The sequence below is a fragment of the Neovison vison genome, chromosome 11, assembly GCF_020171115.1.
Source record: "Neovison vison isolate M4711 chromosome 11, ASM_NN_V1, whole genome shotgun sequence".
Classification (NCBI taxonomy): Eukaryota; Metazoa; Chordata; class Mammalia; order Carnivora; family Mustelidae; genus Neogale; species Neogale vison.
Window position 1 is genome coordinate 63,608,966 of NC_058101.1, and position 233,017 is coordinate 63,841,982.

The window sequence follows — 233,017 nt, forward strand, 5'->3', positions numbered from 1 at the left end:
GCCAAACTATGGAAAGAACCAAGATGCCCTTCAACGGATGAATGGATAAGGAAGATGTGGTCCATATACACTATGGAGTATGCCTCCATCAGAAAGGACAAATACCCAACTTTGTAGCAACATGGACGGGACTGGAAGAGATTATGCCGAGTGAAATAAGTCAAGCAGAGAGAGTCAATTATCATATGGTTTCACTTATTTGTGGAGCATAACAAATATCATGGAGGACAAGGGGCGTTAGAGAGGAGAAGGGAGTTGGGGTAAATTGGAAGGGGAGGTGAATCATGAGAGACTATGGACTCTGAAAAACAATCTGAGGGGTTTGAAGTGGCAGGGGTTGGGAGGTTGGGGTACCAGGTAGTGGGTATTATAGAGGGCACGAATTGCATGGAGCACTGGGTGTGGTGAAAAAATAATGAATACTGTTTTTCTGAAAATAAATAAATTAATTTAAAAAGAAAATAAGTTCCTGGTCCGCATTGAGTCTGTATTATCAACAGGGAAGTCAGTCAAGGGAAAAGTATGTAAGAAATAAAAATAATTCAAGTTGAGTTGAGGGTAATCAATTCAGTTGACAAGGTGGCACATGGATAGGGTTACTTACCATGGTGTACTTAATCAAAGCATCCCATGTCAGGGCTTACAACTTAAAAAAGAGTCAGCTGTGCAAAGAGATGATGGACGATGATGTCTTCCAGGCACAGAGAACCAGCTGGGCAAAGGCCCTAAGTTAATAATTACCTAGATTATTGCAAGAAAAGTAGGTATTCCAGGGAGGCTGGAGCTTGGTCAGTGGAGTACAAAGTGGTAGAAGATGAGGGTACAGGACCGGGCAGGACCAAATCATGAAAGTGCTGGAGAACGACAGGGAGGAGTTTGGATTTGCACAATGAGATGTCCTGGAACTGTTTGAGAAAGGAGGATGACCACTGTGCAAACATGAGACCATGAGATGTGGGAATGAGGGTGACAGCTAATGGGACACCATCCAGATGGATGAGTAGCAGTCCAGAAGAGACACAGGAGGCTGGATCAGGGTAGTCCTGGTGATGGGGGGGGAGGGATGGATTCAGGACATTTCTGGGGGGCTTAAAGGAATGGGGCAGGACTTTTGTGTCAGTTTCAAGACATTTGAAATCTCTGAGTCCCAGTCCTAATACCTCAAGGAACCATCATGGTAATTAGACAAAAATCACGTGTTCATTGCTCCTGTTGCCTGGTGTACAAAGCACACTAAGTGAATATTATCCTATCCTCTCCTTCCCCCCTCTTGTGAGATCAATGAGAACTCTGCATCCTTTGGGTTGAGGTCTTTCCCATCTGCTTCTCTTCATGGTGAGCTTCCCACCACTCTATAACCTGCCTGCAAACACACACTCACACACACACACATGCATATACTCACACACAGACATGCACTCTCTCTTAGATACAGACATCAGCTGTGTTTAAAGGACATCTCTGTAAAAGTCTCTGGAGAGGTTTTGGTGGTTTTTTTTTTTTAAGATTTATTTATTGATCGATTTTTAAATATTTTATTTTATTTTAAAATATTATTTATTTTATTTTATTTATTTATTCATGAAAGAGGGAGATACACACAGGGAGAGAGAGAGACAAAGGGAGAAGCAGTCTCCTGCTGAGCAGGGATCCTGATGTGGGACTCGATCCCAGGACCCTGGAATCACCACCTGAGCCAAAGGCAGATGCTTAACTGACCAAGCCACCCAGGCACCCTGGAGAGGTATTTTTTAAAGGCTTCTTGTTTGCAGGATTCTTCTAAAAGTGTATCATTTTGCTTTCTTCTGTAAGCAAGAGGAATCCAATTTTAACTGCCTGACACACAAAAAGTAGTATACCACTTAACAATGGGTCCAGCGGAGGGAAAGTTGATGGCACAGAATCAGTCTACAGATCAATAACACCATCAAGGGTCCAGATTCTATCCATCCTTCTACACCAATATCCCTGAAGTGCTGGCATCATCTTCAGTCTGGTGGCCCCATGGTTGTGCACATCATATCCAGACACAAGAGCATTAAGGGAGGTAAGAGGGACTCTATGTTTCTGCAGCTTTCTCTCAAAGATGGGAAGTCTTTGTCAGAATCCCCCAAACTTTCCCTCATGACTCTGGTCAAAATTGGGTCTCATGCCCTTCCTAAACCAAGCACTGGTATGGATGATAGAAGTGGTTTAGGCTTCAATAAGCAGCAGATGGGGTCATTTTCCTCTGTATAATGGAGTGGGTGTTACAAATGACCAAAAGGAAAAGGTGCATTATGAAAGAGGGAGGAAAATGGATTTTGGCTATGCACATGGCTCTTAACAAAGGGAAACCCAAATTTCACTGAATTTGAGAGAAAATATTACAGTTTTATTAGCTATGCCCCCTCCCATAGAACTTTTTGGCTCTAATTTACCAAAGACAGACAAAAGGTAGCAGAACTAGTGATTTCATATTTTATTTTTCCATCTTAAAATTCTGTCCTATGAAGAGAAGTAGCTCCCAGTCATCTGTGCTTTATGGTGACTGTAATTGCAGGACTTTAAAATGCTAGAGGTGGCAGACAGTCCTGACAGCTCGGGCAATGGGGAATTGGCATCTGCTGAGACTCTACCACCTGCCAGAATCCAGCGCAGCCATTCCACCCAGATGATTCCATTGGAAGGCCAATGGAATTGCAAGGCCAAAACCATTAACCCCTTTCCAAAAGGAGAAAACTGACCTGGAGAAGTCCTAGTTTATGACATTTCCCAAACCACAGAGTAGCTTTCCACACATGATATATTGAAAAAAGGGTCCTTATACATCTCCAGTACTAAAAATGAATTGGAGAGAGGGCTTGCCCTGAAGTTCTGCATCTCCCAAGGCCAAAGTCCTGTAGAATGCACCAAACTTAGCTGAGTTCCTGATTCACCCACCAATGAAGAATGGTGGGAGCCACTCCAAACACCTCAGATTGTTCGGGGAGGTGGGAGGTTGGGGTACCAGGTAGTGGGTATTATAGAGGGCAAAGATTGCATAGAGCACTGGGTGTGGTGCAAAAATAATGAATACTGTTATGCTGAAAATAAATAAATAAATAATGAGGGGATTAAAAAAAGAGAGAGAGTGAGTGGTGGGAGGATAGGTCATGGGAAAGCATGGAAAAGCATACCTTGGAGCCTGGTGCACTGGACCTAGAGACTCACTTCTAACTGAGAGAGCATGGAGACAGAAAGGCGATGACATAGTAGGGATGACTGACAGATGCGAACTAAATCAGGCAATCAAAGAGCAACACCCACATTAAGTCATGTGACAAGAAGGATGCTTCATCCTTGTGCTGTACTTCTCCCAAATCCATACCCCCAGTCTAGCCATAAAAAAATCCCACCAGACAAACCACAACTGAGGAGCATTCTATAAAATGTGTGACCATCACTCACCAAAGTATCACGACCATGAAAAATAAGGAAGGTAGGGAAACGTCACAGATCACCAGAGACAAAGGAGGTATGACAACTACATGAAATGCAGTGACCTCAAATGGCTCACAGAACAGAAAAAGGATATTAGTGGAAAAACTGGTGAAATTAAAAACAAAAGAAAGCCTGGCAAATGCAGCTTGCACATATAAAACACAGACATCAAAAGGAGTGAATCAAGGGTTACAAAGGAGCCCTTCTATGTTATCACTGAATCTCTTCTATAAACCTAAAATCACTATTTAAAAATAATGTTTAAATATATATGTGAAAGAGCTGGGTATCAGCACCCTCAGCATTGTTACCTCCACTCCACCCCACTAGTTGCTGCATTTTCCTGAAATTGGAGTTCCACTTTCTATAGAAACAGAAAAGCCTGAGGAGGGCAAACCTCCTAACTGCAGATATTGGTGCTTAGGGTAGAGTTTACATTTTGGAGGTGGGGTGCTCTGTCTGTCTGTACCAGTGCATACAGACTGACATCAAGCCAGTGGCTGACAGACCTCACTCACAGGTGAAAGCCCACGTCAACCTGCCCTCCATGGAGGCAGCCAAAATATCAAACACAGTCACACACATCCAGCAGAAACCCTTGGCACCACCTCTGTTCATCAGCTTGGTCCTTTATTGATAAACCAGAAGGACAGGTGGGGATAAACAGACCTTAGGGGGAAATATCACTATGAGAGAGAAGGATCAGTATAAATACAGAACTCTTCCCAAAGGAAATAGCTCACTCAGAGAAGAGACCCTTGAAAGGGTCAAAGAGATTTGGGACCGTACCGTCAAAGAGATTTGGGACAGTCTAACAGCTATAAAACACAAGAATGAGCTATTCTGAAAAAAGGGGAAGAATATGAGAATTCCTGGAAATGAGAAATCATTGCTAAAATAATGAATTCAGAAAATGGCTGGAGGAATAAGTAGAGGAAACTTCCCAGAACTGAGGGTACAGAGAATATGAGCAAAATCACAGGATCTGCCATTGTAATGACAGTGAGGTGTGCGGGGCAATTCCTGAATGCTGAGCAGCCCACCAGCACCACACACACACATAATTTTTACAAGCCAGTGAGGTGGATGCTGTCAGGACCCTCATTCTGCAGATGGGTAGACTGAGGCACGGGGTGAGGAGGGACAGGTGGAAGACATGCAGCCAGTGAAGGAAAGAACAAGACCTCAAACCAAGGTAACAACCTCTTCCCCTTTAGCTGCTTTCACAGCTGGTGCTTCTCCTTGAGTCTCACCAACCTGCTTGGCCTCAGAGAACATTATATTCGTATAAATGTAATCAACAGAATTTTGTTGGTTTAAAGATTTAAACCAATGGGGAGACTCCACAACATGGTAATCAATTCATTTCTATAATCTGTAAGTGGATTATATAAATTTAAACTTCTTTCTATACAATATATTGTAGAGCTGTGTCTATAAGCACAACTGAAAATTGATAAAATAAAAAAAAATAGAGCTTATTACTATCCTCACTACAGTATGGGGATCATGTCTCATTAGTATAGTTTACACTCTACATATCCATTACACATTTGACATTATAAAGTTAACAGGGAAGATCCAGATTCTGGATCTTGGGCACCATCTTTAACAAAATAAGTGTAATATCGCAAATTCAAAATTAGGCTCAGGGCTTTTAAAGGAGCCTGAGAAATTAAAGAACCTAAAACTCAAATTGCTTTATATTTACAGTCAGTCTACTCCTAACTACTCCTAACAATCCATAGATGACACCAAAACATCGAGAAAACTAAGAAAAGGAGGAGAGAAAAGGAATTTGATAATAGAGCAAACAGACTAGATCCCTTCTTTTTCATTATAAAGAATAACTCAAATACAGTCTCAAAAAATATAACCTGAAAAAATTGTACATATATATAATTATAGGAACACATGCATCTATACATATTACATTGGGTGATAAACAATCAGATAAAACAAAAACAGAATGGTGTAACATGTCTGGGCTCTCTACTCTGTTCCACTGGTCTATGTGTCTGTTTTTATGCCAGTACCATGCTGTCTTGGTGATCACAGCTTTGTAGTAAAGCTTGAAATCAGGTAACGTGATGCCCCCAGTTTTAGTTTTGTTTTTCAACATTTCCGTAGCGATTCGGGGTCTCTTCTGATTCCATATAAATTTCTGGATTATTTGCTTGAGCTCTTTGAAAAATACCAGTGGAATTTTGATCGGAATGGCATTAAAAGTATAGATTAAAAGTATAGATTGCTCTAGGCAGTAGAGACATTTTAACAATGTTTATTCTTCCAATCCAAGAGCATGGAATAGTCTTCCATCTTTTTGTGTCTTCTTCAATTTCTTTCATGAGTGTTTTGTAGTTCCTTGAGTACAGGTCCTTTACCTCCTTAGTTAGGTTTATTCCCAGGTATCTTATGGATCTTGGTGCTATAGTAAATGGAATCGATTCTCTAATTTCCCTTTCTGTATTTTCATTGTTAGTGTATAAGAAAGCCACTGATTTCTGAACATTGACTTTGTATCCTGCCACGTTGTTGAATTGCTGTATGAGTTGTAGTAGTTTGGGGGTGGAGTCTTTTGGGTTTTCCATATAAAGAATCATGCCATCTGCAAAGAGAGAGAGTTTGACTTCTTCATTGTCAATTTGGATACCTTTTATTTCTCTTTGTTTTCTGATTGCTGTTGCTAGGACTTCTAATACTATGTTGAACAAGAGTGTTGAGAGTGGGCATCCTTGTCGTGTTCCTGATGTCAATGGGAAGGCTGCAAGTTTTTTCCCATTGAGGATGATATTTGCTGTGGGTCTTTCATAGATAGATTTTATGAAGTTCAGGAATGTTCCCTCTATCCCTATACTTTGAAGTGTTTTAATCAAAAATGGGTGCTGGATTTTGTCAAGTACTTTTTCTGCATCAATTGAGAGGACCATGTGGTTCTTCTCTCTTCTCTTATTGATTTGTTCTATCACATTGATTGATTTGTGAATGTTGAACCATCCTTGTGGTCCAGGGATGAATCCCACCTGATCATGGTGGATAATCTTTTTAATGTGCTGTTGGATCCTGTTGGCTAGGATCTTGTTGAGAATCTTAGCATCCATATTCATCAGTGATATTGGTCTGAAATTCTCCTTTTTGGTAGGGTCTTTGCCTGGTTTGGGGATCAGGGTAATGCTGGCTTCATAGAAAGAGTCTGGAAGTTTTCCTTCTGCTTCAATTTTTTAAAATAGCTTCAGGAGAATAGGTGTTATTTCTTCTTTGGAAGTTTGGTAGAATTCCCCAGGGAATCCATCAGGTCCTGGGCTCTTGTTGGACCCTCAACTCTGGGCAAATAATCTTCGACAAAACAGGAAAAAATATACAGTGGAAAAAAGACAGACTCTTCAATAAATGGTGCTGGGAAAACTGGGCAGCTATATGTAGAAGGATGAAACTCGACCATTCACTTACACTGTACACAAAGATAAATTCAAAATGGATAAAAGACCTCAACGTGAGATAGGAATCCATCAGAATCCTAGAGGAGAACATAGGCAGTAACCTCTTCGATAACAGCCACAGCAACTTCTTTCAAGATATGTCTCCAAAAGCAAAGGAAACAAAAGCAAAAATAAACTTTTGAGATTTCATCAAAATCAAAAGCTTCTGCACAGCAAAGGAAACAGTCAAAAAAACAAAGAGGCAACCCACGGAATGGGAGAAGATATTTGCAAATGACAGTACAGACAAGAGGTTGATATCCAGGATCTATAATGAACTCCCCAAACTCAACACACACGAAACAGGCAAACATATCAAAAAATGGGAAGAAGATATGAACAGACACTTCTCCAATCAAGACATACAAATGGCTATCAGACACATGAAAAAATGTTCATCATCATTAGCCCTCAGGGAGATTTAAATTAAAACCACATTGAGATATCACCTTATACCAGTTAGAATGGCCAAGATTAACAAAACAGGAAACAACATGTGTTGGAGAGGCTGTGGAGAAAGGGGAACCCTCTTACACTGTTGGTGGGAATGCAAGTTGGTGCAGCCTCTTTGGAGAACAGTGTGGAGATTCCTCAAGAAATTAAAAATAGAACGTCCCTATGACCCTGCAATTGCACTCCTGGGTATTTACCCCAAAGATACAGATGTAGTGAAAAGAAGGGCCATCCGTACCCCAATGTTTATAGCAGCAATGGCCACGGTTGCCAAACTATGGAAAGAACCAAGATGTCCTTCAACGGACGAATGGATAAGAAAGATGTGGTCCATATATACTATGGAGTATTATGCCTCCATCAGAAAGGATGAATACCCAACTTTTGTAGCAACATGGGCGGGACTGAAAGAGATTATGCTGAGTGAAATAAGTCAAGCAGAGAGAGTCAATTATCATGTGGTTTCACTTACTTGTGGAGCATAACAAATAGTATGGAGGACAAAGGGAGATGGAGAGGAGAAGGGAGTTGGGGGAAATTGGAAGGGGAGGTGAACCATGAGAGACTATGGACTCTGAAAAACAATATGAGGGTTTTGAAGGGGCGGGGGGGGTGGGAGGTTGGGGGAACCAGGTGGTGGGTATTATAGAGGGCACGGATTGCATGGAGCCCTGGGTGTGGTGCAAAAACAATGAATACTGTTATGTTGAAAATAAATTTAAAAATTTTTAAAAACACAAAAAATGTTAAAAAATAAACAGGACACACTGACTTCTAACTGCAGCACAGGGGAATAGAGCATAAGGAATAACACAGAGGACACTGGGATTTGGAGAGGAGAAGTGAGTTTGGGGAAATCGGAGTGGGAGTGGAAACATGAGAGACTGTGGACTCAGAAACAAACTGAGGGTTTTGGAGGGGAGGGGAATGGGAGAATGAGTGAGCCTGGTGGTGGGTATTAAGGAGGGCATGTATTGCTTGGAGCACTGGGTGTGGTGCATAAACAATGAATCTTGGAACACTGAAAAAAATAAAATAAAGTTTAAATTTAAAAAAAAGAATGGTGGAACATGATTCCTTTTTTGTTTTTGTTTTTTGGGGTTTGTTTGGGGGGTTATTATTGTTTATTTTTATTTCTTCAATGTTCCAGAACTCATTGTTTATGCACCACACCCAGTGCTCCATGCAATACATGCCCTCCATTATACCCACCACCAGGCTCACCCAACCTACCACCACCCTCCCCTCCAAAACCATCAGCTTGTTTCTCAGAGTCCACAGTCTCCCCTCCAATTTCCCCCAACTCACTCTCCTCCCTTCTCCCAATGTCCTCCATGTTATTCCTTATGCTCCACAAATAAGTGAAACCATATGATAATTGATTCTCTACTTGACTTATTTCACTCAGCATAATCTCCTCCAGTCTAGTCCATGTTGATACAAAAGTTCGGTATTCATCCTTTCTGATGGAGGCATAATACTCCATAGTATATATGGACCATATCTTTTTCACCCATTCGTCCATTGAAAGGCATCTTGGCTCTATCCACAGTTTGGTGACTGTGGCCATTACTGCTATGAACATTGGGGTACAGGTGGCCCTTCTTTTCACTACATCTGTATCTTGGGGTAAATACCCAGTGGTGCAATGGCAGGGTCATAGGGAAGCTCTATTTTTAATTTCTTAAGGAATATCCACACTATCTGCCACAGTGGCTGTACCAACTTGCATTCCCACCAACAGTGTAAGAGGGTTCCCCTTTCTCCACATCCTCTCCAACACTTGTTGCTTACTGTCTTGTTAATTTTGGCCATTCTAACTGGTGTAAGGTGGTACCTCAATGTGGTTTTGATTTTACTCTCCCTGATGGCTAATGATGATGAACACTTTTTCATGTGTCTGTTAACCATTTGTATGTCTTATTTGGAGATGTGGCTGTTCATATCTTCTGCCCATTTTTTGACGTGATTATCTGTTTTGTGTGTGTTGATGCCGGAGGTGCGTGCCTCATATGGAGGAGGCATGGCATTAATAGGGACACTTATTTTTCATTTTTCATTTCATCTCATTCAGAAGTGTTGAATTTTTTTCTTTTTTTAAAGATTTATTTATTTATTTATTTATTTGAGAGAGAGAGAGAGCACGCACAAGAGGGGGCAGGGTAGAGGGAGAGGGAGAAAGAATCTCAAGCAGACTCCCAGCTGTTTGTGGAGCCCTGTGCATGGCTCGATCTCATGACCCTGAGATCATGACCTGAGCCAAAATCAAGAGTTGGATGCTTAACCAACTGAGCCAACCAGGTACCTTGGATTTTCTTTTTTTTCTTTTCATGTATTGTTTTTACAACTATAAAAAGACATTGTATCAGAGACCCAGGAACACCAGCCTCCTCCTACCCTCCAGAGGGTGCCTCCACACATGGGAATCCTACAGGCTTCAGGTAAGGCCAGGCCAGGAACACTTTACTGATAGCTGGGCAACAGCCCCCAATCCCAGGGGGACTGTCCTCAATGCTCACCCACCCAGACCATGGCAGTGAAAGACTCTTTCTGTCCAGATGAGGGAACTCCATAAGAGAATCAATGCAGGCTTACTCTTGTCATAATCCCTCATTCATTCCTGGGATGTAGGGAAAACATAGCATGTACTATGGGTGCCCAGTCCAGAGCTTCTCACCACCGTCTTACTAGCCCTGAGTGTCTTCCTTAGGCTGTGGATGCTTTGTTGCTAGGGGTTGCCCCTGCGACTTCAAAGTCTTGTCCCTGAGCACTAAACCTTCCTTGTTGGCATGAGTTTATGGAAGAATCTGGGCCCACCCCTCTGCCCCATAGCCAATGACTGGCCAGTGAAGGAATTAAAAAGCCCATCACTTTGCTGTGAGCAGGAGAAAGTCCGAGATATAATATCTGCTTCAACATACCACTCAAGATCAGACAGGCAGGGGCTTTACCCAGATCACAACACCAGGTCTCTCCCTCTCCTGCCCCTTCCATGCCCCCTAACTGGGGCTTTCTAGGGGAACTTTCTTAATAAATCACTTGTGCCTGAATTCTTGACTCAGGCTCTGCTTTCAGGAGAACCTAACAGTGCAACCCCTAACTTGAAGAAGCTAATGGAGAACAAGGACTTCCTTGACTGGTGTCTAGCCTACGCCAGAACAAAGGAGGAGAGGGACTATGTTCATGGGTGAATTCTGTCAGGCAGTTGAAGGTCAGGGATTGCTTCAGCCATCCTCCATACATGTGCGTTCCCTAGGGACCACTCCCATCTCTGCTTCTCACAGGCACTGTGCTACCTTCAGACATGGAGCCCAAACACCAAACAGTGGTGTTTAAGGGCAAGCCACTAGCCAAACACAGGCCACCCCCCCCACCCACCAAGCATCCTTACCTTGGTCCCAGTTCTCTTGGGCACAAACACAGGGAAACTCACACACAAATAAGGCTGTCAGTTGGACTGAAGTCCAATTTCCTCATCTTCTGGAACTCTGTCTTGAAGAAGACAAGGGTTTCAGGAGGGTTATTTGTGATGTTTTTGTTTGTGAAGGTTTTTTATTTTTTAATCTTTCCCGAGAAAACAGAACTGAGCATCAGCAAAAGCTGAAGATGACAAGTTTTGGGGATGAAAGCTGCCTTTCCAACCCTTCTTCACTTTTCTGACAGTTCCCAGCTGGGATAAACCAAAATGGTGAATGACAGAGAACACCAGAGAAGAGAGGGGTGGGCAGAATGGTGACCTCATCTCCCTCAGAAGTTTCTCTTAGAGTCTGATTTGACAAGATGCCTCCCCACCCGGGTATCCCACTGAGAGTGTGCCTCATACCTCATGCATGACCTCACGTAGTCCTCACAAAAAATTAGGATTCCTATTATTTTTTTCCCATCTAGAGATTAAAAGTTGAAATTCAGGGAGGTTACAGAATTTGCTTGATGTTCACTTTAATTGAAGAACCTGGATTAGAATCCAGACCCATCTACCCCCAAAACAATCCTATTTTGCTGGATGACAAAAATCTCAGGGATATAATTTAATCCATGTTCTCTCCTCTTTCTTCCAGTTCAGACAAATCCCATGAGGGTTAAATGGGATGATGCATGTGAAGTAAACATGATGTAGCTCTCTGGGAGTGTTGGTCATGGTGCCATTGCTATTGCTGAGAAGGTGCTCTTGCTGCTACTGTCCTTGTTGTTGACACTTATGATGCTGGTGGCGTTGATACACCCTATTCCCCTCACTGCTTCTGCCACAGACTTCCAAACCAACTTACTCTTCAGCCAGTTACAATTTACCAGCTTTGTGAAGAGAAGTGTGTTCCCTGCTCCTGGCATTTCCACAGAGGCAAGAGAATTTCTATCCCACTTCCCATGAGGTAAAGTTATGAGAGCAGAGCCCAGCTTCTCTCTGCCTCATTCCTGAACAGGCCATGGTTCTCAGGGACCTGTGCACACTCAGACAGCACCATTGACTTGGGTTAAATACGTATTCATCTCATATGTGTGAATTGCTGTGACTTGCTCTGCCAGCAGAGCAGGGGATAAGATAGGAGAAAATCCATGGAGGACCCAGCACAAGTACATGGACCAATGCAGCTTTTAAAGATATAATCTCATTGTCATCAGTCACACTTCACTGGCTTAATTCATTCAAAATTGGGTGTTAATTTTGTCTGCAAGACACCTCTAAATTCATCATGATACAATTCAATTTAATTTTAACCTCCCCTAAGAGGGTCTTCCCTTATTTCTTTTTTTTAATTTAAATTCAATTAGCTAATATATAGTACATCATTAGTTTCAGTTGTAGAGTTCAGTAATTCATGCTGCGTGTAACACCCAGTGCTCATTCCATCATGTGCCCTCCTTAATGCCCAACCCCCAATTACCCCATCCCCTCACCTACCTCCCCTCCATCAACCCTCAGTTTGTTTTCCAGAGTTGAGTCTCTCATGGTTTGTCTCCCTCTCTGATTTCTTCCCATTTGGTTTTCCCTCCCTTCTCCCATGATCCTCTGCAAAGTTTCTTATATTTCACATATGAGTGAAATCATACAATAATTGTATTTCTCTGATTGATTTATTTCACTCAGCATAATACGCTCTAGTTCCATCCATGTCAATGTAAATGGTAAGATTTCATCCTTTCTCATAGTTGAGTAATATCCCACTCTGTGTGTGTGTGTGTGTGTGTGTGTGTGTGTGTTTGTGTGTCTCACGTCTTCTTTATCCATTCCTCTGTTGATGGACATCTGGGCTCCTTCCATAGTTTGGCTTTTATGGACATTGCTACTATAAACATTGGGATGCAAATGTCCCTCTGGAAACAATTGTTGTCAAGGACGTGGAGAAAGGGGAACCCTCCTACACTGTTGGTGGGAAAGCAAGCTGGTGCAGCAACTCTGGAAAACAGTATGGAGGTTCTTCAAGACACTAAAAATAGAGCTACCCTACAACCCAGCAATTGCACTACTATGTATTTACCCCAAAGATACAAATGTAGTCTTCCCTTATTTCTATTGCCCACACCGATCTCACCCACCTGTAAATCTTGGTAGCAGTTAACTATTGATTCATATACCAATATATACTGTGAGATATGTGAACTCAGCTAGACAGGGGAGCTCCTTTAGGCTGAAAGCATACTTTAAATGTCATCTGCACTTCATCTGCCATGAGAAGTAGTAGGTACTCAATAAATGCTTAATAGGGAACAAACTGGGTGCTTCATACTTCGAGATATTCTCACATGCTGAGTTTGTATATCACCCTGCCTCATGGAATAAAAACATTAACTGAGATATGCATTCCAGAACTTACATATGTTGCGTGGATGCCCTGATAGCTATAGAAACAGGGAAAACTGATTAATCCTCCATGAAGATGGCCCTAGGCCATTCTATTTAAAATTCTTTAGTTTTCCAGATCCATCAAGTTCCCTGCCTTTGATCTTAGCTTCTTAATGTTATGAGCAATTCAATAGAAGTGCACGTCCTTCCAGGTATAGAAGGCACCAGGCTGGATGTTGAACAAGATAAAAGGCCAAGGGTTGGAAAGTCAATTATTTCTCTGTTGCTTCGTTTTAGAGATGACACTGATCCAGCAGCCTGGGGGCCCAGGGACTTGAGTACCTTCCCTGACTCTTTGCACAGAATCATTTGTGTGGCTTTGGATGGTATGGACCCCATATGTCTCAAGGATATCCCAATTCCTGGATTTGCCAACAGATTCCACATGACTGAGATTACCAGACATCTGACCATCTCAAAAAGTAAATTAGGTTTGCTATGCTTATGGATATTGTTGTCAATTCTTTGTAAACTGTCCTACAGACTCAATAAAGTTCCAATCCAAATTTAAAAGAAAAAGGTATTTCCAACTTCTTATGGCCTGGATTGAATTTGTACTCATTTTGTGAATAAGATTTCACTAATTTACAAACAAAGATTAACAATGCCATCTAAGGGGCACCTGGGTGGTTCAGTGGGTTAAGCCCCTGCCTTCGGCTCAGGTCATGATCTCAGGGTCCTGGGATCAAGCCGCACATTGGGCTCTCAGCTGAGCAGGGAGCCTGCTTCTCCCTCTCTCTCTCTCTGCCTGCCTCTCTGCCTACTTGTGATCTCTCATTCTCTCTGTCAAATTAATTAATTAATTAATTGATTAAAAAACAACAACAACAATGCCATCTAACAGGTACTAAGAATTGGCAGTGAGCCTGCTGACCTAGTGTGCTCACTGCTATGTTCTGTGGTTTCATACATTTTCTCAGTCTTCACACACTCTGAGGTGGTGCTTCTCCTGGTAGTGTCCAGTGCAGCTAAAGCTGGTCAGCATGCATGGAAACTAGCTCATTTAATTCTCACACTAACCCCACAAGAAAGTTAGCATGATTACCTCCCTTGTTTTTGAGCTTGAGGCACAAGGTGGTTCAGTAATTTGCTCAAGGTCACAGGCCAATGAAAGGAGTGGAGAGCCATGTCAACCGACACTAGGATTCATGCTTTTACCCACTGACCATACTACCTCACTACTGACAAGTGAACTGAGTGTCAGTTTCATCAAGAAATAAACTTGCCCAAGGTGTTAGTCGGGATTATCCAAAGAAACAGAGCATGTAGGTAGAGATTTACTTTAAGGAGACTGGCAAATCCAGAATCTGTGCAGCAGGTGAGCATGCTAGAGACCCAGGTAAGAAGTACTGTTTCAGTTCAAGTTCAGAGTCTATCTGGGGCATAACTTCTTCTTCTTTTTTTTTTTTCCTTCAAAGATTTTTTTTTAATTTATTTATTTTCAGAAAAACAGTATTCATTATTTTTTCACCACACCCAGTGCTCCATGCAATCCATGCCCTCTACAATACCCACCACCCGGTACCCCAACCTCCCACCCCCACGCCACTTCAAACCCCTCAGATTGTTTTTCAGAGTCCATAGCCTCTCGTGGTTCACCTCCCCTTCCAATTTACCCCAACTCCCTTCTCCTCTCTAACACCCCTTGTCCTCCATGCTATCTGTTATGCTCCACAAATAAGTGAAACCATATGATAATTGACTCTCTCTCCTTGACTTATTTCACTCAGCATAATCTCTTCCAGTCCCATGCCAATGGGCCTCAAAAGAAGGCTGGGGTAGCGATTCTCATATCAGATAAATTAGACTTCAAACTAAAGACTGTACTCAGAGATACAGAAGGACACTACATAATCCTTAAAGGGACTATCCACCAAGATGATCTAACAATTGTAAATATCTATGCTCCCAATATGGGAGCAGCCAATTACTTAAGAAAACTGTTAATCAAGATAAAGAGTCATATTGATATGAATACACTAATCGTAGGAGATCTTAACACGCCTCTTTCAGAATTAGATCATCAAAGCAGAAAATCAATAAAGAAACAAGACATTGAATGACACATTGGACCAGATGGACCTCATAGATATATACAGAACATTCCACCCTAAAACAACAGAATACTCATTCTTCTCAAGTGCACACGGAACCTTCTCCAGAATAGACCACATACTGGGTCACAAGTCAGGACTCAACCGATACCAAAAGACTGAGATTATTCCCTGCATATTCTCAGATCACAATGCTTTGAAACTGGAGCTCAATCATAAGGAAAAGTTCAGAAGGAACTCAAACACCTGGAAGCTAAAGACCACCTTGCTTAAGAATGCTTGGATCAACCAGGAGATCAAAGAAGAACTGAAACAATTCATGGAAACCAATGAGAATGAAGACACTTCGGTCCAAAACCTATGGGATATGGCAAAGGCGGTCCTAAGGGGAAAATACATAGCCATCCAAGCCTCCCTCAAAAAAATTGAAAAATCTAGAACACACCAGCTGTCTCTACACCTTAAAGAACTGGAGAATCAACAACAAATCAAACCAACTCCACACATAAGAAGGGAAATCATCAAGATTAGAGCTGAGATCAATGAGGTAGAAACCAGAGATACAGTAGAACGTATCAATGAAACTAGAAGCTGGTTTTTTGAAAGAATCAATAAGATTGATAAACCATTGGCCACACTAATCCAAAAGAAAAGAGAGAAAGCCCAAATTCATAAAATTATGAATGAAAAGGGAGAGATCACAACTAACACCAAGGAAGTAGAAACAATCATCAGAAGTTATTATCAACAGTTATATGCCAATAAGCTTAGCAACCTAGATGAAATGGATGCATTCCTGGAAAAATATAAACTATCAACATTGAACCAGGAAGAAATCGACAACCTGAATAGACCGATATCTAATAACGAGATTGAAGCATAACTCCTTCTTGCTCAGGAGAGGTTGTCTTTTGTTCCACTCAACCTTCAACTGATTAGATGAAGCCCACCCACATTGTGGAGGGCAATCTGTTTTACTCAAAGTCCACTGAACTTAAGTGGCAATCTCATCCAAAAATCACCTTCACAGAAACATCCAACAAAAAGTTCAACCAAATATCTGAATCCGTGGCCCAGGCAAGTTGACAAATAAAAGGAGCAATCACACCCAACGTCACACAGTAAGATCTAGGACTCAGGCTCCTAAAGTACAACTGAGCCCACAGTTGTGTTCTTAAAAGCTGAACTGGAGAGCCTCTGTATTCATTGATTCTCTGCACACTCCATCTTTAGGTGAGCAGTGATTGATTATGTCCTGCTTTCTTCTAAAGTAAAGTGTCTTTATCCTCTCTCCTCAGGGACACCTGAGTGTGACTGTTGCTGCCTCTGGACTAACCTTTTAGTGGACAGACTTTAGCATTTGATATTTACTGGGTTTTAAGACTTCTTCAAACACAGCCCTCAGGATGCTCAAGATGAAAACTGTTAATCTGTTTCCTGGGCTGCTTGCCTTGGGTGGGTAGTTGAGCTGACAAACTGAGTGGGGAGAGCCTGGAGACTACCAGCACCAGTAGGCAGCATGACAGACCCTCTAATGCCTTAATCCTATTCACCTTCACAGTCCTAACTTCAGGATGGAGCTCTAATCACCCATCACACAGAAGAGGGGAAAGGAAGGGAGCCTTGTTCACGGATCTGTGTGTGCCTGTATTCTATGTGGTAGAACACATTGGTGATGAAGCATGCTTTCTCACAGAGCAGTCACTGGAGTCAGGGAAGACTGACAATAAACAAGTAAGTAAGTAAGTAAGTAAGTGACACAGTATGTTTCATGCTGATGAGTTCTATGGAGAAAAATAAAGCAGGGATAGGTATAGAAGAGGTTGGGATGAAGCTGCAATTTTCAACCAAGGAAGGTTTCACTGAGATGGTAAGATTTTTTTTTTTTTAGTTTGATCATTTCTTTTTTTTTTTCAATTTATTTATATTCAGAAAAACATTATTCATTATTTTTTCACCACACCTGGTGCTCCATGCTGAGATGGTAAGATTTTATCTAAGTCTTAAAGGAAGTGAAGGAGCAAGTTGGGTTGATATTCAGAGAAGAGACGGCAGAGAAAGCAATCAGTAAGTGCAAAGGCCCTGAGACAGCATCAAGTCTGGCTGTTCAAGGGCCAAAGTGACTGGAGCAGAGTGAGAGGGAAGCCATGGAAGAAGAGGTTAGGCAAGGAATGATCAAGTTGGCATGGCTTTCCAGGACAGAGAAAGGAGCCTGACTTTTCTCTGCCTCAGATAGGAAGCTTCTATAAGGCTTTGAGCTGGGAAAACACATGACCTGACTTACATGTTAATAAGATCACAGAGATTAAGGAACTTGTCTCAGGCCATGCAGCTGGTAAGGGACAGAAGAATGAGCCAGTATATCTAACTAGAAGTCTGTTTTTTCTCCTCCCCAAAACATCAGCCAGAGTCTGTTTCCATTGCTTGTGACTAAGAAAACTGATAGTGCTATATGAAAAATAAAAACAAATGTTGCAAGAAAGGGATGCATATGGGCTAATTTAAGGTAATATAGACAAGTCTGAGAAGGCCTCTCCAAGGAGGTAGGATTTGAGCTGAAACCTGAACAGTGAGAAGGATGTATACAGAGTAAGGTGTTCTGGAATAGATGGTGCAAAGGTCCTGAGGCAGGACCCAACCTGGAATACTGGAAGGATAGAGAGAAAACAAATGTGGATTATGATGAGTCAGTTGGGGAGAGGTGCAAGATGAGGTCAAAGAGAAGGCATATCCTTCAAGGCTTTACAGGCCATGATGAGAGATTCGAATTTTACTCTTAAGAGTGCTCCCAGATATCCATCAACAGACAAACAACAAAGATGTTATGTGTGTAAATATATATTTATATGATGGAATATTACTCAGCCCTCAAAACCATTTGCAATGATGTGGATGGAGCGAGAGGGTATTATGCTAAGCTAAGAAAGTCAGTCAGAAAAAGACTCAAACCATATGATCTCACTCATGCATGGAATTTAAGGAAAAAACAGAGGGTCATAGAGGAAGGGATAGAAAATAAAAGATGAAATCTGAGGGGAAGACAAATCATAATAGACTCTTACCTCTAGGGAACAAACTGGGGATTGCTGGAGGAGGGTGGGTGGGGGATGGGCATTAGGAGGGCATGTGATGTAATGAGCACTGGGTGTTATAGGCAACTGATGAATCACTAAATTCTACCCCTGAAACTAATAATACACTGCATGTTAACTAACTTGAATTTAAAAAAAGAGTGATGAGAAACCCCTGGTGGGTTTTAAACAAAAGTGACCTGCAGTTTGTTTTTTTTTTTTAAATCAGAGTCCTTGGAGTGCCTGAGTGGCTCAGTTGTTGGTCTTGCTCTTGGTTTCAGCTCAGGTCATGAGCTCATGGGTTGTGGGATCAAGTACTGCACATCAGACTCCGAACTCAGCAGGGAGTCACTTGATCATTCTCGCCCTCTACCCTTAACCCCACTCTCTCTTTCTCAAATAAATATTTAAAAATAAATAAATAAAAGACCAGTCTTGTTGCCCTGTAGAGAAAAATTTGGGGAAGGGCTTATAGGTTATATGACCTGAGCCCCAATTTTCCATATGGAAAATGGTACTTATTTAAGAGAGCTCTTTGTCCATGCTGTGAGAGAACGATATGAGAGTGTTACCTCCACAGAGCGAGGAATTTGTAAGTAGTATTGACTACTGCTCACTGATTCTAGAACAGTGCCTGGCATACAGCTCCATTAACTACTGGTTGAAGGATTGGATGAATGGATGTGCTTTAAAAGTTGTGAGATGCCATATAAAAATGAGAGGCTGAGGGTTTGCATTGACTGTTCAACCTTAAAGTCTTTCCCAAGAGAACCTAACTCATAGTAACGGAGCTGAAGCCTCTGGGGATAGCAATTCCAAGGACTTTTCTTCTGTAAAAGATTGCCATTAGGTGCCAACAAATTTCCTGTAATCTTGTTGGAGGTTGGAGGGAATAACTTCCTGCTAATTTTTTTAAATTAACATGTCTAGGCTTTATTTCAAATATCTCACTCTGTGCAGACCGCACACAATTATCTTCCAGACCAGACCACACTGAGTGAAGGAGACTTGCTGTTTTGATATCCTCTCTGGTCACAGAGTTTTGATAACTTGGTTTTCCTCCTGCATAATGATTGGTGGCCTAGCACATCTTTTGACGATAGAAAATGCTAGATCCCTATTCCAATGAACAAAGGAAATGGTTGGTGTTGGAGCACAACGGTTGTTAATTTCCACTGTCCCTACTCTCTAAGGAAAATTTCTCTCTCTCTCTCTCTCTCTCTCCCTTGGGCGTGTGTGTGTGTGTGTGTGTGTGTGTGTGTGTGTGAGCTGTGAAGAAGCTACAAGTTTCAAATGTGTCTCTTCTTACTGACAATCCTGAAATACTAGGCAATAGCCAGAGGTTCACCAGCACCAATTCACAGGTATAAGAGACCTCCTAGACGACTCCCCCCACAAAAGGCCTGAGGACCAGGGTTGGTGGCTAAATGTCCCAGTGTCCCTGCTGCCACTTCCACTGAACCCAGACATCTTGTCTCATAGGACAGTCTGTGAGGCTGGAGCCCCGAAATCCAGAGCCCCTCCCGGAGAGCAGCCTCTGCTGTAATTCTCGTGCACAAGTGGATTTCCCTACGTGCGTGCCTCATCCAGTCATATTTTCCAAATCAGAGATTTGCCTCCCTGCATCTGACTGGCGAAGCTGGAGTCACACACCTGTCCTGGATTGCAGGGGAAGCTGGGAAAGTGAGTTATTGAGCTCTACTTCAGGGTTGCACATCCAACGAGGAGGGAGAGTTTCCAAATTTAGGAAGGGTATTCCAAAGACAAGGCGCAACAAACAGGACGACAGCCGCTGCAGCTCCTCTCTTCTACAGCTGCCGTCTACAGGGGCTGCCACACAGCAGGTGCTCAGATGGTGGCAGCTCTTTCCGGTCCAGCTTCCCTGTTCCCACTCATTGCCCATTTCCGAACGGGAGTTTTTCTGCTTGGATTCCTGCCCTTGGGGTTTCTTCGCCGAAGCTATTTCTCTATAAACAGAGCTTTGAGAGGAAGAACAGCTGAACTCAACATGCAGAGCTTCAGCTTATGCAACGTTAGCAACTGATTCCAAACATAGATACATGTAGATATTGAATTCAATCCATTTCAAAGATACTAATCTCTTAAAAAACAAATCTGGGTACTGAGAGTCTAGCTATTCTGTCAGAACCTTTGTGTGCCTCACTCAATGGATGCTTAAGTTTATCTGTATTGCTTGATTTCCACCTAGTGTACTTATTTATGCTGTTTGTTTTTTAGTATAGGTGCTGCCGAAGCGAGCACAATGCTGTTTGTTTTTTAAAGAAATACATTTAATAATTTAAAAGCAATAAGGGAAGATATTTTTACATGAAAATCATTTTTTAAAGAAATACAGTTAATAATTTAGAAGCAGTAAGGGAAATATTTTTACATAAAAATCAAAAATATTTGCATGATAAAAACCACAAAAATTAAAGTGACAAATGTTATGCTTGGAAAATATTTAGAATTTAAATTCATAATAATAACAGGAGTTATTATCCTTAATATATAAATCTCTATTGAGTTTACCAAAATCATAGGAGGAAGAAAAACCCTAGAGAAAAGTGAGCCAAGAAATGAATAAATAGTTTACAGAAAAGGAGAAAGAATCATAATTGTATTATTCTAAAGTGTAACCTTACTGATATGAGAAAGGTAAATTAAAACTACTTTAGTGCAAAGCTTAAAACCAAAATATAATAATAAAGATCAGATTAAGCCTTCCACTGGAAAAACAATTTTAATAAACAAGGTACAAACAATAGTTTTCAAGTCAGTAGACATCAGACAATGAAGGACAAAGACCATGACAGATGGGAGATAAATGATGTAAGCCCACAACTGCCCTCACTTTTTGCCTTGAAAGACAATTTAGGCACTACTTCAGAGAAGGGAACCCAGGTGGGGTCCAGGGGCTTCCCAAATTAAGGAGAGAGAGCTCAGTGTCCAGACAGTTCAAGGTGTCCAAGGATTCTGGTAGGAATACAGGAGAGGAGAATTCCAGAGACCTGCAAAAGGGTCACACTCAGATACTCAGTACAGTGCTGTTAACAGGTGTGAGAAAGCTACTTGAAGCCAGGGAAAGAACCACCCAAAGAGATTGGAGGGATTAACATTCAGTGCTCATAGGGGGCTGGAAATAGTGCTGTTTCCGGCCAGCCAGACTTGAAAACCTTGTAATTCAGGGATCAGCCTGTAGAGTACTTAGAGCATATCTCAATAGTGGGAAATATGGACTCTGAAAAACAATCTGAGGGGTTTGAAGTGGTGGGGGGGTGGGAGGTTGGGGTACCAGGTGGTGGGTATTGTAGAGGGCACGGCTTGCATGGAGCACTGGGTGTGGTGAAAAAATAATGAATACTGTTTTTCTGAAAATAAATAAATAAATAATAATTTAAAAAAAAATAGTGGGAAATAATTTGCTGTAAACTAAACACTGTTCTGGTCCCATCTAATAGATCTTAAAAATAGATTCAAAAAGATTAAAATATTTCCAAAGTGCTTAACTGCATCTTAGAAAAGGCTTAAGGATTATCTATTTATAGGAATACAAAATATCTAGCACCCAACAAGCTAAAATGATTGTGATTCAATCAGTAATACCAGGAACATAAAGAAACAGAAAATGTGATGTAAAATGAGGATAAGAAATCAACTGGACTCCACCCAGAACTGACATTCTCAAACTTTGTTGGCTATGATTAACACATTTATTAGGGGGGAATTCATAGCACTGGCTTCTTGTGTCAGAAAAGAGAAAAGATCTCCACTTTAAATTTCCCTTAAGAAAATGGGGGGGGGGAGAGCGAATTAAATCTGAAAGAGGCCAAATAAAGGGGGAAAAAAGGAGAAAGACAAACCAAGAAACAGATGCTTAACTACAGAGAACAAGCTGATGGTTATGGAGGGGAGGGAAGTGGGGGGATGAGGGAAACACGTGATGGGTTTTAAGGAGTATACTTGTTAGTGATGAGCACTGGATGTTGTAGATAAGTGTTGAATCACTATATTGGACAACTGAAACTAATATCACACTGTATGTTAACCAACTAGAATTTAAACAAAAACTTTAGAATTTTTTTAAAATAAAGGAAATTACGAAAACAAGATCAGGGATAAATAAAACAAGAAAGAGTAGTGAAAATCAGTAAATAAAAGCTGTTTCTTTGAAAGTACGATTAAAATTGACCAGCTGATAGCCAGGCTTCTTTTATTTTTAGGAAAAAAATAAAAGCAGAGTTAGGAAAACCAAACTCTCAGACTTGTATTTTCTAAGGTCATATTGTTTTTGGTTTGGTGACTAAAGAGCCTGATTCTGTAGTAATCCTAGGTTGTGTCTCTATCCTGTCATAATTTGCCATTTGTTCAAGTATAATATTTTCTAAAATAATTTCATTTGCAAAATATATATCATCCAAATTCAATATCCCCCCAGAAGAATTCATTTAAACCACTCTGCTTATCAATAAATAATAGTTTGAAAATGTGTTGAAACAATGGCTTACACAATGTTCTCCCTCTCTTTTTGCTCATTGAGATATTCCAGTAAAACCTGTGTTTCATAAATAAATAAATAAATAAATAAACAAACATATAAAATAAAAGAAGGGAAGGCAGATTTACTAGACCAGGAATAGAACAGTGACAACATTACAGAATCTACATGAAATAAAAAGAAAATAAGGAAATATTAGGAACAGCTCTATGAGCTGAGGTGACCTGTAAAGATCCCTTAGAAGACACAAACCACAAAAGATTATTCCCAAACCCCTAGGTAACCTGATATGTTCTATATATTTAAAGAAATGGAATTTTTAGTTAAAAACATTCTAATAATAAAAACCCCAGACACCAAAATTCACTGATGAAGTCTAGCAAATATTTATGGAAGAAATAAATACAACTCTCCCCAGACTTTTCCATGAAATAAAGTGAGAATAGATTTTCCAACTAGTTTTATGAGGTCAGCAATACCTTGATTCCAAAGCCAGAAAGGCATTACAAAAAAAAGTACAAACCAATATTCATTATGAGCTTAGATACAAGTTATCAGCAAAATTTTTACAAATAGAAACCAATAATATATTTTAAAAGAATGGCATATCTTGACCAAGTTAGGTTTAGACTAACAATTCAAAGTTGATTTAATACTTAAAAATAATCAATGTGTGGGGCACCTGGGGTGGCTCAGTGGGTTAAAGCCTCTGCCTTCGGCTCAGGTCATGATCCAGTGTCCTGGGATCAAGCACCGCATAGGGCTGTCTGCTCAGCAGGGATCCTGCTTTCCCCCCTTCTCCTCTCTCTGCATGCCTCTCTGCCTACCTGTTATCACTGTCTGTCAAATAAATAAATAAAATCTTTAAAAAAAATAATCAATGTGATTCATCCTATAACAGGATGAAAAAGAAAAACCATATAATCATCTCGATAGATGAAAATAAACCATCTGACAAAATCCAACATCCATTTCTGATTGAAACTATTAGCAAAGTAGGAATTGAAAGGAAATTCTTCCACATGGTCAAGAACATCCATGAAAAACTTACAGCTAACATCATACTTCACGACAAAAGACTGAATCAGGAAAAAATCACTCGTATCTGCTCTAACCGCTTCTAATAAACATTGTCCTGGGGACTCTAGCCAGTGCAATAAGGCCAAGAAAAAAATGAAATGTATCCTGGTTGGAAAAGAGGTAAAACTATCTTCACTCAAGGACTCCATGATTACCTGAATAGAGCTGATGGAATTTCCAGAGAAGCCACTAAAACTAATGAGTGAGTTTAGCAAACTTGCAAGATACAAGTAAACAAACAAAAAATAATTGAATTTCTATATGCTTTCAGGAAAAAGAAAAGAAATTGAAATTTTAAAGAGCAATAAGATTTACAATAGTATTACAAATATTTAATACCTATAGGTAAACCTGACAAAAATATACCTAAAACTATAAATCACTACTGAAAGACATTTCAGAAGCCTGCAGGAAGTGGAGAGCTACACTGCATCCATGGGTCAGGAGACTCAGGCTTGTTAACATGTAAATTCTCCCTATACTGATCTATGGACTCAACACAATCTGAACCAAAATTACAGCAGGATTGTGAGTGGAAATTGACAAGTAATTCTGAAATTTGCATGGAAATGCGAAGAGCCCCTTCTAGCCAAAGCAACCCTGTAAAAGAACAACAAATTTACATATCAACACTGCCTCATCTAAGGCAATAAAACCACAGCAATTAAGAAACTGCTATTGGTATCAAAATAAACAAATGGATCGATGCAACAGAATAGAGATGACAGAAATAGACTGACTCGTATGTGCACAACTGATTTCTGACAACGATGCAAAACCAGTTTAGTGGAGGAAGAACAGCCTTTTCAAAAGATAAGGCTGTAACAATTGACCACACACATGTAAAAAAAGAGAGAGAGAGTGAGAACTATGATTCATAGCTTGCACCATATAACAAAACCCCCCACTCAAAATGGATCAGAGATGTAAATGCAAAGCTAAAAACTACACACACACACACACACACACACACACACAATTGTAGAAGGAAACACAGGGAAAACCCTTTGTGATTTTGAGTTAAGCAAAAATTTCATAGTTATCTATGAAAGGTATCTATCTATGAAACAGAAGGTTGACAAATTTGACATCATCAATATTAACAACTCTGCTCTTCAAAAAGCCACTGTTAAAAGAATGAAAAGACAAGGTGCTTGGGTGGCTCAATCAGTCAAGCACCTGACTCTTGATTTTGGCTCAGGTTACAATCTCAAGGTAATGTGTGTGATGGAGCCCCGAGTCAGGTTCCACACTCAGCAGGGAGTCTGCTTGAGAGTCCCTCTCTCCCTCTGCTCCCCGCAACTCTCTCTCTCAAAATAATAAAACAAATAAATCTTTAAAAAATAATGAAAAGACAGGCTGCAGAATAAGAAAATAAATTGCAAACCACATATTTGATTAAAGATTTGTATCCAGAATATATAGCAAACTCTCAAAACCCAAAACTCATAAAACAAACCATTAGAAAAGTGGGTGAAATATTTTACAGATGCTTCACCAGAGAAGACATATGGTTGGCAACAGATATATGAAATATATGAAATCCTAACTAAAACCAGAAAAGGAAATCACCACTCACATGTTAGAATGACTCCAGCTAAAGGTTCACCACAAACATCTAGGTGAGGTTGTGGAGGAGCTGGAATTTCACACGGTACTAATCGGAGTACAAAATGGCCTGGGGATAAAAATACATTATATGCTTATTAAAAAATTAAAGAAACAAACAAACAAAATTTAAATAAACTAACTAAATAAAAAAAAAATGGCGCAGCCACTTTGGAAAACAGTTTGATATATTCTTATAAAGTGTAACATACACTTATAATAAGATCTAGCCATCCACCCATAGTTCTATGTCCAAGAGAGGTAAAAGCATATGTCCATGCAAGGACTTATACATAACCATGAACAGAAGCTTTATTTTGCAATAGCACAAACCTGAAACAGCTCATATGTCCATCAGCAGAGTGATAACCAAGCCAACTGGGGTATGTCTATGCACTTGAACACTACTCTGCAACAGAAAGAATGAACTGCTGATCTGTGCAACAACACGGACGAGATTTCAAATAACTATGCAGAGTGAAAGGAGTCAAACAAAACAGTATGTGTTGCTCGGCTCCATTTACATAAAATGCTTTAAAATGCAAACTAAGGTAGGGGCACCTGGGTGGCTCAGGTTAAACTCAGTTGGTTAAACTCTGCCTTTGACTCAGGTCATGGTCTCAGGATCCTGGGATTGATCCCTGCAATGGGCTCCTTGCTCAGCAGACAGCCTGCTTCCCCCTCTCCCTCTGCCTGCCTCTCTTCCTACTTGTAATTTCTGTCTTTCAAATAAATAAATAAAATCTATAAATTGCAAACAAATCTTTTTTTTTAAAAGATTTTATTTATTTATTTGACAGAGAGAGATCACAAGCAGGCAGAGAGGCAGGCAGAGAGAGAGAGAGGAGGAAGCAGGCTCCCCGCCGAGCAGAGAGCCCGACGCGGGACTCGATCCCAGGATCCTGAGATCATGACCCGAGCCGAAGGCAGCGGCCTAACCCACTGAGCCACCCAGGCGCCCCGCAAACAAATCTATAGTAACAGGACGGGTCAGTGGTTGCCCAGAAGAGGGGTGGGGTGCCTCTAGAGGGAGGGTTGCAGAGGGATACAGGGAAACTTTTCTGGGGGATGGATATGTCCATTATCTTGATTTTGATAATGGTATAACAATATCCATAAGTCAAAATGCATTGTACAGTCTAAGTATGTGAAATTTATCATATGCCAGTTATATCTCAGTGCAGCTTTTTAATTACCTTCATATGCAATTTTTCACCTATTAGATTCACAAAATTCTAAATGTCGGACAACACATACTCTTGACAAGGTTGTGAGGAGTTAGGATTTTCAGAGATCTTTCAATGTACACCCCGCCCTCAGTGTCTGACTTCCCCCCTCACTGCACCCTCCTCCATGCTAATGAAGTTTAAAATTTTAATTTTAGCTGTTCCAGCTGACTGTGACCTTTCCAGAGAGTGGAGCTCCAGTCTAACGGCTGTAATAAGATTGCTCAGCGAGAATAGATTTTTACGACAGGAAGCAGCATATGAGGACAATGCAGGTTTTTTTCATTTATGTGTTTTGTTCACTTTGCATTAACTCTACAATTTTTTACTGAGTGCCTTCTAGGTGTCAGGCACCATTGTGGTCACTGGGGATAGATGTGGCTGTGAAGAAACCTGCCAGAGTCTCCATCGCCCAGCATGACACCGCAGCTCCGTGGCATAGCCACAAATGGCCCATCAGGTACACAGGGAATGTGTCAGACGGTAGTGAGCATAGGGAGAAAAACAAGCAGGCATGGGGAAGGGAGAAGCTCAGGGTGAGTTGTTTCAAAGTAAGGGCTCAGGCAGGTCTCTGGAAGGTGACAGTTGAGCAGACACCTGAAGTGAGCGAGTGTGGAAATAAGATGATCTGGAAGGGTTGAAAACAAGCTCCTGTTCAAGCATGCATTTTCTTTTCCCTTGATATGTGTCTGGAATGCAGGAATGATTTCCACGTCCTCTCTTCCCAGTCTCTCCCAACAGCGCTCTGAAGCAAGCCTTTTTAGCACCTGTTGGTGTCATGGGGATGATAAACTTAGAGCCATGGGCCAGTCAATGCCTCTTGCCAGGTGGGTGACCCTGAGTGGGTCACTGGGAGTTTCTGAACTTCGTTCCCCTCCAGTGTGCAATTGGAGATGCTAAAAATTCACTGACTCACATGGTTTCACTTACTTGTGGAGCATAAGGAATAACACGGAGGACATTAGGAGAAGGAAAGGAAAAGTGAATTGAGGTAAATCAGAGGGGGAGACAACACATGAGAGACTGTGGACTCTGAGAAACAAACTGAGGGTTTTGGAAGGGAGGGGTTTGGGGAATGGGTGAGCCTGGTGGTGGGTATTAAGGAGGACACGTATTGAGTGGAGCACTGGGTGTGGCACATAAACAATGAATCTTGCAACACTGAAAAGAGGTAAAACTAAATAAAGTTAAATTAGTATGTTAAAAAAATTAAAATAAAAATAAATAATCTTTAAAAAATTCACTGACTCATCTATGAAGCGTGAACTGAGCAGTTATCCTGTATTTGGCTGTGTGTGCAGTTATTATGCATAAAACAAACAACCAGCACCTGGTTGTGCACAGGTGCTGGGGACATGGCGATGGATAAGACAAAGGCGGAGCCTTCCCTGAGTCTGTCCAGCCAGGCATGCTGGCTTGTACAAACCACCAGAATGATGAATATTTAAAACAACACATGAAGGACCATGGGAGCATAAAAAGGGAACCAGGCTAGGTGGACATCAGACAGTGCTTCTCAGAAGGGACATTTAAATGGGATCTAAGGAAGTTAGCCAACAAAAGACCAAGGACAGAATGTATGTGTATGTCCTACAGAGAAGGGAAATGTCCCAGGGAGCAGGAACCATCAGGTAAAGACGATGAAGCAGAATCAACACTGCTTCGTTTCAATGAATTAAGAAAGGCTAGGACCAGCTTTGGTGGATTCAGATGTTCATCTCACAAAGTCATGAGTCTCAAATATGATCACCTGAAAGAACATCATTCCCTCCATGGCATGCTTCATACATGTGACTCCTTTTCTTTCCTTCCTGGAGCTCTGAGCCACCACCAATGTTCAAGACACTGTCACAGCACCTATCACCCATCTAGCAAACTTCCATTCCATTGTTGCAAGTAATCTATATGCACAGGCTTGACAGTAGAGATTCCTGTGTTCATTTTGTAGATGAGGATGGAAATTTTGGAAGAAGTGATATTGACAGCAGCTTGGGTCAAGCCAGTCCACTTAAGGCTGACCGATTCCCATGACATAATCAGCCTCTGAGTGAATCCAACCTGGACTTGCAATGAGAAAGTGCCCAGGAAGTCCTCAGCACTTATAACCGAAAAGGGCATCTCTGCTTCCTATAAGGAGACCTCTCTTTCCAGTGCACACAGCTTTTATGGAGATCTCCTAAAAGAGCCAACACACATATCCCTCTGGAGCAACCACTCATCTTTGCAACCTGCTAAGGATGCAAGATCAGAGAGTAAACTGCCTGGGTGCTAATCCTGACTCCATCATCTTCTTTACCCATTCATGAGTTGATGATCCCTTGGCTGCTTCCATTTCTTGCCCATTGTAAATGGTGCTGCTATAAACAACAAGGTGCATGTCTCCCTTTGAATTAGTGTTTCTGTATTCTTTGGGTAAACACCCAGCAGTATGATTCCTGGGGCATAGTATAGTTCTATTTTTCTCTTTTTGAGGAGCCCCCATGCTGTTTTCCACGGTGCTGCACCACTTTGCATTCCTACCAATAGGGCACGAGGTTTCCTTTTTCTCCATAGCCTCACCAACACTTGTTTCTTGTGTTTTAGATTTTAACGATTCTGCAGGTGCAAGGTGATATATTTTTGTAGTTTTGATTTGCATTTCCCTGCTGCTGAATGATATCAAGCATCTTTTCCTGCGTCTGTTGGCCATTTGGCTATCTTTCTTGGAGAAATGTCTGTCCGTGCATAGACCCACTATAGAAGGAATATAGCTTTCACAGACCTGTCTTTGGGAAACAAAACAAAACAAAACAAAAAAAAACTCCATTCTCTATGGCCACTCCCTCTACACATACACCTCTGACCTTGGATTCCAGAGGTGTGGCTCTAAGGAAGACATGGCCCATGATGTTAAGCTTCAGGGCACACACAGCTAAGGCATCACAGGAGCTGGGAACCCGGGTGAGTCCATGGACCATCAAGTCCTACAGTTCACCAGCAGGGATAAGTAAATTCACACGCCTTAAAAAATTAAGGAACCACAGTGCAAACCACCATTGTTTCCCACACATCCCATTAGGTGTTCCCTGTGTAAACTCCAGAAACAGAATGTGTGAGAACACAGCAGAGCAGATGTGTGCAAGAGGCTGTAAACACACACTGGAAGCAGACTGGGCACTGGCAGATATTCAAGACCCAGCTCTGCTGGTCGGTCATTCCCTCAACATGCTCTCCTCACAGGACACAGAGTCTCTGGAGCATCCAGACCAGTCCTGCTACCTTGGGTCCTTCTGCTGGGGAAGTCCTCCCCCTGTCTTCCCATCTGCAATGAAACCTTTTCATGCCTGGGCTGCACCCTTCCTTCTGCTTGCATTGCCCTCCCTTTCCCAGCATTCCTGGCTCAGGTGCACTCTCTATTCTTGATGACATTTCCCTGGTGGCCTCCAGAAAGAGGGGGCCCTTCATAACGCCTTGGGGATGGCCCTGTATGGCCCTGGTCAATGTCTGCTCTCCACTAGAGTAAGCGTCCCTTGTTCACTCATCCATTGGACCCACACTAAATATCTCTATGTGCCAGAACACAAGAGCACATGTCAGTAGTTGAAAGAATAAATGAACAATAATGCCAACTGCAGACCAGTGAAGTCAGGAGAGTGCAGTGGGAAGAAGTCAGACAGAAGTTAGAGACCTGGCTCTCACCTAGCTAAGCTGGGTGACCCTGCGGGAACTATTTGATTTATGTGAACCCCAGTTTCTTCAAAGGTAGGTGGGAATAGTAATATCCACCTCTGAGTCTCAAGATTTCTGCAGGGCAAATGAGAATCTGTGTGGAAGGAATGTACACAGAAGGCCCTGGCTTTCTCTTCCTGCGAGATAAAAGGCTGGACCTTTTTTTGTCTCCCACTGGCACATGAGAATTTGGCAAGAGATTTTTGAGTGGCCCACCCAAACCTTTTCTCCCCTTCTATTTTACTACAAAATCTCAATTTGGAGGATGCCTATTAAAAGTGACATTTCCCATCATCCCTTGAAGCTGTGGTGGTCATGTGACTTGGTTATAGTCAATGATATGTAAGCAGACATCACTACGTGGGACTTCTGCAAAGTTCCTCACTCTGGTATATTTTGCTCTTCTACTTTCTCTTTCTCTCAGTCAGGAATGATGTGAAGCTTTGAGTTGTGGTAGCCACCTGGGGACCATGAGATAAACTCGGGGGTTGAAGCCATGTACCCAGCATGGCTGAGGAGAAAAGTGGCATTAGAGATGTGGAGTTCCTGTCCCAGCCTGGACTGCCCACTTCAGGTTGCATGTCACATGGAAGAAAATTAAACTCCCATTTTATTTTAATCACTAATATCTGGGTTTTTCTGTTATAAATCTGACACTATGATTGTCTACAGATCCCTTAAATCTCCTTATTCAGTTCACAGTGCAAGAACTGATAAGAAGAGTTAGTTTTATGATTTATGATTGTTATGTGAAGTGGGTCTTAGATACTCCCAAACCAGGATGATTAGAAGGCAAATTATGGGAACTATTTTCTTTATCCCAACTCTCTGATTTTAGATACCGTTTTTGTACTCTTTCTGATTACAGGAGCAATAGAGATTCATTTTAACAAATTTGGAAGCTACCAAAAAGCACAAAGGAAAGAAAAGAAAAGAAAAGAAAAGAAAAGAAAATCATCTGTAATAAATTCTCCAGGGGCAAGTAATTTTTCATACCAATAAAAGGAACAAGGGTTCCTTAGAGAAATGGCTAATTCTAAGACTGGGCCAAGCAGTTCATAAGACAAGCCAGGAGAATTTTGTAGTGCAGAAAAGGATGCATTTGCTCTATAACAAACAAGCAAACAAACAAACAAACCCACAGTGATGAGGGTATGTCAAAGGGACCCAAAGACCACTGAAATAGTTTCCAGTGGCCAAAGCTGGGACAATTTGAGCAACAAAATAAAGTAGCAATGGACTAAGCCTGAAGTATAAAATAAGTATCATGAGTACATATTTATATTAATACATATACAAAGAAACAAATAAATAGGAGAGAAAAGACAAATCTCCCATATACAAGTCTTCCAAATAATTTATATTAACACCTCATCTTCTAAGAGTGCAACTGTCCACCCCTTAAGTGTGGTCTGTGCATAGTGACTTTCTTCCCAAGGGTACAGTTTGGAAAGGGTAGAACAGTAACTCTTCAGTAGAGAATTCTAATAAACACTACCTCATTCAAGTGGTCAAGGGCAACAGGAGCAGTGTTAATTCAAGTTGATGGTATTTCCCCTTGATATGATGTGATGAAATGGTACTTTCCCTCTGTAGTCTTCCTCTCAAAAACCCATAACCCCAGTAAAATCATGAGAAGAACAGCAGCAAAATTCCAACAGAGAAAAATTCTACAAACAAAATATCAGACCAATGTTCCTCAAAATTGTCAAGGTCAACAAAAACAAGGAAAATCTGAGAAACTGTCACATCCAAGGGGAGTTTAGAGAGACATGATAACTGAAAATAATGTTGGTGTTCTTGAGTGAAAAAAATGACAGAGCCTTGGTGACCACTGGGTCAACATCAGGCAGATTATTACAAGTGTCTTTGGAATTGCCAAAGAGGAGAAGGAGCTGCAACAAAACAACAAGAAAATATTTGAAGATTCAAAGACTAAAACTTTTCTAATATTTGATGAAAACTATACCAATCCTCCCAAATCCAGCAAACCCCAAGCAGAAAACCACAAAGGGGCAACCATAGTGGAATTGCAGCGAAATTTTGAGTTAAAAAAAAAATTGCATGAAGCACTGGGTGTGGTGAAAAAATAATGAATACTGTTTTTCTGAAAATAAATAAATCAATTTACTAAAAAAATAAATAAAAATAAAACCAAAAAATTAAAAAAAATAAAAAAGAGGCTGCTCTTACTATAAGAAATTTTCAAATAGGTTGAGGAAAAAAATACTGTTATATGGAGAGGAACATTTAACCAATACAGCACACATTCCGTCAGAAACAAAGCAAGCCAGAAGACAGAGTGCCATCTATTTTATTTTACTTTTTCAGTGTTCCAAGATTCATTGTTTCTGCACCACACCCAGTGCTCCATGCAATACATGCCCTCCGTAATACCCACCACCAGGCTAGCTTAACCTCCCACCCGTCTCCCCTCCAAAACTCTCAGTTTGTTTCTCAAAGTCCACAGTCTCTCACATCTCTCCCTCTGATTTCCCCCAATTCACTTTTTCTTTCCTTCTCCTAATGTCCTCCATGTTATTCCTTATGTTCCATGAGTTAGTGAAACTATATGATAATTGACTCTCTCTATTTGACTTATTTCCCTCAGTATAATCTCCTCCAGTCCCATTCATGTTGATGTAAAAGTTGGGCATTCATCCTTTCTGATGGCTGAGTAATATTCCATTGTATATATGGACCATATCTTCCTTATCCATTCGTCTGTTGAAGGGCATCTCGGCTCTTTCCACAGCTTTAAAGTAGTGAGCACGAAAATGTAAAATGCTGCAAACCTAGAATTCTATACTCAGTAAAATAGCTTTCAAAAATGAAGGCAATAAAGAGACTTCTGACATAAAGGATGAGAAAATTCATCACCAGCAAACTTGCACTAGAAGAAATTCTACAGACATTATATAGAGGAAAATGAGATAAGATGGAAATATGGATCTACATTTTTTAAAAAGCACCAGAAGTTGTAAATATTTACATGAACATAAAATACAGTTTTCTCATTTTAAATCTCTTTAAATGATAACTGCTTCTAAAAAGCAAAGTAATATCAGTGTATGTAGGAGTTTAACACAAATAGAAGCAAAACATGGCAAATGACAGCAGAAAGGATGAAAAAGGGAATTGGAAGTATCCCGTGTAAGATTCTTACACTCTATGTGAAGGCGCATGGTTCTATTTGAAGGTGGAAAATGATTAGTAAAAGATGTATATTGTAAACCCTGGGGCAACCTCTAAAAGGAGAGGTATGGTAATTCAATAGAAAAAATAAAATTGAATCATAAAACAGACTCAGTGCAAAAGAAGGCAGAAATGGAGGGAAAAGACAGTAAGTAACAGATCAAAGAATAGAAAGCACAATAGCAACTTGGTAGATTGAAACTCAATCACAATTGTATCAACAAATGCATTAAATATAATGGTCCAAACATCCCAATGAAAATTCAGAGATGGCTGAATTCACAGTCTGTGGGGAGACAGTGATGGTTCATTTCCTGGGGCTGGGGGAGGACACCCCTTCCCCTGAGCACACTACTCAAATGAAGGCAAACCCAACAATTATTGTTATGGTTACTGTTGTGGTTGTTGGTGATGTGGTGGTTGCCATTGTTTTCAGTGTTGGCGAATGAAGGCCAGAGAAGCCAGGGTACACATAAAGCAGTAACAGGATTGGCTCTCCTCACTCCCTGCCTTAGCTGCAGGTTGGAGAATGGGTCAATAAGAAGCCTAAGTAGTTGATTTACCTCTGGTCCATCCTCCACAAGGCCATTAACCTCTCCAAAACAAACCAGATTAGAGAGGCAAATCCAAATCTACTTTATCTTTGGTGTCTTATTGTCATTCAATGGATCCTTGGAAAGCAGGGGCTTCCTCTATAGACCAGTTAGGAAGGTAATCAGAGGACAATGCATGGAGGTCTTGGAAGAAATGGAGTCTTTGAAGGTCTTTCAGTAAGGGAATGACTTAGCTATAGCTACCATGGGCAAACAGGCAGGCACCAGTCTGGAGGAAAGGAGACTGTTGGCACCAACCAGGAGAGAGGTGGTGATACCCTGGCCTGGGCAGGAGTGAAGAGGTGAAGCCAGGCATAGGTGTCAAGGCTCATGCAATGATATGATCAGCAAGATTTGGTCATCATATTTGGGGGCTGAGAAACAGGAAGATGTCTAGGATGACTTTTAAATTTCTGGCTTGGCACTATCCACTCAAAAGAGGAGACATCCACGGTGGAATTGGTTTTCTAGGAAGCTGATGAGTTCAGGGATGGACATGCTGAGGTTGAGGCATCTGTGAATATGGATCTACATTTTTTTAAAAAAGCACCAGAAGTTGTAAATATTTATATGAACATAAAATACAGTTTTCTCATTTTAAATCTCTTTAAATGATAACTGTTTCAAAGAAGCCAAGTAGGATCAGTGTATGTAAAAGTGAGGTGTGGGGTATCCAGGAGATGTCCAGCAAGCTGCAGACATAGTGCCTGGAGTCCAAGAAGAAGTCTAATCTGGAAATAAATATTTGGAGTCATAAACATAAAGCTGTTCCCAAATCTCCCCAGTTAGGTTGGCTCTCAATCCCAAATCCCACAGCATGATTTTCATATATCTATTTTATCCCTTGCATTTGACAATGATGTATTTCATGTCAGTCAACTCAATTAAACTGAACTCATCATTGAAGACAGAATTGACAAGAAGCTGAGCTTCAGAGAAGTTTAGCTATCTCCTCAATTTCATGCAGCTTGTAAGTAATGGAACCCAAACTTGAATTGAAGTCCTTTTAATTCAAGTTCCCTGGAGCATCTCTCTTATGAATAGGCTTCCATGTATTGTGGTAGGAACAGTCCCTTCTGAAAGGGCCTCTGTGTTCATCTAGCACGTCAATGGAAATAAAATGAGCCACCAAGCTCAATGTTGTGAATGTGTAAAAATGTAATAAAAAACACATAAGCTACATTTATTGTATGCCAAAATTTTATCAGACACTATGGACAAAAGAGCCAATATCTCCATTCTTTATGACACCTTTACACTAAGGTAGGGTAGTAGGATCCCTGCTTTATAGATGAGGAGGCTCAGGTTCAGAGTGGTACAGTGACTTGCTCCAAAGTTGTCCAGCCAGGATTCAGATCTGATCTATCTGACTGCAGAAGCACAGGCTTCCCCCAGCCTTCATGTTTGTCATGTAGTAGAGAAAGTAAATCCACAGTTAGTCTTTCTCTGTTAACATTGGGAGTTATTATTAGGTTGAAATGCTGTATTTTAAACAGCTTGGGTACCTCCTGTTGTTGCTAATAGCCTCTTCAATCAGTATCCAGCCCATAATTTTGAGCTATTTTTTGAGATCCTTATGTGCAATCTACTTTCAACCATGCATGATTCTAGCAGAGCCCTGTAGAAATTATTAGAAAGGCAGATGGTTTACCTTCAAGAGGTAGAGAAGAACACAGACATGGCAGGCCCACACGACCATCAAGCACTTTACTGATCCAGTTCCTCTAATCCTCACAAGGGATTTTCATCACCATTTTGTTGGTGATGAGCATGAGGCTCAGAAAAGTCAGGTGACTTGCCCAGGGACACACAGCTCACAAGTGGTGTTGCAGGATCAACTCAAGTCATCTTACACTGAACCATGCATTTTCCACTTCACTACCCTATGTGTAAAAATCACTGTTCTTTGTCCTTTCTCTGCTCACTAGATCTTCTGATGGGAAGATCAACTCTTCTCTCTTACACTTGAACTGCTCACTCATGCATATCTATTAAGGTCATGACATGGCCACGTGGCAGCTCATTATGGAAGAAGTAAGACCCCCAGCAAAGGTTCCTGTTCACCACGCTGCGTGCATGCTGGTGGGAAAATACAAAGAAGACTTGGCCTTCTGGTCGTCAACAAACAAAATGTCTCATGGCTGATAAAGGTTTGGAAGTTGGAAGATCCCTAGCAGGTGGTATAATCGGAGGCAAGTTACTTACACTCTCTGAGTCTCAGCTGCCTTGGCTGCAAAATGGCAGTAGTGATGCTCACCTTGCTGGGGTATTAGTGAGCACTGGAAGTGGGTTAAGGTAGTTGGAAGGGTCCAGGAGTGACTCTCTTGCAGAAGATGCTTCGTCAGGATCCCTTGTATTCTTGCTGGTGCCAGAATTTCCTTCTCAATCCTTTCCTACCCTCAGGAAATGTGTACTACAATTGTATGCTTTACCTGGCTCTTAGAAAAGCTCATGCAATGACCCAGTCCAGCCCCAAGACATCATTGGCTCAGCCATTGCTATGAAAGTAGAAAGGGTCTTTCTACATGAAACACAAGAATCTATGTGCGGTTTTTTGGCAAACGTGACCACTGATTGAGTCCAGGAGAAAGGGCAAGGGTTTGGGGCCATAAAGAGTATGAACCCTAGGGGCACTTGGGTGGTTCAGTCAGTAACTGACCAACGGACCCTCCTGTCTTTGGCTTAGGTCATGATCCCAGGACCTTGGGATTGAGCCCCTTGTCAGGCTCCCTGCTCAGTGGGGAGTCTGCTTCTCCCTCTCTTTCTGCCGCTCCCCCTGCTCGTGCTCTCAGTCTCTTTTTCAAATAAATCAATAAATATTTTTAAAAAGAGCATGAACCTGGATTCTTCTACTTACTGGCTTTGTTATCTTACACATATCACCTCATCTTCTTAAGCCTTTGGATTTCCTCATTTATGAAAGGGGGAAATAACTCTAACTTGAGCTGGAGAGCCTATGCCTCCGTGGCTGGCCCATTTCCTGGAATGATAGAGGGCAAGTCTCTGTTGAACACAACAATGTGGAGCCAAAGCACAGAAGCAATTAAAAATAAATGGTTACTACATAAAGGAAAACCAAGTGCCACTGAGAAGAGCTTTTTATAAAATGCATTTATTTTCAAAAGTTCCCTTGATAAAAATAGAATATGTAGCAAACATAAAATGCAGGAACAAAGAGCCTCACTTGGACACACAACCCATATGCTGCCAGACATTGTAGAGTGTGAACTGGGGGCCAGAGTCTCCCCCAGACCCTCAGAGAGGTGAGTCTGAAGGCAACAAGGGTTCGAGGTTGCTCCTGAGTCTCAGCATGTCCTTCATGATGCTGAGGAGAGCAGACCCTCTGGAAATTCATGAGACTAGATGAAAGTGAATCCTTGAATGTCGTGGGTGTTGGGGGTGTCTGCGTCTTCTGCATGTGTAACTTATATCCATGAGTTGTACACTACACACACACACACACACACACACACACACCCCACAAAGAAAACTGTCTTTCTGTCTTCAGATTCCCTGGAGCTTTCCTTGGGACTAGTCCATGCCTAAGGCCCAGGTGGCCTTTTTGGCATTCAGAAAGTTCTTCTTCCTTCTCTTGGGAGGGACATGCAATGAGATCTCTGGCTCCTTTGGATTTCTGAATATAAAGAGCTTCTCGCCTGTGCTTAATAAATCAATGGTCTCTGCTCCTATAATGGGGATAGCAGCCAGTTCTCCAATGGACTCCAGGGACAGGTGTGGCCAGCTTCCTTTTCCAGGGAATACGACCCTCTCTCTGAGGGGGGGGCATGTCTTCTTTAATATACTAAAGAAAGAACAGAAGACCAGATGTGACATATTTGGCAACTTACCCTCCTGAGTGTGCTGATGGAGTTCTCCAGGAGAACCCACTTTGGGTCCTTAGGTCCTCAACCAGGTGTCATTTTAATGAAAGACACTGTGGTCATCAGATCACCCCTGAATGAGCCATGCCTATGGCAGGTGGCATATATAGACAACTCTTACTGACTCATGACTGTTAACTTTGCAGAAGTTTTGTAAGCCTCTTGTCATCCTGTGGTTAGCTTGAAATCAGCTCTGGTTGCAACAGGTACACCACGAACACTGGGAAATACTACAGATCAGAGCATTTGTCTGTTTCCCTTCCCACCAGCCAATGGTTCAACGTTTCCTAGGACATGATTGCCTGGGAGTCTCATATCAAAGCAGGCTGATGAGACCTGATTCCAAAGCAAGAGTTAGAAGTCAGGCCAACTGCATTTGAAACAGAAGATTGACACTCTGGGGATGTCCCATAAAAGGATTGCTGGAGTCCTGTCCATGAATGGCCCAGCCCCTAAATCCATGGTTGCTCTTGGTAATGACCAGGACTACTTCTAAGAGGCCTACACCAGCTAAAAGCTATGGTTCTCTCAGTGCCCAAGCAGTACATGATGAGGCCTTGTCACTGGGGGTCACCTGCTGGATGTCATTGACAGGCTCACAGGCCCTTCCAGGGCAGATGTGGACCATGAGGCTCCAAGGCCTCTTACCCTTGCAGCTGGGATGAATGTGAGCAAAGAATCGACCCAGTTCAGTGTGACTCAGTGTCTGTCTTCCTGCCATAGCTCCATGTGCCTCCCGGTGGGGCAAAGGCCTGTGGAGGGTGCCAGTGGGGTGGGACCTGTACTCCTCCTGTTCTGTACCCACTCACCTCCCAGGCCTACAGCCAGGGAGTGCCTTCACTTCCCCATCCCAATCTGGAGGAGCTAACTTCTGCTCCTTCCTGGAGGACCTCACATTTATACAGCTTGAATTTAATTGCCTTGATTTGGGCTCCAAATCCTGATTTAATCTCTTTGGGACTAATGTCTGACATCCAGACGATTATGCCTCTAGGACTGTTAATATGGACCATTCGTTGAAGCTTGGTTTCAGTTCCTTTCCTGCAGCTTAGAAATGGTAGAAGGGGCAGGACTCAGGATACACGCTCTGCTTGGACATTGAGGATTTCCAGAGCACTCGCTGGGTATGACCACTTTCTACCCTGTTATGAGCCAACCTGACGTCACTTTTCTAGGGGGAAACACTGGAAAAAACTTGGTCAACTGTAGCAATCAAACACCACCCCGCCCCCAACCTCCCTCTGACCTCCAGGTGTGCAGAAACCACAGCTAAAAGAGAAAAGTGCTCGACAGAGTGGAAAGATCACTGGCCTGCAAGTCTAGGGCAAGAAAGGGGTTAGTTCGATGGTCCCAAACCGCATGGCTGCCGGCTTCCGAGCTGCAGGCTTGGTGCCTCATCATCTGACCTCCCTGAGCTCCAGGGTTACTATCCCTACTTTCTGGATGTCTGTGAGGCTCAGTGTCGTAGGAGGCAAAGGGCTTTGTAAACTATAAACTCCAAACAGCAATGAGGATTTACTCTCCCTCTAACAACAACCCATTTGAAAACAGCCACTGTTGTAAAGTGGTAACAAATGATAAAAGGACATTCTCCCGCTGACAGCAAGAGGCTTATGTTCAACTCCTAAACTCACTGTGAGCAAAGATGGTGATCTTTGGGGAAGGAATGTGGGTATGGCTGCAGTCACCCTCTCCCAGGTTCCTAGAATGGCCCTTCATCTCCCGTCCTGCTCACTGGCAGCAGGGCTGACCTCCTGCCTGGCCCACCCGAGCAGGTGCCCAATGTTACCTCTCCTTCCTCTCTCGGGCCCAGAGCATCTTCTCCAGTCCTCTGCTTATCAGTTCTCCTCGCAGTCGGCTTTCCAGGTTTTGCCACCACCCCTGGTGCTTCCTGGAGGCAAGAAGGAAGGGTCTTAATATTTCCTAGAATAGACTTTTCCTGAAAAGCATGATGGTACTCCATCCCTCAACATGACCTTGGACTGATAGGAAGAACTCGTTTTCATGGTCTGTCTCTCCCTCCAGGCACACTGATCGAGCACCTTCTTTGGTCAAGATAAAATCTCTGCCCCCAAGGGATTCCCAGTCAGTCTGACATCAGTCAGATAGCAGAAGGCTGCGTAGATGTGGGGACACTTGAGGTGAGCCCTGCATCCCCACAGAGGGAGGACGTGTGGAGGAACGTTATCTATGTGTTAAATGACAGAGGGTCCACTACGCCCCTTACTCTCCTGCGCACACTAGTGCCTACTGTGCCTAACAGTGGGCACAGGAGGAGTTCAGAAGTATTTCATGAATATATTAAGAAAGTTGAAATAGCACAGCAGAAGATTGGAAGGTAGGCTGGCCTAGGAACCCTAAGGCTATTCGGGAAGGACTGCGACTTTCACCATAGGGGAATGGACACTGCAGTGTCATGTAGGGAGCAAGAGGAAGTAGTTGTTCATGGGCCTTGGGCTCAGGTCCATTCAGTAAAGGACAGTGTGGAACCCAGAGTCCTGTCTGTCCTGCTCTACTCTGGCCAAGCTGGTTCACACTGTCTGGCCGGTGGTAGAGACAGACCTCCTACGCTGAGTCAAGCTTTCTCTCCCAGGAGCTGAACTCTTGGGCACAGAAGATGGTCCTCTGAGGGCAGCACCCCAGAGAGCATGTCTTTTGTACTCTCCTGGTCCTGCCCGTCCCAGGACCTGGGCATCCAGCTCTCCCTGAGTTCTGACAGTTCCCTCACACACTCTTTTGTGCTGAGATTAGTCAGGCAGATTTTATTGCTTGAAACCCTAGACCCCGAACTTGTGGCCAAACACGAGGTGTTTGGGACAGAGGAGTAGTGATTGCCTTGCCCTCAGAGATGGTGGCAAGTGGCCGAGGCGCTCCAGAATTGATCCAGTCCAGTTGGCCATGAAGCGGGGCAAAGGAATGGCATGCACGTGCTCCGTACTCGTGGTGACAGCCACCCTGATTCTCTTGCCTTGTCCATTAGAGATCTTTGCTCACCAGCCTCCCAAACACTACTGGATGAAGGCACAGCCCAGTAAACAAGGTCCTCATGGGTGGCCACATTCCTGCTTCAGGGTCACCCCCAATATCTGCGTGTCCCTACCTGCCTGTGCACCAAGAGAAACCAGTGGCATGAAGCTCTCTAACCCTGCCCACACCCTGCCCCCTAACGACCCCCAAAACCAGCCCTGACCATGTCCACACCCAGCCCCCGATACCTGCCATCTCTGACCACACCCATGCCTAGCCTTCTGACCACGCCCACACCCAGCCCTCTGATACCTGCCCAGCCCTGACCACACCCACGCCAAGCCCTCTGACCACACCCACACCCAGTCCTGACCACGCCCACACGCGCCCAGCCCTCCAATAGCACGAACCCAGTCCTCATCATGTTTATACTCCTCCCCTGACCACACTCACCCAAACCTGCCCACACCCATGCTTAGCCCTCTGACCACACCCTGTGGACCCACAGCCGTTGTTCCCACAGTCCCACCCTGCTTCACACGCAACCCTACTCTTCCCCCCTTAGCAGTGCTTCTTACCTTTTTGAGTCAGGGACCCTTTATGACCCTGATAAAAAGACACGGCCCCCTTTCTCAGGAAAATCATGTACATCCACACCTGTGAGTACAGTTGTGACACTTCGGCGGACTCATGGGCCCTGGGGGAGGAGGCCGGCTTCACCACCGGGTGTTCAGCACTCTTTTCAGGTGTAGCCGTGGCTTTTCTTGCTACCTCGTCCCCCACAGACTCTACTCTTAAGTGGCCCTCTTGCGGCTCCCACACCCCCTCACTCCAAACTCGGCTTCCTGCCTTTCCTTATTAAGAGACTTTGATGACCAAATTCATGCCTGGAATCGGCTCTTAAAGCAAATTTTCGAGGCAGCCTTATCCATGATTAAGGAAAAAAATGAATCCAAACTAAACATCCAGTCAGAGGATAACTTTTGCATTCACTATGCTACACACCTCCGTGAAATATTACACAGCTGTTAACAAGAGGACTAGGAAGAGGTTTCCATAACTGTGAAAAGTATGAATTTTAAATGAATGAGATTACAGCAGAGAATACAGTCTAAATGGTGTGATAATTATTGCATAGAATGACGTCTGCACATGGACAAGAATCAGAAGGAAAAAAGGAACTCCCTGTGCTGTAAGGTTCTGTGGAGCAGGGTATATGCTGGGATTACTATGCACAAAGAGACACAGACACACCCCAAACGCATTGATAAAGCCCAGCAAGGAAACACATTCTGGACAAAGAACTGTAAGAAAATGCTCTCAGCCATTTTCTCCAGGTAGTGGAACCAGGACATTTCTTTTTCTTCTTTTTCCTTGTATGTATTTTTTACACTTCCTTTAACGTGTGTATGGCATTTACGGCAGGGGAAACGTTTCTTTCTTTCTTTTTATTTTTAAGGTAGTCAAAGGTTTTTATTTTGATTTCTCTTTCTTCACACAGCCAAACCTTCTTTCTTTTTTTTCAATTAATTTATTTTTCATCATTATGTTCAGTTAGCCAGCATCTAGTATGTCAAAAGATTTTCTGAAGATTCCACTTGAAAAATAAATCGGTGATGAAGATAAAAATCAGGACAAAATAATCAGGCCTCCCATGATTTATCAAGGGTTCCTGGCCCCTGGTCTGGCTGTCCTTTGCTCCCGGAGCAATGAAGTGCTGACTGGGAAGGTGCGTGTGCCCAGGGCTGCAGGGGTCCCACTTCCTCCCTCCACAAATTCCCTTCCTGGAATCACACTCAACTGGTTTCCAAGAGTAGCCAGGATGGCACACTTACCTCCTTCTGCCCAGGTCAGCAGGCTCCCCACCACCATTGTTCTCTACCATGTGGTCTGGATGCTTCTGGCTGCCCGGATCCAGCGCGGCCAGGAGCTCGGACTGTGAGGCCGTGGGCAGAGCCACGCTCAGGAGACGGCGCAGCGTGCCCCCGGGCACCATGGCCAGCCTGGACAGGTACGATGCCAGTCTCAGCTCCTAGAGGAGTTAATGGGAAGCTCATGAGCTCACTGCTCTGACCTTGATGAACACCATGCTTTAACGGACGACAGTCTTAGGATGTTTTGACCCACGGAAGTAAATATTTTAGCAGCTCGGTCTGGAAAAAATGTCCCCCAGTACACAGAGCTGTCAAGTAAAACCTATGTGGTCAGCAACCCTGGCTCACTGCGATGCATCCAGAAACTTCATCTGTGCTCCCGACTGCTCTCAACTCATACACCAGGGCTGCACTTCGGGGCCAGCAGCAGGGACAGTGGGTGAGGCTTGTCCTCTCCTGCCCTGTGCACCATGAGGCAATACGACTCAGATCGAACAGTGTAGCTCAGCAAACATCTGGAATGTCCCCCAGGCCAGCAGATGGTTGAGGACACTAGGCTACAGGGCACACCTGGATGGATGCCGCGTGGAAAGAGCCTGTCCCCCCAGATCACATCCTATCAGAGTTCACATGTTCTTCTTTCCTGAACTGGCGAGATGCAGACCCGAAGAGTGTCGCGGTTGCCAGGGGTCAGGGATGGGAGAGGAGTGGGTACGCCTGCAAAGGGGTGGCCCAAGACAGGTCTTTGTGCAAATGGAACAGTCTGTATCTTGCCGTGGTGCCTGAAGATTCCAACACGTGAATCCATACGTGAAATGGACACAGAACCATGCACATGTTTTGTAACCAGTGTCATATATATAGTCATATATATAGCATGTAGTGCTAGCCCTTTGTAAGAGACACCATTGGGGGAAACTGAGTGAAACACGGGGTGCCAGAATTCTCTATGCTAGCTTTGTAACTTACTGGGAGTCTAAAAGTGTTTCAAAATAAGAGGTTAAAAGAGAGAATAGGTTCTTCCATCTGAGGAGTCTGGGTTGGCCTCCAGCCCCACTGCACTGAAAGGACACTGTGTGTCCTGGGGCAACGCCTTTCTTTCTCTCTGTGCTCAGCTTCCTTATTTGTAAAGTGGGGTACCTATACCACCTACAGCAGAGGCTTCCATGAGAACAGAATGAGCTGCCACGTGTGGAATGGTCCCACACTGGTGAGACATAGCTGGTCAGAATATACTTTCTTCTCTCGCAGTCTGGGGGACAAAAGTCTGAAGTCACGTCCACTGGGCTAAAGTCAGGGTGATCAAGGCTAGTTCCCACTCAGGCTCTGGGGAATATGTCTTCCTGCCTCTTCCAGCTTCTAGCAGCCATCTGCCTGCCTGGGCTCATGACCTTTCCTGCATCTTCAAAGTGCGTCCCTCCAGCCTCTGCCTCCATCACAGTCACATGGCCCTGCCTTCTTCCTGTGCCTGCTCCTGCCTCCCTCCATACAAGGACCCTTTTCCTCCTTCCTGCGTGGATTTCTGTTGTTTGTGTGTTCTCGGCATGTTTCATCCTCAGCTTTGTTTTTAAGAAATGTGGTTTATTTTAAGGAATTTAAGCGATGCAGAAAAACACAAAGATGAATGTTAAAATAATTATTCCAAATGCCTTTATCCAGAAGTGATTATCAGTAATATTAGGCAAGCATTATTCCAACCATCTTTCTAGACATATATGTGGATGGATGGATGGATGGATGGATGATGGATGGACAGGTGGATGGGTGGATGGGGAATAGATGGATGGATGGCTAGATGGACGGACAGGTAGGTGGATGGATGGACAGACGGACATAACTATAAAAATGAGATTGTAATGCACATCAAATACTATTCAGGTTATATATTTATTTTGCTGATTGCCTGCTCTCCCCACTAGACTATCAGCTCCTGAGGGCACGGGCTTTATCTCATATTTACTGCTGAAATCCCAGTGCCCAAGACAGTCCTTGCTGCTTACTAGAAGCACAGTGAATATTTATTCATGAACAAAACCTCTTCAGAGGATGTCAGGGTCTTTGAAGTCAAGGGCACTCCATCTTATCTACAAACGGTCGGTCATTCTGGAGTCTGAAGGGGGGTAACGGAGGAGTTCAGTGAGGAATGGGGATGGGGTCCCAGCCTCTCCCACAGCACAGGGAAACTCCCTGACTCGCTGGGCTAGTGCTGTTCATTTCTCAAGGGGCACCCCCTTCCCATTTTATTCGTGCAGCGATGAGGAAGTATCTTGCTTTAAAGGGAGGGAGCAGGAGCCTGAAACGGAATGGCTAGAACATCTAAGAGAGTGAGACCTGGTTTCAGTGGCCAGCTTTGCTCTCGGTGGAGCCTCCCCTGTGCGTGTTAAACTCGTGTCCAACAGAGAAGAGGAAGCATGTCTGGGTGCCGGGCGAGTCTCAGAAAAGAGGCTGACCAGGGCAGTCACGATTACTGTAGCTGCTGCTGCTGCTGAGCCTGATGGGAATGTCCTCTGCCTCCCGGCCTGGTGCTGCACACTTGTCCGCAATCCGCCCAGCAGCTCCCTGGGTCCCACTGTCATTATGCCCGCGCTGCAGGGGAGGACATGGCCCATGGCATGGCGAATGGGTCCTCACCTGGCTGTACAGGGTCGCAAAGGTGTCGAACTCCACATTCTCCAGCAAATCCTCAAGCACAACGCTGTGGTCTCGCTCCTCCCTCCAACTGGGGTGCACACAAAATCTATGTGAGTCCACTTCGGTTGTCACGTGATCCAGGAGAAGACCAACGAGTTATTTACATAACACAAATCTCACCTACATTATTATTATTTTTTAAACCTATTGAAAGAGATGCCCAGTAGAGGCATATCTCGTCTTGCTCTAGAACAGTTTGCAAATATCGTATTACGGGGGCCTGCCAGGACAGAGGGTTCCTTGAAGGGAGAAGTTTTGTGGGAGCTGTGGGGAGCATTTCTGTGGCTTGGCTGGGTCATCTGGGGTCCTACTTGGAAAACTCTTCAATATTTGTCATCATGCTCAAGAAGAACCAGATCTGGGGTCCTCGCCCACCATGTGCCCCCTGTGGAAGCAGACCCAGAACCATGAACCCAGCCTGGTTATGGCTCTGGCCACACAGGTTGGTGGCACCTCTCCACGGAGCGGCAGGGGGGGGGTGAGTCCCCCCAGACCTTCTGACTTCCACGTGACAGGGTCTGCCTACCCCGTCCCTCAGGTGAGAGATGTGGTGAAATGATAGGCCCACCCCATGTTCTTGTTGGCTGACACAACTTCAAACTCCTGTCAAAAGCTCTCCTCATGAGCAATTTCCTCCATGAGGCAGGAGGCATGTGAGGGCGTCATATGCCCGAAAATCCTGGTGTAATTAAACCAGGTCTGCATCTCCAGGCCCTGTGCCCTCCGATCACACACATTCAACCTCTCATACCATTAGTTCATTCTGATGTTGTGTTTCCAAGAAAGCATCATCAAATGCATTAAAAATAACCCATAAACTCACCACCCACAAGTCACACCCATTACAACTGGGTCTCTCTGCTGCTAATTAGTTTGTGCACGTGTGTTTTCAAAAACAGAATCACACGGCGTCTCTCATTTGCACCCTGTCCTTTCCATGTCAACGTTCTATTGACAATGGAAAATCAGGAAGCTGTAAAAAGTACGTTTTCCAAGAGTGCTTAAAGCCGTGGTCAAAGGCTGACTACCTGTCAATTAGGAAGAATGCAAAGAACAGCCTTAACAAAAGACAGGGGCTCAATCTGCTTCATAATTTTACAAAAGCAGGGTCTGAACTATTCTGGTCACGGTGAGATCTGAGTTCAAGTCTGTATTCACTGCCCGCACGGGTGTTTGCATAAAGGGCCAGGATTCCATATGATGTCACCATAGGGACAGTAGGATGAAGGGCACAGGGACCTTCCCTGAACTATCTTTGTCCCTTCTTGGGAGTCTACAACTATTTAAAAATTAAAAGCTTAAAAAATGTGCTCAGTGAAAACCTCAATCATCTCACAAAGAAAATAAACCAAAGTATAGTCAGAAGCCAGGGAAGAAGTGCACGCCTAAGACAGTGGCGGGGGTCTGAGCGCTGGGAGATGCCTTGGACAGGGGCATGGCAGCCAGGGGTGCATCCAGCTGAGCGGAGAAGTCAGGGAACCCCAGGCCTGCAGGGCCCACCACTGGGCACTGGGCTCACCTCTGTTGCTGGCGCTCCAGTAACTTCCGGGCCTGGCTCAGGGCCTGCTGCAGGACAGCAGAGACCTGCCTTCCAGAATCCGTGTCTTCAGGCATGCCCAGAAGCCCAGGCCCGTCCCCAGCCCACTGCTGTCGACTTGCCAGGGCCCGCTGGAGCTGGGCCGCCTCCTGCTGTGCCAGCTTGTCTTCCAGCTTCCTCTCCAGCTCCTGGAGCTCCTGCGCACAGAGGGGCAAGGGGTCCTCAGATTAAACCACACCTCTTGGGCCTGGCACGATCTGCTCTTGCCTGCCTCCCTCATCTAGCTGTGCCCAGTAGCGTAAGGAGGTCATGCCGTGACCTCTCATGCCTCCCTGCCTTCGCGCATACAGCTCCCACCACCTGCAGGGCCCTCCTCTGGTTGTCTGGCCACTCCAGAGTCTCCTTCTGAACCCCAACTCATGAATTTCCTCAAGGAAGGGCTCCTCAAGTCCTGCGATGGGGCAGAACCCATCTCCAAAGGTGCCCACTTGCCCTCCCCTGTATGTGCCCATCACAGACTGAATGTCTGCAGCCCCTCCCAATTCCTATGTTGAGGCCATCACCCCGGGATGGGATTTGGGAGTGGGGCTTTGAGTGAGGCAATTGAGTTTAGATCATGGTCATAAAGGTGGGGCCCCATGATGGGGTTAGCGTCCTTTATAAAACGTGGAAGAGAGAGACCTGGGCCCCCACTCTCTGCCAGGTTAGGACTCAACAAGAAAGTGGCCATCTGCAAGCCAGGAAGAAAGCTCTCAGCAGCAGCTGACTCCTGATGCCTTGATCTTGGACTTCCAGAACAGGGAGAGACCCATTGTTGCTTCAGCTCCCAGGCTACGGTGTTTTGTTCCAGAAGCCCGAGCATACTGAGACACTAACCCATCTTCGTAGCTGCCTGATGCCCCGTACCTTTCTACTTGAGTGTGAGCTCCAGGGAGCAGGGCTGCCTCCCCAGCCCACTGTCTGCAGCGCTCAGCACCATGCCCGGCAACTGGCGCACTTCGCTGATCTATGTAAGGCACCAGCACACATTCATCCATCTCGGGGGGAAGCCTGTGCTAGGGCACAACCAGCATGATTGACACTGATGGGACCCCACAGCACGCTGGGCACTGTTCTAAATGCTCACATATATCAATCTCATTGAGTCCTTTTAACAACCCCAAGGAATACACAGTCTGTTTTCCCCATTACAGAGGAGGAGATTAAGGCAAAAGCTGTCTTATGCAGGTTTTAGGGGGCAAAGCCAGAATCTGAGGCCAGGCCAGTTCACGCCAGGGTCTGTGTCCTTAACTATCATACTGTTCTGCCTCTCATTGGCCGAGCAGAAGAAATCTGCCTTCTTGGGCCACCAGAATCTGATAATATGGCTACAAGAGGCTGTCCACAATCTGCTTGGGTAGATAAGGGGAAGGGGAGGTTGGAAGGTCCTGAGCCTCATAAAATGCAGACACATTGGACCTGTTAGTCACCAGATAGTCCAGGGCTTTAAGTGGGGTCAGGGATAGAGCTGGGGTTTACCTCTAAGGGGCTTCGGATGGGCTCCAGAGCAGATGGTGGTCCATCGTCTTCCTAAATAACTGCAGAAAAATCTGCCTTTCTGCCGAGGAGCCAAAGCTTACATCAAACTGTCAAAGTCCTTAAGTCCTCAAGTCCCCAAAGTCCTCAAAGCCCCCCCACAGCTCAGAAACACTGCTCAAGAACCAAGCGTGAAGAAAAGGGGGCCAGAGAGGGAAATTGGGGCCATTGTGTGCTGAGCATTTGGGTTTTGCCCACAGGGCCATGGAAGCCTTTGAACGCTTCTGAGCAGGGCCTCTAACATGCTGACGTTTCTAATTATGGCCATCTGTCTCGTGGCAGCATCCCACATGCAAATATGACCAAACACAGAACTTCCAACAGCGCTAATGAGTTTCTGACAGTTGTTCTGCCAGCATGCCCAGAGCCCAGTGTGGACCCGACTCATTGAAGTCACAATTTTGCTGGCCAGCCCTGGCCACTGCGCAAAGAAGGCAGACTTGAACCCACAGTGTCTCTAAAGCATGAGTAGAGCACAGAGACATCACACGTGTTTTCCAAGACCCTGGCTGGGAACAGAAAATGAGGCAGGAATGTGTCCCGCAGGTTGTGGCTGCTGATGGCATGTTCTCCCAGAGGCCAGCCTCTCTCCAAACTCCTTCTGCACCCTGGGCATCCACCTGCTGCTTTGCACAAGTGGAATCCAAGACCTGATTCTGGGACTCTTCTCACTGGAGTTTTACCGTTGAGGGCAGGGAGCCCAGGACCACAGCTAGCCTGTCCACCCCTCTCCCCAGCAGGGAGCCCAGGGCCTGACTCGCACAAGGAAGAACAGTCCTGATCAGCATCATCATCTTGATTATTTATAATAATAATGTCGGCTAGCAGGTACTACTAGACTCAATCCAGCACAAGGCAGAAATGTTTGATTATCGCATTCTATAGGTACGGTGGCTGAGGCACAGACAGTATTGGTCAAATTTGTGAAGCCCCAGAGCTGCACGAGAGCCTCATTAAGGACTGATTTCAGTTTCTCTGGATCCTGGCCCCATCCCTCAGCTCTGCTGTCGCTGGTAAGCACTCTGAAGGTATCAGCTGAATGAATGGTTAGAAAGATAGATGATAAGGTGATAGACAGACTGACAGAGTTCCAGAACTTTTATTGGGCACAAGCGATCGTGGTGAATGAAACACAGCCCCTGGACTCTGGAACTTACAGCCTAGTGTGGACGACAGCCTCACAGTTATAGTGACAGTAATAGCTATCACCTGCTATCGCAGAGATTCGGGAGGGAGGGTGTGTGAGCACAAAGCTGAAAGAGACCACCTCTGCCTGAGGGAATCATAAGTGGCTTCATGGAAGAGGCCACATTTGGCTTGTCTTAGATTATGGATATGAGCTTGCAAAGGGGTGAAGCAGAAGTGAGGCAGGTAATTCAGAGGAATGGAGGCCTGAACATCACACAGGGGCTCAGGAGCAGCGAGAAGGTCTGGGGGTTGAAATGCGGGGTGCCTCCAAGAGTAGTGAAGGACAGGGTTTTAAATCCAGAGCTGGGGGTGGGGCTGCCAGTGATCGTTTCAGTTTATCAGAGAGACTCCTTGGGCTGCAGTGTAGAGAGAGGGAGGCAGAAACTGATGTGAGGACAGGAGCCGTGCTTTGTAGGAGAAGGTGCCAGCTCTGCTTTCCAGGGACAGGAGCTTGGTGCAATGCTGTAACCTTCCTGAGCCGCCCTCCATCATCTGTAGAATGGGTATCGAAGTATCATGGGCTTGACAGAAGGTTCAAACACTTCCCATGACGCTTTGGAATTAATGAGAGTTAGATCAATGGGAGCAACTTACTACTAGTGTTATTTTTTCTTTTTCACATCTAGATTTGTCCCAGCAGCAGAATCCACAGACTAGGTGACAAGCAGCAAGTGGGCAATAAGCCAGAGGAAGAACAGAAAAAGACACTAGGTTCAGGCATGGAATGGGGTGAGGGGCGGGCCAGGACAACTGAAGCTGTAGGACAGATGCAGTGGGTAAGGTCGGTCTGGGGTCCCCTTATCTCCTAGGAGGAAGTGTGTCCTCTGCAGATTTGCCCATCATGCTGCTTGGTCCTGTGATTTAGGTAGGTCTTGCCCATGTTCCCATTTCACAAGAGGAATCTAACTCTTTCATCCAAGGAGAAGTGCTCGGTACGGTTCTTTTACCAGTCATTTCTTCCAAAGCATTTCATTTCATGTTTTTTTAATTCCCCTGAATGTTTGACTTAAAACACCATTCACAGTGGGAAAGCTGCTTTCGCAGAATGATCAAACTGTGGAATGAAAGTCTAGTATCTGGAGCAAAACAACAGGCTGGTCTTCCCTCCGAATGCAAACCAAGGAAACGCTGGCTGGCTTTCCACCAACTCGATACTACATCACGTGACCTATGAGCAGTCACTTCCAGTTCAGGGCACATAACTCTTCCAAACCCAGTCGAGAATAAGGAAGCTTTGATGTTACTCCAAAAGCCGGTGAGATAAAACTCCAAATGTAAGCATCGTACCGTCCGGTGATGACAGAAATCAGGGGGGGTCTTAAGAAAAAAGAGCCAGGAGGTGTCTCAGGGCTGAGCTGAGGGGTTGCCCAGGGCCCTTGAGGGGTAGCACATGAACTATGACCTGGATGTCACCAGCTCTGCCCCTCATTGATAGATGACCTTGACCTGTTCCTCAAGTCCTTCACTTGTAATTCAGGGCTGGCCCACCCCCGTGCCCACCACCTCTCACTCACACTTGCTATAGACTTCGGGTTTCCTCCTGTCATTAATTTGCTGAGAAGTTTTCATCTTGCGTGGGTGTAGAATTCGATAACATACTTGATCAGTTTATACAGAAATGATTATATGAGTTTTTTTTTCTTTTCTTCTTTAATCTATTAGCCTGGCAAACTTTGCAAATGGATATTTTGAAGTAAACCAACCTTACATTCCTGGGAAGACCTCATCCTGGCCGTGCTGTACTAATTATTTTATGGATGGCTGGATTATATTAGTAATATTTTGTTTACGAATTCGACATCTATGCTCACAAGTACAGGTGAACTGTAATTGTTCTTTCTCATGACTCACATCTGGTTTTGGTCACAGTGATGTTTTTCTAACATCAGGAATAATGTGTAAATGAGGTTGCAAAAGTCTGTTAGAATTCACCTATAAAACTATCAGGGTACATGCTTTTTTGTGTGTGTCAGAAGATTTCTTGACTACTGAATCAGTTTCTCTCATGGTAATAAGACTATACACAGACTCTTTTTCTACTTGAGACATTTTTGACAAATTTTCCAGAAATTTTTCCATTTCCTTTCAGTTTTCAAATTCATCCACATGAAATTGTTCCTTGTTTTATTTTCCAAAACTCTAGTGCATGTATAGTTACATTGCTTTTTATTATTTACCGGTCTCTTATCTCTTTTTCATATGGTCACTCGTGTCAGAACTTTGTGTATTTTACTGGACTTTTTTTCAGCAAATTCAACTTTTCACTTTACTGATCCTTTCTATCATGGTTTTGTTTGGTTGGTATCTGGTAGTCTTTTTCTTATTTTATTTATGTCATCTTCCATCCTTCTTTCTTCAGATTCATTTGTCATTGTTCCCCTCTAGATTTTTATATGATCTTAATCATAGGCCTTTCTTCTTTAATATAAGTTTAGGGCATAAATTTCCCTTAGGGCTAAAAAACTGCTTTAGCCAAATCCCACACATTTTAATATGTTGTATTTACATTATTTTTCTATTCTACATTTAAGCAAATTTCCATTATCATTTCTTAGACTAACAAATTATTCAGGAGTAAGTTTTAAAACTTTCGAAGTATGGACTTTGAGAAACAATCTTTTCTTAAATGGATTCAAGGTTAATCTTTTTCAAAAAGATGGTCAAGTAATACTGTATACCTTAACCTTAACCTTAACTCAAAAAGAACATGTATTTGTTAACTGTTGTCTGTAATATTCTGTGGGTAGACAGTAAATACAGGTTGATTAATGGGTTAATCAGTTCATCAGTATCTTTAAATATGTCTCATCTGATCAACCACAGGAAGAGGGGTGTGCTGAAATCCCCTACTACTGTGACAGATTTATCATCTCCCTGCTGTTCTGTCAAGTTTTCTTTCACTATTTTGGATATTTTATTACATACATGCAAATTTAGAATCGCTCTGCTCTCCGCATGAATGAAAATTTTAAAGTCATATTGGTATTACTTTTAATTTTAAAAATAATTTCATAAATCATTATTCTATAGTCTATTCTGATGATCTGAACTTCTAACATCTTTAGGGACTTTACTCTGTTGGGTTTTTTCGTTTGTTTCTCCTATATATTCAACAGCTTGTTTCGCTCATGTGTTTGGGGACTTCTGATTTTAATTGAGACTTCCTATTTCACTGAAGGTCATCTGTGAAAATCCTGGGTTGCCCAGATTGAGACTGTTTTTCTCTGGGAGAATCTGCTTTTGCTTTGGTCGTGCACTGCAGTAGTCAGCCATCCTAGAACCATTTTAATTTGATTCATCGCCTTGGGAGATTTCCTGACTGGAGAGCTAAAGTACTTTGGGATTCCTTCCTCACACCAGCAGAAGCCTTTGACTACAAATTCACGGGGAAGGGATGCCTGGGTGGCTGAGTTGGTTAAGCGTCTGCTTTCAGCTCAGGTCATGATCCAGGGTCCTGGGATCGAGTCCCGCATCAGGCTCCCTGCTCAGTGGAGAGCTTGCTTCTCCCTTTCCCTCTGCCTGCTGCTCTCCCTGCCTGTGCTCTCTCTCTTTCTGCCAAATAAATTAGTAAAATCTTAAAAAAGAAAAAATTCACAGAGGAGACTCCCCTCTCCACTCCCCCCAGCCCTCTGGAGCAGGGCCGGAAAAGAACAGATTTCCCTATCCAAGGTGACTCCTTTGACAGCAGGTGGCTTTCTCCTCTCATCCCCTCACTGGTTGTTCTACTTCCTCAGGACACCCTAAACCATATCTCCTTTTCCCCCAAATGAACCCCAAATCCCTGGGTTGCAGATTTCAGTCTTTGCCCCAAGATCTGAGTCTTTGGATTTGCTTTCCCTGGGATATCCTTGGCTTTTGGGAATTTTCCACATTCTCTTGTGAACTCACAAAACATTAAGATGTAGGTTTATTGTTATTTTTCCAGCATCTGAATGTTTTGAGCGGGAATGCCAACATTTCCACTTCTTTCTTTCCTTAAGGAACATCTGACCTAATGCGGGGTGCATAATGTTTATGGAAAAAACAATTCAGGACTCTTCATGACTTTCAAAAAGGTAAGACAGGAACCCCCACTGGCAAGATCAATGGCAAGAGGCCATGAGCGTGACCTTGTAGGCTGAAGTCAGAAGCAGACTACATTCTGCCCCTGGCATTTATCAGCCTCGTGGACGTCACAAAGAACCTGACGGGTCACCTGCATGGATCTCAATTTCTCTCCCCGAGAACTGAACATCCAACCAGTACCCACATCACAACCCAGCTCTATAATTAAGTACTATAATGAGTGACAGAGAGCATAAAAGTAGAGCAGCATAAGATCGCCACTTACAATCAGTCGTGCTTAAAGGGTCATTTTGAGACGTGATTAATGGCTATCAGACACGTGAAAAAATGTTCATCATCACTAGCCATCAGAGAGATTCAAATTAAAACTACATTGTGATATCACCTTACACAAGTTAGAATGGCCAAAATTAGCAAGACAGGAAACAACATGTGTTGGAGAGGATGTGGAGAAAGGGGAACCTTCTTACACTGTTGGTGGGAATGCAAGTTGGTGCAGCCTCTTTGGAGAACAGTGTGGAGATTCCTCAAGAAATTAAAAATAGAGCTTCCCTATGACCCTGCAATTGCACTACTGGGTATTTACCCCTAAGATACAGATGTAGTGAAAAGAAGGGCCATCTGTACCCCAATGTTTATAGCAGCAATGGCCACAGTCGCCAAACTGTGAAAGATGCCCTTCAACGGATGAATGGATAAGGAAGATGTGGTCCATATACACTATGGAGTATTATGCCTCCATCAGAAAGGATGAATGCCCAACTTTTGTAGCAACATGGACGGGACTGGAAGAGATTATGCTGAGTGAAATAAGTCAAGCAGAGAGAGTCAATTTTCATATGGTTTCACTTATTTGTGGAGCGTAACAAATAGCATGGAGGACATGGGGAGTTAGGAGAAGGGAGTTGGGGGAAATTGGAAGGGGAGATGAATCATGAGAGACTATGGACTCTAAAAAACAATCTGAGGGGTTTGAAGTGGTGGGGGGGTGGGAGGTTGGGGGAACCAGGTGGTGGGTATTATAGAGGGCACGGATTGCATGGAGCCCTGGGTGTGGTGCAAAAACAATGAATACTGTTATGCTGAAAATAAATAAAAAATAATTTTTTTAAAAAAAGAATAATAATAATAAAAAAGAATGATTAATGCTGGAGTGCCTGGGTGGCTCAGCGGGTTAAGCCTCTGCCTTCGGCTCGGGTCATGATCCCAGGGTGCTGGGATTGAGCCCTGCATCAGGCTTTCTGCTCAGCAGGGATCCTGCTTCCTCCTCTCTCTCTGCCTGCCTCTCTACTTGTGATCTCTCTGTCCAGTAAATAAATAAAATCTTTAAAAAAAAAAAAAGAATGATTAATGCTTACACGAGAGCGTGTCCGATCACAGCCTGTTCGTGCTTGCCTGTATGCACTTGGCACCAGTAAGCGAGGGTTCCTTTCTTCTCTAGAGGAATTATAATAACATACGAAGTTCTACAATCAACTCATCGAGGACCTAAGATTAGTCCTCAAAGAGTTGAAACCATCGCTTTTGTTTTAGGACTAGAGCTCTCATACCTTGACAAAAAAAATGCAGTGTGTAGGAAGAGTGGTAATAAAGGTAATTATAAAGATAAACAGCAATTCAGTATTTCACCATATCTAAGGCACCACTAACAGAAAGCCATGCTGTTTTTACAGCTCTAAGAAGGACTGTCCTGGGGTTGTTGATTTAAGATGTGCTCCTGTCTCGGCTATGTTCAAAATGTTAAAATTCAAAAGATTTCCTTCTTGGGGGCAATGAAATCCAGCAGGCTTGAGCTGGAAGTCACCTCATTCAGTCCTCCCTGTGACCCTGCACTTTAGACGGAGCAGGACAGGTCCCACCTGACACTGGAGAGTGTACCAGGATAAACCCAGGAACCCGGAGATGCGGTGCAGGCTCCATTCCTCTTCCTTCCCCAGCCCCAAGCCCCGCACTCACCGGGCTGTGGGACCCCAGGATCTGCTCACAGGCCAACTTCGTCAGGGTCTCCGACTCGCTCAGCTCCTCCAGGAGCAGGTCCTGGATGCTCAGGAGGGCGGTGTACGCCCACAGGGTGGTGGCCATCCTGGCCGCCTTCTGGAACTGCAGGGAGACAAGGGACTCGGCAAAGCGGGCCTCCTGGGCCTCCAGTTGCTGCACACGCTCCCGGAGCAGTTCTCCACGGACCTGGGGAGGGCAAGCCAGAAGCCAGGCAAGTAAGTGGGGGGCGGGCTGCAGGGAGAGGTCTCGAGGCAACGGCCTCCTGCTAGGCTGTGATCCGGTAGTCATTCACTCAGGACTTGGGAAGGCCTCCACTACTCACAGCCCTAGGAACGGCAGGGTGTCAGTTAGGACCACAGGACTTCTCTGCTTACAAACCCTCTCTGGGGCTTCTGGAGTCTGGCATTCATGCCACCTTTCTCACTCTGGAAGGTACAGGGAACTGTGTGGCTGGCTACCCAGTGGGAAATCCTTCAAGGTTCCCCACCCAGATGATGAAAGTTCAACCTTTCTAACACGGACTCCCAAACCAGCTGAAGCGTGCCTTGAAAGTCTGGTCTGTTCCTCTGTCACCCCCATGTGTGCCCCTGGGAGTCCGCCCTTCCAGGCCATTCTGGGCCGGCCAACTCACCATGCTTGTGGGCCTACTGACAGGGCTCCCCACTGTGGTTGAAATGCCATGCATCCCTGTCTTCCTGAGGATCTCCTATCTGTCCTTCGGGTCCCTGGTTCCAGCCACTCTCTTTGAAGCGTCCTGACTGGGCATGTGTTTGTCACTCACTTCTCCAACTTCCCTTCCTTCCGGGCTCTTCTCCTGGGCCAGCCTTCACCACACTGTTGACACCGCCAGGCCATGAGCCTCTCTGGGCAAGGGCCCTTCACTCAAGGGGCTCCATGAATTCCAGAGGAGGGAATCCTTCCAATCCTCTTGGTCACACAACCAAGCCCCTCATTCTGTCATCTGTGTGCTTGCTCTGTGATCACCACCTCTCATACTTTCTCCAGAAAACTTGCCACGTGAACAATAGGGTCTAATCCTTCTCAAATGCCACTGCCTGAGCCCCTAAAGGCAGGTCCCTATAGCTGTGCACCCCCTCCCCCTACAGGGAACTCAATAAACCACCAGCCAAAGAGCAGCTTGCTCAAGCACATATCTTGGGGAAGCCTTTCACTTAATCTTTGGACTCATGTGGAACTTCAATCACAAAACCAAAGGTAAAAGCAACCCAAGTGTCCATTGACAGGAATGAACACAGTGTGGTCTCTCTGGACAATGGAATATTACATAGCCTTCAACAGGGAAGGTTCTGACATGGGCTACCACACAGACGGACCTTGAGGACACAATGCTCTCTGTGAAAGAAGCCGATCACAGAAGGACAGACATTGCAGGATTCCCCTTATGTGAGGTACCTAGTGTGGTCAGATGCCCACAAACTAGACGGTGGGTTGGGGGAGAGGGTCAGGGGACACAGACATGGGGAGTGAGTGTTTCATGAAGATAAAGCTTCGGTTTGGGAAGATGAAAGTTTTGGAGATGGGGTGGGAGTGGCTGCCCCACAGCATGAATGTGCTTCATGCCACCATACCGTATGGGCAAAAGCAGTGAAGACGGTCAACGTCACATATATATATATTACCCCCATAAAAAATATTGAAAAAGTCTGTGGAATTTTGCTTTCTGCCATGTAACCTATTTTTATTTATTTTTAAGATTTTATTTATTTATTTGAGACAGAGAGAGAGGGTGCATGAGGAAGGGGAGAGGGAGAAGCAGACTCCCAGCTGATTGGGGAGCCCGATGTGGGACTTGATCCTGGAACACTGAGATTAAGACCTGAGCCCAAAGCAGACGTTGAACCAACTGAGCCATCCAGGCGTCCCATGTGGCCTGTTTTTAATCCTCTGTTGATCGTCAGAGGTTCGGAAGTGGCTGACATACAGAAGAATATTTACAGGAAGTTGAGGCTGCAGAGGACGAAGACCTTGTGTGTCCCGAAGGGGCACAGCCTTCCTCTGTCCATCTGTTGTGACCCTCAGAGGAATGCAAATCCCAGTTTGAAAAGCTCAGATTTCATCTCTACAGCCTGACCTTCAGGAAAAACTCTAATGGGGAGAAGAGGGAAGAAGGGCTCCAAAGAAACACACAGATGGCTTGTTGGCTGGTGGTGGGGAGGGGGACCTACAAGCACTTTCTGGAGAGACAGTGCCTTCAACAAGCTTCAGGGAACACAGAAGAGATCCATATGGCATGTAGGGTCTGCAAAGACACAAGGCAGGGGCACCTGCGTATTTGGTTCACGGAAAAAACCACAAAGAGCAGGGACCAGCGGCAGCAACGCCGAGAGCTTTGGCAGAAGAGCCCAGTTGTTCTGGGAGACGGAGGCTCCTTTCCCTGCTTGAACGGGAACAAGAAGCCTTATTCTTGAAAGGATGCTATTAGACCTCAGTCTTTCCCTAGCTTGGAGAACCAGGTGACAGCACCCTGCCCACCGATGGGTTTCCATAGTAACTGTGGATCACACCTGAGTCTCCCAGGGCCGGCCTTGCAGAAGGGCATTCACACCCCTCCAGTGGTGGCCCCATGTCCTTCCAAGACTGGGCGAAGCCTTGTGACAGTGGGACCCCAAGAGCGTGTCTGATGGCTCCCTCATGGGGACATGGGGACATAAGCCTCTAAAGGGCTTCCTGGATCTTAGCAGTCTTTCTGAAAACACCCTTTGCCCACAGCTGCTTTCTCACCCCGAGGTTACAAAAAGAGTATATTTACGCTTCATTCATCAGTCCAAGAAATAATTCATGAGCACCATATATGTATAATTTATAGGAAGATATGATGCACCGAGGGGATGGGGTGGGGGTAGAGAAGAGGCGAAGATGCATGAGACACGGATCTGACCCTGAAGGAGCTCATCACTGAGGACGGAAGCGGGCTCTAACTCTGTCACATGCTAGCTCGTGACCTTGGGCAATTTCACTGAGCTGCCTATATTTTCTCATCTCTAAAATGGGAATAATAATACCTCCTAACACACAGGATTTTACAAAAAGCTTTTTTGTCATACAAAACCTGCACATATTTGAAGGCTATTGTCTGGTAAGTTGTGACATCTTTGTAGACCCTAAGGCAACAGGAAAGGTGATGGCAAACCCAGGGGAAGTCCTTCAAGAAGAAAAACACAAATGACAGGCAGGTGGCCAAGAAAGGGATGAACGGTCCTCTTATCACGCCATGAGCTCAGATTTCCAAGTCACCTTCATGGGGTCTCCATCCTCCCCACCGCTGGGTGGGTGGTGGCCCAGATATTCTGTAAAGTGAGTCCCCTGCAGGGGTGCGGGACAGAGCAAGGTGGCCACGAGAGGATCTCGAGATTCATTTCCACAAGTTCATACCAGAAACATGGGGACAAGCGCAAAGCCTTTCCTATATATTGTAAGAATCATGTGGACAGTAAAATTACGATAATAAAGTTCTCCAAAATCCTTTCTTCCTCTTCTTTGGAAAGTTTAATTTTTTTAATTCCGGCACAGTAAGAACATGCCTCTAGCGAGGGCTTCCATCCTTGTCTAAAAAGAGCCCTGGGAAGGGGTACAGATTTGCATTTCTGTGACAGACTTCGTTAAATATTCAAGCTATCTACAGTAATAAAAATTCATTTTCAAAATAATATGCTGCTAAATACTCTTTTTCTTTTTAAATGGGAAGTTCCAACCACTGCCTTACTCCTCTCTCTGACTCACCTCCCGGTGCATTTCAAAAGAGTAGTTTCTTCTAGGTTTCGTGATGTGTTTTGAATGCAAATTAAAATCAACCCCTGTCAGCCAGCAGAAAATTACTGGCACTGAAGGAGTTCAGGACACCACAGCCTCCCTGCCCAGGTTTGGGAACAAACAGAAGCACGGGTGAGCCAGGCAGAGGCCAAATGTCAGCTTTAACAGTGATGAGATCTACACTAGAGAATGCGGCCCCCGCGGGGTTGAGCATGTCCAGAGGAACACACACACACCCCACTCCCTGCCACTGAGCGCGGCCCAAGATGGACAGAGAATGGGGGCCCCCTGCAGGCTCCCTGACTTTGGAGGAGAGCTGAGGGAGCACACTGAACACGCCCAGTGACCTCTTTAATCCCAACAGTCAGATAACGCCCACCTTGGAGAAAAGGGAGCAAAACATGGAGTGCAGCCAGGAGGTCGCTAGCCAAGTCGCACGTGGAGAGCAAGTGCATACATCAAAAAGGTAAATTAGAAGGGGAGGCGAACCATGAGAGACTATGGACTCTGAAAAACAATCTGAGGGGTTTGAAGTGGCGGGGGGGATGGGAGGTTGGGGTACCAGGTGGTGGGTATTATAGAGGGCACGGCTCGCATGGAGCACTGGGTGTGGTGAAAAAATAATGAATACTGTTTTTCTGAAAATAAATAAATTGAAAAAAAAAAGTTAAAAAAAAAAAAAAAGAATCTCAAGATCAAAGGCTGAAGGGGTGGGCTGATGAAATGCTCTTTATCTAGGAGCGTGCCTGTTTATCCTAATGGCTGGTCCTGGGACACCCAGATCAGTTTCATCCATGTTTTGCAGGATGTGTTCAAAATTGAAGATTCTCTCCTCCATCTCGCATCAGGAAGGGAGTAGACTCAGTAAAGGGGTGTTAATACTTACTAAATAAAATGCCACACTGCTAAATAAACATTAGTACTGCTTACATTTAGAGAAGGAAAATTGATTTCTAAGATGGGAAAGACACTACCACCCACCCCATCAGCTAGATAATCACAGTGCCAAAATCTCAAACAAATCAAGAGTATCTGAGGGGTTTGAAGTGGCGGGGGGGGTGGGTGGGAGGTTGGGGTACCAGGTGGTGGGTACTATAGAGGGCACGGATTGCATGGAGCACTGGGTATGGTGAAAAAATAATGAATACTGTTTTTCTGAAAATAAACAAATTTAAAAAAAGAGTACTGCCTTAAACTTGTCAGTATAGTTTTGTTTGGTTGGTTTATGGCTGATCTGCTATCTCTTACTTATAAACTTACCATTTAACTAGCTATGTGACCTCAACAGGTTGCTTAACCTCTCTGAGTCTCAATTTTGTCTGTGAAAAAGAGATAATAAAAGAACAGGGGATAATGCCCATTATATGTTCTGATACCTAATGAGCCCCTAATAAATGGTAACTGCCATATTATGCCATTAATATTATTTTTATTATCATTATTGTAATTAGTTAAATTGAGTCCCTTGGGATGCAGGGGATTTTCTTTCCCCCTTTAAAGAAGTTTCTCCACTTTCAATTATAAAAACAGATGCACGGGATGCCTGGGTGTCTCAGTAGGGTTAAGAGTCCGACTCTTGATTACAGCCCAGGTCATGATCTCAGAGTCCTGGGATGGAGACCCGAGGAGTCTTCTTCTCCCTCTGCATCCCCCCACCCCAGCTCTCACACTCTCTCTCTGAAAAGAAATACATGCACAATGTAGAAAAATATTAACAACAGAGCTTCCTGGCAGAAGATGGTAGATTTGTACCATGCATCTACTGTTTTCTTCAAGGTAGAATGGAAAGGTGGGAAAAAAAATGAGAGAAGAGACAGTAGCCACAAAATTTTAAAAGCAGGAAAGGGGATGATTGAGTAGCGAAGGACTCAATTGATCCCCCAAAACTGAATTCTAAGCCAGAAATGAGGTTGGCAAAGAAGTAAAATAATTTGTACTGTAGGATCCTGCTAAGTATCACAGAACTCAGGCACCATTGGAAGTTGGGGGTAAAAGCTGAAGCTAAACAAGAGGAGAGGTGGAGCCTCCAGAACTCTCGTCCCCCAAACTCTACCCTGTGACAACTGAAGATTTAATCTTCAGAAGAGTCTCTGAACTTGGAGAAACCAGGCTCCATATAGAAAGCAGAGGACTCAATTGAAACTTCACATCCAGACTACTAAAATCTCAGTTATCTTCCTCTGTTTGGTTCTTCAAATGTGGGCAGCAAGGCCTTTACTGTGTAAGTAGGAGAATGGTCCTCTCTGGAGACTCTGACCAGCCTTAGAGAAAGATCCTAACACTGGGGTTCCCCCAAGTAAATGGTCTAGTCCAGTCACACCAGGGTGAAGGTCACAGTCCACAGGCCCTGCTTATAGGATCAGAGCTTCCAAGGAGCTTTTGAGTACTTTACTCTTAAATATGAGCAGACCAAGGATGATCACACCTGGGGAAAGCCTCTAATGGATACAGAGGTAACAGTAAATATGCAGAAGTTAAGATTTTCTTCAAAAAACAATGTTCTCAGGATACAAAAAATTGTAGTAGCCTTAAAAATTAAAAGAATATCATTTCCTTAAGAAGAGAGCTTTCAGAGAGGAAAAGAAGCTCTTCTTAAATTAGTAAATAAAATATAAATGAAAAATTCAATTAAAGGTTTGTAAGGTAAAACTTAGGATATTCCCCAGAAAGTAAAACGAAACAAAAAACAGAAGGAAAATAATGAGAAAAAAAGAAGAAAAAATAAAAACTAGCAGATAAGAGGTCCAATATCTCATTAATTTTGATCTAGAAACAGAGATTAGAGAAAAGAAGAGGAGTTCATAATCAATGTAACTCAAGAAAATTTTCCAAAATTCCAAAATTGATAAAACTACCTATCACCAATAGGAGCAGAATGAAAACATTTTCAGTCTTACAAAATTTCAAAATATTAAATCTCCAACATGCCCTTTCTTAAGGAAATAACATAAAATGTGTTTCATTAAAACAAGGAACAAATCAAGAAAGAGAAGGATGAAGGGATTTCATAGCATAACCCCAAGATGGCAGCTGCATATAAAGTATAAAGTACAATGTCCCAATTGGGGCACAGCAGATGTACAGAGAGCGACATCCTAAAGATGATGAAATTAATAGAAGGTATGACTTATGTGGTGGTCCTGAGAGGATATTTGGTCAACTCTCAAAACATGTATTGAATTAATGATAAGTACATAGAAAAGTGACCAAAAAAGGAACCAAAAAGACAGCATTAACTCCAGGAAAAACGATAAGTTATACAGAAAAGAAAAATAAATCTCAGTTTTATATGGCTTATATGTAAATAACATCTAAATAGAAATCTCAGATATACATTTTATATACTGAGGAAAACAGAAAAGGCTCAAGTGTGTTGCAGATTGAAAGAAGAAAGACAGCTGAATCTTATTTCCATAAAGTAACATGACTAGATAATACCCAAAGTAAAGACATTAAGAAATAGCAAGACAAGCATGTTATTTGGAAATATGGAGGTAAGTGCCAAAAGATCTAGCTAAAAAATTAGAAATCATTACCTCTGAGGATTTGAAAATGTATATATACATATATACATATACATATATACATATACATATATATATATATATATGTATATGTATATATGTATATATACATTTTCAAATCCTCATTACCTCTGAGGAGGTATATATATGTATATATATATACATATATATGTATATGTGTATATATACATTTTCAAATCCTCAGAGGTAATGATTTCTAAGTATATATCATTTCCTTAAGAAGAGAGCTTTCAGAGAGGAAAAGAAGCTCTTCTTAAATTAGTAAATAAAACATAAATGAAAAATTCAATTAAAGGTTTGTAAGGTAAAACTTAGGATATTCCCCAGAAAGTAAAACAAAACAAAACAAAACAAAAAACGGAAGGAAATATATATGTATATATACATTTATATGTGTATATAAATGTATATATATATATATATACGTATATATATACATACATATATATATGTAGTTTTTTATAGGAAGTTGCTCTTTTTTTTAGCACAAACCTTGTAGAATTATTTGACTCTAAAAGAACGCATGCCCAAGTTTTATAAAAATTAAGAGTAAACTTTTAAAAACTTTTAAAAAAGAAGTTACTACATTCAAACCATTAAATTAAAAGAAAACTGTGGTAACCTTTTGGTGTATGAAAGGTAGAAGCAGGACAGATTAGAAAGCTAAGATGAAGATTAATAGTGAGACCCTGAATGCCACACTCAGGAACCTGGATTCTGTCTGGGAATGGTGGGAAACTATGAAACTTCCCTTAAAACAATGCTTCAGAGGGCACCTGGGTGGCTCAGTGGGTTAAGCCGCTGCCTTCGGCTCAGGTCATGATCCCAGGCTCCTGGAATCGGGCCCCACATCGGGCTCTCTGCTCAGCAGGGAGCCTGCTTCCTCCTCTCTCTCTGCCTCTCTGCCTACTTGTGATCTCTGTCTGTCAGATAAATAAAAAAACAAAACAAAACAAAACAAAAAACCCACAATGCTTCAGGAGATGACTTTGACAGACACTGGCTAAAACAGAGGCAAAAGCAGACATAAAGGGAACCATCTGGAGGCTTTCCCAGCCTTTGTATATGGAGAGATTTTTCTCTCCGCTTCCTAAAATGCCTTCCCTGTCAATGCACTTTCTCTTCTAATCTTTAGAAGAACCTGTGCCATCAGTATTCTCTCCTGTCAGGTCATCAGAAAATGAGCACATTATTCTCATGCTTAAACTCTAGTCACTTCTGAAATTTGGAGAGCTGTTCCTGACAGAAGTGCCAGCCACCTTTGCATAATTGCTACGGCAGCTGCAGGAACACAATAGCATGCACGGTCGATTGCAGTGCGGGAGTTCCACTCCTGAATGAAGGGAACGCTAATGAATTGTGTACGCATGGTGTGTCATGAAACCTGGAATTAGTGAATAAATAATGAATGGGTGAAGGGGTATAGTGGCAGACATGCCACCTGGACAGAGGACAACATCATTAAAATAACACCAGAAATGACCAGTCAGTTGGTAATACAATCATGTCATTTTCACATTCATATTTAAATGTTCCTAAAGAATATTTATGAGAAATTTATATACGCTGTGTGCAAAAACAGCAGCAGAGCAAATCAAAGAATTAGTTGAAGCATTCCCTTCATTTCTGGATCCATCAACTCAGATCTGCTAATGTGACACAGGGTTGGGCTTCAAGAGGCTCCACTCTCCCACCTGCCAGCAATGTGACCTTGGACAAGTCTCTCCACCTTTCTGAGTCTCAATATTCTCATCTGTGAAATAGAAGTAGTTGCTACTGCACCACCTGTCTCACTACAGAGTGAAGTAGGATCTATGAAGAGGATCCAAGTTTGGTGTGAGATATTGAGGGATTGAAAAGAACCTAAATGTCTATTAGATGAGGGCTGGCTACATCATTTAAGGGTCACACATGTTATGAGATGTCATGCTGCTATAAAAAGCCACCAGGAAACTCTTAAATACTGATATGGAAGGTCTTCAAGTTTTAATACTAGGTAAAAAGCAGAGACAGGTGAGAGAGAGAGAGAGGGAGAGAGAGAGAGAGAGAGATAGCACATGTAGACAGATAGACAGATAGAACTATTTCTACCAGTTGAAAAATAAAAAAATTAGCCCCATAATATGTACCATGGATTTACTCTGCTTTGTGGATTGGCCTAGGCATTGGAGCAGGAGGAAGAGGTGCATTCCCAGCCCTGGTCAAGGCATCGTCCTTGGCCAGGCACCATTTTGAGCGGCAGCCCTCCAGTCCTAGAAATCTGATCAAGCCTCCCAAGCTGGTGAGAGTCACCTGGAGGTCAGGGAAGAAGCCAGAATGTCCCTTCATCAATCAGGTACCTGCTTCTGAGAAGCCCTCCTTGGGTGCCCTCCAGGAGAGGGTAGTGGGATTGACATGACTGACCCTCGCAGGTTGACTTTGGCCACCAAGCCTGCATTGGATGCTTTGTCTTGTTGAGGTGTCTGGCCCCAGGGCCCTTCAGTTCATAGAAATCAAGCCATTTCTTAGTGGAGAGTGGGGTCTGCAACCTTAGCTTCTATCTCAGCAGACTAAGACAAGACCCACATCCCCTACAGCCAAAGAGAGCAGAGGTCAGGAAAAGAAGACTGGCCAATATAGACCTCCTTGCAGAACTAAAAATGAATATATTGCCCCAAAAATTCTCTGAAAAGTGTCTAAATCTTACCAATTTTGCCTCAAAGGCTGAGCTCCTTTGTCTACCTCCAAGTCTCCCATGCTCTAGCTCCTACCTGCCTCTGAGGCCTCTCTTCTCCACACCTAACAGAAAACAAACTTTCTGAGGACAAATCAAATATCTTTCAAAACAGAACTGGTATAAAACCACAGGTAAGCCACAATAAATTCCCAAACATCATTATCACATATATATAATTTATTCTCTAAAACAAAGCAAAATTAGAAAGGAGTAACTGAAATTTTTTCTTCTTTTTTTCAAGATTTTATTTATTCATTTGACAGAGAGAGATCACAAGTAGGCAGAGAGGCAGGCAGAGAGAGAGAGAGAGAGAGGAGGAAACAGGCTCCCTGCTGAGCAGAGAGCCCGATGCGGGACCCGATCCCAGGACCCTGAGATCATGACCTGAGCCGAAGGCAGCGGCCTAACCCACTGAGCCACCCAGGCGCCCAACTGAAAAATTTTTTTAAAAGGACAGGTTAAACTTCAAAATCAATGTCAAAGGGATAGGTCAAAAATTTCTACTTCTGGCCATGATGGAAGAACTGGGAGCAGATTTACTCTCCCACCACCAAAACCCAGGTACAGTGGTACCTGGTGCAAAAGTTTCCAGATACTGGACAAGAGGCAGCACAGGAATGGGTGACCCAAGAAGGAAATAGACAAGGTGACCCTATAGCCACCCCAGCTTGCTGCTTGGATGTGGACCCATGGGAAGCCTAGAAAGTGCACCAGGTTAAGGGGAAAAAAAAAATAGAGTTAGGGAGGCCACTATGTCTAGAATTTGTGGAGCACAGTCCCAAAGAGGAAATTGCTGCAGAGAGAGAGAAAGAGAAAGAGAGAGAGAACTCCAAAGACCTATAGGGGTGTCCTCAAGTCTTTGGCTAAGTGCTGCACATGCTTGAATAAGAAAAAAAAAAAAAAAACACAACTACACCAGACCAGGAAACGAAACACCAAAAATCATAGGCAGAGAGAATACCAGAGTTCACACAGAACTGGAAAGAGCTAGTGTTCCCATGAGCCAGAGTGAAAAAAGCACACAAGCACACAGTCCTCAGAATAGGGATACATTAGCCCTCAATTAAAGGTAGCTCTTGATCTCACCTAACAAAATTTAAAAGCAAAAAACAAAACAAAACAAAACCTTAAAAGCATGTCTTGAAAGGGTAAAACTAATCCCAAACATCTTAACTACATGTCAAAACTTCAATACGATTAAAGAAAACACAATAAAGGGGGAGGAGTCAAGATGGCGGAGAAGTAGCAGGCTGAGACTACCTCAGCTAGCAGGAGATCAGCTAGAGAGCTTATCTAAAGATTGCAAACACCTGCAAATCCATCGGCAGATCGAGGAGAAGAAGAACAGCAATTCTAGAAACAGAAAAACAACCACTTTCTGAAAGGTAGGACTGGCGGAGAAGTGAATCCAAAGCGACGGGAAGATAGACCCCGGGGGGAGGGGCCGGCTCCCGGCAAGCGGTGGAGCAATGGAGCACAGAATCAGGACTTTTAAAAGTCTGTTCCGCTGAGGGACATCGCTCCGGAGGCTAAACCGGGGCGAAGCCCACACAGGGTCGGCGTGACCTCAGGTCCTGCGGGGTCACAGAAGGATCGGGAGTGTCGCAGATCTTGCGGATATTGGAACGGGAAAGCCGGCTGCAGAGACAGAGCCGACAGTAAGCTCGCAGCTTGGAGTTGCCTTGAACCGGTCGCAAGCTCGGTGAGCTCGGAGCGCGGCCGGAGGTTGGGCAGACGCGAGTTACTGGGAGCTGTTGGCTGAGGGCGCACAGGGGAGCGGGGCCCCGGGCTCTCGGCTCCTCCGGGCCGGAGACCAGGAGGCCGCCATTTGTATTCCCGTCCTCCGGAACTCTACGGAAAGCGCTCAGGGAACAAAAGCTCCTGAAAGCAAAGCCGAGCAGATCACTCAGCCCGGCCCCTGGTAAGGGCGGTGTAATTCCGCCTGGGGCAAAGACACTTGAGAATCGCTACACCAGGCCCCTCCCCCAGAAGATCAACAAGAAATCCAGGCAAGACCAAGTTCACCTACCAAGGAGTGCAGTTTCAATACCAAGGAGAGAGCAGCAGAATTCCAGAGGAGGAGAAAACAAACCACGGAACTCATGGCTTTCTGCCTGTGATTTTTCAGTCTTGCAGTTAATTTAATTTTTTTTCTTTTTCATTTTTTTTCTCTTCTTCTGCTAAAATTTTTTATAACTTTTACCCTTTTCTCTTTTAACGTTTTTTAACTAGATTATCTAATATATATATATATTTTTCTTTTTTATACTTTTGTTTATTCATTTTCTTTTTTTTTAATTCTTTTTTTTCTTTCTTTCTTTTTGAACCTTTTTTTATCCCCAAATCAGAAGAGATCCTAATCTCTTCAATCTTTTTTTTCTTAATTCTTTTTTAAATTCTTGATTGAATTTTTAATTCAATCTCTTTTTTTTAATTCTTTTTTTCTTTTTTTTCTTTCTTTCTTTTTGAACCTCTTTTTATCCCCAAATCAGAAGAGATCCCAATCAGAAGAGATTGGGAGATCCCAATCAGAAGAGATTGGGAGATCCCAATCAAAGGAGATCCCAATCAGAGGAGATCCCTCACCCAATCGTAAGGGGGGAGAAATCCCCCCTCACGATTTGGGATCTCTTCTGATTTGATTAAAGCATATTTTCCTGGGATTGTTGCCACCCTTTTAGTATTTTACTTGCTCCTTCATATACTCTTAGCTGGACAAAATGACAAGGCGGAAAAATTCACAACAAAAAAAAGAACAAGAGGCAGTACCGAAGGCTAGGGACCTAATCAATACAGACATTGGTAATATATCAGATCTAGAGTTCAAAATGACAATTCTCAAGGTTATAGCCGGGCTTGAAAAAGGCATGGAAGATATTAGAGAAACCCTCTCCAGAGATATAAAAGCCCTTTCTGGAGAAATAAAAGAACTAAAATCTAACCAAGTTGAAATCAAAAAAGCTATTAATGAAGTTGAATCAAAAATGGAGGCTCTCACTGCTAGGATAAATGAGGCAGAAGAAAGAATTAGCGATATAGAAGACCAAATGACAGAGAATAAAGAAGCTGAGCAAAAGAGGGACAAACAGCTACTGGACCATGAGGGGAGAATTCGAGAGATAAGTGACACCATAAGACGAAACAACATTAGAATAATTGGGATTCCAGAAGAAGAAGAAAGAAAGAGGGGAGCAGAAGGTATACTGGAGAGAATTATTGGGGAGAATTTCCCCAATATGTTAAAGGGAACGAGTATCAAAATTCAGGAGGTTCAGAGAACGCCCCTCAAAATCAATAAGAATAGGCCCACACCCCGTCACCTAATAGTAAAATTTACAAGCCTTAGTGACAAAGAGAAAATCCTGAAAGCAGCCCGGGAAAAGAAGTCTGTAACATACAATGGTAAAAGTATTAGATTGGCAGCTGACTTATCCACAGAGACCTGGCAGGCCAGAAAGAGCTAGCATGACATTTTCAGAGCACTAAACGAGAAAAACATGCAGCCAAGAATACTATATCCAGCTAGGCTATCATTGAAAATAGAAGGAGAGATTAAAAGCTTCCAGGACAAACAAAAACTGAAAGAATTTGCAAACACCAAACCAGCTCTACAGGAAATACTGAAAGCGGTCCTCTAAGCAAAGAGAGAGCCTACAAGTGGTAGATCAGAAAGGAACAGAGACAATATACAGTAACAGTCACCTTACAGGCAATACAATGGCACTAAAATCATATCTCTCAATAGTTACCCTGAATGTTAATGGGCTAAATGCCCCAATCAAAAGACACAGGGTATCAGAATGGATAAAAAAACAAAACCCATCTATATGTTGCCTCCAAGAAACTCATTTTAAACCCGAAGACACCTCCAGACTTAAAGTGAGGGGGTGGAAAAGAATTTACCATGCTAATGGACATCAGAAAAAAGCAGGAGTGGCAATCCTTATATCAGATCAATTAGATTTTAAGCCAAAGACTATAATAAGAGATGAGGAAGGACACTATATCATACTCAAAGGGTCTGTCCAACAAGAAGATCTAACAATTTTAAATATCTATGCCCCCAACGTGGGTGCAGCCAACTATATAAACCAATTAATAACAAAATCAAAGAAACACATCAACAATAATACAATAATAGTAGGGGACATTAACACTCCCCTCACTGAAATGGACAGATCATCCAAGCAAAAGATCAACAGGGAAATAAAGGCCTTAAATGATACACTGGATGAGATGGACATCACAGATATATTCAGAACATTTCATCCCAAAGCAACAGAATACACATTCTTCTCTAGTGCACATGGAACATTCTCCAGAATAGATCACATCCTCGGTCCTAAATCAGGACTCAACCGGTATCAAAAGATTGGGATCATTCCCTGCATATTTTCAGACCACAATGCTCTGAAGCTAGAACTCAACCACCAGAGGAAGTTTGGAAAGAACACAAATACATGGAGACTAAACAGCATCCTTCTAAAGAATGAATGGGTCAACCGGGAAATTAAAGAAGAATTGAAAAAAATCATGGAAACAAATGATAATGAAAATACAACGGTTCAAAATCTGTGGGACACAACAAAGGCAGTCCTGAGAGGAAAATATATAGCGGTACAAGCTTTTCTCAAGAAACAAGAAAGGTCTCAGGTACACAACCTAACCCTACACCTAAAGGAGCTGGAGAAAGAACAAGAAAGAAACCCTAAGCCCAGCAGGAGAAGAGAAATCATAAAGATCAGAGCATAAATCAATGAAATAGAAACCAAAAAAACAATAGAACAAATCAACCAAACTAGGAGCTGGTTCTTTGAAAGAATTAATAAAATTGATAAACCCTTGGCCAGACTTATCAAAAAGAAAAGAGAAAGGACCCAAATAAATAAAATCATGAATGAAAGAGGAGAGATCACAACTAACATCAAAGAAATACAAACTATTATAAGAACATACTATGAGCAACTCTACGCCAACAAATTTGACAATCTGGAAGAAATGGATGCATTCCTAGAAACATATAAACTACCAAAATTGAACCAGGAAGAAATAGAAAGCCTGAACAAACCCATAACCAGTAAGGAGATTGAAACAGTCATTAAAAATCTCCAAACAAACAAAAGCCCAGGGCCAGATGGCTTCCCGGGGGAATTCTACCAAACATTTAAAGAGGAACTAATTCCTATTCTCCTGAAACTGTTCCAAAAAATAGAAATGGAAGGAAAACTCCCAAACTCATTTTATGAGGCCAGCATCACCTTGATCCCAAAACCAGACAAGGATCCCATCAAAAAAGAGAGCTATAGACCAATATCCTTGATGAACACAGATGCAAAAATTCTCACCAAAATACTAGCCAATAGGATTCAACAGTACATTAAAAGGATTATTCACCACGACCAAGTGGGATTTATTCCAGGGCTGCAAGGTTGGTTCAACATCCGCAAATCAGTCAATGTGATACAACACATCAATAAAAGAAAGAACAAGAACCATATGATACTCTCAATAGATGCTGAAAAAGCATTTGACAAAGTACAGCATCCCTTCCTGATCAAAACCCTTCAAAGTGTAGGGATAGAGGGCACATACCTCAATATCATTAAAGCCATCTATGAAAAACCCACTGCAAATATTCTCAATGGAGAAAAACTGAAAGCTTTTCCACTAAGGTCAGGAACACGGCAGGGATGTCCATTATCACCACTGCTATTCAACATAGTACTAGAAGTCCTAGCCTCAGCAATCAGACAACAAAAGGAAATTAAAGGCATCCAAATCGGCAAAGAAGAAGTCAAATTATCACTCTTCGCAGATGATATGATACTCTATGTGGAAAACCCAAAAGACTCCACTCCAAAACTGCTAGAACTTATACAGGAATTCAGTAAAGTGTCAGGATATAAGATCAATGCACAGAAATCAGTTGCACTTCTCTACACCAACAACAAGACAGAAGAAAGAGAAATTAAGGAGTCAATCCCATTTACAATTGCACCCCAAACCATAAGATACCTAGGAATAAACCTAACCAAAGAGGCTAAGAATCTATACTCAGAAAACTATAAAGTACTCATGAAAGAAATTGAGGAAGACACAAAGAAATGGAAAAATGTTCCATGCTCCTGGATTGGAAGAATAAATATTGTGAAAATGTCTATGCTACCTAAAGCAATCTACACATTTAATGCAATTCCTATCAAAGTACCATCCATCTTTTTCAAAGAAATGGAACAAATAATTTTAAAATTTATATGGAACCAGAAAAGACCTCGAATAGCCAAAGGGATATTGAAAAACAAAGCCAAAGTTGGTGGCATCACAATTCCGGACTTCAAGCTTTATTACAAAGCTGTCATCATCAAGACAGCATGGTACTGGCACAAAAACAGACACATAGACCAATGGAACAGAATAGAGAGCCCAGAAATAGACCCTCAACTCTATGGTCAACTAATCTTCGACAAAGCAGGAAAGAATGTCCAATGGAAAAAAGACAGCCTCTTCAATAAATGGTGTTGGGAAAATTGGACAGCCACATGCAGAAAAATGAAATTGGACCATTTCCTTACACCACACACAAAAATAGATTCAAAATGGATTAAGGACCTCAATGTGAGAAAGGAATCCATCAAAATCCTTGAGGAGAACACAGGCAGCAACCTCTTCGACCTCAGCCGCAGCAACATCTTCCTAGGAACATCGCCAAAGGCAAGGGAAGCAAGGGCAAAAATGAACTTTTGGGATTTCATCAAAATCAAAAGCTTTTGCACAGCAAAGGAAACAGTTAACAAAACCAAAAGACAACTGACAGAATGGGAGAAGATATTTGCAAACGATATATCAGATAAAGGACTAGTGTCCAAAATCTATAAAGAACTTAACAAACTCAACACCCAAAGAACAAATAATCCAATCAAGAAATGGGCAGAGGACATGAACAGACGTTTCTGCCAAGAAGACATCCAGATGGCCAACAGACACATGAAAAAGTGCTCCATATCACTCGGCATCAGGGAAATACAAATCAAAACCACAATGAGATATCATCTCACACCAGTCAGAATGGCTAAAATCAACAAGTCAGTAAATGACAGATGCTGGCGAGGATGCGGAGAAAGGGGAACCCTCCTACACTCTTGGTGGGAATGCAAGCTGGTGCAACCACTCTGGAAAACAGCATGGAGATTCCTCAAAATGTTGAAAATAGAACTGCCCTATGACCCAGCAATTGCACTACTGGGAATTTACCCTAAAGATACAAACGTAGTGATCCAAAGGGGCACGTGCACCCAAATGTTTATAGCAGCAATGTCCACAATAGCCAAACTATGGAAAGAACCTAGATGTCCGTCAACAGATGAATGGATCAAGAAGATGTGGTATATATACACAATGGAATACTATGCAGCCATCAAAAGAAACGAAATCTTGCCATTTGCGACAACATGGATGGAACTAGAGCGTATCATGCTTAGCGAAATAAGTCAAGCGGAGAAAGACAACTATCATATGATCTCCCTGATATGAGGGAGTGGTGATGCAACATGGGGGCTTAAGTGGGTAGGAGAAGAATCCATGAAACAAGATGGGATAGGGAGGGAGACAAACCATAAGTGACTCTTAATCTCACGAAACAAACTGTGGGTTGCTGGGGGGAGGGGGGTTGGGAGAAGGGGGGAAGGTTATGGACATTGGGGAGGGTATGTGCTTTTGGGTAAATTGGAAGGGGAGATGAACCATGAGAGACTATGGACTCTGAAAAACAGTCTGAGGGGTTTGAAGTGGCAGGGGGTGGGAGGTTGGGGTACCAGGTGGTGGGTATTATAGAGGGCACAGCTTGCATGGAGCACTGGGTGTGGTGAAAAAATAATGAATACTGTTTTTCTGAAAATAAATAAATTGGAAAAAAAAAAGTAAAAAACCAAAAAAAAAAAAAAAAGTAGATGGCAAGAATAAATAAAGAAATTAAGAAAAGAACCCAGCCAAAATGAACCCCAAATACAAGATTTATATACTACCAGGACAAAAACAAATACACAGAAACCCTGACAGAAGAAAAATATGGGAAGGTGGTTATAAATTCTCAGTGTGGGCGAGGAAGGTTATTTTGATTCTTCCTGGATGTATCTTGATATCTTTGTTAAAGGACTCAACTTTCCTAAGATAAAGGGGTATTAAAAGTGGTTTACATAAAGGGGTAGCATTGATTGAGGAAAAGGGATTATCTGGAAGCTTATCTCTATATGAATATTAAAATAAAATAAAAAATAGAAAAGCAAAAGAAAAACACAGGTATATGTATCAAAAAGTTCAGGTTAAAAGGTTATTATGGAATTTGAAGTACTGAACATCTCATTGTGATGGTAAATAGGTTAAAAATTTATATTAAAAAAAATGAAGAGAACCAGAATAGTGGGAACAAATTAAAAATAAAAGTTGTATCTATGAAGTAAAAAAAAAAAAAAAAGAAAACACAATAAAACCTGGGACCCAGCATGTAAAACCTACAATGCCTAGCATCCGATCAACAATTACCATGCACACAAAGAAGCTGCAAAATAGGATCCACAATCCACAGGACAATCCATCAGCAGAAATGAGAGAGATGATGGAACCAGCAGATAAGGACATGGAAGCAGTGATAAGAAAAAGAAATGAGGTAGTGGCTAGGAATAGAGGGGACAAAATTGCAATTATTTGTGGACAGGATGACTGACCATGCAGAAAATCAGCAGAACCAGCAGAAGAATCCTCACAACACTAAAAGGCAGGCCCTCACTTGAAGAATGAGGACACCAGGGCACAGAACAGTTAAGAAGTTCAAGGTCACACAGTTGGCAAGAGGCATAGCTAGGACTTGGACCCAGATGTCTGGCTCCAGACACAGAATAAAGCAGTCTGGAAAGACATAAATAAAAGTTGGTAACACTTCTTTATACCACGATTGAGTAACTCAAGAATATAATTGAAAATAGGTTACCATTCACAACTGCATGCAAACCTATAATATATCTAGGAATCATCACAAAGAAACACCTTATGTATAAGGGGACCATATGGTTTATCATCAAGTTGAGAGGCAAAAGGAGGAAATGTTGTTGGAACCATCCCAAACAAACTGAGATCTATGGTCACCCTACTTATGGAAATAATTGTTCCAAATAAAAGAGAAACATTCCACCTTTTGGAGGATGGGATGACAATTGTCAAATTAACCTGTAAATTTCATGCAATCACAACAGAAATTTAATTATGAACTTGATTAACTTATTCTAAAACATATAAACTTATTCTAAAACATATAAGGCCTCCAGACTCTTGTAGGTTTAAAATGATGCATCTGTGAGCTTACAGTGAGCCCATCAGACAGCCGGGCTGTCCCTGACTGAGTGTCCCAGGCACACCCCAACCCCTCAGGCAGCTGCCAGGGACCAGAGCAAACTCCTCACTCCATTAGCCTCTCAGCTATTTGGAAAAAGAAGTCAGGGAGGAAGCCTGCCCTTGTCTTTCTGTGCCCTTATCTTTCTGTCTCCCTGAATCAGTCACACGACGCTTTGTCAATCAGTCACACAGCCACTCATGCAACGTGGAGCTCAAATCAGCCAAGTGGATTTTCTATCTGAAAGCAGGAGGCAAACCTCCAAGTGGCTGATGCTCAAGGTGGTCACCCATCTGAAGCTGTGAACATCTCAACAGCAGACACCGAGACCAGGGGCTGGCCCAGAGAAGGCTATCCAAGAAACCTTCCCTAAAGGACAAAGTAGAAGGAGACCCAAGGATAGGAGCAGGACAAAAAGGGCAAGGGAAGAAGCCAAAGAAAGGCGAAGGGATATGGGAAAGGCACAGGAGAGCCACCTTGGGAGGCTGAGCCTTTCCTTTTTCACAGAAGGGCATAGTCGATGGAGGCAGATGTGCCCCCTTCCATCCCTGGCTCTAGTGAATACTGATGGTATGACCTTGGGCAATTCTCCCAACCTCTTCAGATGACAGAGTCCAGAAAAGGCACAGATCAACCAGGGTGGAGGGTTCCAGGGATCACGGATGCAGATTCTCGTAAGGAAAGGAGGTGCCTCCAGCATGCTTGGCAGCCCCAGTAGTGAAGCCAGCGTCCCTTCGGGGAACCGCACGGCCAGCCACACTGAGGCTGTGCAGCGGCTCTCTGACCCGGTCCCTGTCTCCAGCTACACGAGCCCCGAGGAACTTCCCCATCCTGGAACACGATCACACCACTCTCAGCTGCTGGCATGCAAACCCAGGGCTGTCATTTCCTTCTACAATTACCCTGCAAATGAAAAATCTGAACGATTGTGGCTCAAATGCTAAGACTACGCAATCGATCAATTTTGGGAGGAGCGTCAAAGCCGTTGAGCTGAGAGTACGTATTCTATTGGCACTTGCCACAGTGAGACAGCCGACTGTGAGGATGGCCTGTCATTAAATTGTTACAGCTGGCAAATGCCGCTTGTCTGCCTTTCTCTGGGTTCTGGCGCAAACCCACCGAGCTGCTCCATCATTGAGCAAAACGAGCACTGTAGCCACTGAAAGCTAAAAAGCGCCTTCCTGTCTGGTCATCACAAAACCCCTGTCACTAGTGGGCTATCACTGTCACAACCCTCACTGATGTGGGAGCCAACGCGTGTTTGTCCCACAATGCACGGCTACGGGAGACGACCACACGCTGTGAGAATATTCCCCGGCAATCCCGACCAGGGCATTCGACGCAGAGGCAGCCTGCCGGCAGGGAGCACACAAAAAGCTTTCAGTTCAGGCCCTGGAGCCACCGCTGCCTGGTGTACCTCTTACACATAAGTTAATACAGATGTGGATAGGAAGTACTGAGCAAAGCACCTGCAATCACAGGCACTCGAAAGCCAACAAAGTAACTGAGCACTATTTTCCATAAAGCGCTGTTACACCTTAGGAGAGGAGTCGAATTCTTAAATCAGTGCACAGGACAATGACATGTACATGGCCCTGTCGATGCCAGTGTGTCCTCCAGAGCCAGCCTCCTGTCCACAGGAGGGGTCCAGCTTGTGCCTGGGACAAATGCACACCTCCCAGGGGAACAGCAAAGGTGAGGTCAGGGCAAAGCAGGCTGCTGAGTCTGGCTCAGCGAACTGCCGGGACAGGATGTCACCTGTCACCATTCACAGTCCCATGGTCATTCATCGAGGAGAGGGCTCCTCGGTGGATGGGCCCAGTAGGATTCAGCTAGCCTTCTCTTCTGGCATGAGAGATCCTTCTATCATGGTCTGCTGTTCCTCCCTCGGGAAGCCCTGCACTCCAGCAAAGCAGCCTTTTCATGGGGCTGCTGATTCTCTGGGCTCCCCCTGAGCCTACACTGTGTCCCTGGCCGTGGCTCAGGCCACCCTTTCTCTCCACCAACCCAAATCCCAACCTTTTCTTCTCCAGCAATATCCACCTAGAGTCGAGAGGTTTGGCTTACAGACCAGCAGGTGTGGGAGGAAATACCCCACCCAACTCCCAGAGGGCTATTTCCTCTGCAGCTAGGGTCCCCTCTCTCCTCTGCTGCCTCTTGGTGAACCTGGACCACAACACCCGGAGCCAACCAGGCCCATTTCTGCTTAGAGATGTGCTTCCGCTTCTCTCCTCCAGGGAGGCCACCCCCAGGAGCCCCAGGGAAGGCTGTGATCAGGTGGTTGAGTGTTTCATCCTGGGGCTGCTCAGTGAGCCCATCTGGCTCTCACACTACTTTCTATGTTCGGTGGTAGTCTTGAGAAAAAGGATGTGTTCACCTTTACCTGCCCTGTCCCCATCTTCCTTCTCAGTTTTACATAGAACACAGATGGGAGGGGGCGCTACTTGTATTCAGAGACATTGTGGCCTGGACCTTGCCCTGCACAGGCTCTAGGGCTCCTGGCCACCTGATGCTTTTGTGTTCTGAGAAATACACCTGCGTTAAATGGACACAACACTAGGGCGAGAACAGGGACAGGAGGTAGAAACAAGATGGCAGCTCTGAAAGATGGCTTGATACGTCTGTGCAGGGAGCACATTCCTCTGGGGAACCACCCCTCTGCTGAGCGCTGGGGGACACAGCAGGCACTCAGACAGTGGTTACACGGGGTCACCCCTTCAGAAAGACCTGACCTGACCCTGCAGCCTACAATCTGTGTTCCTCATCTCAACCCCGTCCCGTGACTGTCACATCATCTCATTCATTTCCCAAAGGCACTGAACACTGTTGAGGAGTGCTTTCTGTCCATCTCCCCTAGCCAGAATGCGCACCCCATGAGAGCGGGGCCAGGCCTGTCTGTCACCGCTCTCACCCAGAGTTGCTCCACACAGTGCCTGAGACACTGCTGCCTGCTCAAAATCCCAGTGTGGTGAATGCATGGTGTGGGGCGTGTTAGGATAAGGAAGGACAACGTAGCAGAGGAACGAGCAGAAAGAACTGGGTGGTCCAGGTGGGCTTCTTGGGAGAGGGGACACTTGAGGACCTCCAGACTGCCAAGGACAAGGTTCATTTATCCAGGTAAGGGAAGGTAGCAAGGGCCATCCAAGGAGAAGGAAGAACGCGGCCGGCACTTCAGGCTCGTGTGCTGTGCATGCGGGAACGTCAAGTACAGCACGTGTGCACGCCTCAGCGCAGGGCCAGGCACGGAGGTGGGGACCCCACGTCTGCGGAGGCAGCAGCACTTTGGAGCCTGCAGGACAATCCAGACAGCGAGTGGGGAAGTGCAGCAGGAGGATGCAGACAGGACTCCGAGAGGCCTGAGGGGCAGGGGGTGAGGGGTCCCAGCTGCAGGAGACGTTGAACAACATGGTGCTGACAGAGATGCGCGCACACCCCTCTCCCACAGGGGGACTCTGTGCGCCCTGGGACTGGGGTGACATCAGCCCTGTGTGGGCAATGAGAACAGATAAAGTGGAAGGACTGACCTTTTCAGCCAGGTCTTCAGGGGCCTGTTCCTCGAAGAGCTGAATTTTGTCTTCAATGCACTTCCTCAAAAGGTCTATCTTGCTTCTGCTTTTGGAGCGCGGCTTTCTCCCCTTGGACTGCTGCTGGAGGGGGTGAGAGAGAGCACGGACGGGAAAGTGAGCCCCGGCAGGTCTGTGCAGCCCCATGTCTCCCAGAGCTGGGAGGGGCTCCCGTGGCCCCCAGGGCTGCCCAGTTGTCTTTGGGTGGACAGAGGGGGAAAGATGGACACTTGCCTGAGCAAGCTCAGCTCATAGGCCTTCAGGCCGCAAAGGGAGCAGAAGGACGGCCACTGGCAGTGCCACAGCTTTGCCGTCAGACAGCACAGCCACCGCGGTGCCTCTTTTTCCCAGCCGTGGGGCCTCCACCTGTCAGCCTCTCTGAGCAGGGGACGCGACCCAAGAGGTCCCTGGTGAAGGAGCGGCTCTCCTGGCTGGCACCAGCGGACTCCACCAATCACAGACACCAGCCCCTGCCAGCACATCAGTGCATTTCTCCTGCAGGGTGGGGTTTTTTGTTTGTTTGTTTTTAATGTGAGAGAAAGTGTGTGCACACGTGCAGGCATGAGCAGGGGCGGGGCAGAGGGAGAGGGAGAAGCAGGCTCCCCACTGAGCGGGGAGACCAATGCCGAACTCGCTCCCAGAACCCTGGGATAATGACCTGAGCCAAAGGCAGACGTTTAACTGACTGAGCCACCCAGGTGCCCCTCTTCTGCAGGGTATTAGGCAAGCATAGCTCACACTCGCGGCAGGCTAACTCTATTTCCAAATCGAGCACCTAAAAAACTTCAGAATCAGGAAATTAATCGCTGCCAGGATTGGCCATCTGATCCAGTCAGCTCCAAAGCAGGGGAAGCACACCTTGCTTCACTTCTAAGGAAATATGTTTATTCATTGTTCCGAAACTTAAAAAACAAAACAAAAACAACAAACAAAAAAAACCTTTGCTACTTTGTCCCTTACTCTCTAATTACCATCGTCTTATAAATCCTGCACTCTTCTCGGAACAGAAATAGAAAAAACCTTTTTTTTTTTTAACATGAAAGAACATAAAAGCTTCTAAGTTGTTTTTGCATTGTGCTGTTCTTTATTCAATAAGGATATGTCTAAATTTTTTTCTTCCCCCAAAGGCTAAGCAGTGGGTTTCAAGTCAGAAAATACCAGCCTTGAGCCCAGTTCCGCCACACCCCGTCTGCCTCCATCAGTTCATTTTTCCTGGGCTGGTGGGTTTCTCTTCCAGGAAATGAACACAGAAACCCAGCTCCTGGCCCTGCCGTGAACGTGTATGAGCTCACCGAAACTGAAGGGCTCTGAGTCCCAACATAATACCCCTCCGGGGAAGCCCGACATCTCTCATATATTGGCCGGCTCAGGCCCGTGCACTGCACACCTACTGTGTGCCCGGTACTTTCCAGGTACTGTGGACGGAGCGGCAAACGGGTCAGGGGGCTTGTCTGCAGTGGGGACACAGACAGTGAGCAGGCTGAGAAACCAGGACATTTCAGTGATCGACTACATGAAGACATGGACCACGTGATGAAAGCCTGGGGACGGGGGGTCTTCTGGATGGGTGCTCAGAGTGGACCTCTGCAGGGTTAAGTGGAACGGAGACGAGGACAGACCACAAAGCTGGTCCCTGATGTTCTGGGGGAAGCGTGTTCCCATCAGAAGAAAAGCCTCATCTTAGGTCGTGTTCCCCAGAGGCAGAGCCAGAGATGAGGTTGGGGTGTACAGGGTTTCCTGAGAGAGTAGCTCAGAGCTGCCGGTGGGGAGCTCGGGAACCAGGTCAGGAAGGGGAAAGGGCCACACAGGGTGGGGTTCTCAGTTAAGTCCAGCCTTGGCTGCTTCATGGGGGGCCTCAGGAGCAAACATGGCACAAGACTGGTCTGCCTTTGAGGCACATAATAGGTGATCAAAAAAGGCAGCTGTCCATCACGATGATACAAGACCCGGTGTGAGAGGCTCCCTTTTCCTGACCCCCCTGAGTTGAGGCGAGCATCCTTCTTGTGCCACTTACAGAAGGGGCCAGGAGTCAGTCATTGGGCATGGCTGAGGGAGCAGGAGAGAAAGAAACCTCTCAGCCCAGGGGCACCCATCTGCCCAGGCCCAGAAGAGGAGCAGCTGAGGGCCCAGGCAGGGGGTCTGCGATGGGCACCTAAAGGTTAGGACAAGCTTGGCAGTTCCAGGAGTAGCTGGATGCTGATACACAGCAGAGGAGAAGGGATCCCAGGGTGGGCGGCGGCGGGGCCCAGGCCCCCTGCATCAGGGGCAGGGAGATGCCCATGTCTACAGCCAAAGAGCAGCTGGGGCTTGCCTCCTACCTGCAGCTCAGGGGCAGCCAGGGCCTGGTCCAGCCTCCGGAACTCTGCTTCTCGCCAGACAGTCTGGAACTGCTGCAGCAGGGCACGGGCCCGGATCTTGGGCAGAGCCAAGCTCCTGTCCATCTGAGCAAAGCAGCCGTGAACTTCCTGCCTCAGCCTGAGCAGCTCGTCTTCAGACAGGGAGAAGGCTGAGGAGCAGAGCTTCCTGGAAAAGCAAGACAGAGAGGGAGGCAAACCATAAGAGACCCTTAGCTCTGGGGGTTGCTGGGGGGCGGGCCGCTGGGGTAACTGGGGGATGACCATTAAGGGGGCATGTGATGCAATGAGCACTGGGTGTTGTAGGCAACTGATGAATCATTAAATTCTACCCCTGAAACTGATAATACACTGTAATACACTGTGTTAAGTAAACTGAATTTAAATTAAAACATTTTTAAAATAGATAAAAAAAAAAAAGGGGAGCCTAGGTTGCTCAGTCAGTTCAGTGTCTGCCTTTAGTCCAGGTCATAATCTTGGGGTCCTGGGATTGAGCCCCACATCAGGCTCCCTGCTCAGTGGGGAGCCTGCCTCTCACTCTCCTTCTGCCTTTCCCAGTGCTTGTGCTCTCTCACACTCTCAAAGAAATAAAATATTTTATAAATAGATAGATAGATAGATAGATAGATAGATAATGGAAATGGGCGAGGGGGTAGTGCTAGGGAAGGAGAAGCTAGAAATTCAAAGAGCGAACTCTACTCATTAAATCCATGACTGGAGAACCTATCATGTCTTTATTTTTTTAATTAATTTTAATTTTAATTTTTTAAATTTAATTTTATTTTTCCAGTGTTCCGAGATTCATTGTTTATGCACCACACCCAGTGCTCCAAGCAATATGTTGGAGAGGATGTGGAGAAAGGGGGACTCTCTTACACTGTTGGTGGGAATGCAAGTTGGTGCAGCCACTTTGGAAAACAGTGTGGAGATTCCTCAAAAAATTAAAAATAGAGCTTCCCTATGACCCTGCAATTGCACTACTGGGTATTTACCCCCAAAGATACAGATGTAGTGAAAAGAAGGGCCACCTGTACCCCAATGTTCATAGCAGCAATGGCCACATGCCCTTTGAGAGATGAATGGATAAAGATGTGGTTCATATATATGATGGAATATTACTCAGCCATCAGAAAGGATGAATACCCAACTTTTGTCTCAACATGGATGGGACTGGAGAAGATTTTGCTGAGTGAAACACTTCATGTCTTTAATCGTGCATTTCTTTCATAGGAGTCTCTTGAGCCCCTAAGATATGCTGTGGAGGACACACCCCCATGCCTGAGTGAAGTTATAGCCAGATGAGGCAGGGCTGTGAGGGTGCCCACAGTCAGGCAACAGACCTCCCAGCTTTCCTGATCTGGGACAGAGCCTTTCGCTTAAAAAAAAAATCTTAAGGAAACAGACATGAAAACAAAGCGTCATTTGCTGAGCCCGGTGACCATCACACTACATGACCTAGAGGAGAGATGCCCAGCTCAGTTCAGGAAGACAAGGGGCAAGGGGGGCCTTGTCCTGGGTGTTCAAGGATCATGGCCAACAGCCATCACCCAGAGGAAACCCATTCTGCACTGGGAATACACTGAGTGATTTATCGCTAAAGGCTGACCTGTGTCCCCGCAAAAGATGTCAAATCCTAACCCCCAGTACCTGGGATTGTGATCTTATTTGGAAACAGAGTCTTTGCTAATGCAAAAGTAAGATGAGGTCATAATGGAAGGGAATGGGGCACTCACCCAACATGACTGGTGTCCTTGTAAGCAGAAAGACCTGGGCCCAGGGGAAGGGCTCAGGACCACAGAGGCACGGACTGGAGTGAGGAAGCAAACCAAAAGATGCCAAGGACTATGGCAGCCCCAGAAACTAACAGAGGGGCAAGGAACAGAGTCTGTCCTTGGAGGGAGCCTGGTGACACCCTGCTGACCCCTTGATTTTAGACTTCAGGCCTATAAAGCAGCAAGAGAATACTCTCCTGTCCTTTGAAGCCTCCCAGCGTGGGGTACTTTGCAGCCCCAGGAGACAATATATTTACCTACACCACTGCTAATCCTTCCAGGAGCTAGGTCCTCCGTTTACAGATAAGGAGACTGAAGAATGCTCCCAGTCTTCCTTTCCGGCAAGGCCCACACCTCTCCTTCTTGCTTTGGGCAATGCGCTGTCTGTTAACTCCTTCGCCGGACAGCTATCCTCTGTAGAAAAACCCAGATTTGTTTGGTATTTTGGCAATGTCCAGACAATAGTCGCTGGGTCAAATGTGCCCTGTGGATGTACCCGCAGGACTGTGGGAGGCCACAGCCAGCCCTGCCATGCCCGGATCGCAAGGAAGGAGAGCTGGACTGTAGTTCAGCTAGAATATCCTTCCTGGAAACAGAATAGAACCTTCCAGCTGACATGGGTGCTCAGCTTGACACAGTCTGAAGGCCTAAGCCCATGACTCAACACCCCATCTTGGTTTTCTCACCAAGAGAGGGTGCACCAACTTTTTTTTTTTTAAGATTTTATTTATTTATTTGACAGACATAGATAGATCACAAGTAGGCAGAGAGAGGAAGGGAAGCAGGATCCCTGCTGAGCAGAGACCCTGATGCAGGGCTCAATCCCAGGACCCTGGGCGGAAGGCAGAGGCTTTAACCCACTGAGCCACCCCGGCGCCCCAAGGGTGCACCAACTTTTTATTTTTTTTTTTTTATTTTTTTATTTTTCCAATTTATTTATTTTCAGAAAAACAGTATTCATTATTTTTTCACCACACCCAGTGCTCCATGCAAGCTGTGCCCTCTATAATACCCACCACCTGGTACCCCAACCTCCCACCACCCCCCGCCACTTCAAACGCCTCAGATTGTTTTTCAGAGTCCATAGTCTCTCATGTTTCACCTCCCCTTCCAATTTACCCAAAAGCACATACCCTCCCCAATGTCCATAACCCTACCCCCTTCTCCCAACCCCCCTCCCCCCAGCAACCCACAGTTTGTTTCGTGAGATTAAGAGTCACTTATGGTTTGTCTCCTTCCCTATGCCATCTTGTTTCATGGGTGCACCAACTTTTTAAAAAGAGCCCCAAGCAACGGCAGCTGCTCCTTTGTCCTTGACCTTTGCAAGAAACTTTGCCCTGCGTGTTTGCAGGTATGTGGACTCCAAAGTGAAAGCAGCTCTGAAAGAGGCGAGTCATTCATTATTCCAGCCCATCCTCAAGCCAATCGGTCCTGCATGGTCTGGTCTTAATCCTCTGTTCTGTCGGCACCCAGGTAAGCCTTTTAGAAACACAGGAGCCAGGCAGGGTCTTGGCCCTGGTGGAGTTTAAGATCCAGGCAGGAGGTCAGGAAAGACATCTCAAAGACACATTTTTCCTGACAAAAAACATGCGTCCTTATTGATTCCTACCTAACTCAACCAGGTTTAGAGCAACTCCAACCTGCCTGAAATCGCAAAGCTTCTAAAAATGTGTTTCAAAACAATTGTGCGAAACGATTCCTCAGAAATAAAGGCTGCAACCTTTTGGAATCTTAAACAAGAAAGGAGACGAGTAGACGCTCATGGCGGGCATTGTTCCTTGACCCTCTTTAACCCCGAGAAAAATCATAAACACTTTTCTGATAGAAAAGTGAGAATTCTCTTTTCCCGGGAAATGACTAAATCAGCGGCAGCTCGGGTAATACTCTCCGCAAAATGGATCCAAATGAAGTGGCCGAAAACGACCATCCGGCAATGGGAATGTCGAGTCTAATGCAGGCTCTTTGAAGAGTCCGAAGCTGACTGGAGCGCGTAAAGAGATGTGGGTGGGATGGGGGTTGAGCTGAATCATTACTGTGGAGAATGACTCACAGGAATAAGAAGACGTGTTTAAGGATCTGATTTTTATGGGCTTGGAGAGAAGACAGCGTCTTGTGCGCCCAAGAAAACCAACATTAACAAAGCCTGGGAAGTAAACAGGGATAGAACCCAAAGACGGAGAAGAGGAGGAGGCCGAGGATGGCACTCTGTCTCTGCAAATACCCAGGGACCCGTTTTCCCTGGTGGCCAGATCAGTGCCAGAGAAGAGGACTCTGTAGGAGAAGAGAAGAAATGGTCGGAGCCAGGCAGATCCTGTCCCCCCAGGGGCTACTGCCAAGGAAGGATGGGCATGGCGGGAAGATGCTCTTGTTCTCGTGGCCATCCAAGGGGCAGGTGGGAGGGACCACCGAAGCCCAGCATACTGCACGCTGGCCCGGCAGAGAGGGGAGACAGACCTGCTGAGCAGATATGCAGGAAAGGACTCATTCTGCTCCTCCCGCCCCCATCCCCGCCCCTGCCCCACAACATCCCCTGCACGCTCCTGTCCCTGCAACCAGGTCCAACAAGCAGGGCTCTGGATTCAGAATTACCTTGTGCCAAAGGTTCAGCTAAAGTTGTGAAATACCTATACCCAAGAACAGATACTAAATGGGCTCGGGCTTTATTTGCTTCTTTGCTTGAACAGGTTGTTTGGGTTTGTCTGTTGGCTTAAAATGCTGGGTTGGCTGGTTGGTTTGTTGAAAGGAAAAGCAACTTTCAAGAATGTTGATTGGGAGGTCTGTAGGGAAAGGGAGAAGCCGCTCTCTGTCATTGCCAAATGGGTAGAACCACATCTTTGCAAGGAAACAGTGACTTAGTTGCTCTAAAGAAACAAGCTGAGAAGAGAGCGGTTATGGGTTATGTCCCCTGCACTGCTGGTGATGGCTTTTAACTTTGTTCCTTCACAGCAGTCACACTGGTCTCCCCACTTCACACCCAGATATGTACCAGGACCTCCTATCAAGCTGCTCCCCCCTGGGTTGTGCCCCACCCTCAGCAGAGCACTGGTGGCCCGTGGCCACTCATCTCTGGCTCCCAGTGCCAGGTCAGTCCTCCCGCGAAGACTGGCAGAGACCTGGACCCTTCAGTGTGCCCAGAACCCTCACCTGCCTATGCTTGCTTGTCCTGATCTACCTCTTTAGGTATCTTCTCTCCTGATCATCAGGGTCCTCCCAGCACAGGAATGATGGTGACAAGGGTAGCAGCTGCTACTTACTAACCACCAAATGCAGATCATGGGTCATGTTAAAAGATGTAAACATATGAACTCAGGCACTTCCTCCTTGATGCCATGAAGGTGGCATCTTGTTAGACATGGCTGATGACCTAACCCAGGGCCACTTCCTCGCACCTTGCCAGCTCAGTGTTTGTTTAGAGGGGCTGCTCTCTAACGACGTTGGGGGCGGGAACACCCCTCACAGCCCTAGGGAGGAAGCCACAACTGGTCTAAGGCAGGACCTGAAAAATGTTGGCCTGGTGGACCAAGTCCAGCTCCCCTGGTCAGTTTTTGTTCATAAAGTTTTATTAGCATGCAGTCAAGTTCATTAGTTCATAGACTATCTGTGGCTGCTTTCTTGCTACCATGGCAAGATGGGTAGTTGCAACAGAAATCATGTAGCCCTCAGTGACTACACTTATCTGCTCTTCATTTAAAAAGTTGACAGCCTTCTGGTCTCCGACAGTCACGGTCACTGCATTCTCCTTCCTGTTGAATGGTTTCAGCATGGGCCTATGCCCTGGGCAGTCCTGATCAGTGGTATCAAAAGGAGTGATTGCTCAGATGTTAAAAAGAGATGATGAGTGTGACACCTGGAGCCACAGCAGCCATCCTGAAGCCATGAAGGGATGATCCCAAAGACCAGAGGGGCACACTGAGGATAGTGGAGCAGAAAAACCAAAAGAACTCGGTCCTTGATGGAATCATTGAGCCATTGAATCAAGATGGGAAGAATTTACCACTTGATTCCTCCTTATAAAATAATTTCTTCATCTTTTACCAACCGGATAATATTATGCACTGCTGGAAGCACCCTAAATGATGTAGTATTATTGTTTAAGGCAAGACAGATGAGGCAAAGGAGGTTAAGTAACTCTCCTACACTTAGACAGCAGGTGGTGGTGCTGGGATTTAAATGTAGGTTTTCTGGTCGACGCTGGCCACATCTCACTCAGACTGACAGCTCCATACTAGCCTTGTTGGAACTCCTTCAGTTTCCAATCTGATAGGCCAGCTTCAACCAACTGCCAAAAGCTTCGTGGGTCCCTGCTACACCAGGAAATGTGTCCCATTTGGGCCACGCGGATCTCAGTCTGCATGGAGAGCTGGTAACTACTGGCAGGAAGGGAAGGGCCGTGGGGCTCTGGCCCCTCCGACATGTGACTTCAGCTGGTACCCATGGCTCTCATGGTGACCCCGTGTCTTTAAAAACAGTAGCTGTGCCATATATTCAACATTTCCTAGTATCACCTGGAGAGTTGGCCAGCTGCAGCCTCACCTCCTACTCCTACTCCTACTCAGAAGTGATGTCATTACTGGGTTCTCCAGTTAAGAATGAAGCAAATAGCCCAAGCACCGAATCGGTGAAGGAAGGAAGGGGCCAGTGCAGAAATGGTGAGGGTAAGGCCTCAAACGAGGGTCCAGTATCACACCTCGTTGACATCTGGTGAAACCGAGGGGGCTCGGAATGCCCCCCGCCCCCGCTAGTTCTTTTCTCCAGTCCGCTCCCTGGGATAAGGCCCCTCTATCAAATGAGCTTCTGAGCAAGGGGGACCCACTGCAGTTCCTGCTTATGCAGGAGTGGTAGGTTCCAGCTGTCCCCCGCCCTCGCTCCCGTCACCACCTCCCATGGGAACCCGAGGCACCTCACCCACTTCTTGCTACACAGCCTGCCTCCCACTAGCCTTGGCTGCTCACACTGCGCGCCAGGGTGGCCCTCTCCCCGGCGCTGTGAGTTCAGGTGAGCAAGGACCTGCAGTGAGCCTCCTGAGGGCAGGGCCGGCCATCCCCACAACCCCCGCAGGCCCCGCCTTCCCTGGAGGCGGAGCAAGGAGTGGAGGAACTCACATGAAGATCAGGTGCTCCCAGCCTCTCAGCTCTGCCTGCTCCTCGGTTGACGCCTCCAGTGCATCGTCCTTCAGTCTCTGCCTTACGCTCTGGACGCCCTCCTGGTCCCTGTCCCTCTCTTCACCCTCGAGCTGCTGGGCCCGGGAGGCCAGCTCCCGGCTGTGTTCCTCCAGGATCTGCTGCAGGAAGAGCCAGGGCACGCCACGTTTGAGCAGCTCCTGGGTCATTCCAGAGGTCTGCAGGCGCCGCAGCTCCTCGGTGGCCTTCTCGGACAGCGATAGCGTCAGGGCCCTGAGCTCCTCCAGGGCGGCCTGGTCCAGGCGCTCCTGCAGCGTCTCCAGCGCCGTGCCCTGCTCCGCCAGCAGGCTCCCCCACCGGCCCAGGTACTGGCCGGCGTCCTCTGCAGCTCGCAGGGCCTCCCCAAGCGACAGCTGCTCCTTCCGCTGCTCCTTGTGCTGCAGGGGTTTCAAGGAGGAAAACTAAGCGGGGACAGGCTGGGCGTGCACAGCCCTCTGGGAAACGCGTGGAGACCCGCATGGGAGGCATGGGATGGAGACAGCCTTCTCCCAGCCATCACACACTCAGAAAGCTGTCCTTAAGAAAGGAACCTGAAATAGGGGCGCCTGGGTGGCTTAGTAAGTTCAGCGTCGGACTCCTGGTTTCAGCTCATGATCTCGGGGTCATGAGATCAAGCCCCACATGGGGCTCTGCACTCTGTCCTGGGTTGGGAGGACATGGGATGGTCCAGGTGGCCAAACATGGTCAGCTCTGACAGTCAGAGAAATGTGGCCTTGGGCCCCACAGATGTCACTGCTCACATACCTTTTGGAGCATCTCTCGTCTTCTCTTCAGGATCAGTTTTTGGTGCAGCTTCTTTTTCTCCTGCTTTAAGTCATTGTCCAGCTTCTGTCTGATGGAAAAGACTTCGGTCTGAGCGCGCCCCAGCAGCGCCTCCGTCTGCTCTTCATCCAGGTACCCCGCTCTAGGAGAGACGCAGGAGGATGACAGCCAGCCTTGGCCTGACTGCTGCGGTGGCTGCATGTTCCTCTCCGTCTTCGTTTGGGCTGATCAGGGAAAGTTTTTACCCAGAAGAAGGAGGAGCAGAACGGGCAGCTGAGACAGTCCCAGATTACAGGAAGGGCAAGGCTGGCATCCCTAGAGACTTGCCCAGAAAGCTTGACGTCAGAAATCACCTATTCGGGCAGAAACTGGGCAAGAGCTCTGGGAGAAAGTGGCACCCTGAGAACCATGGCGCTCTAGGTACAGTTTTCCAAGAGGAGGCAGTGGGTTTGGAATTGGGGGTGATGGGACTGTTGCCAGCAAAGTCCAAGAGGTAAATGTTGGGAATATCCTGTAGGGTTAATTCTTCACACTAACCTGGCTAGCCACAGGGCACCCACATTATACACTGAGCACAGAGGCATCTGGGAGGGCGACTCCAGGAGAGATTAGCACTCAAATTGTGGGACCGCCTTCCCCAATGTTGGGGGGGCACCAGCGAATCCAGTAAAGGACTGAATAGAACAAAAGGTGGAGGAAGGAGGAAACTGCCCCCTTCTCCTGCTTCAGGGCTTCTGGCTGGACACCTCCTCTCACTTTCTCCTGTCCTCGGACTGGGATACCCTGGTTCTCAGGCCTCTGGACTCAGACTGAACTACACCACTGGCTTTCCAGAGCATTCCAGAGTCTCCAGCTGGCACAGGGCAGGTGGTAGAGGTCCTCAGTCTCTGTAGTTATGTGCACCAATCCCTCATATCTATCTCATTGGTTGTTTTTCTGGAGAAGCCTGAGTGACACAGTCTGTTACTATCACTATTACCAAGACTATTCCCGGTCTATCTGCTTCACTGGGCTGGGTCTCCTGCTTGGCATAGGGTAGATATCTATGGAAGCTTCTTGAAGGAATGAATAGATAACTGAATGAATGATGGATACATACTTAAGAAATGTAAGTCTGGGGGCACCTGGGTGGTTCAGTGGGTTGAGCCTCTGCCTTCAGCTCAGGTCATGATCTCAGGGTCCTGGGATCGAGCCCCACATAGGGCTCTCTGCTTAGCAGGGAGTCTGCTTCCCCCTCTCTCTCTGCCTGCCTCTCTGCCTACTTATGATCACTCTCTCTCTCTGTCAAATAAATAAAATCTTTAAAAAAAAAAAAGAAAGAAAAAGAAATGTAAGTCTGTGCCAACTTTAAACTTTTTTATATTTTAAAATATTTTATTTATTTGAGAGAGAAGAGACAGACAGAGACAGCACATGAGTGGGTAGAGGAGCAGAGAGAAAGGGAGAGGCAAAGTGTGAGAATCTTAAGCAGACAGGGCAGAGTGCAGAGCCTGGCATGCGGCTTGATCTCATGACCCTGAGATCATGATCCCAGCAGAAACCAAGAGTGGGATGCTTAGCCGACTGAGCCACACAGCCCCCCAGGTGTCCCTGTGCCAAATTTTTAAAATAGAACTTAAAAATCAGAGGTAAAATACACCTCCCTGCCAACTGTTCCCAACGGTACAACCAGCTGTCAGGTGCTTTGGTTCAAGGCCAGGAACTGTTTCTTTCACTTGAGTGAAAATTAATCACGAGTGTCAAGGCAACGGCAGTGACAAATTCATTAGCATCTTCAGGTAGCGAGCGTTCAAGTACACTGCACCTTACAGAATCCTCATTAAACTGAGCGAGAGAGCCACAGAGTCCTAATAAAATCACCAAGGTGACAGAACCAATTCCTAAAACCACAGAGTGGCCTGGGTAAGCTGACTTCATAGGCATGCCTCTATTTATTTTAGAGCTTCCCATAACCAAAGAGAATAAAAGTCATCGTTTGCAAGTAAGCATCCCAAAGGCCAGTTGGGAGCAAAGGTCAGAGAGGGGCTGAGGCTGCCTTGCTCTGAGCCTGCACGACCACTGACTGCATGGTTCCCCGGGGCCTGCAGAGAAAAATCGGGAACAACGTACAACAAGCATCTGTGCATTTGGACGTCACTGCCAAGGTGAATACAAGAGCTGGCAGAGTGTGTGTGCTCAAGGGGACGCGGGCCCTCCCACCACGGAGCAGACATAAACCTCCTCCACCAATTTCTTTCTTTAGGGAAATGTAGGGGATTTCCTTTAAAATGACTCCAGGTGGTGGGGGGGCATGTGGGTGGCTCAGTTGGTGCCTTGAGCTCAGGTCACGATCTCAGGGTCTTGGGATCGAGCCCTGCTCAGTAGGGAGCCCGCATCTCCCTCTCTCTCTGCTGCTCCCCCTGCTTGTGCTCTCTTGCTCTCTTTGTCAAATAAATAAATAAAATACTTAAAAAAAAAGATGACTCTGGGTAGAGCTATAGAGTGACATCAGGGTTGGCCACTGAGGCTGAATGAAGGGCACAAGGAAGGTTCACTGCATGGCTGTCCCAGTTAACATAAAGGTCTTGGAAATTCTACTGCGCAAAAGATTCTTACGCCTAGAGAATTCTCAAGGAGTAAATTAGGAGCCGTCAGTGCATTCGCTGACCGAGAGGCATGGAGGGGTCTCTAATGAGGACAGCAGGGCAAGGCGTTTCCTGTGCATCCTCTGGGATGGCTTTTGAGTCTTACCGCTCATGTTTCTGGATGAACAGGTTGAGCTGAGCATCAGCAGCACTCAGAAGGCCCTGTACACGGGTCTCTGACGACTGCATGTTCTGAACCAAGTACTCCCTGTGGCCAAATCTCTTACTTAGATGGTATCTCTTACTGGCCTGGAGAAAATCCATCAGCTCTTCTAATTTCTCCTGTTTAAAAAAAAAAAAAATCAAGAAAATATGCCTGATTAAAATTTAGAGACTGTTCTTTCTAGACCCATCAAGTATTACCTTTCCTTCCCGAAGAAAACACACAGGCATAGAAGCATGGGGATTAACACCTTAAAATGCCCCGTTCTTAACAAAGGCTTAGAAGAAAATGACCTATTAATAAGGAATGAGAGCTTGGAAAAGTGCTTTCTAGACCCAGAGTTAGGACTTGTCAAAATAATGTTACTGCCCTAGGAAAGGGGATGCAAAGCTCACCCAGTCACTGAGCCTTCGCCCACGGGGCTCTCAAAACCCAGCACCGACACAGGCGCTATGTTCTGGGATAAATCAGCCATCAGCCCTGACCCCCAGAACTTCCACACTCGTGGAGGAGATGGAAATCAAGATAATGAGCCCCAAACACAAGACAGAGATAATCTACACTGGGGAGTCTTCTCTGGGCCCTGCACTGGGCTCAGAGCGTTTCATGCCTTATTTAACTTAATGTAGAGAGAGAGAGAGTACGATTATCCCCATTTCACAGATGAGGAAACTGAGTCTGCATCGTACTCCTGGTGGGTGGTGAAGCAGGGATTTGAACTCAGCAATCTAATTCCAGCACCTGTGCTCTAACATCATAGTAGGCTGCTCCAAAATGCAGCTATGATCAGTGGCGTGGCAATCAGACCAGCAGTAATTAAAACATTAGTCCAAGTGGAATATCATCGCCCTGATTGGCTCTCCTGTCTTTTCCCATCTGTGGAAATGGCCTCCCTACAGTGGGCCACCAAAAAGATCAATGCTCTGTTCAGCAAGATACGTATGATGCCACGGACAGTCTCCTCTCTAATCAAAGATGTGGGCTCTCCAGTTCTGGGAACGTGCACTGCCCAGACAGTGAAAAGCAGAATGGCCGGTCAGATGTGGCTGAATACTGGTATCTCCCTGACTCGCTGGCAGCAGAATCCATATAACGGGAATACGGAGGCAATATTCCTATTCTCCACAAAACCAGATCCGTGGGAACCGCTGGCTTATGCTCATAAGGAGACGCAGAGCTGCCGTCTTCCAATACCCCAGCAGCTGGGGTCAAAGACGCTTGTGTCCTGCTACCATTATCACCCGTGGGTGTCTTCTTCTTGACTCCGTTATGACTGACAATCACACATTCAAGCTCGAATGTCCCGGGGTTGATAATCAACCACTGGCCATCACGAGGAGAAAATTGACGGCAAAATCCATCAAGACCCACATGATGCCTTGCGGTCTGGATGCCCACCTGGGAATAGAATTCTTGCTCTAGTTACTCTCACTGAGGTTGGAGCAGGAAAAACCTAGAGCAAAATGGAGAGGCTGGCTCGTTCTCTCCATGCTCCGTGCCTCCCAAGAGTGGCTCCCTCATCCCGCAAGACTCACTTTCGGGAGACTTTTGGGGATGGTCACTTATCTCCTCTGGCACAGCCCTGCTCCTCACCACCCTCACCCCAGGGGGACGCGAGATCTGCTACTGGACCGCACACCAGTGATTTCACACTGGAGGTGTACATGTGTGTGTAAAATACTCCACGCGGGCCTGAGAAATCCCCAACAATGATGATGGCCTTGAATCAACTATTTTTGCTACCGTTTAGTAATTAATTCCATTTGGATTAATAATATTCACACTCAGACTGACACGGAAGAACACAAACAGAGGCCCCCAGGCATCTGCAGACATGGACTGCAAGGCCCAGGTCTACACCAACACACACACACACACACACACACACACACACGCAGAGGCATGTGTATATTTATGTGTTTTCTAACATATGGATTCAATGTATATCGTGCCAAGCGCAGGCTTTCCGAGAATTAGCTCTATTATTCCATTTTACATGTGATGAACCTGGGGCTCAGGAAAGTCGGGCCATTTGCCTAAAGTCACAGAGCTGATGGCCGGTGGAACTGGAAATCAAATCCAAGTCAGCCTGAGTCCCAGGCCTGGGCTTCAAGTTATTAATGCCCCCGTTTATTGGAAACTCATCTGCATGTCCAGAGGCAGAAGGAAAAGGTGGTGGTGCGTTCATGCTCCACAACCAAGAGAAGAGACAGGACAGAGTCCGGGAGAGCAGAAATCACCGGCATGATTATGGGAAGTCACACTCCCATCGCCACGAGCCTGACCTGATGCCTTACCTGTATGTTGGCATAATCCTGCAGGAGCATTCTAGCTGCCTCTGGCTTTAGTTCCCCTTGGAAAATAGCACTTTTTATCTGGGTAAAGAAGATATTGTGCAGTTCATTCCTCTGGAAAATGGCCAGCTGCCGGTGAGCCTTGGCAAAGTCCTCCTCCTGCTGCAGAGCCAGCGATCTCCTCAGGTGCACCTGTTCCAGGCCGTGAAGGGTCCTCAGGAGGCTGCTACACTCCACAGCAGACTGCGGGCAGAGGGGGCAGCAGGTGAGAGACGACACACCCACAGGCACGCACAAGCACACCCAGGCAATATGCAAGCACACTCATGCACACAGGCACACACCATGCATATATATAGATGCATGCGCATACATGTGCCCCTATGCACATATGCAAGTGCAAAGGCATGCACGTGCATGAACACACACATGCATGAACCCACACACACATAGCAACACAGTGTGCACACACATGCACATGTGTATGGGCACATGCATGCATACATGAGCACATAGCAAATATGCATGTACATGGGAATACTGTGCACTTCCACAGCACCACAGTGCATACACACATGCAAATGTATATACGCACATGCATGCATACATGTGTGCACACAGCACTGCTGTGTATATGTGCTGTGTGTGCCTGCACATGCACACACAGATGCACATGCTTACATGTACAAACAACACAGCGCATGCACACACATGCATGAACATAGTGCATACCCATATGGCAAATACACACGTGCACAACAGTGCATACAAATATGCACATGCATACAGGCACACACATGCATACATGCACACAGCAAATACACATGCACACAACACAGTACATAAACATCATGCACACATGCACAGAGCAGTGCATAGTGCATACACACGTGTATACATGCACAGCACATATATACACTCAGCAGCACACAATGCATACACACATAAGCACATGCGCACACATGCATGAACATAGTGCACATGCACATGGAAAATATACATGTACACAGCAACACACAAGTACATACACACATGAACATGTATATAGGTACACACATGCATACACATACGAGCACACAATATACATGCACATAGCAACACAGTGTGCACAGGTGCATACATGCATACACACATCAATGTATAGTGCACACACAGCACATATACACACACAGCAGCACACAGTGCATACACATATGCACAACAACACACAGGAAACATACTCATGTGGAACACACACATGTCCCACACTGGCAATGATAAAGCCGCTAAGCTCTGGGAAATACTGCAGCACCCTGTCCTTCCCTGCTATCCTATTGTTTTTCAGAGCAGTCTCAAAGCAGAAAACTCACAGGGATAGAAATTTGCAAATCAAAACTGCCTGAAAATAGTCTGCAAAATGGAAACATTAACAGATCATGCTGTTAGACTTTCCCACTTATTTCCGTCATCTTTTGCACTTGACTTAGTTGAAGAGAAAAATACCTGAAATCAAGCCGAAGTTGAGATGATTTCGGTAAGAAAGGAGGCAGAGTCATTACGAAATGGCTCCTGGATGCCTGTAATGTGCTCAGGATGAAGCACTGGGTTCCTGGTACCTTCTCACTCCGGCTAGTGCAAAAGACTCATGCCCCAGGAGGGGAGTACAGTTAATTCCTCCTGAGAAGGAAGAATTCTAAGACAGCCCCCTGATACCTGGCCTGTGCTGTCCATATTGTATAAATCCTCCCTCATTGAGTGTGGACATAAACTCTGAATGGGACCGGACCATCAGCCCATGATCTGGTTATTACACGGTAAAAGTGAAGAGATCTTGATGATGTAATTGAGGTCCCTAATCAGTAGACTCTGAGCTAGCCAGAGGAGAAATGATCCTAGGTCTGACTTAAGGAGGAACTGGGCCTTCCTGAACTGAGAGACATTCTCCTGCTGGCCTTGAAGAATTGAGAACAGCCTATGGAGAAGGGAAGCCTGCAGGAGCTGAGGGCGTCGGTCCACATTGCAAGGTGAGTTCCGTGCATAAATGAATGAGCTGGGATCAGGGCACTGAGCACCAGACAGCTCAAATGAAGCCCAGATTTCAGGCCTCTGAGACCATGCAGATAACCCAGCTAAGCTGTGTCCAGACTGCTGGCCAAAGAAAGAGATGGTAAGTGGGTGTTATTTTTAAGTTGCTGAATGTGTGGTGATTTGGGACGCAGCCACAGTCCACGTCAGGTGAAGAAATACACTGTCCAAGGAGCTATGGGTTCTTCCCCAGCTCTCAGCAGTGCCAGGAGAGGAGAGGAGATGAAACCAAATCTTCAGGCTCCTCATTCTAGAGTCCCACAGATGATGGACATGTTGGTGGAGCAAAGTCAGAGGAAGGTGTTTGTGTCCCTGAGGAGAAGGGCACAGCAATTTGAGGGGTCAAGGTCAAGAGACTATGGTCTCAGTGGCTGTGCAGGCTAAGTGGGAACCCAGGAAAGTCAGAGGGTGGTGAGGACAGAGGGAAAGGGCTATACTTCCTCCAGCTAATCAAGGACCAGAGCACCATATGCCCACTGACACTCAGGGTTGTTGGGGACCCACACCGCTAAGCACCCAGACTTACCTTCTCCACTTCCGATCACTCACAGAAGCCTTATAAAGGTGATTTCTAACTTCCCAGCTCCTTTGCCTTACCTTTCAATTTATTCAGAATCTGGCCCACGAAGAAGAGTGCTACTTTGAGAGGGCCCCCCAAAAGGCTGGCAGCCAACAGATGACAATCCCTGCCCTCAGGGTACAGCGCAGCCTCAGCCCCCAAGCTCCAGAACTGCCTCCTGCCCACAGCTCCGGGGGGGCCTCCCTGGTATTCATGGTTTGCCTCGGTCACCAGGAAACAACATGGCCTTTTTGCAAAGCTGATTTTATAAGCGGGGTTGGATCAGACTTCTGTGAGTCACTCTTCTGGACAGAGTGGTTGTTCACAGCTTTTATCTGCAGTACAGAATGGGGTTCCCCCACAGCCAGGAGGGGGCCAGGCCCCTGACTCTGGGAGCGCAGGGACATTCTGCTGCTCAGGGAGGGGTTGGAACCCAGTGAGGCTGATTCATTCATCAATGTGACCTTCTCTCCTGGCAGTATGAAATTCGACAAGCCGCAAACCTCAATTTACTTTAATTAACAGGAATGAAAGATGGGATGAGATCCATATAGCTTTTCACAGCCAGGACAGAAAGTGCATGTGCACACACGGAAATCCCAAGATAAAGTTATTTGTCCTTGTTTAGATTTATATTTCTGAAGAATAAGGCATGAGGCAACGATATGCTTGTGTCATGGTTAAATACTCCCTAACACGAATTTATGATGGGAGCCCCCCTCAATTCCTCTACACTGGCCTCCTGAGGGGTCCAGAGACCTACAGAAATGTGTTCACCCCCTGACCTATTTCAGTCCCCTGGGGGCACAGATGAGAAGGCTATGCCATAAAGCAGGGGGACATCCACACCTTGCCACAAAGGGCCTGCAGGAGCAAGGCAACTTGTGGATGGAAGTAAGAGACTGGTCCTGGTATGAGATCCATTAGAGAGTGGTGGAGAGTGGGGCAAAGTGGAGAACAAGGCCTGCCTATAGGGCCAGTCACGTCTCAGCCCACCAAAGAGGGCTCTGCAGGAATTTGGACACAGTGCAGTACATCTCCCATTTCATGAGAAGCTGGAAGCCTGCATTTTTACATGAAGTCTTATATTGTAAATATTGGCAACAAATATGCATTTTTAAAGACATACTGAAGTCATGGTCACAGACTCCAACTCCCCATTGAACTTTCGACTACAATGGACTTCACAGGGAAATGAGGCATGTTTATCCCCTGGTTTTCAGCGCTCCCTAAAAAGTAACTTACCCTGTGGAGAGAATAGGGGGGAACATAGAATCAGAGGTCTGGGCCAGGTTGTTCAAGAGCAACTTGCCATTGTTGACTCTACACCATCAAAAATGTGAGACTGCAACAGAAAATTGTGTCTGTACTAAATTATACTCCCTGTACTCAGTTTAGCAAGATGCCCAATTGTAAAAATTGTATCTCCAACTGCAGGATGGGGAAACTGAGACCCAGGAGGACCGAGCCAATGCACCTTCTGCAAGAAGAAAGTGAGGATCTGAACCCAAGCTGTCTCTGCGCGTCCAGGGTCACCACCACTCTCCCCAAGGCCTCTCAACAGAGACATACTTTGAAAACCCTATGAGCTGACACAGGCATTTAAATGTGAACAGATTTCCTCTCTAATTAATAGAATTCCTACCCTCTAATCAAAAAACCTGATTCTGCTCAGTTTTCTTAAAAAATAAAAAATGAATGCTTGTTGGAGTAATATGTCCAAAATATTTCCTTATCTTTTATTTAAAGTTGACTATGATAAATATACAGATAAGTTACAAGGTCATTGGCAGTTCTGTAAGATGGAGTGGCTTGCAAGGGCTGGAAGAGAAATACCTCTATTGACGTTGCCATTCAGATGCTACTTTTGGCAGCACATTGACTCAGATAAGGCGACTGGTCTGAACGGGGTGACCCATGGGACCCAGAGTGATGGCGGCCTCCTGCTGCAAGCCAGCAGACTGGGGAGTGGGGGCAGGTGCACAGGGAAGCAGGAGCACCCTGTCCCGCCATCCCTCCTCGTGGCCCTAAGACCTGTGCCAGGATTCGGGAAACACTTAAAACTACATTGTTCCAGGGAGCCTTTAGTTTGCTAAGGGCAGAAGCCCAGCAGGATGCATTACCCAGGCCCACAGCAGTGAGGGCGTATGACACGCCATTGCACCACGCGGGTGGGCAGGTGCAGGGTGGGTGCATGCTCCCTGGGTCCTCGTCTTGGCCCCAGCCATGTGTCCACAGGTAGGGGACCCTCTCTGAATCTGTTTCTTAAGCTGGAAAAGTGGGATCCGATCAATTCCCACCTCACCGAGGTGATGTGAAGATCTGATGAGAAGGCCTGTGTAATGTGCTTAGAACAATGGCCGAAACTTACATGTGAGACCACTTACTACAATCACAAAATGCTTATACCATGATATTAAGTGAAAACACACAATTCTATAAACTGCATGCACCTGATTTTGTTTTTAAAAAAAGGTACGCAAAAGGTCAAAATATATGCTGAAATCGGACGATAGGAGTGGGGGCTGCCTTACTATCCTTCTATCTCCATGGTCAGGTGCATAGCAGGAACTCAAAACCCAGACCAAAGGAACGTCTGTCTGCCTTGGATGGTGATGTGGGTTCTACATATTTCTCTTCCCAAGGTTTTTCTTTTTATGTTTTGGAACTGGAGTTGACAAGCTTTTCTCTAAAGGGCCGGATAAATATTTTAAGGCATGCCGGCCCCCTAGGGTTTGCTGTCACATATTCCTCTGCTTGTTTTGTTTTGTTTTGATTTTTTACAATCCTTTAAAAACATAAAAACCATTCTCCACCCACAGGTCAGCCAGGCTCATGGGTCTAGTTGCTGACTCCTGTTTTCTAACACTTTCCAAGCAGGCACTGTGTCCACGGGAACAAAAGATATAACAAATTGGAGAAAAGAGAGTGAGAGACCAAGAGATGGTTTAGGGGCTGTCACGGCACTGTGAGCTCCGCACGGTTTCTGAAGTGCCAGGCTCAGGGAGACTACGCATGGACCAATATAGTCATGGAGGGAAGTGGGGGGAGGGGGTCAGCTGGCAGAACTCGGGTTGGTGGAAAGAGTGTTCCCCACCCCCACTCCCCACCATGACACACAACCACATCCTAACCCAGAACCTGCGACTGAGGCTGTTGTGGAATGAGGATCTTTGCAGATGTAATTAAGATAAGGCACTTAGGAGATCACCATGGATTATTTGGGTGGGACCTAACTCCAAAGACAAGCAACCTTATAAGAGAAGAGATAGACGGTCCCAAGATGGAAGATGGCCATGCAAGGACAAGAAGTCAAGACAGGAGTGAGGCAGCCACCAGCCAAGGAACGCCTGGATCCACCAGAAGCTGAGAGAGACAAGAAAGGATGCGCCCCTAGAGACTTCAGAGGGGGCGTGCCGGCGGACACCTGCATTTCGTTCTTCCCGCCCCCAGAAATGTGAAAGAATCGAAATCTGTTTTTTTGAGCCTTGAAATCTGTGGTCATTTGTTAAGAGCAACCACAGAGGGGTGCCTGTGTGGCTCAGTGGGTTAGAGCCTCTGCCTTCGGCTCAGGTCATGATCTCAGGGTCCTGGATCAAGCCCTGAGTTGGGCTCTCTGCTCAGTGGGGAGCCTGCTTCCTCCTCTCTCTGCCTGCCTCTCTGCCTACTTGTGACTTGTCTCTCTCTCTCTGTCAAATAAATAAATAAAATCTTAAAAAAAAAAAAAAAGAGTAACCACAGAAACTCATATGGGAGCCAAGCAGAAAACAAGCCTCACCCTCAAACGGGATCCATGTTAAGGTAAGGGGAACTGAATGCAAGGGATAAGGCAGGGCTAAGACAGTATGAATCTTGCCTCTTTTGGTCTCTGCCCAGTGTGTCTGCGTGAGGGCTGACAGCAGATGACCCGCTGAGAGCCATGAGTTGTCAGCCCTGTCTGTCCACCAGCAGGGGATCTCTGTGCCAGCCAGCAGTCTGGGGAGCAGAAGTTAGCAGTTCAGAAGCGTATTCCCAAGCAGGTGTTAGACCTCCCCAAGATGGCAGGTTTCCAGACCTGGAAATGCGGGCTCAAGCCACAGGGGCTGCACAAGCCCGCTCTTTCATAGAAGAAGACAGAAATCAGGCTCGATTTGACACACTCAGGAAAAAACTCCGGCACGATTCCCTCAAGACAGAAACAGACGCATTTCTTAGAAAAATGAGACTTCATCTCTGATCAACAGAGGTCAGCCCTGAGAAACCTAAGGGGTCAGAACTCTCAGATCTAAGCACTGTGCACTGAGCCTAGAGCAGGCCACGCCCCGGCGAGCTTTTCCTTCCTCTCCCAGCCAGCCGAGAGGGGGCGCCCTCAGCCTTGTAATTAGTCGTGCTAATTACACCCTTTAGGAGCAGAACTGGAATATACTGGAATGGGAGTCCAGGTTTGTCTGACGGTGGAGCTGGTGCTGGAGGGCTCCAAGACCTAGTATAGTGCAGCCCAGATGGACACACACACACACACACACACACACACTCTGACATCACAGCCTCCCTGAACCATGCTTTCTGTGGATGCACTCTTCCATGAACGAAGCCTTTTTACTCTCCCCAGGATGTCCCATGAACCTGTGAACATATGTCTATTCTAGTATAGCTGAATGAGGTCATGTCTTCTACACGTGAAAATGCTTCATTAAACTATGAACTTCATGAACCCAAGAACCATGTCTCATTTCCTCAGTACTTCACTGCCTAGTCCAGTGATCGAGAGGCAGACAGTGGTCAATAAAGTCTTTCTAAATAAGTTTGGGATGGTTGGATGGACAAGTAGAAGAAAGGGTGGTGGGTATGTAGATGGACAGGTGGACGCACAGGTGAACAAAAGGAATGCAGGTTAAGGGAATGGATGGCTAGATGTAGAGATGGACAGGCCGAGGGAAGGGTGGTTGAGAGGGTGGTTGGATGGATGGACTATAGATGGACAAGTACATTGAAGAGTGGTAGGTGGATGAATGGATGGATGGATAGATGGATGGGTAGATGGGTGGAAGGAAGGGTAGTAGGTAAGATGAATGGGAAGATGTATAGACGGACAGGCGGATGGAAGAGTGGTGGGTAGGCAAATGGATAGATGAGTAAGTGAACTGATGGGTGACTGGACAAGTGGATGGATAGAAGGATGGGTAAATGGACAGGTGAACAGAAGGATGATAGGTAGAAGGATGGATGGATAGATGGATAGATGGACAGGTGGATGGAAGGGTGGTGGGTGGGTAGATGGATGGATGGACTGTAAATGGACAAGTACATGGAAAGGTGGTAGGTGGTTGGATGAATGGGTGGATGTTTGGATGGAAGGGTGGTAGGTAAATAGATGAATGGATGTATATAGGTGGACAGGTGGATGGAAGAGTGGTGGGTGGGTGAATGGACATGTATATGGAAGGGTAGTGAGTGGGTGGATGGAGGGATGGGTGGATGGATGAGTGGATGGTTAGGTGAATGGGTGGATGGAAGAGTGGTAGGTGGATGAATGGATGGAAGTATGGATGGAAGCATAGTAGGTGAGTGAATGGCTAGATGGATGGGTGAATAGACAGGTGGATGGACAGATGGATGGGTGGATGAGAGGGTGAAAGAATGATAGGTAGATGGATGGATGAACTGCAGATGGACAAGTAGATGGAAGGGTGATAGGTGGATGGATAGATGGATGGGTGAATGGAAAGGTGGGATAGGTAGATGGATGGAAGAGTGTAGGTAGATGGGTGGATGGACAGATAGATGGTTGGATGGGTGGGTAGGAGAGTGGTAGGTGGATGGATAGATGGGAGGGTGGATGGACAGGTGAACAGAAGCATGTGGAGGTAGAGGGATAGATGTATAGATGTATAGATGGACAGGTTGGTCAAAGGGTGGTGGTTGGGAGGATGGAGAGAAGAACTGTAGATGGACAAGTGGATGGAAGGGTGGTAGGTGGAGGGGTGAACAGATGGATGGATGGACACGTGGATGCAAGAGTGGTGGGTGGGTGAATGGACAGATGAATGGCTGGATGACAGGTGGATGGAAGGGCAGAAAGTGGGGGATGAAGAGATGGGTGATGAGGATGGCTGGGTGGGTGAATGGGTGGAACGATGAGCAGATGTATGAGAGAAAGCAGAGAGGTGAGTGAAGCCCTCCTTTCGAAGCTGCCTTACCCTCTCACTGACTCGTTTCAGCAACTCCTCTGCCTCTTCCATCGCTGCCATCTCCCTCTGGTACTGGCTTTCTGTCTTCTTTCTCATTTCCAGGTCACATTCAGCAGTCAAGGCCACCATCTTCCGATCATACTCCTCTTGAATTTCTTTCTCTAGCAACAGAAACTGCTTTTTGAAAACAGCACTCATCCTCCTCTCTACTTGGGGGGAGAGGTGGCCAGAGCTGGTCAGGTTCTTCAGCAAAAGGGCAATGATGTCTCTGCTGATTTGGGTTCGACAAGCCTCCAGGTCTGAGTCTGCCCGGTTCAGGGTTGCAATCTCCAGCCTGGGAGACACAAAAGTCAAGAGGACATGACTTATGAAGCCACAGCAGAAACCGAAGGTCCCTCAGAGCTCTGAGGTTTTTATTTCTTGTAGGTAAGGGTTTTCTTTTTCCCTTTTCCCTCCTCCTCTTCCTCCCTCCCTCCTGCTCCATTTAGGGAATCTGCAGGGTGCCCCACTGGAAACTGCCAGGAATAGAACTAATACAAGGCCTGGTCCTTGTCAACAAGTGAAAATAACAACAAGAAGGCTGAGGAGAAAATGGATAGTTAATATATTTGGAGGATTGTAAACTGAAATTAATTTTTCTTTTTTCCGATTAAAAATTAACTTACGGGTATAACAACTAAATGTAATACAGTACCCTGGATGGGATCCTGGAACAGGAAAATGACATAAGATCAACTATGGAAATCTGAATGAGGGTTGGGCTTCGATTAATCCTGGTGTATCACATTGGCTCACTGATTGTAGTAAGTGGCCTATCGTCATATAACATGTGAACAACAGGCAAATCTGAGTACAGGGTTTGTGGGAACTTTCCACACTAGCTTCCCAGTGATTCTGTAAATCTGGAAGTGCTCTGAAAATAAAGTGTACTCAAGAACTATCAATGGGATGTTTCACAGGGCCCAGGTTCTAGAACTTGGTTGTAGCGGTGGTTGTACGACCATGTGTTTTATAGTCACAGATCAGACTATACCCTTAAGATGGGTGAATTTTACAGTATGCTAATACCTTTATAATTATATTATAATTATATCTCTCTATGTATAATAATTATATATCTATACAGACATAAAATGATGCACAGAAAAAATTCATTTATATTCATGATTAAAAATACCTGGCAAATAAAGACAAAGATCTCACTCACTGTAAGGCTAACATTTCAACAGAACCAGTGAACGCATTTGGTTGTATTTGCTTCCAATTTTTTTTTTCTGTGCCTATGTTTTTCCATGGATGCATAGCCTTTACACAAAGGCAAGGACAATTCTGTCCATTTCTTTTCAATCAGCATTATAACAGGTATCTCCTGGGGGTGTTTAAAAACTGTAAACGTTGGGTGCCTGGGTGGCTCAGTTGGCTAAGGGTTTGCCTTCGGCTTGGGTCATGATCCCAGGGTCCTACGGCTGAGTCCCCACGTCCCTGCTCAGCAGGAAGTCTGCTTCTCCCTCTCCCTGTCCCCCTCCTCCTGATCCTGTTCTGTCCATCTCTCATGCGTACTCTCCCTCTCAAATAAATAAAAAATCTAAAAAAAAACAAATCTGCAAAGTTCTCCTTTACAATGGTTGCAAAATAATGGTTGCAAAATGGTTCACCTTGTGATGTACCATGATTCATTTAAACTATTTTTCTAGTGTCACATATTTGGGTTACTTGAGAAACTCAAAACCTAAAATAATCCGGCAGTAACTATCTTCATAAAGAGCTTTTGCTATTCACAGTGATAATCTGCACGAGATCCACAAATGAAATCACTGGATCAAATGTGAGCAACATTTCAAAGCCTTCTAGAATGTTCTGCCAAACCGCTTTCCAGAAAACTCCCCGAGCAAAGCAGTAGGATCTTTATTTCACCACTCCCTCTACAGTGCTTAAAAATCTTTGATAATTAGGTATGCCTGAGTGGCTCAGTTGGTTAAGCATCTGCCTTCGGCTCGGGTCATGATCCCAGGGTCCCTGCTCAGCAGGGAGCCTGTGCTCCCCCTGCTTGTGCTCTCTCGCTCCATCTCTCTGACAAATAAATAAATAAAATCTTTTAAAAAAAATCTTTGAGGGGCGCCTGGGTGGCTCAGTGGGTTAAAACCTCTGCCTTCCGCTCAGGTGATGATCTCAGGGTCCTGGGATCAAGTCCCACATTGGGCTCTCTGCTCAACAGCGAGCCTGCTTCCACCTCTCTCTCTATCTGCCTGCCTCTCTGCCTACTTGTGATCTCTGCCGTCAAATAAATAAATAAAATCTTAAAAAAGAAATCTTTTGAAAATTTGATGGGAGAAAGTGGCATCTTATTGTAAAAAGGTAAGTGTCTTAAGAAAACATTATTACAGAGACTGTCAACCATTTAAAACTAGAGACAAGTACAAAAGTAGTGACTCCCAATGCACTCATTACCCAACCTCAAAAACTGTCACAAGTTACCAAACTCATTTTTGTTACTCTCTTAATGTTGGAGCATTTTTTTTAAAGATGCTTTTTGCATCTTTTAAAAAAAAAAACATTTTATTTATTTATTTGAGAGAGAGACAGTGAGAGAGAGCATGAGTGAGGAGAAGGTCAGAGGGAGAAGCAGACTCCCCATGGAGCTGGGAGCCTGATGCGGGACTCGATCCCGGGACTCCAGGATCATGACCTGAGCTGGAGGCAGTTGCTTAACCAACTGAGCCACCCAGGCACCCCAATGTTGAAGCATTTTTAAAAAGATTTTATTTATTTGACAAAGAGAGAGCACAAGCAGTGAGAATGGCAGGCAGAGGGAGAGGGAGAAGCAGGCTCGGTGCTGAGCAGGGAGCTTGATACGGGGTTGGATCCCAGGACTCCAGGGTTTGAGCTTTTTAAAGCAAATCCCATGTCTTCCATCTTACTTGTAAATTCCTCAAGGTGCACCTTTAGGCATCAAGGATATAAGTCTATATAAGCATGTGTATATGTATATCAACGTGTATGTACATATTTTGCCTAAACTTGATATCATGATCATACCATATATATTATCAGTCATATTTAAAATATTAACAGTAACTCCAATAATAAATATCAGTCATTAGTCAAATGATTTCAAATGTGTCAAAATGATTTTTACAGTTGGAAATTTCATTCAAGAACCAAACAAGATCCCCCAGTGTCAGTTAAGTCCACTTTATTCTGGCCTCCCCAACCCCGTTTCTCTTTTATGCCACAGATCTGCTGGGGAGGCTGGGCTATTTATCCTGCAGAATGCCCCCCCATTCTGGGTTTGGTGGATTCATTTCACGGGTGTCAATGTTCCTCTAGCCTCTGTATATCCTGTAAAGTCTTAGCTGGATCTTAGGTCTTGATTAGAATCAGACTTAATCTGCTGTCCAAAATACTCCATAAGTGGTACCGTGTGCTTCCTATCTGGTCAGAGGGTGGGTCACTACTAAGATCAGTAGGTTCAAGGCGGGTCAACATGATCTGTTGAAATCTACCCACTTTCACCTAATGGCGTTAGCATCCACGTGTAGCTGTCACTTAAATCCACGATTTCATTAAGGGTTGAAAAATGCACACTTTCTAATTCTATCCCTACCACATTCTTAAAGCTGAGATTCTTCCATAATCCAGTTACTCTGACATAAAGTATACAGACAGAAGGAATGTTTGAGCCTTTGCTAATGATGGTTGGTTGTCATAGCAACTTCCAATGGTGACGAATGAGTGTGGGCCTATTATTTTGTTGTTGTTTTGGTTTGGTTTGGTTTGGTTTGCTATGAGAGGAAAAGGTTGGTAAACTTTGGCCAAGTCCCTAAGAGAGTCTGAGCTCCGGATCACCTTTAGCTGGAAAACTCATAAGGGGAAGAACATCAAATATGTTACAGGCAGCATGGCTTAGGGGGGACATGACACCTGATTGGTAGATCACTTTGGGATGGGAGGACTTGAAAGCAAAGCAAAGATGTCCATGGACATCTAACAGGGAAGAGTGAGGTGACACTGGGATCTGGGTGTGTCCCTTGTGGGGACCCTGTAAGTTGTTACAGCAGATTCGGGCACCCCAGGGGGATGAAGCTTTTAAGACAGGAAAGCTCCCACACCCGCCTGAGATGGATTACATCTCCTTACAGCTGAGCTGTGTCACGTGGGGAAAAACCATGCACGGTGTGACCTGGGGCAAGGGCACCCATGGAAGGACGCCTGGCGTCCTCACAGCAAGCCATGTTCCTACCCTCCAGCCATGTGCATACAGGGGGTGAAGGCGGGGCTTATGGGAGTCTTCCGAGTCCAAGGGTTTATTCAGCTGGAACATTCCATGCCTCTGCACAGTATTGCTATGAAATTATAGATTTTTATAGATTTAGTGGGTTTCAATCAAATGCAGGTATTATTCTTTTCAATGCTCAGATTTTTCCATCTTAGGTCAGACCAGCTCCTGTGTCCTTTGGACACAACCCAATTAGTCTAGTTTTAAACAACAGCTCATGCACCTCATCTTTCATTTTCTCCACAAGTGCTTACTGAACATCACACGTGCAGAGTGTCCCAGGTCACAAAGCAAGAGGAAAGCACAAGAGATGCTCTGGGCACAGCACGCATGGTTAAATGTTCAATGAACCAATGTTCCAAAGGCTCAGGAAAAAAAAAAAAAAAGACTTCTCTACTGAGACAGACACAGTAGATCTACATCTTTAAGGATGCTTCTCATGGCAGGCAAAATAATGGTCCCCCGAAGATGTCCACATCCTAATCCTCAGAATCTCCGACTAGCACCAGGTTACAGGGCGAAGAAGAAACAATGTTGCTTGTCAGCTGACCTTGACCACAGAAATAGGACTAACACAGAACTAACACAGGACTAACACAGAAATAGGTCTCTAGCAGGGAGGGGAGGGAGCAGAAGACAAGTGGGATCAGAAGGAGAAGGGAGGGAGAAGGCAGGGGTGGGCGGAATCATCATCAGCTTCAAAGAGGAAGGAGTGGCTTGTGCCAGCGAGAGGGTCGGTCTCAAGGAGCTGGAAAAGACAAGGAAATGGAGTGTTCCCTAGAGCTGACATCCTGATTTTTCTTGGTGAGGCCTGTTGGGACTATCACCTCCAGAACCATAAGACAAGGCCCTTGTGTTGTTGTAAGCCACCAAGTTTGTGGGCGTTTGTGACTGCTGAATATACAACTCATACACCTTGCCCAAGCCCTCCCCCCCTCATTCATGCATTGATTCATTGATTAACTTGCACAAGAAAATCTTGGGGCTGCATGTTGGGTAAACCTAAGTGCTTTACCGGGAGTACGGGGGCTGGGATGAACAGATGGACATCTCTGTAGGTTTTTGCTGTCAAACCACCTCCTAGCTAAGGGACCTGGGAACTAAGGACTTAGTTCCCCTGCAACATAAAGGGGCCCACCCTCACAGGGTAGTGCTCCTGGTTACAAGAGTAAGAAATATAAAAGGCACAGTGTAGGGGTGCCTGGGTGGCTCAGTTGGTCGAGCATTTGACTCTTGGTTTCAGCTCAGGTCCTGATCTCAGGATCATGACATCTAGCCCCCGTAGTGAGCTCTGTTCTTGGGGTGGGGTAGCCCCCGTAGTGAGCTCTGTTCTTGGGGTGGGGTCTGCTTGAGATTCTCTCTCTCCCTCTGCCCCTCTCCACCCATGTGCTCTCCCCCTCTCTCTCTTAAATGAATAAGTCAAATTAATAAAGCAAGCAAGCAAGCAATCTTTAAAATGCACGGCGTAGTACTTCGAATTTTGTCCATTCCAAGTCACCCTTGTTTCCCTGTTCTTGGTTATCTTCATCCCAGGACACCAGCTACAAACAGAGTATCGTGCACAGCTCGCCCTTCCCAACTGCCTGGGGAGGCAATCTCCTAGGCACTTTCCCTTTATAAAGTTTTAATGTTAATCACCATGGATCAGCTATCAGAAGCGACAACAATGAAAACTGCCAGGATGTCCCAAGGCCATAAAGGAAAGAACAATGTCCCTTTAAACCAATTAAAATACCATGCAGCTAATGAGGCTAACTCTCATCTGTTAATTCCCCAGATGGGCACAAGAGAGAAAAACAAGCATTAGGAATTCATTGTCGACCTCCAGGACAGGGTGCACTGCTGAGGGGGTAACTCCCACTGTCTCCCGTGGCATTTTAAATTATTTATAATGAAATGTGCGTAAAAAGTCCTAATGGTTCCATGAGACAGAGCCCCTGTGAGTCACACACGCTGGGCTGAATTCTTACTACAAGTCGGCAGAGCTGGCAGGATTCAAACACTGCTTTCCCAGGGGATATCCATTTTTTCCATGTCACAAAAATGTCATCTTGTCACCGGATTGTAAGATGCGTGTAATTGCAAAGGTTATTTCTGCTGCACGCACACCCCATATCAACCATTCTCCTGTTCTAAAGGAGGGTCATCCCACAGGAGTGTGAAACGATGTCCCCCACAAGAGGCACTTAATAAATAAATAAATAGAAACCATTCAAGTTTATTAGCAGGGTCGCTTATAATGACCTCTTTCTTAAAGAAACTGCGCAGCATATATTACCCCAGACCTGATTAGTACTTTGATTAGCTACTGATGATCAAGAAAAGGGAATAAACTTCGTGTCTTTTTCCTTATTTATTTCATGTAAACATTAATTGAGTTCTCACCAAACAGCAGGTAGGTGTCAGAACATAAAATGAGGACAGGATTTGCACACAAGGCAGAAAATGTCCCCTTGAATGTGAAAGAGACCTCATGAGCATGGAGGATAATTAATTCAGAAGAAAAAAAGAAGAATCCACGCCCATTTTCACAGTATAAATCCAGTATCTTCAAGTTAGTTGGGGTAAGCATAACCAATGAGAACCCACAAAAGCCAATTAGGACTAAGGAAACTGGAATTTTCCTCCTAGGAGTCAATTTCCACGGGCAGCTGATAAGGCACGGAGGAGAGTTCCATGCCAGAACCAAAAATCATATTTGTAACTGTCGATTTGAGGGCCTGGACAATGCAAATTAAGCGGGGAAAATACCTCCTGATTATCTTCACTGTCAGAACTAGTAAGAGCTTAAATCAGAGTGAAAATAGTCACTGCATGTGAGCAGGTCATCAGTAAAAGTTATGATGAGATCATACCCTTCTGGTTTTGTATAAACTCAAACAGATTGTAGGATTCAAGGGGTCAGCGGTCTGCATCCGTCCTCTGTGACATTTTCCTCCGGTAGATTCCTTTGTTCAGAAGCCTGGCTGGGCCCGCCCACTCCTGGGCTCCTGTTCCTTAAAGGGAGAATGGATGCCACCAGATCCCTACCATGGCCTGCTCCCCGCCCACTTGCTGGCCACACCCCCACACACTAGTCCTCTGCAACAGAGAAAAAGAAATGAGCGTTCTTCATCCCACTTCTGATCCTCCTGGAAACTTCCTCCCAACTCCGTTTCAGGCACACACTAATCACCTCATCACAGAAGGTGATAAGTGTTTCATCATGTCTGAAAGCACAATGAGCTTATGAGTCACAGCAACTCAGCCTCTAATCTCGGCATCATCCCTTCAGAGCTGGGCAACTCAGGGGAGTTACCTGATGTCTCTGAGCCTTGTTCCCAGCCTGGTTAATGAGAATATTATCAACCATGTCAAATAAAAATCATTAAGAAGATTACTAGCAGTGCCTCTTATGTATAAGCTTTGTTTTAATAGCTTTTTAAATATCAACCCAGTTAATCTTATAAAGTAGGTGATTAACTTTTTTTTTTAAACAGGTGAAGAAACTGAGGTGCAGAGAATTTAAAATACCTTGTCGAAAGTAGCATAGCTATTAAGTGGCAGAGCAGGAATTTGAACCCACAGCATGTGGCCTCAGAGTCCTCAGTCTACCTTCTATCTACTGCCTCAGTCACACTAACATGCTCAAAAGCACTGAGCTGTGCCTAGCACAAAACAGATGCTAGAAATTGCTGTTTCACATTGCTCTTGCTGTGGGTATGTCTGCCATAGTCTTCCCTGATATCATTCTTTATGGCAAAGAAAAGAAGATGTGAAGGAAACATAACAGAGATGGGTAAATGGATGGATGCGTGGGTGGATAGATGGAAGGACATATGTTTGGACGAACGGATGGATGAGTGGATGGATGAATGGATGGATGGACGGATGGACAGATGGATGGATAGGTGGATGGGAGGGTAGTTGGATGGAAGGACATATGTATGTATGGAGGGATGGGTGGCTGAGTGGATGGATGGTGGCATTAGTGGGTGGGGGGCTGGTTGGCTGGCTGGATGAATGGATGAGTGGACAGATGGATTATAGTTAGCTGGCTAGATAGACAGATAACTCATGCAACTCTTATTTGGAAAGACAGATTGTATTCTACCTGAAAAGCATCTGAAAGAAACTGGAGGATGAAACATTTAAAGATGAAATAAGATAAACCCCAGATGTCAACTAGGTCATCTTTCCAACCAATGCTCAGATTTCCTTAATACCTTCCCTGCCAAGTCCCCAGCTTCTGCTTTGCACACACACACCTACACACACATACACATGTGTGGGCACACACATACATACACACACATTCACATGATGACTGGGAGCTACCCGCTTCCCACCATCAGAGAGCTCGGACAGAAAGGTCTTCATCACCTGACATCCGCCTCCCTACAGCTCCCATCGTGGTCCTAGTTCCTCTGTCTTTTTCATGACCACCTCCCAGAAATCTGGCAATTGTGATCATGTGCACACAAAAGATCTCCAACCTGGGCCTCACTGCCTTAGGCAGATGACACAGAGCCTTACGGGCTGCAGTGAGGGTTAGGGTTTTACCAAGAGCATGCCAGCACAGGGCTTCCAGCAAATGTCCCAGTCAGGGTCATGAAAAGAGCCCCCCCCCCGCTGGTGTATGGACAATGGCCCAGGGCCCAGGGATGGATGTGAGGTCAGTGCCGGAGGCCAGTGAAGACAGGGTGACAGTCAGGCCTCAGATGGTGGCCGTGGGAGGGCAAGACGGCAGGGTGGGGAGCGGCCCTGCCGAGGATCTGTTAGGACGACGCAGACCATTCGCCTGGTTAGTCCCCGTGTTTGCTCACATGGAACTACTCATGTGTCTGGTTAAAAACAAGAGGTATTTTCAAGGAGGACAAGCTGCTCTCACAGAGATGGGGAACTGTACTTGACCCCAGGACTGCTGTAACAAACCATAACCAACGGGATTTCAACACCAAAATCAAGGGGTGGCGAGGGGTGGTTCCTTCTGAGGGTTACGAACCTATGCCCCTGTCCTAATTGCCAGCTGGCAATGCTCAGGAAATCCCCGATTCCTGCCTCTGTCTTCACAGACAGCTGTCCCTCTGTGTCCAAACTTCCCAATTCTTATAAGGTCACTCATCATACTGGATTAGGGCCCACCTGACAGATATCACCTCAGCCCCACCATACCTGCAAAGAAGCTATTCTGAATAAGGGCACATTCACTTGACCTAAGGGCTTAGGACTTCAGTTTATGCTTTTGGGGGGGCACAATTCAACCTGTAACAGTCTCTCAGGGATGGTGGTCCCCCACAATCAACAGGATATCCAAGTAAAAATGGGTTAGCCATTGCAGGAGGTGTGCTAGAGAAAACATTTCTACTTTGGGCCATTTAGGCCAGATGATCTCCAGGATTCTTTGCAGCATCAAGACTCACTTTTCTCCCAGGGAGGAAGGGCCACCTTCATCACGGCTCCCTCCAGGGCTTCCTGTTCGGATACCACCTTGTGAGGAAGGCTGCTCCCCGTGCACTGACTTAACCCAGCACTCCCACTCCACGTGGTGGTTTTGCAGGGACTCCTTACCTCCTTATATTTCACGCGTATTTACTTTACGTCCGCCAACCACAGACTGCGTATGAGCGCGAGGACTTTACTGTGGTCCCTGCTGTATCTAGAGAGTGCCTGGCAAGAGGAGTTGCTCACTAAATGTCTTCCAGATGGATGAACGGAAAGCCTAAACTCATGGGGTCACTCTATCTGGGAGCCTGACTCCCTCCCTCTTCCTCTGGCTCTTCCATCTGCCCGAGGCCACGCCTGCCAGGTGAAGCCTCTCCGGTTTCCTGTTTCCAATTTCTGGTGTCAGAGCAGGAGCCCTTCCCCACCACCCCGTGCAGTGCCGTGTCCCCTACCACCTGCACCCTGTACCATCTTGCAAAGACTGTCTGAGTCTATCTTCTCTGTCAACTGTGAGTTTCTTGTTTTGACCCAGCTCAGCATCCATGGTTCATGGAAAATGGCTCTGAATGAGAAAGTGCCCGGGAAACACTGATTGGGTAAGGGAATAAATGAGCGAAGCAGGAAGGAGGGTTGTGAAGGGCTGCCCTGCCGGCTGCAGGAGCAGCTTATATCATAATCTTTGGTAACAACCCATCTGCTAGAGAGTGGATGCCCCCTAGCATCAAAATACCCATGACATTCAGAAATCTCAAACTGATGTCCCCCTGGCCCCCACGCAGACTGCAGCAATCAGGAGGGAGTATCCTCCCAAAGAGATGGGTGCACATGAGTGAACCAGGCGCCTTGGAGAGTGTCATGTGTTTGTGGAAAAAATAGACAAAAATAGCAAAAACAACAAAGCATAGATTTTCAAAGTAAAGTCTGAACTAAATCCCTGGGTAAGCATCATGACACGAAATTGATGAATACTTGAAAAGAAAGGCTCTTTCCAAGTCCCACCGAAATTGGAGCAGCAAGGGGGCTGGACAGAGTTCTGGGTCAGTATTCACTTTCTCATGGGCTGACAGACCCCAATCCGGATCAAAGCCTGAAGCTCACGCCCAGCCGTCCAGCTTCCACAACTGGCTGGCCTCCCGCTCCAGCTGACCGCCCACAGCGTCCCACCCAGCCACAGGTCAACAACCCAGGAAAAACCTGAGGCCTGGGGTTTCCTGAAGCTTAAGCCCCTGCCTGAGTCACTGCTACCCCCAGTCAGCCTCCCCGGTGACCGACCACACACCAATCCTCCAACACACAAACCTCTCCCAGCAAGAAGGGTTCTAATGCCAGGTCCTCAGAGCACCAGAGATCACCTCCTTCATGGTGCCGGGCACCGTATGTAATCACATACCATTTCCATGTGATTCTCTCATGAATGCCTGTCTCCCCGACTACACACTCTGAGCCCTAGGGGGTCAGGACCTGGCTTGTTGGACCTACAGTAGCATGGCTAGCCTTCATGCCCACTGTGGACGGAACAGTGCATGACATGCTCAGATAGGGCAAAGAATTAGAAGCCAGGAGTCACTGGGTAACTGCAGCCCATTCCTGTGAACTCTATGAGACTGAGTCATAGAAGGAAACTACGGAGTCCCATGGGTGGAAAAAAGCCATGAACTATAGGGTCTGTAAACAGGTCAATCACTTGCCGCATGCCTCGCCAGAGCCCTGGTTCTCAGCCCTGGGCATAGAGGATCTAGTTAAACCCTCACCTCCCATGGGGCATACAGCATCACCATTCTGGGTTCAGATGAGGCCCCAGAGGCACAGGATTGTACTCAAGGTCAAGATGATTAAGTGGCAGATGAGCAGTAGGGGATAAGCACTGTGTGCAAATGGTCCAGCCTAAACCCAGGTCACATGTTCTGCTCACCAGGCAAGGAGACACAAATACCTCCTCCGTGCGCAAAAGATGTCTAGCCTCGTGCATGAGAAGGAAACAGGCAGATTAGAGCTACAAGGAAATGCCATGGTTTCCTATCAGACTGCCACAGATAGAATAATCTAGAGCTGCTGTGACTCAGGTATGCAACACAGGGACTCCCCATGCTAGACAGTAACTGGCCTGGCCTCGATGGTGGGCAATCGGACAGCATCAACGAAAAGCACACAATAAGGCAATTCCTCTTTGAAGAATCCAAGCTGCAGTAAACTTTGCACGCAGCCCTCAGTGCGGGAAGTTAACAGCCCTAGAGTCACCGGGGACTGGGGAGCCCAGGGCCACCACATGGGCTCTGCACTCAGACCACCTGGGCTCACATCCTCCTACTTGCTGCATGACTCTGGACAAGTGACTCACATGCTGTGCTTTAGTTTCCTCATCTGTAAATAGTCCTTAGCTCAGAAGCTGCTCTGAGAAGTAGATAAGTTATTGCACATAAAACAGTCAGAGCTATACTTGCCAACAGAATCCAATAGGAAATGAAAAGGGTTATTCACCACAACCGAGTGGGATTTATTCCTGGGCTGCAAGGGTGGTTCAACATCCAAAAAGCACATTTATTAATGTGATACACCACATTAATAAAAGAAAGGACAAGAACCATATGATCCCTTCAATAGATGCAGAAAAAGCATTTGACGAAATACAGCATCCTTTCTTGATAAAAACTCTCCACAGTGTAAGGACAGAGAGAACATACCTCAACATCATAAAAGCCATACAGGGAAGACCCACAGCTAATATCATACTCAGTGGGGGATAAACTGAGTACTTTACCTCTAAGGTCAGGAACACAACAGGAATGTCCATTCTCACCACTGCTGTTCAACATAGTACTAGAAGTCCTAGCCTCAGTAGTCAGACAAGTAGAAATAAAAGGCATCCAAATAATAAAAGGAGTAGTCAAACTTTCACTTTTCACAGACAACACAACATTCTATGTATAAAACTGAAAAGACTCCAGCAAAAAATTGCTAGAACTGATGCAGTAATTCAGCAAAGTCACAGGATATAAAATCAATGCACAGAAATCAGTTGTGTTTCTATACACCATAAATAAGGCAGAAGAAAGTGAAATCAAGGAATCGATCCCATTTATAATTGCACCAAAAACCATAAGATACCTAGGCATAAATCTAACCAAAGAGGTAAAAGACCTATACTCTGAGAGCTACAGAACACTTACAAGAGAAATTGAAGAGGGAACAAAGAAATGGACAAACATTCCATGTTCATGGATTGGAAGAACAAATATTATTAAAATATCGATGCTATCCAAAGCAATCTACACATTCAACACAATGCCTGTCAAAGTATCATCAGCATTTTTCATGGAGTTGGAGCAATTCTATAATTTGTATGGAACCACAAAAGACCCCAAATAGCCAAAGTCATGGTGAAAAAGAAAACCAAAGCTCATCACAATACCTGACTTCAAGCTCTATTACAAAGTTGTGATCATGAAGACAGCATAGTACTGGCACAAAAACAGACACTCAGATCAATGGAACAGAGCAAAGACTCCAGAAATGGACCCTCAACTCTATGGTCAACTGATCTTCAACAAGGCAGAAAAGAATATCCAATGGAAAAAAAGACAGTCTCTTCAACAAATAGTGTTAGGAAAATTGGAAGGCCACATGCAGAAGAATGAAATTGGACCACTTTCTTACACCATACACAAATATAAACTCAAAATGGATGAAAGTCCTAAATGTGAGACAGGAATCCATCAAAATCCTAGAGGAGAACATAGGCAGCAATCTCTTTGACCTCAGCCACAGCAACTTCTTGCTAGACATGTCTCCAGAGATGCAGAAAACAAAGCAAAACTGAACTACTGGGACTTCATCAAGATAAAAAAATCTTTTGCAGCAAAGGAAACAGTCAACAAAACTAAAAGAAAACCTACAGACCGGGAGAAGATATTTGCATTTGTTCTATCAGATAAAGGGCTAGTACCCCAAATCTATAAAGAACTTATCAAACTCAACACCCAAAACACAAAAATCCAGTCAAGAAATGGGCAGAAGACATGAACAGACATTTCTCCAAAGAAGACATACAAATGGCCAAACAGACACATGAAAAAGTGCTCAACATCACTCAGCATCATGGAAATACAAATCAAAACCACAATGAGATAGGGACGCCTGGGTGGCTCAGTTGGTTAAGCAGCTGCCTTCGGCTCAGGTCATGATCCCAGCGTCCTGGGATCGAGTCCCACATTGGGCTCCTTGCTCAGCAGGGAGCCTGCTTCTGCCTCTGCCTGCCATTCTATCTGCCTGTGCTTGCTCTCTCTCCCTCTCTCTCTCTCTGACAAATAAATAAAATCTTTAAAAAAAAAACACACAATGAGATACCACCTCACATCAGTCAGAATGGCTAAAATTAACAAGTCGGGAAACAACAGATGTTGGCAAGAATGAGGAGGAAGGGGAACCCTCCTACACTGTTGGTGGGAATGTAAGCTGGTGCAGCTACTCTGGGAAACAGCACGGGGGTTCCTCAAAAAGTTAAAACCAGAGCTACCCTATGACCCAGGAATTGCACTGCTAGGTATCTATTTAAAGGATACAAATGTAGTGATCCGTAGGGGCATGTGCACCCCAATGTTTATAGCAGCAATGTCCACAATAGCCAAACTATGGAAAGAGCCAGGATGTCCATCGACAGAAGAATGGATAAATAAGATTAAAGAAGATGTGGTATATATACCATATCTTTCATATATATATATATGTGTGTGTGTATATATATACACACACACACATATATATATATGAATACTACTCAGTCATCAAAAAGAATGAAATCTTTCATTTACAATATTGTGGATGGATCTAGACGGTATTATGCTGAGTGAAATAAGTCAGTCCAAGAAAGACAAATACCATATGATTTCACTCATACGTGGTATTTAAGAAACAAAACATGAACATAGGGAAAGGGAAGGAAAAATAAAATAAGATGAACTCAGAGATGAAGACAAGAGACTCTTAACTCTAGGGAGCAAACTGGAGGGTTGCTGGAGGGGAGGCGGGTTGGGGGACTGGGATAACTGGCATTAGGGAGGGCATGTGATGTGATGAGCCCTGGATGTTATATGCCACTGATGAAATCACTGACCTCTACTTCTGAAACTAGTAATACATTATATGTTAACTAAATTGAGTTTAAATAAATAATTTAAAACAATCAGAGCCATGGACGATCTCCACAGGATCCATGCCTGGCATGGGGAACGGACTGCCTTCAGTGCAGGGACGAGAAAACAATTTGATTTTCACGGTTATGGTCTTTTGAGTCACTCTAATTCTTTGTCTCGTTCATTATTTACTACTCAAAAAATTGGCTAAGCGGCAGAAAAAAGAAAAGTGGGCATTAATCAGAGTCAGGGGCTATGCGCATGCTCTTCCCTGGGGCACAGGCAGTTTCTGGGTAGCTTCTGACAGCCTCTCTCTGGGCTGCTCTTTGGGGCTGGTGCCAGACCAACTACATATTAGGACGGTCAAGGTGGTGGGTCCAGGGCAGGACCCCACACATCTGCTAGAAGCACTGCAATCCCCAGAAAAGTCAGCTGTTCTCCTGCCTGCCTGTGTGGACTACGTGTTTGTGACAAGGATCCATTGGGTGGGGACTGGTGAATCAAAATGGCCAGGGCCGGTGAGGGGCCATGACCTTCTCCCTTTTCCTGGGGCCCCTTCATGTGGAGGAGCTCTGTGAGGGAACTGAAGTGGGGACAGGGGCTGGCAGTCGGCATGAGCAGCCACAGCACCTGGTGTCCTGGAGCAGGCGATACTTGAAGTAGGCTTAATGGAGAGGCAAGCAGTGTCTCACTGCGGGGCTCACAATGCCTGCACATAAAGCCACATCCTTCGACCTAGCTTTTCAGTGTAGATGAAAGTGATGGCTGATTTATTCTTTTGGCCAGGTTGGAGAACAGGCCTGATGTATGTCTTTTTTTTTTTTTTTTAAGGTTTTACTTATTTATTTGACAGAGATCACAAGTAGGCAGAGAGGCAGGCAGAGAGAGAGGAGGAAGCAGGCTCCCTGCTGAGCAGAAAGCCCGATGTGAGGCTCGATCTGAGGACCCTGGGATCATGACCTGAGCCGAAGGCAGAGGCTTTAACCCCCTAAGCCACCCAGGCACCCCTGCCTGATGTATGTCTTATTGCCCAACTGGCTTAGGACTCCAGCTTGAGGAGAGATGGGAGCTCTTTTCGGACCCCCTCAAATACTCCAACAGTTGAGATAATTCCTTTTATCTCTAAGAAACCCCTAAGAGGAGGCATGAGCCTCGTGGCCTGGACAGGGCGGTGTGGATTAGGTGGGATGCTAAGTCAGGGAGAACATCACATTGTGCCAGGCAAAGTCTCACCAGACCAGGTATAAACCATTAGTGCATGGGGGCTTTCGAGGCTATTCCAGCTTGCACAATCTCATGGTGCTGTATTTATCCATCTGTGACCTGTTTCCCCGGTAGACGGAGGGCATCTTGGGACTGCTTGCTTTTCTCAGCTTCCTCTCCTGCACCTCGCCTACCACAGTGCTAGGCACTCAGCGGGACTCAGAAAGCACCTGCTGGAAGGAGGAAAGCATCTTCTCCCAGAAACCCTCACCTTGCAGACCATACGGGTTGCCATGGAAACCAGATGGGCATTACTGCCGCTCCACCGCAGTCCCTGTTCTGTCCCCCATAAAAAAAATCCCGTTTTGGCTTGTCAGCCGCTGGCAGGAACCCAGCACCTCGTGAGAACTGGGCAGCGGGACACAGCTCTGTGGATGGGGTTTCCGCCTCACCCAGCAGACTCCACCCCAGAGCATCTGAAGGGAGGCAGCAGGCCAACACCTTGACCTCAGCCTAGTGAAACTGACTTTGGGCCTCTGGCCTCCAGCCCCATGACAGAAGAAGCTCTGTTCTCTGGAGCCCCCAAGTGTGTGGTCACTTGTTAGAGCAGCCATAGGAAACACCTCTTGTCCGTCTCCTGCTCCCCTAAAACAGAGAGCCTGGGGCCAGCTTCTGTCCTAGCAGCCTAGCGGGCAGCCACAGCTAGCCCCCCCTTAATAAATAAGACACCCAGAGTCACCTGACAGTAAGTGCCCCTGCTAAGACTCACACCAGGAGGTCTTGCTTCTCAACCTGATCTCTCACCCCTGGGCTCCACTCCCCACCCACCCACCCCAGCCTTTGGCAGCCTCTGCACCTCCCCTTGGAGCCCTGCAGGAGCAAATCCTTCATCAGGGCTGGGCTGGGACCTCCAGCCTCACGTGGGCATGCTACCTGCCCAGTAACTCTCTGGCTTCTGCTAGTAAGCCACCTCCCCACTCTTCAGGTCTGTGCCATACCTTCCCACAGTCCTCCCCTCTTCTTCCCAATGTTCTCGCCTGTACGTCCCTGAGAAGCGTCACACAGGTACGTGCCTTATTCACACCTCCCATCCACACCCCTGCACACATCTCTGTGTTCTCTGGACCTTTCTTCCAGGAGGTCCCAGTCCCTCCCCTGTGCCGACACGGGAGCACTGGCTCCCACCTTCTCAGTACCCTCTTCCCTGCAACTGTCCCTGCTCTCCCCTCAAGCTCTCAGCCCCCCCCCATCTGCAGACCATCCCCCGCAGAATGCTCAGAGCCTCTGGCATCACCCTAAATGTCCTTCTCCTAGCCCTGGGCTCCCTTAGTATGCTGCTCCCCTGGGCTCCCTTAGTATGCTGCTCAGCACATAGAGTGGGTGAGTCACAGCGGTGATGGTGGCCACTGCATTTGCCCTATGCTCCCCAAACCTGCTCTGGCCTTCAGCCATGTCCCGGCAGCAAAAACAGGACACCTTCCAGTCTTCACCTGACTGAACTGCAGGCAATACCAGACACAGCTGTTCACACCTTCTTCTGGGATCCCTTTTCTCTTGGCTTTCCTGCTCTCACTGTCCTGGTTTCCTGTTACCTTTCTGACAACGTAAAGGCTGCAGTTCCAGAGGGCACCATCTCGCTTCCCTCCCCTCGATGCCACTCTCCACTCTCCAGGGGCTCCCTCCTGGGTCCCCATTCCCCAGGCCTGTGTCTGAACAGACATGTCCATCTGGCGTCTCTAGGCATCTTCAACTCGCCCAGCCCAGATGCACCTTTGGATCCTTCCTCAAAACTCAATCCTCCCTCTTCTCTTGTCTTAGGAAGCAGCACGGCCACGAGCTGACGGCTCTTCTCCTACAAAGACCACTTCCAAGCTGTCAGTAGGTGCCACTCATCCTCCCTCATCTGTCCCTGGATTCCACAGGCCCCCATGTAGCCCTTGGGAGGGACTTCACACAGAGCTACAGCCTGGGGGTCCTCCTGGGAAACGGGCCCTGAGTGAGGGGCCCCTGCGGAGTCCAGCCGGACCACGGCCAAGGGAGCTGGTGACGGCCGATGGAACAGCCGCTCTGCAAGGGGGTCCCCACCACGGCCGGACTCCCTGGGACGGACTCTGGGCTGCCCTTGAAGCCGTGTCACACCTGGGAATGCACTGTGCTTACATCTGGTGTGAGCAACGCCACACCTTCTCACACCTTAGCTGTCAAGTTAACCCTACAGCTTCGAACGCACCTGCTGGTGACTATCAGGCTTATGGGGGAAGCTGCTCTGGAGCACACTTGTGCTGGCTCGGTGTGACCCTATAGCCCACTTCCTCGTGCCCCTGCCACGCTGGCCTCATCACCTCTTAGACCCTCAAGGGCCCACCTATGTCCCTTCCTGTTCTCCATCCATTTGGCCACTAAAGGATGCTCAATCACTCGGATCTTGGTTCCCCCGACCCTCCACTTCGGGGGTCTTTCTGGAGCCCCCAGGCAAAAGTGAAACCCCACTTTACGTTAACAGAGCCCCTTCCCCTTGAAAGCCCCGACACGCTGTGGAACTGCAGGGTTAGCTGTGCGCGTCTTTGTGCTCTGCCCCTGTGTTTCCCATGACGACCCATACCCGACGCCACACCAGCATCCAGCCAGGGCCTCCTAGTGACTGCACACAGGAGCGAACAACCCAGAAAGGGCAAAGGAACCACAGAAACTTTGGGTGGGTTGCTTAATTTCCCTGCAGTTAATTTCCTGTTTAAGTTCCAGAAATGAGAAACAAGATTATATCTCCTCAGTGTTAATATAAAATAAAATATAAAATAAAAAGGGCATAGTTGTAAAAAACACACACACACAGAAAAAACAATACCACATAGCTGGCACATAGAAACCATTCACTACGTGGATATAAAAGCCTTGATTCAACCAATACTCACTGAACGCTGACTCTGTCCGAACCATAATTCGGAGACAGCTTAGAAGGGGATGTTGGTTTTAATTTGAATCTCCCTGAGGGCTAATGATGATGAGCATTTTTTCATGTGTCTGATAGCCATTTGTATGTCTTGATTGGAGAAGTGTCTGTTCATATCTTCTGCCCATTTTTTGATGTGTTTGTCTTTTTCATGTGGGTTGAGTTTGAGGAGTTCATTATAGATCCTGGATATCAACCTTTTGTCTGTACTGTCATTTGCAAATATCTTCTCCCATTCCGTGGGTTGCCTCTTTGTTTTTTTGACTGTTTCCTTTGCTGTGCAGAAGCTTTTGATTTTGATGAAGTCCCAGAAGTTTATTTTCGCTTTTGTTTCCTTTGCCTTTGGAGACGTATCTTGAAAGAAGTTGCTGTGGCTGATATCAAAGAGATTTCTGCCTATGTTATCCTCTAAGATTCTGATGGATTCATGTCTCACGTTGAGGTCTTTTATCCATTTTGAGTTGATCTTTGTGTACGGTGTAAGAGAATGGTCGAGTTTCATTCTTCTACATATAGCTGTCCAGTTTTCCCAGCACCATTTATTGAAGAGACTGTCTTTTTTCCACTGTATATTTTTTCCTGTTTTGTCAAAGATTAATTGACCATAGAGTTGAGGGTCCATAACTGGGCTCTCTACTCTGTTCCACTGGTCTATGTGTCTGTTTTTATGCCAGTACCATGCTGTCTTGGTGATCACAGCTTTGTAGTAAAGCTTGAAATCAGGTAACGTGATGCCCCCAGTTTTATTTTTGTTTTTCAACATTTCCTTAGCGATTCGGGGTCTCTTCTGATTCCATATAAATTTCTGGATTATTTGCTTGAGCTCTTTGAAAAATACCAGTGGAATTTTGATCAGAATGGCATTAAAAGTATAGATTAAAAGTATAGATTGCTCTAGGCAGTAGAGACATTTTAACAATGTTTATTCTTCCAATCCAAGAGCATGGAATAGTCTTCCATCTATTTGTGTCTTCTTCAATTTCTTTCATGAGTGTTCTGTAGTTCCTCAAGTACAGATATCACCTTACACCAGTTAGAATGGCCAAAATTAACAAAACGGGAAACAACATGTGTTGGAGAGGATGTGGAGAAAGGGGAACCCTCTTACACTGTTGGTGGGAATGCAAGTTGGTGCAGCCTCTTTGGAGAACAGTGTGGAGATTCCTCAAGAAATTAAAAATAGAGCTTCCCTATGACCCTGCAATTGCACTCCTGGGTATTTACCCCAAAGACACAGATGTCGTGAAAAGAAGGGCCATCTGTACCCCAATGTTTATAGCAGCAATGGCCACAGTCGCCAAACTATGGAAAGAACCAAGATGCCCTTCAACAGATGAATGGATAAGGAAGATGTGGTCCATATACACTATGGAGTATTATGCCTCCATCAGAAAGGATGAATACCCAACTTTTGCAGCAATATGGACGGGACTGGAAGAGATTATGCTGAGTGAAATAAGTCAAGCAGAGAGAGTCAATTATCATATGGTTTCACTTATTTGTGGAGCATAACAAATAGCATGGAGGACAAGGGGTGTTAGAGAGGAGTAGGGAATTTGGGTAAATTGGAAGGGGAGGTGAACCATGAGAGACTATGGACTCTGAAAAACAATCTGAGGGGTTTGAAGTGAGGGGGGGTGGGAGGTTGGGGTACCAGGTGGTGGGTATTATAGAGGGCACGGCTTGCATGGAGCACTGGGTGTGGTGAAAAAATAATGAATACTGTTTTTCTGAAAATAAATAAATAAATAAATAAATAAAAAGAAGGGGATGTTGGCGGCATCAAAAGACAGCGATGAGCTTCCTTTAAATAACAGGAAATAAACACTCACCTAGACTTTCTCCTCTTCCTTTCCTTTCTTTCTTTTCTTTTCCTTTGCCTCTCTTGGAAAAATCTAAGTGTAATATTTTTTAAAAGCTGTTTTGTCAATACAACAAATCTGAAAGCACACAGTCCTAGGCCCAAACTCATTACTGCTTGTGTGACCTTAGGCAAAACCAATCAACCTTTCTGAACCTCAGCTTCCTTTCCAGAGCCACTGTGAGAATTACCTAAAGTCATGGGCAAGAGGTGCCTGGCAGTGGTCAGCGCCAGGCTAAGGCCGGAGCTAAGATACTGTGGGCTCTCCATACTTCTAGAAGCTTCCAGAGCTGACACTGTGAGCTCTCCACGCTTCTCAAACCTTCCAAAGCTGCCAATAATGCCCTGTTCCTCCTCCCTCTTGCCTCCGCATGCCTGGGGCTGAGCGGCCTCCATTAGGACAACCGTCTAGGAGCCTGACACAAACCAAAGGAAAGACATCTCCCTCACATCCTCTCTGTGAGAGACGGACCATGAAGAAATGATGTCAAAGATAAACAACCACACAGACCAAGGAGATGCTCTTTGTCAAAGATAAATCAGCAAGAGAGAGCAAGGTTAGGGCTCTGATGGGTCTGAGCAACAAGGCGGCAATCCAGACATCTAATGACACATTTAGAAGCCTAGCTAAGCTTCACATAAGAAATACAAATGGGATAAATAATTCACTAGAGAAAAAAGCTGTTTTTAGTGCGGAGACAATCACAGATTTCCATGCACCTTAAGCCCCTGACATTCTGAGTGACATTTTCTTTCTGGGAGCTCCTAAAGCCTGACTATAAGTCAAGATGGAAATATTTAAAGTAACTGATAATTCTATGATTTAAAAAAAAAAAAAAAAGCCCCACCAGGTCCCTAAAATGAGGATTCAACCACGGAGTGTGAAACAGAACGGGCGTTTGATAAATACTGAATATTGGGATGTGGTGGTGGAGAAGAGGAGAGGGGGGGGAGACGGGGGGGGGGAGGACCGGGGGAGGGGGACGGGACAAATGCAGCTCTCCAGTGAGCACTCTTCAGGTCATACTTGACAATCAATGCCAAACGTTCTTCGAGCAAAACAAATCTGGTGCCCAAGGAGAAATGAACATAAAATTCCAGAGCTCCTAGGTGATTTACAAGAATAAAATCTTGGTAACCTCAATGTCCTCGCGGTATTCGCATACCAGGAGCAGCACTGTTCATTTCAGAGAATACGGGGCTCAGGGAAGCCTATGCTCCTCAGAGGCCATCACTTCTTGAACCAACAACAAAAACAGGATAATTAATAACTTTGTATATGGTACTAATACCATTTCTGTTACACACTGTTACTATCATGTGTACTATTGTTTATTTATTTATTTTTATTATAATATGTTAATCGCTATACAGTATATAATTAGTTTTTGATGCAGTGTTCCATGATTCACTGTTTACGTATAACACCCAGTGCTCCGTGCAATCTGTGCCCTCCTTAATACCCATCATCAGGCTCACCCATCCCTCTACCCCTCTTCCTTCTAAAACCCTCAGTTTGTTTCTCAGAGTCCATAGTATCTCATGGTTCTTCTCCCCCTCTGATTTACCCCAATTCATTTTTCCTTTCCTTCTCCTAATGTCCTCCATGTTATTCCTTATGCTCCACAAGTAAGTGAAACCATCTGATAATTGACTCTCTCTGCTTGACTTATTTTACTCAGCATAATCTCCCCCAGTACCATTCATGTTGATGCAAAAGTTGGGCATTCATCCTTTCTGATTGCTGAGTAATATTCCATTGTATATATGGACCGTATCTTCTTTATCCATTCATCTGTTGAGGGGGTTATCTCGGGTCTTTCCACAGTTTGGCTATAATGGACATTGCTGCTATGAGATCCTAGCTAACAGGATCCAACAGTACATTAAAAAGATTATCCACCATGACCAGGTGGGATTGATCCCTGGGATGCAAGCATGGTTCAGCATTTGCAAATCAATCAATGTGATAGAACAAATCAGTAACAGAAGAGAGAAGAACCACATGGTCCTCTCAATTGATGCAGAAAAAGCATTTGACAAGATACAGCATCCGTTCCTGACTAAAACTCTTCAGAGTGTAGGGATAGAGGGAACATTCCCCAATTTCATAAAATCAATCTATGAAAAACCCACAATGAATATCATCCTCAATGGGAAAAAGCTGACAGCCTTCCCATTAAAATCAGGAACACGACAAGAATGCCCACTCTTGCCACTATTGTTCAACACAGTACTAGACATCCTAGCAACAGTAATCAGACAACAAAGAGAAATAAAATGTATTCAAATTGGCAAAGAAGAAGTCAAACACTCTTTCTTTGCAGATGACGTGATACTTTATGTGGAAAACCCAAAAGACTCCACCCCCAAATTACTAGAACTCGTGCAGCAATTCAGTAATGTGGCAGGATACAAAATCAATGCACAGAAATCAGTTGCTTTCTTATACACTAACAATGAAAATACAGAAAGGGAAATTAGAGAATCAATTCCATTTACAATAGCATCAAGAACCATAAGATACCTGGGAATAAACCTAACCAAAGAGGTAAAGGATCTATACTCGAGGAACTACAGAACACTCATGAAAGAAATAGAAGAAGACACAAAAAGATGGAAAAACATTCCATGCTCATGGACCGGAAGAATTAACATTGTTAAAATGTCTATACTGCCTAGAGCAATCTGTATGTTCAATGCCATCCCAATCAAAACACCAGCGTCATTTTTCAAAGTGCTAGAACAAACAATGCTAAAATTTGTATGGAACCAAAAAAGACCCCAAATTGCCAAGGAAATGTTGAAAAAGAAAAACAGAGCTGGAAGCATCACATTGCCTGATGTCAAGCTTTATTACAAAGCTGTGATCACCACAACAGCATGGTACTGGCACAAAAACAGACACACAGACCAAAGGAACAGAGTAGAGAGCCCAGATACGGACCCTCAACCTTAAGTACTATTGTTTATTAATAAACACATGTATTACATACATGTGTATGCTGATCACAGCCCTAATTCCTCTGGCCAGAGGTTGTGGTGTAGGACCTACTTGCAAATTAAATATCTAGGAGCTGATCACACAATCCAAATCATTTGAATCCACTTTTTATCTCCATGTTTTGGAAGAAAACAGACTTCTATCTAGGAAATATTTCGCTAATCACGTGCTTCTACCATTTAATGTAATAAGAGACATTTAAGAACCTCCGCCAGTAACCAGCCACCTTTCTCCCCACTGCCCTTCTAATCCTCCCTTCTCCCTCTTGGGTAGTGTGGCAAATTTTAATTGGTCGCCCTCGGCATTCTGATTAGAGAATTAAGCTAAAATGAAGGACAACACGTGAATGGCGGCACAAAGCTCAGTTAGCCAAGCTGTATGACTCTGGACTCAGAAATTGATGAACAAGGGTCACTGATTCCAGACTCCCGGGAAAAAGGACCAGAGCTACTCTACCTTGCTCCCAAGCTCTCCCATTTTCAGTTGCTGTTTGCACTGCTCTTGAGAAGGACTCCAAGAGAAGGACTCCAAATCCAAGAGGGGCTGATCTACTTAAAGGCATCTCTTTACCACCTGCTCATCCCCCTTCAAGTCAGGCCCCAGCTCCAAGGCAAAACCCAGAGAGGACTCAGCCACCAAGTCCCTGTTATATCATTAAACTTAGCAGCAATCCCCCACACTTATGATTTCCCCAGTCAGAGATGAAGAAACTGGGGCTCAGAGAGTATCTGTGAAACATAACGTGGCCGAGATTCCATCGAGAAAGCTCCAGTCCTAACCTGTCACTTACTACATAAGTGACTCAGAATACAGCTCGTTACCAAGAGCACCAGATCCTTCAACTAGCGAAACTAGTTCAAATAGAGGCAAAATAAGATGCCTTCCCAAAGAGCATTAGCATGGGGACCAAATCAACGTGTGGAAAAGAGACTGCATTTTTAAACACTGCACAAATACAAGGTATTGTATAAAAATATAAGTCATTACAGCTTATCAGCATCATGATGACTCCAAATTGACAGCAATTAGTTCCCAGGGGGAAGTGCACAGGTAAAGATATGCATCCCGAATCTAGGATCAGAAGAAGCTTGTCGTAAATAGAATCCAGTTTGAGGGGTTCCCACGGGGTCCCGTTGCTAATCATCATCAATATAGCAAGAAGCAAAGAAAGGAAAAATAAAAGCATGATAAAACCAGTAAGAATTCTACGTGTTCAGATGGTGTTTTGGGTAAAAATGGATCTTCCAAAGATCGTGGCCCAGCCTGAGCATCGCACTGCCCTTGTGAAGGCGTACCCCTCTCATACGCCTCTCTGTGGGCATTCTACAAGCAGAAGACCCAGAGATCTACCAAGCAGTAAAACTGATGTCCCCTCCTCTCCCACTCAAACAAACAAGCAAATAGAATCCAGAACTCTAGAGAGGCTTCCTGAGTTTTTCCCTCCCCTTCAGTGGGCAAACTACACACCCCTATGCAGACCTACTGAGCCACATGACCACCAGTGACCAAGTTCTATAAGCTCTTCCTTTGTATCCCTCTCCTCACCCAACCTACGGCTCCTGCCCTCATTATACATCCACATCGCCTACAAAAGTCTGGATTTAACCTTCTAAGCCATTTTCCTTTTGTATTCAGAGTGGCCTTTGGAACATGATCTGCCCATATTAACAGGCCACTCCCTGGGTCTCCAGTGCCTACTGTGAGCCTGACATCCAGAACCCTCCACAACCTAGCCCGTCTTACCCAGAACTTCTACTTAAGTAACTTGACCCAGGGTACATGGTGGCACAGCCCAACGTAAACCCGATCTAACTCCAAGGAGCTCTGTGCTATGTTGGGCTTTGCTTGTTTCCCTGTCCATCTCTCTCACAGGCTCTCCCCATGGCAGGGACTGTGGCTGTTCATCGTCTAGAATGTGGCTTACACAAAGACAGATTCTGTTCTTACTAAGAGTGATCCAGGTAATCTGGACAAACTATCCCATCAGAAACAATTAGAAAAGCTGACCCAAAACAATCAGGTTGAGACCATCCGAGAACTAAGAAGGAGTAATAAAAGACGAGGCCAAGACCTAGCAGAACAAAGAAATTCAGAGAGGTAGGTACCCCCACATCTGGGGTCACCTCTTTTCAAAGGGCACCTTCCAAATACCAGAAGCAGCAGCCCAAGGGCAGATAAACTCTGCAGAATCCTTAACAGATCTGTAGAACTGAAGAGACAGAAACTCAAGTCCAGGGACTCCAAGAAGAGGTCACCCTGATGAAGACACTGAGCCTTTGGTTGGTACAGATGACTTAAGAGTAAAGATGAGCCAGAAACAGGCCAGCCCTTAAAAGACCTGAAGCCCTAGCTCTCTCGTTTACTAGCGTGCACCCCGGGGCAAGCTCCACAGCCTCTCTCAATCCCCCATCCATGAGATGGTAAGAAGAGCAACATCTGCTCCGTAGGGAGGCTAATAGGATTGAGTTCATATCCATGCAGTGTTCAAAACTGTGTCCAGCTCTAGGTTCTGCTGTACACAGGCGAGACGCTGTTAAGTTTTTGTTAAATACATAAAAAGAACAGAATTCAGTTCAGCAAACACACTGCCTGGCCTGGCCTCTCTCTCTCTCCAGCTGCCTCTTCCTTTATTTCTCTGTCTTCAATACCCCAATTCATACATCATTTGTACTGAGCTACTTTGCTTCACCAAATGCATCTTGCTCATTCCCTATCCTTTCATTCATCCTTTCTTCCCTCTGCCTGAAGTCTTTCTTCTCTTAACCCACTTGGAAAGCCTACAGCTATGCTTCAAGAACTAGTTAAAATATGACCTCCTCTGGGAAGCATTTCCTTGACCCTCTCAGAGGTAATTAGTTCCTCTTCTCGGCTCAGCTAGTCTTGATTTCCTTTTTAGCATGGTGTTCATCAAACTGTTTTGATCACTTCTGTTTATGTGTCTGTCTTCCCCATTAGCTTATAGCACAAACTATGTCTTATTCATCCCCTTTCCCAAATACTAAGCATAGCAGTAGTTCTATGATGACTAGTGAGTAACAAATGAATGACTAACTGAATAATTAATTAATTAATTAATGAAATGTACTCAGTGTTTGCTTTCAGGCTAGTGCAGCTAAAGCATTCATCATATCCAAGCAAGCACAGGGCAGTTAAGAATTCTTACTCTTCTAAAGCTTGAAGCATGCTCCCGGGGTCCTCTGAAGACAGAATGTCAATCATTTGGTCATTGAGAGCAAGGTCCTCATTGACATCATCGGGTGAGGTGAACTGCGAGTGCTCCAGCTTGCTCTCATGATGCTGAACCTGCAGAGAAATTTCAGAAACAATTGAGAGGACCTTCTTGTGAATGTCATGTGCTGAGAAAGTTATGAGGGAAGGCAGGAGTCAGAGAACCTTGTTGGCCCCACTTGTGAGCAGGGTAAACTCAGATAAGACACTGTCACCATGATCACCATCATGATCACCACTATCATCACCATCATATCATCACCAACATCATGACCATCATCAGCCATCAACATCATCACCACCAACACCATCCTCATCATCACCATCAACATCCTCATCACTATCAACATCATCACCACCATCATCACCAACACCATCACCATCATCATCACCATCACCATCACCATCTTCATCACCAATCACCATCATCACCATCATCTCATCACACCATCATCATCATCCCCAGCATCATCATCACCACCAACACCACCATCATCATTACCATCAGCAGCACCACCACCATAATCATCATGCAGACAGAAATTCTAGTTGGCAGATGGACTTCAACTTCATGCATGTGGCTGGTTTCTAATCAGAATATAGAATTGTCAAATGGAAGTGACATGGGAGATAATTAAGCCTGACCCAATGATTGGATAGCTCTATCTGTTTTGTCCTTATTGTTGATTCTGCAAAATGGTTGATAACTAGTTAATATTTAAGAATTTTTGTCCCTGTGGCTTTTATGTGTTATTATCACAAAACTGTCCCAATGAAATAAGTGCTATTGCCCCACATTACATATAAGAAACCATAACTCAGAGGAGTAAAATAACATTATGTGCATCCACACAGCTCATGAAGAGTCAGGGTTGGTATCTGGTCCCAAATTGGTCTAACTCCTAGGGTAGAAGGAGTGAAGAAGGCTAGAAGGGGTGAAGAAGTCTGTCTTGTGTTTTATAGCACACTGTCTCACTGGTTGCCTCGGGTTTCCAAAAATAAAGAAAAATGTGAAAAGAGTTCATTCTGTGAACTTCAAGGGTCCTCAGACCCTTGAATCAACGCTTTTCTTTTCTCTCTGCAGGTGTAACGATCAGCCTTTCATCTCCAGGAAATGATTCCTGCTCCTTCATCAAAGCAGTGGGGAAGTTTTGTTCTTCTGTGATGGATAATGGCTTTGGGAGACAAGCCCAAGGTCTGATGAAAGGGGTCCTTTTTCTCCTCCCCCCCTTTTGCCTGCTACAGACACTGTGGACCGATCTCACTTTGAAATGACCATCCTCTCCTCTGGGAAGCAGACACCAAGTGAACAATGGTGACAGGACCTCCAGCCTCCAGACATGGCCCCCAGAAGCCAGATCCAGCCTATACTTGACCGCCTGAAGCAAGTGTTTAAATTCATGGGCCTCAGCTTCCTCAATACAAATGAGGGGGAGAGATGGAAGATGCTCCCTTCAATGCACTGGGCCCCTGGGTGACACTGAGTTGCAGCAGCTCCAGCCCTCCCAACCCTGGAGGGACCAACAAACTGCCACAGACGCTTACTTCCCACAGTGTCTTCTGGCAGCAGCCCATCTCACTCTATGAACTGCTGCCCTGATTTCCTTCCCCTCTGTCCCTCCACTGATGGGCTGAGGGCTCGTTCATTTCCTCACACATTTATTCAGTGCCCTCCAAGCACCAGGATCCATACCACACAGTGGGAAGGTGGCAGATACAACCTGTTTTCTACCCATGTCCCCTCCCCCTTGCTGTTTCAGTGTCCACTAGCCAAAGATCCATCAGCTAATACCTACGCTCCTTTCCCTAAAGGCTTGTGCTGGCCTTCGGAGCCCATGCCAGGGAAATAACGTCACCCTTTGTCCGGGCCCCTGTGGGAACTCTGACAATACTGACTCCCTCGGTGGCCCTCCATCTTGTTCATGTTCTCTCTTCAAGCTATGTGTTCCGGGGCCCTCGGAGATTAAGATACATACCTTGGAAATGCCCACCAATGCTGGAAGGGGGAGGCTTGTTTAGGCACTCTGTAAATTTGTTAAATATAGCATGATCTCTCCCACTCCTGAAGCACAGATGGTGCCTTGAGATCTAATGAAAGTGTAGCTGTCAATTAGGTGCACGCAAACCCTTGGAGGAAGTGGGTCCTCTGCTCTCACTAAAATGCCCTCTGCACCACCCCTCACTCTATACAATCTGTGGACTAAGGCCTGGACTTTGTAAGGCTAGCTGCAGAGCATCTAGATCAACCCCAACCTGATCACCTATCAGTAAGTTATCCTAAATAAAAGTCTGTGTAAATGGTATGGAGTTGCCTGCTTCGTTCTCTGGTCTCCAAGTGTCTTCTCAGTGGGGAGAACAGTCCTTCCCCCCCCCACCTTCTAACAGCTCCATCGCCCCCATGTCCTTGACCGATGACCAATGGTGTATGATATATACCCCAGCTCCTTCCCTCCTTAGGTGGGATGACTCTGAGGCTATTTTCCTACTCTCTGCTGAGTTCCTGGTCAAGGTGAAGCTCCAGGGGCCCAGAGTGGTAACATGACCAGCTGCCTTCCCTTCCTGCCTCACCTCCTGACCCCACACAAATACTTCCTGGTATCAGTCCCCATATAAACTACTTGCATTTGGACTCTGGGCCTAGGATGTGGTTCCATGGGAACCCAGACCAAGACAGGAATAGAGACATTAAGACATTCACAGATGACCCCAAGAAATTAGGAGGTGTACTATGTGGGGTCTACAGAAGCTAGCACAGGAACTGAGAGAGAGACGGCTCCCAGCCCAGCCAGAACTATGCTCACTGAAGGGCAGAGAGGATCAAAAAAGCCTCCGGTGTGAGTGTGGTGAGCTCACGCTCTCAGGGAATGCTGAGTCACTGGGTTGACTGGGGCTGAGGTAAGAAGTAGACAGTGGTAGCAGAGGTTGGCAGAAGCCGGCCAAGGGGACTGCCCAAGCCAGGCTGAAGGACCTGGTCTCCCCATAAGGATGAAGTGAGCCAAAGACCGTTCAGCAGGGAGTGTGGACCAGGACCTGAATTAGTGTGGCATGAACGCAGAGTTGGCAACACCGACAGTGCTCAGGGGTTCAGTCAGACTGCAGGGGCGCTCAACCCTGGCCACCTTCTGGAATCCTCCAGGGAGCTTTAAAAATGACTAAAGATAGGGGCACACCCTGGGGTCATCCAGTCAGACTCTCTGCAGGTTAAGCCTGGAGATGAGCATGTGTCTGTCATTTCCCCAGGGATTGGGACATCCAACCAGGGCTGAGACCCATTGAACTGAGGACAAATGTCAGCCTCACGTCTGCTGTCAACCCAACTACATTCCAGGAACACAACGCACATGGAGACTCACCCCATGTCTGGTGAGCAGGCTTCCCTTCAAACACTGATATCGAGCCGTGAAGAAAAGCGTGACCCAGGTCAGCACAAAGGAGACAATGGAGGCTGCGAAGAATCCTGCCGCATGAAGGCCATGGTTTGGGATGACCTAGGGGATGACAGAGGGAGAGGGGTACTTGTCCGTAGTCACGCTTCACATCTTTCAGTCAGGTCCTAAGGAAGAGTTACAGCAGAAGAAGCAGAGAGACTGGCCTGGCTTTGGACCCAGCTCATCCCACTGGCTGAGACTGTCTCGCCCTGAGACCATCGCTGGACTTCTCGGAGTCTGTTTCCCTATAGCGTGGCTTCCACACAGCGTGTCTGGAGCACCGAGCAGGACAAATACCGCCCAGGAGCCCAGCATGGTGGACCATCCACCCCGAGCTTGGCAGACCGCAGGCACCCCAGAACACTATGTTCTGGAATCCATCTGTAACAAACTTAATGCGCACTAGGGACCTGTGAGTTGTTTCGAGTCAGGGTCAGAATCTGTAGTGTTCTTTCCTTCTCCCCATACCATGTGCTCCCCCTTCCCAAGAGCACTACAGAGGCAACCCGCAGCCCATGCTAGCCTTCAGGTCCATGCTGGAGGAGGCACGAGGCAGGGGAGCCTCCCACAGCCAGAGGCGGTTGGCTGCCAAGCAAGCCGTCAGCTTGCCTTAACACGCCCAGCCCTCTCTCACGCCTCAGAGCACCCCTGGGTTCTGCCCACGAGAGCCTGGGACAAACGTGCATCCCTGACGGGCTGGGAGCAGCGGGCATCAGACAGCTGTGAGAAGCTGACTGAGTCCTAGGGGTTGCGCCTTCAGCCCCTCCCCCCGCCACCTCCTCCGGTTCGAGACCACAGGAGCCGCTGGCATCTGACAAGCACTCCGTATGGGTCAGACGCAGGACTGCACTCACACTTACACATGCATCCGAACCAGGAGGACTTGTGGAAACATGCGTCCCTGTGCCCCACTCTGAACTTCTGATTCACTAGACCTGGGCAAAGGGCCTCGTCGGGAGTGGCTTTTCCTAGTTCTGAGCTGCTGAGCTGTTTGTCTGAGGAACACACAGAGAATGGCTAGGTTAAGGGTTTCACAAGATTTAACACCTTGAATTCTCCCAAAGACACTTTGATCCAAACAAGGAGCTCTAGATTTTTAATCCTACAGATCTGGATGGAAATGCCACCTCTGTCAAAACAGCTGTGATACCCTGGGTGAGCAACTGGACCTCCAGCAACCTCACTTCTCTCATCTGTAAAATGGGGATAAAAATACCTCCTAGAGGGGCACCTGCGTGGCTCAGTGGGCTAAGCCTCTGCCTTCGGCTCAGGTCATGGCCTCAGGGTCGTGGGATCGAGTCCCACAGCAGGCTCTCTGCTCCCCACCCCCCGCCTGCCTCTCTGCCTACTTGTGATCTCTGTCTGCCAAATAAATAAATAAATAAAATCTTTCAAAAACATACCTCCTAGAATCAGGATTAAACAGAATAGTGATAGAGAGAGATTAGTGCAAAGCTTGGCTCATTTATTAATCAACAATTATTTACTGAGTATTTGCTGTCTGCCGGGCTGTGAGTCAAGGTTCTTCCTCCCTTGGTGTGATGACACTGGGTGTGTGGGTACTGACTGGGTCTGACCCAGGTCCACCTCCTCTTCACAGGTAAGGGGGACTGCAAACAGCAGAGCGGGTGAAGCTTGGGCTCAGGACCCAGACCCTCTGGGTACGGCCCCATCTCTGCCCTATTGGTTATACAGTATTGGTCAGATGAGTTAATCTCTCTTTGCCTCTGCTCCTTCCCTTGTAAACTGAGACAGTAGCCCTCCAAAGGTCGTACGGAGGATTAAACAACAATATGAATGAAGTTGAATGAAGTCACTAAAAGAGCATCTGTCTTTTAATACTTGCTCACTAAACACCAGTGATTCTTGCCATGTTTTCCTTTATGGGCCGTGTAAACAAAGGCAACTCCTTTGGGACGGTAATGGAGAAGCTATATGGTGGCGATGAATGAGTCATTTTAGCAGAAGGTGGCCTCAAAAGCAGACCTGGACTGAGAGCCTCACATTTTGATAACACTTTTCATCCCCTCCATGTGCCCAAGATGATTTTCCATTTATTTGTGTTTTCTTTAGTTTCCCCCAGCAGGGTTTTGTAGTTTTCAGTGTACAAGACTTTCACCTCCTGATTAAGTTTATTCCTAATTATTTTATTCTCTTTGATGCGAAGCATAATGGCCAGACATTTAGCCTGACAAGGGACGCTCAGACAGGCAATGCTTGCTCCAGAGTTCCCTGCCAGGTGCGGCTTTGTCAGCTCAGGTCACAACTCGCACAGTCTTCTTTTGCCCAATCCTGCTTCCTCCTTCTTCCCTTCATGGGTGATCACTGGTTGTGCTGGGGGAGGGGCAAACCACCCCAAGTTGGATGATTCCCCAGGAGGACCCAGAGGTTGGCCTAGAGTCATTCTCACTGCTCTGAGTTATTACAGGGAGAAGACACAGAGCAAAATCAGGACAGGGAAAAGGCACAGAGGATTAAATCCTGAAGAAAGCAGAAGGAAGCTTCCAGAGTCCTCTCCCAAGGCCATCACACAAGACTTGTTTCGTTCCTCCAGCAACGGGTATAACAACACAGCAAAGCTCATGAGAGACTCAGTGCCCAAGGCTTTGATCCAGGACTGGTCCCTTAGGCACCCTCTCCCTAGCAGGTACCAGTTCCAGACTCCCAGAACGAAAGCAGGCCTGAAGAATAAAATGTATTGTTTATAACACATTTATATACATTTACTTGTATTTATTTATATTTGTAATATGATAGCTTCAACACAGTGAGCCACTCTTAACAGTTCGGGGAATTGTGGCAACTATTCTGAATTCCAAGTTCTCACACATTTGCCAAGGGCTAATCTTGCAAGCAGGCCATCTCAGGCCAGATATATTAACTCTTTTCTGCACACTAGTAAACATATTATACCCCAAACGCGGTCTTAGCATCTGTTTCCGGAGAAGCCAGTCTGTGACTAGTTTAATTAGGAATGGCTATAGATTATGAGAACATTAAATGTATTACTTAGGGGCTAGAAGACAACAAAAGCAGGCCTGGTTCCTGTGGGAACAATGCAGGCTATAGTCCAGGTTAAATCTGTCTCACAGACCAACAAGGCCTACCTGACCTTCAGGATAGTCAAAGCCAAATAAAGTCAGAAACAGGAGCTTCGGTCCATATATTGGAACCTGAATCAAAGAGCAATGGCACATATGACTTTTTTTGGCTATTGATTAATCAACTTTGGTGAAAGATGCTGTTATCAAATACGGTTAGGGAAACAGTTCTGTTTCCGTATTTGAATATCCTCCTGATTCTAAATATTACATTTTAATTAACACCAAAATGACATGCAATTTCTCCATTTGTGCTGGAAATAGCCCTCTGCGCCCTGATGGGTATAGCTACCGGATAAGAAAAAAGCAAACAAACAAAAAACACATTGTATAAATATGAATAACCACACAGAGGTTACATTAAAATATTGATGGAAAAGAAACAAAAAGATCTGTGTCCAAAAAGAACAAAGGGGATATTGATGAGCAATTTGTTTTTAGGATTCCTCTTTCACAGAAGGTAAGTGCTTCTTTTTTTCCAGCTTTAGCAAGAATAATGGAAAGATACAGGGAATTAATGGCCTCTCATCACCCAAAACACGCTAGTCCCTAGGCTAGGTGCATGTGATGGGTTTCATTGTGTCTTCCAAAAATATACGCTGAAGTCTTAACCCACAATACCTATAAATGTGGCCATATTTGGAAATAAGGTCTTTGCAAATGCAATCAAGTTGAATTCATACTGGATTAGGGTAGGTCCTAAATCGAATGAATGTTCCCTAAAAGGACAGGGAAATGTGGAGGCAGATTTACACAGGGGCACCCACATGACCATGGAGGCAAAGATTGGAGTGATGTAGGTGCAACAAGGAAGGATTCCCAGGAGCCATCAGAAGTTAGGAAGAGGAAAATCCTCTTCTCTAAAGCCATCAAAGAGAGCACAGCTCTGTCAATACCCTAATTTCAGACTTCTCACCTTCCGAACTGCGACAGAATCAGATTCTGTTATTCTAAGCTCCCCAGTTTGTGATGATTTGTTATGACAGCCCCAGAAAACTAACACAGTATGATACATGCTTTGCCTCATTCGACCTTCAGCTATCCTATGGGGTATGTATTATCCCCAGTCTATTGATAGGTAAATGTAGATGGAAAGAGATTAAAAAATCAAAGTCCATAGTTGAAAAACCAGACCTAGCCCTGCTGGACTCCCAAGTCCATGTTCTCCACCCATTAGATCACACTGCTTTTATCCAGGGAGTTGTGTGGCTTTCTAAAAACATTTTTAGTCCCAACCTCCCATACCTGCCTGACTGATGAGAACCAGAAAAAAAGACTAGAACAGCATTACACGCAGGGAGGTAGCAAGATAGAAACTGTACTATAAAATGTAGAAACAGATTCCACTGTCTTCTCCTTTCCTACTTCATGAAGAAGAGCTGGTCAGCTAGGTCAGGCCACCATGCTTGTCTCCCTCTTCCCACCTCCACCTTCTCTGAATCTCCACCTGAAGTCCAGCCTTCCTCTGGCCATCCATGTGGCCAAGAGAATTTGAAGAGTAGAGGCAATGCGGCAGGTCATTGGGAACAGGACCTATCACTGAGGCAGGAATGAATGACTGTTATCTAGGAAGAGGCCAAAGGTAGGGTAAGCTTTTCCAGATCCTGCTATCTTTCTCCCTTCTCTATCGCAATCCTTACTTTCTGATACGAAGTAATAAGTGCACGTAAGTACAGACTGCCTGCGTGGAGAAGGTCCACTTATAACTTTTTCTTCTTTCAATATGCATTTATCAGTATCAGAGTTGCTAAATTAAGCTAGGTCTTGCTCCCCTGATCTGCCCCAAATGCCTCTGCTATTCAAATTTCCTCCTCCATGGAAATGGCTAAAAGAGAGTAAAATCTTAAGCTTTATGGGAAGAAGGAGGCTCCATGTAATCACTACCACCATTATCATCCTCATCACCTTCACCACGATCACCACCATCGTGACTATCACCATCATCCTCACGATCACATCACCATCATCACCATCACCATCCTCATCATCACAGCTGACACATACTGAGCAGACACTAAGCACCAAAGGTGGTTCCAAGTGCTTTACATGCATTAATCCATTTAATTCTCACAATACCATAACTGGGCACTGCTTTAGTCTATATTTTACAAATTAGAACACAAAAGTACTAAGACGTTAAATAAATGGCCCAAGATCACAGAGCTAGTCAATAGTGAACCTGGGTTTCACACCCAGCAGCCAGGGTTAGTAGCCCTTATACCACAGCTGCCTCTCTGGGGCTCGGGCTCCAGCCTGGCCTTTTACCGGCAGCCCTGCATTGGGTTGTCAGGGTCTTGGGCCACTGTGGACATTGTGACTCCTATTCTGAGTAGACAACTCACTCTTCTAGACTGACTGGTAAGGGCAGATTTTAAAAATCTCCCAGTGTCACGGTGCCTGGGTGGCTCAGTGGATTAAGCTTCTGCCTTCAGCTCAGGTCATGATCTCAGGGTCCTGGGACTGAGCCCCACATCGGGCTCTCTGCTGGGCAGAGAGCCTGCTTCCCCCTCTGTCTCTGCCTACCTCTCTGCCTACTTGTGATCTCTCTGTCAAATAAATAAATAAAATCTTAAAAAAAAAAATCTCCCAGTGTCTGGCCAAAAGTTTTCACAATCCATTCTTTAAAACTACCCTTAACCATCAATATCTTTACTGAACTTCTGCCAGAGGCCAGGCCTTCCTCCTTTTTTAGTCTTTGAAACAATACTTTGAACTTGGAATTCTTACATCCATTTTGTGCAGAAATCAAGCTTTGCTGTAAGTATGTTTGCTGAATCTCTCTATTTAAGTGGGCTACTAGAGTTGACTCAGTGTTTGGATGTAGTGAACTTTCTAGACATCTAATTCATTCAGTGAGCCCAGAGCTGCATGCTGAAAGGACAAGGGAGAAACAGATCCAGGTCCTGCTCTGTGGACCTCACAATCCTGCAGAAAAACCCACAGGTAAGCAGGCTGAAGTGACACGGTGTGACTAGGGTGAGGCTGGAGAAGCCTGGAGGAGTGAGGCTGGGAGGAGGGGAAGCCCTTAACCTAGCTCAAAGGACAAAGGAAGCTTTCCATGAGGTGACCCAGGGGCAGGGGAGAATGATTGGGGAGGAGGGCAAGCCAGGCAGAGGGAAGAGCAGGAGCAGCACACACAGGTGGAGGAGATGTAGCCCAGGTCCCAAAGGACCTTCAAGGGCAGGTTAGTGATTCCAGACATCATCCTAAGGGTTTGTGGGGTGATCAATGCAGGGTTTGAAGCCAGGAAATCACATGGTCAGATGGGTATTACGGAAAGTTAAATCTGGCTACTTCATGACATCAGCCTGGAGGAGAACAAACTAGATGTGACAGACAAGGAAGAAAGGATGAGGACGTGAAACAAGGCCGTGGCAAGCAGTAAAACATGCTAGTAAAGACGGAGGCTCTACTTAGGGTTCAGCTCTCAGGTCTACCCCCTACCACGGGGTAGGACCCTTCTGTAAGCTGCAATTTCCTGTCTATAAACTGAGGATTAAAACAGTGCCTATGGTTCCTTGCTAAATTAAACACAGAATTACCACACAATCCAGCAATCCACTCATGGATGTATACCACAAAGAAAGGAAAAACAGGTGTTCAAACGAGAATCTGTACCTGAATGTTCACAGGGGCACTATTCACAATAGCAGAAGATGGGGAAAGCCCAGAGGTCCTACCACCTAACGAAGAGATGAAGAAAATGTGGTCCACGCCTACAAGGAATAAGATTCACCCATAAAAAGGAAGTACCAATAAACAGGACAATATGGACGAACCTTGAAAATACCACACTTAGGAAAGAAGTTGGCCACAAAAGGCCACATTGCATTATATGAAATGGCCTGAACAGGCAAATCTGTAGAGATGGAAGGCAGATTAGTGGTTGCCAGAGGCTGGGGGTAGACAGTGGTACTTGACTGCTTGACACTGAGTATGCTAAATGTTGATAATGGTAAATTTCACATGTGTGTACTTTACTACATGCACAAGGTAGGACCTACTAGCTAGGGGTGCAGGACACAGAGATCAGTCAGTAAATCTGAGCTGCTATTTATTACTACTACTTTTGGCAAGCTGGAGGGAAGGGCAGAAATTAGAGGAACATTTAGGAGACACAGTCTACAGGATCCAGTGACTGGGCATGAAATGAATGTGTGGGATGCCAGAGATAGGAGCCAGAAATGTCCCTGGATGGCTCACTTGGGAGGCTGGGTGCTGGACTCCCCCAGCACAGGGACAGGTGCAAAAATTTAAGCACTTGGACCCTAGAAAGCCCCAAGTTAATCATACTTTTGAGATTTCCTCCAGAAATCTTGCAGCCAAATTTCACTGATAAGCATTATAAGCAGAGATTTCAAAGAGCCTATTTACCATAAACTTCACGAACAAAAGAATAAGGAAAGAGAACTGGTTCAGTGATCCCAGCCTCCTCATCCCCAGGCCCTAACTTTCCTGCTTGTCTCTGACAAAGAATCATGTGCTATTACCATCCCTTTAATCATGTATTAGCTAAGAGCTGATTTCTTTGATGAGTTCTATCACTGCATTTATGAAGAGCAATGCTGAACCAAAAAAAAAAAAAAAAAAGCCTTTCAAAAGGAATGCTTTCAATGCTTATAATCCAACAGCAAGCTACAAAAGCATGAGGAGGAGTTGTTTATACAGTTTGACTTCAATTAGATAATAAATAAATCCACAGAGTTGTAGAAGCAAGAAACCAACATGTCGGTAATAGTCCTCCAGTGGTGGGATTATGAGGTAATGTTATTTTATTCTTCCAGCTTTCTCTGTGGTTGTGTGATATAGAGTAGGCATTTCCTCTAAAAGTCCACAACGGACATCTATTAAATCCTACCCACCTACCCCCCCAAAGACAGAAAAAGGTTGTAGAAAAGAGAAGACCATACAGAACTTCTCTGGAAGAGATTTCAAAAGTAATTTCGTTGAAATCCTTCACTTTAAGTTTAAAGATCCAAGAAGTACAGGGGGTCCATGGTTTGTGGACCTTTGTCACACAGCCCTTGAGGGCAAATTTTCTCTGGGCTTCCCAGCTGACAATCCTGAAAGGGGGGGGGGCAGTTAGGAGTAATCACTGGTAGAGGGAATCACACTTCTTAATGGAGATTTGCTAAGGTACCAGTGTCCTAAAGAAGTGGATCTGAGAAAAAATTGCACAGCTTGACCCTGTTCTTTAATGCTATCTTCAGCTTCAGGACCCTGGCCAGTTCCCACAGCCTCCAGATCTGATTTTTTCAATGAAAAAGTCAAACTAAAACATCTGTTAAGTCTTCCAATTCTATTCTGCTATCACAAGAATGTATTAAATGCCAACCAGGAGTCTAACTCAATGTCACGGAACGGCAAGGTTTATCAGGAGTCCCAGCAGCATGGGATCCCAGCCAAGGGTGGGACCACAACGCCTGGGGCAGAGTCAGGAACCACAGAGGTGCAGAGATTGGTTAGGCTCCTGCAGAACGTTCTCCACAGCACAGGTAAAAATAGAACAGCATATGCAAAACTGGAGAAGTGTGGAAAACAGAGGGACCCAACAGCACCAGGAGACAGCAGAGGACACCTTTTCTGATGGCTCCTGAATATTAACCTGAGGTAATTGGGCTGAATCCAGCAGGCAATAGGGAGTCCCTCCAGAAAAGGAAAAGCAAGCAGTTTTATGTTTTAGAAAGATGATGATGGCGAGGATATGGGGCTACAGGAGCTTAGGGCTGAACAGGCAGGAGGTTGGTGCAGTAATCCACACAAGAGGTAACACAGGGAAGGTAGACGTGATGATGTGTGATTGCACACCTCCCATCTTCTGAGCACAAGTCAGCACAACAAGATTCTGCCACAGTTACACGCTCCCTCCACTGTGGTCAAGGGAACACACTGTAAAATTCTGTGTTTGAGAAATTCTCATGTCGCATAGCTATCTACTGACACTTCCTTTCTGTTATTAATAGAAGCTCTTTATATATCAAAGATGTGGATCTTTTTTTATGTCTGTTACAAGTATTTTCCCTAACTTGTCACTTATCTTTCTTAATGCTGTTTTTAAATGTAAAATTTCCAACTATTTGTGTACTCAAATCCATGGTTTTCCTTCGTGGCTTTCTTCATACCATGTGATACTGACCTATATTTACCTTTTAGAAATTGTTTTACCAAGATTTTAATCTGATGAGGGAATTCATCTTTATTTTTCTTCCAAAAGATCCAGCCAGTTGCCCATAAATTTATGAGTGATACATTCTTTTCCCATTGATTTGAAATACCATCTTTATTAAATGGAAATCTGTGTACGTACTCTATCCTGTCCCATTGGTCTGGCTTTTCTTGAATTGCAAACTACATCAATGTAGCTTTATAATTCTTTAACACCTCCTAAGGCAAATCTTCCCACATTCTTCTTCATTGTCACAATGTTCACATCTAGTTTCGGAAATGTATATTTTCAGGTGAAACTCTGATTAATTTGATCACGTATCTGCCCCCAAATGCTACTAAAATCATTATTGCAACTGCACTGAACATGAATTTCGAGGATGTAACAACTGGTTTAAACATCTCTCTCTGGATTAGATCCAAGATCCTTGCTCTCCAGGTCCCTGCCCTGGCACCCAATCCTTTTGAGGGCACAAGAGGTTGTGGGGAGCTCCAGCCCAATCTAAACACCAGTGTCCAGCACGAACAGTGTGATTCGCCCCCACCACAGACTCTTCATGCAGCAGACAGAAGGGCAAGAGGACCTTGTGATACGAAATGGAAAGCAGTTTTCTGAGGACTTGCTTTCCTTGGCTGACACCTGCCAGTTTCACCCTTGGGAAAGTAACAGAAAACAAAGGAGCTGATGGGGTCTCCTAGGATTCCAAAATCCCAACCCATACAATGGATAATTAATGGCTTTTCTCCATGTTTCAGCCGCATGACGGAATGTCAGGGGAGTCTCCATCCCCATGCCCTGCTCCTCCTATTCACTCTTGCACTTTCCTAGTGCAATGACATCACCATGCAGGTGCTCAGTAGCCCCGCTAGAACACACGGTAGCTGGCAAGGGACTTGCCTCATCCATACGTGTATCCACTGGTGCCAGGCCCCCAGGAGAGCTGGGTTCACATCCAACCACCAGCCCAGCTGGCTCAAACTCGACTTCAGACCTTTGGTGGAATATTCTAGAATACCCTTCCTCCCTCTTGAACCATGTCCTTCCTTTCACTACAACCAATTGAATTCTTACCTCCTCCATGAAGCCTGCCATCTACCCAGTACTTTACAGTCAGTATCTGCAGCATGTACGACCTAGATTTGGGGTCACAACCTCACAAATTCAGTCATGGCAGTTGTGTGTTGACTTTTTTTCCCCCTCGTTTAAGGTCTCAGTGAGGGCAGGGGGACAGTGGGTTCTGGGTGATCTGAGTCTCCAGGCTGCCCCAGACTCCACTGTGCCCTGGAATCTTGCACTGGGCCTGACTCACACTTACAGCACCTGTATGGCCCCCGTGGGCATCTGGGCTTGAGACCCCAATAACTGACGTCATTCATGACTATCACAGAATACCTGCAGAGGAGTGATGTCTGCAGATGCTATAATAATGATGATGATGATGATGATGATGATGATGATAATGATAGCAAAGACAGCGGCTGATGTTAACTGAGCCCTCACAAAATGCCAGGCACTGTGTCGAGTGCTTGACACACTATCATTCATTTCACGGCTAGGAAACTGAGGCTCGGGGAGGCAAAGCACACACCCATAGTCACACACAATCGGTGGACAGGCAGGGATTCAAAGCGAGGCCCTTGGTCCAAGGACCTGCTGTCCCCACAACACTGTAGGGCCATCACATCTGTATACCTCATCTTCCCGCTCCATGTTGACCTCCCTGAATGTGGTCCACAGGGCAGGGTCACCTGGACAAGAGGCTGTGGGGCTGAGATCCAGCTGGTGCTCCACTGCCAAACCATGCACCTAAAGGTCAGCACCCCAGAGTGGGCACCTTACTCCTGCTGCCCTTGAAGGCAAGCTGCGGGCTGGAGGCTTCCCCAAAGACCTGGGTGTAGCTCATCTCCATCCACATGAGAGGGCCTAGGGCTTGGAGGAAGGGCTCATAAACATCAAATTAAGCAAACGTCCTCTGACTTCTAATACAATCACGCAGTGACCGGACACTGCTCCACCGGGAAGCAATCACCGGCATTGATGACAATCAACAATCAGCTCAATCGAGGGATATTTGCCTATCGAGTGCCACCCAGAATGTAAGGAACAGAGTGGAGTGCATATATGACGTGGACACGCCCTCCAGAGCGCACAGACCAGCCAGGACGATTGCTGGCTCCTGTCTTCCGGACTCCCCCGCCCCTTCCCCCCATAAACCCTCCCCTCGCTACAGCCAGACCTGGATTTTGTTTCCATTTCTTTAGCTCAGGGATTCAGCTCCCCAGTGTAGCCCACTGCCCAACGACAGGGCCCCAGAGCCAAAGTGCTTGTGTTCAAATCCCGGTTCCAATCCCTATGAGAAAAGCACACATGTGGCATGCCCTGGAGAGCTATCCCCTCAGAGGCCAGAGTGCAAGGCAGGGAGCCTTGGCTGGCATCTAGAAACTTGGATTTCGGGAGGGTTCCCACCATTCCCTGATAAGAGTGGCTCACCGCACCTAACCCATCATGCAAATAATGTTGTTTACACTGAACACACTCCTCTTGGTGGTCTGTGCCATGCAGAGGATGCCGTGTGCCCAGCCCCCAAAGAAAGCCCTGGTGCTGGTCTCTGATGAGCTGTGCCATCACATTCATTGCTCGACAACTCCGTGCATCCCGTGGGACTCCACCAGAGAGGACTCTGGAAGCTGGTGCCTGGCATCCTCCAGACTTCGCCCCGTGCACCTCTGCCCTTTGCTGATTGGACTCTGGATCCTTCTTGGTAATAAATCAGCCATGAGTATGACTAGGGATGGAATCCTGTGTGTCCTCCCAGTGAATCACAGAGCCTGGGAGTGGTCCTGGGAACCCTGACATGCTAGCCAGGCGATCTTGGACAAATTACTTGGCCAACGTGTGCCTCGGTTTCCCCCATCTATGAAATGAGGATGATTTTAACAAAGAATCTATACCCCAGGATTGTGATGAAGACCACACAACTCAGTGCACGTCAATTGCTTAATGTCTAGCCCCAGCAGATGCTGAAACAATGTGAAAAGTGGTTACAAGGTGAGGACACCTTGCCCAGACAGACAGGCCATCCAGGGAACGAGTCCGACAGCCTCCAGCCACACTGGGGGACCCCACACTGCATGGTGGTCTGGGCTACCAAGGCCAGCAGCCACCCCCTCCCCTTGGCCGTGAGGACAGCCAGACACCCAACATACCAGAGGCAGGAAAAGGCACACTGGGGGGCGTCTGGGGGCTCAAGCCGTTGCTCTTACCTTTATCTTTTCTTCAACTGTTATGGTGAAAAGGGCTTTTAGCTGGGTTCTGTTCTGAAAAAAAAAAAAAAAAAGAGAGAGAGAGAGAAAAGAAAACACTTTCGTCAACAGGTATTGGAGTCTGACACAGAAGGTATCGTTGGCTTTATTTGCAACCGGCCATGTCTGGAGCCATAGGAGGCCCTTGACTTTTGGGGGCCAGGGCTTGTGAGGGTCTGAAAGTCCCTCCAGGTGGAAAGGTCTGTGGACCTGCAGGGTGTCCTTCTCTCCCAGACGCTTGTATGAATCCAAACACCAGTTTCCCTAACTGGCAAGAAAGCACAGTGGGCCCGCTGGTAAAACACCAGGGGGTGGGGCCAGGCCAGACGGGAGCTGAGGACCCATGCCAAAGCTCAGGAAGGAAGCTGTCAGGCCAGCTATCTATCCACATGTGCAGTATCTGAGAAGACGCACCAAGAGAACACACTTTGTCCCAGGGATGCCGGTGGAAGATCTCGAAACCGAGAGGCAGTACAGGGCGGTGGTCAGAGCCGGCTGCCTGGGCTCACACCTGGCCCCGTTGCTCACCAGCAGCCTGACCTCAGGCAAGGCATTGACTTCTTTGTGCTTCCGTATTCCCATCTGTAAAACGGGAATCCTATTCAACTCGGTACGGTTGCTGTGAGGATTAAATTAGCTAATCTAGAGTCTGGCAGTGTTGGCTGTGGTCGGTGATGGCGACAGTGCTGCGGTCAGTGTGTATAACCCGGCCTAGAGGCTTGGGGCATGATGTCCAGTGAGCGAGGCAACCCCTGCTCGTTCCATCCTGGCTGTGGTCCAGCCAAGGTGCAGCCCCGACCCGAGCCCCACAGTTACCATAGCAGCACTGGGGCAGCCCAAACCCATCACGGGCCAGCAGGACACCCTAGTGGAGGCTCTGAAAGGACATAAAAACACTACAAGGCCCTTGTTTAGGGGAAAAAGGGAATTTTTAAAAATATGAGTCTAAAGAAAAGACACATACGAAGCAATCACGTGTCCCCTCCCATTCCTGGATTGTGTCTGTTTGGGGATATTCACGATACCCTGTGAGTTTCAGGGCTGCCAGCAGCCTGAGGCTGCATTCAGAAGCCCACATTTGATCTCATTGTTTGATTCCCTTCTCTCCCTCTGGGCCCCTCCTCCGTGTGTTTTCTGACCCCCAATGTCTAAGCAGAGAGAATCTGCAAGTATGTTACAACGCTTGACTTCGACTCTTCACAAAACATAAGTCCTCACCCCTGCGCTTCCTACAGAAATTTCAAGGCTTGAGAAACACGTTTGAGATCATGGCCTGAAGTCAGAAAACACCGGCCCAGCGAAATCCAGAGATGCGTGTGTGAGGCAGGCAGGACGTTTCATAATACAGTGCAAGAAACTGGAAGTGATGGCTCTGGGGCTTTCCCTCTCGGCCATTCATCGTGTAGGGCCTGTTTTATCCAATCCTATATGAATCTGGGGTACATGGGCATGTTTGAGAAAGCAGCTTCCAGATCCAGACACGACGCACGTCTGACAGAACCACCTCTGACTAGATGATTTCGTGAGCGTGAACGACAGCCATCCCCACCCTCACCTGCCGGGGGTCCGTTCCTGGAACCCCCACGGATGCCTGAAACCACGGTCAGTCCCCAACCTTAGACACACCATATTTTTTCCCATATATACATCTCATTTAACTGTTAGGCACAGTAAGAGACTAACAACAATAACTAACAATAAAACAGAACGATTTTAACAATGCTCCATGATAAAAGCTGTGGGAACACGGTCTCTCACTCGTCCCTCTGTGAAGATCTGCGAGACAAAATGCCTGGTGATGAAACCAAGTGAGATGAAGGGCAAAGGGATGGTGACATCGTCTGAAGTTGCTATTGTCATTCAGACCACACATCAGGAGGATCTATGCTTAAGGACCACAGCCTGAGGTGGTGGGGGGGGGGGACTCCTCCTGTCTCCTCTGCTATGCTCACGCAATTCTAAAACTCCAGGAAGAGAAGAGATTGGGGGAGAATCTTCCCACTCCTCTTATTGTTGGGGTGGGGACTGTGAAGCCCATAGAATCGGCACTGCTTCTGAAACTCAGCTGCGCAGTGGTTTCCAGGCACGGCCATGTCAGACCTTACCTCCTCTCTAACGCCAGGATTCCATCCCATTGGACTCGCACCTGTTTAAATCTGTTACTGTTTTCTCTTTTGTCATTTAAGACATCTTGGGACTGAATGACAAGCAGAGCAAACCACTATTCTCATGTGCAGACTCAGCCTTGGGTCATTTTCAGCCCCAGATACACTTGATCTTCTACAGGTCATGGAGAAAAGCCTTACAGTCACCCACGCGACAGTCAAGTCCAACCAGATGAAACAACTTGAGAACAAAGTACAAGAGCTCCTTGTCAACTTCCAGCATGTAATCACTCAGCAAGTGCCGGCCTCCCAGAACTCATCTCTCTGGCAAGAGCCAGGTCGGTGCGGTGCTGCTGGCCGACCAGAGCCGGCAAGCAGAGGCCCAGAACGCAGGCCAGTGAAGCTTGGAACTCTGGAATCTTCGGGAGGCAGGTGTGCTGTTCACGCTCCACCTGCAGAACTGCCCAGAGAGCCCCTGACGGTTTGGAAGGAGTAGGAAATTGTTGCACACAGACACATCTCATGTACCCCCACGGAAGACATTGGAGACATTGCCAGAAACATCTCCTTTATGTAGATGAGAAACCCGAGCTTCAGAGAAATCAAAAACTAAACCTTGCCCAAGATTCCTTAGTTTGCGGACTTGTTCATTCATCTATTCAGCAAATATTTACGGAGCACTGACTGTGCACGGCTCTACTTTTGGCACGGAGAAGGCAGGTGTCAATAGGAAAGATGAGGTCCCTGGTCTCGTGGGGCTAACGGGGGTGGGGGTTTCCTAGGGAAATAGTCAGTATAACAGACAGGTGAGACCCCAAGCAAAGGAACAGATGAGGGGTCCTGTAGTGATTGAGGAGCCCCTTTGTGCCTCACCCCCATCCCACCTCCATCCCCCCATCCCACTTCCATCCCCCCCACCAGCCTCCTCTATCGCACACACCCTCCTTCCCCAGATGCTTTCAGGATCCTGAAGTCCTAATGCTCTGGCAGGAGGAGGTGGAGGCTTTGGTTTTGTTGAAGTTCTGAGTTTCTACCCTTGGTTTCTGACTGTTGCCTTCTCCCCTTCTGATTTTAACTCACTTGGTTTGTGTCCTCCGAAATTGGGACGGTATTTCTTCTGGGTGATTTTTATCTCTATTTTTGTATCCTTTGTTCTCTGTTCCTGACTTTGTATCTAATTATTTTCCGAGACATTGGTCTCTTCTGACAGTTTGATTTAATAGTTTCTTGTATCTGGTCTTTAGCTTTTTGAAAACCTCCTTTTTATCTTGTTTTAGCTATTATTTTTTTTCTCTCTCTTATTGCGGCAGCAATGCCACACACAGATCATTGAGACTTGGGTGGAAGGAGCTCGCAGCTGTGTGGTCCGATTAGGATTCTGTCCTGGGACTAGGGCAGTCATGCTCTGAGCCTCACTTTCCCCACGGAGTGAAAGGTACTTCCTCCAGAGGCCAAAGCCAGAATGAAATGACCAAAGTAGCTAGAGCATGAGTGCCTTGAGGACAAGGAAGAATCTGCTCCTGCATCCCCAGGATGTGAACAGTCCCAGGCAAGACACACAACAAACCAACAAAAGGTGAACAAAACGAAGATACAAACAGTAATTGTGTTACAGGCTGAATCGTGTTCCCGCAGAATCCATCTGCTGAAGCCTGGCCGCCAGCACCTCACAGCGCAACGGTACCTGGAGGTGGGGACTTAGCAGAGGTGAGTAACCTCAAATGAGGCCATTAGGGGGCCCTGATGCAATCTGACAGGGGTCCTTGTAAGAAGAGGGGATCAGGACACAGACACATACAGAGGGATGCCCACATGAGGACACGGGGAGAAGATGCCATCTGCACGCCAAGGAGGGAGGCCTCGGGAAGACCAGCCCTGCTCACACCTTGATCTCAGACTTCCAGCCTCCAGGATCATGAAAACATACATTTCTAGGCTGTGGAACTTCGTCAGGGTAGCTCCTAGAACTCATACAAATAGAAACTACGGGTTGAGTGCTTATGACATGCAAGGCACTAAAAACAGAATTTAAATCTACTGATATTTTTATGATAATTCTACGTTAGACACACAGGAGTTAAGGCATTACTAGAGGTCCCACTGAGATGCTAAGGGAGCCAAGTTCACAGCAAAATGTGTGAGATTCTGGGGCCCACCCACTTATCTAGAATTCAATATCAATGAAGGAAGGAAGGAGGGAGGTAAGGAAGGAAGGAGAGAGGAAAGGAGGAAGTGAAGGAAGGAGAGAGGGAGGGAGGGAAGGAAGAGAGAAGCTAAGAGATAGTGGTCTAAGTATCAAGGCTTCTAGAAGCAGAGTAAGGAAGACATACCTGCGCTGAGCTCTGAAAGGTGAGCTGGGCAGGAAGCATCAGGACCTCTCCGCTCCCCACTTCTCCAGCCTTGATGGAGGCGGTGTAGCTGACCAAGAAGGAGTCTCCCACTGCTCAGAGAGAATGCACATGTGAGTCAAGAGGGGCCCTTCCGCCAGACCCCAGACAAGACACCACCACAGCCGGCATGGCCAGCAAGGGTGCCACTCAGGTCTCGGGTGCCCACAACGGGGACAGGGAACTGTGCGTGTCCACTCATGGGGTCCCTCTTCTTCACCTGGAAGAGGCTGTCAGCAAGTGTAAGGAGCCAGGAAGGGCCCCCTGCTGCCCCTGAGCTGTCTTTTCTGGGTGCCCCCTCCCCAGCCCATCCAGCACTGTCCGGGACTGGGCGGGTCAGTATTCCTGATCCGGGGTATCACTAACTCCCACACTTGGGAAATCCAGAATCTTTCTGTTTTGTTTGGAATCTAGGAAAAGATCTATTTATTCTCCAAAATCCTGTTCACACAACTAAGGAGAAGAACCTTAGATCAGACTTGTGGGCCTCGATGGTCAGATGGACATGAAGCCCTATTTTAACCTCTCTGAGCAGCTGGTTCTGTGAGCATGGCAAGGGGCACCAGGAGGCGGACCCAGCACTGTAGATTCATGTGGGGTCCCCTTCTCCCACTGGTCTCTAGCTGGCCCTGGACGGTTTCATTGCAAAAATTAATCATCTGTATTTAAGGGAAAGATTCCCTGGCTCAAAAGCTCTCCTTGGTAAGAAGTCAGAACCGAACATCCAGGATATCTGGAGAAGGCAGCTCTGTTCCCGGACAGGGTCCACCCTCAGACCCCAAGGTGAACGAACAGCTGGGAAAGAGAGGAACCCCAGATGTGGAGGGGGGTGGAGGGGCCACCACTGGAGGTTTCTAGCTTTGCAGGAGGCTGCACGTGCTCAGCCCCACTTCCTGGAGGGACCTTGCATCTGATGTTGGAGATGGGTCCTGCCCACCTTAAGTCCCAACAACAGACACTTCCCATGGAGCGGACGTTCTCCTGGGCTCTGGGCACCCGGCAGAGCCCAAGACACTTTGTAAACAAACACCGGAAAGACCATCTCTGTCGTGGTTCTGACAATCACTTCTCACCTCAGCCACCGCATGTGGAAGTACAGAAGGCAGGGTCTGGGGACACGGCTGCACCTTACCATAGTGGGACACTGGCTTCTCATCTGCACAGGGCAGTGGTGGGGCTGAGCCTGTGATACTTCCTTATTTTTTTTTTTTTAAAGATTTATTTATTTACTTGACAGAGATCACAAGTAGGCAGAGAGGCAGGCACGGGGGGTGGGGGGGGAAGCAGGCTCCCTGCTGAGCAGAGAGCCCGATGATGTGGGGCTGGATCCCAGGACCCTGGGATCATAACCTGAGCCGAAGGCAGCGGCTTTAACCCACTGAGCCACCCAGGTGCCCCGACTTCCTTATTTTTTTTTAACAGCTTTGAAATAAAACATACATATCACCCAGTCCACCCATTCTAAGTGTGCACTTCCAGGGATTTTGTGTATTGAGAGGTCTTTGAGCACACCGCGATCTGATTTCAGAACATCTCCATCACTCTCCCCTGCCACGCCAAGGCCTAGGCAACCACTAATCTGGTTTTGGGGGGGTCAGGGGAGGATAATAATTTGTCTTTCTGGACATTTCTTAGAAATCGAATTATATAATATGTGTTGTCTTTGATTTCTTTCACTGAGCAGACGTTTTCTGAGGTTCCTCTATGTTGTGTGTGAATCTGTAATTCATTCCTTCTTATTGCCAGTTGTCTTCCACTATACGGACAGACCCAGGATGCTGTTGAAGGGACCCCAACTCCTTCTGGACAGTTACAAACCTCAGGGTGGGGGAGGGGCTGGACAGAATAAAATATTGAGAAGAGGGTATATTAACATAATTTGAGCATATTGGACTTTGGACTTCAAACTTACAAGGGCAAACATGTTGATTCCTTTGGGACTTGAATATACTTGGGTTCCTATTTGTAGGGAATTATTTCTGAAGATTTTCATTTCTCCCTGAAAATTTGCAAAAAGGAGGTGGTGGCAGGTCACTGCTGGAAGACCTTTATGCAAAGGAACTCAGTGTTGGCCCCTAAGGACGCTGCAAATCTTGTGACCCACCTGGTTGACACGCACCTTGTTGACTAGTGAGGCAAGACTTGACTGAATGGTATCAGAATCGGAGAATTCCCAGCCTCGGGTGCAGTGTACCCTTTGAGCTATTGGGTAATGCAATGAAGTCAAAGCCTTCACAGGACAGAAAACGACCTCTTCTACCCATCAGCAGTCCCCGAGGGACAGACACAGGGGTACAGGGTGAGTGGTTTGGGGGAACAGGGCTGTCCTGAGTCCTGACCAAGGCTGATCTCCTTCCCCAGGAGACCAGAACCAATCTGCAGGTTCGTGAGAAGCCCCAGGAGTGTGGAGAACAACACACGAGGTCCTCGGCAGAAGCTCAGGCTCACCACACACCCCTGACATTACAGTCCACAAGCACGGGCGCCCTGCCTGAAATAGGGTGGGCTTCTTCCCAGTGCTCCTCACCGGGCAGCGCACCCCACCTGATGATGGGAGGGACCAACCCACGGGAGTGGGCTGCTGGCTCGGGGTGCCAGACGGCAATGGTCAGTGGGGGATAAAACCTATCCCGCTCTGTGGGTCAGAGACTAGGGCTGCCTGATCAGCCTAAGTCTGTCCTCCTGCTCTTTCTCCACCTGTACCAGGGGTCAGACTGTAGCCCTCAAATGCTGTCACTGTGCTTCATTTCTCAACACATGGAGACCTCAAAAAAAAAAAAAAAAAAAAGTAAAGGAGAAGAGAAGTGAACACCTGTATTTTCATGCAATGATAAACCATGAAACTCACAAAGACAGCGTGAGAAAAACAACTGAGATGATTCCACAGTGAAGGTCCTGTGATCGGACCTTACCTGATGCAGTGGCTCGTCACCCCCACAGCCTGTGCGCCAGACCCCCGGCCCCACAGGGAGCCCCGGAGGAGACCTCATAGCCTGCGATGCCCAGAGCAGGAGGCAGAGGCTGAGGAGGTGCCCTGCACGTGCTCCGCTGGGGAACGAACAGGACACCACTTCCCCCGCAGAGCCATCACCTGTGCTCCACACAAGACACACACATACACAAAACCAACCAACAAAATCACTACTACTGATATGGGGACCACTTCTTGGGTCAGGTTTTCCGTGAAACAACTCCCTTCTCCTTACAGTCCCATCCTGGAACTATAACTGTCACCATCCCTGTGGGGCAGAGAAGAGGCTGACACTCTGGGATGTGCAGCAGGCACAAAGCTTGGGGTTGGTAGGGCCTGGCACGCAGCACTGACCCTAGGCCCCGGGCAGGTGACGTGCAAGAAGGCAGAGAAGTGAGGAGAAGGGGAGGGGGGCCTCCCAGGAAGACACTAGGGCCTGAGCAGATGCCGATGGGCAGGGGAGAGTGACAAGTGTGGTTGATCTGTGTGGCAGGAGTGCAGATGCTGGGAGCCACTGGGGCTCCCAGAGGCAGGGAGAGAGGCCTGTTGGACCAGGGACTGGGAGAGCGTGGGGAGGGCCCCGGGCAGAGCTGGGGCAAATGGCCTTGCTCAGTCTCTGCCATGACTCTACGAGGTCCTGACAGTCACACGTCACATCCCAAGTTCAGGAAAACTCAGTAATTTCCAGACATGACCAGCTCCGAAGTGGCCAAGTGAGGAGTAACATCAAGGTCCATTCGAGATGGAGTGTGTGCTCTGCTCACTCACTTCAGGATGCAGTGGGGGGGATGGGGGATGGTTACTTTTCCATCTTTGAGGGAAGGCCCTGAGGATCTCTTGGCTGGGACATATCCTAGCAGTTTTTACGATGTTGCTTAAACCACCACTGGCAAAGAGGTAGGTGGCGGCCTGTGGGCCAACCTGGTAGCTTCTGTCAAGAGGATGTCGTCAAGCAGGATTTCAAGGCCCTATCTAGGCTCAGAGGGAAAGCACAGCCTGACTGGTGAGCTACGTGGGCTCCGTGGAGAAGTCAGTCCTGAGCATGTGAGAGTATCCACGACAGCAGGAGAGTCATGTGGTCTCTTTCTCTGTCAATGAGACAGGGACTCGGAGTTAAAGAAGTCTCACCCTCCCAAGAAAACGGACAGTCCTGAGGTCACGGTAACAACGAATCCCAGAATTTGTTGAAATCTGCTTCATTAACCAATGACAGCTTGCTTCAGGACACACGCCTCCAAAGCCAACCGGGGAAGGTGGCACTCAGAACGCTAGCCCCTCGGTGTGGAGGTATTCCAGGGAATGCCCGAGAACACGCACGAAGGTCTCACATGCACGAAGGTCTCACGCGCACGCTTCCAGGGCCAGTGTCAAACCACTCCCACCTCGAGCAGCTCCCCACAGACAAGCTCTGCATTTCCCTGAGGGATGAGAAATCTGGTCTGGTGGTGGACAGACAGAGTTTGGCTATAAACTCTGTTTCGTTATGTCCGGAATTCTTCATAATAAAAATTGATACATTAATAAAAATACTAAAAATACCTATTTCTTAACAACTCCTCCCCCAAATCTGGCCTCTCTCTAACCTCAGTAACAAATCCAGCTTTTCGGGTGTGGATATCGAGTGCTGGTCTCCTTTTTCAATATCCGATCGTCAAATCCATCGTGTGGGAACACGTCACATGTTGAAGAACACTCCTGTTGCACATCACACACTCCAACAGCGTCTGTAGGTTCACCTTCCCTCCCCGACTTCATACTCGCCACTATTACCTTGCAGAAACTTCTTCCTGAAAGCCTGGAATCCCGGCATGGTCTGGTTTCCCGTTGACCCCCTAACGGAGAGGCCAGTGATGTTGTCGAATAGGAGCAGATCGGAGAGGTTGGTGGCCGCAGGGGTCCTGGTGTTATCTACGAGCAGTCTCACCTGAGCTGTCTGCGGTTCGCTCTGCCCGGACACCTAGGACAGGAGATGACAAGAGGGCAGCTCTGCTGACAAGTCCCACCTCCTCACGTGACCCCCAGCTCGACCGGCGCACGACCCGTCCTCAGGCAGAGGGAGGGCACAACAGTCTCCCAGGGGCTGGAGAACTTATGGGGTCTGATTTCAAAGGCCCCAGGTTATGTTCTGACTTACTCCTGCTAAGCTGTTGCTTGGTGACTGTTTCAAAGTCACAGGAACCCTGAAATGCAGTGAAATTGTTCCTACAGGGAAACAAAGAAATACTAGAAGCACAGAGCCAAAGTCAGATTGGGGAGATGGTAACCAATGGCATCACCAAGAAAAAGCAAACAATGGCTCTTTCTCACACCATAATTTTGAAGGCTCAGCCATGTCCCAGAGCCCCGCCCAGGGCGTCTGACTGCCATCTGACCTCCAGGATGGAGCGAGCTGGCAGGTCTCCATCCTTCTGGCCAGTATCCCCCAGGCGGGCTCTGCTTGGTCATGGATTTGAACAGCTCAGCTTCTGGAAGTTGTCCGGTGGCCCCAGCAGCTTGGCTCCCAGCCTGGGCTCTGCAACCTTGCCCCATTCCCACCCTCAAAGCTCTTCCCAACACCCCTGCCCTGCTTCTCCCAGCCCTGCTGGAACAGACACAGAAGCTGGGGAAGGAGGGAAGCAATGTCTGTATATGCAGATACACACATACGTGCGCGCGCACACACACACGCATGCAGAAACAGAAACAGCTCCAGGAGGATGCACGAAGATCTGGTAGCACCAACTCTATCCAGGAAGGGGAACAGGACAGCTGAAGGCCTGAGATAAATTGAGGCTTGTACAGCAGAGGGCTAACCCTGCAGGCGTGGACCACCCAGACCTCACCCACCCCGAGGAAAGGACTGACTCCCGATCAGCTCCTAGGAGGTTGACCTATAAAGCACTTTGACCATCCTGCCTGAGAAGAGCACCTTTATATACCTGGGGCCTCGGGCCACCACTGGCCACATGTGCTAACTGGTGTGATTGGAGGTGGGGGTCTTGAGCCAAGCGGTGTCAAGGGGACCTCTGAAGCAGCTAGAAACCAGTCACCAGGTCAGCCACACAGGAACTGCCTGTCTCCATGAGGGACCCGCATTAAAACCCCTGGACATCGAAGCTCAGGTGAGTGTCTCTGGGGGACAATACTTGGCATAGGACGTCACACATCACTGCCTCGGGAAACAAAACCCAGGCTGCAGGATTCCACCAGGAAAGGACAGTGGGAAGCTTGTGCCTGGTCTCACAACCCCATCCTCTGTGCCTTTCACTTTGCTAACTTGAATCTGCACCCTTCTGCTGTAAAAAATTGTAACTGTAACTGTAACTGTGAGTCTAACAGCCTCCTGGGTCATGTGAGTCCTTCCAGTGAAGCACGGAGCCCGAGGGAGGGTGCTCCTGGGGACCCCCAATACAGCAATAATGTGAAATGCCACCTCACAGGGATCAGTAAAGATCCAAAACTTTAAAAACACTGAATAAAATTTTTATACCATCAAGCATCATATCAATGTTAAAATCTGAAAGAAAATACATCATTCTTTCCTTCCCCTTCTAAATGACCACAGTGCATTTTCACAAACAGGAGTTTAATTGTTACCAAAACTCTTGGTCCTGGTGCCATGATATCAAATAGAAAATCCCCTGTACAATACTTTATCCCTCGTGTGTCCAGACACAGGTGGACAGCCCCAAGATTTGCCACTCCTTATATACATAACTTTACCCAGACACGATTTGGTCAAAATCCAACTATTTTCTCTTCCACTATGAACCACCTATGAACACCTACCACGGCACACTTCTGAAAAATCACTCCGTCCTCAGCAGTCCCTGGAACATCTCTTGAGATGTCTCCAAACTACAATAAAATACAGAAACGATTAGAAAATGAAAACCACTGCATACTATGCATGTTTCATGAAAGTACAAGATGTTAAAAAAAATTAAAAATAAGGAAATAAATGTACAAGATGAATTTTGAAAGGAAGGATAGAGATTGACTTCTGTAGTCTAATAACTGCCTTAGGTAATCTTGAAAACTTTTTTAAGAAAGCATTTAAAGGATTGGAACTTTAGTCCCTTAGGAGAGAAGAACGTGGGCGTGTGGTCACACTGGAGCTCTCCCCTAGTCCAGGGGGATCATGTGAACAAAACCCCCATCACGGGGGGGGGCGCGCCTGGGTGGCTCGGTGGGTTAAGGCCTCTGCCTCGGCTCGGGTCATGGTCCCAGGGTCCTGGGATCGAGCCCCGCGTCGGGCTCTCTGCTCGGCAGGGAGCCTGCTTCCTCCTCTCTCTCTGTGCCTGCCTCTCTGCCTACTTGTGATCTATGTCTGTCAAATAAATAAATAAATAAATAAATAAACCCCCGTCGCGGGAACACCAGACACCGGGGCTGATGCTCGGACGAGAGGAATGTGTGCACGCGTTTATACCACCGGCGGCAAATCGAGCCCGTTAAAGCAGAACCAGGAGCCCTGCTTCAGAACCCGCCTCCCACCGCTCAGATTCACACCCCCTCTTCGCCTCCAATACTAGATGCTTCGGTAACGAAGGAATAAGCTTTTCTGAAGAACCCAAGCCCGTGGCATCTGCTACACAGGCGGCCCCAAACCAGTTTCTTTCCAACTTCTAATTCCATTCAAGGACCAAACCTGCGACTTACCAGGCGGTGTGTTCCAGGAGACTCTCTTTTAAACAGAGTCTTCTTGGGCCACGAGGGCGTGAAAGCAAGCACAGACTGAGTCCTTGGCCCTCTAGAGGGTGCCGAAGTCAGGAGGGGATTAAAGACTTCACTTCTCCCGCTGGATTTCCTTCCAAACGGTGCTCCCACTGCAAAACAGCAAAGCGCGTGCGTGACAGAATGCAGGAGGCAGTAAGAGGCTGCGGTGAACTCGGGACATGGACCACGTGCATGAGGAAGGCCCCTGGAGGGTGTTTGCTGAAACTGGGTAAGTGAATAAATTAAGAAATGAATGACTGCTCATCTCTTTGCCAGGAAAATGAGGTGTGTGAGATGTGTTCCCCTTGCGGTGGGGAGGGAGGTGGGCTATGAAGCCTAAAGAGAATGCTTCTCAAAGAGTGTCCTGTTCCTCCTGGGTGCGGGCTACAATGCACATTCCCTCCCAGATCTACTGAATTAGACCAGCCGGTGGGTGAGATGCCTGGAGATTCTACCCAGATGCAAACTGGGATTTGATTAAAGATGACTTTATTTTTCAGTCGTTCTTAGGGTGTTATTGATTACAAGATCTTTGTGTTTCCAAAAACTTTACAATTTCAGAATCCACATAGGAAGGAAGAAAATCTTGAAGAAAAAAAAAAAAAAGATGTAGAAGTGGATCCTGGATAACATTAGAATCTCATGCCTTATAGTGTCTGTGGTTGAGTCAGGTCAAGATGATGACATTGGAACGGGGATCTAGGTGAGCACGGGGAACTCGCCATGGAAGCAAGTGGGCACTTTCCTAGGCCAGCTGTTGACTCAGTCGGGAGTATCTGAGTAAATCCCACGGGTGCCAGGGAGATGGGACATCCGTCTCTGGACCCTCACCCTGCCCCTCAGGCTAAGGGACTCATGCTTTCTTCGCAGATCTGCTGGTTATAAACCCTTAAGGCCATACTGGGCCTTAACCCTTAAGGCCATCTCTGGTGCACCTGCTTATGCCCCCTGCTCCTCAAAGGCCCAGCCACAAGCTCTCATGAAGACTTGAATGGGGGCAGGTGTTGACAGACAGTACAGAAGAAATTCATGCTATGAAGTGACCACTACCACCCAGCAGGTCACCAGCCAGTGCCCTCCCTATTCTTGACACCAGCAAGTGGGCCCGTCTGTACCGTCTGTGCAATTCTTTGGTTACACCCTCACTCTTCTGCCTGTGGCTGTCACATGCCTGGAAGCCTCTCCTTCCATCCCCCGGACCTGCTAGATTTTCAGTTCTCAGGACTGTACTGAGGAGCGCCTCCTCCAGGAAGCCTTCCCTGAAGCCCCTCCTAGTGGCCTTGCCACTCCGCCCCTGCTCTTAATACAATCACAGAGTAGTAGTCGGGCTCCCTTTCCCCAAGGAGTTTGCCTGTTGATGAATAAGAGGTCTCTAGGAATGCAGTGAAATCACCTCAACTTACAGTACTCGGGAGAAAACACTGAATTTTGTAAAATGTGAAGTCTGCAGAGAGTAACAAAAGACACGGGAAATACATTTTAACTCCCCAGTAAGTGAGATCTATAAAAAACAAGATCCCCAAGGAAGGTGTATTCAGAATCTGTGCCAAGAAGACTCTGGATGGAAAGACGGTTTTTCACCAAGGCCCTTCCTCTACTTAGGAAGTGTCCTGCTCACTTTATGCAGACAGAGCAGGGCCAACCTGGACTCAAGCCCATCCTGGTCCCCAGGAGGCAGAATGGGGATCAGAACCCAGAATGCTGCACTCCCAGCCCCAGGGATGGGCTTGAGGCCAGGCACCAGGCCTCAGGCTGAGCCCACTGGTGCTCCCTGGAACTCTCGCCAAGCTATGGGGAAGCCTTCCGCTGTATAAGTATTGGCTGTGCAGCTCCCAAAGGGCTTCCAGGAATGAGGGAACCAGAGGAAAACAGAGCTGAGACACAAAAAGAAAAGCACAGCCCTGGCATGCCGAGCCCCTGGACCAGCAGTGGCAGGACCTACCTGGCTCAGTTCTGCTGAGTACTGTACATCAGTTCTAGTCCAGTAAGTTCTGCTTTTCTTAGGTGAGTTTCAACTCAATTTCTGGCACCTGGTGTGGTGGGCGGAGTGATGCCCAGGTCCTAGTCCAGGGAACTGGTAAATATGTCACCTTGTGTACAACAGGGGACTTCCCAAATGGGATTAAATGAAGGTCCCTGATTTAAGGAAACTGTCTGGATTATCTGGGTGGGTCAGAAATGTAAACCCAGGTGTCCTTCTAAAGAAGGAGGCCGAGAGAGAGCTGACAGGCAGAAGAGAGGAAGGCCATGTGCCCCAGAGGCAAAATGCTGGCATGCCGGCTCTGAGACGGAGCAAGGGACCAGGACCCACGCCAGGCAAGGAGCGTGGCTGGGGATGCTGGAAGAGAAGCAGACCTTCTCCCCAGAGCCCCGGAGGGAGTGGGCCGTGCCCACACCTCGATTTCAGTCCAGCCATGCTGATTCCCAACCTGCCCTCCGGAATGCTAAGAGAAGAAACCTGTGTTGTTTTAAGCCACGAAATCCACAGTGATTTGTGAAAGCAGCCACAGGAAACCCACACACCTGCTCATATGCACATTCCCTATTCCATCGGACCCCTTAAGGGGAGAATGCGGGCCGGCCACCTTCCCCTGACCCTTGCTCCCTGCCCGAGAGCTCTAGCCAGCTACTGGGGGTCGGGGGTGCACACACTGCCCTTGATCTGCAGGTCAGGGGGCAACATACCGCATTTGCCCATTGCAGGCACCACAGCAGGACAGGGCATGAGGGAGCTGGAGGAGGGGGCGGTGGGGGGGAATGTGGCTTTAGGGTCCCATGAAGGAAAATGAAATGAAACAAAAACTTACCTGCAGTCTTAAAGCCAGAGCTTTCCGCATTGGGCCAAATCAAATAGGGCAAGTCCTAAAAAATCCAAAAGTCACTAATGAAGAACATGCGTATGAGAAGTGCCTGCAAGTCGTTTTCATAAACACGGAGAGGAGCCACACTCCTACCCAGAAATCTGAAACAAAATGTTTCCAAGTGAACCATCCCCACCAGGAGTCCAGGATTACCCCCTCTTTCCCACAGAGGCCAGCAACCCAGCCATGACTGCATTTTGGGAAGCTGTCCCGAAAGGCAGCCCTGCAGGATCAAAATTTCATGTACCCAGACCTGAGTTCGAATCCCAGCTCTGCTTCTCACTAATCCTGTGACCCTGGCTGATCCTCCAGCCTCTGAATTCCCAAGATCTTGCAAATTCCAACAGAGAGGCTCATAAGATGCCAGATATGGAGTCCGGAGAACTGGATTCTAGCGGGAACCATTTCCTTGCTGTGTGTCCTCGGCCAAGTCTCTCAGCCTCTCTGAACCTCAGACCCTCATCTAAAGAGTGAAGACTCTTTAGAGACACTTTAGACTCTCTCACCCCAGTCTAGACTTGCCCATGTAGCTCTCTACCATGCATGTCTTCCTGGCCAAAGTCAGCCAGACCAGAACAGATTTCCTGATGGCCCCACAGGGCTTCAGCGTATTAGCCAATGGTGCCTCTATTCTTCCACTTGCTCAGGCCAAAGTCCTCGGCTTCATCCTGGACACCTCTCTCTCTCAATCCAAAGCTGATCCCAGCAAATCCCACTGGCTCCATCTTCGAAATACATTGGAAACCCGCAGCTAGCAGCCCAACATTCACCACCCTGGTCCAGTACTCCTCCGTCCTGGCCTGGTCTCCCACCCACCTCCTCTCTTGCAACCGCTTCTGCCCTCGTCCTCTATCCTCACCCCTGCCACCGGGGTGCTTTAGAAAGATGAGCCACGGTGTGTCAACTTCTGGCTCCAAACCCGTACAGCTTCCACGTTACTCAGAATAACAGCTGGGATCCTGGGCATAAGCCACGCGGCCTTCCCTGATCTGGCCCCTCCTCATCCTCCCAGTCTCCTGTCATCCACCCCCTCCCTCACTCCGGGGGCCCCCAGGTCTCCTTGCTGCTCCTGGACCACACCAAGCACACCCTGCCTCTGGCCTCTGGCCTTGCTATCACAGCACTCAGGAAAGCTCTTCTCCTGGACATGGCCTTGCCCTCCCTCATTCCGCTCAAGGCTCAGCTCACCTGTCACCTCCTCCAAGCATGCTCCCTGACCACTGGCGACTAGAGCGCGCTCACTGCCATCTCTCCCAGTCCACTCTGCCCGCTGTACTTCTCTCTGCAGCCCAAACCACTGCCTACTACGGCTCAGATTGGCACCACTGTTTACTTCCTTTTCCTGCCCCAAGAAGGCAGATTTCTTAAGACAGCCTGCCTTGTTCTCTACTATCCCAGCACCCAGAGCAGAGCCTGCCACCCAGAAAGCCATCCCTGAACACCGGAAGTGAATGGCTGACTCAGAGCCTCTTGTCCACTCGACCCTTCGCGGCCTTCTCTCCTGCCAACAAATTCCAGACAGAGCTTTCCACCACGGTGAGAACGCTGCAGAGTCTGGGCTGCCCAACATAGCAGCCTCTAACATGCGTGGCCATGAAGCACCTGAAATGTCTAAATTTAAATAACCACACATGGCTAGAGGCTCCTGCCCTGACGAGGCACCTTGGGCAACGTGGGAAATAGCTGTAACTGGCTCTCAGTTTCCCCTCTGCAACAAGGGACAGATGATAAGTTTACACTAAGCATGTATCTTCAGGCACTCTCCGGTAGAGCCTGGGGACAAATGTCCACGAGAATGTTCTGGCCCTGGTTTCTCAGAGAGGAAAGCAAGTGCAAAGCAGGACAGATGAGTGGGTTCTGAACCTGAAGCCCTTCTTGGGAGCCTAGTACAGGCCTGGGGCGGGGGGGCAGGTTTTCTCCCTTGCAAAATGAGCCAGACACATCCCACCTCATGGGACAGGAGCAAGTGGAAGGACCTTGTGAGAACATTCTGTCATGGGACTTTTTTAAAGCTCAGTAAATTGATACAGTGTTATTGCTCACTCTTCTCTAGTGAAAATCTAATAACAGAAAATGAACAGAATCTCCTTTAAAGATTTACAGATTACACTTCTGTAGCAAGTGTAGCAAACCCCTTGGGACCTGCCAGGAGAGAAAACAGAACCAGGGAAGCCAGCCCCTGCGGGAGGGCAGGGAGGACCCCAAGGCCATGAGGGGAGAGACCACTGGACAGGGCAGTCCTGGGAACAGAAGACTAGCTCTGCCAGGAGTCCGTGAGAGGGGGTGAGGGCTGGAGAGGGAAGTGCCCATATGTACACCAGGGACAGATCACCTGTCCTGGACAACAGCCATAAGGGGAAATGAGTGAGGGAGAGCACAAATTAGGGGGTGGAGGGGACTCAGAAGAAACAGTCACCAAAAGCCAGGGGCTAAGTGGTGGCCACTGAGCAAGGGGACTGGGGCAGGGGTTGCAGACAAAAGCGGAACTCCAGGCCAGCTTTGGAGGAAAGGGCAAGGGGAATCTAGGGAGACAGGAAGGCTCTGTGCCTTCCCAAATCTGGGGCCACAGAGGGAGGGGCGGATGGGAAGTGGATAAATGCAGCAACCAAGGTAATCCCAACTGTTCTTCTAACAACCCCTACACTGGGAGTGGGGGGTGGGCGGACCGGGGGCGTGCTCACCTCTGCAAAGTAGGTGTCTATGGGAACGCACCTACCTTTCGCACCTTCCCGCGGCTGACAGGCCGCAAAGGCTCACAGACCAGGAATCCGAGGCACAAAAAATGAAGCGCCTGGCCTAGGTCAGAGGGTTTTTAGGTTTCAGGGCGAGATTCGACCGGGCGGCTGGCAAAGTCCTGCGGGGTTCCACCTTGCCTGGGACTTTGCGGGCCAGAGCCCCAAATACTAAGGAACACCCGAGGCATCCTACTCAGACCCTGCCCTCCCTCCGATAATCTCCCCAACTCGAAGGGGCCTCCCCGCCGCCAGCGTAGACAGAGCTCAGCCGCGAGAGTCCTACAGGAGGAGGCTGGGGGCGGGCCTTCCTTACCTGAGTGGTCCGCTCGGGCCCCGCCCCAGGAGCCGCAGGGGGATCCAGGAGGGCCTGCCGGCCGAGGGGGCGCCCGAAGAGATCCGGGCCCGCGGGGTGCCAGCGTCCGCCCCCGGGCCCAGCGGGCAGCGCCAGGGAGGCGGCCAGGAGGCTCCAGGCGAGCACCGACGTGGCGCGCCCCGCGGCGCCCGCCGAGCCCATCGCCCCTCCGGGCCCGCGACCCCAAAGTGGCGGGCGAGCAGGAGTCGCCGGAGCTTCCGGACCCCAGGCCCGCCCCGCCGCGGAGCATGCTCAGTGAGAGCCACCCTGGAAAGTTTTCTGGAATGGACTCCGGCATCTGGGTCTGGGAGGGCGGGGAGGCTCCTGGGAGCGGGACGGGCGTGGGAGGGAGAGAGTGAGGCCGGGGCCACACTTGGGTTTGCTCGAGTCCCGCCCAGGGTCTCAGCTCCACCCAAATCGGATTCAGATGGGGTCACTCCTCTGCTCCCAAAGATTTCAATGCTTCCAAGTGCTCCTCCACTGATGCCTACCCAGTTCTCAGAACCACCTCCTTCAGGAAGCCTTCCCTGACACATGCACACACCATACTGGGCTGAACCCAGAATCTGCTCCAGACGCACCAGCCCCTTATAAGAGAACTGAGAAGCATTTGGAGAGGCAGAGCCCTGTGTGCTGGCGAGCCCAGAGAGGACAGGACAGCATAGATGAGCTGGGAGGGAGGCCAGCAGATCCTGAGACAGGGGGAAAGGCCACTCTCACTTTCTATTGGATTTAGCTCAGTCGCATTGGGCTCCTACTGCCTGAGCCCCTAATGTGGAGTAGCCCCTGGACTTGCCCAGGTACCTAGACTGGTAGTCAGGCCAGCCACTGTGGGACATCTCTGAGGAACCAGAGAGAGGGGATTTGATGTCTGGAGCCAGGAGGCTTGAACTCTCCATGGGGGTAGGGTTGTGCCTTGTGGGGGGTGATAGATACTGGGAGGAGGCCAAGTAAAGCAGTTTCTCTGCTTCGTCCTACTTCCCCTGAGTCCTCGGTGACTTGTTCCTTGGGGAGAAGGAGGGTAGCCTGTCATGCAGTCTCAGGCCAGGAAGCCTGGCACCTGTCACTTCCCTTTCCCTCCAACCCCTTGAAGGACCTGCCCTCCCTAACTCAACATGGACAAAGGAGTAATGTTTGAGATTCTGAAAATTTATTACCCAGGCTTCCCACCAGAAGTACAGTGACCCCGGGGGGGGGGGGGGGTCCTGGCAAAATGCCAGGAATGAGACACAGCCAAAGGCTACATGCTAGCATATTGTGGGACCATCAGTTCTATTTGACATGAGTCATTTAAAAGATGATTTTAATACCCAAGCAACTTTATAATAAAGTAAAATCCCCCCCCCAAAAAAACCACTCTATTTTTAAAACTAAATTTTGAGTATCCAAAGAAACAGCCAACATAAAAAGCAAGAACTTTAGGTTATTGTCCCATATACGTTCCCAAAAGCCTTGGAGGTGTTTCAAAGGAAACATTTAAGCAGCCAGGAGTAGAAGAGAGGGTCCTGAAGCCAGCCAGACACAGCTGTTAATATACCCGTCCCATTTCCTGGTTGAGAGACCTTGAATGAGCAACTTCTCTCTAGCTGTCCGTTACTTCTATGAGAAGAAAGTCTGGATACTAGTTGCCATCTTACCCACCTGGAAGGTTGGTGAAGTATAAAAACTAGAAACTTGAGATGGACATTCAGATTAAGGTACAAAATTTCCCTTCTCTGTTGCAGTGGATTCCCATGGTACTCCCGCCCTGGCCCTCGTAAGGAATTAAGCTTCAAAGATACATGTCCCCAGTACCCAGGACAAGAGCTAGCACCTAGTAGCTGCTCAGTAAATGTTTGCTCAAGGTAAGAACCGATGCTGAATTCATCTGGTTGTCTATCTCCCCACACACCCATGAGATCCTCCATGTCTGGACCTTGCCTGATTCCTTGCTGGCCTGGCACTGGTTCCATCAGCAGGTTCTCTATAAAGGCTGAGCAAATGAATGACCCCCACAATGTCCTGTCCTGGGGGCTCCGTGTAACAGTCTCTCTACACGTCATCATAGAGGAAAGTATTGACTATTCATGGAAGAATAGGATTAAAACCGAGGCTTCAGGCTAACAAGTTCAGAGGCGGTGGTGGACTGTGCAGTCCAAAGACGACCAACTGGTACAGATAGGAACAGGACAGGAGAGGGACCTCGCTTAGCCACTCTGACTCAGACCTTCCTCACTGGGAAGATGAACAGAAAACTAGTACCCCTCTCAGAGGGCAGTTGAGAAAGTTACTCACATCATCAAGCTAAATGCTTAGCACACTGTACAGGCTCAGTAAACTTAACCGAGGAACACCCTCCCCCGCGGCTGGGGACCCCCCCCCAAATTCCTTCCGGAGAAGCCAAAAGACCCTGGGGAATCCTCCGAAAGCTCCTCCGGCTGAACCCCGCGCCTCCTGCCAGGCATGCTCAGTACAAGAGCAGGCCCGGGCGGGGGTGGCTCGAAGTTTCGGGCGGACGACCCAAGCTCCTCCCTCCGGCGGGGCCGCGCGGGGAAGGGGGGACCCGAGCAAGAGGAAGGAGAGCGCGCAGGCCGGAGGAGTCCGCGGAGTGCGCCGCGCCCCTGCCCGCCCGGTCCGTGAGTCCGCTGTCGCCGAGCTGGCGGGGACGGTGCCCCGGGCGGCGGGCCGAGGCGGCGCGCGGCGGCGAGGGCGATGCGGCCCGCCCGTCGCCTGAGCGCCCCCGATGGCCCGGGGCCCGGCGGCCTGCGAAAGCGACACGCGCCTGCCGCTGGGCCGGGACGCCGTGCGGCCGGCGCCCGCGCTGCTGGCCCCCGCCGTACTGCTGGGCGCCGCGCTCGGCCTCGGCCTCGGCCTCTGGCTCGGCTGCCGCACCTCCCGGTCGCGCCTGCGGCATCAGGTGGGTCCACCCGGCGGGTGGCCGGATGGGGGGCGCGTGCGGGCCTCCTGCGTCCAGTAGGCGCTGGAGCGAAATCGCGGGCGTCGCACGTACCGGGCCCAGCCCTGGATTCCCCTCCAGCCCGGGAGAGGGTTGGAGACCGAGTCCAGAGGGGGACGGCGGAGTGACAGAAGCGCACCGGTCCGCCAGAAGTGGCTGCTCCTTCCGACTCCGCTGTGCCATCACAGGCAGCCGCTAAAGCCCACGGAGGCCTCAGTCTCTCATAGGGAGCACCAAGGGTCTGGACTCGCCGCTGGCGGAGGGGCCCAGCTGAACACGGTAGACAGGAGAGCTGCGATTCCCAGCCCTGTCCATTCTGCTGCTTGCCCGGTGGGTTACCAAAATAGTCTCTCCAGTCCCAGCTGCCACCCTGGCATGCGTTCATGCATTCATTCACAATGTCATCCCTAGAGTAAAAGTGTGCTGATCACCCCTGCCAGCCACAGTCCTGTGCAGGATAGACCCTGCCCTCACCGCTGGAGGGTCACAGTCTCCAGAAAACGCTAGATGTCAGGTGAACATTTGACTGTAGCCCAGGCTGGGGAGTTGGGTGACGGGAAGTGAAGAAGCTAGCTAGCACTTGCAGATGGCCACTGTGTGCTGGGCACTGAACTAGACTCTGCACCTAACTTATCTCACTGATTCCCCAGGACAGCCTTGGCAGTTTGTTCTATTAAGGACCCCGTTTTGCACTGGAGGAAACTGAGGTGCAGTGAGGTTCAGTGACTTGCCAAAGTGACAGACGTGTGTCTGAGCCCGAAGTCACTGTATTCTTCATGGGTGGCAGTGGTCACAGGAGATTCAGGGACGGTTTTCATGACCGTTGTTACAGGATTGGATGTTGTGGGGAGATGTGGGCATGCAGGGGATATTTGATCTGTGTGGTGTGATCACTGCCCTGGGTCCTTGCCATTTTGACCTCTTTGAGGGATGAAGTCGGTAAGATGTGAGATGAGGCGCGTGGTGTTTTTCCCTGCGTTCCTGGCCCATGCAAGAAGGAGACAAGTCTGGCAGATTGCTGCAGACTTTGGGGAGTGTTTTGCTGGAAACGCATGATAAAGGTTGAACGGAACTTACAGAACGAGATGCTTGTAGGTCAGTCTGAGGTTGTCACATCCTGCTGGTGGTTAAGGAACACTGAGGGACACTGGCTTCTTGTGTGAAGAGGGGAATAATACGCGCACAACTTTGCTGGGTGTCCTGTTCAGAGCTGAGTGTTTGTGGACTTTTGGTTCGCTATTCCTGCCCCAAACCTCTGAGTGGGGGAGCTGTTATTATCCTCATTTTCAAGAGACGGAAGTCCAGGCTCCCCAGCATTGTTCTTGGTCCAAGGGCACGTGATGAATAAACTGTAGGGCTGGGTTTCAACCCCAGTCTGTTAGAACCCCTAAATCAGAGCGTTTAGTGTTCTGCCACCTGGTGACGTAGTGGGTAGAATCTGTCTTAGACTGTTTGGACTGCTCTTAAGAAAAATACCATAAACTGTGTGAATCACAAACAACAGAAGCTTCTCTCTCACAGTTCTGGAGGCTGGAAGTCCAAGGCCAGGTGCCAGCACTGCTGGGTTCTGGCAAGGGCCCGCTTCCGGGCTGCAGACTTCTCACTGTGTCCTCAGAGAGTAGAAGGGTCAGGGAATCTCTGGGACCTCTTTCATAAAGAGGCCTCTACCCTCAGGACTTAATCGCCTCCAAAAGGCCCCACCTCTGAATACCATCACCTTGGGAGTTGGGATTTCAACCTATGCTTGGGGAATGGGGCACACACCTTCAGACCATGGCGGTGGCCCATTTCACAGCTGAGTCACCTGAGGTTTACAGCGGTTAACCAAGCTATCCGAGGTTGGGCCCCTGGTCAGTAAGGGCTGCGCTAGTCCAGTTGAAGGTAATGGTGGCTCAGACCAGGGCAGGAGCCGTGGTGGAGGGTTGGTGGGGGTTGCGGTCTCTGGCTTCAGAGTCTGGCTGATGGGATTTTCAGTTTGGATGGGACCTTAGCAACAGCCTTCTTTCTAAGTGGACTCCTTTCCTCCTCTCTTCTTTAAGTCTCTTTTCCTAAAACACACATCCAGCAGTGACTCTCTGGGTTAAAAGCGTTCAATGACTTCAGACTGCTTGCAGAGGGTTTTGTCCAAGTTCCTAGCATAAAGAAGGGCTGCGCAAGAGGGTTGCCCTTCCCTGGGGCATCCTTCCGAATGCAAGGTGCCGTATGCCCCTGCACCCCTGCGTTCCAGCTCCCCTTGCTCCCTCCATCCCCCCCTGCATCTCCTTTCTCCCCTTCTGCACATCCCTTCTGTCTGCCTGAGCTACCTTTCTCTGCTTGTCCGCTCATCCTTCAGGATGCACAGAATTGTCCCTCCAGGCACTTCTACCCTCGTGCACCCCGGGATCTCTGTTTTCCTCTGGTCCACCTCATCCAGCTCGTAATCACGTGTTGCACCTCTTTCTTTTTGCTGCTTTTCTTTCGTTTTTATTTCATCCTTAGAACTTTGGATTGCGTCGACATTCCACGTGCACTTCGAGTGTTCATGCACAGGCAGCAACCAATGCCCCGGTCCACCCGCCGCTTCCCAGCAGCCACCTCGTCCAACTCTTTCAGCCTCCTTTTTGGTCATTTACTTCCCCTTTGTAAACAACCTGCTTACTGGGCTGCTCCTTGCATTTGGGGCTCTGGGCATAGCATGGACTTCCCGCTGTGGACTGGGGGGCGGTGCATTTCTCTTTTCTCCTCCTTCACATGAACCACCCATCCCAGCCACCCCCGCCGCCACCCACCCTCTGTGGCCATTGGGCAGTTTTGGTTAAATCAATATTCAGTGTTTCCTTTCTTACGATTCCGGAAGCACTTTTCACCGCAAGTCAAGGATCAGCTACGATTATGATTCTTTTCCTTTTTGTTACTGTATTTTGTTTCATCTGAAATTGTTACCCAGGGCTCCCCGCACCCCGCCACGTTGGCTTATATTCTGCGTACTTACTCACTTAATGCAGGATTCCCCTCTATTTCTGTACACCTTTTTTGAGAATTTTGAAGGCATTAAGTATTTGATCAATTTTATCTTCTTGCAAAATACCTCTCCAGTAAACTTCTCGCCTGCTTCAGCCTGAGTTGGTTGCTGTCAGGACCCACTGCCACTCTCAGCTGGACCAGACCAGCAGCCCCAGCAGCAGCCCCTGGAAGCTTGTTAGAAATGCTAATTCCTGGGTCCCACCCCAGACTCTCTGATGAGAACTTTTGCAAGTGGGGTTGGCAAGCTGTGTTTAAGGAGCCTTTCCAGTGCTGTTTTTGTTCTTCAGCTTCGAGAAGCAGCTGCCCCTAGGCTCTTGCTCTCACCAGCGGGACTTCTCAGGGATGATCACACTGGAAACTTTGTCACCTCCCCAAAGTTGCATCCTCTTTCAGGGACCCCCCACTGTCTTTCTGGGTTCATTTCCTCATTTGGGTGGAGCACAGCCTCCAGGATCTTCCTGAGAAAGATGGGGGGAAGGGTTTCTGAGAACTTCCGTGTCTGAAATTATCTACACTCTCCTCTTTTTATTCTTGACTTGGTGAGAGTAGGTAGGTCATGGAATTCCAGGCTGGAAATAATTTTCCCCCAGAATTTTGAAGGCATTTTTCTCATCATCTCCCAACTGCCATGGTTGAGGGGGAGAAATAGGATTTTGTTCTGATCCCTGATAACTCTGTTTTGTTCCCCTGTGAAATCTGGAAGCATCTCTTCTTTGTTCCCAGCACATAGGAATCACACAGGGTGGGGGTTGGTGGCACTTGGATGCCCTCCTTGGGGTGTGCACTCCGGAGGACTTTCCAGGGGACAGACTCACTCCCTTGAGTTCCTTCACGATTCTTTACCTTTTAAATATTCTGTTGCATCTTTTGGGAACTCGTCTCATGTTCTGATTGAATTGGACTGCCAATTGCCTTCCTTCTCTCCTGTTTTCCGTCTCTGTCTTTTTAGGCCGTTTGTGGAAGGCTTCTCTCAACAACACTTGTGTTGAGATTTTCACATTTCTCAGTTCTGAGTGTCCTTTTCTGTCCTCAGAACATCCTATGTTCAATCTGCCCTATTCTTATTTTGTGGGTGTGGCATATTCTCTTGGCTCTCTGAGGATGTTACAGTTGTTTGTTTGTTTGTTTGTTTGTTTTAACAAACAACTTCTCCTTAAACAGTGTCTGTTTCCATTTTGCTTTTTCCTTTTGTTCCTTTGGGGTTTTCTCTTTCATGTTAGAGTCTGTCCTCAAGTGGCTGATGAGCCTTGGCTTCCTGGTCACTTTTAACTGGGAAACAAAATAATGATGCTTCTCTATGGAGAGGATGAATTTTATGCCTGGATATCTCTACTCTAGGATGATCTGGCTGGGTCCTTTCCTATAGAACCCTTGTAATGGCTGGCTATAACTCAACAAATAATCCCTAAATCCTTGGCTTCATCATCTGCCCCTCTCCACCATACCCAGACTGATGCAGCCACAAGACCTTCCCTGAGCAGGCTGTGCATGTTCCTGCCACAGGGCCTTTGCACTTGCTGTGCCCTGTCCTGGAAAGCTTGTCCCTGACATATCTGAATGGCTGACTCTCTCACTTCCTTCACATTTCTTCTCAAATACCACCTTACTCAAGAGATCTTCCCCTCCATTCTCCTATCTTCCATCATTTTTTCTCTCTAGCATTTACCACATCTATCACTGAATGTAAACTCCACGAAGTCAGGAGTTTTGTTTATTTTGTCCATTACTCATTCTCAGTGACTAGAATAAGGCTTGATGCTTAATATTGCTTCGCAACAGTTTCTAACTAACTTCTTCAGTGTAAAAATTATATCCATGAGCAGCCATAAGAGGGACTTGATCTGGGGTCTCTGGCATAATGGGATTTCAAATACAGTTGATCATGACGGAATCATGGCAGACAGAGAATTAACAAACACTGAATCATTGCTTTCAGGGGAAACACAGGGCTAGGTTTCTGCAAGACTCCAGCTACAACATCTTCATTAACGGGCCAGTACGTAACCTTGTGTGATGTGTGTTTCTGTATAAAGACACCCTATTGAATACATATTGTTATTGTGTTAACAGCGAACATGCAGCCAATGGCACAAAAGAGCTCATGCCTGAATGAAGCTTCTCCAGCACACATTTTCTCCATGACTCGTACACCAGCCTTCTTGCCCTTAGGAACACCGCACAGCACTTAACGTAACACATACGGGTCATCCTTAAACAACCACATCAGCAACGGGAAGCACAGACATGTGGGAGAAGAATGGCTTTCACGGAACATGCAAGGGACTCTAATCTGTGGCGGGAGAGCTGACCCAGGAAGGCAGGGCGTCACCTTCACTGGCTCTCTGCTGGACAAGGCACGGCAGGCAACTTGATTTTTCACCACACTGATTGTGCCCAGGGATGACCACAGGAGCACCACAAGTGTGGATTTGGGGGTTACAGATAAATTTCAGCAAGTAAACAAATTTACAAATATAGAATCTACCAATACCAAGGATCAATCGAGTTTCATTACACAAATGATTTTATAATTTAAGGGCACCTAAAATATTTTCTTGAAATCACCCAATGGCATTATGGAAAATAATAGGAAAATTAATGATTATGTGCCATATCCTGTATTCAGCTGTTAGCCCAGGTTGCTCACAGGCTACCAAGGGCCCCCAGCCTAGAAGAACTGTGGAGTCACCTTTGATCCAAGTGTGACCTCCAGGTCCTGAGGACATCCTGCTGTGGGGAACACTGGGGCTTCTCAGGAAGCTGATGCCTGGACAGTGTCAAAGCCTGTGTGGCTGACCCCTGGTGGGGTAGGAGGCATGACACTACACACAGAGGACCGGCAGAGACACAGAGATGGGCACAGGTTGGGGGGGTGGGGGTTGATGGCTCAATTCCCAGGGGCACTAAGCTGACTGGCTTCAATGTGTTCTCCCTATACCCACCTTTGGATTTTAGAAAGACGACGCTCAGAGTCTGCTCAAGAATTTAGAGTCAAATGTCCAGGACCCCTCGGAAACTGGCTCCCCATCAAGGAGGAGGAGGAGGGAAGCCCAGACGTCAAAAGAGGAGCCTGTGGATGTAAGCTGCGTATTTGGGTTTATTTGCTGAGTCGAGTGTTGGGTGTTACACACATCAGCGTATGGTCAGTGGAGATGCCATCCAGATGAGCCTCTGAAAGACTTCCTGTCCCAATTGGGCTTCTTTGCTGTCATAGAATTTGCATGTGGCAAAATGCACAAATTTGAAGTTTACGGTTAGATAAGTATATACATCCTGGTAACCAGAGCCCCAATCTGGAACGCTCCATCACCCCCAGAAAGTGATCCAGTGCCCCTTTCTGGCTTAACCCTCCCACATCTCCCTCACCCCCGCCCTGCCCCTTTCAGAAGGAGACATTGCTGTGATTCCCCATCACCAGGATGGTTTTGCTGTTCTAGAATTTCACATCAGTGGGATCGTGTGCTTTCTCGCACCAGCCTTGCCTGAATGTCCTGCTTTCGAGACTTAATCATGTTGTTGCGTGTGTCTATAATCTGTCCCATTTAATTGCCCCGTCCACTGTGGGGATATAGTGTAGAGCAGGCTGTTTCCCATGTCTGGCTATTCTGATTAGGGCTTCTGTGAATGTATGTGTATAAGTTTTTTTCATGTCGTTTTATTTCTTCTAAGTGAATGTCAAGTAAATATCCAGGAGTGTGGGCTCTGGCCCTCTTGACAGACGTGTTAAAGGTGGATTCTCCCTGGTCCTTCCTCGCTGGCCCCCACCCTGTCCAGCCTGAGCCTGCCCATAGGGCACCACTTTGTGCGTGAGCTCCGTGGAGAGAGACATGTTTCTGCCACAGCAGTGCTATTTCTAGACACTTGCTGCTCCCCAGAAAGTACCATGGATCCTGATCATTTAGCCTCAAATGCCCAAAAGGAAATATAGATATTTAGGGAGATAGATATGTAGGTAGACAGAGGTAGAGGGATCCTGAGAAAAAGGGAAATTTTTTTAAATTGTTGTTGGGTTAGGGGTTTTTTTGTTTTGTTTTGTTTTGTTTTTTAAACACTTACTGAGCACCAGGCATTTTCCCATGTGTCACTTTAGAGTGAGGTCAACACTCGTGTGAATTACCTCCTGCACCTCTTTCAGCAGCCCCAGGAGGTAGATTTTGTTTCTGTCCCCTTCTTGAGGATTGTAGAGGCTAGCTTCCATTATGCAGCCCAGGGGAAGGACTGGCTGCCCTCACGGGGCTGGCATGAGGAGCCAGAGCCAGGGCTGGAGTGAGACCCTGGCATGTAATTGCTCTGTGTCCAGCTCACGCTCCCTGCCTCCTTGTCCCCAAGTGCTTGTCTCTCCCCATATGTCTGTATGTGTGTGTGTCAGGGTGGCTCTCTGGAGATCCCCGTCTCTCTCTCTCTCTCTCTCTATCTCATGTCTCTCTCCACGTGCATGTCTGTGTTTCTGTGATCAGGTGGGTTCCTGATGTCTCTCTTTCCCTCATTTGTCTCCCTCTGTTCCTATCAGCCTGTCTCATCAAAACCCTGCTCACACCCATGAAAACACACAGCTATATAAAAATACACACACTGTGGTCATAACAGCATTCTTCGGCCAAAATGTGGAAACCCAAGGGTCCATCAGCTGACAAATGGCTCAACAAAATGTGTTCTATCCATAAATGCAATACTCTTGGGCCAGAAAATGGAAAGAAGTGCCGAAACAGGCCACAATATGAAGGAACCCTGAAAATATCATGCTCACGGAAAGAAGCCGGTCCCAGAAGACCACATGTCATGAGATACCATTCATATGGAAATCTACAACAGACATTGACAGACAGAGAAAGTAGGCTGGTGGGCACTTGGGGAGGGGGTGAGAGAGGAGAGACAGAGGTGAGAGCTAAGTCGTGTGGGGTGTCTTTCTGAGATGATGAAAGTGTCCCAAAATTGATTGTGGGACTAGTTGCATATATCTGTGAAGATACTGAAAATTACTAAAATGCATGCTTCACATGGTCGAATTGCATGCATACAGTCCTGGTAATGCAGAGGGTGGCCTTGGACGTGGTGAAACACATTGGCTCAGGGGATCCTGGTGCCTGGATCCCAGGAAGCCAGCCCTGTCACGTGTTTGCTGTGTGATGCTGGGCAAGAGACATAACCTCTCTGAGCCTCTGGCTTCTTGGCTTCACAAGGACAGTCACGATGCTGGCCCGAGGGTCACCCATTGGTTGACTCTGTGAACTTTCCAGCTACGGGATAAGTGTTCATCAGTGTTTCCAGGGAAGCCAAGTCCTTCTACCTCCCTGGAAGCCTCACTCATGTTTTCCCTAGTAATGTTTTACCTGTTAACCATTTAGCAACACCAGATGATCGAGCTAATCATTGCCAAGGGCCAAGTTAAAGATCTGCCTGTTCCAGTGACTGGCTCGCCAGAATGCCCTGCCTTCTGCAGACCGAGCTTGTCAGCAGATCGTGGCCAGGACCGATTCTGACAGGGTGAGCTGAGCTCTGACTGTGAAGTCCCGGAATGCACGGAAAACCAAGGCACTTGTAGTTCTCGTCACTCCTTGCCTAAACTTTATTTTGATAAATACCTCACGTCAAATCAAAAGCAAACAGAAAATTCCAGAAGGCTCTTCCACATGCCACGGCACAGCCTTGGCTCTCTTCATCCTGTCCTTTTGCTCCAGAGGAGGGAGAGGGGATGGCTTGTTCGTGAACGCCTCTGGGTGCTCACTGAAAGGACGCCTCTACATTGGTGAGTGAAAGGGCTTTTCTTTTCCTGCAATTATGTTTTCACTAATTTTCTGAATAATTGCATTGCTTCCGCCGAGGAAGTTTTACATGGTAGGCTCGCACTAAAACCAATTTTCTGTACAATTGTATTGCTACGGTTGAGAAGATTATCAGAATTTGGAAGGCATCTGAACTTAATAAGAAAAGCTGTGGGGAAGAAAAAAAAAACTAAAAACTAAATACAGCAGAAGTCTGTTCACTCCTGGATTGCCTGTGCCAAGCGCTTCCGGGTCCTTCATCCTGACGAGCACCATGACCATCACGGTGCCAGTCCTTGGTCCTCTAGGGGCGTGTGGTCTGCAGGTGGATGGGTCGGAAGCACACAGGCATGGACTCCCCAGGCAGCTGCAATAACCCATCAGCTGACCTTGTGCTTCGATGTGCATCCCGGGTTCTGCTTCCAGACATCCCAGGTGGACCCCGGCATCTCCACCTTGTGCTGCTAATTATGTTTTCTACATTTAGTGCACTTTTTGCTTTCTCTCTGCCCTGGAGGGCAGGGACCGTGTCTTCCTCTCATTTCCCACCCCTTCCATGCTGGGCTTTCTCCTCACCTCTGTTTGCAAGAAGTTTAGGAAAGCATGGTGCCCTCTGCTTTTCTGAATTTGCTTGAGCAGGCGAGTCTCTGCTGGAAAGTGGCCCCGGTCGGCTGGCTTCCCAGGAGTCCTGTCTGTGCAGTCTCGAAGGACCCGAGCTCAGTCAGGTCCCACCTCTGGCTTCTATACTCTCCTGCCCTGAAATTCTTAATCATATTTTAATCAGACACACCTCCCCCTTTTCATTTTGTATTAGGCCCCACAAATCATACAGCCTGGTCTGAAATCAGCCTTTCTGATCTCACTGCCATCCTTTGCTTTTGTACACACACGGCTTCAAGCAGAGATTGGGGCTGGATGATGGGGGCTGGGACAGGCTAGGCTCTGTTCCCTCGGGTCACAAGGAAGCCAAGAAGGGGTTGAAGCTGGCAGTGATGGATATTTCAGATTTAAAAGATCATCTGATGGCCATGGAGAGAATGCATTGGAAGGAGTTAACCTTGGAGACTCACTCCATGAAATAGAGATGATGGAAATAGTACAGACCTCCCCAAGCTGGATATTGTGTGATAATTAAATGAGCAAGAGGGCATAAAGAGTCCAGCTCAGTGCATGGATGGGAGCCAGCCTGGCTACTGTAGCCCTATGGTCAATGCTCGGGCCAGCACAATGGGTGTGAATGACATTTAGGAGTTCAAGCTGGTGGGCTTTGTGGTTGATTTGACATGGCAGGTTGGGGTGTGGGAGTGACAAAGTATCTAGGATCTGCCTTGTGTTCCTGGAGCATGGTGAGGCCAGTCCAGGGGCTTCTCCACCCAACACCCACCCGTTTAACTTCCTGGCTCTCACTCCTGTTCTTATTTGCATGATGTTGGAGGAGACAGAAAGGTGTCAGCTAAAGAGGAGGGACTCTGGAGCCAGGGAATCTGAGCTCAAATCCCAGTTCTGGCATTTATTAGCTGTGTGACCTTGGGCTCAGAGCTTAACTGCTCTGTGTCCTGTCTCCCAAGTGTGGAGACAGTAGCCTCCGTGGAAGACTCAAAGCCCTCAGAAGTGGAAGAATGTGGCACCCATTCTTGTCATCTAAGTCTGTTTTTGTGAGGCATAAAGTACAGATGGAAATGACAAAGCCCAGCCCTCACCACGTGGCTCCCATCCCCAGCCAGTTCAGAAGGACATCGCGGGGAAACCCGCTCCGGAGACTTCCTGGGGTCCACACCACAGGCTCGGGCAGTGCCGGTCAATGTCCACATCATGGGGAAGCAAGAAATCCTTCTGTATGCCCCATGGGAACGTGTTGCATTCCAAGCTGGCAACTGGAAATCAGTCATTTGTCACAAAGCTCTTTCTTCAGAAAGGGTGTAGTTGAGAAGTCTTGAAGTTGATGTGGGTGCAGTGCTCGCCCATCAGCCGGCTCAGAACCGGTAAGCAGAGATTTCTTATGGTCTGGAGTGCCAGGCTCCTGACTGTCTGTCGCCAGCATCCCCTGCAGCTGATTCCCAAAACATTTATTCAGCACCCACCCAGCAAGGGGCAGGGGGTGGCCCTGGCAGGAAAGAGACCCAGAAAGGGTGTGGGGACGTAGGGCAGCCATGAAGAAGTCTGTCCAGCTATGGTCAGAGAAGGCTCCCCGGAGAAGTGGCTCCTTCCCATCTTTCCTTAGAGCCGCCCATTGCTTCAATTCTGTTCTGTTCCAGCTACTTCGCTGGGTGCTTTACCCATGTGGTCCTGAGGGCAGATACGGTACCTGTTTTCTGTCTTGGAAGACTGAGGCTCAGAGAAGTGAAAAGACTTACCCACCTGCTTTTAATTTAAGGATCCAATCCAGAGTCTTGAGTGAATATTGCCATATGGATATGTTTACCTCTGTGGCAACGCTAAAACTATTCTGTATTTCCTTTTTCCACTAAAAGATGTTTTGCAGTTTTAAGGAAAACTTAATTATTGTCAATATTTAAATACTTATTTTTTCCAAAGCTGAAGACTTAGAATTAAATAAGGCATGTTCTACATAACATCTATCTGTCCATCCATCCATCCATCCACCCATTTGTCCATCCATCCATCTCTCTACCTATCTACCCACTCATCTGTCCATCCATCTACTAGCCATCAACCTACCTAGCCATCCATTTTCCCATCTACCCATGTGTCCACACATCATCCATCCATCCACTCATTTGTCCATCTGTCCAACCATCCATCCACTTCTCCATCTACCTATCCACTCATCCATCCATCCACTTCTCCATCTACCTATCCACTTACCCATCCATCCATCCATCCATCCATCCATCCATCCATCCATCCCTACACCCTTTCACCCTCCCACCTAGCAAGTGAGCACCTACTTGGATCTAAATGTTCCTGTTATGGTCCCTTCCTGAGGCCACTGTTACAAATGGGATATGGCATTTTGGTAACTCTTAGTGGGTTATCTTTCCTTTTACATAAAGCACCCCATGCCATCTGTTCTTCCTTCCCAGGAATGTGAGTCGGCTTTCAACAGCAACATCACAGCATTTGCCCTGAAGGCCAAAGTCATCTATCCCATCAATCAGAAGTTCCGGGTGAGGTTCCTCAGCTCTGCCTGAGAAATGCAATTACTCAGTAATTGCCAGAGATTGGGATGGGAGTTGGCAATGGAGTGAGTGATTTGGGGTCCTGTCTGGGGGTTTTATGGCAAGTCATTTTAATAGGGAAAATTTTGAGACTTTGTGATGAAGGAAAACGTTAGGATGAATCCACTTTATGACAGCGTTGTCAGGGAAAGGGTGTAGCAAAGTGTCCCCAGGGATAGCAGGCGGCAGCACAGCTGGGCCACGTCCCACTGTTCTAGACAAACACAAACCCGGGCACAGACACAATTACCAGCACTGCTCCTCACTCACAGATCGACCTTACTGAACACGTTCTGGGGGGCTAGCACAGTGCTAAGCATTTGTCAAATGTTAGGCATTTCATGTAAGCTGAATCAGACTGTTATTGGTTCTTTATGCCTAAGGAAACTGAGGCACAGAGAGGCTAATGACCTGCCCGAGGTCACCTGGCTGCATGTCTTACACCTAAAGCCGGAATTCACACCTGTGGTCAGATGTTTTGCAGACAGCAGCAAAGCCCACAGTGTTTCCAGGTTTGCAAGGACATGAAGGACAGAGTCCCTGGCCCAGTACTTGAGGGAAATGCAGCTGGCTCTCCTGACCATAAAGAGGACAGGCTCTGGAGTCACACAGACTCCGTCCTAACTCCTGTCTCGACAATTTTCTGTGGGCTGTTTCCCGACTCTGCCTCCATTTCTTCATCTGGAAATGGGGGCGGTGGGCCGTCCTGCCTCCCCCCGTTGCTTGAGAGTCAAATGGGGTAATAGACATAGGGCTTAGCATGGCGCGTGACAACCAAGTGTTCACTGTTTTTCAATGATTATGTGCTTTTGAAGACAGCCGGAGCCAGGCTCTGCAAAGTATTGCATCAAAGCAAGGACTTCACCTTGCATAACACAGACTTTCCCAAATTAAGCTTTCTGTGGAACCGTTACTGATGGGGAGCAGTAACTGCAACTGTTCCCAGGAACACACATTGGGAACTGCTCCCCGCACTTAGCCATCTGGTGTGTAGTTGAAGGGACAAAACTCCCAGAGCAGGGGCGTGATTTATCGTCCACATCCCCAGCAGGCTGTCTCCTGGTGGGCACTGGGGATTATCCAGTGGTTGGGATGGCATCATCCTCACCCTGGAGGCCCTCGAGGTCTGGGCTGAGCTTGTAGGATGATGGGTGAGCCCAGGCAAAACAGAAACGACCAGAGGCCTGTGGAACCCCGCATGGGATGGGGAGGACAACCCTGGGTCTGGGTCTCTAGGGGAGTGGTGCTGCTGCCCAGCCGACAGTGAGTGAGGGCTGTTTCAGGCAGGGGGACCAGAATCTGGAAAGGCCCAGAAGTATGAAATGACGGGAGGTTTAGAGCTGGCAGCTGGCCTGGGACTGCTTGGGCAGGCACATCCTGGAGCAGCAGGACAGGCTGGACAGAGGTGGCAACCGACATCTGTTGAGCCCTCCAGCTGTGCCAGGCCCTAGGCTATCACCCTGTGTGGTCAAGGTGACATGGTCAAGGCAGTGCATGGGACTCAAGTTCCTTGATAAGCAGCTTTGGGCCCATTCAAGGGCAGTGGGGAGCCGCCTCAAAGGACTGGGGACAGGAGGATGACACCCAGGTCAGTGTAGGTGGGAGAGCTGGGTGGTCAGCAGGTTTGTGGACAGAGCACCCCCAGGGGTCTGAGTCAGTGGTGGGAGAGATGGGGGGCAGACGGACTGCTGTGGAGGAGGTCAGGGTTGGCAGTCAAGTGTGGGGTGCAGGTGGGCCACTGGGGAACAGACCCAGACTTACAGCTAAGGGGTAGGAGCCTGTTGTAGAGGGTCTGGCCTGCAGGGGACAAGAGCCATGACATGGGTCCCTGGGGCCTGGGTGTGACCCTGGGGCAAAAGCTCTACGGTCTACTCCTCCCCACCCAGTCTGCCCCCACCTGGCCTTCCTGGGACCGACGTCCTTCGCCACTGGTGGAATTACTGAAGCAAAGTCACACTAGGTCCCCAAGACTGACTGTGCTTTCTGTTGCTCCACCCCAGCCACTGGCCGATGGTTCCTCCAACCCTTCTCTGCACGAAAACTTAAAACAGGCTATCTTGCCAAACCAGCCAGTGGAGGCTTCCCCCTCCAGCAGCCTGGGAAGCCTGAGCCAGGCTGAGAAGGAGGACTGCAGCTCCTCGTCCAGCATCCACTCAACCACCAGCTATGACAGGTTCCTGAGCCGCACCTTTGTCCGGGCCAACAGCTTCCCTGAGGCCCTGATCTGTGAGAGGTAAGGAGAGGGAAGCTTGGGGAAGCCCACAAACGGACCCAGTCGCTGTCAGTATTAGGAATGGAGACCCAGAGAGGTTAAGCAAGTCAACCACGCACACACAGCTATGCAGTGTCCGAGCTGGAGCTCCCCAACTACTGTGTGGTGCTGACCAACATGGGGGTTATAGAGCCAGACCTGAGCCCCTAGGAGAGACCCATTAGGGGATCTCACTGAATCACTGATGTGCTCTGGGCCCACCCTGACAGCAGCTAGGGGGGTCACTGTTGTGCAGCTGAAACTGCCCACATACTTTGTGTCCAAGCTGTGTCACTAACAAAGTAAACAGGCCTCCTTGCAGATGTGATGGTCATGCAAGCTAGGAGTTCAGAGCAGCCTGGTGGCCCTTAGGCAGAGGAACCAGCACTCAGCTTGGCAGGAGGTAGACAGAAGCTGCCTTTGATGCTAGTAAAAGCAGAAAGGCAAAGAGTTGGGAGGGTCGGGGGAGCTGTGGCCCCTCAAAGTGCATTTGCCCACGTAGGACAGATGGTCCAATATGCCTTGCCACTTACCTGCCCTGTGACCGTGTGACCGCTCCTTGACTTTCTCAGTCCGTTTTCCCATCTGTGAAATGGGCATGAGAACGTCTGCCTGCAGGGGCAGAGGTGGGGGACACATGACAGGCATTTCGATCGAGGAAGGGGTGTAATACCCTCTTTTCTCCCACCTCTGACTCTTGCTGTCTCTTCTCCTTCATATCTCGGGCAGCTGCTTCCCTTCTGGTCACAGCTGAGTTTCAAATAGTTCCCTTGATTCCTCTGTGTAAACCTGGGACGGCTGTTAGGCATCCCTAAGTTGGGCAGCACTTAAAATCTGGAGTCAGGGTTCTCCAAGCCTTGTACAGAGCAGGGATATGCTCTGGAATCCCGACTCCCCATCCCAAACACTCTTGGTGGCTTTCTGTTTCTCTTTCCACTTTCCAGTGTGGATCTTGACCTGTGTATCTATAACCTTCACCTAAAAGATCTGCTGCATCTGGACAAGGCTCTGAGGCGGGAGAAGCACATGGTAGGTGCAGGGTGGGGCTGCTCTCCCTCTCCCTGCAGGCAGGGAGTCCTGTGTGCCCTCTGGGGATGGGTGCTGGGGACAGTGGCGCCACCGCGACAGGAAGGGACAGAAGTCATTTGTGCCTGCTGATGGGGCACATGCTCTCCTTTACTGGGAGCTATGGGGCGGGGCAGACAGATGACAGCCTCCTCCCACGGGTCCCTTACTGGTGAGAACAGGTAAAAGGTGTTGGAAAAGGGCAGCATTTTTCATTTTTTAATTTAAATTCAATTTAATTAACATACAGTGGATTATAGTTTCAGAGGTAGAGGTCAGTGATCCATCAGTTACATACAACACCCAGTGCTCATCACATCACGGGACTGCCTTAGTGCCCATCCCCCAGTTACCCCATCCCCCCATCTGCCTCCCCTCCAGCAACCTTCAGTTTGTTCCCTAGAGTTAAGAGTCAATTATGGTTTGTCTCCATCTCTGTTTTCATCTTATTTTATTTTCCCTTCCTTTCCCCTATGTTTATCTGTTTTGTTTCTTCAATTCTACATATGAGCAAGATCTTATGGTATTTGTCTTCGTCTGGTGGACTTCTTTCACTTAGCATAATATCCTCCAGTTCCGACCAATATAAATGTAAGATTTCATCCTTTCTGATGGCTGAGTAATATTCCATTGTATATATGGACCATATCTTCTTTATCCATTCCTCTGTTGGTGGACATCAAGTCTCTTTCCATAGTTTGGCTATTGTGGACATTGATGCTATAAATATTGGGGTACACGTGCCCCTTAGAATTACTACCTTTGTATCTTTTGGGGTAAATACCCAGTAGTGCGATTGCTGGGTTGTAGGATAGCTCTATTTTTAACATCTTGAGGAACCTCCATACAGCCTTCCTGAGTGGCTGAACCAGCTTGCACTCTCACCAGCAATTTGAGAGGGATCCTCCTTTCTCCGCACCCTCGCCAGCATTTCTGAAGGAATGATAACAGTGACAACAATATTTAGGAGCGCTGATTTTGGTGACTACTCACTATGTACTGGGCCCTGAGCATGTCATACGGGCTATGAGCCTTGAACCTCAGCACAGCCTAGAGGGGTGGGTGCCGTTATCATTCCACATGACAGACAAGAAATTACGGAGCCACAGATAGCAGCAGAACACGACTGGTCTCTGCTGGACGCACACAGGCTCTGAGTGATGTGTGAACCAACTCTGGGCCCACGCAGCAAGGAAGCCAGACAGACGTGTGCCACCTCCTACCCTGTAACTGTGGAACCCCAGTGGGGCTGGCCAGGCCTCGAGGCCACAGAGCTACAAAAGAGGAGTTATTTCTCGTGGATTCTCGAATGAGGGATGTGACCTACAGCAGGGAGGCCTGTTGGAAAGAGAAAGGGAGAGGGGTCGACGGAGAGAGTGACAGAGACGCAAACAGACACACCCATGGGGTGCCTTGTCATACACTGGAAAAATATAAACATCAAGTTGCAGATGCAGTAGAAAGAAATTGGGGCCCTGTGAGAGTAGAATGGGCCTTGTAAACAGGGGCCTGTCCTGGAAACCAGAAATCCTACCAGGATTCCGGAAATAGACCGTGTTCCGGCGGCCCCACCATCCGGCAGAGCCCTGGCCCTCCCATGCCTGTGGCCTGGTCTCATTGGCCGCATCCCGTCTGGCCAGCAGGCAGGTGGCCCTGGCAGGCTTCTCAAAGGCTCTGTGCTCCTTGGAGGGCTGATGACGTCTGCGTTCAGAGCACCACCCAGCTGGCGAGGGACACGGTACTGGCCGCCTCGCCCCTGCAGCAGCCAGCAGATGCCCGCAGGGAAGGAGTCACCGTCACTCATCTGCGTGTCTTCTCTGTGGACAGCCTTTCTTCCCGGCCTGGCATGGAACCAGGGACAGCCCCAGGCTGTATGGGGCCCGCTCTCCAGGGGGAGATGGCGGGGAACTGCACAGATGCTCCCCAGCAGACAGTAGCGTGTAGCAAGCTGTACAGTGCTGGGAGGGGAAGGGGGGCATTGAGTAAGTGTGGGACTGATGGCCAGGCTTCCCTGGAGGGACACACGTCTGCTGGAAGCTGGGGGAGGACGAGGAGTCAGAGACTTGGGTTCTGGTCCACCCTCCCACACAGATGAGCTGTGTGACATAGGGTAAGTCATTTCCCCTTTCTGGGCCACTTTAGAAAAGGTATAATGTTCTCCAACTCTTACCCCACGGAATTACTAGGAACTGAAGCTGTCTAGCTCTAGAGGGTCTCTGTAGGCAGAGCTCGGCCAGGCTGTGTGAGCAGGTATCACAATCCCCCTTGTGAGGCACGCAGACTCTGTGAGGCTAAGGAAGCCCTCTAAACCTCTGAGCTCAAGGAAGCCTTACTGTTGTTTTTTGCTCGCAAGAAACCTGAGACTCAGAGAGGTTGGACAGTCGCCCCAAATCACACAGCTGGTGAATAAGACACGAAACCCAAATGAGGTCTGAGTCCAAGGTCTGTGGGCCTGCACACAGCAGGCATTCCATAGAAATGTGCCTGCAGGTGCCGACACCACCTTGGGGGACCTCTGTCCATGTGTGGCGTTTCCCTCCCTGCGGAATGCGTCTTCGTTGTGAGCAGGACCTGGGGAAACACACCAGTCCTTGCGGAGGCCTCAACTGGCATTTCTCTGGGAGAGAGCTGTCTGCAGAGGTCAGTTCAGAAGTGACTCAGACCGAAGCTGGGGGGGGTCACTGTGTTGTGCAGCTGAAACTGCCCTCATACTTTGTGTCCACACTGTGTCACTAACAAATGAAAAAAAAAAAAAAGTGACCCAGAGCAGATGTGATGGTCATGCAGGCTAGGAGCTCAGAGCTCCCTGGTGGCCCTTGGCAGAGGAACCAGCACTCGGCTTGTCAGAAGATGGACAGAAACTGCCTTTGATGCCAGTAAAATCAGAATGGCAGAGAGAACAGCCTAGGTTAGGGGCTGTATGCATTTGCGGATTGCCAACAGAGGGATCATTCAGCCTAAGGGCTTCTCCTGGTACTGGAACATTCTCTGTCTTGATTGTGGTGGTGACTGCATGAATCTATACTTGGGGTAAAGTTACATAGACACACACACACAGACACACACCAATACACGTGATAGTGAGTGGAAACGGAGTGAGGTCTGTAGGAAACAGTCAGACCAATGTCAGTGTCAGGATGGAGTTTGGTATTGTACCACAGTGACGTCACATGCCACCCAGGTGACAGTACACAGGGACTCATATTGGTTTGGCACTTTCCTCTGAGTCTGCAATTTTTCCAAAAGAAAACATTCATTGATTGATGTAAATGGTAGGTATTCATCCTTTCTGATGACTGCATAATATTCCACCATATATGTGGACCACTACTTCTTTATCCATTCGTCTATCGAAGGGCATCTCAGCTCCTTCCACTGACATGGATGGAACTGGAGGGGATCATGTTGAGTGAAATAAGCCAAGCAGAGAAAGACAGTTACCATACGGTGTCACTTATATGTGGAAGATAAGGAATAGCGCAGAGGACCACAGGGGAAGGGAGGGAAAACTGAATGGGAAGAAATCAGAGAGGGAGACAAACCATAAGAGACTCTGGACTCCGGGAAACCAACTGAGGGTTTGCAGAAGGGAGGGGGATGGAGATATGGGGTAATCAGGTGATGGACATTAAAGAGGGCATGTGTTGTGATAAGCATTGTGTGTTACACACAACTATGAATCGTTGAACACTACATCAAAAACTATTGATGTACTATATGCTGGCTAATTGAACATAATAAAAAATAATAATATTATTAATAAATAAAAAATAAAAGCAGATATTATTAAAAAATTATTAATTGAAAGGGATGAGATGAGACCTGTACACATCACCCATTCAGTCTGGGGTCAAACAAAAATGGGTTTTGACCAACATGTTGAGAAAAGAACATCACCTTATGTGGCCTCGACTTCAGTGGGTAGAAAGCCAACATGACATTGTGTTCCTAGAGCTTGTTAAGGCTGGCAAGCCTAAGGAAGGTTAGGGGAAGTTCTAGGTTCCACCCCTCATGGCTGTCCCTTGTGACATGAAGCCAGTTATCCAGATTTCTCAGCCGAAGAGCTCTTTGTCTGTAAAATGGAGGAGATTGTACCAATGCCCTGCATGCTCTAAAAACCAAATGAGATAATACATATATTAGCTTGGCGTAGAACAGTGTTCAAGAAACCTTATGACAAGGGTTGCAAACTGTGGCCCTTGGGCCAGTGCAGCCATGCCTGCTCTTGACCGTGGCTGCCTTGATGCTCTAACAGCAAAATCCAATGGTTGCAAAAATGACAGGTTGGCCTGCAAAGCCAGGAACGTTTACCATGTGGCCCTCTGCAGGAAAACATTTGCTAAGCCTTGTACTAAATCGCCTCACCACATAAATATGTCTCACCTCTGACAACTGAGCAAAGCAGCTCCACGGAAGAGTGACACGCTTTTTAGGACATGATATTGCAACAATCAGCAGTCCAAAGCAGACAGAGACGGACTCACACCAAACCTCCATCTCGTGCACAAATGAACTGAAAATGCATCACGGGCTTAAACGTAAAAATGCGAGACTATCCATTTTCTAGGAAAAAAAGGAGGAGAAAATCTTCAGGATCTAGAAAAGCAGCTATTGTTAAAAAAAAAAAAAAAAAGATAAACTTGTGCTCTGTAGAAGACCCCATCAGAGAGGATGGGGAGAAAAGAAGTATTCACAAACCATGTGTCAACAGAGGACTCACACTTAGAACCTAGAACATATAAAGAATGCTCAAACCTCCACAGAAGCAAACAATCCCATTAGATAAAGGGCAAAAGCTGTGAACAGACATTTCACCAAAAAGGATCTACAGCTGGCAGATAAACACAGAGACACACAAAATGAGATAAAAGACACTGGACATTATGCTGAGTGAAATAAGTCAAGCAGAGAGAGTCAATTACCATATGGTTTCACTTATTTGTGGAGCATAACAAATAGCATGGAGGACAAGGGGCGTTAGAAAGGGGAAGGGAATTTGGGTAAATTGGAAGGGGAGGTGAACCATGAGAGACTATGGACTCTGAAAAATAATCTGAGGGGTTTGAAGTGGCGGGGGGGTGGGAGGTTGGGGTACCAGGTGGTGGGTATAATAGAGGGCACGGATTGCATGGAGCACTGGGTGTGGTGAAAAAATAATGAATACTGTTTTTCTGAAAATAAATAAATTGGAAAAAAAAAGTAACAGAAAAAAAAAAAAAGACACTGGACAGCATTAGCCATTACGGAAGGAATGAAGTATCTTGAGTAACAAGAAGTAAACGAGATATATTAAAAAAAAAAAAAAAACGAGCTATGATGAGCCACCTATCGGAATGGCTAAAATAACAAAGGTGGCAACACGAGATGCAGGTGACGATGGGAAGAAACTAGGTCCCGAATGCATTGCTGGCGGGAATGCAGAGTGCCACACCGAAGAACAGGCAGTTTCTTAGAAAACCCCACAACTGCAGTCTGGTGAACCTAACCCCAGATAATCTTATGTTCACACAGAAACCCGTTATGTGAATGTTCTTACCAGTTTTATTCACAATTGCCCCAAACTGGAAACACACAGATGTCCTACAGAGGTGAATAGCAGGTGTGGGGACAGTAGGCTTGGACGTTCCTGGGTGTCCACGCTTGTGGGAGGACTCTCTCTGGTGTAGACGACGCCTCCATCCATTGTGACAGGAGGCCGGGGAGGAGGACTGTATACATTGCAATTCTGAACAAGTGTCCCTCTAATCCTTCTTCATGAAAATACAGCCCCTTATAGGCTATTGTCATGATTTATAATCTGAGGTATTTGCCCTCCAGCAAAAAGGATGTGCGTGTGAAGAGACAGAGAAATAAAAAGGGGAGAGAGGGAGGGATGGAAAGGGTGGTACCATTTCTAAGCCTTTCTCGGTTATGTTTCCCTTCTTGGCAATAGATGTTTATTCAGATTTTAAAAATGTGCCTCCTTGATCTTCTGCCTAAAAAGAAGTCTGATGATGAATTATACCAGAGGATTCTTTCAAAGCAAGAAAATGTAAGTAAGTCTTCAACCTACATTTCAAGGTTACTTAAAAATATTTGATTATAGGGGCGCCTGGGTGGCTCAGTCATTAATCATCTGCCTTCGGGTCAGGTCATGATCTCTGGGTCCTGGGATCCAGCCCCAGGCTCCCTGCTCAGCGGAAAGCCTGCTTCTCCCTCTCCTACTCCCCCTGCTTGTGTTACCTCTCTCGCTGTCTCTCTGTCAAATAAATAAAAATCTTCATTTAAAAATTGTTGATTAAAATATATATAAAACATATATAGGAAATTATTTTTGCTTTCATGTGTAAAAATAATCTTACAATATGTGCTTTTGAACCCAATGCAATTATGTAAAAATATGTGTACAAATATAAAAATGACCATAGTTACTAGTAAAATTTGGAAAAATACTGAAAGCAGGAAAACAAGAAGAATGTTGGTCATAACTGCTACTCAGAACCACTGTTACTGTCACCTTCTGCACAAGGTTGGGTATTTTTATTTATTTACTTTTTAAGATTTGTTTATTTGAAATGAAACAAGATGGGATCGAGAGGGAGACAAACCATAAGAGACTCTTAATCTCACAAAACAAACTGAGCGTTGCCAGGGGGAAGGAGGTAGGAAGAGGGTGGTGGGGTTATAGACATTGGGGAGGGTATGTGCTGTGGTGATTGCTATGAAGTGTGTAAACCTGGCGATTCACAGACCTGTACCGCTGGGACTAATAATACATTATATGTTTATAAAAAATTAAAAAATTATTTAAAAAAAGATTTATTTAAGAGGGGGGGCAGAGGAAGGGGCAGTGGGAGAGGGGGAGAGAGAGAGAGAATCCCAAGCAGACTCCATGCTGAGCACAGAGCCTGATGCAGGGCTTGATCTCAGGACCCTGAGGTCATGATCTGAGCTGAAGTCAAGAGTAAGACACCCACCCGGCTGGACCAACCAGGCACTCCTAGGTTTGCTGTTGCTGTGTTTCTTGATCGATTTCAGAGAGAGAGAGAGAGAGAGCACGTGCCCACCCCCCCAGCAGGCAGGGAGGGCAGAGGGAGGAGCAGACTCCCTGCTGGGGTGAAGCCCCATGCCTGCCTCCATCCCACAACCATGAGACCATGACCTCAGCCAAAATCAAGAGTCGGACACCCAACTGACGGTGCCAGCCAGACGCCCCTAGGCTGGGTGTTTTAAATACCTAATTGATTTGCCGGTCTGAACTGTTTGTACTAGGGGGCCTTCTGCCCTGTCTGTCTTTTACATGGAGTTTGCATTGCTTTACGGGCAGTGACACCAGTGGGGTCTTGGAGTCTAACTCGTGGAGGCTGATACCCTGATTCGTTCTTTCGCAAACTCTCGGAATCCCAGCTCCCTCCTGGGCCCCGGGGTCGTGACTCCCGTCCTGCGGGATCACGGAAGGGCCAAGACAAGTGTGTAGGGGAGCACCTGGCCGAGTAAGAGTCAGCCCCTGCGCCGTGATGGCTGCCCCCATCCTCCTGACCACCCAACAACCGTCTTCCTCGTCCCGGTCATCAGCAGCGCCGTTTCCCAGTCACCGCCGCAGGAGGGTGGGGGGGGATGCCGAGGGCAGGTTTCTTCCCCTTCCTCTGGGTCCTGGGCGGAGGGACGAGTTGTACCCCCCCCCTCGGAAGGCGGTCGTGCCTCGTCACCATGACCACCCCCATCCCGGGGGCCGGTGCTGCAGGGCCGGTCCCCTCAGGCCAGGCACACGCGGTTGCATTGCATCCCCGCGGCAGCCCGTGGGCGGCCGTCAGTGTTTGGTTTGCAGCCGGGGAGACGAGTCTCGGTGACCCCCGGCGCACAAACAACGACCACCACGGTGACCCGAGTGCTTCCGTGAAGAATAGCTCTAGGGCAGAGCAAGGGCTTTGCAGGCTGCAGATTTCGGATCTGACGCCGCCCCGCGCACCACAGAGCACGAGAGTCACCGCAGTGGCTCCTGCTGACCGAGAGCCAGTCTGATGGCCCCCGACCTCCGGAAGGGGACCAGCCGCGCCCACGCGGACAGAAAGTCATGCTTACAGAGGCCGGTTTCCGTGCTCTGAAGCCCAGGGTTCGCCAGACTGCCTACCTCACTGCTGACCACGCTGGCCACCTCCGCGGCAGTCCCTCACTATCCGCACACTCCAGGCCGAGGCCACACCACCGTCACGCCCTCCCCATGGAAGACCCATGCCAAAGAGGAAGAGGCCGGACAAGTTAAGGGGGCCACTTCCTGCTGTTGAGCCCACCAATCACATCGTGTCCCGCCTTCCCTGGGGTGTAGTGAGTAATCCTTCCCTGTGGAAACCAGAGGTGTGGGGAAGAAGTATTCCCCTGCAGCCCCCTGAAGTCATAGCATTTTCCAGGACTTAATAAGAAATGTAAGGTACTAATTCATCATTTTAAAAAGTATATTCAACTTTTTTAAGGGAGGGAGAGAGCAATAGAGAAGAAAAGAATCCAGTATTCTTGAGAGTCTATGTCTAATGAGCAAAAGAGATTTCTATCATCAAACCTTAAGTAGGACAATACCTAGATCAGCTATTGATGGTTAAGAAATATTTTGTGCTGGAAGATAAAAAGCATTTCTTTTTTGGAATTTAAGATATGTTAGATTTTTTTCCTTTGCTTATTTGCATTTTTTCCCTTTTTCTGTTTTCCCCAGGACTTGGAGGAATTAGAAAAAGGACTTCAGGTCAAACTGTCAAACACGGAAATGTTGGGGGCTGGTGATTCTGAGTACATCACTCTGGCAGATGTGGAAAAGAAGGAGCGAGAATATGCTGAGCAGCTAATAGATAATGTATGTGATGGATTTTTCTTTTCTTTTTTCTTATAAGAACCTTGATTTCTGGGGCAGTTAAATTAGCGAGATTAAAGAGATGGCACCTAGAAGCATGTTTAAGACTTGAAATCCCTGATGTGTTCTGCCTCAAAGCCAGGGATCTAGTTTAAGAAAGTAAGTGATGGAGAAGGTAAAATGAAGGGGCCAAGATTTAGAGTTTTGTTTTGTTTTGTTTTTTAAATGAATCCCCCTTGCTTAAATTTTAGATTGATCTTTTTGTCATTCAAAGGGAAGATTGCTCTAACCCTGTATGTCATTCCTGCCCTGTGGATCATAGCAGATGCTAGCGGCTAACTTCTCCAAACCCAGGCATCCCTCATAAAAGCCTGCTTTAAATTCCAGAGAGGGTGGCTTCCTTCAAATATCCCTTTTTGCATTTCCATTCCAGTACCCCCTGTTCCTATATTAGGTATTAAAAAAAACGGGTTTGAGTTGTTCGTTTGTTTGTTTGTTTGTTTGACACCCAAGCACTGTGCTGCACGCTGGGGATTCAGAATGGCCTTGGACCTGGCCTTGTCAGAGAGATGCACAGGCTAGCCTAGCACAGGGACCAAAAGGTGAGCAGATGTGGGCTTTATAGCTTACAAGTGTTGTGATAGATGAGAACATCGGAAGGCGGAGGAGCAGTGGAGAGAGGAATCCATTCTATCCTAGAGTTAGGAAAGTCTTCATAGAAGAAAAGACCCATCGAGAGGACTTCAGGAAAAATGTGGGTGGATGCTGGCCAGTGGATAGGCAATGAAGGCAGCGAGGGCGGACTGAGGAGCAAGCAGAGCCAGAGAAAGCCGGAAGTCTGGCCCGAGGGTTTTCATCTCATGCCAAGGAGGTGGGAGTCACTGCAGTTTGACAGCAGAGGGCAGCTGGATCCGTTTGTCTTAGAAGGACCACTTGAGCAGCTCAGTGGAAGATAGATATGCGCTCTGGGACTAGGACAATAGGAAAATTTCATGAAGGCAGCTGCAAAAAGAGAAGGGTAAGAAAAGGTGGGAGAGCTGATAGGGTAGTAGATAATGAGGTTTAGAGGAGAGGAGAGTGTAAAGGATCAGTTCAATGGAAATAAGGATCCCAGAATGAGAAGCAAGTTGGGAGGGAAGCCGGCTTGCCCCCTTGAGTGAGTCCTGGCTTGCCATCTTGAACTGGAGATGCCTGAGGATGGAGAATATCCACTAAGCTTGGGTTAGAGGACACGGAGAGCGAGGATGCTCCTGGCATGAGTGGCAGAGGGATGGTGCTCAGCCTGGATCCCCGGGTCCACGGGCTCCACAAAGCCGTGGACCCTCCTGTCCGCGTCTGCGTATTTCAAGCAGATAATTCGTGGTGTGCCCAGGATTCTCGGACATGTGGTGACCTCCAGCAGTGGAGATGCTCGGGCCTACAGTGTGTGGGGAAAGGGTAGGGAGGGGTGCCTGGTGCCCTGTCTGGGATCTTACCAGGCGTTTAAGGAAGAGAAGACAATGAGAATTGAGACAGGAAGGCAGAATATGGACCCTGAGGGACCAGGAGAAAATCCCGTTACAGATGCCAAGGGAATCAAGAGTTTCTAAAAATAGGGTGGGTATCCTGGATCTCTGGGGCTGGAGGAGAAGCAGCCGCGCTGGCTGGACATCCAACTCTGTTTGGAGGTGGGCGGGGTGTTGCAGGTGATAGTCAGGTCCTTTTAGAATAGTCTGGAAAGAGCCTATCCAGTGGGGGGCTGGGAGCAGGAGGGAGGCCAGAGGTGTAATGGCTGGGACACATAGCAGTTTCCTGGAGGCACATGGGGCCTGCCCACCCCAGTGTGGGCTTCCTCTCTGCTGTGCGCTGCCCCCTGGAGGTGGTTGGTCAGAGAGGCTCCGTGCTTGGGTTGCATTCGTCTCCACCTTTCCTTCGGTGCCCCAAGGTCAGGGCAGGCTTCTGGTGCTGCTCAGCCCTGACCCCTCCCATGACCTGTGCAGCAAGAGGTGCCCAGATGAAATCAGAGTCAGAGAGGCTGAGCCACGGTGGAGAAAAACCACCACTCCAGGAGTTCCGTGGGCCTGTACCAACTCTGCCCCTGCCTCCCAGCTCTGTGACCTTTGACCAGTGACCCAAATTTCTGAAACCATTCCAACAGCCAGCCAGTAGACATTTTACCTGGACCCACAAAATGCATGAGGCCTAGAGCCTGGCACCTACATGCCACCCTGCGTGCCATAAAGGGAGGGGGTTATGACTGCTGGTATCCCGGTTCTTAGAGCTCTGGGAGGCTGCTTGAGCCCCGACATTCTCAGCCACTCGGTGATTAGCACCTCTCCTTCTGATGAGAAGGGGGGAGAGGAAAACAGTTTCAAAGAAGAAGGTTTTCATGGTCAGTGCCGTCTTTCCCTTTTGTACTGTTAGGGCAATAAGTGAAATGTAAATGCCCTTCGTACTTTTATTTCCAGAACATGGTTAATCCCTTTTGGAGATATGGAAGCTTCCAGGAGCACACTGGTGAATTTCACACACTCCCCAGGCAGCAATCATGGCCTGTTTAAGAGTCTTTAAGCGATCTCATTGTGCCTGCCTTCCTTATCAGCAGAGCATCGGTGTTTGCTGAAAAGCCACCTTGAAACTGACTGGCACCTACAATACACCAAGGAGGAACCTCTCTATAGAACTCGATTATTGCCGAGATAAACTTGCTCCCAACTGCAGAAGTGTTTAGAATCTCAGTGTGTGATAAGGAATGAATTGTAATTCTCAAGCATGAACAGTCTGGTTTTATAACTTTCTTAAATAAGTTTTCTACACCCACCTCTTGCTTTTCATTCTCATTTCACAGATGGAAGCTTTCTGGAAACAGATGGAAAACATCCAGCACTTTCTTATGGACCAATTTAAGTGTTCGAGCTCCAAAGCCCGACAGCTCATGATGACGCTCACGGAAAGAATGATTGCAGCCGAAGGGTTATTGCGTGATTCTCAGGATTTGCAGGCTCTGGTATGCTGAAGGGGTAGGGGAGGGAACCTGAAGACACCCACACTGGGGATGTGGAATCCACAAGCTTGATGCGCCATAGAGCTCAAGTCAAACACATTTAAATTGTAGATGGGGGTGTAGAGCCCAGAGAATAACAGTGAATCCATCTATCCTCCATTAATCCATCCATTCATCCATCTATCCATCTATCTTTCCCTTCATTCATCCATCCATCTTCCATCATCCATCACTCTACCCATTAATTCATCTGTCCATCCAACCATTCATCTATCTGTCCATCATTCTTCCATCTGTCCATCCATCTTTCCATTCTTCATCCATCCATCCATCTACCTTTCCATCCATCTACCCATCTACCCATCTATCCATTCATCCATCCATCTGTCCATCCATCCATCCATCTAGCCATTCATTCATCTATCCATCCATCCATTCACACATCTGTCCATCCATCTTTCTTTCCATCCATCCATCCACCCATTTTCCCATCCATCCATCTACACATCCACCCTCCCATTCGTTAAATGGAGATTCCAGCCAGCTTTGTGTTGTGGAAGCAGAGAGCACTACATCTCAGTCCTGGCTGCACACTGAGATTATCTGGGGAGCTTTAAAAGTATTGATGCTGGGATGCCAGATGAGGCCCCACCCCCACAGACTCTGACTTAATGAGTCTGGGGTTTTTAGGGATCTAGGTGACCACAGTGAGTAGTCATAGTTGATGCCCACTTGTGTGGATCGAGCTTTCTTTGCTCTTCCAACGGCTCCATTAATCACCCGAGGAGATTTCAAAAAATTTTCAAAAAATGCCTCTGCCCAGACCTCATGCCCAGAGATCCAATCTGATTGGTCTACAGTGAAGCGCTGGTATTGCTGGTCTTAAGCTCCGCAAACAATTCTGATACATACTTGGAGATGCAATCCAAGTATAGTATATTGTAGAGAGGAATCCACAAACCTGACTTTGAACCTAGACTTAGCCACTTGAGGCTGTGTGATCTTGAACCACTTAGTTAACCCCGTTGAGTTTCAATTACTCTATTTATTAAAGAGTGGTCCCAGGAGTTTTGGCAGGCGGGCCTTGGGGAAGTGCTCAGGGACCCATAACACCCTAGTCACCATGGGGTTTCTCAGCTATGGTCTTGGCCTTGCCCTGCTGTCTCACGGGACCAGCCCTGCATTGGTCCACAACCAGCAGAGTGTGGTCCACAGACCAGAGACCCCAACAACCCCCAAGGGCTTTTTAGAAATGCAGACACCCCCACTCCCACCCCGGGCCAATCTCAGGATATGCATTTAAACAAACTCCCTGGGTGAAACAGCTGTTTGAGAACGTGATGTTTTTGCTCCTCATGTATGCATACAATCTCCTTTCCCTCCCCGGCACTGCTAGAAGGTAGGCATGGCAGATGTTTTCTTCCCAATGAGCAGGGATCCAGCTAAATGACCCACCTAGGATTCCCAGGCTGTTTAATGACATCACTGAGCCCTGGCAACAAGCTTCCAGATTTGTCATACAAACACCTGTGAATTGGATTTTAATTTGATAAGGCTGCTGATATTACTGCTTATCAAAAGAGAAAGACTATTTTTCCTTCTTTTTTTCTTTTTGTTTATTATTCGGTCAGCAGGATATTGACACAGGAAAAAGTCGTCTCCTTGGCTGACTTTGGCCCGAGTATTAGCCAGTAACTTCCAAATAGAAAGAAGGGAAGAATTATCCAGGTTATCCCTTCTCTTAGCCAGCATTTGATGAGTACCTATTTGTGGGCCACGTTCTGTTACAGAAACAGTATTACAGACTTGAGCTAGAAACCTGAGTTCATACCACAGTCTTGCTGCTTGTTAGCTGGATAAACTTGGGGCAGGTTACTTAACCTCTCTGTGACTCCATTTCATCATCTGTAAGTGGAGATCAGAAGAGCACCTATTCTGAGAACATTAGAGAGTGGACGATATGCAAGGCCTTTGGAACAGAGCCAGGCCCATGGGACGTGGTCCGATGTTAGTGATTAGACCCTGTGGGCCGCAGGGCTGCCGGCAAAACAGACAACAGATCCTTATGGGATTGCCTGCAAAGGGCTGGAATCTGTGTTTGCACAGAAGAAAGGTGCTCTGTCCACACCCTGTGTATCCCCCCAAAATACAGCTTGTGGATCTCATGTTACGTGGCTGATCAATTCCAGAAGAATGTTAAGTTCTTGGGTCAGTGTCTGAGCGTTCTAGTCTGGGAAGTTGGACCTGTATGTTCACATGACATCACTAAGTATCAACATCAAACTAATAGGGCTCTGGAAAGAGCCCCAGGGGTTGTAAGAATCACTCTCCTCGGATGTCTGACAAAAAGCCAGGTCAAGGGCCATGCCAGGGGCTTGTAGATAATTATGACTGGCGCTTGTGTTCCTGATCGCTTACTGTGTTCTGGCTGTTGTTTTAACTTCATGTTCACTGCAGCTCTGTATGTTGGTGTCCGAGAAGGACACTGTACCCAAGGTCTGCAGCTCTGATGGGTGGAGCCCAGTTCTGGCCCCGGGGCCGTGAGAGTGAGGAGGGGCTCTTCGCCTCCCATCTGATGTCCCTCTGTCCATGCTCACCTCTCTCCACTCCTGTCTTCCTTGGAATATAAACCCGGACTTGTGCTGTCGGTACTGAGCTGGGAGGCCTCATCGTGCTACCTCAGAGGTGGCTCCTGGGGGGTTCTGGCGCCCTGCTCCCCAGTGTCCCCTGTCTGGGTCCCTCCCAGAGCAGAGCTTTCTCACTAGGCGGGGGGGGGGGGGGGGGGGGGGGGGGGGGGGGGGGCCACCCAGTGCTTATCCTCTTGCGCCCCCTAGTGGTCATGAGCCTGCTCACTGCTGTCAGGCACGCCTAATCACAGAAGGTTCAAAGACACTGTCCTAAAAAACCAAAACAAAACAAAAAGACACTGTCCTTGGGCTAGTTATGGGGCCTTCCAGAATAAACCTCAGCATTCTTGCCTGTAATTGGGCCATTCTTGTCCTTGTCCTGGTCACACACTGTGAGAACACAGACCAGTGAATCTCAGCTCAGTCCAACCTAGGACTATCCCGTGTGATTAGCTCCTTAAAGACAGAAGCACACGGAGCAGGGAAGTGTGGAGGAGGGGCCCACTGGGGCAGGCCAGGATGGACAGGGAAGGCACCCCACAGCCCACAGCCCACAGCCCAGCCTGGCCAGGATGAGTAGGACTAGCAGGCAGAGGAGTGAGAGGAACGGAGAGTGTGCCTCAGGTGGAAGGCCCAGAGCATGCAGGGGCCTGGCAGAGATGAGAGCCATATGTGCTGGGCACCGTGCAGGGGGCAGAGCACGGGGGACGGCGGGCAGGCTAGGATGGCAGGACAGATGTGAGCAGGGCCTGAGCCCGCTGTGCCTGGGCCCAGTGGGAAGAGGCAGGATTGCAGGCGTGGAGGACGAGACAGGGCTGAGGCAGACTCAAGAGTCTGCTGGGTCCATGTCTGGCTGAGAGAGGCATCCTCGCCCTGGGACATGGGCCTTTTGCACACAGCAGCGGCCCCCTGCTTCCACAGTTCTCACGGTCATTCTGCAGGGTGAGCAGCTGCCCTCTGAGCCTTCCAGACCCACAGAGTCCCATCTGCCTCTGGTCAGCATTTCCTGCCCTAGGAAGGGGTCTTTTCCGTGAGTCCTGTCCTGAGTCATGATGCCATGATGGGATGGGGAAGGGGGGTGGGGGGCTGTTCTCAAGTCTGACCTCGAGGGAACCACTCCTCAAGTCAGTGTCACCTTCGAAAATCTCTTCAAACCCTGTGTCCCGGGCTCTCTGAGGCCCCACCCAGGAAAGCCCAGGACCCCTATGACCTTTGTTGTGTCTTTGCCTTTCTCTTCCAGAGTTGTGGAGGCCAAAGGTCCCAGTGACAGGGAGGGATGGCCATAAGAAAGGTCCCTCTCTGGTCACGTGCCTGCACCGAACCCCTCCCCAGAAGTGCAGCCCCTGAGGAGCTCTCACTCTGTACCAAGGGCTTTACGTCAGCCTCACGATTCTGTCCGCAGCCAAGAGGCAGACTGGGGAGGCTCACAGGGCATGGGGGTGCCAGGATGGAGCCCTTTGCCCTTGATGGACTCTTGTTGCAGGGCGGGGCACTGACCCAAGGGTTTCTCTTCCCAGGACACCCTGGAGAGAACCATGTGCCGGGCGCACATGGCAAAGATGATCGAGTCTCTGAAACTCCAAATCCAGGAGGAGACCAAATGCCGACTGGCCGCCCTCTCCCACGGCCTGGAGCTGCTGACCATCGAGGGGAAGCTCTCTGGGAGGCAGAAGGAGGAGCTGCTCACCCAGCAGCACAAGGCCTTCTGGGGGGAGGCGGAGCGTTTCAGCAGGGGTGAGTGAGCCCCGGCTGGTTCTAGGGTGCACAGCCCTCCTGTGCCAGGGTTGGGGAGAGGAGCTGGGCCTGGGGGGCAGCTCAGAAGTTTCAGGAGACCTGGGAGACCAGCACAAGCTGTGATCCCCTTCCGGCCCTTGGAGACCTTAATTGCTCTGAGTCTTGCTTGCCTTCCCCATAAGGCTGCCCCTAGGGGCGGGGATTGCCTGCTGCAATTAGCCATCAGTGACCAGGCTGACCGAGTCCCCAGAGTTCCCCCCACAGAAGCCCCTGGACCATGCAGAAGGCAAAGGAGGGTGGCAACACCCGGAAAATGCCCAGACACGTGCCACTAAGCCACAGCCCGTGGCTCGACATGAGTCCCAGGGCCTGCTCAGCAGCGCAGGCGAGGATGGGCAGTGGCTGAGCCTGTGGGGCAGGAGAGGGAACCCGACGTGGCTGTTTCCCATGCCCCAGCTCCTGGGGTGGACCCTGGGAGGTGGGCAAGTCAGGCCTCAAGATACTGAGGGCATCCGAAGCTTAGTCCAGGTCCCATCATTAGAAAACGAAACTTCTGGCTGCAAGGCTGGTACCCCCTCTGCCACCAGCATCAGTTGCCCCAGGCCTCCAGGGAGGAGAGTGCATCACTGTCCTGCAGTCCTGGGTTCAAGGCTGCACATCCTCCCCTGGGCCAGGACTGGCCACACAGAGGTGGGGCCTCTCTCGGTCCCCATCAGGACTCTCCAGGGCACGGAGTCCATGCGCTTCACAGTTTCCCCAGAGGACTCTGACGCCCACGCCGGTGTGGACACTGTAAGACCAGGGGGATCTCCAGGGGTCTTGGTCAGCTCGGGCCACAGTATCAGGATAGCACAGATGGGAGGGGGCTTACACATCAGACCTTTCTTTTCTCCTAGTTCTGAAGGCAGTTAAGTCCAAGAGCAGGGGGCCAGGCCAGTCAGGTCCCAGTGAGAAACCGTGTCCTGCTGGCAACTGGCCACCTTCTCTCTGTGTCCTCACGTGGCAGAGAAGGCCTTCCTTGGACCTCTTCCTCTTTTTCTAAGGTACTAGGCCTAGTGGACTAGGACCCCAGTCTCACGAACTCATTTACCCTCTAGATGCAGTACCATGGGGGTTAGGGTTTTTGTGTTAAAATTTAGGGGGAATGCAATTCAGTCCATGGTGTGAGGTTTTAAGTCGCAGTCAGTGGCCCGGTCCTCTTTCTGCAGTGGCTGGTGTCCCCTCCGCCACGCCTGCCTGCTGCTTTCAGAGATGGGAGTCAGAGGGCAGGCACTTAGAGCTGGGACGGCAGGCACTTAGAGCTGGGACCTCAGGCCCTTCCATGAGGTCTTTGTGTCCCTCAGCATCACGGCTTCTGTGACCATGTGGAAGCCTGCTGCTGACTGGAGTCTGGACCGTGTAGAACGAAGCACATCAGGCCTTGGGGGTCATTGCACACAGGGACCTGGGCTCTCCCAGTGGGAAGGGGTCCCAGCAGCACAGGGTGACAGGGACAGGAGGCCAATACAGCCCCCAGTGATCAGACTCCATTGAACTTGGACAGGACAGGGGAGGCGAGACAGTCGGAGAGTGGAGGGAGGACCCTGGGCAGAGGGAGGTCTCTGATCTCCCTGGACACCTGGTTGCAGTCTTTGGTACCAGAGGCTAAACATTCTTAGACAAAACCCAAGGAAGTGGGCTTCTCTTACAAGTGTGGATCGTACGTGCATGCTCATGTGAGAGTGTGCGTGTGTGTGTGTGTGTGTGCACACACATGTATGAAATGCTGAAACAATCATCTCCCAGAACTGCAGACCCATGGGGGCCTGGCCCTCATTGACTTCTCTTGCTTCTACATTCAACATCTCCCTAAAAACCCAAAGGAGAAGAACCGGGCTCACTTTGTGTCTCCTCTTCCAGAAGCCCTCTCTGGGGTCCTACATGGCCCATCAGCGCTCATCCTTCTCATCCCACCACCCTGTCCCTCATCCGGCAGGACACTGATTCTCCCCTGCCCTTCTCTGAACTTCACCAGGAGCCAACTGAGCCCAGCCCCCAGCACTGTTCGGCCAGCCCAGTGACCTGGGTGGGGTGAAGATTTGGTTCAGACCCCGCCTCTCTGCCAACCCTCACCTTCCGCACCAGGCAGAAGGTCTTGCCCTTGGGCTCCCCCTCCTCCTTGCATCTCCTGCTGATTTAATAACTTGTCCTCGTGGTTTTTAACTCTCAACGGCAGTCTGAGAGTTCAAGGTCTTCCTGTGATCCCAGGCTCCTCCGTCCTCTCCTTGTACCTATCCTTCCCCCTGTGACCTACACCTTCCACCTTTTTCCCCACAAAAATACCTCTTCTCCATCTCCTGGTCAGGTTGGCCGGTCACCCTGCACAACCACAAAATGTAGCCCCTTGTGGTGTTCTGAGCACTGGGCCTGAGGAGGGAGTGGGGGTCCCTTCACATAACGTGGGGCTGTGGGCTTTGAATGGTCAGGGGCTCCTAACACTGGCCTTTCAGAAGCACCTCTTCCTGAAAGATAAAGCCATGTTTCTCATCCTGAAGGTCCTGCCTGGGGAGTAATACGCAATGTCCTGTGGCTGACTTTAATTTCAGATTTTGCCCAGCGAGGCAAAGGCCTGGTTAAGGCGTCAATGGCTCGCCAAGCAGAGGAGATGGCCAAGCTCACACTGGCCCAAGAAGAGGAAGAAAGGAGCTTCCTGGCTGAGGCTCAGCTGACCATGGCCCCGGGAGAGTTCCTCCAGGTAACCCTGCTCCCAACTCACCCTCACATCCACGGGCACAGCCAGCCCAGAGGAAGGGACAACCATGAACGGGAGGCTCCGTGGCAGAACCAGGGAGGTGACTGGACAAGAACATGCCCTTGTCTTGACAAGGACAGGGACAAGGAGGCTTGCTGGACAAGAAACAAGAGGACACCCTCCTTGAGGTCCTCAGGCTAGGATGATTGGGGGTGGTGCTTTGCCCCTGTATTTCCCTGCTAATGGGCAGGGGCTGGGGCGCCTGCTTGTCCATACAGCACAGTGGTCAAGCATTCGGGCACTGGGGCCACCTGGAAATGGGTTGAAATCCTGACTTCGCTGCTAAGGAGCCAAGTGATCTCGGGCGTGTTGCTCCCCACCCCCCAGCCCTCAGCTTCCTCATCTGCACAATGGGAGTCCTGACACCTACCTCACAGGTTGTCCTAACAACTTGGGAGACAAAGTGAGGGGCAGCCATGGCCCAACTATTTGGGCCTCTGCATTGGTGTGAGCTGCACCTTGTCTCAGCTCTGCCGGGGGTACGGAGGGAGGGTCACTGAATCCAGGCCCCACCCAGAGCTCAGGCATAGAACCTCCCTGGTGCCAGCTTGGTGGCCACAGCAGCTCCCCAATGAGAAGCCAGGAGAAGAGACCCCATCCCCTCAAGGAGCCTCTTCCCAGGTCACGAGGTAGAATGGGGGGCTGTTTCTGTCCTGGAGAAAATGCAGCTAAGTAAGGCTGTAAGATTATGCTGCTCTGTGTGCTCAGAGACTTCTGGCCATCGCATTGCACAATCCTGAGTGCAGGGAGGGTGGGGGGAGGTGGTCCAGGTCGGCTCTGCCCAGCACCTCAGCGCAGGCCAGGCGTGCACTGGTGCTTAGCAGACTTGGATAAAGGAAAGAGGGTGGAACAGATGCATAAAAGAATGAATGAATGAGTGAACGAATAAGTAATGAACTAGGGGCGTTTTCCCCAGGGGACATCCCTAAGAGGAGTCTGTCCCTCTTATCATATCCGAGGCATGATCTGAGGAGCCCATTCTTTGGCTCCTCGGAGCAGGGCTCAGCCACGTGGTCAGGGCTGACCACACTGACCTCTCACAGCCTATGTGCTTTGCCCCTGCTAGGTGGTGTGCTCTGCTGGGTGATCTCCCAGGGCCTGCGTGATGGTCCCCAGCAACTCAGTCACAGAATGATGTCTGGGTGGCTTGTGGCCAGGATCAGGTTTGCAATTTGCAGCCACACAATATCCCCATGCTTTGGTTTCCTTGTATATAAATCAGGGATGACATCCTCCAGCTATGAAAGTGGCCCTTTGGGGGAATTTTTCTAGAAAAAAAAGTGGGCATTTTCCCACAAGATTCAGCTCCTGTTTTATTCACAGGCTTTTCACGGGGTTCTGGAGAGGCAGAGGTTGACCCAGAGTTCCCTGGAGGAAGAGGAGGACGTCAGAACTACTGAAGCCATGGCTGTGCTCTGCCAGGTACGTGGCCTCACAGTGGGACCTGCAGAGAACCCTCCAGATCTGCGCATGTGTGGGAATCCATCTCCTTGTGGGTCAGACCCCAAAGGTACAGGCTCAGGTCCCACTCTGGCCCTCTGGCTGGGCAGCAGTCAAGCCACATGACCTCTGTGGGTCCTTCTCTGCCTCACACACCAGGGTCCTATGGAGACACCTTCCATTTCTGGGGTCTTCAGGATTCTGACCTCCAAATGCACCAAACGTTCTCCCAGGAATGGAAAGGAGGCTGGCTTTTGTGGGAGTCCGCAGGCAGTGCAGTGTTGAGGATGGAGGGCTGGGAGCTGACCCCAGAACAGGGAACCTGGGTTGGAGGAACAGCAGCACCTCTTTCTCCCTGGGCAACCTTATGCAACTCCAGAACAGGGACGGGGACTCCATCCTGGCCTGAGGATTGACTGAGGGAACAGGAGGGACCACCCATCCCCTCCAAAGTGACAGGGGCCTCCTCGCAGGGGATGATGACCAAGACACAGAACCCCTGCCTCGGGCAACCCTAGAGCTGCTGGAAAGCAGAAACGCAGACATCTCAGCACGAAGGAAATTGACAAGTGCTGCAGCGATGGGAAGCGCATGCGGGGTCCGCTCCAGACTCAGAGATCCTGGGTCTGCGTCCTGGCTCTTCCCCTTCCTCACTATGTGGCCTCCAGATTTGAGTGGGCCTTAGCAGTTCCCAGTTTCCGTGTCTGTGAAATGGGGACAATGATAGGCCTTCACAGGGGTGATGTGGGCACTGAATGGGCGTGAAGTCCTTAGGCAGCAGCTGGCATCTGGGACGTGCCTGATCCCAGTTGGCTCCTGTTACAACATCCCTGCTCACAGGTACAGAGAAGAGGCATGAGCGATGCCTGGGGTTAAGGCCAGGTCAAAGACAGCTGTCTGCAGGAAGTGATGCCTGAGCCAAGCTTCAAAGTGGGAGACAGGCCTTGTGGATGAGCTGTCAGTGTGCATCCCAGGCCCAGAAAAACATCTGAAGGTGGGAAATACAAACCATCAGCATCCTGGCAGCTATACTGGTGAAGGGTGTCTGTATCGGTCAGCTCAGCCACTGTAACAAAGCACCCTAGACAGGGGCTTAAACAGCAGACATTTAGTGTCTCACTGTTTTGGAGACCAGAAGTCCAAGGTCAAGTAGTGGGCAGGGTTGGGTTCTGATGAGGACCCTCTTCCTGGGTACTAGATGGCCACCTCCTTGCTGTGTTCTGACCTGGCCTTTCCCATGTACTCATAGAGAAAAAGAGCTCTGGGGTCTTTCTCTTACTAGGACACAGCCCTATTGGCTTAAGACCATACCCTATGACTTCACTTAACCTCAGCCATTTCCTTGAAGGCCCCATCTCCAGATACTGTCACATTGGAGCTTAGGGCTTCAGTATTTGAATTTAGGGGACATAATTCCATTCATAACAGTAGCCTCCAAAATGTCTTATTCTCTTGGAACCTCAGAATGTGAACTTACTTGGAAGAAGCGTCCTTGAAAATGTAATTAGTCAAGATGGGACCATCCTGAATTAGGGGGGAATGATGGACATCCCCATAAGAAGACCACATGCTGCTCAGTGTGGACCTTGTGGTAGGGCAGGGACATCCTGGCTCTGAACTCAGGTGCCTGGGCTCCATCCAATCCCAGCCAGGCCATCGGCCACTTCTGGGCTCAGGACCAGCTTATCTAACTCATGCCTCAGTTCTCTATCTTAACTGCATTCTGATGCACAGCCGAGTTTGAAAACTACTGTTATGGAGGGAATAGGGTTGGTCTAGTGAGCTCATACTTGTGGGGCTGGTGCCCTTGATGCCCTGTCCTGTGGCCCCCGAGCTCACCTGAGCCCACCCCCAGTAGGGGATATTTTCCAGCAGGCTGAAGTTCTCTCTCCCAGGCCAGGGTTCGAGCCTAAGATCTTGGTCAACTGAACCCACTTTCCTCCTCCACAAAGCAAGGCCAAAATGCCCACTAGGTGTTGCTACTGGAGGAATGAGCATGGGGTGTAGAAGTACTGGGCTAGTCTCAGTGGGTGGCAGCTAATATATCAATTTCAATAAAGGCTTGTGGTGACTCTAAAGTGACCATGGTCTCATCCCTCTAGCAATGTCCTTGGGATGTTGTGTATTTGGTTTTCCTGAGCCTGGGGCTGGTTGCCAGGCCTGGGAGGGCCTGAGCCATGAAGGTAAAGACTCCCTTTTTTTCTAACATTGGGAGAGGTGGTCAGGTGTGGAGAGGTTACACCTGCTGGAGTCTGTATCTTAGGAGATGCTTGGAAATACCACGCATGCGAAGGTGTGTGGTGCAAGGTTAAGGTGTGCTTGTGATTCTGTGCGTCTGGGTTGATGCTTCTAAAGGAGATAACCAGGTTGTCATTTGGTTAGGTGTCTGCCTTCTGCTCAGGTCATGATCCTGGAGTCCTGGGATCAAGACCCGCATTGGGCTCCACGCTCAGCAGAGAATCTGCTTTTCCCTCTCCTTTTACCCCTTCCCCTGCCCTTGTGTGTGTGTGTGTGTGTGTGTGTGTGTGTGTGTGTGATTGGAGAGCTGCCTTTGCGGGGTTTCCTCTGTGCTTTGTGGAAAGCCCACGGCCCTGCCCAGAGCAAGAACATGCCTTGTAACTCCATCACGTGCTCTTGGCTTCAGGAGCTGTACCGCAGCACCATGGAAATTTTCCAGAAGTTTGTGGACCTCCTTTTCCTCGAGACGCTGCCAGGGGTGACGGGCCTCTCCCGGGCAGAGTGTGAGTACTTGAGGCAGGAGGTCCAGGAGAACGCAGCTCGGCAGCTGGGGCAGTCAGATCGCTTCCGGAAGCAGCAGTGGGAACTCTTCCAAGATCTCCTGGAGCAAGACAAGCAGGTGGGCATTTTGGCCAACCGGGGCTGGGGTCTGTGGTTTTTACACTTAGAAAGAATAATGATAAATTTCATCAGTGCCTGTGCTGGGCACTTGATCAACACTGAACCCTGCTAACCCTTCACAACCAAGGTAGGAAAAGAATAGAGTAGAGGATGGGAAGTCAGTAGATAATACCTCTGACTGGTCCATCGAGAAAGGACAGTGATGCCTGTGCTTTTGGAGGGCAGAAGTCAAAAAGAGAAGGTCACTCCTGGGGGAGTGGACTGGTGGGGAGGTGCTCACCCGGAGCTCCTGCTTTCCAGTGAAAGCCTGTTTCCTCATTAAAACTGGGGATCCATGCAATAGATAGAATAATGGTCCCCAGAGATGACCACATCCTAATACCCAGAACCTGTGATTAGTCACTAACAAGGCAGAAGGGACCTTGTCCAAGTGAGTGTATTAAGGATATTGAAATGGAGAGATGTCCTGGCATACCCGGGGGGCCCCTGGGTAATCACAGGGTCCTCCTAAAGAGGAATGAGGAGGATCAGAGTCAGAGAAGAAGTGATGACTTGAGCAGAGGACAGTGTGATATGGCCCCAAGCCAAGGCAGGCAGATTCCTCCAGAAGCAGGAACAGGCAGGTGCAGGCTACCCCCACCCTGGGGCATCCAGAAGGATCACAGCTCAGTCAGCACCTGATTTTAGCCCAGTAAGACCCATGTCAGACTTCTGACCTCCAGAACTGTAAGATCATGAATTTGCATTGTTTTAAGTCACAGAACTTGTAGTCATGTGTTATGGCAGCAATAGGAAACTAATATACATTGGTTTTTATTTAAAAAAAATTAAGCCTTATAAAATAAAGGAGGAATTTCCAAATGGGACCATACTAAAGCACCTGCATTTCCACCCTTTCCTGCTTCCTGCACACCACAGGCTGTAATAAGAACATGTTTATTAGCCCAGTACCTAGCAGTGACCAGGTGACACAGTCCTGGCTGATGAGACAGAGTATGGTCCCTGCAAAGAGATTCCCTTCTAATACAAGAGCTGAGTGTTGCTAGGAGAAATCCCCTTTTTTGGCATTCCCTGTTCTTCCTGCCCAGAGCATGTGCAAGAGGCCTAGGGCGTGCCAGCCTTCCATTGACTTAGAGCCAGGATGCAGCAGGAGGACGCAGGTGGATGGGCTCAGGATGGTGGAGCAAAGAGTGGATGCCACTGTCCCAGCCCTGGACTGCCCACCCCTTTGGAGCTTGTTATAAGAAACAACTCCTGCCTCATGACCTCATGACCATGGGGTCCAATTCCTACTGAAGAGCACTGGCCTCCTCAAAGGGAGAGGTTCTCCAAAGCAACAAACAGGAGCTGTCCAAGGTACCTAGTAAGGAGTTGAGGGCATTGTGCCTGCACAGGGCCGCTCACAGCCATGGGGCAGCGAGGGCCTCGCTTCTTGTTAGACCTCCTGCTAATTCCGTTCAGTCCTCCAACAGCTGCCTCATGTGTTCCTCTCAATCTGTCTGTCTCCTGCTCTTGGCTCTAAGTTCCTAGAGGATAGCAACTCTGCTTTCCGTTTCTCATTCCCTTATTCAAAGTCCAGGGGCTGGGACACAGTGAGGGCTCAGGAAATGTGGCTGCATTACCAACAACAATGACGCAGCTTTGGAAATTATCACAGGGTCACCTTACTGTTCTTCCAAGGGATGGAGCTGAAGCTGAATCCATTGGGTTCACACCAATCCTGGGCCCAGACCACTGAATTTACAGTCTCTGGGGAGGGTGGAGGACAGGCTGGCCATGTGAGTCTAATGATGGCCATGTGAGTCTCTGATGAAGGCCCCCCAAACAGAAGAGAGGTCCTTTGAGAGGCAGCTGTAGTTTGCAGATGGGACCCTAACCTTGTAAACTGGATATGTGGATTTGAGCCAGCATACCCCTGTCCATGGGCTGGTTGGCCCGGGCCAGTTACCTAACTTCCCCCAATCCCATTCATCTCTGGGATTTTGCAAAATGCTAAATGTCTCAGAATCTCTGCTGCTGAGTTAAAAGTAAGGATCAGGGGGCATCTGGGTGACTCAGTCATTAAGTGTCTGCCTTTGGCATTAAGTGTCTGCCTTTGGCTCAGATCACGATCCCAGGGTCCTGGGATCAAGCCCCACATCAGAATCCTTGCTCAGGGGGAAGCCTACTTCTCCCTCTCCCACTTCCCCTGCTTGTGTTCCCTCTCTCACTGTGTCTCTCTGTGTTGAATAAATAAATAAAATCTTGGGGTGCCTGGGTGGCTCAATGGGTTAAAGCTTCTGCCTTTGGCTCAGGTCATGATCTCAGGATCCTGGGATCGAGCCCCGCATCAGGCTCTCTGCTCAGCGGGGAGCCTCCTTCCACCTCTCTCTCTGCCTGCTTCTCTGCCTACTTGTGATCTTTGCCTGTCAAATAAATAAATAAAATCTTAAAATAAATAAATAAACAAACACAAATAAATAAATAAAATCTTTTAAAAAATGAAAATAAAAATTAGTATCAAAATACCTAACAGGGTTGCAATGTAAGACCTTTCACAAAGCTTTTCTCTCATTTAATGATACTGATACTGAAAAAAATCCAGAACTTCATATCTGATAAATTATTAGATCAACAGCCATAATGCATCTGCAACCCTTGAGTTATTATAAACAAATATTAGACAATGCATAGTTTCTCGTTTTTACTTCCTATTTATTTACTTAGTGAGTATACATGTGCCTGAGAATTTTCTGTGGCTTGTGCAAGAGGGTTTCAATAGTTCTGCATGCAAGAAGCAAGCAGGGTGGTTAATGGCCTCATCAACTGATTGAATAAGTATGACCCAGGACTGTTTTCTCAACGTGTCTGTGTCGTAATTAATTTACGGATTGGTTGTTTAATTGCCTTAATTTGCCACAAGATATTTAGAGATGCACGTGCATCCTCACTTACCAGATTTCCTCCTTGATGATAAAAACAAGCAATGAGCTTTCTATGATTCAGATGAATATTTAGTCTAAGAAGAAAAGCACCAACAAAACTTCATGGAAAATGAAACACATACCTGGATTGTATGAATCTTTTCCCACATTGTCTTCTACCCAAAGGGCTGTAGCAATTTCATATCCTGTTACTCAGGGAACACAAATATTATTAAATATTATGGAATCTGTCCATTACCCATTACCCAATTGGAACAGGTTGTAGAATATGGTTCTCAAAATGTAATCTGTCCTAATGTTGCTTTCTGGGCTTTTCCCCAGTCCACTGTGCTGGGCCCCCGCAAAGGTGTCCCTGTCCTAATTCCTAGCGGCTATGAACATAGGACCTCATGTGGCACAAGGGACTTTACGTATGTGGTTAAGTTCAGGATCTTGAGATGGGGGAGAGTCTCCTGGACTATCCAGGTGAACCAGTAGAATCACCAGGGTACTGTATAAGTGAAAGAGGGATGCAGGAAAGTCAGAGTGATGTGGTTGGAGGAAGAAAGTCCAGCCAGCCATCACTGGACTGAAGATGGAGGGAGGGACTGCTTGCCCAGGAATACAGGTGGTCTTCAGCAGCTGGAAACGGCAGGGAGGTGGAGTTTGCCCCAGAGCTTCCAGAAAGCAAGTGAGCCTGCTGACACCTCGGATTTAGCCCCTTGAGCCTCATTTTGGACTTATGACCTGCAGAACCATAAGCTGCAGAGTTTGTGTTGTTTTCAGCTACTGAGCGGTGGGAGAAACAGCCTCAGTGGGAGAGTAGTGGACTGCCATAGGGGAGTCTGCACTTTTTTTTTTTTTTTTTTTTAAGGGAAGCAGTCTCCCTGCTGAGCAGAGAGCCTGATGCGGGGCTCAATCCCAGGACCCTGGGATCATGACCTGAGCCGAAGGCAGAGGCTTAACCCATGGAGCCACCCAGGCACCCGGGAGTCTGCCCTTTTCACAGGGCATATGGCGGTGGGTGTGGTCCGTAGTAGCTCGTCCCATTGTCAGTAACACCCCCCGAGGTCATCAGTCCATCGGGTGTTAAATCCTGACATCACCTCCCATTCTCCCCCCACTCTCCCAGCCCCACTGCAGGCAGGTTTCCCTCACCTGGCCACCGCACCTGCTCCTACCTGTTCTGAGCTCTCAGTCTCCTTTGCTGGTTCCTTCTCACCTTCACTGCATCTGCCCCTGGAGTGGCCCAGGATGCAGCCCGGCGCTCTCCTATCCGTCTGCATGTACTTTCTTGGTGACCCATCCAGTCACATACCATCCGTCCTGGTGTCCTAAGGCTGCATGACAAATAATCACCAGTGGCTTAAGACAAAATACGTTCATTATCCCACAGTTTCTGCAGGTGAGGAGTCCAGACATGGCTTCACGGAGTTCTCTGCTGGGGTCTCACAGCTGCAATCCAGCCCGTGGCCGGGGTCTCATCTGGAGTCTCGACCTGAAGAGAATCACTTCCAAGCTCACTTACATGGTCCTTGGCAGGATTCTGTCCCTCAGTTTTTGGACTGAGGGCAGCACCTTCCTCGTTTATGTCACCAGCTCAGGATACATTCCAAACTCCACTCTCTGCCTGAGATCTTCCTGTATTTGATGAATAGGCATGGTCCTATCCCATGCCCCAAAACAGCATTGTTGGTCTTCCTGCCCAACCTCTCCATCCACACTCTTCCTCCGTCTTCCCGTTGACAGGGCCAAAACCCTTGGGCTTGTCTCAACTTGCCCTTCTTTCACCCCCAATGTGGAACTGACAGAAAGTCACACAGGCTCTCCTTTCTGTCTAGTCCAGAACGGAGCCACTTTCATCATGTCTGCCTTTACATCTGGTCACAGGTACCACACCTCTCATCCAATCACTGTGACAGCAGGTCCCCAGTTTCCCTAAATCTGCCTCCACTGCTGTGATCTATTCTCAACCCCCAGCCAGAGTGATCCTTCAAAAACATACCACATGACACTGATTTTTAAGATGCACATTTTAAAAACATTTAACAGCCTGGACATTGAGATGCATCATAATTTAATTGGCAGTGATTTGTCTCCCTTAGTGATACTTAAAACAATTATGCATCTTATAATTGCCAGTACATCAGCTTTGCTAAAAGACACAGTCACATTGTGTCACTTCTTTGCTATAACCCCCCAGTGGCTTTTTTCTTCATGCGGGGAAAAGCCAGCATCCTCACCATGCCCTATGAGGCCCTCCATGTCAGGGTCTGGCTTCCCTCTGACCTCCTTGTTCTGCTGAAGTCTTTGCTCCCATGTCACCCTCCTGTGAGACCACCCCCACAGTGAAGCCTGCCCTGAACTGTGTTTTTTAAAACAACAATGTCCCCCTCCCTCAGCATGACGATGTTTGCCTGAGGTGCTGACTTTAGAACGAACCACCTGTAACCCACCCCTTTTATGGGAAGACACTACAAAACCATGAGGGTGTACCAGGCATGTCCTGATTGCTTCTCCCTTTCGCTCCTTGGTAACTATGCACTTGAAATAAAGAGTAAACTTGCCCAAGGTCACAAAATTACCAGGTAACAATGACCAGGTCAGCACTCTAGCCCACTGAAGCAGCTTGTAGCTTCTGAATTTAAGCATTCATGAGCCAGCATTTGATAACATTGGAGAGGTTGGTGTGACAATTGTAGGCACCTCGGAGTCAGATGGCCTTGGTCCCCTCGACTGTGTTTGAGTCCTGTTGCTGTCTTTATCTGCATTCTGAAGTACCCACCAAAGACCCCCCATATACTTTAGTGACTGTTCATTTACCAATTAGAGCAGCAAGGCTGTACAGAATTTTCTTCTTTTTTTTCTTTTTTTTGAGGGGGAGGTTGGGGTGGGAGAGAGAGAGAATCTCTGCCTAATTCTCCATTGAGTGTGAAGCCTGAATCAGGGCTCAATCACACAACCCTGAGATCATGACCTGAGCCCAAATCAAGAGTCAGAGGCTTAACAAACTGAGCCACCCTGGCTGTAGAGAATTTTCTATATGAAGTTCTAGCCCCCTAAGCACTCTGACAGGTTCTTGTAGACTCCTTACAAGAGAAGTCAGAGATTGACTTTGATGAAAATTCCAGGGGCACCTGGGTGGCTCAATCAGTTAAACATCTGCCTTCAACTCAGGTCATGATCCCAGGGTTCTGGGATCGAGTCCCGTGTCAGGCTCTTCACTGAGCATGTCTGCTTAAGATTGTCTCTCTCCTTCTCCCTCTGTTCTTCCCCCTCCCATCTCAAAAAAAAAAAAATAGGGATCCAAAGCCATAAAGATAAGATCTAAACAACACCATTGGTGATCTGAGACTTCTTTGTAGGGTTTTTGTGGATGATATGAAGGTCTCCATTGAGAAGCCCAAAGAATCTACAAACTATTGCATCTATTCAAATTGCTTAGTAAATTTCCCAGATACAAAATCAGCATCCCAAGGCAGCAGATTTCCTGCAATACCAGGAGCACCGAGTGATAAAACCAATAAAGATCCTCTTCAGAATAAAAGCTGTAGGGTGTCTAAAAATAAACCTGACCAAAGTAAGAGCTTAGTGGAGAAGTTTATAAACTGATGTTGGAGGCATAAAGTAAGACTGAAGAGAAATGCCATGTTCTTGAATGGGAAAACTTGATCTTGGAAAGACTTGATCCTCTCCAAATTGATCTATAAAGTCAGTCCAATTACAAGAAAATCCAAAAGACAGTTTTCCAAAACTTGACATATGAAAGGCAAAGCAACCAGGAATAGCTAAGACAGTTTTGTTTTAGAGAATATGGGAGAATTTGCCCATAAGTCTACACAGTTTTGCTATAAAGCAACAGATATTAAAGCAAAATGGTGTTGATGCAGAAATAAAAAGACAGACCCAAAGATTAAGAGAGCCTAGAATGACATTTGTGTATACGTAGAAACTGTGTAAGATAAGGTACATGACAGGCCAGGCATAAAAAGATAAATTAATAAATGGTGCTGGGACAACTGGTAGCCATTTGTGCAGAAAAAATTAGATGCCTTCCTCATGCCATGGAAAATGAATGTTCAGTGTTTTAAGACTTAAATGCCAACTAGAAATTTAAAAAATCTTTAGAAGGAACTGTAAGAGAAAATTTTAATGAAACCAAAGGAGAAAAGGTTCTTGGAAACAAGAAACAAAAGGCGTGTTCCAACAAAGCGATGATGGGTGATGTGACCTTGAGCTGACCCCTGTTGCTCTGTGCTGGATTTAGGTGTGGATGGAGGAGCATACCCTGTCCTCTGTGCTGCAGATGCACCTGCAAGATGACCATGAGGGCATCGTCCACCAGGTCTTGGGCCGACTCGGTGGCCTCAGTGAAGAGTGAGTACAGATCTCTGAAGGAGTGGGGGCCTACATCTTGCGCGATCTCCATGCTAACCTCAGTGTTCTCATCTGTTAGATGGGCACATTAACTGCCCCTTGCCATTCTTACAGTGTGGTTTTGAGACCAACGAATCTGGAAGGGTAAATGTGGAGAAGAGTGATAGCAGAGTGCTGTGGATAAAAAGCTTGCAATCAGAGTTAATCTGGGAAAATCTTGCCCTCAATTTCCTCATCCATAAAATGGGCTAATAATACTTACTTCATAGAGCTCTTTTTCATAGCAACCTTCTTGAATACTTTTTTTGGAAGTATAATTTACATGTATTATTTTAAGTCTACAACTCAACGACTTTTGGTACATTTACAGAGTTCTTCAGCTATGACCATGATCCAAATTTAGAACATTTTCCATCCCTTAAAAAGCCCCCATGTCCCCATTTTCAGCCACTCCCAATTTATTAATAAATCCATATTCTTCTCTATTTTTTAAAAAAAAGATTTTATTTGTTATTTGAGAGAGAGAGAGAGAACAAGCCAGGGGGAGCAACAGAGAGGGAGGGAGAAGCAGACACCCTACTGAGCAGGGAACCTGATATGGGACTCAATCTGGGGATTCTGAGATCATTACCTGAGCCAAAGGCAGATGCTTAACACACTGAGTCACCCAGGCACCCCTCTTTTCTACTTTTTCTATAGTTATTAGTGTAGTACCATAGTCAACTTCCTCTAAAATATTTGTGTTTCCTTGTCTTATATGAGAAAAATTATTTTGATAAAACTGTTTTTCTAGTTGCCAGCCTTTTCCAGGACCCTGGTGTGTGTACACATCAAGAAGTAGGTGGATATCTGTCATATTGGATACTATAGGGGAAAGAGATGACAACAAGCAGAAAAACCTTGTAAGCCATGCTAAGATGATAGGGAGTGATTGGAAGATTTGTCCAGCCTGAAACTTGTGTCTTTTATTTGTACTAATATTTGGTCCAATTATATTTAATGTAAATCTTAATATTGTTATATTTTGATTTTTAATCTATCATCTTACTGTTTGTTTTATGTTTGTTTTCTGCTGCTCTGTGTTCTCTCTCTTCTGTCACCTTCTTTTGGATTATTTTTTTCTTTTTTTAATTTTATTTTATCTGTCTTTTAATTTAATTTGTATTTTTAATTTAATTTGTATATTTAATCTGTATTTTAATTTAATTTATCTGTCTTTTGGCATGTTAGCTATGTATTCTTTACTGTGCTTTTAGTTGTTCAAAGATTTTAAATTGCATCCTTGATGTGTCAAAATCTGATATACACTAATATATTCCTTCTTCTGGGAAATATGGACACCTTAGAACACGTTAATTCCATTTATTCCTCTCTCATAGAGTATGCTTTTTTAGTGGGTATTTTACTTCTCTATTTTCACCCTATGAGATGTTATCATTATTATTTTATGCAGTCAACATTTACTTAGTTTTGCTCACGTATTTATCCTTTTTGTTGCTCTTGATTCTTTCCTGTATCTTTAGGGATCCATTTGGGATATTTTTCCTTTGTGTGAGGTTTCTCTTTATTTCAGATCTACTAGAACCTAAATTCTCTTAGGTTTTATTTGTCTGAAAAGGTCTGTCTCATCTTCACATTTGAGGAATGTTTTTATTGGGTATAGAATCCTAGCTTGGTTGTTATTTTTTAAATGCTTTTAAAGATAATCTTTCATATTCTGATTTCAGTTATTTCTGGCTGCTTTTAAGGTTTTTCTTTTGTTGGAGTGCCTGGGTGGCTCAGTCATTATGCGGCTGCCTTTGGCTTGGGTCCTGGGATCGAGCTCCACATCGGGCTCCCTCCTTGGCAGGAGGCCTGCTTTCTCCCTCTCCCACTCCCACTGCTTGTGTTCCCTCTCTCACTATGTCTCTCTCCATTAAATAAATAAATAAATAAAATCTTTTTTAAAAAAAAGATTTTCTTTTGTTCTTTGGTTTTCATCAGTTTATTATTATTGCCTAAACATGCATATGGTTTCCATGGGTAATTCTTGTTTGTTTGCATAATAAACTTGCAGTGCCTCTTGAATCTTCTTTGGTTTGCTGTATTTCATCAGTTTTTTAAAATCCTCAGCCATTATCTCCTTAATATTCCTTTTGCCCAGTCTTTCCCTACTTTTCTAGGGCTCCAATTATACATTTTATTAGACTTTTTCACCATATCCCACATACATCTTATATGCTATCCCATATTTTTTATTCTTTTGTTCTGTGTGATTCAGGCTGGATACTTATTTTGAGCTGTCTTCTAGTTCACACTCTCTTAAGCAATGTCCCATCTGCTGTTAAATCTATCTACTGCTCTTAATGTTGGTACTGAATTTTCAGTTCTAGAACTTCCATTTGATTCTTTTCATAGTTTTCTGTTGTCTCCTGAAATTCTTCATCTTATCATTTAATTTATTAAATGTATTCATCATAACTATTGTAAAGGTTTTGTCTGATTATCTCAATATCTGATATCTTTTAGGTGTCTTTCTATTGTCTATTTTTTCTTTCTATTTTTGACCAGTTCTTATCTGTTTACAAGTCTGGTTATTTTTATTGAACGCTGGACCCTGTATTTGAAAATTGCAGAGGTCATTTAAGGTTTTGAATAATGAGATCTTCCTCCAGAAAGGATTTATCTTAATTCTAGCAGGGATTTCACATAATGGCAGATCTGTGACCCTATTTGTGAATGTAGCTGATTCAAAATTAAGCTTCCATAAAGGATGATTCCTTATTCTTAGGACAAGAGCCCCAGCTGAAAGCCTGGAGTGTTTGCCAGGTCTCTCCTCCTTAGTATGTTGACTGCCAACACACTCCTCAGCTTTTCAGGCTGTCAGAAAATACCAAATGTGGACCTCTTTGGTAGACCAGGTTCTTCACTTGAGTCATTGGGATGGGAACTCAAAAACAGCCTACAGTTTCAGTTCTGGATGCATTGATTTTGCAAGTTATATAAGAAATTCAAGTGGATATCTACTGAAGACAGCTGCATATATGCATCAGAAACTTGGGGCAGGATAAAATAAAGTTGAAAAGATGAATAAAAGAACAAATGGCTGAATACAGGTGAACAGCCATATCTAAGAGAACAGGCAGCATGAGATGGGACAATTCCAACCTACTGCCTTCTGGAAAGGCTCTCTGAGGAGCTGGGCTACTTAAGGTGTTGTTTCTTGGTAGCTTAATGTATTAGGGTTGTCCAGAGACACAGAACGAACAGGGGATGTATACACAGGCAAGCTGGAGACAGAGAGACAGTGGTGTATTTCCAGTCCCAAGTCTGAAAGTTTGACACCCAAGAAGAGCTGATATCTTGTTTTGAGGCAGATATCCTTTTTGAGGCAGGGGGGAAGAACCCCATATTCCAGACCAATGCAACCCATGGGAGGTTCAGCCTTTTCTTATCTTCAGGACTTCCACTGACTGGATGGGGCCCACCTACATTAGGAAGTGCAGTCTGGTTTACTCCACCTACTGACCCAAACATTAATCTCATCCAGAAGCACCCAGAATAATATTTGATCAGCTATTTGGGCATCCTGTGAACATTCTGGCTGACAAATAAAGGTAACCATCACGTTCGGTGAAGCCAAGAGCATTGACTCCCAGCCCCGTGCCCACTTTCCTCAAAGGTCCACATGGTGCATCCTGCAGGGACATGACCTTCTGCTGCGCTCTGCCCTCCGGAGGCTGGCTCTCCGGGGAAGCGCCATCACCACGCTGACCCACATGAGACTTTCCGGGAAAAAGAGCCTTCTCCAGGAGTTGCGTGAGCAGCATGCCCTGGAGCAGGGCTCCTCCCAGTGTCTGGATGAACATCAGTGGCAGCTACTCAGAGCCTTGGTAAGATCGGCATGTCCGCCCCCTACCGGCCCAGCCAGGCAATGCCACTCCATCAGGTTCCAGTCTCAGCCATGGTTGCCAAAGCCCAAATCTTGGCGCCCCTGTTGGTGCAGGGTGAGAAAATGGCAGCCTCCGGAGGGGGGATGGGGGGAGTACCAGGTGTGCGAGAGGGCTGTAGTGTCTGCTATATTGAGAATTATGCTAAACACGAATATGAAATCAGAAAACAAACCCATACCATCATTATCAGGGTGCTGGGAGGAAGGGGTCCTATGATCTGTTTTAAGGTTTGAACAAGTCGAAAGAAAGGATTTATAATATGTGGGGCTGGGATTTAAACCCAAACAGGCTGACTGCTTCCGTGGAGCCACTGAGCTATTGGAACAGCTGGTGTTTTGACACATTAGTGAGGGAGAAGCTCACGGTCACTTTCCTTTTACCCGGGAGAACTCCATGGGAAGCAGGCGGACTGGCCCTCCTGCCCCTGACCCCCTTCACCTCCTCCTCCAGCTCAGATTCCCTGCCCTGGCTTCTGTGACATGCCAGATTATACTCAGACTCAGCTCTGGCTTCGAAGCCTAGCTCTGCTGTGTGACTTCTACAAAGTTATTTAATGTCTCTGGACATCTATATCCTCATCACTCGCAGTGTTCAGGCCTCATGATGTTTTGGAAGAATGAGGAAGTTCTTGTAGGTGTGAGAGGCCCCAGATGGCACTGGGCACACAGTTGGTGCTCAATAAATGCTTGGGGGGGAATTTCTTCAGCAGACACCCAGGCTCATCCATTGTTGACTTTGCAAGCCCAGAGGTCCCCACTTTCTGCCCTTTCTCAATCCCTTCCTCAACCCTGCTGGGGTGCTGGGCTGACACATCCCGGTCAGGCCCCGGCCAGAGCTTCCCCACGGTGTAGCAGTGGAGGCTCTCCCTCTCCCATTCCTTCCAGGAGGCGCGGGTCGTGGAGGAGGCCAGCAGGCTGGAGGAGGAGGGACAGCAGATCCGGCTGCAGCTCCAGCAGCAGCTCCTGGCCGAGGCCCAGGAAGTCGGGCGGCTCCTGCAGCAGCATACAGAGCAAGCTATCGGGCAGGCGCTACTGGGGCATGCTCGGAACGCAGCCACCAAGAGTCGGGCCAAGGACAGGGATGACTTTCAGGTGTGAGGGGAATCCAAGGGGCAAGAGGGATTGGGATGGGGCGCAGGTGGCAGGGCGTGGCTTCCTCCTTGTACAGGCAACGGTGATAAGCCATAGGAATAAAAATAACAATGGTCAGAAGTAGGGAGCACTGTACTTCTGAGTCCACCTGTATGGACCCTGTCTCACCAGGCTTGCACTGAAACGTGGCACAGAAAGTTTAGTTTCCTTTCCCTTTCAGATGGGAAAACAGGCTAATCATGGGCAAGACATGTTTAAAGCCTTCCAGATTTAAGAAGTGGCTGACTTGGGGCTGGAACCCAGTCTTGCCTGCATGGCCAGCACATGCTCTGTTTCCCCTCTGCTGCCTCTCACCTTGAACCATAAGGAAAGATGAGACACGTCCACTTGGGGCGATGTCCACAGTAAGAGTGTCCATGGCTGGCTCGCACAGCAGGTGCCACAGACTTGAAACCTGTAACAGCTAGCTGTCATTGTGATGTGCCCAGATGCTTGTGGGCTTCATTCATGAGCTCGTTCCTTCAAATACAGTCACTTTACCAATACACATGGCAAAGAGTTGGACCCACATTGCTGGGATGCCCCCTCTCCTTCCAAATATCTCAGGTCTGCTACACGCAATCCAGACATCTGGGCTGTGCCTGGATTGTGACGTTGGTAGGGTCACTTCCTTGCCCAAATATTGTGCACCTCTTACCTGATAAGAGCTCACAGCATGAAAATGGAATAAATATAAGCATGACATCCCTCCCCAGAGGGGCTCTTAGTCAGGCTAGGGTATGGTGCTCCCTCCCACAAACCTACAAGAAAGAACAGGTGCTCCATTTCTGGAAGAATGCTCCTTTATTCAAGCTCCAGCCACAGGACTTTTTGTCCCTGAGCCCTATGGCAGATGCTGGGCTAGTGATCCAGGTGGATAGCATCTCCCCTCTGTGGGACTTACCACCTCCTACCAGATGGGCAGGACACAGAGGGGAGCAGACAGCGCCCCCACTGCTATGGCAGGGAGGCAGGAGGACAGAAAGCCTGATGGTGCTGGTGGGTCCAACGACTTGGGAGGGAGGTGGAGAAGAGGGACTTCCTTTCTCCCCGTTCCAGTTCCGGCTCCGTGTTCTAAATGGAAGTGAAAGCAGGCCACAGCCATCAGTGGCAGCTCCTGACCAGAAGTGCAAGGCCAGGTCCAAGGTCCTTGGAGGAGTGGAGTTGGAGCCCCTCTGTGAGAATGCCCAAGTCAGCACAGAGGGAGAGAGACAGGGCACGCTGAGGGATGAGCGTGGCTGTGGGAGCTGTAGACGCTCAGACCTGCTCCCCCACCCTCTTCACCTCCACAGCCTCCACACACGCCTGCAAAAGCAGAGTATGTTTCTCAGATGATGCTTGGAGAATAAGTGAACAGAATAGCTCTAGAGACATAATGTAAACAACCCCACAGCAGAAACTACGTGGTAATAAACGGGCATTTCTTTTCTTGCCCAAAGCCTGGAACCATTCGATAAATGTTTGTAGAAATGGGAACCCTTGAGTCTGGCTCTCTCCCATCATCTTATGAAGTAATGGTTGGTGGCTTTGCCAGTGCACAGCCAACACATCCATGAGGAGGGGGCATTTCCTCTCCACTTTGGGCCTGAAGGTTTATCACCTGAGAATGCTGCCTGTAACAGAAAGACATGCTAAAATGGCAAATAAATAGAAGTTATTCACCCCATATAACAAGAAACGTGGAGGTAGGTGGCTTCAAGCTAGCACAGAGGCTCTGTGATGTGCCTAAGCACCAACTCTTTCTTTCCGTTCCATCATTCTTGATGTTAGTTTTCTGTCTCATAGTCTCGAAATGGCCACTTCCCCTCCAGACATCAGATTTGCTTTCCAGGCAGAAAGAAGAAAACAGCAAAATCTTCCCCACACACTAAGCTTTGCCTTCACGTTTGTAAAGGGAAGGTCCCCCATCAGTCTTTCCCTAACACTGTGTCTCATTGGCTGGAACTGGGTCATACGGCCAGCCCCAGACCACCCCTGCCTAAGGAAATAAGGTCACCAAGAAGAGTGTAAACCAAGCACACACTGCTTGCTCCCTGACCAGTCAAGACTGGGAGTTGTGGAAGCCAAGTACCAGGACAAGGGGAGGTAGGGGACCCTGTGTGCAACTTCCTTGCTGAGTCTTTTGCCTCCTGCCACAGAGGACACTGACAGAGGCAGCCGTGGAGAGCGTTTACGTGACCAGCACTGGGGTCGACCGGCTCGTGCAAGCCTATTACCAGCAGATCAGGAAGGTCATGGAGGACCATGAGGAGAGGAGACTCCAGCATCTGGAGACCCTGCAAGGTACGGCGCCCTCCTCAGGGAAGCCCCGCAGGCCATGGGGGGGACATGCCCAATCACTCTGGATACTTCATGGTTCTCCAGAGTAAGGGCTGGGCTGGGCCAGCAGGAGACAGACGAGGCTGTCACACTGAGCATTCAGGGACATTCACTAACCCTCCAAGCCTTGGTGTCCCCATCTGTGGGGCTAGGGTTGGGCTCACTCTCCCTGCATCCTCTGAGCTCTGACCTCCTGCTTCCCTGACAGCCCGGCTCTAATGTGAGGATTTCTCCGCCATTGCATTGAAATGATAAACTTAACTGTCCCCATGAGCAATTCTGGCTTCATTCGTACTTCGTTGCTGAACAGCCACAGAAGGTTATGTCCCTAGAGATCCCCTAGGTTAGAGACCATCCAGGTTAAACCTCTCTGTACGTTCTAGAAAGCTCCTCCCTCTCCTCCAGGGGCGCAGGGTCTGTGAGGAAGGCTGTGCTTTCTCGTGCATCCGGAGGCTTTCCCAGGGCGAGCGTGGGTGCTGGGTAAACACATATGTTCCGAGAGCAGGTGTCCCGCTGATCTTTGTGCCCCAGCCCCGCCCCAGCCCTGGCACAGACGTGTCCAGACATGCCCCCAATCTCGTGTGTTGAATGGTCTAGGTGAGAGAATGGAGAATTACAAGCTGCGGACAAAGCAAGGACCCGGGGAGCCTTCCTCAGGGACCCCAGTGGCGGGTGGAGCTGGCAAAGCCTGCAAGGCGGTCCATCAGAGGTGAGCTCCCCCTTTTGGCATCTGATGGGACCTGTACCTGTCTGGTTTGGGAGGCCCGTGCACCTCTGTCTGGCCTTCCGGCTAGACTCGCGGCCCCTTGGAGGGGCCTGGCACAAGGGAAAGAAGGAGTCCGGGTGCGGCGTGTTCCCCCAGTGCCAACTCTGACACGAGGATGAGGGGCAGGCTGTTCACTCTGGAGGTGACTCCTGAAAGTCCAGTGAGGGAGACCAAGGTGTCAGCTGGCTGGGCTGAGCTCTTGTCCAGACTCTGGGAAGACCCTTTCCAGGCTTCCTTGGGCTGTTGGCACCACCAGGTTCCTGGCAGAACTGAGGTCCCATTGCCTTGCAGCTATCGGCTGGGGGCCACCTTGACCTCCTAGCGACCTCTCCTGTGCTCTGCCTCCCTCTTCAGCCATGTCTCTCTTGACTCTGGTTGGAGAAACTTCTCTGCTGGTAGCATCCCCATGACTGAGACCCACCCAGATAACCCAGGATAATCTCCAGATCTTAAAAGTTGCTGACCCTGATCAAGCCTGCAAGGAGCTGATTGGCATGAAAAGTAACGTCTTCACGGGTTCCGGGGATTAGGGACACTTGTGGGGGACACTGTGTGGCTGACCACAATAGAAAACAAAGCAGATCGGCCCCAGGACAGTGAGCTGTTTCCACAGCACCCAAGGCTCAAGCCCACTCTGGACCTCCTGAGAGATTGTGTAAAATTCAACTTCCAATTTTGCCAGCAAGGGATGTGGAAAATAAGGGTTTGTCCATCTCTACCCTACTCCCATGGGTTGAGGGCCCCTGGAGGTGTGATGTCACGAGCCCGTCTGGCCGGCCCCTGAGGGACAGAGAATGCGCTGAGACATAGACACAGCGACTTGGCGTAAGGAGCCACTGACCTGGGAGGAAACTGTCCTCGGATGCCCGACAGCCTCCCAGGGAGCAAGGGGCTGTGCGTGCTGCCTCAACCTTCCCCTGTAAGTACCTTCCTCAATGGGCTCACAGCTAGCCCCCGGGAACAGCACCTGTAACCCCCGAGCTCATAGCCTGGGGGGAGAGACGGACAGGGAAACAGCAATAAATTGGCACAGGTGCTCTGATGGGGGAGGGGAGGGTCCCCGCAGGATGGCAGGGCAGGGGTATGGGTCCCTTGTCCAAGCAGAGGCATCCCAGCAGCTGGAAGCAGCAGCAGAATGATCACTGCCCGGCATGATGGAGGTGTGGGCTCTGCGCCGTGCTGCACGGTCAGTTCCAGCCCCTGTCTGACAGTTGGTTTAGGACCCAAGATCCACAGGACCCCCTGGGTCAGACTATGTCCTACATCTGCTCTCCACAAATCCTCCAAAGGGCTGTCAGCTTTGGTCAGCAGGTGTCCTGACATCAGGCTGCAAGGTGCGATCTTGCCTGGACCCTGGAAGATCCATCCACCTACGGACCCGCAACTATTCAGTGCGAGCACCATTGTGTCTCTCCCGCTGGACAGGCAGGTCTCGGGCCCCCACACTCAGACTTGGGGCCTTTGAGAGGGTCCCCAGAAATCTGAATTGTTAATACACTCCTCCTTTCTAGGGATGATGGTGGATGTAGTCTGAGGGCTTCACTTTGACCCCCGTGACCCAGGAGGAGGGGCCCCGGCCACCCCCAATCCAAAAGCCACCAGGCGTATGGGAGAGGGAAGCAGAGCCCAGGAAGGATGTGGGTGTGTGACCAAGGTTCACTGTGACTTAGGTGGCCTCCTATGTGGCCGTCGGTGTCCTTCCCGCTCTGCCCAGTTACTCAAAGTTCCTAGTGAAAGCTGGCCAGAACTCCTGGGGACAGAGCCGTGTTGTCACAACAGATAATCGACTAGGAAGGGCAACACAAGAATGAGCCCACAAAGCAGTTCTCTGTCCAATGGCAAATTCCATTATTGCATCTCTGGTGAGTGCTATGGTCATGGGAAGGCCCGTCTGAGGGACACCAGTGATCCTGCGGTGACAGGGCCCTTTCTGAGAGCCACGCAGTATCTTGGTCCCTTCCCACCCCAATCCCCAGCTTCCCCATCCATGAAGTGGGGTTGCAGTAGCTCCAGCCACACTGATGTATTCCTGTGCAGCGTCAATGGCAGGGAGGGCTCATGGCCAGCACCCCCATGTCCCTCCCCACTGACAGACTCATCACCACAGTGCCCTCTGCCCTGTGCCCAGTGCCCCTTGAGATTAGAACACCTCTGCCATCAGAACTGTACCAAATGGAGGTCTTTGAAATCGCCATTTCCATACTCAAATAGAAGTCTAAGAATAAGGGATTTGAGAGCTGATGTACCTTGTCCAGGTGTCTCAGACCCTACAGGCAGACCTCCCTCGGCTGGAGGGTCAGCAGTCCTGAAGGGGATCATGCTCTGGGGCCGGGCACTACACGGCTGTCCATCCACAGGCAGGACTATCCAGTGCATGGCTCCTCCCTCGGCCACTCTCCTGTCTCAGATCCTTGTCACTCTGCTCCTGGCTTAGAGCTGTGGCCTCCGGGCTCCCATCTTGTCCTGCCGTCCACACTGCAACGAGGGCATCACAGAAATACAAGACAGCCAGGTCTCGGGCTGTCCTGGGCCCTTTCTTGACTCCCTAGGCCTTACAGGGTGAAGTCCCACCCGGACTCCTCCCCATGTGGTGGTCCCCCAGCCTGCCACTCCCATTAGCCAAGTCCCCAGTGGGTGGCAGCCAAGAGTGACCAAGCCTGTTGACAGAACAGGCAAGGGACAGGGTGCTCACAGCAAGAAGCCACCTAGCGGCTGAATGGGGTCCCCCAAAAGATTTGCCCATGTCCTAATCCCTAGAGCCAGTGCATGTGACATATTTGGAAGAAAGATCTTTACAGACGTCATCCAGTTGAAGCTTTTGGGAAGAGATCGTCCTGGATTATTTCCGCAGGTCCTAAATCCAACGGCAAGTGGGGCCGAGGGAGGTTCGATCACACATAGGACCACGGGAGGATGGAGGCAGAGGTCGGGCTGGTATGGACACCCGCCCAGGAGTGCCAGCAGCCACCAGGGGTGGGGAGAGGCAGGGAAGGAGCTCTCCCCTAGCCCTATGGAGGGAGCACAGTCTGCCGACACCTTGATCGAAGACTTTGGGCCAACAGGGCCTTAAAACAATAGATTTCTGTTATGTGCCCCATGTCAGCTTGTGGTCCTTTGTTAGAGCAGACCCAGGAAATGAATGCAGCCTCCCAGAAGGTGTGGGAGTGGCCGAGCGGCAGAGTCCGGACCTCCGCTCCTCTGATGACGTGTTCTTCCTCCACCCCCACCCCAGCCCCAGCTCACAGGGCCCCCCTCACGAAGTCAGGCACTGTGAGTCCCTTCCTCGCACCTGCACCTTCCAAACTCAGGCCAGAGATATTTTTATGTATAATCGAAGGAGGGGGATGGATGGATTAATGAAGGGGTCTTGTAGGATGAGTAGGAGTTTGCCAAGCAAATACAAAGAAGAAGGGAAAGATATTACTGGTCAAGAGAAGAGCATGAAACAAAAGCCAAGTGAAACGTGCTTTCAGGTGAACACCATAAACAGCCACCTGTGGACACCAGAGGGGGCTTCTCTCTTCAGGGCCAGAAATTCAGCACGTTTGGAAAAGCATTCACAGAAGATTGGAAAGAAAAAGGCAGAAGGCGGTTATGCAAACATGGTGGATGGGATGGAATCCTGCCTGTTTGCGTAGGGCCAGAGGAGGGTCAGGCCAGGAAGGGAAGGTATTGGGATGGGGGGGAGGGTCTCCACCCCTGAAAGCAAGGTGGGGCTGTCTGCAGATCAGGGACCTCCCTGTGGCCCCAGCTCGGAGCCCTGCCTCCCTCCGAGGCCTGGGGCTCCCGTATTCAGGATTTGTCAAATGCCGAATGCTTGGCAATGAGCATTCTAGTTTCCGTTTTCAGTACAGATGGGTAGCTCATGGGACTCTGGTCCTCTCAGGAGCATGCCCCCCTCCCCCTAGGCTCTGATGATTTCTCATGAAGAGGCCACTTGCTGTTTAATCACTTGGCAGCTGGGGGACCCGGAGACCCCACCCCCACCCCGAGCTGCTCCCACCCTGATGATTCTACTCTTTGTCCTGCTGATATCCCCAAGGATCAGGTAGGGCCCAGTGAAAAACAGGCCTGCGGGGTTCTGGAAACTGGTCCAGAGTGTGAATTGCGTTCGTGATGAGTCAGCCCCCTGGTGGCCGCTGTCGCCCCCTGCGCAGGCACCATAAATCAGCGGAGGCCAGCCTTGTCTCATGGCTCATGGGCTGCTGCTGGCCACCCGTTCCCATGACTCAGCAGGTACCTGGAGAACTTGTGCTGGGTCTCTGATTGATCGGCCGGCAAGGGCAGTGCTGATGGCCTCCATTCCTTCCGCCAGAATGGAGGAGCAGCGGAAAACGTTTCTGGCCCAGTTCACCGTGCACCACCGGGTTCGCCTGGATGCTTGGAAGCAGAAGGCAAGGGCTGTGGATCATCTGGAAGCCCAGCTCGAGGCCCAGCTGCAGGTGGGAGTTTCGGCAAAGTGCCTGCCCAATGTGGGTGGGGTGGGCCACGAGGAGCGGAGCAGCACGCCACTCTTGTGACCACAGGGCAGCAAAGACACCTCGGCCCTGGCTCAGCGAGGTTGTCTCTGGCCATGGGCTTGACCGTGAGCCCTGGGGCCGGCAGGAGTCTTCACCCCAGTGCGGCCATGGTGAGATGACAGTAAAGGCGGGGAACACTTACTAACTGAGGGTCTGTCACTGAACCAAGGGCCATACACGCGCCCTCTGATGTCACCCTCTGACAGCCAAGGATGGGGTCGCTGGTGTATTCGGTTACAGATGGGGACACTGAGAACTTGGTCACCATCTAGCATCCCACAGTTAATAAGTCACGGCAGCCATGCTCCTGTTAACCCACAGTCTGGCAGCCAAGAACTCAGAGCCCGGAGCTGAGCAGAAGGGAGTTAGATCTCGACTCTGCTGCTCCACCCTTGTGGCCCTCATGGAGGCCCCACCTCAACGTTCTCATCTGTAGAATGGGGTCCCCTGCTGGTGTGAGTGAGGATGGACAGTTCTCCAGCAGGAGCTAGAAAACGCTGGCTCCCTCCCTCCCCTAGGTCTGCACCCCTCTGGGGTGCTGCTGGGGTACTGTGTGCTCCCAGGGACACAGTCCCTTCAGCCTCGCTGTGGTGGAGAGGCGGTACCAGGCAGAGGGACCCCTGGCTGACCCTCCCTCCTTGTGTTCAGGAAGCTGAGCAGAACTTCATCTCTGAGCTGGCGGCCTTGGCCCGGGTGCCCCTTCCCCAAAGTAGACTGTCGCCAAGTAAGCGTGGACTGTCAGGTAAGTCCTAGAAGGCAGTGCCCCAGGCAGGAGCCTCTCGGGGCTGCGGATGGGATTCCAGTCCCGTGTCTGCCACTAATACTCTGCGTGGCTTCTGCGCCCTCATCTGTAAATGAGCAGGCTCAGGGCGGCGCTGGGGCCCCCTGGGAATAATTAACACCCCACTAATTATCTGGTTGCCAGCAGCAGCTTCAGTGACCTCACAGGTGGTGTAGCCTGCTAACGGGATAGGGATGGGGAGCTGTTGAAGGACACAGGGGTCTGCTGACCTGTGTTGTGCTCTCAGGGTCTTACTGCTTGTGTGATAGAAACACGGGGAGACTGACAGCCCTGGGTTCAAACCCCCACTCTGCCACTGAATGGTTGTGTGGCCTTGAGAAAGCGCCTCACCCCCTGGGCCTCAGTTTTCCCACAAATTAAATGGGTGCAATAGTGGAAAGCACAGAATGTATACTTGGCCTGAGTTGGAGTCCCATGCTGGGGGTCACGGTGCCAAAGTCTGGGTTTCTGTGTCTTCTGCAGAGAAGCCTGTAAGGACGAGAAAGAAGAAGCCCCCACCCCGGGAGAAAGGGGACCCAGGGGGGCCCACTGACAATGATCCTGTCTTGGGGAGCCACCCCTCGGGATCGCTCAGGTACAACGGGGACCCCGGTGTGCTGCCCGTGGGTGCTTACTGACCACCCAAAGTCCAGGCAGAGAAATCTGCACCTTCCTCAGAGGTGTTGGCCAGAGGCTCCCAGACACGACAGACAATGGTGAGAGGTGTTAATACTCCTGTCACAGCTGCCATCCGTGTCCTTTGTGGCTGGTTTGCCCATGACCTAGCTCCATGTCCCACCAGCATCCAGCCTAAATGACCGGGCAGTTCCCCCCCAACCCACCTTCACCAGGCCCCCACCGTTACAGACGCCCTGGGATTTCCAGTCGGATAAATGTGTCCTGGACACCTAGTCATCAGAGCAGGGGGCTCCCTTTCCCTGTGGTCCTCAGATGACCCCCCACACACACACACATCAAACAGAGGCAAACTGGGAGCTTTGTTTTTCTCCCAACAACCCCAGTCAAAGGGAAAGTGGTTTAGATCGCCTGTCACTGCCTTTCCCTCTGATCACATTGGAGAAGTTCTTGCCTTTGGACAGATCTGGAATCAGAGTTCTGACCCCTGCTTTGCGTCCATGTTTTCAGCAGCAAAAGGCTGAACCAGCAAGAAAATGAAGCTGGTGATGGCCAGAGCCCCAAGAGACTGCTGAGGGAAAGAAGCAACTTGTAGTTGGCGGCGGTAAGGGCTAAAGCCGAGAAGCCGGCCTGGACACTATTGCCAGCCCCACCCGGGTGAGGCAGTGAGGGCCACTGGGGGAACGGGGTCCCCCTCTGCCTCCCAGGATCGCTGCGAGGGGGCTGGACAGACTGATGGACAGCGCCTGACAAGACCTTCATGACCAGGGCGGACCCTCCTGCCTGTGGAATTAGAAACCAATGTGGGACACCTGTCTGCCGTTTTCTCTCTCTCTGGCTTAGAGATGTGGCTTCCTTCCTCAGGGACCTCTTCCTCCTTCACTGTCTGAACCCCCCCCCATGGTGTCCTGCTGTCCTCCGAGCCCACCCACCCAGTGTGAGGCAGCCTTACTCCAGCCCCAGGGTGCCCCTGCTCCCCAGGTGCTCCCAGATGTTCTGCTGGGTGTGCAGGGGTCTCTGGGAGGGCTGGGGTCATCTGGCCAGATGCCTTTTCTCCACCATTTCTGTCACCTCGTTCTGTCTGTTCCATGAGATGTGTCCTATGCGCCATGTCCCACACACCTGGCTACAGTGTTCTTATCTGGACCCATCCTGGTTTGGGTCAGCTAATAGCTAATGCCAGTCACTTTGGGGGTAAGTCTCAGGGTCCCAGAACCCTGACAGAGACTGTAGAATCCCTGGCCTGTGGACCTATGCCACCAGCCCTGGGGAACCGAGGCCCCACAGATACATCCTGACGCCTGTGCGGGTCTTCTGGGGGCAGCCCCACTCAGCCCTTGTACATTCCCGGGGAGAAAGGAGACCCCATTTCCGTGGTGGTTTCTGCTGCTCCCAGAGCTTCCAGACCAGCCCTATTGAAACAACTGCCAGGTGAGGCCTTTCCCACCCGGAAAGAAAATCACTCTTTTCATTGAAATCAGGGATTCTCAACCTTGGCACTCTGGACATTTTGGGTAAGATAATTCTTCGTTTGGGGGTAGGGGCTGTTCTGTACGTAGTGGGATAATTTGCGGCATCCCTGGCCCCCCAGATTCCAGCACTGCCCAGTCGTGGGATCCAGACATGTCTCCAGGGACATGGCCAGATGTTCCCTGGGAGGCATCACCCCTGACCTGAGTCAAAGTGTGCCACCACCTGGGAAGTCCGGACAGAGTGGGCCCTGCGAGCCCCTGTCCTGGCGATCTCCTGGGCCATTTGTGGCCTGACTTTTTATTTCTTAAAATCTCAGTTAAACTCTCTCAGTCAGGAAAGAGTGGCTCTGGGACGGAAGCCATCCGCTGTGCTTACCTGGCTTGTTAAGGATGCTTCCCATCAGAGCATCGGGGCCCAGTGGGTCTGCCCACAGGCTCCCTCTTGTGGCTGAATAAAGCATTTCATTATTCTGCCGAGTCTGTGAACAAGCTGTGGTTCCCTTCTTGCAGTATTTTGGGAACGTGGTTGACCTAGAGACCACTTTTGTCACGTGGGTCCTTCACACAGAGGCATTCTGGAGTTGGGGGTGTGTGATCTGGTGACTTGAATTTGGTAAATGCAGACCCCCCCCCCCGCAGCCCCGTCCTCTTGGAAGGATCAAAGGCAGCTCAGCTTCTGTAGATCTTGTGGGAAAATTGTTTTGTTTCCTGTGTGTAGCATCCTCAGCCCAAGCGATGGTGTCGCACGCCGGTGCTGCTGGGCCCTTCTCCGGGCCTGCTGTATAGCTGTTGCACTTGGCACAGCTCGGGGCACAGAACTCGGTGGACACTGGACTGTTCCTGTTCTCATCACAGTAGAGACGGAGCCTTCCAGCCTCCAAGCAGGGGCACAGAGGTGCCTCCCATAATGCACCTGCTGCCCACATCAGAATAAAACGTGGACACCAGAAGCCATGGGACTGGCTGGCTCAGGCTCTGGCATGCCTGGGGCAGGGTTCACAAACCCAGCACACGCAGTGCAGAGGAGACCGAGGACACATCGCCACTGATCTCCTCCAACCCTTCCTATCCCAGTGAGTATTATGGGTGATAGGTTGTTGGGGAGGTGGACAGAGGTGACCTGGAAGGGGATGGTGGGTAAGTTAGTGGATTCTTTCTTCCACACACACCTTCCGTCTGACCTGAACTCAGCAAGAAGGAAGGCCGGGGCTCTTCAGGGACCTCTCTGGCCAGCCTGGTGTCTGTCCTGCCCCTACCTCTAGGGCTGATCTAGACAGGACAACAGGAGACGCCTAACTGCTCCAACCTTTGCCTCCTGCTCTGCCCTGCCTCCTCTGACTGGCCCACATATCCCAAGACCCAAAGCTGACTGGTGCACACTTCAGCAGCATTCTTTGCTCAAAGGAGAAAAAGCAAAATCTTTAACAAAGACCACAAGGCCTGGCAAGGTCTGATCTCAGCCACAGCCCCGCTGATGCCCCACCCTCACCCAGCCTGTCTCTTCTTGTGGCCTCACACCTGCCCTCCCCCACGTGCCACTGGGCCTTTGCACAGGATGTTTGTGCTGCTGGCCTGGAACAGCTCTACACCCTGCCCCTCATCTCTGCCTCACAAGCCTGTAAACATCATTCACATCTTAATGGCAAGACTCACATCAAGCACCTTCCCTACAGCCCCTAGACAAGATCAGGCCCTCCCCTTGGGCTCTTAGCCTAAGAGAGGAAAAATAAACGTGACTTTATTTCCCATCCACATTCGGAACCAGCTGAGACATAGAGCTGTTGGGGAGATCTGTACATGGATCTTGATGGAGCTACGTTGGAGGGCTGCGACTGGTCCTGTGGCCATGAAGTCTCGCTCCTCCATTCCTACCTAGCCACTCACATAGCCCCAGACACAAGCCTCCCCCGTGGGGACAACTGGAAACACCACAAGAACAGAGAAACAGGGAGACCAGATCTGGGGTGAGAGTGCTGGAATGTGTACATTTTGGGAAGAAGAGCTTAATAAAAATCAAATGAAACTACAAAGGGATAAGAGCGAATCAGTATTCAGAATGAGGGAGGAGAGGAGAATGAAGGATTTATTTTTTTAAAGCCTACAGAATTCCACACAAAAAATCACAAATCCAAAACAAATAGTTTTCTAAATCAGTGGATTGCCTCATTCACCTCCATAATACCTCAATCTAGTATTTTTCCACTCGAAATTCGACACATCTGGCAGCCAGGAGATGTTCTGTGGACCAGCCTCTGGCTCAGTGCTCCTCTGTCCCTCCCCCTCGGGTCACACGCTTCTGGTGCCAAGTGCCATGGGACTTGCGTACTCTGAGTTCTGATACAGGAGAGGTAGCACGGGGTTGGCTGTTTGTGCTGGGCGCACAGAAACATCTCACTGAACCCCAGTCCACCTGCCCTGACCCGACCCTGTCTGTGCAGACATCATTGACTTCATGGTAAACCACATCCAAGGTCAGTCATCTCCTTGGAGAGAGGAAAGGACACCCCTCGCACACTCAGTTCCCTCTTCTCAGACTGAGCAAGCAGGTGCAGTTCCTGGGGCAGAGGGAATGAGAAAGGCCAGAAGAGGCCCGCACCTCTCCCCGAGCGCAGATGTCCCTCCCTTGGCGCAGACACCAGGAGTGGAGATAAGCATCTGTTTCCCTTCCTGGCAACAAAGGGCAGGTGCAGTTAGATGTCTGGGGTAATAATTTCATACCTGACCTTCCCCCAGAAAGCATTCCCCCTTGCGTTCCCCTGATGAGCACAATGTCTGGTATAAAATAGCCCTCCACAGTCACTTGGTGGGAGGAAGAAGGAAGAAAGAGTGGATGGGGAAGAAACCTTCAGGGTGGCAAAAGTCCTTTTGGTTCAAAAACACTCTTCTTGCTCCTCTGCTCCAGAAATTGATGTCACTGGAGAGAAACTCAGGGCCAATAACACTGGAAATGTGCATCACCAGGGCCCACGCTTTGTGCAACAGAGAATCACAACCACATGCACTTTGGTGCAAAGAATAACCCCCAAGTGTGTGGAGATCTGACACTCAGGCCTTGGGAGCTGGCCTCTGGTCCATTTACCAAAACCAAGTGGTCACACTGACTCTGGGGCCAGAGTACATTAGGCAGTGTAGAGGATAGCGGAAAATGGATGGGGGAGACTTTAGCTGTTCTGTCTCACCTTTTAGAGTCAATATGCAATACAGGTGCAAAAACAGACCAGCCAATGCAGAGGGGTCAGGCCAGCCCTCACTGGGACACCAGAGCCCACTTAAATTTAATCAGCTACAAGCTCGCTAGCTTCGCAGTGGTAGTTCAAAGCTGGCTACAGGGGAAATCAGCAAACTCTGCAAACTGGGGCTCCCAGCCCAGCCCAGCCCAGCCCAGCCTTGTGTTTAGTATTTGTTTTGCAAGGTACCTTGGGGCCCCTGGATCAGAAGACCCCCACACTATGGCCACCTGACTTATAATAAAGCCACCACTGCAGCCTAATGAGGGGGGAAGAATGGTCTTTTCAGTAAATGGTGTGGGGTCATTTAGGTATTATATGGGAAAAAGTAAGTCTTGAGGCTTCCCTTTCCTTATACACAAAGACTAGTGAAAGATGGATCAAATACCCAAACGTGGCAAGATACAGCACGTTTTTTGAAAGGAGACTTAGGAGAATTGTGGATAGCAGAATAATTCCCTTCCAGCAAAGATGTCCACATCTTAATTCCCGGAACCTAGGACTAGGTTAGGCCTGTGACATGATAAAAGGGAATCACGGGTGTGGGTAGATGGATGAGAGAATGGATAAGTTTCCCCTAAAGCTTTTCAAGAAACATCCCCTACCTCTTCCTACCATCTCAGGACCCAAAAGAGAAGCATGTGCCTTGCAAGGAATGTGGTAGCACAGGCTCCAAAACTTAAGGCTTGTCTGTCTTGCACCGCCAGGACCTGGGACTGTGACTCTTGGAGGTGCTGGGGAACCTCATGTGGGGCAGTGGGTGCTGGCCAACTCAGTCAGTTATGCAGAGGGGCAGTACCCCCACCAGGATGTGGAGCTTAGAGAATGTTAAGGCTGCTTTAGCTTGTACCCCCGGATGGGTTAGGGGGTGATGCAGGAGAGGAAATGCTTTCCAGAGAGTGGGGTAACTCACCACTACCAACGTTACTCTTCTGTTTCTGTGTTGCCCTTTAATAGTATGAATGGGCCACAACCAAACATCAAAAGACCTTATTCTTTACTCTTGATCTTTCCCTTTATTTAGCCTTGTTTCAGTAAAGTTCATGACAGACCATGAGCCAACACCATGTTGGACCTTAACTAAGGTGTCTTAACCCAGCCAGGCAGGGGGAGAACACACTAAAGCCTTTAAGTAGATGTACTTAGCTGTGCTGCCTTGGATGATTATAAAACTTAGCAGTGAGGAGAAAGGAGCCTTGGACTTTGGGCCAAACTTCATGGGTCCTGGATTCAAATCCTGCATCAGCCGCTTCCTCACTGTGTGATCTTGGACAAGTCACTAAAGTCTCCAGAACTCCTCTGAAAAGGGGGCATAGTAGTAGAGCCCACCTCACAGAGCACCTGACACGTAGCCAGTGC

At 47.6% G+C, this 233,017-nt stretch overlaps 2 protein-coding genes across 8 annotated transcripts; one reads left to right on the forward strand and one right to left on the reverse strand.

The window, feature by feature from the left end:
* Positions 1 to 37,362: 37,362 nt before the first annotated feature.
* EVC2 (EvC ciliary complex subunit 2) lies at positions 37,363 to 164,310 on the reverse strand. 4 transcript variants are annotated; one of them, XM_044226227.1, is made up of 22 exons: positions 164,107 to 164,310; positions 161,005 to 161,059; positions 158,141 to 158,307; positions 157,268 to 157,336; positions 155,270 to 155,456; positions 150,472 to 150,581; positions 145,998 to 146,051; positions 133,393 to 133,527; positions 129,975 to 130,114; positions 102,974 to 103,298; positions 94,175 to 94,414; positions 91,821 to 91,996; positions 89,073 to 89,160; positions 88,251 to 88,705; positions 81,341 to 81,545; positions 78,984 to 79,106; positions 56,004 to 56,231; positions 47,202 to 47,416; positions 45,623 to 45,710; positions 42,953 to 43,149; positions 39,940 to 40,041; positions 37,363 to 38,071 (listed from the first exon to the last, which is right to left on the reverse strand). In XM_044226227.1, the coding sequence occupies exons 1-22, from the start codon at positions 164,305 to 164,307 to the stop codon at positions 37,801 to 37,803; spliced, it is 3,831 nt and encodes a 1,276-aa protein (XP_044082162.1). In that variant the 5' UTR covers positions 164,308 to 164,310; the 3' UTR covers positions 37,363 to 37,800. The 4 variants fall into 4 exon arrangements, with proteins under 4 accessions (XP_044082162.1, XP_044082161.1, XP_044082160.1 ...); XM_044226226.1 differs by having other exon boundaries at positions 78,984 to 79,103; positions 89,073 to 89,232; XM_044226225.1 differs by having other exon boundaries at positions 89,073 to 89,232.
* A 2,395-nt stretch (positions 164,311 to 166,705) lies between these two features.
* EVC (EvC ciliary complex subunit 1) lies at positions 166,706 to 228,908 on the forward strand. Of its 4 annotated transcripts, XM_044226229.1 has the most exons (21): positions 166,706 to 167,041; positions 173,039 to 173,161; positions 178,890 to 178,973; positions 181,025 to 181,257; positions 182,220 to 182,304; positions 188,273 to 188,371; positions 191,027 to 191,164; positions 193,989 to 194,147; positions 198,289 to 198,505; positions 201,091 to 201,239; positions 202,620 to 202,718; positions 205,381 to 205,593; positions 212,766 to 212,875; positions 216,537 to 216,747; positions 217,692 to 217,898; positions 220,076 to 220,220; positions 220,854 to 220,965; positions 225,338 to 225,464; positions 226,191 to 226,284; positions 226,807 to 226,918; positions 227,470 to 228,908. In XM_044226229.1, the coding sequence occupies exons 1-21, from the start codon at positions 166,868 to 166,870 to the stop codon at positions 227,552 to 227,554; spliced, it is 2,976 nt and encodes a 991-aa protein (XP_044082164.1). In that variant the 5' UTR covers positions 166,706 to 166,867; the 3' UTR covers positions 227,555 to 228,908. The 4 variants fall into 4 exon arrangements, 3 of the variants coding, with proteins under 3 accessions (XP_044082164.1, XP_044082167.1, XP_044082166.1); XR_006381094.1 differs by lacking the exons at positions 217,692 to 217,898; positions 220,076 to 220,220; positions 220,854 to 220,965; ... (2 more) ...; positions 226,807 to 226,918; positions 227,470 to 228,908 and adding an exon at positions 216,316 to 216,471 and having other exon boundaries at positions 216,559 to 216,622; XM_044226232.1 differs by lacking the exons at positions 217,692 to 217,898; positions 220,076 to 220,220; positions 220,854 to 220,965; ... (2 more) ...; positions 226,807 to 226,918; positions 227,470 to 228,908 and having other exon boundaries at positions 216,559 to 216,718.
* The last annotated feature ends 4,109 nt before the right edge of the window (positions 228,909 to 233,017 follow it).

Excerpts from the sequence above, each read along its gene's own strand:
- EVC2 (XM_044226225.1), bottom strand. The coding sequence starts at position 164,307 with ATGGGCTCGGCGGGCGCCGCGGGGCGCGCCACGTCGGTGCTCGCCTGG. Across the intron at positions 91,997-94,174 it reads AGGATTATGCCAACATACAG|GAGAAATTAGAAGAGCTGAT; the intron begins GTAAGGCATCAG and ends TTTTTTAAACAG. Across the intron at positions 45,711-47,201 it reads CTGGAGCGCCAGCAACAGAG|TTGGAGGGAGGAGCGAGACC; the intron begins GTGAGCCCAGTG and ends TGTGCACCCCAG.
- EVC (XM_044226229.1), top strand. The coding sequence starts at position 166,868 with ATGGCCCGGGGCCCGGCGGCCTGCGAAAGCGACACGCGCCTGCCGCTG. Across the intron at positions 167,042-173,038 it reads GGTCGCGCCTGCGGCATCAG|AAAGACGACGCTCAGAGTCT; the intron begins GTGGGTCCACCC and ends TTTGGATTTTAG. Across the intron at positions 201,240-202,619 it reads CCCCGGGAGAGTTCCTCCAG|GCTTTTCACGGGGTTCTGGA; the intron begins GTAACCCTGCTC and ends TTTTATTCACAG.